Below are 219,757 nucleotides of genomic sequence, written 5' to 3'. Positions count from 1 at the left end.
ACTTCTGCTCCCTTTATCAACAATTTACAAAAAAAAAAAAAAAAAGAAAAGAAAAGAAAAGAAGTGTAGGTCATAGTTTTAAAGACCACGATGAATCTTAGTATTTTTATGATTTTTGAATGTTATTCTGACAAAGTAGCCATGACCCTGCCTATTTGCTTTCACGGGCAAGCAGTTCTCTTGCAAAGTGGTGCAAATTTGGAAAGGCACTTCTGTTATGTTAGAGCCCCTGCAGCACTACATATTTTCTTTCAGGCGCCAGCGGTTCTCGTATTTTTGAAGCATGCATCTTTTAAGGATGTATGAATTAAAGAGAAAAATTAAAATAAGAATCTGAACTAACATTGAGTCTAGTAATTAAAAAAGAAAAAAGAAAGAAAGAAAGAGAACTTAAGATCTAAACTAAATGGAATGGCAGGTGCTTTAATTAGGTCACAAGATGAATAATTTTAGTTGAAAAGGCCTCCGCAAGAAGACGCTACTTATTAAAACAATCCATGCTTTTTAACCATCATTACAGCATTTAATTATTTACACACAATGTTGCTATACAAATGTAGATTGGAGTTTCAGAAACTACCCACAATGAAGGTGGTGTGAACAAATTAAGATTCACATTCTTCTGAAGCTAGGCATGGAGATGCAATTGGGAGGTGTGCCTGCTCACTCACAAAAGGGCATGGCCATCAAAGTAAGGCCCCTCAAGATCATTGAATTGAGATTCCATAACAAATGGGACACAAGAATTTCAGCTTGCTTTTTCGGACAGAGCGGTGACGAGATCGGCTCGAGCTTTATCCAGGGCATTCGACAGATTCTCGGGCTTCCTTCCACCTGCTTGGGCAAAATTAGGCCTACCACCGCCTCCCCCTCCACATGTCCTAGCAATACCTCCTATAAACTTCCCTGCTTGGATCCCCATATCAACGATCCCAGGAGTAAATGAAGCCACCAAACTCACCTTCCCTTCACCTGGGCAAGAGCCCAAAACCACAGCTGCAGGATCTTCCAGAGACTCAACAAGATATTCAGCAGCACTCTTTAGCGAATCAGCATCCATATCATCCATATTCTCAACAAGAACCCTGAATAATTGTTTTTTCCCTTAGAAAGGTCAAATTATCAATCATGGAAACAATACTTTGGTATTTTTTATTCACATGAGTAGCATTACCTGATCTTGGAAGTTCCTATTGGAAAGGCTTTGCTTGCAACCATTGATGCTTTGTATACAGCTGCTTTAGTGCGTAATGCTGAAACTTCACTCCTCACCGTTCGTAGCTCCTCCAACAGGCTTTCTACCCTCCCTGTTACATCTTCAGCTTTTACCTTGAAAAATGATAGTTCATGTTAGCATTGTAACATTGTCAAGGAAATGTATCAGAAAGCAATAGCAAAGTAACAGTATTCACATAGAGATTTCCTTTCTTATTTTATTCGTATTACTGCCAACAACAACAATATATAGTAATTGTAATAGTAAAAAATAAAAGATGTTAAATATTAATTTTGAAGCTGATGGGACAATGAGTCTTAAGTAACTATTTCTGGTGTATAGGTTAACAAGTTGCTTTGATAGCCGAGGTATGCAAACAAAGTTGGACAATACAACTTCTATTTATTCATGCTTGCATTTATCTTCTTCTGCATTCATGGCACCTGAACTGAACAGTCATGGAATTAGCAGCTACTGAAGTCTCCACATTCTTAAAAACTTTGTGCCCATCATTATTAAAAATTTAAAAAAAACCAGACACAATCATGTCCAAATAAAAGCAAACCCACATCAGTAATGTGCTCCATGAAGTTTCCATCATTAACTAGTCATGCTAAACTACAATCTTGCACCATTCTTGTTCAAAAAAGCTATTAGTCCTGCTTAAATGCCCTGCCCTATTATCTGTTCGTAGCAACAATGCACTCAACACAATGTGCACACCCATCTGAAAAGGATTTCTTTAAAGATAAATAAGGTTGCGTGGTCAATTGTTAAAAGTGGTGGATATAACTCAGATTGGACTGTAAACTTGGAACAAGGTCTTGATCAATGTTTTAAATATCGACGATATTGGCCAATATATCCCACGATATATCTTGTATCCCACTTGTGCGATACGAAACACACATGTAGTGCCGATATATCCCACATGTTCGATCTGGTGCACATTTTCAATTTCCAATCCCTTTTTTTTTTTTTTTTTTTTTTTGAAATTATGTTAAATCATTGTTAAATGGTTATAAATCCATTGGTTCTTCATGTTTTGCATGAAAAATCTAGGAGTTTGAGCTTTGATTTCGATATCCATTGGTTCTTCTTGTTTTCCAAGTTTTTTATTTTTTTCCAAAATTTTCCTTCAACCAGCTATCAATTGAGACTAATTTCGAAGTGTTTAGGAGTATTTGATGAAATGATCATCACATACACTCTAATTTGAAATTTGAGTGTAGGTGGTCCGATTTGGCGAAAATTGAGGAAAATTCGAAATTTCCCCAATTTCTCCCAAATTGCTTGCAATCTTGCACTCCAAACATGAAATCAAGCATGTATGAGGGCCGATCTACCCATTTGTTACGTCTTTGTCAATTTTTGAAAAAATAAAAATCATTTTTAATTAAATTGTGTGTGTGTGTGTGTGTGTGTGTGTGTGAATTTTCCCTTCAACCAGTTGTCAATTGAGACTAATTTCAAAGTATTTAAGAGTGTTTGATGAAATGATCATCACATATGCTCTAAATGTTATGTATTCAATTTGAATATAGTTGCATTAGTTTACTTAGACAACGCATAGCTTAGGACCCTATACAAAGGAAACCTATTATGAGCACTTCTTTTTTTAGATGTTATGGTTTAAAAGTGTGTATTAAGGTCCTTTTTAACAATCCCTGAGGTTTCATTGAAAAATTCAACCATTTTCCCAATGTTTCCCAAAAAGTGCGATAAATTACCCGATACAAACGATATATCCCATGCAATAATCGATACGTATCTGTATTCCAAGGATGTGATACGTAAAGCGATACCGATATTTCGAACACTGGTCTTGATCAAGGCATCCGAGCACTATACAAGTTTATCGAAGGGGGAGAGCTGAGGCTCCAGCTTCATTATAGTCGGATGATCATTACATGGGGTTCAGTGGACCCAATTCGAGTTCTTAGCCGCATTAAAGACCCCACATGCATTGTTAAAAATCTTTGAAGGCCCCACACTGGGAAGATGCATGTGGGTTGCTTATTTGGAACTGATTGATACATCTATGGATTGTTTGGACGTCACCCAGCCTGACCTGGACCACATCTGTATGTTACAAACATATGACCATGTAGTTAGATATCTTGGACACATCAGTTTGGTGATCCGGACCATTGGATGTATTCGGAGACTTGTGTTTAGGAGTACGAACACTCTAGCCTGCATATCCGAGCCATGGACACATTGGACCACATTTACCCAGGCCGTTGATCACGTGTGGATGTATCTGTTGCACATTGGAGATCATCCTCATGCAGTGTGGCACATCTTTATTTTTACATTATTTTCAGTTCCATTTTAGGTTATTAGAGATTATGTTTTAATAGTGACTGTTAATAGATTCGGATGGTAAAAAATAGTTCTAGACTTAGGGTTTGCTTTTTAGCAAGAAAACTTCTTGTGAATGGAATTTGCAGTGAAGCCATTGGAGTGATTCCATTAAATATTTTCTTTCTTCTTTCTCAAACCCTAACTCCATCGTCATCAACTCAACTCATCACCGACCAAACTGACCCAACCCCACCACACCATTCATATGACTGTACAAACATGCCTGTACACTGCACGGACTTGTCCATACAGTTGAACGACCTCCCCTTCATTGATCATTTTTCTTCTTCTCTATTTTATAAAGCCTCAACCCTAGCCTTTCATAAAATCCTAAATTCCCAATTTCTTGATTTCCAAACCAAAACCCTAATCCATTCAAATCCTAGCACAGCGCAAGTGAATCGTCGAATCTAAAACGAATCCTATGCTAGATAGAAGTTCTACCTTCCATTGGGCCATGTCCAATCAGTAGCTTTAGGGATCTATTTTGTGGGATTGTGATGTGGTCTTGAACTTGAGCTTAATTGAATATTTGATTTCTCTAAAATTGTGGCAGATTAGCTTTATTTTATGTTTTGATTTATTTTGGTAATCCGTTAATTAATTTATTTGCATCATCTTAGTTTAGGTCATCCATCCTGCATCAAATCTTGGTACCAGAGCCTAGGTTAGCATAGGGTTTAGTGAGTTCGTTGCATTTAGAGTTTGGGTTTTCATATTGTCGCATCTAAAGTTAACAACTTTTTTCATCTTCATCACATTGCGTTTAAGAATTTAGTTGTCAGCCCTTCCCAGTTAGCGTGCCTAGTTTATGCCCACCCGTAGTGGGGTAGTTTTGGTAACACCCCACAATGAATTCAGAATAGCTTACCGAGGCTATCAATGCCATCAATAACCTTCTTGCGACCATTGAAGCCTAAAGACTAAATAACCTCCCGTAACCAATTGACAGTCCTTTGGAATGAGACCAATACTCGCATGATCGAGTTGGAAACTTCTCTCCATGCAGACCATGAAAATTTGGAAGATGAGCAATCTCAGGCGGGATGCCAAGGTGGAGGACGTGAGAGAGGGAGTGGTCGAGGTGTTGGCCGTGGTGGAGGGCATACCCAACCGTCACTTGGAGAGTACTAAACCCACCCTGATCCTGATGAGCGAGTGATGAAGAACGTAAAAAATGAAGTGTCCAGTTATGACGGTTGCTTGAACCCAAAGGGATTCCTTGACTTGCTTGCAGACATGGATCATTATTTTGAGTGGTACGATATGCCTAATAGCCGTCGAGTGAGGTTCGCCAAGATGAAGTTGGTAGGCCAAGCCAAACTGTTTCGGATGAATTTGAGCGGAAGATTGAGAGGTCTAGTGAAGATCCAATCTCACAATGGACTGACATGAAAGAGATATTAAATGAAAAGTATCTCCCCCTCTCTTACCGCTAGAGGCTTGTGGATCAGTGGTAGTCCCTCCACCAGGGATCTATGCCCGCGGTTGATTACATCGCAAAATTTGATGAGTATATGATGCGATGTAACATCAAGGAGGACCAGTTAGTGACCATTTCCCGCTTCGAAATGCGCCTCCGACTTGAGCTTCAGTGTGAGCTCATTCCTCACGACATCAACACCTTAGAGCATGCATATCAAATAATGCAAGAACTAGAGCGGGATCCGAAACCGCAATTCTTGAGGCAATTCGACTCACGTGATTCCAATGTCAAGGCCAATCCCCAAGGAGTTAAGCCTAATTTTGGGAGTCATTCTAGAGCCCCTTCTAGCACTTCGTCCAACAACCGAGATGTGAAGGGTAAAAGTTTAGCTAGTACTAGCTGAATAGGAGGTGAGCAAGTGTAGTGGTACAACTGCCAATGATACGACCATTTCACATACTAACACCCTATGAAAGAGTGAAATAAGTCCCTCGTGATTGGCGAGTTGGATGGGGATGATTAGGGTGATTATGAAGAAGAAATCTATGAGCCCGAAGTTAGTGCTCATGATGAAGAAGCTAAAGAAGTTGAGGCCACGTCACTTACAATTGTTAGATGCACGTTGGCCCAAGCCAAAGAAAGTGATGCTTGGCATAGGAATTCAATTATCCATACTTACACCAAGTATGGCGACACAAATTGTAAAGTAATAATTGATAGTGGTAGTTGCACCAATATGGTCTCCACTAGCACTATATCTCGTTTTGGTTTAAAGCTTGTCCCTCACCCTCAGCCGAGTTTCATGGGTTGATGCATCCTCGATGCCAGTTTCTTAGCGGTGTCTTGTTCCCATTTAGTTTTCTTCCTACAAAAACACACTATGGTGTGATTTTTTGCCTATGGATGCAGGCCACATCATTTTGGGCAAACCTTGATTGTATGATTGTGATAATACATTATTTGGCCGTTCGAATACGTGTTCTTTTATTTATGAAGGAAAGAGGATCATGTTAATTTACGAAGGAAAGATGATCATGTTAAATCCTTTGCAGCCTAAAAGCACTTTGGATAAGGAGGACGACATAAAGAAGGGTGACTCGAAAGATGTGAAGAAGTCTCAACCTAAGTCTCTCCACATAATAAACACCAAAGAATTTGAAAGAGAGGCTAGAGTTTATTCGATGGTGTACACCCTTGTGCCGAGAGAGGTTATCTCCGAGGTTAGCGTAAAGTTGCCACCTGAGGTGATTCCGGTATTGGAGGAGTTCCATGATGTTTTCACAGAGGATCTACTGAATAAGCTTCTAACCATGCGGAACATTCAGCATGCTATTGATTTAGTCCCCGGGTCGATTCTACCAAACCTCCCCCACTACCGAATGAACCCCGTGGAGCATGTAGAATTGAAGAAGCAAGTTGACGAGCCTCTTAGGAAATGGCTCATCCAAGAAAGTTTCGAGTCCGTGTGTCGTACCAACCCTCCTCACGCCTAAGAAAAATGGCATATGGCGAATTGTAACGTCTCAGAAAAATCCGTACAAGGACCCGAGTACCACCTCAGGCAGAAATTACCCAGGACTAAAACCTTTAGAAAATTAGGTTAATGTTAGCAAGTGCTAAACTAGAGTGCTTGTGAAATTAGCACTAATCACTTTAAATATGATCTGCAAGACCCAAAACGTGCAGAATCATTGATGCTACATTACCCTGAAATCTAAAGTCCATCCCTAAACCCGGATGCTCTTGGGAGCATCCTGAAACTTCGCATCGGACCTGGACCGCACGTCGAAAGTCCGATTACCCCGAAACTATACGGATGTGACCGCATTACTGGACTTGACAACCCCTTCGGAAATCAAGTCCTAACTGTGTCTAGAAATGCACAACTTGAGCCCGGGGCAAAGTGTGTGAGAAATGTGAAAATATTTAGAAATAAAATCTGAATTTAAGTAATCTGAGTCGTGTCGCTTGCGGGTCAAATATAAGGATTCAGACCATCAGAATCTGACCCAAATACACCCTCGGATCAGGAGAAATGTCCCACACATGTCAGTGTACTTGTGGCCCTGATGGAGTGCCGGTGACCGTTAAACTGAAACTGGTCCGCTACGGCTGATTTGTAAATCCGATCAGAATGAAAACTCAGCCTGACCTAGATCCATGGTCAGGGAGCTTAAGTCGGACCGCACGTGGAAAAGGGGCCACCAGAAGTGCTTCGTTGGACCGGAACAGTCTATATTTGGATATAACCTAAGTATACCTTGGCCCTGGGGCTATTCCCATCAAACCTGAGCCTATGTAAGGACCTTAAACCCTCTCTCTCTCACCCCATACGAATTTGAGAAACCCTAGGGGAGAGAGGAGAGAAGAGAAGGGAAAAGAGAGAAAGTGAGAGTGAGAGTTAGAGAATCTTTCTGGTATTCGATCCTACTATTCTACGCACTCAACTACCTTTCCTGTGTCGCTATACAGGCGATTCCGATTCCGTTCTTAAGTAAGAAAACCTAACCCTAATCTATTTTAGGGTTTCAAATAGTGTAAGTTATGAAATAGCTTAGCTAATTTATGCTATAGGTTGCCAATCTGCCGTAGACAAAGACTTAGCTTTAAAACTGAGTTCGTTACAAGTCTACCGGCGAAAGGTGTGGACTATAAACGTATAGGTTATGGTTTTCAAGGCTTTCAATGTCGGTTAATGGTTTATTACTGATGTGGGTGCTATTTCACATACCAAATGCAATGTTTGTTTCGTATTTCAGATATATATGAACTATATGGAGTTTAGGGTATTTCATGTATTTGTAGAAAAGGGACGTATACGTATGGAATTTGAACGTGTGTTTGCCATGATTAATTGTCATGTGGTTATGCTAGTTGTATGTGTAACAACTCCTCGGCGAAAGGATTTGGCCCAGTATGTGTTACGGCCAACATACGTCATGTATGTTGAAGTGTGTAGACTAAGTGTTTGTCGAAATGTCTGAGTGAATTTGGAATCATGATTAATACTTGTTATGATAGATGTTGGTTAATACATGATTGTTGTATGTGTCGTAACTCCTATGCGAAAGGATTTGCTATAATATGCGTTTCAAGTAAATAAATCTATGTATGTTGGAATATGTAGTCTAAGTGTTTGTATAAATGTTTGAATGATCAGGCATGTAGTATTTGTACTTTCCATGGGTGTTGAGATAAGATTCTCAACTACCTTAACGATGTGTATGATTTCCTTCATGTAATTTGTATTCTTTGTCTGCTCTACTTAGACACTGCATATGTGTGAATTCATGTTTTAGTTGAAATCCATCAAATGCTCACATGCTTGTATGATTGGAATTGTTGATCCATTACTGTTTTGTTTAGCTTGTATAATTATCTGTTATAATTGAATGTGTCTGGGACTACGGAATAGTCCAGGCAATTGGTAACAGGCACTGAATAGGTGGCTGAAGTTGTCTCGCCACATAGGACGTGTTCGATGAACCCGAGTCGTACCTTAGTTGTCGGCAGTGGTTAGGTCACACAGAGTGCTTACGCACTTCATGTCGGTCAATTCAACGTGCGCTCGTACTAGTCGAGCTCGTCAAGTAACCCGATTGACTCGATATATGTTCACTATGTATGGACGCTACTGTTTGAATCTAGGGTACCAAACTTACCAGTGAAAATCCCTTAAAACCTTGGTACCTTGATCCGCTAAGACTTATGAGCCGGGCATGGTATGGGACATCGTGGTCGAGCTGTCGTCCTACGCTGGGGTGACGAGCCTCCCCGTAGTGACCAGTGAGCAACCCAGACTCGTGAGTCGAATACGGTGGTATGGGACACTGTATTCGAGCTGTCAGCCTACACTGATAAGGTGACGAGCCCTTTGTAGTGACCTCGAGCGTACGCTAAAACTGCGTAGAGGCGACGAGCCCTTACGTAGCAACAAGAGTACACTAGGCCTGCACTGATAAGGTGACGAGCCCTTTGTAGCAACCTAGAACCGTATCATCGTATGAGATTTACTAGGATTGACGACCCTAGAATGGATCATTGTTTGAGAATTGATATAAGTGAGGTACCTTAGCTTCCCAATCCTGCTGTATGAAAAGGACTAATAAGAACTTGGTAATTATATTCATGCACCACATTGCATGTGTCATTTGGCGATGTGTAGAGAGCACGAGGAAGTGACTAACATGCGCGACCGTTAGATGAAGATTGCTGAGGGAGTGCAGGCGAGGGCATACATCATTTATACATACCATTCCTGTATTAATCAGAGTATCTAGGGATGTTCGATTGTATTGCTTTATTATTACTGCTTGACTGAATTGATAACATGTTAACCTTTGCTTTATTGTTCCACTGAGTTGATCACTCACTCCCACGTTACGGGACAGTGTTTTAAACACCAACCAAACCCTGTTATAGGTTCAGATGATGGCGCAGCCTACGAGGTGGAGCCGGACTTTGAAGATGATGAGGAGGCATTCTCATATATGCAGTATTCAGGCGGGTTCTCTTTGACCGTTCAAAATCGACGAGGCTTCAGGCTTATACTTGTAGTAGACTCTTACATTTTTGACATTTTATATTTTGAAACAATAGATGTAATTATTGACCTGGCAATGCATACATACTTTGGGGACCTAAACTAGTCTATCATGTTATACATATTTGTTTCAGTCTTCCGCTTACGTATTACAACTGTCCCCTGATTATGATTTCCTGATTTGGCTTAATCTTATTCATGTTTTATGCACTAATACAAATAATATTTAATCATCATTAAATATATGTTGCATAAGTGATGTGTTGGAATTCGAGAGTTGGACTTTTACTCGACTCCCGATTTTCAGGGCGTTACATCGTATCTCTTGGTTTATATAGATATTACCCACACACGACCTATGCTGACACATTTAGACCTATGTGGGTGTGAGAAAAATGTAAAGACATGCTTAAGATTTCCAGTTTCGCCGATTGGCGAAAGTTACCAAAAACGATCGCCGAGATTGGGTTCGTACATGTCCGTGATTGCTTGAGGTGACCCCAGACCGCTTCTAGACCATCAATCGATGGGTTTAGACCATAATTTACCCAATCCCAGCCTTCAACAATCGAGAAAATACGAACTTACATTAGAAATTTCTCGAAATAACCCGAACGACTCAAAATGGAGTCGGGGGCCAAACGAAATAATTCCAGGGGGACCCCGGGTGGGTCCCACACGTTTTGGAGTCCAGGGGGCAGGAGGACCTCGCCCAAAGGGCGAGCCCTCGCCAGAATGTTCAGAGACCGGCGAGGGCCTCGCCGGCTAGCGAGCCTGGCTGGGCAGGCCGGTTCGGGCCGACGCCCCTGGGGTGTTGTGTGGTCCACTGATATGTGTTGGGTCAATTTAAAACCCTCCAAACATACCTCCCCTTCATAATCTACCCCTCCAAGTTTCCCTTTTTCTTCCAAACTCTTTGGTTCTCTCTCAAATCTCTCCTCTATTCACCCATTTCATCATTTTTCTTCAACACATACACCCCCCACCGTTTTCCACCAAAACCCCCTCCTATCTCTCTCTTTGCCTTTGATTTGAGAGCACAAATCCCTCATTTGTGTCCCACATACCTTCAAGTTCAACAACCCCTCCTTTTTCCACCTATCTTCTCTTTTCCATGGCCTTGTTCGAGCTTGTGATGGCTATTTTTTCAATTTCCACGCTTCTTTCTCTCATGGGGAAGAAGAGGACGCCTACGGATGAGGCCGGGCCTAGTCGCCCTACTCGTTCAAGGAGGCCTAGAGGCGCCGCTACAAGTGCTAATGTTGATCGGGAGATATGGACCAAGCGGAAGCTTAATCCCCAGGCTCCCCTCGAAAGGATCCTCCTGACGGATATGTCTCATGGGAGATTTCAGGGTCGCAGGGTCCTCTTTGAAGCTCATGTGGATGAGAGGCTCTTCGGGCAATATCTGGTGATGGATCGCCTGGTGAAGCCGGGCGGGGTCCTGTGTTCGAGGGTGAGTACCGTGCAAACGTGGGCACAGTCCGAGCCTTCTACGCCCACATTCGAGAGCTTACGTGGAGCCCTTGCAGTTCAAGATCCCTGTTGGTAGAGATCGGGAGGCCACAATTGATGCTTGGTTGATAGCTCGGCTTATGAAGATGCTGCTTGGCGAACTGCATGCAAGCGAGAAGAATTTGAAGAGTGTACGTGAAAGGGATCGCCGCACGCGATTCCTTTGTGGACAACTAGCTCGCTGGAATCCGAACAACAGTCTCCTAGCAACTAACATGACTGATGACTTCCGCCTGCTCCACCACATCTTCACGTACAACGTGTACCTTAGGTGGAGCAACCGCAGCGAATGCACCCGTCTAATGGTAGCTTTCCTGTACTAAGTAGGGCAGGAAGAGAAGTTGTGTGTGCCTATGCACGTTTTGCGGCAGATAGTTCTTACCACACGCTCCACTAGAGCGTCTAATTCGCTCCCATTCAACCGACTCATATGCAAGATTGCACGGGAGTTTGGCTATAGACTTGGGGGCGGAAGTGCCGGTGCCGACCTATTACATCAACGAGGCTACTCTCAACCAGATGGAAATTGGGCCACGGCAGCGACAAGCCCGCCTCGATGAGAGTGAGGACGAGACGGCTAGTGAAGAGTATGATAGCGAGGAGGAAAGCAGAGAGGAGATAGAAGAAGAATAGGAGGAAGAAGTGGAGGCTCAAGACACGGATGAGAGCTCCCCTCCTACGGCAACGGAGCATGACCCTAGTCGGGCTGTTAGGGATGCCCGTCTAGTTCGACTTGAGGGCCAGGTTGCCCTGCGACAGGAGATCATTGATACTCGGGCCCTCGTGAAGCACAAGTTCAAGAAGGTGACCCGCACCTTGAAAGCTATCCTGCGTTGCTTGCAGGATAAGGGCGCCCCTTCTCCGTCGCCAGACTCAGATGTCTAGTCATCCATGTCGTTGCCCAGTAGTTTGCTTTGTTGCTGTCTTAGAATGTTTATGTTTTAATGTTTAAGTGCTTAGTAGTATCGTAGCTAAATAGTGTGTTTGTGTTTGTTAGTTGTCTTAATGTTAGCAGCTTTACTCGTAATAGCTCATATGCGTTTCCTGTCATGATTCATGTTATGATATATCTCATGTAATTGTGACAATTTTGGTAAATGAAATGCATGAAGTTTCTTTAAACTGTGTAAATGATATGTGGTTGAGGTTGTGGGCATGCTGAATCTGACCTGGGTTGCACCCCATGTTGTATATAGGGAATGCCACCTAAGGCCACACGGAGTACGGCATGTCTCTCTTGGCGATTCGTTTGACGGGGCACCTCCCCTAAGCGATAGTCATACAGACCCCAGTTAGGGCCCGTCTCCCTCTGACACAATGCCGGAATCTTAGCCGGCCACTGGCCCTACCAATGGGCCTACACCTGTTGTGCCACCGGTTCTAGAGCAGAACCATGCGTCGTTGGAGCAGATGATGTTGTTGATGCAACAGCAACAGATACAGTAACACCAGCAGCAAGCACAGCAGCAGCAGCAGTTTTTGACCACCATGGCGGAGATTTTTGCCCAAAGCATGGGTGTGGCTTCGCCTGCTCCTTTTCCACCCCTTGCTGGGAATGCAGGTGTCAGCGGCCACCTTGAGCGATTCCAGCGCTTATGGCTCCATACCTTTGCGAGTACTCACAGACCCGAGGAGGCCAAGTATTGGCTTGACTGCATCTCTAAGATGCTAAAGCCGCTGCACTGCACAGAGTCCGAGCAGGTGAAGTTGGTAACCTTCATGTTCGAGAAGGAGGCCAGCTTATGGTGGGATAGTGTCCTCCGTATTGTTGCAGTTGGACACATATAGATGTGGACAGATTTTGAGACCCGCTTCCATGAGAAGTACTATCCCGTCACCTACCGCCACGAGAAGGAGAGTGAGTTCCTTCGCCTCCGACAGGGAGGGATGACAGTGGTTGAGTATGAGAACAAGTTCCTTGTGTTGGGCAGGTACGCCCCGTTGATTTTGTCAGATGAGCCGATGCGTATGTGGCGTTTTTCTGAGGGTTTGCGACCAGATATTCGGTTGAAGATATGCTGCACTAGCATACCTAGCTATTTTGAGCTAGTGAGCATGTCTATGAGGGTCGAGCAGGACGAGGACAGGCAGTCCCATATGCGAGTACCGATGGCTCCTAGGCCGCGACCTGAGATTCAGAGCAGACCATTCCTCGGGAAGAGGCCGCGAGCAGATTCACCGCCGAGACTGATGGCTCCACCTGCCCTTGTGAGGCGACCTGATGTGTGGTGTCCTATTGCAAGAGGCCAAGCCACATGGAGGTGACTTGCTTCACCAGGATGAGGGATAGCGGCTTCTCACCACCCCAGAGGATCAACCGCCAGCTTTCCCAGGCTATATCAGCACCACCTCTACGCTCGGCACCAGCTCATCCATCATTCCGGCCACCCGTACCTCGATCTAGGCCGCCTCAGCGACCTATGGCTCCTCAGCCCAACCGATCTCAGCAGGCGCGCGTCCATGCACTTACAGCGGAAGCGCCTGATTCTACAGCTACCGTACCTTTGGCCTTCGAGCTCACCGCCCACATTGAAGGTACCCCTATATTTCTGTTGGTGGATACGGGATCCACTATATCCGTGATATCATGTTCTGCAGTCCAGCGCTTAGGGCTGAAGACGACTCCGATGGTTGGGGTGCGAGTTATCGCAGCACCAGGGACTTTTACGGATGCCACCAAGATGTGTGAGGGTTGCTTGATAGATCTAGGGAGCAAGACGATATGAATTGACTTGATTGTCACCACGATATACCATTTTGACGCCATCTTTGGTATGGATTGGTTGACTGAAGTGAGGGCCGAGATTGACTGCGAGACCCGATTGGTGACAGCTCACGGACCTGAGGGCACGCCCTTTACGTTCCCCGTGCAGGTCAGTTGCCCTTTTCGAGTCCTTTGTTATGCTTCCTTACTGAAGAATGTTGACGGCCCGGTACTTGAAGACACACTAGTGGTTCGAGAGTTTGAGGACGTGTTCAGTAAGATACCTGGACTACCTCCTCGGCGCGAGATCGACTTCACTATCGACCTTGTGCCCGATGCGACACCAATATCTCTTCCAACGTATCGCAAGGCTCCTTGTGAGATGAAGGAACTGAGGAAACAGATTGACGATCTGTTAGATGGTGGCTTCATACGGCCGAGTGTGTCTCCTTGGGGAGTACCCGTGTTATTTGTGAAGAAGAAGGACGGTTCACTGTGATTGTGTATTGATTATCGCAGGTTGAACCAAATGACAGTGAAGAACAAGTATCCCTTGCCCAGAATAGATGATCTGTTCGATCAGTTGAAAGGACGCAGTATTTTTTGAAGATCGATATATAGTCAGGGTATCATCAGTTGCGCGTCAGGGATGAGGACGTGCAAAAGACGGCTTTCAGGACCAGTTTTGGGCACTACGAGTTTCTCGTGATGTCGTTCGGCCTTACGAACGCACCAGCTGTGTTCATGGACTTGATGAACAGGGTATTTCGGTCGTTCCTCTACCGATTCGTCACTGTGTTTATTGATGACATCCTGATATCCTCCAAGAGTCGGGAAGAGCACGAGGAACACCTGCGAGTAGTCTTGGATACTCTGAGGAAGAACCAGTTGTTTGCACATTACAAGAAGTGCGACTTTTGGAAAGAAGAAGTCAAGTTCCTAGGACATGTGGTGTTCAAGGAATGGATAACTGTGGACCTTGCTAAGGTAGCCGCAGTTCAGGACTGGGAGCAGCCTGGTTCAGTTACTGAGGTGAGGAGTTTTCTTGGTCTGGCAGGTTACAATCGAAGATTCATTCGGAATTTTTCGAAGATAGCCAGACCTTTGTCTCAGTTGACACGGAAAGATCTGAAGTTTGCCTGGAATGAAAAGGCAGAAGCAGCTTTTCAGGAGCTGAAGGACAAGTTGACGTCCGCCCCTGTGCTAGTATTGCCAGAGCAAGGGGTCAAGTATGTTATATATACAGACGCATCTCGTGTCGGTTTGGGTTGTGTCCTTATGCAAAAGGACAGGGTGATTGCATATGCCTCGAGACAGTTGAGGAAACACAACAAGAATTATACGACGCATGACCTGGAGTTAGGAGTCATCATCTTCGCACTGAAGCTCTGGAGACATTACCTCTACGGAGAGGAGTTCGAGCTCTTTTGCGACCGCAAGATCCTTAGGTACATATTCACGCAGAGAGATTTGAATATGAGGCAGCGACGATGGATGGAGACACTGAAGGACTTCAAGTTCGAAGTCTCTTACCATCCTGGCAAGGCCAACCTTGTGGCAGACGCGTTGAGCCGCAAGAAGGCATTGGCATTTGCGGCTCTGTTGATGATAGCAGAGTGGGACATGGTAGAGTTTGTGCGAGACTTTGAGCAGAAACTCACGGTGGAGGAGCCGTATGAGGGCATCGCACATATTCGAGTACAGCCCCTCATTGATGACAGGATCATCGCAGCTCAGGCAGACGATGAGCTATTGGTGAAGATGAGAGGGTAGGTTAGTGTAGATGAGGATTCAGAGTGGAGCGTTGGTACGGATGGGGGCTTACGTTACCGTGGCCGCCTATGCGTCCCGAACCTCCTTGACTTGAGGAAAGAAGTTCTTGAGGCCGCTCACGATTCTCGAATGGCTATGCATCCAGGTAGTACGAAGATGTATCGTGACATGAAGAGGTCGTACTGGTGGAACAATATGAAGGCTCAAATAGCAGATTACGTGTCTCGTTGTCTCACGTGCCAGCAGGTCAAGGCAGAACATCGCCGACCTCCTGGTTTGCTTCAGCCCACGCCTATAGCTGAATGGAAGTGGGACTTCATCTCTATGGATTTCATCTCAGGGCTGCCGAAGACGAAGAAGGGTTATGATTCTATTTGGGTGATCGTGGACCGGTTGACGAAATCGGCTCATTTCCTCCCTATTAGAGTTTCGAACTCTGCAGATGAGTTGGCCAGGTTGTACATTAAGGAGATTGTACGTCTGCATAGAGTTCCCTTGGAGAGCGTGTCGGACCGAGACACGCGATTCACATCTATCTTCTGGACGCGTATCCAGGAAGCGATGGGTGTGAAGTTGAAGTTCAGTACCGCGTTCCACCCACAGACTGACGGGCAGACGGAACGGGTGAATCAGATTCTGGAAGATATGTTGCGGGCCTGTGTGCTGGATTTCAAGGACAGTTGGGATGACTGTCTTCCCTATGCAGAGTTCGCATATAATAACAGCTTCCAGGCGAGTATTGGCATGACTCCTTACGAGGCACTGTATGGGCGCTAGTGCAGAACACCGCATTGCTGGGCAGAGGTTGGCGAGAAGAGCTTGATTGACCCGGAGTTAGTTCAGGCGACTTCAGAGAAAGTCGACATTATCAGGCGCCGACTTCTGACAACGCAGAGCAGACAGAAGAGCTACGCCAATACGAGGCAGCGACTGTTAGAGTTCGAGGTCGGAGACCATGTGTTCCTCAAAGTTTCCCCTATGAAGGGAGTCCTTCGGTTTGGTAAGAAGGGGAAGCTTACACCTCAATTCATTGGCCCATTCCAGATACTTGATCGAGTGGGGGCAGTAGCATACTACCTTGCTTTGCCCACACCACTCGCGGGCGTGCATAACGTATTTCATGTTTCTATGCTGAAGAAATACATTCCCGATCCTTCCCACATTATCAGATGGGAGCAGGTGCAGTTGAGTGAGGATGCTACATATATACTGCGATCGACGCGTATCCTAGACAGGAAGGAGCAGGTATTGCGTAGCAAAGTTATTCCACTTGTGAAAGTGCTGTGGACGCATCACACATAAGAAGAGGCTACTTGGGAGACAGAAGCCGAGATTCGAAAGAACTACCCTCAGATTCTTGAGTATGAAAAGGTACTAATTTCGAGGATGAATTTTTTTTAGGGGGGTAGATTGTAACGACTCGGAAAAATCCGTACAAGGACCCGAATACCACCTCAGGTAAAAATTACCTAGGACTAAAACCTTTAGAAAATTAGGTCAATGTTAGCAAGTGCTAAACTAGAGTGCTTGTGAAATTAGCACTAATCACTTTAAATATGATCTGCAAGACCCAAAACGTGCAAAATCATTGACGCTACATTACCCTGAAATCTAGAATCCATCCCTAAACCCGGTTGCTCTCGGGAGCATCCTGAAACTTCGTATCGGACCTGGACCGCACGTCAAAAGTCCGATTTTCCCGAAACTATACGAATATGACCGCATTACTGGACTTGACAAACTCCTCGAAAATCAAGTCCTAATTGTGTCTAGAAATGCACAACTTGAGCCCAGAGCAAAGTGTGTGAGAAACGTGAAAATATTTAGAAATAAAATCTGAATTTAAGTAATTTGAGTCGTGTCGCTTGCGGGTCAAATATAAGGATTCAAATTGTCAGAATCTGACCCAAATACACCCTCGGATTAGGAGAAATGTTCCACACATGTCGGTGTACTTGTGGCCCTGATCGAGTGCCGGTGACCATTAAACTGAAACTGGTCCGCCACGGCTGATATGTAAATCCGATCGGAATGAAAACTCAGCCTGGCCTAGATCCATGGTCAGGGAGCTTAAGTCGGACCGCACGTGGAAAAGGGGCCACCAGAAGTGCTCCGTTGGACCGGAACAGTCCATATTTGGATATAACCTAAGTATACCTTGGCCCTTGGGCTATTCTCATCAAACCTAGGCCTATATAACGACCTTAAAACCTCTCTCTCTCACCCCATACGAATTTGAGAAACCCTAGGGGAGAGAGGAGAGAAAAGAGAAGGGAAAAGAGAGAAAGGGAGAGTGAGAGTTGGAGAATCTTCCTGGGATTCGATCCCGCTATTCCATGCACTCAACTACCTTTCCTGTGTCGCTATACAGGCGATTCCGATTCCGTTCTTAGGTAAGAAAACCTAACCCTAATCTGTTTTAGGGTTTCAAATAGTGTAAGTTATGAAATAGCTAGCCTAATTTATGCTATAGGTTGCCAATCTGCCGTAGACAAAGACTTAGCTTTAAAACTGAGTTCGTTACGAGTCTACTGGCGAAAGGTGCGGACTATAAACGCATAGGTTATGGTTTTCAAGGCTTTCAATGTCGGTTAATGGTTTATTACTGATGTGGGTGCTACTTCACATGCCAAATGAGATGTTTGTTTCGCGTTTCAGATATATATGAACTATATGGAGTTTAGGGTATTCCATGTATTTGTAGAAAGGGACGTATACGTATGGAATTTGAATGTGTGTTTGCCATGATTAATTGTCGTGTGGTTATGCTAGTTGTATGTGTAACAACTCCTCGGCGAAAGGATTTGGCCCAGTATGTGTTACGACCAACATACGTCATGTATGTTGAAGTGTGTAGACTAAGTGTTTGTCGAAATGTCTGAGTGAACATGGAATCATGATTAATAGTTGTTATTATAGATGTTTGTTAACACATGATTGTTGTATGTTTCGTAACTCCTATGCGAAAGGATTTGCTATAATATGCATTTTAAGTAAATAAATCTATGTATGTTGGAATATGTAGTCTAAGTGTTTATAGAAATGTCTGAATGATCAGGCATGTAGTATTTGTACTTTACATGGGTGTTGAGATAAGATTCTCAACTACCTTAACGATATGTATGATTTCCTCCATGTAATTTGTATTCTTTGTCTGCTCTACTTAGACACTGCATATGTGTGAATTCATGTTTTAGTTGAAATCCATCAAATGCTCACATGCTTGTATGATTGGAATTGTTGATCCATTACTGTTTTGATTAGCTTGTATAATTATCTGTTATAATTGAATGTGTCTGGGACTACGAAATATTCCAGGCAATCGGTAACAGGCACTGAATATGTGGCTGAGGTTGTCTCGCCACATAGGACGTATTCGATGAACCCGAGTCGTACCTTGGTTGTCGGCAGTGGTTAGACCACACGGAGTGCTTACGCACTTCATGTCGGTCAATTCAACGTGCGCTCGTACTAGTCGAGCTCGTCAAGTAACCCGATTGACCCGATGTATGTTCACCATGTATGGACGCTACTGTTTGAATCTAGGGTACCAAACTCACCAGTGAAAATCCCTTAAAACTTTGGTACGTCGATCCGCTAAGACTCATGAGTCGGGCATGGTGGTATGGGACACTGTGGTCGAGCTGTCGTCCTACGCTGGGGTGACGAGCCTCCCCGTAGTGACCAATGAGCAACCAGACTCGTGAGTCGAATACGGTGGTATGGGACACTGTATTTGAGCTGTCGGCCTACACTGATAAGGTGACGAGCCCTTTATAGTGACCTCGAGTGTACGCTAAAACTGCGTAGAGGCGACGAGCCCTTATGTAGCAACAAGAGTACACTAGGCCTGCACTGATAAGGTGACGAGCCCTTTGCAGCGACCCAGAACCGTATCATCAAGTGAGATTTACTAGGATTGACGACCCTAGAATGGATCATTGTTTGGGAATTGATATAAAGGAGGTACCTTAGCTTCCTAATCCTACTGTATGAAAAGGACTAATAAGAACTTGGTAATCATATTTATGCACCACATTGCATGTGCCGTTTGGCGATGTGTAGAGAGCACGAGGAAGTGACTGACATGCACGACCGTTAGATGAAAATCGCTGAGGGAGTGCACGCGAGGGCATACATCATTTATACATACCATTCCTGCATTAATCAGAGTATCTAGGGATGTTCGATTGTATTGTTTTATCATTGCTGCTTGACTGAATTAATAACACGTTAACCTTTGCTTTATTGTTCCATTGAGTTGATCACTCACTCCCACGTTATGAGACGATGTTTTAAACACCAACCAGACCCTATTGTAGGTTCAGATGATGGCGCAGCCTGCGAGGCGGAGCCGAACTTTGAGGATGATGAGGAGGCATTCTCATATATGCAGTATTCAGGCGGGTTCTCGTAGACTGTTCTGAATCGACGGGGCTTCAGGCTCATACTTATAGTAGACTATTACATTTTTGACATTTTGTATTCTGAAACAATACATGTAATTATTGACCTGGCAATGCAAACATACTTTGGGGCCTAAACTAGTCTATCAAGTTATACATATTTGTTTTAGTCTTCCGCTTGCGTATTACAACTATCCCTGGATTATGTTTTGCTATTTTGCTTAATCTTATTCATGTTTTATGCACTAATACAGACAACATTTAATCATCATTAAATATGTTGCATAAGTGATGCGTTGGAACTCGGGAGTTGGACTTTTACTCGACCCCCGATTTTCAGGGCGTTACACGAATGTGTGTGGATAGTTGGGCCATTAACAAGATCACGATCAAGTATCGGTTTCCTATTCTGTGTCTTGACGACATGTTGGATATGATGGCCAGTGCCACGATCTTCTTTGTTGATGAAAGGGAAATTTAGAACAAGAATAGAACTATTGATGAAAGGGAAATGAACTCAAAAGGGAGGAATCAATCACCTGAGCTGCAAAACACTCTATCCAAACGCCACCCAATTCAGCTCCAAATTGGCTTGACGAGTTGTCTCAGCGAATCGACTTGCTGAGTTAACTTAAAAGAGATCTTTCTCCTTTGATTCTCCTTCTTTCTCCTTCTTTCTTCTCCTCCTCTCTTTCTTCTCCCTGGATTGTCTAGAATGCGTTTCTGAACAACACAAGGTGCAGATTGAAGTGGCTCAAACCGAGTCAACTTACTCGGCTTCTTTTTTCACAATTTCTCCTATTTTCTCTCCATGTTTTGATTTCTCTGAAATTATAATTGTTGTTAGTGTGGTTTTCTTATGGCAGGGACTTTTATAGCATCACGATTGTCCCTGAAGGTTCCTAGGTTTTGGATACGGCAAGCGTCGAGTTGATGTGGTTTTGTATACACATGATTTGTTTCTTCATGCGACAACTCTTGGTAAGATTTTAAGGATTTGTTAATGCCTATGTGGCCCTTCAGATGGATGTTTCTGATCTCCGGATAGTGTTTTCACAAGATCGAACGATCGCTATTCAAACCGAGGAAGACAATACGATTTTTAATGGAAAAATCTCTCCCAACCACTATTGTTTCGAGATCTTTGCACTAAACGGACGAGATGGGACCCATGGAGTTTGAAGCTCTATGGTTAAAAAAATCCCGTTGGGTTGGAAGGATGAAGCTTGCAGCTTTCGTTGCCGCGTGTGGCAAGATTTTAGGCGTCAATTGTGCCATACCTGTTTCTTTCCATTTCTTGTGTTCTAAGAAATAGGAACGAATGGTTGGTATTTGGAGGAGAAATTCTCCTAGATTCGAATCTGAATCCCACTTTGAGTGGAATAACATTACGCACAAGTTCCGTTTTCAAAAAACAGTTTTGCGCGCTAGGTGTAACATAGTTCTAGTGCATGTGCATGTGATATCTGATCACATGTGCACCACCAAGGACTGGGGTTTGTTGGTTGACTTGATAAATGGCTCGGATCATCAAGTCATAGTTGTCCACGACAGTGGGTTGAGTTCGGTGGGTTTGGGACGTGAAGACGAGAGAAGATCCGGTTCTCTACGGACGTAAAAATGTCTTGCTCTAGGTGTCTAATGAAACAACACATGTGCGTGTACACAGTAACGGTACACCACATAGTTTGTTTATCTTAATTCCCATGGCAAGTGTTCATCAAGTTACGGATGGATGGTTGATAAAAGGTTAGTTGATCATTGTATGTTTTTTGATGACACAATTGGTAGTTGAACGGCTTATTCTTGTCGAGTGATTGAATTGAATGGTTTGAATTGAATGAAAAACAATTGGTTTGGATTCAATGGCTTTTAGGCAGCAAGACTAATAGTTGGACATTTTGTATCTTTTGGAGGCTGGATGGTTTGAATTGGATGGTCCAAATTAAAGACCCCAAGATAGGCTGCAAGAGGCTAAACCTCTATCTTATAGGCTATTTCTACTTCTTTATTTCCTTTTCTTTCTTCTCTTCTTTTTCTTTTTTCTTTTTTATTTCCTTTTCTTTCTTCTCTTCTTCTTCTTTTTTCTTTATTATTATTATTATTATTTTATTTTATTTTATTTTTTATAGAAACAATGTAAACAAATGATGCTGCTGTGAATAGACCCCTTTATTACAATTTTACCCTTTAAGTGATTGGGACTTTCCACCTTGCATAGACTATGATTGCACCATCCAATTAGGATGAGATTTGACAGGGGTCTACTATTTAACTTGCTATTTCCAACGAATTTAATTTGGACCATGATCTCTTAACGGTGATCAAGATGCATTTTAACGGTTTACATCTTTCCGTAGTCTCTAGTTTTCCCATTAACCAGTGTATTTCGATATTTGGATGGCCCAATTGATGGATCCAAATTTGATGGACGGTTCGATGATGTGCTAAGGATAAGGAAACTGGATGGTTAGGACCCTATCCATGTATACGGATTATTGTACAGTCACTTTCGTAAACGGATAAGCACAAAGTGAGTTTTCAAAGTGACCAATGGGTAGGACTGTAAACCGTTAGATCCTCAAGTAACTTGCACATATGTGTGAGGTCTTTAGATCCTGATTTCAACAGTAGTTAAGCATATACCTAGGTGACGAACAAGATGAACGGATCATAATCTTAATTAGATGTGTGTATGGACAAATATGTAGATCACGTGGTCGGTTTACTATGATTGGGTAGTCCAAGAGAGAATTGGACAATCAGATACCTTAATCTAGTGATGATGAGTTATTTTAATGGTTGGTTTATTGAACCATCAAGTATACGAAGATATATGAGGGACTGAAGTTCGTAATACTGTGTACGTAAGTATAACTGTAAGGGTGTGTACATACGCGTTCATTAAAGTGTCTCTGTTTTTTATTTTTAATATTCTACAGTCAGCACTTGTGTACCTACTTGTGCGTGAAAATTTTCGGTATATTACATTGTATGTCTCCTTTGTTATTATAAATAAGCACCATGGTACTTTTCGTCCATTCTTCTAACATCTTCTTTGATCTTACAATCTTGTTGAACATCTTTGTCAACCAAAATAACCCAGGATCTGCCCTACACTTCGAACCCTCTATTTGTATACCATTTAGTTGACCTTTCATGTTTTCATCTTTCTCAAAGCTTCTTTTACTTCTTATATCCTAATCCTACGAAAGTAACTATGGTATCCAACGTCTTTTGAGTTTATGGTTCCTTCCACCCTAGACTCTCAAAGTGGTTGTCATTCAATAAGTTCTAAAAATAGCTTCTCCACCTTTCATTGATCTCATTGCCTTTTACAAGTACCCTCTGATTATCGCTCTTAATGCATCTAACATGATCGGGGTCCCTACCCTTCCTCTCTCTCATTTTTGCAAGTTAGAAGACATCTTGTCTCCTCTTTTCAATAAATTCAAGCTTAAGCTTGCTCTTGATGAAACAATGATTACTGAATTATTTTTCATGTCAGTCATGTAGGATGACAAAACCATAATTCTGTCCTGACAATTCAAAATGTCTCGGATCTGGTGACACTTACAAATGGTAAGATGTTTCATTTACACAATTTATTTATTTATTTAACTAAAGGAAAAGAGAAATTATAAAGAAAGCACGATAATGAAGGTATTGAATAACAAAAACTCTAAATGACACTATACCTTGAGAGTGGAGCATAAATGTTTCATATGGTTGTCTCGAACATTGATGTAATCAATGAAAGCTTCACCAGCTACAGCTTCAATACGCCTGATTCCAGATGCAATCCCCTGCTCGGAAATAATTTTGAAGCCACGTAATTCAGAAGTGCTGCTCACATGCGTCCCGCCACAGAGTTCCATTGACACACCAGGAACCTCTACAACTCGCACCTATAGTACATTGTGTTAGCAGGAAAATGGTGTAAACCATCCTTAGAGCAGAATAGTGGAATTAGTAAATGGCATCTAATGCAATGTCACAACTTAGATTCAAAGTTAATAAAGAAAAATAATAAGGATCAGATGAATGATAGATTATCCTCTAGAGGAATCACTATCAGAGTTCAACAAAAGGTTGTGTTCTGGTAGAAATACTGCATGCACGGCACATTATAAAAAGGAAATGTGGCTGACAAAAAAGTCAACGGAACCAAATATTCAGGACTGAACAAGACAACTAGAATTATCCATTTTTATCTTCACTCTTACCTTCGGCAACTAGAAGCAAAAATTCAATAGAAGAGTAACTGAAATCGAATGAAAAGAGAAATATTTACAGTCAAAGACTTTGGATGCCACAGAATGCATATGTTACACATACAAACATCTAAGAAGACTTCTAAAATCTTTTACTGACTTCTAAAATCTTTTACTTGCTTTATAAAAAAAAAGGCGACAGCGAAATAAGATGAAGTAAAAGATGCAATAGTGCAGCCTTAAGCATTAACCTCCAAAAGAAAAGACACAGGGAATCTCAATTGCAGACACGTTGTAGTAGCAGAGGTGTGGCAAATACCATCATTTGTCAATTCTCAGAATTGGCCTCCTAATAAACAACTTTATCCCTGGGAAGCCCTTCCAAAGAAAAATAATATTCTTGGTGGTTGATGGGCTTTCGTGAGAGCCGATTTCAAATGGGCATCAAGAAAGGATTTCTTTCAGGATTGAAAGGGGGCAATTTGTCCAGGGATCAAGATTCTGAAAGCCAAGACATGTTGGAATCCTCCAATCTGTTTTTTTTCCCCCTTCAAGCTTCAACTAACATGTTTGCTCTATTGGGAACCTGAGTCCTAGGGCAGGAAGCATCTTTTGAAGATAAATGAGAGATTGTTATCTTCAGGGGGTAGAAACGTTTTCCTAGAGATGACATTCTCCAAGCTGTCTGTCATGTTCATTCCAATGACACAGGCTGGTGTGCTTCATAAGGTCATGAGGTTTGCTAGTTCATTTTCTGGGGCCTTGGTAATTGATGTGATTCTCATAATGTAATGAAACAGGCTTCCTCATTGAAGCCAGGGCCTAAGAGATTATCATGTGTCATTTCTAATGGTAGAGATCTTGCTACTCACTCAAGTGTAAATCATTTCAAATGATACTGTGGATTCCCGAAAGAAAGACGAAATGACGAGTGGGTATCCTTGTCTCCTTTCCTGAGCTAGCTATCAAAATAGAATCAATCTAGTTAGCTATAATATTAAAAAAGAAAAAGAAAAAAGAATAGAATAAAATAAAATAAAACTTCATACTTTTGTGCTTAATGCGTTATTGCATGATCAGTTCTGCACAAGAAATCAAATTGAACTCAGCATTTTATTCATAACATTTGGAAGGAGAAATGTTAAGTGATGCCAAGATTGATAGATAGATAAATTTTCAAAAAAGATTGATAGATTGCTAAAAACTCAATCCAATCTGCCATGTAGACATTCTATATAGCACTAGGCAGGTATGGCACTTGCACAGGGTCATTGACACATCACTTTTAGAAAACAAAGCAAAGGTTAGCGAAAAAATGTGCTCATGGATTTACTTGGAGCAACTTAGCTTTTACTGAGTGCTGTTATGAGGTATACTATTGCTTTGGTGAGGACATAATGTCGTCATCTCAGAACCAGAGTGAGAAATGTGCAGATTGGCCTTGATTGGAGCACAAAGCTTTAGGTAGCACATATGGAGTATTTATAGAATACAATCTCAGGATCGAGTTAATAGCACTATAGTTTTGGTAAGTGCACATATATGAAGAAATTAACCAAGAAAAAAACAGCAGTTAATAAGAACACTGCTATAAATTATTTTAATAGAAATACAGAATAGGGGGGGTTAGATTAACCAGCTGGTGCCTGCCTTGTGGAAGCCTTATTCCTTGGGGAATTATAAATCTAATTTTGATGAGTGCTCACTGGGCAATCCTGGACCTGCTGACACAGGTAGCCTGATCTTTGATGGTAGCAGCTGTGCTTGTTAAAATTTCAGGCAATATTGGCATCGTGGACTTGAAGCCGCTGTGGAGCTGCTGCACTCCAAATCATTTGAGTGGTTGCGGATTTTGGCTTTTTTCCTATCACTATCGAAGGAGATTCCTCTAATGCCATTGCCTAGGCCAGCAGCCAGCAATATCCAATGAGGATTGCGAATCTAATCAAGGAGCCTCATGACATTTGTGACCAGAACCTCATCACATTTACTCATGTTCCGAGGGAAGCAAATGGTGGAGCTAGCACACTCACAAAAGTTAGGAGTGATCATAGATCGACTGCACATCGAAGACTAAAGATAACTGATGAGGACATCACACCACGTACGCCATTGCGAACGTATCAAACTAAGAGGCGGGGCCCAATTTCTTTATGGCTAGGCAAGTATCCGTGTTGAAGACTCCATAATGCATGTACGAGCATCTGGAAGACCCCTACACTGGGAAGATGCACGTGAGTTGCTGTAAGGAGTGATTTGGATCGTTGGATCGCATGGATTACATGATCGGGCCGTTAATCGTGGACGATTCTTTTCATCATAGGACATGTTTTAGGATCTAGTTTTATGTTTGGTTTATGCTTTGGACACTTTGTGAGTGGTTTTATATGTTTTTTCCTTAGACTAGGGTAATTTTGGTTAAAAGACATAAAACAAGGATTATTTTGTAATTTTCAAAAGCTCTTAAAGGGGGGACGCTCCGGAATGGTGGTTTTTTGGTGATTGAAAGAAATTGAACTCTCTTGTTCTCTCTCTAATATTCATGTGATGTGAGGATATCTTCCATGTGATTTGAAAGGATGATCAGTGCGAGGTCTATCTTCATCAATGGAGGTGCAAGGCTCCTTCTATCACCATATTCACATCTTTTTGTCAACAATCAAGGAATTTCTTCAAGTTTCTTCTCTTCTTCTTTCCCCTTTCTTTAAAATCCATTAAAACCCTTCCGTTTCTCCTCCTTCACACCCATCTCCACAAGTCGAACCTTGGAACCCAAAACCGAACCCTACCTAGCCCACACGTTTGAACCCATAGGGCTGGCCATACGGTCCATCCCTTGTCTCTTTGGCATTCCACTACCCTTACAATTGGCATTCCACTATCCTAACAACAAAACCTCCTTCATTCCCACCTATAAACCTTAACCCTAACCCTAAATCCCAAATCTACCAATTTCCCCCAAATTCCTAAACCCTAGATCTTCAAATCCTTCAATTAACATCAAATCCCTAATTTCCCTACATCCAAAACCCTAATTCCCTTTTCCTAATACCTAAATCATTTAATCCCTTCATCAAATTCCCCACTTTAGCCTTAATCTCACCCTTTTCTCTAAACTTTCCTAACCTTAACTTCACCCACATCCAAATCTAGTAAACCCTATGTAGTATTAGACATTTCCCTTTACAATAGACTTAACCCTATGCTATTTGGATGTTTCTTCATCCATTAGATCCCAGTTTTTCATGTTTAATGGTCTTGTAGGATGATGCTTGGCAACTTAGGCTTAAACTATGCATGCTTTCCTCTCAGAATCTTGATATTTGTGATGATGTTAGCATGATTTGTGATTTTCTTAATTAATTTAATTTTTCTAATTGATCTCTCACATCATTCGAGTTTTTTTTTTTTTTTTTTGTTGCCACCAGAAATTCATTGATGAAGGGGAATTTACAATCAATCGGGCGGGACCACGATGGACAAAAAGATAAACCGGGTCCCTACTATCATATACCCAAACCAGAAAACCAAACAAAAAGAAGAAAAGGGGGGGCAGGAGGGAAGAAAGAAAGCAGCAAGGGCTGCCCGCGCAAGGAAGGGGAGCTCGCCGGGATGGAGGCAGGTCCGAACCCAGGGGGCAAGGTGAGAGATTACCCCACTCCTTTCTTTGCCTTCCGGTGCCTGACCTGGCCCAGCCCTACTCTGTCAAGAAGCAAGGACCCTCTAATGTGACAGGGGAGATCTAAGGGGAGAAGGAACCTCAAATCTGGGGCACCGCTGCTGGCCAAATTGGCTAAGGCATCAGCGACGGAGTTACCTTTGCGGAAGATGTGGGAGAAGCGAAGATTGAGGGCCCTCGAAAGTTGATGAATAGAATGTAGATGGTACTAGAGTTTCCAACCACAAGAAGCGGTAGGGCTGGAGGCCGCATCGAAGAGAGAGAGCTCGGGAGTCTGTCTCAATAATGATGGACGAAAGGCCCTTATCTTTGCAAATGAGGAGGCCATCAACCAACGCCTGAGTTTCCGCAACCAATTTGGAAACCACCACATATCTGTTGTGGAACGCAAAAAGCATGTTCCCTAGGTTGTCCCGGCATATGCCGCCCCCACCGCTGGCTCCCGGATTGCCCCTAAACATTCAGCTTGACCCACTGATCTGGGGGTCCAACCCATCTGACAATGATGGCCCTGAAAGGGAGCGAGGGGGCAAAACGAGGGGACATCATTTGAGTTCATGCATTGGTCCTGCATCAAATTTGGTATCATAGACAATAGGTTTAGCATAGGATTTTTGTGTTGCACTTAGGTTAGATTCACATCTAGGATACAACTTACATCTAGGGTTATTAGAGCATACATTGCATATAAAATCTATGATCATATTGCTGATTTTTGTTCCTAGTTTGGAGTGTCCCATTGCTGAATTTTTAGCTAGCGTTTTCCACTTATACCATTGCTGAATTTTCAGCGTTGTAATCTTAAGTTGTCACCTTGTTGAATATTCAGTTTGTAATTTTCATATTACACTCTTGCTGAATTTTGAGTTTGGTACTCTCATATTACCGTCCTGCTGAATTTTCAACGTAGTATTTGAGGTTGATGGCTTAATGAATTTTCAGATTAGTGTTTCTAGTGTGTCCAGTTTGATCTCTATTGTTGGTTTTTTCTTTGTCATAACATTACCCTAGTATCTAAGTTTCTTTTTAAGTTCCCTTGTGTAAGCCCACTCGTTCTGGGTGTGGTTTTGGTCTACATCTCACTATGAATCTAGAGCAGATTGCCGAGTCCCTTAACACTATCAACCACTGTCTAATGACCATTGAAGCACACAATAAAACCATTGCCACTCAATTGACCGCGACCAATGCGCGCGTCAATCAGCTTGAGGCCTTCCTTCATGCGAACCCCAACACTAGACAAGATATCCAATCTCAAGCTGTAGATCAAGTTGATAAGCGAGGGAGTGGTCGTGGCCAAGGCGTTGGGCGTGGTCGAGCACAAGTGCAACTACAACACAAGGAACATCATGACCCAGATGCGCAAGTCATGAAGGGTGTGAAAGTTGAAGCTCCCAGTTTTGATGGTCATTTGGAACCCAAAGCATTCCTTGATTGGGTGACAGACATGGACCACTATTTTGATTAGTATGATAATGTCTGATGCCCATCGAGTGAGATTTTCCAAGATTACACTGGTGGGCGAAGCCAAACTTTTTCTGGACCAACATGGAGCGTAAAATTGTGTGGAGTGGAGAGCCCCTAGTTGCACACTGGGCTGAGATGAAAGTGGTCCTTAAAGAAAAGTATCTCCCTCTCTTACCACAAGAGGCTCCTAAACCAGTGGCAGGCGTTGCGCCAGGGGTCTAGGATTGTGTCAAATTACATCACCAAGTTCGATGAATACATGATGCGATATGACGTTGAGGACCCAATGATTACACTGTCCAGATTCAGGATGGGCCTCCGATTTGAGATCCAATGAGAACTCTATTCTCGTAACGTTGATACCTTGGAGCACATGTACCAAGTGGTGCAAGACATCAGATACTATCTCAAAGCATTAGTTGAGAGGCGTTTTGACTTTCGGGATTCAAGTGTTAAGACCAGTGTTTCAAATAGTGCCCGTAGCGTAGCGGTAGTGTACGCTACGTAGCGTAGCGTGGCCGTAGCGCTATGTAGCATCCCAAATAGCGTAAATCCCCTGTAGCGTACGCTACAAGGGTCGTAGCGTACGCTACAACTACATAGCGTGTAGCGTCCGTAGCGTAAGCTACAATGTATTTTTTTATTATATTTTTCACGTTTTCTTTGTTTCTAATGTTGAGGAATGTGACACTTGTATTGTACTTGATACTTTTAACCTATGGGATTTTTATTTCTTTTCATAATTGTGACTTATGGTTTCAATTAGACATTATTAATTACAGTGGTTTGCTTAGAAAGTTGTTGATGTGATAATTATTTGATTTGGCTTATATATGTGGATTGGCTTTTGATAAATGATAACTAATAACTTTTCTAAACATGCTTATAATTGATAAAATGAATCATCTTTTAAGCATTTTTATATTTTTTTCCCTTTTTTTTTCACTTTTATTCAATTTGTCCTATTTTTAAATTTAAAAATAGAAGTATCGTGTAGCTTACGCTACACGCTACGTATTTACACTACACGCTATAGAGGGTTGGGCGGTACACATCACGCTACCGCTATTTAAAACACTAGTTAAGACTTATCCTCATGGGACTAAGTCTAACATGGGAAGTCAATCCAAGCCTCAAGTTGGTTACCAGTCCAACCCTAGAGATATTAAAGGAAAGGGGAAAACAAGTGCTAACTCTAGGGGAGGAGAGCCAATGCGATGCTTCAATTGTCATGGATTTGATCACTTTGTGCATTGATGTCCCTCGAAAGAGAGGAATAATGCCCTAGTGATTGGCGAAGGTGAGAAAGAGGGAGACAAACAAGGCGATTATGAAGAAGTCTATCAGCCCAATATTATTGGTGCTAGTGACAAGAAAATAGAGGAAAAAGAGACCATACCACTTGTAGAGGTCAAATGCGCCTTGACCAATGCTAAGGAGACTGATGACTGGCGTTGGACGACAATTTTTTACGCTTATGCAAAATGTGGGGAGAATAATTGCAAGGTGATCGTCTATAGTGGTAGTGTACAAATGTAGTCTCCACTAGCACTTTATCCCGTTTGGGTTGGAAACCTGGACCGCACCCTCAACCCTTCAGAGTTTCATGGGTTAACGCATCTTCCATGCCTGTTACCCAAACAATGTTTTATGCCTGTTCATTTTGGATCCTATTCAAATTCGGTGTGGTGTGATGTTTTGCCCATGGATATTAGACACATTATTTTGGGGCGGCCTTGGTTATTTAACCGTGATGTGACAATATGTGGCTGCTCAAATGTGTGTTCATTTATGCATTAGGGCAAGAAGATCACTCTAATTCCTCTCCCACCAAAAAACAATGTAGAGAAGAAACATGAGGGGAAGTCGAGTAACCCAAGGGATACGAAGAAATCCCAACATGTCTCTCCATGTCATCAACGCCAAGGAGTTCGAGAGAGAAGCTAAGGTGGATTCGATGGTATACACCTTAGTGGCTAGAGAAGTTACACCGGAGGTTAGTGTAGAGGGAGTCCCTAAAGTGACTCCGATTATGGATGAGTTTCACGATGTATTACTAAAGGACTTACTAGATGAGCTTCCACCCATGAGGGACATCTAACATGCCATTGATCTTGTCCCTGTGGCGACTCTACCAAACCTTCCTCATTATCGAATGAACCCTACGGAGCATACAAAGTTGAAGAAACAGGTAGATGAGCTCCTTAGGATGTGTTTCATTCAAGAGAGTTTGAGTCTGTATGCTATGCTAGCACTTCTTACGCCTAAGAAAGATGGCACGCAGCGCATGTGTGGACAGTAGAGCCATCAATAGGATCACGGTCAAGTACTGGTTTCCCATACGACATTTTGATGATATGTTAGACATGATGGTGGGTGCCACCATCTTTTCAAAGATTGACCTCAAGAGTGGGTATCACCAAATACGTATACGCGCAGAAGATGAATAGAAGACAACCTTTAAGATGAAGGATATGCTATACGAGTGGCTAGTCATGCCCTTTGGCTTTACTAATGATCCGAGCACATTTATGAGAGTGATGACGTAGGTGTTCAAACCCTTAATCGGCAAGTTCCTTGTGGTGTATTTTAATGACATTTTCTCTATAGCACATCAAGGGAACAACATCTCCACCATCTGAGGCAAGTTTGCAGGGTCCTCAGAACTGAAAAGCTTAATGCCAACATTAAAAGTGCACATTCATGTCAAGAAGCGTTATCTTCTTAGGGTTCATATTATCATCTGAAGGCATCAGAATGGACACTGAAAAGGTTAATGCCATAGTCGAGTGGCTTGAACCGCGCAATATTCACGAGGTGTGAAGCTTTCAGGGCTTAGCAACTTTTATAGGCAGTTCATTAGAGGGTTTAGTTTCATCATGGCTTCAATCACTGATTACATAAAGAAAGGGGAGTTCATATGAACTCATTGTTCCAATTATCCCCAATAGTATTGAAATATCACCGATATTATCTTTATCTCCAGCTCAGCGATACCGGTAACATTGGTAGCGATACTGATAACGCTGGCGGTATCAGAAATTTCAGGTATTACCAATGTATCGCTAAGTACTGCCAACGTATCAATATCACTAATGCAATCGCCAATATTTTCAACTGTGTAAATTCCAAGTGTCGCTTGTATTGACGATGCATCGATATCGCTAATATTTTCAACTGTGTAAATTTTAGGTAACGCTTGTATCACAAGTGTATCAGCGATATTTCAATAATATCACCAATGTATCGACATCATCAAAATTTTGTTTATTAGAAAATTTTTCATTTCAATTTTTTAAAGGGCAAATGGTTGTATGTGGTGTTCAATTTGTCATTGATAATATTAATAAAATCTCAATATTATCATTATCACAATATGCGCGATAGTGAGACCACAATCTTTTGTGTCCTTTGTAGTTGTTGATGATTTCTTGGTGAAATATCGTGTGTTGTTGATATTTTGCAATATCGGTGGATGTTGGGATGAAATGTTGGATGGATGGTTGGATGGTTAAATATGCTATATGGGATGGTTGGACTGATTTCTTATAACAACGCATGCTTTTAAGGCCCCATTAAATGGAAACTTATTTTGTATGCATTCTTTTTGGATTATTTTTTTTATTTAATTTCTAAATATGCAAATATGTATATTTTAGCATCTCATAAAGTTTCACTGAAAATTCCACCATCTTTTCCATGTTTCCTCACATTTCTGGTTATCAACAATATCATTGGTGATATCGATATTGTTTCCATATCCCTGTCTAGTGAAACTTATAGTGATACTAATACTTCGAACACTATATGGACTAAAGTTGACTCTAGAGAATTTAAGGAGATTAAGGGCAAGATGAGCGAAGCCCCCATCATGCGCCTTCCGGACTTTTCTAAAGTCTTTGAAGTTACGTGTGATGCATCTGGGGTAAGTACAAGCAGTGTTCCTAATATCGATACTATCGGCCGATATTATCGTTATCGCTGCCCAGCGAGACGAAACCCATCCAATACCCTCGGAAATTTTTTTAAAAAAAAACCAAAATTCTTTTTATCGTGCGATATATTGCACAATATAGCACGATTTTTTTTGCGAAATCGACGATATTAGAGATACTATCGTGTTACATCCGCAGATTTACCGAAAAATCAGGAAAAAAAGGAGAAAATCTTTCTCAAGAGGAGATTTCGGTACCTGTGAAAGAAGATTGCGTGACTAGAACCGTGGGGCCACTCGATCGAGAGGTCTGCCGAAACTCCCAGGGATTTGGGGAGTTTTTTAGAAAAGTTTTAAAATTTCCCAGATCCCTATCCCTGTTGCTGCGAGAAGGGCCTCAGAAGCCTTTTTTGAAGACGCCATCTTCTTCGGAAGCCGGGAATGAGCAGCTAGCTGCTTTGAGTGGTGGAAGCGGATTAGCTGGTGTACCACACACCAGCCGTATAGTTGTTGCATTGACATCAGCAAGTTCTGTGGGTCCCATTATGAGGTATACGTTGTATCCAAACCATCCAGCTATTTGGCGAGCTCGTCATAGGTCTTGAGCTGAAACATAAGACAGATCTAAAGAACAAGTGAACCACACTGAAAAATGCAGTGGAAGATTGAACGTGTACCATTGAAAACCTTTTAAGGGTCACAGAAGTTTGGGATCAATATGATATTTGTTTTCCCTTTTAATCCAGGTCTTTGTGACCTTATGAACATATTGGATGGAAAATAAACGTTATGGTGGGCCTAAAAATGTTTTAACGGTGAAAATCATTATCACAGCTGCTATATGTGGTGTGGTCCATTTGAGCTTTGGATATGATTCATTTTTTGGCTCATCCTCTAAAATGATCTCGCCAAATGGATTAACGGTGTGGATATAATAAGCCCATGTAATTTTTTCTCCTTTGAACCGGTCGTACAATTCGGAGCTCGAGGAGTGTCAGCACTCGTCTTCGCACGACACGTACCCACAACAGCTATATAGCTGGTGTGTGGTACACCAACTAATCTACTTCCGTGAGTGGCCACATGATGTATGGGTCTTATCCACACCGTCCATCCATTTTTTCATATCATTATAGGGTATAAACCCAAAAATAGGCAGATCCAAGGCTCAAGTGGACTACACAATGGTAATTAAATTCTTACCGTTGACAACTTCTTGGGGGCCTCGGAAGTTTTGGATGGAGCTGATATTTGTGTTTTCTCTTCATCCATTATGAATAGGTTGGATGGAAAATAAACATCACAGTGGGCCCTAGAAAAGTTTCAACGATGAGAGTCATTATCACCACTGCTTCCTGTGGTGTGGTCCACTTGGGGCTTGGATCTTCCTTATTTTTGGGCTTATACCCTAAAACGATATGAAAAAACGGATGGATGGTGTGAATAAGACCCATACATCACCGTGGCCAATCAAAGGTGTTGCCCGTTCTTAGCTAGAGATGAGTTACGGTATGATGCAATTTGGGTACTTTTTTAATTGATGCGCAGAGATAGACATGGTTTGTAATGGTGGGTCCACATTGATGTATAATTTTTTATCCAGGCCGTCCATCCATCTTTTCATATATTTTAAGGACATTATACGAAAAATTAAGCAAATCAAGATCTTAGGTGGACCACACCAGAAAAACTGGTGAACGACCGTTAAAAGTATTTTATAGGCCACAAAAGTTTTGGTTTACACTAATCTTTGTATATTTCTGTAACGTCTCGGAAAAATCCGTACAAAGACCCGAGTTTCACCTCAGGCAGAAATCACTCAGGACCAAATCCTTTAGAAATTAGGCGAGAATTAGCTAGTGCTAAACTAGAGTACCTGTGAAATTAGCACTAATCACTTTAAATATAATCTGCAAGACTCAAAACGTGTAGAATCATTACCGCTACATTACCGTAAAACTTAGGATCAATCTCTAATCCCAGTTGTTCTCGGGAGCACACTGAAACTCCGTATCGGACCTGGACCGTGCATCGAAAGTCCGATTACTACGAAACCATACGATTATGACCGCCTTACTGGACTTAACTACCACCTCAAAAATCAAGTCATAATAGTATCTAGAAACGCACAACTTGAGCTCGGAGCAAAGTGTGTGAGAAACTCGAATACCTTTAGAAAGAGAACTGAAACTTAAGTGAATTGAGTCGTCTCACTTGCGCGCCAAATCTAAGGATTCAGACCATCAGAATCTGACCCAATTACACCCTCGGATTAGGGAAAATTTCCAACCCATGTCAGTGCACTTGTGGCCCTGATCAAGTACCAGTGACCGTTGAATTGAAACTGGTCCGCCGCGGTTGATCTGTAAATCCGATCGGACCGAAAACTTAGCCCGACCTAGATCCAATGTTAGGGAGCTTAAGTCCGACCGCATGCAGAAAAGGGGCCTCCAGAAGTGCTCCATTGAGCCGAAACAGATGGGTTTTGGCTATAACATAAGTATACCATGGCCCTGGGGCCATTGAGCTCACGTTTGAGCCTATATAAGGGCCTTAAACCCTCTCTCTCCCTTCACATACGAATTTGCAAACCCTAGAGAGAGAAGAGAGAGAAAAGAGAAGGAAAGAGAGAGAAAGTGAGAGTGAAAGCTGGAGTTTGTTCCTGGGATTCAATCCCGCCGCTCCACGTGCTTAGCTACCACTACCGTATCGCTATTCCGGCGATTCTGATTCCGTTTTCGGGTAAGAAATCCTAACCCTAATTTGTTTTAGGGATTTAGATAGGGTATGTGATGAAATAGCTAACCTATTTCATACTATAGGTTGCCGTTGTGTCGTAGACGAAGGCGAAGTGTTCAAACTGAATCCGTTACGAGTTTACCGGCGAAAGGTACGGACTATAAACGTATAGGTTATGGTTTTCAAGGCTTTCAATGTCGGTTAATGATTTATAATCGACTGGGTTGCCGTTTCACATGTTAGATACACTGTTTTCCTCGCTTTACGGTTATATATGAACTATGTTGAATATAGGCTATTCCAGGTGTAGGTTGAAATGACGGGATATGTTGGGAATTTGGTTTTCTGCTTGCCATGATTATTCACCGTGAACATGTGATTGTTGAATTCGCGACAACTCCTTATGAAAGGATTTGCCCTAATATAGCTTATAACTGAGTTGTACCGTGTAGGTTGAAGTGTGTAGTCTAAGTGTTTGTGGAAGTGATTGAATGAGTATGGAATTTGAATCCCTGCTTGCCATGATTATCCGTCGTGGATATATGCATGTTGTATTCGTGACAACTCCTTAGTGAAAGGATTTTCCCTAATACATGTTGTGATCAACATACGTCATATATGTTGATGTGTGTAGTCTAAGTGTTTGTGAAAATGTCTGGATGAGTAAATATTTAGTAAAGTGTATGTTATATAGGTGTTGAGGTGAGATTCTCAACTACCTTAGCTATGTGTATATATCCCTTCATGTAACTTACATTAAATTTGTGTGATTTAGCATGAAATGCATTTGTGCAAAGTATGTTTACCTTGTATTTTGTGAAATGTTCAATTGGTTACGCTAGTTGAATTAATTGTTTAACTTTAATATGCCTACCACATGTGTTATCCTGTTATATTTACATGCGTTTGGGACTACTATGTAGTCCAGGCTATCGGTAACGGTTCCCGAACGAGTGGCTGAGTTAGCTTCACCACAACAGATGTGTTCGAGGAATCCGAGTCGTACGGAGTTTGTCGACAGTGGTTAGGCCACACGGAGTACTTACGCACTTCATGTCGATCATCTCGACGTACGCTCGTACCAGTCGGGCTTGTCAAGTAACCCGATTAACCCGATGTATGTTCACCATGTAGGGATGCTATTGATTGAACCTAAGATACCAAACTCACCAGTGGAAACCCCGTTAACCTTGGTACCTAGATCCGCTAAAACTCATGAGCCGGACATGGTGGTATGGGAAACCGTGGTCGAGCGGTCGGCCTACACTGGGGCGACGAGCCTCCCCATAGTGACCAGTGAGCAACACCGCCTCGTGAGCCGAATACGGTGATATGGGACACTGTATTCGAGCTGTTGGCCTACACTGATCAGGTGACGAACCCTTTGTAGTGACCTTGAGCATACTCTGAGATTGCGTTGAGGCGACGAGCCTTTCCGTAGCAACTAGAGTATAAACTAGGCCTACACTGATCAGGTGACGAGCCCTTTGTAGCGACCTAGAACCGCAACATCGTATGAGACTAGCTAGGACTGACGACCCTAGAATGGATCATTGTTTGGGAAATGATATAAGGGAGGTACCTTAGCTTCCCAAAACTGGTGTATGAATAAATCTAATTAAGTATTGGCTAATATGAGCATGCACTGCATTGCATGTGCTTTGGTAAGGAAGAGCACTTTCGGGTGGTTGTCATGCACGCCGTAAGATGAAGACGCTGAGGGAGTGCAGGCGAGGGCATGCATCATTATCGCATATCATTCTTGATGTTTGTTGTACTGCTTTATCATTGCTTTATCATTACTGCTTGATTGAATTGATAACATGTTAACCTTTGCTTTATAGTTCTACTGAGTTGATCACTCACTCCCACGTTCCGGGACGGTGTTTTAAACACCAACCAGACTCTGTCTTAGTCGCCGGTGATGGCGATGCCTACGAGGCGGAGCCAGACTTCGAGGATAACAAGGAGGCGTTCTCCTACATGCAGTTATTGGGCGGGTTCATGTGAGTCGTGTCCTGATCGCCGAGGCTACAGGGACACTAACTAGATGCCCTTGCACTGTTGTTCTGTATTTTGGGACACTTGTATATTCATTTTGATCACTTTGGGAGTATACATGTATATGGTTAACTTGGTGACATTTTCACACTCTGGAGATCTACAACAACTTATACGTTATATTTGTCAATCAGTCTTCCGCTTGTGTAAATTTATTCATCTCTGGAGTGTGATATGTTGTTTTGGCTTAATCCCACTTATCTTTAATGCACTAACACGGACAACATTAAATCATCATTATCTATGTTGCATAAGTGATGCGTTGTAACTCGGGAGTTGAGTCTATGCTCGACCTCCGATTTTCAGGGCATTACAAGTTGGTATCAGAGCATGATTTGGATTAAACTGGACCTGGGTTATGGTCACACGATGTACGCTGACGCACTATAACTTAGGAGGGAGCGACAAAACGTAAGAACAGGCATAGGATTCCAAATTTCGCCAATCGACGAAATTTATCAAAATCGACCGCCGAGATCGGGCCTGTATACACCCGTGATCACTTGAGGCAATATCGGACCACTTCTAGACCATCAATCGATGGGTTTAGATGAAGATCTAACCCATTCCAACCTCAAACGACCCGAAAAACGTGAATGTACATGAGATAGGACCCGTAACGGCTCAAACGGAGTCGGGGGGCCAAATCGGTACAATTCGGGGGGACCCGAAGTGGACCCCACATATCACAGGAGCACCACCAGGATCGGGTTACTTTAGGAGCCCGTTTAGCTCAGGTCGAGGAGGGTCAGGCCCCTCTCAGACAGGAGATTCGAGAGACTTGGGCTGAGGTAAAACAAAAGCTTGAAGAACATCAAGCGTATGTGAAGAAGAAGTGCAAGAAGATGTTACGCACCCTGAAAGCCCTCTTGTGCTGCTTGTAGGACAACGGTGCCCCTCCGCCATCGCCTGAGTCGGACGACTAGTCGTATGTTATCGTCGTCTAGATGTTTTCTGTGCTTTCTTGCTTTCTATGTTTAGCTTTTATAGGTCTAGTAGTGTGGTAGGGTTGTTAGTGTGATTAATGTTGAAGTTGTTTAAATTAGCTCACATGCATTTTCCGTCATGATCCATGTAAGGCATCTCATGTATTGTGACAATTTTGATTAAATAGAATGCATGAAGTTTTCTTTCGTTATGGAATGTGTAAGCTGCTTGGGAAATTGAGTGTTGTTATGCAGAAACCTAACACGTGGCACCCTATGTTGTGTATAGGGCAGGCCTCCGAGGATTACTCGGAACACTGCACGTCTAACACTATGTGGATTGCTTGAAGGGGCACCTCCCCTAAGCGATAGCCACACGGGTCCTAGCTTAGACCCTAGTGGGAATATGATGATGGGTTCGTTGCTGGCCACTGGCCCCACTGATGGGCCGCCACCTTATACACCACCGGTTCACGAGCAGAACCGCGCATCTACTTCGACGCCTCACGTGCCACAGTTGGCTCCTCCTCCTGATAGGTTGGAGCAGATGATGCTGCTGATGCAGCAACAGCAGCTGCAGCACCAACACCAACACCAGCAGTTTTTGGCTACCATCACAGGGGTTTTTGCTCAGAGCATGCACGCAACCCCTCCTGCACCACCAGTGCACCCTGCTAGGAACACGAGTGCCAGCGGCACATTCGAGCGATTCTAGCACTTGCGGCCTCCTACTTTTGGGGTACTCACAGACCCGAGGAGGCCAAGTATTGGCTTGACCGCATTTCTAAGATGTTGAGGCCGCTGTGCTGCACTGAGGCAGAGTAGGTGGAGTTGGTCACCTTCATGTTCGAGAAGGAAGCCAGCCTCTGGTGGGACAGCATCCTGAGGACCGTGGCTGTTGGTTACGTATGGACGTGGGAGGCCTTTGAGACGCGCTTCCACGAGAAATACTTTCCCCTCACGTACTGTGACGAGGAGGGTGAGTTCCTAAGCCTCCGACAGGGAGGGATGACAGTAGCGGAGTACGAGAACAGGTTTATGAAGCTGGGTAGATACGCTCCGTTGGTGTTAGCTGATGAGCTGATGCGTATTTGGCTATTTTCTATGGGTCTGCGACCCGAGATACGCTCGAAGATGTGTTGTGCTAGTATAACAGTTATGCCGAGCTAGTGAGTATGTCGCTGTGAGCTGAGCAGGACGGGGATGGTTAATCCCGTACTCGTGCACCCGTGGACCCTGGGCCCTGACCTGATTTCCCGGCCAGGCCACTTCTCGGCAAGAGGCCACGTGCAGACTCTCCTCCCAGGCTTGCGGTGCCACTGACTCAGCTAGGATGAGCAGACTTACGATGCACTTACTGTGGGAAGGTTGGGCATACAGACCGATATTGTTTTAGCAGGATGAGGGACGGTGGTTTTTCACCGCCCCAGAGGATCAACTGCCAGCTTTCTCAGACTATTACAGCCCCACCTCTATGATTAGCTCCAGCACACCCCTCCTTTCGGCCGTCAGCGCCTTAATTTAGGCCGCCTCAATGCCTATGATATCGCAGTCGAACCGTCCGCAGTAAGCTCAGGTATATTCGCTTACAACCGAGGCATCAGAGATAGCAGACATGACACCAATGGCTTTTGAGGTCACGACACAGATTCAATGTACTCCAGTCTTTTTATTGGTGGACACTGGGTCCACTACCTCCATCATATCATGCACGGCAGTCAAGCGACTGGGGTTAGACACTGCTCCTACGAAGGGAGTGAGGGTCAACACAGGGACTTTTTCTGATGTTACCCGGATTTGCGAGGGTTGCTTAATAGACTTAAGGAGCAGGATGGTACCAGTTGACCTGATTGTTGCCCCCCTGTATCATTACGACGTTATTATCGGTATGGATTGGCTCACCAAGATGCGAGCAGAGATTGATTGTGAGGCTAGGGTGGTGACAGCCCATGGACCTGAGGGCACGACTTTTACTTTCCCTGTTCAGGTTAGTCACCCTTCTCGTTTGAGTTGTTACGCTTCTCTATTGGAGAGTATTGATGGTCCGACATTGGGAGATACGCCTGTGGTTCAGGACTTCACAGATGTATTTGAGAAGATCCTAGGACTACCTCCTCGGTGCGAGATCGACTTTACTATCGATCTTGTGCCTGGTGCGACACCTATTTCATTGCTAACATATCGCATGCCTCCATGTGAGATGGAGGAACTGAGGAGACAGATTGATGATTTGTTAGAGGCAGGCTTCATACGACCGAGAGTCTCCTTGGGGAGCGCCCGTGTTGATTGTGAAGAAGGACGGGTCACTGCGATTGTGTATTGATTATTGCAGGCTGAACCAAGTGACGGTGAAGAACAAGTATCCTTTGCCCAGGATAGATGATCTGTTTGATCAGTTGAAGGGGGCACGATACTTCTCGAAGATCGATCTGCAGTCAGGGTATCATCAGTTGCGCGTCAGGGATGAGGACGTGCAGAAGACGGCCTTCAGGACCAGTTTTGGACACTATGAGTTTCTCGTTATGTCGTTCGGTCTTACGAACGCACCGGCCGTGTTCATGGACCTGATGAACAGGGTGTTTCGGCCGTTTCTGTTCCGATTCGTCATCGTGTTTATAGATGACATACTGATATACTCTAAGAGTCGGGAAGAGCACGAGGAACACCTGCGAGCAGTCTTGGGTACTCTGAAGAAGAACCAGTTGTTCGCACAGTATAAGAAGTGCGACTTCTGGAAAGAGGAAGTCAAGTTCCTGGGACATGTGGTGTCCAAGGAAGGGATAGCAGTTGACCTCGCTAAGGTAGCCGCGGTTCAGGACTGGGAGCAGCCCGGTTCGGTTACTGAGGTGAGGAGCTTTCTTGGTCTGGCAGGGTACTACCGTCGATTTATTAGGGACTTCTCCAAGATTGCCAAACCGCTATCTCAGTTGACACGAAAGGATCTGAAGTTCACCTGGAATGAGAAGGCGGAAGCAGCTTTTCAGGAGCTGAAGGACAAGCTAACGTCCACCCTTGTGCTAGTATTGCCAAAGCAAGGGGTTAAGTATACTATATACACCGATGCGTCTCGCGTTGGTCTGGGTTATGTCCTTATGCAGAAAGATAGGGTGATTGCTTATGCCTCGAGACAGTTGAGGAAACACGAGGAGAACTACCCTACACACGACCTGGAGTTGGTAGCTTTCATATTTGCACTGAAGCTCTGGAGACATTACCTCTACGGAGAGGAGTTCGAGCTCTTTTGCGACCACGAGCCTCAGATACATATTCACTTAGCGAGACCTGAATATGAGGCAGCGGCGATGGATGGAAACCTTGAAGGACTTCAAGTTTGAGGTTTCTTACCATCCGGGCAAGGCTAACCTTGTGGCTGATGCGTTGAGCCGCAAGAAGACCATAGAGTTTGCGGCTCCGCTGATGGTGGCAGAATGGGGTATGGTAGAGTTCGTGCGAGACTTCGAGCAGAAGCTGACCATGGAGGAACCGTTTGAGAGTGTTGCACACATTCATGTGCGGCCACTTATAGATGATAGGATCATCGCGGCTCAGAAGGACGATGAGCGATTGGTTGAGATGAGAGAGCAGTTGAGAGACAGTGAAGACTCGGAATGGAGAGTTGGTACGAATGGGGGTTTACGATATCATGGCCGCCTGTGCGTCCCAAATCTCCATGACTTGAGGAGAGAAGTTCTGGAGGCGGCTCACAATTCGAAGATGGCGATGCATCCTGGTAGTACGAAGATGTATCGAGACATGAAGCGTTCTTATTGGTGGGACAACATGAAGGCCCACATAGCAGATTACATGTCCTGTTGCCTCACGTGCCAGCAGGTCAAGGCCGAGTATTGCCAACCTCCTGATTTACTTCAGCCTATGCCCATAGCTGAATGGAAGTGGGACTTCATCTCTATGGATTTCATTTCTGGGTTGCCGAAGACGAGGAAGGGGCATGATTCCATTTAGGTGATCGTAAACCAATTGACAAAATCGGCTCATTTCCTCCCGATCAGAGTTACAAACTCTGCGGATGATTTGGTCAGGTTGTACATCAGAGAGATCGTACGTCTGCATGGAGTTCCTATGGAGATCATGTCGGACCGAGACACGCAATTCACATCTATCTTCTAGACTCATATCCAGGAAGCGATGGGTGTGAAGTTGAAGTTCAGTACCGCATTCCACCCACAGACGGATGGGCAGATAGAACGGGCGAATCAGGTATTGAAGGATATGCTACGAGCTTGTGTGCTTGATTTCAAGGACAGCTGGGATGACTGTCTTCCTTATGCCGAGTTCGCTTACAATAACAGCTTTTAGGCGAGTATTGGCATGGCTCCCTACGAGGCACTGTATGGTCGCCCATGCAGAGCACCACATTGCTGGGCAGAAGTGGGCGAGAAGAGTTTGATTGGGCCCGAGTTAGTACAGACGACCTCAAAGAAGATCGACATAATCAGGCGTCGACTCCTTACAGCACAGAGTAGACAGAAGAGTTACGCCGATACGAGGTGGCAACCATTAGAGTTTGAGGTTAGAGACCATGTGTTCCTCAGAGTTTCCCCCATGAAGGGAGTCCTTTGGTTTGAAAAGAAGGGGAAGCTTACGCCGCGGTTCATTGGCCCATTTCAGATACTTATTGAGTAGGTATGGTGGCATACCGTCTTACTCTACCCACACCACTTGCAGGCGTGCACAACGTATTTCATGTATCTATGCTAAAGAAATACGTTTCTGATCCTTCCCACATCATCAAATGGGAGCAGGTACAGTTCAGTGAGGATCCTACTTATGTTCTGCGGCCGACACGCATCCTAGACAGGAAGGAGCAGATGTTGCGTAGTAGGGTTATCCCGTTGGTGAAGGTGTTATGGACGCATCACACTGAAGAAGAGGCTACTTGGGAGACAGAAGCCGAGGTCCGTAAGAATTACCCGCAGATTCTCGAGTATGAAAAGGTACTAATTTCGAGGACGAAATTTTTCTTTAAGGGGGGCAGATTGTAACGTCTCGGAAAAATCCATACAAAAACCCAAGTTTCACCTCAGGCAGAAATCACTCAGGACCAAATCCGGTAGAAATTAGGCGAGAATTAGCTAGTGCTAAACTAGAGTACCTATGAAATTAGCACTAATCACTTTAAATATAATCTGTAAGACCCAAAACGTGTAGAATCATTACCGCTACATTACCATAAAACTTAGGATCAATCTCTAATCCCAGTTGTTCTCGGGAGCACACTGAAACTCCGTATCGGACCTGGACCGTGCGTCGAAAGTCCGATTACGACCAAACCATGCGGTTATGACCGCCTTGCTGGACTTGACTACCACCTCAGAAATCAAGTCCTAATAGTATCCAGAAACGCACAACTTGAGCTCGGAGCAAAGTGTGTGAGAAACGCGAATACCTTTAGAAAGAGAACTGAAACTTAAGTGAATTGAGTCGTCTCACTTGCGGGCCAAATCTAAGGATTCAGACCGTCAGAATCTGACCCAATTACACCCTCGGATCAGGAAAAATTTCCAACCCATGTCAGTGCACTTGTGGCCCTGATCGAGTACCGGTGACCGTTGAATTGAAACTGGTCCGCCGCGGTCGATCTGTAAATCCGATCGGACCGAAAACTTAGCCTGACCTAGATCCAATGTCAGGGAGCTTAAGTCCGACCGCATGCAGAAAAGGGGCCTCCAGAAGTGCTCCGTTGAGCCGAAACAGATGGGTTTTGGCTATAACATAAGTATACCATGGCCCTGGGGCCATTGAGCTCACGTTTGAGCCTATATAAGGGCCTTAAACCCTCTCTCTCCCTTCACATACGAATTTGCAAACCCTAGAGAGAGAAGAGAGAGAAAAGAGAAGGAAAGAGAGAGAAAGAGAGAGTGTGTGGGAGATTGTTCTCGGGACTCAATCTCGCCGTTCCACGTGCTTAGCTACCACTACCGTATCGCTATTCCGGCGATTCTGATTCCGTTTTCGGGTAAGAAATCCTAACCCTAATCTGTTTTAGGGATTCAGATAGGGTATGTGATGAAATAGCTAACCTATTTCATACTATAGGTTGCCGTTGTGCCGTAGACGAAGGCGGAGTGTTCAAACTGAATCCGTTACGAGTTTACCGGCGAAAGGTGCGGACTATAAACGTATAGGTTATGGTTTTCAAGGCTTTCAATGTCGGTTAATGATTTATAACCGACTGGGTTGCCGTTTCACATGTTAGATACGCTGTTTTCCTCGCTTTACGGTTATATATGAACTATGTTGAATATAGGCTATTCCATGTGTAGGTTGAAATGACGGGATATGTCGGGAATTTGGTTTTGTGCTTGCCATGATTATTCACCGTGAACATGTGATTGTTGAATTCGTGACAACTCCTTATGAAAGGATTTGCCCTAATATAGCTTATAACTGAGTTGTACCGTGTAGGTTGAAGTGTGTAGTCTAAGTGTTTGTGGAAATGATTGAATGAGTATGGAATTTGAATCCCTGCTTGCCATGATTATCCGTCGTGGATATATGCGTGTTGTATTCGTGACAACTCCTTAGTGAAAGGATTTGCCCTAATACATGTTGTGATCAACATACGTCATGTATGTTGATGTGTGTAGTCTAAGTGTTTGTGAAAATGTCTGGATGAGTAAATATTTAGTAAAGTGTATGTTATATAGGTGTTGAGGTGAGATTCTCAACTACCTTAGCTATGTGTATATATCCCTTCATGTAACTTAGATTAAATTTGTGTGATTTAGCATGAAATGCATTTGTGCAAAGTATGTTTACCTTGTATTTTGTGAAATGTTCAATTGGTTACGTTACTTGAATTAATCATTTAACTTTGATATGCCTACCACATGTGTTATCCTGTTATATTTACATGCGTTTGGGACTACTAAGTAGTCCAGGCTATCGGTAACGGTTCCCGAACGAGTGGCTGAGTTAGCTTCACCACAACAGATGTGTTCGAGGAATCCGAGTCGTACGGAGTTTGTTGACAATGGTTAGGCCACATGGAGTACTTACGCACTTCATGTCGATCATCTTGACGTACGCTCGTACCAGTCGAGCTCGTCAAGTAACCCGATTGACCCGATGTATGTTCATCATGTATGGACGCTATTGCTTGAACCTAAGGTACCAAACTCACCAGTGGAAACCCCGTTAACCTTGGTACCTCGATCTGCTAAAACTTATGAGCCGGACATGGTGGTATGGGATACTGTGGTTGGTGGTATGGGACACTGTATTCGAGCTGTCGGCCTACACTGGCGCAGCCTGGTTGTGGTCCCCAGTCAGGTTGGTGACTAACCTTTGAAAATAGACTATCAGTTGGTAGGGGGTTGGTGTAGTGACATCGAGCATACTCTTAGACTGCGTTAAGACAACAAGCTTTTCCGTAGCAACTAGAGTATAAACTAGGCTTACACTGATCAGGTGATGAGCCCTTTGTAGCGACCTAGAACCGCAACATCGTATGAGACTAGCTAGAACTGATGACCCTAGAATGGATCATTGTTTGGGAAATGATACAAGGGAGGTACCTTAGCTTCCCAAAACTGCTGTATGAATAAATCTAATTAAGTATTGGCTAACATGAGCATGCACCGCATTGCATGTGCTTTGGCGAGGAAGAGCACTTTCGGGTGGTTGCCATGCGCACTGTAAGATGAAGACGCTGAGGGAGTGCAGGCGAGGGCATGCATCATTATCGCATATCATTCTTGCATTAACAAGAGTATCTAGGATATGTTTGTTGTACTGCTTTATCATTATTGCTTGATTGAATTGATAACATGTTAACCTTTGCTTTATAGTTCCACTGAGTTGATCACTTACTCCCACGTTTCGGGACGGTGTTTTAAACACCAACCAGACTCTGTCTTAGCTGCAGGTGATGGTGATGCCTATGAGGCGGAACCAGACTTCAAGGATGATAAGGAGGCGTTCTCCTACATGCAGTTATCGGGCGGGTTCATGTGAGTCGTGTCCTTATCGCCGGGGCTACAGGGACACTGACTAGATGCCCTTGCATTGTTGTTCTGTATTTTGGGACACACTTGTATATTCATTTTGATCACTTTGGGAGTATACATGTATATGGTTAGCCTAGTGACATTTTCACACTCTGGAGATCTACAACAACTTATACGTTATATTTATCAATCACAGTCTTCCGCTTGCGTAAATTTATTCGTCTCTGGAGTGTGATATGTTATTTTGGCTTAATCTCACTCATCTTTAATGCACTAACTCGGACAACGTTAAATCATCATTATCTATGTTGCATAAGTGATGCGTTGGAACTCGGGAGTTGAGTTTATGCTCGACCCCCGATTTTCAGGGTGTTCCAATTTCCTTTATTCAATTTTGATTGACCTTATCAACAATTTGGATGACAAATAAACATTAAGGATATACTTAAGGTAGGCCTTGATATATTTTTAACGGTGAACGTTCAATAAGCACTGTTTCATGTGGCATGGTCCACCTAAGATTTGGATGTACTTAATGTTTGGAAAAACGTTCTAAAAGGATCCGTAAAAATGAATGGTCATAGTGGATATATAACATATCATCAAAGGTGGGCCCTACAGTAAAAGTAACACCTGTGGGTCAAATCCAAAGCTGGACCCCACCACACTAAACAATGGGGATTGAACTCCTACCATTAAAAACTCTGTGAGAGCCATAAAAGTTTTCAATCAGGCTGATATTTGTGTTTTACCTTGGCAAATATTTGTATGAACTTATGAGTTGATTGGATTTAAAATAAACATTATGGTGGAACCCATAAAAGTGGTTTCAAGTTTCAACGGTGGGTGTCATTGCCCCATTGTTATCTATGGTAGGGTCCACTTAAGCTTTGGATCGGCCTAATTCTTTGGCTCAGGACCTAAAATGATCTCTCTAAATGGATGGATGGTGTGGATACAACCCATATAAAATGGCAAGGGCCACACTGAGGGTCCCACACACATGTTGGTTTCAAAGTAGGAAGGTTTCAACGGTGGGTGTCATTGTCCCCACTGTTTTATTTTATTTTTTTGGTGGTGGGGTCCACTTAGTTGTGTTTTCAGTTGACTTAGTTCAATCAGACAGCGCATGGCTTATGAACCTACACAGAAGAAACCTATTGTTTGTACCTTTTCTTTTTTTTCTTTTTTTTGAGATGTTATAATTTAAAAGTGTGTTAAAGTCTTTTTTAACCATCCCTAAAGTTTCATTGAAAAATTCAACCATTTTCCCAATGTTTCCCAATGTTTTCCAAAAAGTGCGATAAATTATGCGATACAAACGATATATCCCGTGCAATAACCGATATGTATCTATATCCCAAGGGTGCAATACATTGTGGGATACCGATATTTTGAACACTTGCTATAAGTGGAGTTCTTAGTCAAAAAAGGTACCCCATTGCTTATCTTAGTGAGAAGTTGAATAAGGCAAAGCAACAGTATTCTACCTATGACAAAGAGTTCTATGCAGTCATTCAATCCTTGCGCCATTGGCGTCATTATTTATCACCGCAAGAATGTCTTGTTTTTTTACCATGAGGCCTTATGTTACCTCAATTCCTAAAAGAAACTAAACCATAGGCATGCTAAATGAGTCCAATTTCTTTAGGAGTATTATTTCGTTCTTAAACATAAGGCCAGGGTCGAGAACAAACCTGTTGCTACTTGTAGTCGTCCTGTTGTGCTACTCCAGAGTATAAGCGTGGAAGTGACTGGGTTTAAGCGGCTGAGAGAAGAGTATCCTACATGCCCAAACTTTGGTGAGTTGTACGCGTCATTACGAGATGGTTAGTTGAGCGACAGTCACAGGTTTGTCATCATCAATGAGTTTCTATTTAAAGGTGACAGACTCTGCATTTCCCGTACCTCCCTCCGTGATTTCCTAGTTTGGGAACTTCATGCAGTAGAGGTAGCTGATTATTTGGGGAGGGACATGACCATTGCCCTTGAGGAGGATAGGTTCTATCGGCCAAGTCTCAAATGAGATGTAGCCAAGATAGTTGGGCAGTGCAGGACCTGTCAACTAGCGAAGTAGAGAAAGAAAATACATGATTGTATATGCCTTTGCCAGTGTCCCATACTCCATGGCAGGACATTAGTATGGATTTCGTGTTGGGTTTACCAAAGACTTAAGAAACGTGATTCCATATTTGTGGTTGTGGACCGTTTTTCCAAAATGGCCCATTTCCTTTTGTGCTCGAAAACGTTGAATGCCTCCAATGTGGCTAAACTTTTCCTTGGGTAGGTAGTGCGTTTACATGGTCTACCAAAGACCATAGTGTTTGATCATGATGTACGTTTTATGAGCTATTTTGGGAAGACACTATGGCACATGATGGGGACGAGACTTCAATTTTCAGCTGCCTATCATCCTCAACCGGACGGTTAGAATGAGGTCGTCAATAGGAGTCTTGGAAATCTTCTTAGATGCCTTGTGGGAGATTACGTCAGAACTTTGGATATTGTTTTGACTATATTCGAGTTAGCGTATAATAGTTCCATTAATAGGTTCATATGCATGAGTCCATTTGAAGTAGTGCATGGCTACAAACCTAGGAAACCCGTAGATCTCACACCTATGTCTATCTCCCATTGCCCATCTGAGTCAGCACATGAGTTTGCACGTCACATACATAAGTTGCATAGTGAGATAGGGAGCAGATTAACTTAATTAATGAAAAATATAAAGCATTTGTTAATTTTCATCGCAGATTTCAGGAATCCAGGTAGGAGATTATGTCATGGTTTGTATGAGGCCTGAACGGTACCCACATGAGGCTGTTAAGAAATTGCAAGCGCGTAGTGCAGGACCATACAAAATATTGTTGAAAGTAGCCCTAATGCGTATGTAGTAGACTTTCCACCTATCATGGGAATTAGCTCTACTTTTAATGTGGAAGATCTAGTATGATACAAGGATCATGCTGCTTCGCATTCTGATTCATTTCCAGACCCTCCTACAGACCATGATCCAGTCCCTAACCTATGCCCTCCTCTACCTGACCCATCATCCCATCCTCTGCCACCCTTACCCTCCTTGCCTGCTCGAAGTAAACAAGTCGAAGATAAACTAGATATGCGAGCAGTTTCCACTCACCATGGGGGATTTTAGAAATTCATTGTCAAATGGAAGAACTGAGTTGCAGACTTTGGATCCCGACATCCTTGAGCGTTATAGGAGTTTGTCTACTAAAGGCGAACTCTTCTCAGCTGAGGAGAGTTGATGAGGACATCACATCACGTACGCCTTCACGTATGTATCAGAGGAGGCAGGCCTCAGTTTCTCTGTAACTAGGCGAGTAGTTGTGTTAAAGACCCCATAGTGCATGTACCAGCATCTAGAAGGTTCCCACATTATGAAGATGCACATGGGTTGCTTTAAGGAGCAAGGTATTCCGTAACGGTAACGGTGGCTGTAACGGCCACCACCATTACCTTTACGATATAGGGCATAACGGCTATTACAGCCCCGTAACAGCCATTACGGTCTCTTTTTTTTTTTAATTGAAAAAACCCCCGAAAAACCTGTATCTGCCCCGTAATGTTAATTAAAAAGTATGAGAAACCTATATGTCCCATAATAGACCATTACAAGGCTATTATAGCCTTTATAAGAGATGTAATGTGCCATTAACGGCAATTATGGGTCATTTTTTTCCATAACGGCTGTTACGGCCGTTACGACCCTGTTATACGCCTTTATGTAACAGCCTTTACGGCACGCCATGTTAAGGAGTGATTTGGACAGTTGGATTTAAGGGACCCGACGATCGGATCATTAGATCGCATGGATTACATGATCGGGTCGTTGATCGTGGACCATTCTTTTCATCATAGGACATATATGCTTTAGGATATAGTTTTATATTCGATTTATTCTTTGGGCACTTTGTGAGTGGTTTTATATGTTTTTTTTCTTAGACTATGGTTATTTTGGTTAAAAGACATAAAACAGGGACTATTTTGAAATTTTCGAAAGTTCTTGAGAGTATGGAGGGGGAGGGCATGTGAAACTCCGAAATGGTGGTTTTTTGCTTATTGAAAGAAAGAGAAATCCCTTGTTTCCTCTCTAATCTTTATGTGATGCGAGGATATCTTCCATGTGATTTGAAAGGAAGATCAATGTGAGGCCTATCTTCATCAACAAAAGTGTGAGGCCTCCTTCTATCCCCATATTCACATCTCTTCATCAACAATTAAGGTATTTCTTCAAGTTTCTTCTCTTTCTTGTTCTTTTCCCTTTCTCCAAAATCCATTAAAACCCTTCCATTTCTCCTCCTTTACACCCTTCTCCACAAGCCGAACCTTGGAACCCAAAACCCAACCCTACCTAGCCCACACATGTGACCATATGGCCACACGTGTGAACCCATAGGGTCCCATCCATTGTCTCTTTGGCATTCCCCTACCCTTACAACAAAATTCCCTTCATTCCCACCTATAAACCCAAAACCTAACCCTAAATCCCAAATCCACCAATTTTCCCCAAATTCCCAAACCCTAGATCTTCAAATCCTCCAATTAACCTCAAATCCCTAATTTCCCTACATCCAAAACCCCAATTGTCATCTCCTAATACCTAAATCCTTTTATCCCATCATCCAATTCCCCACTTCAGCCTTAATCTCACCCATTTCTCTAAACTTTCCTAACCCTAACTTCACCCACGCCTAAATCTAGTAAACCCTAGGTAGTATTAGACCTTCCCCTTTATAATAGACCTAACCCTATGTTATTTTTATGTTTCTACATCCATTAGATCCTAATTTTTCATATTTAATGGTCTTACAGGACGATACTTGGCAACTTAAGCTTAAACTATGCATGTTTTCCTCTTAGAATCTTGATATTTGTGACGATGTTAGCAAGATTTGTGGTTTTCATTAATTAATTTAATTTTGCTGATTGATCTCTCACATCATTTGAGTTCATGCATTGGTCCTGCATCAATAACTTTCAGTTATTTTGTGTATGTCTTGTAGTGGGGTCTTGTTTTTATCATTTTCTCTTTTTTGTCCCTCTCGCTAAGGTGGGTTGTGCTAATGTACTTTTTCTTGTTTTTGTCTCAGCCCTGTGGGACCTAATTGTGTTTGTGTCCTTTCTCTGAGTTTTTGTGTTAATAAATTTCATTTACCCATAAAAGAATATAAATTTAGAACATGTGAAGAAGTACACCTAAAACAAAACACTAGAAAAAGTTCCCTACTATATATGCTCAACAACATCATCATCATAGCTTCTTCCCACCTGTTCAGGGTCAGCCCCTACATATATTTCACTAAGCAAAATAAAATGTGATGAAGATAACACATTTCATGCCCAAGTCCCAATTATATAAATCAATCCAGAATAAGAACCCCATAAACAAAGACCTCTTCAAAAATCCATGGATTTACAGAAAAAGAACCACATCATAAGAATGTGGTATGTTGTTATTAGCTTTCAAATATTTACAAAAGGAAACTTGGCAAATAGGGTTGGATGAATTGTTTGCTAAGAGCAATTTGCACTAGGATTAACTTCAAGAAAAATGTATAAGGGTAATTTGTCATATACTGGTCTAGGTATGGATTGCACGCATATGTATTGGTGATAGAGCACTCATACTTTGTTTCTTAGAATTCAAGAAGAGCTATAGAGAATCATCTATGGATATTTAGAACAGCCATTAGATAACCCAATGAGAGATCTGGAGTGAGATGAACTGGTCAACTAGTCATCTACATTCCTAAATCCTTTTTTTTTTTCTTTAGAAGGATCATGTAATTAAACTTTTCTGATAATGATACATTATTGAGATCTGTTGTTTTTACAGGCATGATTTCTTCTCCTCTTTGAATCATTGAATATTCTACGTCTTCACAACTCTCGCTTGGAATGCAAAAGTTCTTGATACATCGAGATGGTGAAGCAGTTCCTGCACTCCAAAAGATTTTACCTCAGGTCAACTTTATAGTTTTTTGGTAAAAAGATTGTTGTTATGTTTGAACTTCAACTGAAATATTCAGTCATAATATGTTTCCACAAGATTCAAATATCACTATTAGTTGTACAAGATAATCTAATTGTAACTTTTGTAGATTAAGAGTAAAAGAAGAGAAGAAAGGGGAGAGAGAGAGAGAGAGAGAGAGAGAGAGAGAGAGAGAGAGTTGGGAAAAGAGAGGAGAATTAAGGTTGGACAGCCCGTCTCTCCCCCTTTATATTATTCAATTAAAAAAATAACAAAATTACCTTCAAGTAACAAAAGCAAAAGTCCCCACTAAGTCCCAAACCGGCATAACAACTAATTAGCAAAGGGAAAAAAAAAAGATACTAGGATCAAAGATTAGGCGGGCTTCGCATATATTAACACTCACCCTAAGTTGGAGCATAGATGTTGTCGATGTGAGCTTGAAGTATATCCGTGTAGACTGACTGTGACTAAGGACTTTGGCAAACACATTAGCAAGTTGATCTTGAGACTGAACATATAGCGTAGAGATTTCACCATACGAGACCTCGTGTATGAACTGACTGTCAACTTCAATATGTTTAGTTCTCACATGATAGATTGAATTGTTTGCAATGTGAGATATTGCTTTATCATCACAAAACAACTGCATAGGTAGAATCACTTCAAACCTTATCTCCTACGAAAGCTACTTGATCCACATCAACTCACAAGTAGTCTATGTTTATATCATGCTTTAGCACTTGATCGGGCCACAACACTCTACTTCTTACTCTTCCATTGACTAAATTTTTCCCCACAAATGTGCAATACCTAGTAGAAGACGTCTATTTGTTAAAGAACCTGCCCAGTTTGTGTCAAAGTACGCTATAATATGAAAATGATTGTTTCGTCTCTACAGAATTCCCTGACCCGATGCTCCTTTAGGATATCACTGAATTTGAACAACTACATCCGTATAAGGTACCCATGGAGTGCTCATAAACCGGCTAACTACACTCAGAACATAAGATATTTGGTTGAGTGATAGTTAAATAGATGATTTTCCCAACCAATCTTCTATACCTCCCCAGATCTTCAAATACATCTTCTTGATCACCAATAAGTTTGTGATTTGGATCCATTGGTGTATCAACTGGCCTAGTACTAAGAAAACCTGTCTCTGTGAGCAAATCCACAACACATTTCCATTGAGACGAATTAATTCCTTCCTTCGATCTGGTAAGTTCTATACCAAGAAAGTATCGAAGATGACCTAGATCTTTCGCGAGAACATGCCTTCAAAGGTACTTCTTCAGCTCCTCAATCACCCAATCGTCACTTCCTATAACAATAATATCATCAACATATACCACTAACACAAAAAGACCTGAAGTGGCGTTCCGTACAAATAAGGAATGATCAACACGACTTCAATCTAAGCCAAAGTTCAACACAACTTTATGAATTTGTCAAACCATGCATGTGGTGATTGTTTTAGCCTATAAATTGCTTTTCTCAGTTTACACACCTTGTCTGACTCCCCATGAACAATGAATCTAGGTGGTCACTCCATATAGACCTCCTTTGTGAGATCACCATGAAGAAATGCATTTTTAACATCTAGTTGGAAGAGGAGCTAGTTATAATTAACAATCATGAAAAGAATAACACGAATTGAGTTCAACTTAGCAATAGGAGAGAATGTTTCTTTATAATCAATACCAAGGATCTGACTATAACAACAAGAGAGAATGTTTATGTATAATCAATACCAAGGGGTCTAAGTATATCCCTTAGCAACCAACCAAACCTTTAACCATTCAACTGTGTCATCAAGGTGACACTTAGTGGAGTACGCCCACCTACAACCATAACATGTTTACCAGCAGGTAGACTAGTGAGCTCTCAAGTGTTATTCTGATAAAGGGCAGCCATTTCTTGTTTCCATTGTTTGCTTCCGCTTCTTATGTAGCAATGCTTCCTAGTATGACTTGGGAATAGAATGAGAGAACAACGACAGGACAACCCCCGTGATAAACCTTGGAGGGGTTCAAATACCTCGTTCAAAGATAGCACATCCTAGTTATCCAAAATTTGTGCAGGAATCAATCATACTCTGGTTTTAAACCATATAAAACTTAGCCGCCCAAAACTCGTCATGTTGCTCACGTTGCTTTTCCAAATCAATAGTGAGAGGTTGGTACACATTCAATTCCTCCCATATTCCTTTATGTTTTGAATAATATTCACTTAGAGATTTATCTCCTTGTTGAAATTCAAATATCTCTTCAAACAACTAGTATGTACGAGAGATGTTTTTGTCAGATGAATATATCTCTTGTAATGCACCCCACACTTCCTTTGCGGTATTCAAAAACATTACTTTCGCAATGATGGATGGTTTCGTGCTATTCCACAACCATGTCATAATTTGAGCATTCTCCTAGATCCATTGATCACACGTACTAGCACTCTCATCAAGCTTGTCAGTTGTCAAATTTTTAAGTTAAAAATGCCAGGATGGATTTGGACCACTAAAGATAAATTGTTTTTGTCAAATGAATATATCTCTTGTAATGCACCCCACACTTCCTTTGCGGTATTCAAAAACATTACTTTCGCAATGATGGATGGTTTCGTGCTATTCCACAACCATGTCATAATTTGAGCATTCTCCTAGATCCATTGATCACACGTACTAGCACTCTCATCAAGCTTCTCAGTTGTCAAATTTTTAAGTTAAAAATGCCAGGATGGATTTGGACCACTAAAGATAAATTGTTCTATTTAATTTAATAGAGGTTATTAGGACCCCTTTAAAATCAGATGGATTTGTGAATCCAATTCTCAAATCACTTTTCACTTCCATCTGGGAAAAGGGACTAGAATATATACCTCAAGCTTATACGAACATGTGTTGACTATTTACAACCAACGAATACCCAACTTGTACACTTCACACGTTATGCACACCACAGTTGAGTAGAATAACCGGCCCGCACGTCCACACGTTCCAACCAACTGCAGGGTTGATGATCACGAACACAGCATGCAACGAAGGCAATCAGCCTGCCTGTCCACATGTCCATACACGAGAGGTAATAATCAAGAAAACTCCATCCCCTTCTCATGCACACAACATTACACAAGCCTAGGATATTATCAAGAAAAGAAATCCTAGGTTTCTTAAAAGATTATTAGCACAAGAGGGATGAGAGAGACCAAAAATGAAATAAAGAAAAACAATTATAGGATAGAAAGGAGAAAGATAGATTAGATTTCCAAAAAAAAAAAAAAACAACGGACTCTAATACCATGTAATTTTTGTAGATTAAGAGAAAAAGAAGAGACAAAAGAAAATAGAGAGAGAGAGAGAGAGAGAGAGAGAGAGAGAGAGAGAGAGAGTTGGGAGAAGGGAGAAAGGAGAAGAGAGAAGAGATTTGGGAGAAGAGAGAAAAAGAGAATTAGGGCTGGATGGCCCCTCTTTCCCCTTTTATAGTATTTAATAAAAAATATGACAAAAATACCTTGTACGTAACAAAAGCAAAAATCCCTACGATGTCCTAAACCAACATAACAACTAATTAACAAAGGAAAAATAGTAGGATCAAGGACTAGGTGGGCCGCACAGTGGTAGAGTCCACATTCACATCCGTTAACACCAATAATAAGAAATTCATACCTCTTCCCCATATTTTTCACCAAACATTGCAATAGCTCCAGCTCTTTTGGCATCAGTTAAAGGCATTACTTTAGTTTGGAGATGTGTTGCATCACCAATCCATTTATTAACCAATCCTTCAATTTCCATCATCTCATGCTCTTGGAGTGGTCTGTGGAAGTTGAAATCAAAGCGGAGACGATCAAAAGCCACCAAGGAACCAGCTTGAGATGTTTCCTGACCAAGGACACTTTTAAGTGCAGCCTGTAACAAATGTGTAGCAGTATGATGAACCTGCAACATCCAATTCTTTATAAGCATCAACAAAAAACAAAAGAAAATCTGAAGGAATCATACAAAACAGAAAAGCAGATCGTTCCGTCCAACTAATATAAACTGCTGTCACTAAAATCAGATAACAATATGTCAACTTACAAAGAAAAATTCTGAACTCTGCAAAGGATTGGATGATAAACTTCTTGCCTAAAAACTCTATAGAGGTCAGATAAAGTGTAGTACTATAACCACATGACTCCTAATCTAAACCAAATGCCTCATGCAATCACAATAATGGAAAGCAAAACATTTTTGTTATTTATTGGGTTCACTTCCCAAGGCTATTCACTCATACAAAAATTCCTTATAAACCAGTATGATGATCAGATGTCATATTACTGAAGAAAGATGCAGCTTGTGGAGATCAACTTGATAATCAAGGCTATTGGTTTTCAGGTCAACAGTTTGGGATTCATTCAAAGAGGAAGACAAAGTTAAATAACAAGAAATATTGCTTCATGAGTGAGGGGCCAACAAACCATAGTTGCACAAGAAGCGTGAAGCAGCAACATAATCAGATGCAAGAGTGGGGCAGAGTAACTTTCAAAATGTTAGTAAGTACAAGCAAGTAGGAAGCAGGAAGGGGGGTGCAAGTTCCAAGCGCAATTCAAGGTGGAAGCAATTCCTGTCAGAAGAATCATGCAACTAAGCACCAAACAGACTCTACCACATAATTGAAGTTCCAAGCTTTGTAATAACTAATCAGAAGTTAGGGTGTGTTTGGTAAAACTTAAGTTAACAATTTATCACTGAAAAATGGAATTTTCAGTGATTTTTGCAATTCAGACTGTTTGATAACAAAAAGTCTCACTAAAAATTTAAGATTTCTTTTTTTCAGCTACCGCCGCCTGGCTTAAACCTTATAGCTGAATGTGGCAAGTCATTTCCATTTAAATTTTTGGATGAATTTTGACCAAAATCTCCCTATCAATTCTTTAAAATGGCAAAATTACCCTTAGAGAGATTCAAAACATTACACGAACCTCTCACAAGTCGTTCTCTCTTCTCTTTCGAGTAAGAAAATCCCTGACTATCAGGAGACTAAATCCTTCCTTTCTTCCGGTTAATTTTCCTTTGATTTGAAGGTAAGATTTCAATCATTTACTTTCTAAAACCTTTTTAGGGCCCACCATGATATTTATTTGTCATCCATATCGTTCATAAGGTCACAAGGGCCTAGATGAAGGGAAAATGTAAGTATCAAATTGATTTAAAATTTCTATGGCCTCCAGGATGTTCTAAAAGGAAGACATCCAATTCCATTACTTCTTGTGGTAGGGTCCACTTGAACTTTGGATTTGCCTCACTTTCGGGCTCATGCCCTAAAATGATCTTGCCAAATGGAGGATATAGCACATACATCATGGCAGGCCCCACAAAATGTGGTATTTTCAACTAAAAAAAGGGACTTGCGTCGCATGACAAACTGCTAAAGGGATTGCACGGCTTCGGTATATTCCTGGGTTACCTTGCGCTTTCGGCGAAGGCACCTGCACAGCTTGGTGGTTTTCCTTAATCCACCTACCTAATTGTAGAGCCCACTATTATGTAGATGCCTTAAATCCACACCGTTCAACCATTTTGAAAGTTCATTTTAGGGCATGATCCCAAAAATGAAGCTGACTTAAATATTAGGTGGACTACAAGAAACAGTACTAATTGAATCCCACCATTAAAAATTTTATGGATTCCACCGGAAAGTTATTTGCCATCCAACCTGTTGATAAGGTCACAAAGACCTAGATGAAGAGACCACACGCATACCATCTTGATCCAAAGATTTTGTGGCCCATAAGAAGTTTTTAATTGTCAATCACCACTATTTCATGTACTATGGTCCATTTAGAATTTGGAACTACATTTTTTGGATCATGCCCTAAACTGAGCTTTCAAGATGGATGGACGGCATGGCTGTAGTCACATACATCACAGCAGGCCCCACAATCAGGGGTCTCACCCACCTTGGATCCACCGAGGTCTCACCTAATCTGCTCCTGCCTGGACGCAGTTTGCCTATCGACAGTGTATGTTGCCCCTCCGAGGTGGCTACTGGACAGTGCTCTGTGGGCCCCACCATGATGTATGTTTTTCATCCACCCCGTCCATCTATTTTTTTCATATCATTTCAGGGCATGATCGCAAAAATGAGATGAATTCAAATCTCAAGTGGACCACACCACAAGAAAACAATAGTGATCGAACGCCTAACGTTAAAAATTTCCTAGGGGCCGCTGGAATGTTTATTTTCCATCCAACCTATTCATTAGGTCACATAGACCTAGATTATAGGAAAACACAAATACCAGCTTCATCCAAAATGTTTGTAGCCCCAAGAAGTTTTTAATGGTGTGTTCAATCACTGTTGTTTCCTGTGGTGTGGTCCACATGACATTTGGATCTTCCTCGTTTTTTGGGCTCATGCCCTAAAAATGTATGGAAAAATAGATGGACGGCGTGGATAAACCACATATGTTATGTTTGGGGCCATAGAGCACCATCCAGTAGCTACTGGTTACTTATAACGTCAGTAGACAATCCGCGTCCCTCCCACTGACTACAGATTTGGGGGTTGCGGATTAGGTGGGACCTCGGATCCACTGAGGTGTGTGGGACCCCTAACTGTGGAACCCACATTGATGTATGTGGATACATCCACGCCGTCCATCTGAATTGAAAACTCATTTTATGGCATGATCCAAAAAAATGAAGCAGATCCAAATTTAAGATAGACCATAATTCAGGGCCATTTGTCATGTGAATTCCATGATGTATGCTTTGTGGCCCGTAAATCAGGCCCATCGAGCACCATCCAGTAGCTACTGGTTACTTATAGCATCAGCAGACAATCCGTGTCCCTCCCGCTGACCGCAGATTTGGGGGTTGCAGATTAGGTGGGACCTCGGATCCACTGAGGTGTGTGGGACCCCTAACTGTGGAGCCCACCTTGATGTATGTGGATACATCCACGCCGTCCATCCGAATTGAAAACTCATTTTATGGCATGATCCAAAAAAATGAAGCAGGTCCAAATCTAAGATGGACCATAGTTCAGGGCCATTTGTCATGTGAATTCCATGATGTATGCTTTGTGGCCCGTAAATCAGGCCCACCTGATCATCAGGTGGTTCACATGTGCACGCTAAATGTTGGCTGATGGTTAATTTTTGTGAGAGACTTATTTGATACTCTTCATAGTATATTACATTCTATATGCATGTACTTAGAAATTGTACACGTGGCATAAACTAAATGTTGCCTAGTCCAGTCCCAAAATCAGATTGGTTGAATCGCTGACTCTTGGTCATTGGACTTCTAAATTTTTAGCGGTCCAATAAATGCCAACCAATCTTTTATATATTTTGATATTCATGTTGATATGTCTAAATAAACCTCTTGTATGTAACAACTATGACACCGGAGCAAAGGAGGTTACTGAAGATTATATTAGTGAAACTCCTACACAAATATTATAAACAATTTTATATCACTAACGAATCAGCAAATACTTCAGCTCTGTCAGGATACAAATTTGTGAAAGGGATTTTAAAAGGCTCTTTAGTAGTATGCAATGAATTGTTAACAATGGAGAAACACGCATTTATTACTTCGTGCAACCGGTTTCAAGAAAGACGGTGGCTTACAAATAGTCGCTATTTAACCGTTGAAGAGAAGGTGGCAATGTTTTTAATTACAATTAGCCATAATATTCGGAACCGATTTGTAAAATATTGCTTCCAACACTCGAGGTAAACAGTACATAAATATTTACATGAAGTATTATGGGTTATGTTGAAGTTTTCTAAAGAGATGATCGTATCTCCATCATTTGATCAAATTCAAGACAACATCCGGACCCATTGACAACTTAGACAAATATTTAAGGTACAATTACATTTATATTAGAATACACATATTCAGTTTTTTTTTTTTTCCCCTTTATACCATAATGTTAACATTGCTTTTGTTTGCAAAGGGTGTTGTTGGTGCGATAGATGGAACTCTTATACATGCATGCATTCCAGCAAATAAGCAAACACCTTATAGAGGTAGAGGTAGGTCGGAATGCTATCAAAATGTTATGGCCATGTGCGACTTCAATATGATTTTTATGTACGTGCAAGCTAGATGGGAAGGAGTGGCCCATGATTCAAAGGTTTTGATGGAGACTGTACGTGATCCACCGAACAATTTTCCAATGCCCCCTCGTGTTAAGCATTATGTACTTTATTTTATATAAGATGGTTAGATTTTTCTAATTACCTATTGAGAAGACTTTTTTGGTCTTGCTGCAGATAAATATTTTTTAGTTGATGCTGCCTACCCGCACACACGAGGTTTCATGGCACTATACCACAATGTGCGGTATTGGTTGCCTGACTTTTGAAGTGGTGGTCACACTAGAGGCAAGGAAGAGGTATTTAATCATGCACATGCCAAGTTGAGGAACGTAATTGAACGGGCATTTGGTGTATTAAAGGCGCGCTTTCCAATTTTAAAGAGGATGGCACCATATTCATTCCCGACTCAAAAGGAATATAGTGAATGCATGCATGGCAATTCACAGTTTCCTTCGGAAAACATCAACTGCAAATAATTTATTCCATCGATATGATGATGAAGATGTCTACTTAGAAAGGTCAGAGAATCAGGAAGACGATATGCCAAACATAGAGAAGTTGGACAGACTGATCCAAATCTTATGTTTAATTTGCGAGAGAGAATCACAAATGAACTTTTCAATCACATAGTTGAATTATCTTCTCTTTTACAACTTGTTTTTGTTTATTTATGATAGTTAACAGACCTATTTAACCTTATATCAATACAAAAAATGTTATTCCATATATTTATTCAATTTAATGATACCCAATGCTTAATATTATCAAAGGGTTATGAATATTCTATCAAGAAGAGTATAGCACATGGTCTATCAATTGATGGATCATGTTTGGGAGATGTATGTGGATGGGGCGTAATTGTGCCAAATTTGGTGGCAAGGCAATAGCATGTTTTGTCTCATATTCTCTAAAAGATGGAAATTGAGACAATGAGAGCAAATATGACAAATTGCCAATTTTCAGACATCTGTCCTTGTTTTTATCTAACAGGTTTTTGTGAAAAAAGTACTTATTTTCAGATATCAGGAAGTTTTTCGGACAAATTACCAAACGGATTTTTCGGTACTTATAGGTACTTAAATTCAGTAGTTTAAGCTTTCAGTAGTTAAATTAATTTTCAGACCTTATTTTTCAGTTTACCAAACGGCACATTACTTGTAGGCTCCTGAAATACAAAAGCTAAAAGGATAATCAGAACTCTTTTCTGTACATTTGAAATTGACAAACTTCTACATCAAAGAAGTCATAGAAAGAATAGATCCAACATAGACTGCTAAAATAAATCACTTAGCCGGAATCTTGGGTGAACTGTCAAATTCAGATTCTTCCAAAAGTGTAAGGTATTGAAGACCGGCTTGATTGGCTGGGGAAGAAACACAGGGAAACTGATCTCAGGAAGGACGGAAGACAGGGAAACTGAGGGCAAAGGATGGACTAGGGTTCTGCGGCGTCTCGCGTCCTCACAACCGCACTCCCTCTTCATAGCCAACATTCCTTTTCGTTTCACCGCGGCAGATCTCAGGCCCTCTTTCACCCGTTTTGGGGCCATATCTGACATTTTCATCCCCACAATCCCAAATACTTCTAGGAACAGTGGTTTCGGGTTTGTCAGTTATACCCGGAAGGAAGACTCCCTAGCGGCTATGGCTAAGATGCAAGGAATTTCTCTGGGAGGGCAGAGTCTCCTCACCCAGCAAGCCCATAATAGCACAGCAGCACCACCAATCCCCCATCCTCCCCTCCACCCACACTCCCAAACCCTCATAATCCCCATATCCGGCTCGAGACCACCCATCCCATCCACCCAGCACAGAATACATCCCCAAACAGCCCCACCCTTCGGATTCCTCCCGCGATCTCAGCGGCTAGGAGACGACGACTAGCATCGACCCTCATTGGGGTGGCCTCATCCCCCTCTTGCTCCATCACCCATCTCACGGATGCCCTCGGACTCTCCAGTTACGGCACATCGACGGTTGAACTAGCCAGGATCTCCAGCCAGAACTTCCTCTTCAACTTTCAATCCAGACAGGAGGCTCTATCCTTCATGGATGAATCGCCTCTTCACCAATCTACGGGCCTCAGATTTGTATCCCTATGGGTGCCATCAGCAGTTTCCACCAACACTGGCATTTGGATCCGCATCCAAGGCATTCCGATTCATGTGTGGTGCAAACAGACTTTAGAGCAGATTGTTGGCTTTTATAGACTCGTGGTGGAATGTGACCAATTATCCCTATCCACTACCTGCCTCATGTTTGCCCGAGTCCAGATCATCCCCAACCCTGGCCTCTCTCCCACCATCTTGGATCATGAAGTTGATGGCCTCTCATTCCCGATCATTACCACATTCGAACTACCACAACTGACCCCCACCATCAACTCTGCAATCCCTCCCCAGCAGATCGAAGATACTCCTGGCCTCCAAACCCACCCAAATAGCCACCGAACACCATCCCATCTGCCTGCAGTCTCCTTGCCTAATCAGCCTAGCAAGGCCAGACCAGGCCCTATACCTGTTCGAACTTATGCCACATCTAGTCTAAACAGATCACGCTCTCCCACGGCCACCACCGACTCTTCAATCCCACCCCAGCAGGTCGAAGCTACCCCTCACCTCCAAACTCACCCACATAGCCATTTAACCCCACCCTTGGTGCCAGAAGATTCTTTGGCTAATCAGCCTAGCAAGGATAGACCAGGCCCACCACCTATTCGACCTTATGCCTCATCCAGTCCTAAAAGAGCATGCTCACTTATTGATCAATATGATGCCCCAGTTAGCCAGGACAGAACATGGCCTTCTAATCCTCCCAGCAACAACCTGGATTCAGCACCCCGAGCCATGCCCATGCTCCCATGCCATCAGACCACCCAAGCACTACTCGCTCTCCCATCCACCATCCCGAACCAATCTACCCAACCACCTGGCCCCTCCATCAACAATCAGTGCCCAACCCCCCAACTCCAAATCCATACCATTCACAGCAATCCCATTGTCATTACCCTTGCGCCCTACTCCCTAACCATCCAACCAGCCAACCATGCCCCCCAAATAGCTCACTTTCAACCTTGTCTCTCCCCTCAGCCCTCCTCATGCCCCTCGACCCAACCTGATACCCCTACCATGAGGCCGATAGCCATTCAAACCACCAGCATTCCTAATGCCATCAATCCTCAGCCAACCCTAGCACCCATGCAACATCATTCCCCCTCCATTCTCAGAAATTCACATTGGCTCCTATCGAACACCTCTTCTTTTTCTTCTCCCCAACCCATCCACATTTCAAAGCCCATAACATGCCAAGCTCCTCACTTTCCTGCAGCGACCTCCTCGCCAGAAGGGCTGGATGTTCACAATACCCAATCTAACACCCACCGTATCCCCACCACCCAGCCTGCCCAACATTCTGCTGACGTTGGCACGGCCCAACATTTGCAGATAGCTGACCAAGCTTTCGGGACTGTTGAAAATAGGATGGACAGTCCAGGGAGGTGGAGCTGGCCCTGTAATCAGAAATTTTTCTCCCCAGCCAAGAACTCGAATTCAGATGATGAGAACTCCTCAAAATACATCTCAGACTCCCAACCCGAATCACTTTCTTCCCCAATCCCAACTCGCAACGCTGAAGGAGAGATACAACTTTGGGTGGACATGAGTGGACTCCGAAACCATCATGCCCACACCCCTTCCCCGACTCTGGCAAACATCCGCTCTGCCATTCAAAAAAAGAAAGAGTCAATCAAGCGTAGTTTCGGTATAACCAAAAACAGGAAGAGGGCCGCAGCCAAAGGAAAGGAACTCAATGCTTAGCATACTCTCATGGAACGTGCGTGGGGCAGGTAATGCCTCGACCCTTCGGTACCTCAGAAGATTAGTCCGCATCCACTGCATTGCCATTCTTCCGCTGCAGGAACCTATGGTCCACCCTAGTAAAAGGGCCCAGATTGCGGCGAAGCTGGGCTACCATCAATCCATTTCTAAAGACGCAACGGGCAGGAAGATCTGGATTCTCTCTAGGCCCCCTTTCTCCCTGCAGCCAATTGCGGCCTCGCAACAGAGTATCACCCTCCGCTTGTCCATTGAAGACAACGACCAGTCCATCACCATTACAGTCATTTACGCTGCCTGTAACAGAACAGACAGAACCCACTTGTGGGACGATATCGCATCCACTTCCAATTCTCATCTGGGAGTACCGTGGCTGGTCTGCGGCGATTTCAACACAACCATTTCTGCTGATGAGAGAATTGGCAGTCGATCCCCTAATATCAAAAGCATGTAGGATTTCAAGGCAGCTATAGAAGATGCTGGGCTGATAGATGTCGGATTCACTGGTTCGAGATATACCTGGTGCAATAACAGATCAGGCCAGAACCATCGATGGGCCTAGCTCGACAGAATGTTGTTCAACTCCACCTGGCTACAAGCATTCCCTAACAACAAAGTCGAACATTTATCTCGGGTATTCTTGGATCACTCTCCTTTGCTCCTCTCTATTCAAGCCTCAACAGGTAACTGTCCCAGGCCCTTTAAATTCCAGAACATGTGGATTCATCATGATAGTTTCCGCTCCCTTGTTCATGACTCTTGGCATCTAGATGTCCAGGCCATGCCTATGGTTAAACTATTTTTGAAATTGAAAAGGCTAAAATCGGCCCTCAAAGGTTGGAATTCCCAGATTTTTGGGAATGTTTTCCAGAATGTTAAGATGGTTGAAGACGGAGTCATCGCTGCTGAAGCCTAGCTCCTCTTTTCTAGAACGGACGTCGACAGGATCAACCTCAACCATGCTCAAGCTTCTCTCAAGCAGGCCCTCCTTCAAGAAGAGATTTTCTGGAAACAAAAATCCAGAATATCTTGGCTAAAGGAGGGAGACCGGAACACCCGCTTCTTCCACGCATCAGTTCTCGAGAAGAGAAGGAGGTTAGCTATTCATTCCATCCAGCTTCCCTCAGGCTCTACCATCTCCTCAGACAATGAGATTGGTATGGAGGCTGTCAAATTTTATGAGGATCTGTTCAAATCCAGGGCCATTCACCCGCCCAACAGCCTGCTTGATACCGTTCCTCCCCTTGTTTCTCAACACACGAACGAGGCCCTTCTGCGCCCTCCCTCTTTGGACGAAGTAAAAGAGGCCGTCTTTGCCATCCCAGCCAAAAGCGCGCCTGGCCCAGACGAATTCACAGGCCTCTTCTTCTCCTTGTGTTGGGATACTGTCCAGGGTGACGTTTATAATGCCACCGTCGAATTCTTTCAAGGAGGCACCATTCCAAGATCATTTCGATGCTCGTCTCTTTTCCTAATTCGCAAGAAGAAAAATGTGTCCTCCTTCCCTGATTATCGCCCCATTAGCCTATGTAACTGCATCCACAAGATCCTTTCTAAAATTCTAGCAACCAGGCTGTCTAAGGTCCTCCCCTCAATCATTTCTAAAGAACAAAGTGCATTTGTCAAGTACCGATCCATTGTGGAGGCCATCTCCATAGCTTCAGAAATGGCTAGCGATATCGACCGTAAAGTGCATGGTGGCAATATCATCATGAAACTCGATATGGAAAAAGCCTATGACAGGTTGGAATGGCCGTTCATATGCGCCGTCCTTCTTAAATTTGGCTTTCATCCGTCCTGGGTCCAGTTGGCTAGGCAATGTTGGGAAGGATGCTGGTTCTCCATTATCATCAACGGGAAACCGCATGGTTTCTTTCCTTCTTCGAGGGGTCTCCGTCAGGGGGACCCCCTCTCACCGACCATCTTTATCATTGCGGTGGATGTCCTTAGCCGAGGCCTCAAATATGTCTTCCTGTTGCGGAGATGCCTCCCCTACAATCTCTCAAGAAGCTGCCCCATCATTTCTCACATTGTTTTTGCTGATGATACCATTATTTTCTTGAATGGCAGGCTCTCTTCAATCCGCTCGCTGCTAGCTCATCAAGTCTTATTAGAATGAGTCGGGCCAGAAAGTCAACTCCTCCAAGAGCAGCTTCATTCTTCCTAGGAAAGCTCCTCTCAATAGAGCCAAGTAGATTGAAAGAATGACTGGATTTCAGCGAGCTTCATTCCCCATTTCTTATCTCAGTGTTCCCTTACTCAAAGGGAGGAATAGATATCGCCACATGCTGCCCCTCATTCAGAAAATCGAACACAAGATCGCCGGATGGAAGGCTAAACTCCTCAACCAAGCTGCTAAGATTGTTCTCATTAAGCACGTCCTTGCTAGCATGCCCATGCATATCCTCTCTTCAGTCAACATCCCAATTAGAGCCATCCATCACATCAAGAAATCCATGGCCTCTTTCTTCTGGGGATCCCCAGAAGGGTCCAATCGCCATCACTGGGTCAGCTGGAAGGAGATATGCTACCCAACCTCGGAGGGGGGTCTTGGGTTCCGTCGAATGCGTGATGTCATGCAAGCTTTCCGCTGCAAGATGGCTTGGCAACTCTTCCAGGGGAAATCTCAATGGGCCAAGCTTATTTCAGCGAAGTACTTTCGATTGGTTGAACCCCTCTTCCGCCCAAGCAAGGGTAGCAACTCTACCCTTTGGAAGGACGTCAACAACAACATGCAATTTTGCATCCTTAATTCCCGATGGTTAATTGGCTCCGGGAACGTCAAATTTTGGCTACAAAACTGGATAGGAAAGGGCCTCCTCCAACATGCAACCACCTCTCCCGCTCTCCCCCCCCCCCCCCCCCCTAACCAAGCTATCTCAGAATGCGGTATAGTTTTCACAGACAGAGAGGACAAGCTCTGCTGGAACCTCTCCAAGGACGGGAAATTCTCTCTTAAATCAGCATGGGCCAATCTCCGCTTAACTCGGCCTAAACAATGATGGGCCATCTGGGCTTGGAACCAGTACATCCCTCCCAAGATAGCTGTTTTTTGTTGGAAGGTAATGCACTTGGCAGTCCCTGTTGACGCAGCTGTCCAACGCGTAAGGATTAGTCTTGCCTCCAAATCTCTTCTCCCCTCCCGGCACCGACCTCTTCACCCGATCCCAACTCCAGCAAAATGCTCTCGGCAGTCCGCAGCTAATCAGCCCAAGCGCCCTACCTCCCACGTCTCAGCATCACCTCACCTTCCATATCCCATCCCAAAATATGCCCCCCCCCCCCCCCGTGGCCCTGCGCCAATTAGCCCTCTCCCATTCCCAGGCTTTTCGGCCCAACCACCCCTCATCCCCCAATAGTTCAGCCACCTCTCGCAGGTACACTCCCGCAGGCCCGCCATCAACGCCCCTTTCAATCCCCAGGCCCACTCCGAAGATATCCAACACCTGTTCTCCCACAGCAAGATCGCAACTGCGGTTTGGACTCACTTCGCTACCCTCTTCCATATGCCAACCACTCAAAACAAGTCCATCCAAACCATCATTCATCAATGGTCCGCTACAGCCTCTCATTCCTCTTTGCATCGTTTTCTCATAGGCTTGGCCCCTCCTATCATTGTTTGGGAAATCTGGATGGGTAAGAACGGCACCAGATTCGAGAATAAGACTTTCAAGGTGGACGACACCATTTTCAGAATCTCTAACCGGCTCATTGAGATAGACACGCTTCTCCATGACATCGACCACTCCACCTGGCAAGACCTAGTCCTCAGAGGCTCCTGATCGATTCCTGTTACCCCCTCCTCCATGACCGCCACCGTTGTCAAGTGGGTTATGCCACCTAACAATTGGATCAAGCTGAACATTAATGGCTCTGCCAAGTGCAATCCTGGGCTAAGAGGTGGGGGAGGCGTCTGTCGCGACCATCAGGGAAACATGATCTTCGCTTTCCATAACCGGTTTGGCCACGTCTCCAACATGGTGGTTAAAGCCCGTGTTATGGCAGACGACATCCATCTGTGCAAAACATTAGGGTTGTCCTCCATTATTGTTGAGACGGATTCCCGCACTCTTTTCGACGCGGCTTCTTCCCCTTCCTCCTCTTGCGGCTCGAGCCTCGGGTACTTCCTTGGCTACATACATCAGCAAACCTAGGCCCTAAACATCCACTTTTCTCATATGCTCCGTGAAGGGAACTCTGTGGCAGATGGTCGTGCTAATCTCGCTAGCAGCGGCTCCTCCGATCATCTTTATCTCAGGTCTTCTAACCTTCCCGTCTAATTAGAGGCAATCTCGTCTTGGACAAAGCTGGCATGGGCTGGATTAAGCAGCGCAAAATCAGGAAAGGTGTTGGGTAATCGGCCTTTCTACTCCACCCAACCCCCCTCAAGCCCCATTATTCTCTTCCTACTGACGAGTCTGCTCCGTCCAGTCCTCCTCACCCTGCCTCGGCCTCTTTTCCATTTCCTTTTGTATTTTTCTTTACAAGATGATAGTCGGGGCCCACTTGTTTCTTTTTTTTTTTTTCCCTACCTTGTGGCTTCGGCCGAATGTTTGTAAATTGTCTCCTCTATACAATATACAAATAATCTTTAAAAAAAAAAAAAAACACTCCAATGAGAAAAGAAAAAAAGAAAGAAAGAAAGAAAGAAAGCTAGAATCTTGAGTTCCACACACATGCATGCTCCCACACACATGTTCCAATGCTCTTAAAGCACCATAAGTTATAGTGCTCCTAGTTGCCTTGGGACACTTAGTCCAATCTCTTGTTGCACACCGTTCCTTAGGTCTAGTGCACATTTCAAGGACTACCATACAAATATCACACCAATCTGACCAAAATTAACCATTTGATCGATGGCCTTTACTATGGACGATCAAGAAACATTTATGCAAAAATAGTTCCAATCAACAAAATGATCCATCTATTTATTAGGGCTCATCATGGATTGCTTATGATTCAAAGGAATCACTTTTGTTAAGCAATCATAACCATCCCATCCATGGGCTGGAAAAAGAATGGATGTAGGGGGGAAAAAAAGCCAAAACAAGGATGGATTGGATTATCAGATCAGTGTGATTTTTGTACAAAAGTCCATTAAATGCACTCTAGACTTAATGGACAGTTCAAATCAATCAATTTAACCATACAACTGAACCGATGCAACTAGGAGCACTAACAGTTATAGTGCTGCTTGTTGCATTGAAACATTTAGAAAATCCAATTGATTGATCCAGACTATTAATTAGGTCCAACGAACGTTTCATGGGCAACCATGCAAACATCACACCGATTTGACAAATATTAACCATTTGATCAATGGCCTTAATAAGGATGGCCAAGATTGTTTGCACAAAATGGGTCCAACCAACAATTTGATCCATCTTTTTGTTAGGGACAATCATGGATTATTTATGATTCTCAAGAATCGAAACCATCCCATCCATGGGTTGGAAAAGGATGGCTGCAGAAAAAATTGACCAAAAACGAGGATGGATTGGATCATCTGGTCAGTGCGAGTTCCGATCAATCAATTGGACTGTTCAAGTAGGATCACTACAACTTCTGGTGTTATAAGAGCACTGGAGCCTCCCTCCCTCCCTCCCTCCCTCATACACGCATTGCATAGTAGGCAAACTTATGCAAGGAGTCTCCTCCCTCCTTCTGGAAGTATCACTGGTCAAAAGTGAAAACATAAACAAAAAAGGATAAAATATATACTGATGAATAGCCATACAGTTATGTAACTCAAAAGCTTCAATATCAAGTTACATAACTTATTATGTTTTATCTAAAACCATTGTTTTTCTCTGAAAATCAGCATTAGCAGATGTAAAGACTGAACATAGAGAATGGAGATGTGAAGTCAAAACGGAATATGGATCTGACAAGCGGAGTGTTTACCTTAGCCCGTTGTCTCAAATTTGCATCCACAGCAGCATCCACTTCTGTACCAACCTCAATAGTTCCCTCCCTAATAGTACCCTTATGAACGAAAATGTTTCCAAGAGACTTTTTGACATCTTTGACCTCCACGATAGTTTTTCCCTTATCTTCCTCAGATTCCAAGACATACAGATAACCATGATCTCCCACTTGACCACCTGATTCAGCATAAAATGGTGTCCTGTTCAGCAAAATTTCAACTTCACTTCCTTTGGAAACCTGGACTACAGGATCCCCATTCACCAACAGGCCTTTTACCGTTGCCGTGGCAGAAAGGGTTTCATATCCCAGAAATTCAGTATCAGGAACACTCTTTGTAAGCTCAGATGCACTTCCAACAGAAAGCTTAACGACATTATGAGCAGCCTGAGATTGACGTCGTTGGTTCTCCATTTCAACATCGAAATCCTTCATATCTATACTCACACCTCGCTCTTCTGCAACTTCGCTTGTTATTTCTATTGGGAAACCATATGTGTCATACAAGAGAAATGCATCTTTCCCAGACAAACAAGGTCGGCTTCCATTTTTCTTAGCACTTAATAATGCATCAGTTAGAAATTCTTCAAGCAGCTTTTCTCCTCTCTCAAGAGTCTGAACAAAACGTAGCTCTTCCCTTTTTAGCTCCTCTAGAATCCGGAGTGACCTGGCCTTTACTTCCAAGTCTATTCGGGTGCTCAACTCAATTACTGTCTCTGCAAGTGTAGATAGAAAAGCTCCTTCAAGATCCCCCTCACCATAACCCTTCATACCAAGTAACCTGCCAATACGAACAACCCTTCTAATGAGCCGCCGAACTACATAACCCCTCCCGATATTTGATGGGAGAACCCCATCTGATATGAGATAGACAACTGCACGCATATGATCTCCGATTATCTGGAAAATATTAACAGAAGAAAATAAAAACTTAACTGCTTGGTTAAGTAACATTTTGGGATCAAAATAAAACAGTTGTCCATGAGTGTTCTCAAGTGGAACAAGAAATACTTCCAAAATGATATCTTGCCTTAAGTTTGGTCTTTATATCATCATCAGCATCAGCGTAAGAGACCCCTGCCAATGTTGAGGCCTTCTCTATAATGGGATAAATCAAGTCAGTCTCATAGTTGTTTGGAACCTGAAATTTGTAAGAATGTGTTAGAAGAAAAACTCACATTGAGTTGAACCTATAGTGTACAAAGAGACAAGATCCAAAGGTCCACAAAGAACATGTTTGAAGGAAGTTTGCAAGCATGTCATCATTTCAAATTAAAAAATAATAATAACATAGAGAATGCCAAATAAAGAAACCTTTCATCTTCAGGTTGAGAATGGTACAATTTTACTGGCACGCACGAACGCGCGCACGCACACACATATAGGGTTTTGCTAATGTCTCCAAACCTTTTGAACAGCACACGAGGTGACCTATTATCGATCTGAACCCTTCATTCATTGATACAACTAGGAGCAAGCCATGATGCAGGAATCACGCCGAGTTGATGATTCTAACCATTTGAGTGAGGCCATTTCTTACAACCCTCAGTTGTTTACAATCCATAAATCACATGGTTAGAATCATCAAATTGAAATATTACTTTGGATTGTAATACAAAGTGGAATCTATTTACTAGATGTTACAAGATGAAGATTGGTCCTATTTTGTTACTCTGGTCAATCTTGACTGTCCATTTTCATGCTACTGATCGGAAGCTTGGTCAAATCAGGTTTGCTTGTCAGATGATAGTTTTGAAGGGTCATGATAGCTCCAAGTCTGTCTCCACCTAGATTGAGTTGAGTACTGAAGGCGACACAATTACCATGTCCAAGAGTATGGCAAGCTTCTAAAAGATCGCTCCACTCAGCCTTCATCCTCCACAACTACTTTTGCAAAGTCAAGTATAGCTTGTTATACTTCTTCTGAGTATGTTCCTTAGGTAATTGATTCCAGTGCTTCCGATCACATGACCGATACGCATAGTGTGTTGTCTCAATTAGACAAATCTTCACCCATTTCTTTCATAACATTAGCTAATGATACTTCAACTCGAGTATCTGGTTTGGGTACTATTTGCCATTATCCAACTTTCTTTTTTATTTTTAAAGGTTAATGGAATTTTATTACAAGCCTACTTGCAACAAGCAAAACAAGAAAAGAATACAAAAACAAGATAAAAGAGACCCACAACGGGCCACACCCAAACTACCCCTTATAACCGGCTAATATCCAAGAGCCGAGATCCACCGTTTAACTTGGTTCACAATTGCCTCAACTGATCTAGAAGTGTCTTGAAAGCGATGCCTATTCCTCTCACCCCATATAGACCACCACATAACTCAAAGTGTCATTAGCCAAGAGACTATTTGCTTTTCCCTTGACGCTTCCGTGCCATGCCCAAAGAAAATCTCTAACTGAACCTGAAATCACCCAAGTCATATCCGAATCCACCAAAAATCAATACCACATAGGTTGGATGAAGGGGCAGAAGATAAACAAATGGTCAATAGTTTTGGCATCTTGCAAACACATGCAACACGAGTTGGGAATGGGCATTGATATTTTTTGAAGATCGGGCGGCTGCTGCTTCTTTGGAACAGGAGCTAGTTGGTGCCCCTGATCAGGCCAAGCTTATCATTGAGGCCAAGCTCAACAGGGTAGCAGCCTAAGTTCATTTCAAGTAAGATCTGCAAAATTTCATGCTCGCTTTGGGCATTTTGGAACAATTGTAATATTTTGCCTATTGTTATGTATCGACATTTTCATATATATACAAGAATTCTGGCAATATCTTAAAGCAGTTTTTGAATATGGATGGCATGAGTGATCTATGCTTTTCAGCACATAATCATAAATGATTGTTTTTATCAATTCATGCTTCAATTATATATTTTTCAGTGCTTGAGGCATAACATGACGATCATATAATCATGAATGACTTTTTCTTTTTTATCAATTCAGCAATACATGCTTCAGTTGCATATATTCATAATTGGAGACATGGCAGGGTGATACCTTAATTCTTGCTTGTTAGCATGCTCTGCGTAGTATTCTTCACTGTCTAGAACTAGATGGGCTGCCAAAAAGTCTGCGACTGCTTATCCTTTCACTACCTTGGATGGTTCATAAGTAATCGTAAACTCAGAAAGAAGCAACATCCATTTGGCTAGCCTTCTAAATAACATTGGTCAGTGTCATCAAGTACTTTATTGGGTCTGCTCACAATATTAACGTTATCTCGTGGAACAAGCAATAATGCCGTAGTTTTTGCACTACGAAAACAAGGGCTAGGCATATTTTTTTCAATGGGAGAATAGTTACATTCTGCCCCTATTAGAGTTCTACTCAAGTAGTAGATGGCGTTTTCTTTTCCTTGTTCATTGCATCGAGTAAGTAAAGCTCGCAAGGAACTTTCACATGCGGCGATGTATAAGATCAAAGGCTTGCCTTTTACAGGTGATATTAGCACTAGGGGTCACTTCAGCATGTCTTTAATGGAATCAAATGCATTTTGACATGCTTCGTCCCATACAAATTCTACTCCCTTTTCATAAGGTGAGCAAATGGTTGGCATCTCCCTGCTAAGTTCGAGATGAAGCGCCGAATACAGGCCAGTTTTCCTTTCAAGCTTTTCAATTCTCTTAACATTTTCGACAGCAGCATTTCTTGAATCGCTTTGATCTTCCCCATGTCGACTTCAATTCCTTGATGCCTGATAATGAACCCAAGGAATTTACCGGATGATACCCTGAACACGTACTTCGTCGGATTCATTTTTAATTGTTTCTTCCTGAGCCGATGAAAGATTGACGCTAATGCTCCCGATGCTCTACATGGTTGCAGGATCGTACCACTAGATCATCGACCTAGCATCCAACGTGCTTGTGCAACATGTCTTGGAAAATATTCTGCATTGCTCTCTGATATGTAACCCTGTCATTTTTAAGCCCGAATTGCATGACCTTATAACAACATATTCCTAGGGATGTTCTGAACATTGTAGCCTCTTTGTCTTCTGGTGCCATACGTATCTGATTGTACCCAGCGTATCCGTCCATGAAGGACATAACTGCGTACTTCGTTGTACTGTCGATCAGCAATTTTGTTATGGGTAGTGAAAATCATCTTTCGATCATACCTCGTTTAAATCTCCAAAGTCAACACATACTCTGATATGTTCGCTCTTTTTCTTTATGGGGACGATATTAGAGATCCACCTAGAATACTTCTCTTCTCTTATGAAACCGGCTTTAATCAATTTGTTTACCTCTTCCTCTATCAAAGGTATTAAGTCGGGATGGAAGAGCCTTTGTGCCTGCTTGACCGGCTTTTTATCTTTAGAAATGTTAAGCCGATGCATTGTTATCGTCAGTTCTAATCCAGGCATTTCCACGTATGTCCAAGCGAACACATCTTTATTAATTTTCAACAGTTCAACATACTGGTCTGCTTCTTCTGGCAGGCCCGCATTTCTCCGTCTTCTATTTGCACGGGCGCTATTTCAGGGTGCTTCACTTCTTCTTTGTTACTTTCACTTGTCTCTAGATTTGTTTTTCTACTGACTGGCTGGCATGCGTAAGTCACATTCACTTGCACACCCGTAGGGGATGCCCCCAATCCGCGAAATTTTTCTCGTTTTCTTTCATGCACACCGATTGGGATCTGGATACCTCTGCCGTTGTTCAGCCCTATTGGCTCATCACAATCGAATCCCATACCATGCATAATCTTTCGGCTTACAAGACTGTATCTTTTTTTATCTTCTGGCAGGAGCTTTTTGCTGGTTTGTTAATTTCCTCTTCTGTTTCCTTTTCAGGTAAGGCGTAAAACATTATCGGCCTCGGATTAGCAGAATTAAGTTGTACACAGAATTTGTTCGGCATGTGGGAAACGATTTACTCCTTTCCAGTTGTGGTGCAGGCACCGTATAATTCGATTGCAAAATCTTCATCTGTTCCGGCAATAACAGCACCAGAGGAAGCTGTCCTGGCTTTCTCAAATGCTTCGGGGATTCGATGCCACTATTAGTTAAAATTGAGGTACATCATAACAAGGTAGTCAAGGATGCGTCAGGTAACACCACCAGAAGCTACTTCTGGCAGCTTCTCTTACAAAATAGAAAGATATTCTGAAGTCTAGAATGGCTTCTATTTTGAAAGAGAAGCTGCTTCCAAATGCACCCTAACTCTCCTGTGAATGTACTATACGCCAAATCCTACACAAGTACACATTTCTAACTGCGTGTAAATACCATGCTTACATTTAAGTACATAAGGAAACGAATACAAATCATTGATTTCATGTCATAAAGAGAGTCATCCAGCAACTGATTAATAGAAAGTAAATGCACAGATGGAGTTGGCACTTCAATTTTAAGATGAAACTACGATCCAAATAGTGCTAAAATCACAAAATCATCAAACTGGAATTTTAGCATCAAGGAGATGTTCAACCATTGGAGAAACATAGCATTATCGGAGAGCTTAGCTAAGATCTCAGTGTGACAATACCTTCTGAAGAATCCGAGCCATACGCTCCAGACCAAGCCCTGTATCAATATTTTTCTGTTTTAGCAGTTCAAGTGATCCATCATCCTTCTTGTTATATTGCATGAAGACCAAATTGTAAAACTCTATAAACCTACTATCATCTCCCAAATCCTGTAAGCATGTGCTGCTCAAACTTAGTAAAGATAGTGTATAAAAGTATTTTTTTAAAAATAAAAATAAAAAGACCGCTCATCAGTAACTCAGGGGATACATACAGCATTCATATAACCCCTCTCAGGATGGAAATCATAATAAATCTCTGAGCATGGACCACAGGGGCCAGTTACTCCACTGTTCCAAAAGTTGTCCTCCTCACCCATCCTCCTTATTCGCTCTACAGGAACACCCACCTAATGAGAAAGCAACATTAATATAGATCATTTAAGTGTCAATTTCTGACAAATATTCCTTCAGAAAAATCTCCCAGAAATCTGGACATGTCATGAAGATCGGAATCCATAATCATGCTTAGGTCTCTTGGTAAAAACAAGTGGAACAAGTATGATTTCTGTCAAGACAAGGTTGTCCAGGCAGCAGCAGAAGTAGTAGAACAAGAAAAATTAATAAATGTCTGTGTAAGCATGCTACCAAAATCACACTCCCATCCACAGTATATTTGTCTGAGGACAATCGAACTAGGATTAATACTGACAAGAATACCTTGAAAATCCACTTCTTTTATTCATATGGAAAATCTTCCAGTTGAAGCTACAAAATTTAAGAGGCGCGTATTGTCAGGCAGCACAATTTATTCTGACTGGCATGGACACCCATAAAACATGACACCTGCATTTTGTAGGATATGACGTGCCACACTCATACATCTTTCCTCATTCTTTGTAATTTCTTTCCACTTTCCTGTCCAATTATCTTATTAAATACATAAAGATCGGAATAAAGTTAAAACAAAGGAAGATGCCCAGAAATTTCATCCATTGAGGTAGGCATGAAAATTTTCGAGTAGCAAAAGTTCACAAAGTAGTCAGCTTGGTTGCATTCTTTTTATTATTATTATTATTTAAGTTAATGACAAAAGTTTGGTTGTGTCTGCAAAAAGAATATGGATACAGACTTCTTCCAGTCAGAAACAACCTAAAATTGTCGTGCCAGCAAGTTTGGTATTTCGCTTGGATCAGTGGATGTATGGACGTGCCCTCTAAAAAGTGTTCAATGGTTCATCATACAAACTAGCATCAATCACAATCCAATGGAGTAGGATCCTTGGTTAAGTTGTATGGAAAAAAAAAAAAAGAGTAAATCAAGATGGTCCCACATCATTCAGTAGCAAAAATGTAACCCAAGATCAGAAACGTGTCAGTTAGTAGTGAAAATGTAATCCAAGTTGAAACAAACATCAGTAGCAAAAATGTAACCACTTGATTCAAATATCAGCTGACATGTATTGTATCTACTGATGTGTATAACGGAACAAATGCCAGTGAATTGATTCGTCTAAATTTTTGCACCATATCAGCCAATATATAGGTTGTTCAGTCACTGTACTGGTTGTATCAATTGATATATGCCCCGGAGACTCACTTTCATGTTCACTTCATACTTTTATCCTCTCCCCAAAAGGAAGGGGCAACTTCATTTTCAGAGATTCTTGACTAGATTGTGTGGAAACACACACACACACACACACAAATGAATCTGGGAGCCTATATAGATGGATCCGATCCACTCCTAGTGATCTGGAGGGAAATCTTCAAAAGAGGTATAGATGATTTCTCTTGTTTCATTTCTTTACTTGAGGTAATAATAAAATTATTTGTCGTGTACTCGTCTAATTGTTCATTTTTCTTAGCTTTATTTTATTGGTTGTTAGGTACCATTTTAGGTGTGATTAGTTAGTTGGAGCAATTGCTCTGCTCCTATTGGCTAGTGAGGTTTTGGCTTCAATATGATTGGTTGGAGACTTAAAAACACGTATACTGGTTGTTCCAATTGATATATGCCCCTGAGACTCACTTTTCATGCTCGCTTCATACGTTTGGTGTTTTTTTCTTCTTTTTTTTTTTTTTTCTCTGTTAAAGGGGAAACTTCGTTTTCAAAGGTTCTTGACTGGATTTGTGTGGAAATACACGCATGTGTGCACGCACAGCACGCACGTACACACATGCACACACAAATGAATCTAGGAGCCTATATCGAGGGAAATCTTCATAAGAGGTACATATGATTTCTCTTGTTTCTTTTCTTTACTCGAGGTAATAATAGACCTCTTTGTTGTAAGCTCTTGTCTAATTGTTCAATTTTCTTAGCATTATTTCATTGGTTGTTAGGTACTATGTTAGGCGTGATTGGTTAGTTGGAGTCATTGTTCTACTCGTATTGGCTAGTGACATTCAGGCATCAATATGATTGGTTGGAGACTTGTAAGCACATTTTTAGAGGGTTTTTTTTTTTTAACACTGACAATTTATTGATGAAGGCCGAAGCCAAAAGATACAGAAACATAATCAAAATAATATTACAACTCACACCAACTATCCCGAAACTGAATAATGAGGTTAGAAGCTTTCGCCCACTCTATTACATTAGATTTAGGCCTTCCAAATACTTCCATAACTTGCCTTTTTCGATTTCTAAAGCACCTCTCATTCCTTTCTAACCATATAAACTAATATGCTTAACTGCCAAACCTTCCTCCCAATTTTCCCTTTTCCCCAACATGTCATGCCATAAAGAAACAATCAATGGTTTCCGGCACCACCCATAATACTCCAAACGATTTTAGGAATTTGCCCCACAACTCTCTTGCAAAGGATCAATGTATAAAAAAATGATCAATGGGTGGGTTTTAGAGGATGGACATTTAAAAGCCTCTCTTTGAGAGAGGAAAGGAAATTCGATTATTTTTTATGAAACTTTACAGCAAGAAGTGGGAGGGACATTTTAAACCTTCCTTCAACTATTAGGGTACATGCATTCCTCCTTGATCTACTTGCGGAAAAGCACATTTTCTCATCTTGATTTTCCTTTCCATTTGCATGTTTTCTCCTCTATTGTCGCATTCCTAGTGGGTCGTCCATTTAAACTATTTGGAGCCACATAAAAGTGGCATTAGAGGGGTTCGTTATTGCTAGTGACTGGTGAGACATTATGCCTCCATGATTGCAAGGGCCTGATGTCATGGCCGCAGGCAAGAGGCCAACCATTGATCCATTGGAAGAGGATGCTATGAATGCAAGTCGAAGAATTGACCTAGCGCATTGCGCAACTTGAGGCTCTGTTGCATGATGTAGGCAAAGAGTCCGAGGATGAATCTGATGGCCTGCCTCAAAGGCAATGTCCATTGAGGTATGCCTATGAGCAAGATGATCGTAATAACCCGATCCATCAATGTGCTTTGCACTGAGGGCCATATAGATTGGTGATCTCCAAGGTGCATATTCAATCTTGAAGACATGCTCAACATGTATGCCAATGATATGGATCTCGATGAAGGTCAACCAAGCTCCAAGGTATGATAATAACCTTAAAGAAGATGATTGGATGACATTTGATAATAAGAATCACAAAAGCATAATGTTTTGGGACATCATTGATACACTTGAGTTCTCGGAGGAGACATCCAAATCCTAGTGAGCTAACATGGATCAACGAAAGATAGGAGATTGAGCATGGAAAATTTCTACCAAAGGTCATCATATCTCATCCATGAGGGAAAACAAATATCGCACTAACGTTGACCATGGATAGTCATGTTGCTAAAAGTGTCAGGAGCATTTCGAATTGCCCATCATATTAAATTTCATAGGTCATATATTGCGGAAAGATTTTCTTGGAGTTAAACTGGAGGGCATATTTTTTCAATTCAGGGAGTCTAATGCAACCAGCATTTGGGCCAAAACATTTTGAACATGATCAATTTAGCACCCCACAATTTCAATAATCAAGATCGCGTGGATTGTTGACTTCAACCTAGGGGGACAACTCCACCCCTCAACAGTGGGTCCCACAGGCCTCACTCATATGCTAGATCATTGTTGGCAATTTGTCCATCCAAACATCATCCAAGTCGACCATGTGCATATGAACATCATGCACATGTTTCAACTACTAGGGACCACACATGTCAAAGGTACGAGGGTCCCACACAATGTTTTAAATAGCGAATAACGTGTAGCATAGTGTTCACCTCTTTGAAGCATGAAGTGTAAGCTACATGCTACTTCTAGATTTTTGATCAGGGTTGTGTTTGGTTGCACCAATTTCATGATATTTTGCACAAAATTAGACATGACTATTAATGAAAGTTAACAAAATTTCATAATATATGGTGTAACGAATGTTCTCATAATCGTTATCGTATCGTAAACTGTAAAAGGGTCTGAATCGCATCATAAATTGTAAGATTTTTTCAAATTTTCATAAAACATGTCATAAAAAATATAAAAATTGTATATAAATAAATAAAACACATCAATCATCCATTTTGTCATGAACATGCAAAAAATAAAAAGATATATCATTGAGTCATTGTCAATGTGTTGTACTTGTATCATCATTTCATACTCAAGTTTAAAAAATAACTCCTTTACCCATCCCATATACATGTAAGTTTTCTATATGATTCAAAAAATAACATTTTCCCCATCCTCATTTACATGTATAATGTATATGTATTCGCTATTCGCGCGTTTCTATAATTTAAAAAGGAAAACTCTTCGGAAAAAAAAAAAAAAACTATTTATGACTACATAAACTCCAAATCTCACCACTCTCTCAAAAGAAAGAAAAGAAGTAATATTATACTGTATGTGGGGCATAAATAACTTTTAAACACAAAAGCCCCAAAAAGAATTGGAAAAAAACTGAAAAAATTGAAATATTCTATTTTTCTTCTCTGAAAAACCCATATTTTCACCAATATATGAAAGAAATGAAATAGAAAAGAATAACTAAATATTTTACATGAATTCTTACCTATTTTAACGTAGAAATCGAGTGCAACAAGCGACGTTCAATTTTTTTGAGCAACAAAAAAGATATGTTGATTTCTTTCTCTAGGTTTCCTATGGCCCACAAGCTCTCAAAGTCCCCAAAATCTCTCAAAAGTTGCAAACTATATGTTATTCTAATGAGAGTGGGGCCTAAATACATTTTAAAACAGAAAGCCCTAAAAAATTTGCAAACAAGAAAAAAAAAAAAGAAAAGATTTTGGAAATTTCACCGGACATTGCTGGTTTTTTGTCGAAAAACTCTAACCGCACGATTCGATATGAATCGTTTGATTCACGATTATATTGTATGATTCGACATTGAATCGTGCGGTTCAATGTGATTTACGATTCCAATGTGCAATTCAGATTTTACATGGGTATGATATGATTCAAATCGTAAATCGTACGATTTTAACAACATTGGGGGTAACCAAACGGAACCTAAAGTGATAGGAAAGGGAAATGATTAAGTATAAAGGTGAAGAAAGAGTAACAAAACTGATTTAATATTGTTACTTATATTGTTTTACTAAAAGCATTAAACAGATTAACTATTTTTCATTGAAAATAGAAAATGCAACAAATCATTGAAAACATTAATTGATTTTAATGTTGTAATAAAAAATAATAATTTGTAATGTGAGTTACATAGTGTGTAGCGTAGTGTATGCAGTGTGTAACGTATGCAAATTATTATGTAGCATAGGCTACACACAACTTAAGCTACTTTCATGAGCTACGTAGCGTTAAGGCTAAGCTATGCTACGTAGCATAAGCTTCTTGCCACATAGCATAGCTATTTAAAACATTTCCCACCAACCTAGCACCTCTTCCTGTCCTATGGAAAAGGCGACTCTCTCCTCTGTCTCTCTTACGAACCATCCATCCACCTCCTACAAGCTAGGTGCTTTTAGCATGAAATCCAGCTTATGTTGCACTCCTTCACACATGATGTTTGCTTGCACCATGGGTCATCCTCACACAACAATTGATAATGGAAATTAGGTGGGCCCACCCAACTGAGTTGGATGTTACCATCATTGGACAGCATTGGATGTGAGCATGAAGGGATGCTTAATAGGCTTTGCAGCATGATTGAATGTCAATGCGAACTGGACGCAGGTCCTAGAAAAGCTGGATTAGTCGAGCATGGAGTCTATCAACAAAGCACGGTGGAGCCTATCAATGTTTGAATGGTAATAGTACTTTGCTTTGTTGTGTACTCTTGTCTAATTGGTCATTTCTCTAGGCTTTATTTGATTCATTGTTAGGTGTTAAGGTTTGATTGGTTGCTTAGAGTCATTGTTCTGCTCTTATTGGCTAGCAAGGTTTAGGCTTCAATATGATTGGTTGGAGATCTGTAAACACATCAATAATGTTAAGGGGTCTAGAGGTTGGATGTATAAAGCTTCTTTTTAAGAGAGGAAATGGTATTCAACTATTCTTTTTATGAAACTTTACAGCAAGAAGTGAGAGGGATGTTCCATCCTTCAACTATTTGTGTATGTCCATTCCTCCCAGGCTAATTGCAAAGAAGCACATTTTCTTATCTTGATTTTCCCTTCAGTGTGCGTGTTTTCTCTTCCCTCGCTGTGTTGCTAGCGGGTTGTCTGTCTACGACTCTACACCGTTTGGGACTGCATCAAATGGACACCTCAAACATCTACCACATATTTGGTTCGGTCTCTTCATTTTGTTTATCAACAAAAATGGTAAATACCACTAAGGCACACATTCTAATCAAGCAATATATTTTCGTCCTCGCTGATATTCAATTTCCCATTTCCATGTCCTTGTGTTTATATTATTAAATTTTGTCTTTCAGAAGTGTGCATAGAATCTTCTTTTATGTTAAAGCATGGTAAGTGGTCCTGAATATCTCAGATTCATCACGCTGACATAACCTTTAGTCAATTATGTTTTCCAGTTCCTATGTGCTCCTCAGGATCATCATATTCAAGCAGCCAAGTACATCCCTCTCTATGTTAAAAGAACCAGCAATTTTAAACTGCTTTATCATATCTCCAACAACATTTCCTCAGTCGTTGTTTTAGCATTCTGACATTCATTGGCAGGAAAACCCATTCTCATCATGCCACAACTGATATTTTGTTTCCTCAACAATTGATATTTCTTGGTGCATTCATAAACGATAGTTGAGAGATCCAATGCAGAAGCTAAATCCTGCTCTAAGGATAATATTGTTGCAGAAGCAGCAGAACTGACTTGGTTAAGACATCTTCTTACAAGATTCCATAGTATTGTTATCATCAAAGGACCATGGAAATGTCACACAATCCAGTATTTCGTGCTCTTGCCAAGCACATTATTAATCACCGCCTCATTTAGGAAAAAGTTGAATATTAGAAGCTTCCATCAACAATATATGGCATCCATCAATCAACTTGCCAGCATTTCTGCAAAACGTCTCACTACCAAGGTGGCAAAAAACGCTACCAAGGATGTGTCAAAAACTCAAATAAAATTCATTGAAAGTCAAGACCTTCCTCAATAGATCTAATCTACTCAGCTGCACAGCGCCACACATGCCCATGCCCTTGAAATGAGATGAAAAATGACTAAGAATCAATTTGTTTGGTTCAGTCCCTGAATCTCCAATCAAACTGATCTTGACTTCCAGCTATTGATCAGGTTGATCTGGTCTCCAGCAATGCATGCAACTGTGAGAAAAAGAAAAAGAAACAGGAAAAACTCAAACAAGGCTCTGAGACCACAATAGAACTCGAAGATGAGAGAACAACCTTTTCCTTTATTCTGCTAACCAAGTTAGTAATATACAATTACAAAGAATAGTAATGACATGAATGGTGCTAGCTTGACCCATAAATGACATCTTCAAGATTATAGAAATACACAATTCATATAAAAAATATAACCCGTTAAAAAATTACTGATAAATTTGCTTGTGACTTACCTCATCATGCCATATAGAGAATGCTTCATCATCGTCCTTGAAAACACTAATCCATAATCTCTTGGGTGATAACCCGAACCTTAAGAACCAGAGAATGTATTAATATATGTGTATTAGAGGAAAATAGAAGATATGAAACCGATCCACAATAGAAAGCAAAAGCTTTTGAACAGACCCAATCAACTTGATAAAGATAGAATACAAATAACTATATTAAAATACATACATACATACATACATACATACATACATACACATATATATATATATATATATATCAAGGAGAATTGCAATTTTTCATTACCACAAATAAGATTGAAATTTCAAGAAAAAAAACAATTATGATGTCCCTGAACAATACACATGGATGCTGATCTCATGCTTCCAAAAGTGCGAAGAACTGCACCTCTGCATTATTTGTTCTACAATGTATACATTGACAAAACCCAGGCCTACATTCTCTTTTCTTAAAGGCAACACTTTATTAGCACAAAAACAAGAAGGGGACACAAAGTTGTCCCACATGCCAAAGAACATTACCAGCTACCAAGGACAAGACATTAGGTAGCATTTGAATATTGCAAAAAAAAATAAAAATAAAAAAAATCCAATCTCACATTAAGATTAGAGAAGGAAATTCCTCAAAACTCATGGCCAAGGAAATAGCCATGTAATGACATAGCTTCTTGGAGACTTGGACCAAAGTCATAGAACTTCTTTACCTTCAAGAATCTTTAAAATTTCTATCTTTTCAAATTCTCCACAAGAACACAACCACCACCAAATTCCATATAATAATGCCCTCAGAGGTGAAAGGCCCATTTCCTCAAAAATGAAGTATTCCATGGAAGGGTCAACAAGAATTAATGTAGTGGAAAAGGTAGTGAGATAGGGAAGGTATATGTTTATAAGCCATACTAACTTGCTCCCCAAGTTAGCTTGAACTTTAATCAAAGAGCTTGAACTTTAATCAAAGAAAACCCTAGCTAAACTCATTTTTTGGAGTATCCCCGATATTATCTCCATCTCTAGCTCAACAATACCGATAACACTGGTAGTATCAGAAATTCCAAGTATCAGCAATGTATCGCTAAGTATCGGCAATGTATCAATTTCGCCAATGTATCACCAATATTTTTGACTATGTAAATTCTATCTGTCGCTTGTATTGCCAATGTATTGATATCTCCAATGTATCGCAAATATTTTCGATTGTGTAAATTCTAGGTATCGCTTGTATCACTAGTGTAATATTTTGAAAATATCACCAATGTATCAATATCGCCAAAAATATGCTTATTAAAAAAAAAAAATCCATTTCAAATTTTTTCACGGGCACATGGTTGTATGTTGCAGTGATCAAATTGTCGACAATATTATCATTAACGCAATATGAGTGATATCGAGACTACATTCTTTCGTCTCATTTTCAATTGTCAACGATTTCTCGGTGAAATATCATGTGTTGACGATATTCTAAAGTACTGATGGATGTTTGGATGGAAGATAGGATGGTTGAAGGGATAGATGGGATTGATGGGATGGTTGGAATGATTTCTTAAAACAACACATGCTTTCAAAACTCCCATTAAATGGATACTTATTATGTATGCATGCTTTTTGCAATTTTTTAATTCATAAATATGCAAATATGTGTATTTTAGAGTCTTCTAAAGTTTCAATGAAAATTTCCACATTTTTGCCCATAGTTAACCCGATTTTCTGTTATCGACAATATTGTCAGCGATATCAATATTGTTTCCATATCCCTAGCCAACAAAACTTGTAGTGATACTGATACTTCGAACACTGAATTAAAACACCTTTATCACAAACTAAATATACAAATTAAAAAATAAAAAATAAAAAACAAATCTATGCATCTAGATGTGGGGCACACTAAGATGGGACCTATCTTTAGACAATCATGGCACTCCAAGATCAAAGAGAACGATCATTACAAAATTATGTTCCACAGTCCAAGCTCCCTCACAATAGGTGTGGTCATCCACCAGTGCCCGTGATCTGCCCATGCGCCTAAGGCGAAGCCTGACCCCCAAACTAGAGCAGTTTCAGCTTGTCTTTTGGCCCCTTTGGTGGGGTCCACGTGCATCATGGGGCCGCATATTTTTCCTTGGTTGGGAAAAAGTCAACCTCACATTGGGCTCCAATACGATTGTCATCAAAGCTTCCATTGCATAACAATTACCAAATGGATCATAACTTAATAGAATCGCTAATAGAATCGCATACATCTCATCCAAAAAGGCATTGGACATATCAGCTACCTAGTCATGAATTTACTTGGAGTAGTCAAGCAACTTGTCCATAACATGGATGATCACCATGCGATTCTGGTCAAGTCACACAGGCATCCATAGGCTCTTGAATTGGCAATCCCTCCATAAGTAGAGAGTTGATACAGGATTCTCTCAAATGAGGATTAGGTCATGTACGATCGCAAGATCCTCTTGAAGATCACGATCATGAACATAGCTCTCATCGAAGATCAGGCCATTGTTGAGACTTAAATTCTTAGCATGCGCGCCAAGCTCATCTTCATTGTAGCCTAGCATTTCACCAAGGTCCTGACACTCAACTGGTTCATCTTCATCGAACATTGTCCTTTTATCAAAGTCTAGATCTTCATAGGACAGTTCATTCTCGCATTCACAGTCGGCAGCATTAAGCTAGTGAACTCAAGTCTTGTGATGCGTTAGGTCAAAGGCTCAACTCATCTTGAAAGGAATTTGATCGTATGCTCTGGGTAGATACTCGACCTGTTGTTTTAAGAGTCCAATCTCTTGGTTTCTTGCTTTAGCATGCATAACGCATTTGGTGCCTTGCCCTCTCTATCGAACACATGGGGCCATGTAAGGCACCTAGATGATTTAGACAGTTGGATGGACAATACAGTTTTATGGGTTAGACTAGAATGTGGTTGGTTGGGATGGATAGTATTGACAGAGGGAACTTGGAATGGATGTGTGATTGGAAGAGACGAGTTGTTGGATTACCAATGTTTGTATGATGGACAGCAAGGATTACATGTAGGCTGGTGATTGGGTTTTGGACAAGTGATGGGGCCAGATGTTTGTTGGTGAGAGATGGTTCATTGAGAGATGCTGGATTGGAAGGATTGGTGTAAAGAGAGGTAAAATTAGAGGAATTTAATGGTAAGGTCCATAAAGATCTTTGAGACCTTTAGGAGATGTTGTATTTAAGGTGACTAGACGGCTGGAAAGAGGACAGTAGATATGGTCAGTGAAAGAAGATAGGGTTGATGGAGAAATGGACGAAGACAATTGATGAGGACATCGTGCACACGCACGCCCGCACACCACCACCCCTACGTACGTACGTACGCAAAAGGAGGACCCCACCATCGATCTGGCTTGATGACGACGTCCAGGGAGGGCCTCCTAGCTAGAAGACAAGTTTTGATTCAAAAAAAGTGGGCCCGATAGTCAAGAAAAGTCCATCATGGAATTTCATGATCGTGGCCCACTCGTCGGATTGATTTCATATTTTAGCTTTTACTTATTGTTATTATTTAAAACATCATGAACGCTTTAGATTTCTTTGTTTGGTTTTTATTTTAGTTTACTTCATCGTCAAGTAATAGGTTGCACACATGGTGGGAGTTTTTGGGGTATAGGGTTTTCCCTATAAATAGGTACCCCTTGTAGTTCTTTGGATTCATTCAAGTTTAATAAAATATTCCTGCTTTATTTTTCTGTTCTCTTCGTGAGTTGTGGAAGAATTCAAAAGTGGGTGCGAAGCCTTCCCTTTTCAAAGGGCTAACTACTATCGTGCGACGTCACATCGATCCCGATTCACCCCATCTTCCATCATCTTTTTTTTCCATCTTCTGTCACCATCCGTTCTTCGAATTCGTCTTTTGTTGCATCAGTTTTCTTCATTACAGCAAGTTTCCAGATTTCGGCCCGCAGGATGGCTGAAACTTCGGCGGAGTACCACGCACAAGCCGTAGCTCGGATCGACCCGAAACTTCGGGGTTTTGGAGCATACCCCTGGCTGAACAGGGCCAAGGAGAGCTTTTTCGCAATCGACGCCCCCTCGCACGTGCGGCCAGGTACCTGCGCACGTGCGAGCGCCCCAAGCCCATTGTCCACACCCGAGATCGTCTTTTGGCTCGGGTTTTTATCCTCTTTTATCATCTCATAGCCGTTTTTCATGAATCCTAGCCCTAGATTACGTTTTCCCCAAGTTATTTTCCAATTTTCTCACCCTAGGGCTCCTAGAATTGAGATTGGGGAATCCCTTGGATTAGGGACTGATTCTTATGCATGTGTGGTTGATTTCTATTTCCCTTTGAGTATTGTTTAGTTCATAATTTAAATTGATCCAGCCCTAACGTGTGTAGGCCTGGACCCACATAGATTCCCCTTTAATTGAACGTTTAGATTTTCATGTGGGATGTGGAATTTGTGTGATTGTTTCTGAATTGGTATGATCTAAGCCTAAAATCTTGCATATCATATTTAAATTCATGTCCTGCATCAAATTTAATATCAAAGCTTAGGGTTCTTATAGGGGAATGCATTACATGTTTAGGGTTTAGTTGTTTATGTCCATTACGCATCAATTCTCATCATATATGGTTGTTTAGAGGTCCATAAACCCTGACATAAGCTGTTGAAATTTTCTGTTATCCCCTTATTTGAATTATTTTAGAAATTAACTTAGCTTTCTATTTCTAGGTTTAGAAACTTTCCTTTTCTGTTTTTAGAAACTTTCTTAATCTGTTTTTAGAAACTAATTTCCTTTCCTTCTTTTTTAGAAACTAGTTTACTTTCCTTTTTCTTTTTAGAAACTAACTTACTTTCTATTCTTAGAAACTTTCCTTTTTTCTTTTTTTAGAAACTAGGTTGTTTTTTTAAGAAACTTTCCTAATTTGTTTTTTTAGAAACTTTCCTAATTTGTTTTTAGAAACTTTCCTTTTTTTTTCGTTTTTAGAAACTAGATTGTTTTTTTAGAAACTTTCCTAATTTGTTTTTTTAAGAAACTTTCCTAATTTGTTTTTAGAAACTTTCCTTTTTTTTTGTTTTTAGAAAATAGGTTGCTTTTTTAGAAACTTTCCTAATTTGTTTTCAGAAACTTTCCTTTTTCGTTTTTAGAAACAAGGTTGTTTCTTATTTTTATTTTATTTAAAAAAAAAAAAAAAAAACTTTCTTATATTTTGACAACTATCGAGCTGAATTTTAGTAACAGTGTGTAGTCTCCTTCATATAGAGTCTCGTAGGGTCATTTAGCTTTTAAACGCATATAGTTGCCGTAGCAAGTCCTTAGGTTGAGCAAGTCAGTGTATGCCCACACGCACGGGTCCTGGTTTCGGTCTGCACCCTACACTAAACATGGAGCAACTGCAAGAAACAGTGGCCAAGTTAGCCCGGCAAATTGAGTCCTTGAATAAGCATTGGGAACAATGCATACATAAATGCATCAAAGAAACAGAGGCCTCCTTCAGGGCAAACCCCATGTAACATCTCGGATTTTTCCCAACTTGGCAATGGACGTCCTTGGACGTAGAACTGCCCTAGGACCTTATTCTATTGTAATTAGAGTGCAATTTAGTTATGTATTAATAGCTTGGATCACTTTCTATACAAACTACAAAGGCCCAAGTACCACCTCAGGCAGAAATCACCCAGGACCAAAACCTTTAGGAATTAGGTCAATATTAGCAAGTGCTAAACTAGAGTACTTATGAAATTAGCACTAATCATTTTAAATATGATCTGCAAGACCCAAACCGTGCAATATCGTTGACGCTATATTATCCTGAAATCTAGAATCCATCGCTAAACTCGGTTGCTCTCAGGAGCACACTGAAACTCCGTATCGGACCTGGACCGCACGTCGAAAGTCCGATAACCGCAAAACTATACAGCTATGACCGCATTACTGGACTTGACAACCTCCTCGGAAATCAAGTCTTAATTGCGTCTAGAAATGCACAACTTGAGCCCGGAGCAAAGTGTGTGAGAAACATGAATATCTTTAGAAATTAAATCCGAATTTAAATAATCTGAGTCGTGTCGCTTGCGGGCCAAATATAAGGGTTCAGACCGTCAGAATCTGACCCAAATAAACCCTCGGATCAGGGGAAATGTCCCATACATGGCCATGTACTTGTGGCCCTGATCGAGTGCCCATGACCGTTGAACTGAAACTGGTCCGCCACGGTTGATCTGTAAATCCGATCGGAACGAAAACTCAACTTGACCTAGATCCATGGTCAGGGAGCTTAAGTCCGACCGCACGTGGAAAAGGGGCCACCAGAAGTGCTCCGTTGGGCTGAAACAGACGCCCTTTAGATATAACCTAAGTATACCTTGGCCCTGGGGCCATTCCCATCAGTTCTGGGCCTATATAAGGGCCTTAAACCCTCTCTCTCTCATTCCATACGATTTTGCAACCCTAGGAGAGAGAAGAGAGCAAAGAGAGAAGGAAAGAGAGAGAAAGTGAGAGAGAAAGTGGGAGAGAGTTCCTGGTATCCGAGCCCATCGCTCCACGTGCTGAATCGACCTATCTGTATCGCTATACTGGCGATTCTGATTCCATTTTCGGGTAAGAAATCCTAACCCTAATCTGTTTTAGGGATTCAGGTAGAGTAAATGGTGAAATAGCTGACCTGTTTCATGCTATAGGTTGTCGTTGTGCCGTAAACAAAGACTTAGTGTTTAAACTGAGTTCGTTACGCGTTTACCGGCGAAAGGTGCGGACTATAAACGTATAGGTTATGGTTTTCAAGCCTTTCAATGTCGGTTAATGATTTATTACTGACGTGGGTGCTATTTCACATGCCAAATGCGTCGTTTGTTTCGCGTTTCAGATATATATGAACTATATTGACTATAGTGTATTCTAGGTATTTGTTGAAATGATTGAATGCGTGTAGAATTGGGATTCGTGTTTGCCATGATTATCTGTCATGGATATGGGATAGTTGCATTTGTAACAACTCCTTGGCGAAAGGATCCGCCCAAATACATGTTATGACCGATGTACGTCATGTATGTTGAAGGGTGTAGTTTAAGTGTTTGTTGAAATGACTGAATGAATATGAAATCATGATTTGTGCCTCCCGTGGCTATGGGATGTAAGTGCATGATGATGGTGTATGTGACAACTCCTTGTCAGAAGGATTTGTCCAAGTATATGTTAAAAATTAACATATGTCATGTATGTCAATAGTTGTAGTATAAGTGTTTGATAAATTGTCTGTATGAGTAAGTAATTGGTGAATTGTATTGTATATGGGCGTTGAGATAAAGTTCTCAACTACCTTAACTATGTGTATAAATCCTTCTATGTACCTTATATTATATTATCGGATTACTTATGAAATACATATGTGTGAATTCATGTTTATGTTGTATTTCATAAAATGCTTAAATGGTTGTAGGATTTGAATTACTTACTACTTGATTATCTCACATGAACTCTTGTTGGTACTAAGTGTGGTTGGGACTATGAAATAGTTCAGGCAATCGGTAACAGGTTCTGATTTGGTGGCTGAGGTTGTTTTCGCCCACAGGACGTGTTCGATGAGCCCAAGCCGTACTTCAGTTGTCGACAGTGGTTAGGCCACACGGAGTGCTCGTGCACTTCATGTCGATCAATTCGATGTGCGCTCGTGCTAGTCGAGCTCGCCAAGTAACCCGATTGACCCGATGTATGTTCACCATGTATGGATGCTACTGCTTGAACCTAAGGTACCAAACTTACTAGTGGAAACCCCTTTAACCTTGGTACCTTGATCTGCTAAGACTTATGAGTCGGGCATGGTAGTATGGGACACTGTGGTCGAGCTGTCGGCCTACGCTGGGGCGACGAGCCTCCCCGTAGTGACTAGTGAGCAACCCAAACTCATGAGCCAAATACGGTAGTATGGGACACTGTATTCGAGCTGTCGGCCTACACTGATAAGGTGACGAGCCCTTTGTAGTGACCTCGAGTATACTCTAAGACCGCGTAGAGGCGGCGGACCTTTACTAGTAACCAGAGTACAAACTAGGCCTGCACTGATAAGGTGACGAGCCCTTTACAGTGACCTAGAACCGTAACATCGTATGAGATTTACTAGGACTGACGACCCTAAAATGGATAACCGTTTGGGAATTGATATAAGAGAGGTACCTTAGCTTTCCAAGCCTGCTGTATGAAAAGGACTAATAAGAACTTGGTAATCATGCTCATGCACCGCATTACGTATGCATTTGGCGTAGCAGGTCAGGCACTGAGGAAGTGTTTCATGCGCGATCGTGAGATGAAGTCGTTGAGGGAGCGCAGGCGAGGGCATGCATCATTATTTCATACCATTCTTGCATTAATCACAGTACTTAGGGATGTTTGATTGTATGCGTTATCATTACTGCTTGACTGAATTGAGAACATGTTAACCTTTGCTTTATTGTTCCACTGAGTTGATCACTCACTCCCACGTTACAGGACGATGTTTTAAACACCCACCAAACCTTGTTTTAGTTTCAAATGATGGCGATGCGTATGAGGCGGAGCCGGACTTTTATGATGATGAGGAGGGTTTCTCTTATATGCAGCTATCAGGCGGGTCTATGTAGACCATGTTCTGATCGACGGGGTTACAGGGATGCTAATTAGATGCCATTACACTTGTTATTTTACACTTTTAGAACACCATGTATATTCATTTTGTCCATTTTGGAGTATATATTTAACCTGGTAACATCTTCACACTCTGGAGACTTGCGACAGTTTATATATTTTATATACCTATCACATTCTTCCGCTTGCAAAATTTAATTGTCTCTGGAGTATGCTATGTTGTTTTGGTATAATCTCACTCATGTTTAATGCACTAATATGAACAACATTCAATCATCATTATCTATGTTGCATAAGTGATGCGTTGGAACACGGGAGCTGAGCTTCTGCTCTAACCCCGATTTTCAGGGCGTTACACCCCACCACTGGAGAGGATGCCCAATCTCAAGCAGTTGGTCAGGAGGTTAGACCAAGGAATGGAGGCGGCTACGGAGCTGGTCATGGGCGCGTACCTGTGCACCCACCCCGTAAGGGACATTATGATCAATATGACCCAGATGCACAACTCCTCAAGGGAGTTAGGGTAGATGCCCCTAAATTTGATGGCCACTTGGACCCTAAAGCCTTTCTAGACTGGCTGGCGAATATGGACCACTATTTTAAGTGGTACGATATGTTGAATGCTCGACGAGTCCGATTTGCCAAGATGAAGCTTGTGGGTCAAGCAAAGAGGTTTTGAGCGACGGTTGAGCGAAAGAAAGAAAGAGCGAGAGAACTCCCAATAGTCCATTGGGGAGAAATGAAAGAAACGTTGAAAGAGAAGTACCTCCCTTTCTCTTATCGCCTGCGGTTGATTGAGGAGTGGCAGTCTCTTCTACAAGGTTCCATGAGTGTTGCTGACTATAATGAGAAATTCGAAGAATACTAGACCCGCTGTGAGGTTGATGAGGACCCCGTATTCACCCTTGCTCATTTTAAAACGGGCCTCCGTCCTGACATTAGGAGAGAATTGCTCGCCAAAGACATAGACACTATCGAACAGTTGTATCAAGTAGTGTTGGACGTCGATCAACATCTCAAAGCGTCTGTGGGAAGGCGGTTTGATTTTCGTGATTCTAGTGCTAAGGCCCATCCCTCTGGGGCTAAACCTAACACTGGATATCAAAACAAACCTTCCAACAATTTACAGCCTAGGTCCAAGGATGATAAGGGTAAAGAAATTGCCGGGTCTAGTTCACTGGGAAGTGGAGCCACTAGGTGTTTTAGGTGTCAGGGGTTTGGCCATTTTGCTCACCAGTGCAGCATAAGAGAGGGCACCAAATTGTTCTTTATTGATGGGCAGGTAGAAGTAGTGCCCCCAGAGAGTGATGGCGAAGAGGAAGAATATGAGCCCGTAGAGACCCCTAGTGATGAAGAAGAGGAAGCGTAAGAGTCTGTGACCCTCGCAATTGTGTGTTGCGCTTTGGCTCAAGTCAAGAACACTGATGACTGGCGCCCCAACACGATCTTTTACACTTATGCCAAATGTGGAGAAAAGAGTTGTAAATTGATCGTAGATAGTGGTAGTTGTGCCAACATGGCATCGACTAGCACTGTGAGCCATTTGGGCTTGAAGCTGGAAGCTCATCCTCAACCCTATAGAGTTTCCTGGGTTAACGAAACCTCCATTCCAATATCACATCGTTGTCTTGTTCGTATTCAGTTTGGATCTTATAAAGACACGCTTTGGTGTGATGTTGTTCGCATAGACGTTGGCCATATTATTCTGGGCAGACCATGGCTCTACGACAGGGATGTCACCATATTTGGTCGTTCAAATGTGTGTAAATTCTGGTTTGAGGGCAAGAAGGTCAAGCTAAACCCTCTGTCACCCAAGAGTATGACTGGAAAGGAGTCCACCACACAGAGTGGTGTGAGTGGCAAGAAAGAAGCAAACGAATCGAAGTCCAAGTACTCCATATTCTGAATGTCAAAGACTTTGAGCGAGAGACGGAGGCGGACACGATGGTATACGCCCTCGTGGCTAGGGAGAGTGTACCAGAGGCTAGCGTAGAGTTACCTACTGAGGCCATTTCGGTAGTACATGAGTTTCGTGATATCTTCCCTGATGATCTACCGAATGAGCTTCCCCCTATGAGGGATATACAGTATGCCATCGATTTAATCCCTGAGGCGACTCTACCAAACCTCCCACATTACAGAATGAACCCTAAGGAGCATGCTGAATTGAAGAGGCAGATTGATGAGCTCCTAGAGAAGGGTTTCATTCGAGAAAGCATGAGCCCGTGTGTCGTGCTCGCCCTTCTTACACCTAAGAAGGATGGCACATGGAGGATGTGTGTTGATAGTAGAGCCATTAACAAAATCACAGTCAAGTATCGGTTTCCCATACCGCGTCTTGATGACATGTTGGATATAATGGCTAATGCTACTATCTTCTCAAAAATTGTCCTCAAGAGTGGTTATCACCAAATCCGTGTACGCCCTGGTGATGAGTAGAAAATGGCGTTCAAGACAAAGGATGGGCTATATGAGTGGCTAGTTATGCCTTTTGGGTTAACTAATGCCCCAAGCACTTTCATGCGTGTGATGACCCAAGTGTTGAGACCCTTCATAGGGAAGTTCATGGCCGTATACTTTGATGATATCTTGATTTATAGCATGACTAAGGAGCAACACCTCAACCATTTGAGGCAGGTTTGTGAGATCCTTAGGGCCGAGAAGTTGTACGCCAACATAAAGAAGTGCGCGTTCTTGTCTAGTAGTGTGATCTTCTTAGCTTTTATTGTGTCAGCTAAGGGCGTATCGGCAAATCCCGAGAAGGTCAAGGCCATCGTTAATTGGCCTGAACCCCATAATATTCATGAGGTGCACAGCTTTCATAGCTTAGTCACTTTTTATAGGCGGTTCATTCGAGGCTTCAATTCCATAGTAGCTCGCATCACAGACTGCATAAAAAAAGGAGAGCTTCAATGGACAAAGGCCGCCTCGAAGGCCTTTAAGGAGATAAAAGTCAAGATGACCGAAGCTCCAGTCACGCGACTTCCTGATTTTTCAAAAGCCTTTGAAGTCGCATGTGACGCATCAGGAGTTAGCATAGAAGGAGTGCTTAGCCAGGAAGGGCACCCTGTCGCCTTTTTTAGTGAGAAACTGAATGATGTGAAGCAAAGATATTCCACCTATGACAAGGAATTCCACGCGGTAGTGCAATCACTACGCCATTGGCGACATTACCTATTACCGTAAGAATTCATCTTGTTCTCATATCATGAGACCTTGAGATACTTGAACTCTCAGAAGAAATTAAGTCTCAGGCACGCTAAGTGGGTTCAATTCCTTCAAGAGTACACTTTCGTGCTTAAGCACAAGGCCGATGTAGAGAATAAGCCTGCCGACGCGTTGAGTGGTCGAATCGCATTACTCAACTCGATAAGCGTTGAAGTTACGGGCCTTGAACGCATCAAAGAAGAGTATTCTGAGTGTCCAGATTTTGGGGTTGTGTATACGACTTTATTAGAGAGTCTGTCAAGAGCTAATAGTGAGTATTTGATTTTAGACGGATATTTATTTAAGAATGACCGCTTGTGCAAACCACGCACCTTCCTTCGTGATTTTCTTGTCTGGGAGTTACATTCAAGAGAGGTTGCGAGTCATTTCAGTCGTGACAAGACCATTGCCCTAGTGGAGGATCAATTTCATTGGCCAAACCTCAAGCGGGACATGGCCAAAATTATAGGGCAATGTCGTACCTGTCAACTGGCAAAGCGGAGGAAACAGAATACAAGATTATATACACCTTTGCCAATCCCATTCATCCCTTGGCAGGACATCAGTATGGACTTCGTGCTTGGACTTCCCAAGACTATTCGAAAGCATGACTCCATATTTGTTGTCGTGGACCGTTCTCTAAAATGGCCCACTTCATTCCTTGTTCTAAGACCTCTGACGTATCTCATGTTGCCAAGCTGTTCTTTAGTGAGGTCATCAAACTGCATGGGCTACCAAAAACCATAGTGTCTGACCATGATGTGAGATTCATGAGTTACTTTTGGAAGACACTATGGCACATGATGAATACTAGGCTCCAATTTTCTTCTGCCTACCACCCTTAGGCCGATGGTCAGACTGAATAGGAGCCTAGGGAGTTTACTTCGATGTTTAGTGAGGGAGCATACCGGGACATGGGACATCGTACTACCCATATCCGAGTTTGCATATAATAGTTCTGTCAATAGGTCCACAGGTCTAAGTCCTTTTGAAGTCGTTACTGGTTACAAGCCTAGGAAGCCTATTGATCTTATCCCCATATCATTGTCTCATAGGCCATCAGAGTCTGCAGAGTCTTTTGCGCATCACATACATTCTTTACATCAAGAAATCAAGCGAAAGATCACTACTAGTAATGAACATTACAAATTTTCTGCAAACCAACATAGACGTTTCAAAGAGTTCAATATTGGGGACTCTGTGATGGTCCGCATCAGGCTCGAGCAGTACCCTCCAAGGGTCGTTCATAAGTTACACACGCGTAGCGCTGGGCCCTTCAAAATTATAAAGCGAAATGATCTCAATGCGTATGAGGCAGATCTTCCACCTTCCATGAGAATTAGTTCCACATTCAATGTGGAGGATCTAGTTGTTTTTCAGGGGACCCACTAATACTTTGTCCGGCTCTTCGCCACCCATCCTGATTCCCCAGACTTACCCTTTGATCCATGGCCTCTTCCCGACCTTTCATCCCAGCCTCTACCTCTCATACCTAGTCTTCACACACCCAGAGAGGAAATAGAGGATATGCTGGACCATGAGATAATTTCCACGTCAGATGGCGGGTTTCAGAAATACCTAATTAAATGGAAGTCACACCCAGCTTCAGACAGCACATGGCTCACTGAGGAGGAACTTCAGAGACTTGATCCTAACATCCTAGAGTAGTTCAGGAGTTTTATTTCACTAGTGGCGAAATCTTCGCAGCTGGGGAGAGTTGATGAGGACATCGTGCACATGCACGCCCGCACACCACCACCGCTACGCATGTACGTATGTAGAAGGAGAACCCCACCATCGATCTAGCTCGATGACGACGTCCTGGGAGGGCCTCCTAGCTAGAAGACAAGTTTTGGTTCAAAAAAAGTGGGCTCGATAGTCAAGAAAAGCCCATCATGGGATCTCATGATCATGGCCCACTCGTCGGATTGATTTCATATTTTAGATTTTGCTTATTGTTATTATTTAAAACATTGTGAATAATTTAGATTTCTTTGTTTGGCTTTTATTTTCGTTTACTTCATCGTCAAGTAATAGGTTGCACACATGGTACGAGTTTTTGGGGTATAGGGTTTTCCCTATAAAAAGGCACCCCTTGTAGTTCTGTGGATTCATTCAAGTTTAATAAAAAATTCCTGCATTAACAATGTAGACAGAACATTATGATGGGAAACGATGACGATTCTGGCAATGATTCCGGTGTTAGATATGGCGACGACAGCAATGGGAATACTCTGTTTTAGATAAGTGACCAGATTGGGCACTGTGACTGGCGAAGTGGCGATGCTTAGCTGACAATCAAAATGATGATAGTTATTGATTGAGCGTTGAGAAACACCAAATCGGACAACCAAGGAGTATGCGTATACATCTGCAGATGAGTTATGCTCATGGCATGGGGTGGATGAAGATAGGTGGTAAAAGAGGTTGAGAATGGTTTGCAGTGATGGGTTTTAATGAGTTAGTGATGGGGACATCAGAGGACCTACTCGGGCGTACCAGAGATGGAGGCGACCACCCACATCAGCGCAGCTTTCTTTGTGAATGGAAGATAAGTTCCATATGGGGCCGGCCGAGCCATTTTGAAGACCCCACATGCATTGGGCATGCATCAAGAAGATCCCACTTTGGGATGATGCATGTGGGTTGTTTAGGAGACCATTTAAATCATATGATTTTTATTGTGTCGATCCAACCGTTAGATCTTGTCGATCAAGCCATCGGGCTACCAAATCTTCTAGACCTGGCCCCTTGGGCTCTAATCTTGCTTCCCTTATGTTTTTTGTTATTTTTAATATTTATTGGATAGATGATATTGATAATAAGTGTTTTAGTTTTCTTATTTTGGATGATCAGTCATTTCACTTAAGTGAGTGGCATAGTTGTACTTAATCCGAATTTTTAATTATAAAAGCACAAGAGTGGTGGACGCCCAACCCTGGTGGAGTTATTGAGAAGAAGAAAAAAGAGAGAAGCTCTCGTGTGAAGGAATATTCCTCCTAGTGTTTTAGGGTTTGTGAGAAACCCTTCATTCCAATTGAATCATAGAAGGGTAGAAGCTTGTTTGGTAGTGGATTCCCCAAAGTGCATCCTTCCTCTCTCTTCTTCAAAAGGTATTCTTCTTCTTCTCGTCTTCCTCATTTCCCTTCCATTAAAACCTTCCAAACCCATAAAAACCTTACTCAATCCTCCCTCTTTCTTCCCCTTTACCTAGCCACGTGTGGACTAGCACGTGCACATGTGTGGGCCCCCGTTTGGGGTTTTCCCTCTTTGATTTCCCTTCAAAACTCCATAAACCTTAGATCCTTTGAATCCCTAAAAACCTCATTCTTAAATCTCCATCCATGAATGCAGAACCCAAATAAAAATCTGAATTCTTTTCTGAAACTTTCCCTAAACCAGAATTTTGCTTGCATCATTGTCTATCCATGTGGTTGTTGCACTACCCACACTAAATTGGAAGTCCCTACTTCCAAATGATCCACTCTTGAATTATTTTATATTTTTGTGCACCACGTATGTGATAACCTAGGACTTTCGTGTTATAAATCTGAATTTCCGAATCTATTATGTGGCTATGTTTGATTTTACAAGTTGATTGCCGAAATTAATGTGTAAATTGATCTCTCATCTTGCATCCTAGGGTAGTTTCCATTATCCTACATCAGTTAGATGGGTGGTGATGGTGGTTAGTTGGTAACCAGCTATTAAAGGATGGAAATGGTGGTGTTATAGTGGCTGGAGAAGATGGTGATGGCGGTGCTTGGGGACCGCAGATGATCACATAGATCAAGCTGAGATGGGTGCCACTGCCAATGGTGGAGATGAATGGTGATGGGTTGAATGATGAAGATAACGGTGTTCGTGGTAAGGATATGCAAAGTATGGGGTTGTTGAAGACAATGATGAGGGTGGTTTACAGATGATGGGCAGTTGAAGAGAGTGATGTTAACAGATGATTGTTCCATTTGGACTAGACGTGGGGATGAAAATTTGGCTAGATCCACAAGCTATTTGGACTAGACGTTTGTCAAAATTTTGGATACTCTAGATATTGGCCTTTGGAGTTTGGACAATTATGATGCAAGTGGATAAGATCCATAAGAAGTAGGGATTGGTTGGTTCTACAGTGGAAAGGGCTGGGAAGGACTTGGGGAAGTTTGGACGAGATGATAGGGAAGCTGGGTGGCAGGAATGGTTATTTGGATTTTGATGGCTTTTTTAATGACAAGTATAGAAATGGGAAAGAAGGCATTGGTACTTGGATCAAGCATCGCTACTAGAAATGTTGCTTGAGTTTAGATACCACCTGATCCGACCTGTTCATGTCATGATGACGATGAGCAAGGGCTGCTGCATTCACAATAGGGATGTAGACCAGAATTGACACTGGATGGTAGAGTTTCACGATTCAGCAACTAAGACAGCAACAAATTGGAGAAACACCATCAATGGAAAACCTGCAACAGTGTTAGGGTGACTACATGTTGACCTCAAAAATAAGGGATTCTGCGGAAGGATCAGCAGTAATCATTTGTATTCCTTCAGTTAATGTACTAGAAAATGTAGCAAAGATAAACTCGAGCCAAAGAAACAACATCAAATCATACTATTAAATCCTAGGGAAGTGGTACATATTTAAAACCATACTAACTTGTTCCCCTAGTTAGCTTATACTTTAAGCAAAGAAAACGCTAGTTGAACTAACTTAACAGAAACTAAACAATAAAATAAAAAGGCACTAATATATGAACCTAGATGTAGGGTCCACTAAGGTAGGATCAGTCTTGAGATGATCACAGCCCTCCACAATTAATTACAATGATCTGTACACAATTATGTTCTATAGGTCAAGTTCCCTCCTAATCCGCTCAATCATCCAATGGGACCCATGGTCTGCCAATGAGCTTGAGCTTGGTGAGGTCCACTTACATCGTGGCTACATCAGGTGCCATCAATCAATTTATAATAAAGGAGAATGCAAAACTTCACAAAGAGAAAATGCAAGATGAGTGGAGAGGAAAAGTATCACAGCCTATTTACAAATTAGAAAATCAATGGAGATATACCAAGTTGCACAAATAGTCAAGGGATCACAATATGAAACTTTGGCAAAGGGTGGTGGAGCAAAAAGACAAGAAACAAAGATGTTAAAGACTCAGTCTCCTTCATGCCAAGGAGATCACCAATTGTAGCTATTTTGATGGGGACATCATGTGCACGCCCCCCACCCTACGCACTTATTCAAGGAGGAGGCAGGCCCCAATTTCAATTTAGATGGCCTTAAAGTTAGGGGCTGCGCCATGGAGCATTGGAGTGGACCCGATCATCATATAGATTCTACTATCGGATCTCATGATCATGGCCCACTACCTTAGATGATCTAGGATTTTGATTTTTGACTATTCTCATTATTAGAAACATCATGAACGGCTTTGATTGCTCAGATTAGTTATTATTTTATTTACTTCGGCTTTAAGTATTAGTATGCTCACATGGCACAAGGATAAAATTGTCTTTTGGCGTTTAAGGTTTTCTTATAAATAAGCAACCCCATGTAGGTATACTCAATGAAGTTTATGAATAAAAAATTCTGCGTTTTCTTCTTCTCTATCTCTTTGGGTTGAAGAATCGAATTGGGTGCGAAACCCTCCCTTCCTCGAAGGGCTAACTACCGTGGTGCGAAGCCACAACCATCCCAAATCATCCCCACTTCATTACACCCCACATCCATCATCCTCTACATCCCTTCCACCTTCAGATTCACCCTCTTTCGTATCCAAGTTCTATCCTATAACAGTGCACAAACAGATTTTCAAATTCTGGCCCATTAAAGAGGTTGAAACTTCGACGGAGCACCACGCACAAACCGTGTATTGGATAGACACAAAATTTGGCATGGAGGCAGTCCTACCCTAGCCGATCCTAGCCTAGGAGTCGATTTCTGACTTTGTGGACCCCACACAGTGGTCACGCACGTGCGCCCAAGGCCAGCTACTGTCCACGCACGTGGCTCATCTCATGTTCTATCTTTCCTCTATTTTCCTCCTCCTTAGCCTTAAATCTATATCCTTAACCCTAAAGAATCCCAAATCTCAATTATCCCCAAATTTGCAAACCCTAGATTTTCCCCCGAATTGAAACAATCTCTTGAATTGGGGAACAATTCTTTACAAGAATGGATGAATCTTACACTCATTTGGGCTTATTTGGTTTATAATTTTATTTCTTCCAGCCCTAAACTTGTGTAGGCTTGGACCCCCATAGATTCCCCTTTTTGAATGTTTGATAGTATGTAGGATGTGGAATTTTGTGACTGTTTAAATTGGAATAATCATGAGCTTGATTTCTTGCATTCCACATTTAATTTCATATCCTGCACCATATTTTCCTACTTAGACAATTGATAGAAATTGTTAGAAACAAGGGAAGAATCCACATATCATTTTATTGACCTGGAAAATGCATAAGATAAAAATATCTCAGGAGGTTGTGTGGTGGGTGATGACAGATGAGTAGGGAAAGATTCCCCACGAAGATATATTGACATAACCAAAGACATGCATGAGGGCGCTATTACAAGAGAGAGAACAAATTTATACTTGGCTATACTACTTTCTTCACTTCCTCTTTATTGGTTTTATTGTTCTGAGGTTTTCCACATTTCTATGCTAGGTTGGACATTTTTTTTTTTAAATTCCTAAAGAGGCCAAATATGATGGCTGAAATCCTCGCTTGTTGATGAGAGGGTTACTCGATTGTAAGTGACAGGGGAAACCATGCAGTTTATGGGCAAATCAGTTGAGGTCCTCTCCAGATATCAAACGGAGATCATCAGCTGGCCCTGCAAATAACATCAGTTCTTGGGAGTTTGAAGGGACCTTCTTTTTTCTGGTATTTTAAATTTCTTTCTTTAATTTCAGGCTTACTTAAGGACTGTCTGGGAATATTATTGTTGTTGGTACTGTAAGGGCACCTTTTTCATACTTTCAGTTCAGTTAGGGTTCTGGGGAGCATTAAACTATTATTATTATTGGGCACTTTCTGCTGTAACTTTTGAGAATGGTTTCTGTTAAAGACCCTTGATATACATTGATACACCATCCTCTAATGGCTCGAGCTTTTAGAGCAACTGGTGATTTGACATGGTATCAGAGCGGAAGGTCTTGTGTTTGAATCCTAGGAGCAGCAAATATGCCTCCTTAATATATTCTCCCATGGGGGGCTATTTATGGTGTGAGTTGTGAGTGTCCCTCCACCTTTGCCCAGTATGTTCCCGAGTGGAGTTCCACCCACCCTGCATGTGTGGTGGCTCGAGCTTTTAGAGCAAGTGGTTGTTTGACAGTTTCTACTGAGAGTTGTTGCCACTTTTTGAATTCTCTTTTGGGATGAACTTTTTTTCTTTTATTTCTATTTGTTTGCTAGGTTTTCCTCTACTTCTGCACATATACTGTTTATCAGCAAAATATATTACAAGAACCACAATGTTCATCAAACGATCATTATTCGTCCAAAAAGATCCAATACACAGGCAAGATCATGCTTCAATTAAATAACACAAAATTTACCAATCTAGAGTTCATGGTCCATCAGCAAAAAGTTTATGCATACTCCTTGGTTGTAAGCTCCCAAGCCCAATTAATTGCTTCCCTCTTGAAGTAATCACCAAAGCTGAAGTTTCCAAGCATCTCGAAAAAGGTGTGATGTCTAGTTGTCTGACCCACATTCTCCACATCATTTGTCCGTATGCACCTTTGAGCAGTAGTAGCACGCGCCACACTTCTGGGTGCCTATGTGAGATGAATGAGCATGTAAATTCGATTTCATTGTCGCTGAATAGAAGTTTGATAAGTTCCACTCTGAAATTATCACAACTCATGAACAAACAGAACATTTTACCCCAAAAAAAAAATATATTCATTAAAAAATATTTTACTCTCAATGGTATGAAACTAATGTTAAAGCTATGGAATGTGTACATGATCCTAGTAAAATGAACTGAGAGCAATCCACAAAAAGGATTCAACTCAAAAGAGACATTCCAGGAACAACACATGTGGAATTGACAATCACTTGCACCATGTTTGGAAACCTAATTTTTTATTTTTTATTTTTTTGAAAGGTAACACTGCCAGGGATTGAAACCTGGATCACTCACACACACTGCACTCTCAACCAGCTCATCTAACAAGTGGGAGACAAACCATAAATTCCATGTCAAACAATTGGAAAGGAAAGGAAAAGGGTTTTTCTTTGATGTGACGATCCATGTTGTTTGGATAGCAAAGAAAAGGGTGGATTCCACCAAGCAATGATTACATTGTTCCATAGTTTGGATTCTTGGCACAAGAACCTAGGTAAGTATTGTCACAGGAATACGAGATTCCCACTTTCTGCCCAAACAAGAGGTCAAAATGGGGATTTATTTTTGAAGAGTTCTCATAGAAATCATTGGGTATTATTGTTTTTTCCTTTCTTTTAGCTTGGTTTCCCTGTATCCAGAAAACAAGCTCTTAGTGATCATAATGTTTAGATCTAATTCATTCTGGAAAATGATTTATTGAAAACAATAATAACTAGCAAGAAAAACCTAGAACTTAAAAGTCATGAATTGACAAGTTCACCAAAATCTAATATTACTTCTCCAAGAATATACAGGCTACAAATCATTTATGTGTAAATATTTAATTTTTTGTCAGCATTTATTGGATATAAGCTATTTACAGATGAAGTTCAGTACATGAACTTGTCTAAGCGCTTTAGCGGCATGCCATGTGATGAACAGTCAAAGAACTGGCAAGTTATATGCGCCCCTTCTAACAAGAGATGTTTGTCTATGTTCCACTGTGTTCACTATGTTTATTTTGTGTATTTGTATTGTTTCTGGAAAAGATAGCATAGGCACAAGGTGCATGCACAACCTAAAGAAAGACTGAAACTAGGAAAGAAATTTTGAAATTTCAGATTTGAAATGCTCAATAGATTCAAGTCCAAGTCTCTAAATGGTGGATTATAGGGGCATACAACTTGGATCATGGAACTAGTTTCCACTGAAGCTGTCCATACCATAATATATTTGGTTTTGGACAACTATTATGAGTCATTTGGGTGTCTGTTATTTCCAAGTATGAAGCAATGTGCTCACACCAAATCCCGGATGGGATAAGAATGGCCTAGCATTATCCCAACATAATTTGGGGTGAAAAATCTGAAAAACACTGGGCAGCTTAATGCCAGTTATGCATTGAGTGCAATTGAGAAGCCCTGCAACCATGATTTGAAAGCACACTGGTTGACATCATATTTTCTTTAGGTTGGCGGGAAGTATGGTTTTAAGATTAAATCAAAATAATGAAGGATCTGATGTTGATTCTTGAAAAGATTGGGTTTTCCTTGGAGGAGTTGAGTTTGCTGAGGTAACACTATTTTCCTATCTATATTACCCAAGGAGTCAATTATTTTGAAACTTCAAATATTTGATATAAGCTGCATGACTTCCTCCTTGTTGTGACTTGCAAGGAAATTAGTAATATCTTTTGTTCTCATCAAAGGTCACCTTCAGGGCTAGATTAATTTTGGGTTGAATTATAAATGAGATGAACATTGTCCCAAAGTTTGTAATATGATGGGCTCTACTTTAAATATTGGGTTGTGAAATATCCAATGGAAGGGTACTGATAATTCCTTGATGGATGTGGGGACAAGACTGTCAGGATAGTTGTTTGCATTTATAACTATGAGGGCCTTGCGCATGCAACTACCAGGATAGTTCTAGAATGTATGTTATTTCTCTCCATGTTATAGTAGAATTTATAAAATTTAATATCTTTGGGAATGGCACTAAGCTACTAACTAGGTTTAATAATTTTACGAAAAATAAATAGTATAGGTTATTTGCCAACAACACAGGAAGTACTTAAGAAAAAGGTACTTGGCAATTGACGCAGACATTAGGTAGCATATTATAATCAAAGTTTTAAATATCCACGACATCGGCCGATAAATCCCACGATATATCTTATATCCCATCTTTGCGATCCAAAATGCATAGGTAGTGTCGATATATCTCACATTTTCAATCCGATGAGCATTTTCAATTTCCAATCCCTTTTTTTTTGTTGAAGTTATGTTAAATTAGTGTTAAATAGTTACAAATCCATCGGTTCTTCATGTTTTGCATGAAAAATCATGGATTTGGAGCTTTGATTTCGATATCCATTGGTTCTTCACTTTCTCCAAAAAAAAAAAAAAAGGAATTTTCCTTCAACTAGCTGTCAATTGAGACTAATTTCGAAGTTTTTAGGAGTATTTAATGAAATGATCGTCACATATACTCTAATTTCAAATTTTGAGTGTATGTGGTCCGATTTGGGGAAATTTGGGAAATTTTTGAAATTTTCCCAATTTCTCCCAAATTGGTTGCAATGTTGCACTCCAAACATGAATCAAGCATGTATGAGGGTTGATCTACTGATTTGTCAAGTCCCTATCAATTTTTGAAAAATAAAAAATATTTTTTAATTAAAAATTATTAAAATATTTATTTTTTTTAATTTCCATTCAACCAACTGTCAATTGAAACTAATTTCTAAGTATTTAGGAGTGTTTGATGAAATGATCATCACATACACTCTAAATGCTATGCACTCAATTTGAATATAATTGCATTAGTTGAGTCAAACAGTGTATAGCTTAAGACCCTATATAAAGGAAACCTATTATGTACACTTTTTTTTGAGATGTTACGAACTTACGATTATAAGTGTGAATTAAGGTTTTTTTTAACAATCCCTAAAGTTTCATTGAAAAATTCAACCATTTTCCCCATATTTCCCAAAAAGTGTGTAAATTATCCGATACAAACGATCGTGTGATAACCGATACGTAACTGTATCCCAAGGATGCTATACGTAACGCAATACCGATATTTCGAGCACTAATTGTAATCCATTTGATTTGTCAAGCACCTCCCTTGTCACTTTTTTGGGTAAATTGTTGCCAAATAGTGTGTACCCGATGATGCAGGACATGAAATTCAAGTATGATGTGCAAGATTTTCAGGCTTTAGATCACACTAATTCAGAAACAATTACACAAAATTCAACATCCCACACAAAAGTTCGAACACTCAATCAAGGGGAATCTTATGCGGATCCAGGCCTATACATGCTAGGGCCGGATCAATCAAAATTATAAACCAAACAAGAATCAAAGGAGGGTAAATTCATCCACACATGCACAGAAATAATTCCCCCAATCCAAGGGATTCAGAAATTTCAATTCAGGGAACCCTAAGGTTGAAGAAAGGGCATAAAATTGGGGATTTGAATAATTTAGGATTAGATTTAGGGATTTTGGGTGAAAGAAGAGTGAAAGAGAGGAGAAACGAATCAGAGAAGTACCGCACGTGTGGACAGCAGCAATGGCTCAAACACACGTGTGTGAGATCCCGGCCGCACGTATGTGGGGTCCACTATTTAGAAAAAAAGCCAGCTTGGCCTTCGTCGGCCAAGGGTGGACTCCAAAACCCCAAAATTTCAACTCGATCCGATGCACAATTTATATGTGGTGCTCTACCAAAGTTTCAGCCCTCCTGCAGGGCCAGATTCTGGAAATCTGCTGTAAAGGGAAAAACGGCTGCAATAGAGGATGGATTTGAAGCGTAAATGATTCTATAAGAAGAGAAATATGGATGGAAGAATATGGGGGCGAATTAGGATAGGTGTGGCTTTGTACCACGGTAGTCGGCCCTTCGAGGAAGGGAGGGTTTCACACCCAATTGAATCTCCACAACTCAGAAATTTAGAGTAGAAAAACGCATAAATTTTATTAATCTTTAATAAGGAAAAAAAAAAAGACTACAAGGGTTGCCTATTTATAATAAAACTCTATACCCCAAAACTCGCGCCATGTGCACAACCTATTACTTGGAGACGAAGTAATTAAAAATAACAATTAATCAAAGCAATCTAAACCGTCCATAATATTCTTAATAACAATAATAAGCAAAACCCAAAGCACTAGTGGCTACGATCATGAGAGCCCATGGTGGGGTTCACATGACCATCAGGTCCACTCCAACGAACCAAAACGCAGTCCTCTAACTAGGAGGCCCTCTCTGGACATCGTCATTGATCCAGATCGATGGTGAGGCCCTCCTCCTCCTTGCCTACGTGCGTGGGGGGGGGGGTGGTTGCGTGTACGCGTGATGTCCCCATCACCCGAGGTGACTATTTGTATCATTTACTTTCCAACTTGTGTTGCACCCAGCATGCAAGTTACTAAAATATGAAACAAGGATTTGGAAATTGGCATAGAGATTTGGTAGCATATTGTAAAGCATTTGATTTTTCAATCACCTCCCTTGTTACTTTTTGGTTAATTGTTGCCAAATACTGTCTGACCAAGCTGACCATTTGTATTGTTTGCACTTTCCAACTTGTATCCAGCATGCAAGTTAAAGTATGAGACAGCTACCACCTTGACTCGTAAGACTATTTGTCCTTCCAGTTAAGATTTCTTTTTTTTTCTTTTTTTTCTTTTTAAAAACTTTTGCAAAGCCATGATATTAGTTTGTAGTTTTGTGATGGAGCTGATAAGAATGCATGTTCACTTTCAGGATTCAATGCAAATTTTCTTATACGTTCCTTAATTTTATTCTTTGTCACCGCTTTCTAAAAAGAGTAATGTTCGTAGGAGGTTCTAACACTTCATATATATTGGGCTAATAATGAATGGACTAATTACATATATAAGTTAAACTGGATTTCTGAAAACCATCATTAACATACCTTTCCAAGAAATATGGGCTTGAATTGGAGCATGCCTGCAATCGTAAGTAAAACAGTAGGATCATCTGGCACAAGCGATGCACTTGGAAGAACCTTGTGACCACGGGATGAATAAAATTCCAGAAACCGACGGCGTATAGCATCACCACTCACAGGAAAGTCCACTGATGTAGTTTCCACTGATTCTTTAGTCTCAGGCTGTATTGATGCTGGATAAAGAAGTGAGAACAGTATCCTTTTAAAGAGGTTAAGAAATGATAGAATGAAGATTCTGAGATGAAAAATAAATCCAACCAATTCTAAAGGCTTAAGAAGGAAAGCAATGAAATAAACCTGCTGTGTTTCTGATGGCAAATAGCAATTGTTGCGATGCCTTCGACTTGTAGTTTCTGTGGTATAACTTGCTTGGAGAAACTTGGACAAATTCTCTTAACTGGCCCACACATGCCCTGCGACCTGTAACCAAGCCCCAATACTTTGAGTCAAGGAACTTAAATGTTATATGAGCATAAGTAATAAAAGAAGCAGAAAATCCAATGAGAAATTAGAAATTGAACAGAGCATTATTAAAGTTTTTGTTTTACCAATCCACCATTGTATTTTGAGTAAATGATATCAGAAATTTTTTTCAGGGGAAGTTAATGTATGTTCTCTACTTCAATTGTTTACAGTGGACAGTAACATGGTGAATGTTGTGACTAACATCTTCGCGTGTGGAGTCACCAATGTCCCTTTGAAGCATCTAGTTATCCCTACCTGTACTTGTAGACCACTTCGGGAAGTTAGGGACAACTTGATTGAAAGGGTTGATGGAATATAACATTGTGGAAAAGTAGTCTTACTGCTGGGTCAAAGGATCACATTGATAAAGGCTGCTCTTACCAATATGCCAATAGCAATTATGTCCTAATTAAGCGTCCATATAAAGGGCCAGAAAAATTGAAGTCTCTCCAAAAGAAATTCTTGAGTGACAGCGATGACTGCCAAAAACACCATCTTGTAGCATGAAGGATCTTCGCAAAGTGCAAACCCAACATGAATGGAATTGGGAATAAGAACAACAGTGGTGAATGATCAGGCTAGAGAGGATAAGCTTTTGGAAGCCCATTCTTGCTGAAAAATACATGTTGTGGGAAATGGTTGGGACCTCAGAAGTGCAAATCGAGCTCCCTACTATGTGGAGGGGCATCTTTGCAGTTCAAGATAAACTTAGAAGGCATATTGATGCAGGACAATTAACCACTTGCTCTAAAAGCTCGAACTAATAGAGTATGGCGAATTAATCCATTTATCTCACAGCCCGGGTCCCACATCCATGGGTAGGTCCTTGGCCGAACCCTCCTTGTGGGCCCCAAATCCATGGGTTCCACCTCACACAAGCCACCCGCCTCACATGGGCCCCAAATCACACGGGTTCCGCGGGCTACCCACCCCAACTGTGCCCCCGCAGGCCGCATCCCACAAGTCACCCCACTCGAGCTCAGTGTGAAAAGCTCTTGCATTAATCACCCCATGTGAGGAGTCTCGAACACGAGACCTCCCGCTCTGATACCACTTTGATGCAGGACAATTAACCACTTACTCTAAAAGCTCGAACTGATAGAGCATGGCGAATTAATCCTTTTATCTCATAGCTCAGGCCCCACATCCCATGGGTTAGGACCTCGGCCGAACCTCCCTTGTGGGCCCCACTTCACATGAGCTCCGCTTCACACGAGCCACTCGCCTCACACGGGTAGGGCCCGCCTCACACAGGCCGCCCACCCCGAGTGTGCCCTTGCATCCCACAGGCCAGCCCACTCGAGCCCAAAGTGAAAATGCCCATCATTACATATGATATTAGGTTCAGTGTTAGAAGTGAGATTAGCATCCAATTTTGGGAAGATTGGTGGTCTTGCAATTTGCCTCTATGAAGGAAATTTGACTACTTAGTTGCATCTCAAATTGACCAAAACTTTTCCAAAGGATCTCAGGTAATATTTTATGGAGCCAGGCGAAATTTAAAGGACAATGAGATTCCAATGCTAGCACAGATGCTTGGGATCCCTAAGCAAGTCTACTTCTCTTGTTCAGGCGTCAATAGAATAATATTGGAATCAAAGAAAAGGTTTCATGTTCCATCTTTCTTTCACCCTGTCAAGTTGGGTATTAGCACTGCTGGTGCTACTTCGAGTACACCATGTTTATGGATGACCACTTTCTAAATAAAAATGAATTCCTTTTGTTGGTTGGTGTTTCTAGATAAGATTCTCTCTTGTTAGAAAACTTGAAAAGTTTGTGCTATTCTTTTCCCAATAGATATATGATGTGCTAGTCCTAGGAAGATACAACCCCTTATGGAAAAGTAGGTGTTATTCTTCCCTACAATTTTGCATGGAGAGAATGGTCTACTTCATTTGATCATTTTGAAATGATTTGCATGATCCTTAGGTCTTAGGAGGATCTAACTACGGCTGGTGGAATTGTGTTGTACACCCATTGCCCATTTCCTCTGGAAAGTATCGACTCAAGCAATATTATGGAGAATACAGATGGAAAGAAATAGGAGGATCTTTCAAGCAAAATCTCATTGCTCGATTATGATTGTTGATAAAGTTTTCTAACTTCGCAATTGAATAGGCCAAGATTAACAAAATTATGAAAGGAATTTCAAGGCAAAAGCTCGAATTAAACTGGCGGGAGGTCACTTGGTGTGGTGTTGGTAGTTCAAAGCCAAAGAAAGATGACATCATCCCCCCAAAAGGCTGGTTCAAGTTGAATTATGATGGGTTTTCCTTCCGAACCCAGGTCTGTCAGGTGTTTTGGTGGGATTTTTAGGGAAAACTACAGGAATTCCCTTATTGAATTCTCAGGCCCGATAGGGGTTTGTGAGTCCATTTTTCATAAAGCTTCTGCCATGATGCAGGCAGTGTTTTAAGCATCAACAATATTGGACGATATATCCCACGATATATCTTGTATCCCACCTATGCAATACAAAACGCAAAAGTAGTGGGATATGTCCCACATATTCGATCCAGTGATCATTTTCAATTCTTTTTTTTCTATAAATCATGTTAAATCAGTGTCAAATTGTTACAAATCCATGATTTTTCATGTTTTGCATGAAAAATCATGGATTGGGAGCTTTGATTTTGAGATTTGGAAGAGACGGGCCGAGTTGTGGAAATTTGAAAAAAAAATCAAAATTTCTCAATTTCTCACAAATCGATTGCAATATTTATGTCCAAACATAAAATCAAACATGTATGTAACCTGATCTATTGATTCTTCTTTTCCTTTTGAATGTATTGCTTGTGTTTCCACACATCTTCTTACATTTATAAATTATATGAATAGAGTTTGAATATACTTGTATCAATTTAGTTAGACAACGCATAAATTAGGACCCCATACAAAGAAAACCCGTTATGTGAACTTGTTTTTTGTAATGTTTTGATTTAAAAGTGTGAATTGATGTTTTTTTTTAACAATCATTGAATTTCATTGAAAAAATCGACCAATTTCCCAATGTTTCCCCATGTTTCCAACAACAACGATATATTATGCGATACAACAACCAATATGTATATGTATCCCAAGGGTGCAATATGTAAAGTGATATCGATATTTCGAACACTGCCTGCAAGGAGTGAGATTAGTCATCAGCTCGGACCAGTTATTACTGAAGGAGACTGCCAATGATACAAACAGTCGCGTTGAAACATACCCGTGGGGATTGCAAACTTGGTGGAGGAATATATTGATTATGTTCAACCTTATTAGCTCCCTCATGTTCATCTTAAGTTGAATGCAAGAGCAGACCTTACAATGGAAGGGATACCTAGGGGGGCTAGCAGCGAGTATACCTAGGGTCAGTTCTAGCCTAGATTTTGAACTAATCAGGCCGGGCCTATTCAAAATATTAAATTTGCCTAGCACAGGCCTGGCCCATTGCTACCCTACTTGGGATTGTTCAAGTTTTATAGACCATTCATAGGGAAATGAGGGTGTATTGCAGCCAGTGTTCGAAATATTGGTATCGCGCTATGTATCACATCCTTGAGATACAGATACATATCGGTTATCACACGGGATATATCGTTTGGATCGGCTAATTTATCGCACTTTTCGGGAAACATGGGGAAACATTGGGAAAATGGTTGAATTCTTCAATAAAACTTCAGGGATTGTTAAAAAAGACCTTAATACACACTTTTAAATCATAACATCTCAAAAAAGTTCTCATAATAGGTTTCCTTTGTATAGGGTCCTAAGCTATGCGTTGTCTAAGTAAACTAATGCAATTATATTCAAATTGAACACATAACATTTAGAGTATATGTGATGATCATTTCATCAAACACTCTTAAATACTTCGAAATTAGTCTCTATTGACAGCTGGTTGAAGGGAAATTTCAAAAAAAAATATATTAATAAATTTTAATTAAAAATGATTTTTATTTTTCCAAAAATTGACAAAGACTCGACAAATGAGTAGATCAGCCCTCATACATGCTTGATTTCATGTTTAGAGTGCAAGATTGCAAGCAATGTGGGAGAAATTGGGGAAATTTCGAATTTTCCTCAATTTTTGCCAAATTGGACCACCTACACTCAATTTTGAATTAGAGCGTATGTGATGATCATTTCATCAAATACTCCTAAACACTTCGAAATTGGTCTCAATTGATAGTTGGTTGAAGGAAAATTTTGAAAAAAAACATGGAAAACAAGAAGAACCAATGGATATCGAAATCAAAGCTCAAACTCCATGATTTTTCATGCAAAACATGAAGAACCAATAGATTTATAACCATTTGACAATGATTTAACACAATTTCAACAAAAAAAAAAAGGATCGGAAATTGAAAATGTGCACCGGATCGAACATGTGGGATATATCGGCACTACATGTGCATTTCGTATTGCACAAGTAGGATACAAGATATATCATGGGATATATCGGCCGATATCGTCGATATTTAAAACATTGATTGTAGCCAATCATAGGGAGGGAGTTTTTGTGTCTAGTGTGGTTTCATGATTTTTTTCTCTCTTCTTTAATAAAATCTGCATTATTCTTCATCATCGTTGTCGCCATCATCATCATCATCTAAGCCTTATGCAACTTCTTGGGGTTGGCTACATGAATCTTGCTCTGCCATTCCATTCAATTGTAGACCATATCTTCGGTTAAACCATAGGTCAAGTCTTTTCTTACTACCTCCCCCCACGTCCTTTTAGGCATTCCCCTTGTCCTCTTATAACCTTCAATTTGAATCAACTCGCTCCTCATCCTAACTGGCATAATTCTTAGTCTCCACTAAACATGACCAACTTTCCCACATCTTATTACCTATTGGTGATACTACTAAGTTTCATCGAACGCGTTCATTTCTAATTCTATCCTTCCTCATCTTGCAATTCATCTATCTCAAATTCCTCATTTCAGATACACATTAAATATATATATATATATATATAAAATAAAAAATCCCCCTCAATATTGATTGGTACATATCAATCACATAAAACTCATGAGGCACATCTGCACCTTTTCCACCCAGCTTGAATTCTAACATCCTTCTCAATCTCTTCGCTCTCATGAATTATAAACCCAAGATATCAGAAAATAATCATTCAAGGGTACTTACTTTTTGGTCAATAATCTAAACTAATCCCTCGTTTCCATTGTATTGTTTCTAAAATTGCATGCGACATACTCTATTTTAGTCCGATTAATTAAAACCTTTAGATTCTAAAAGCATCCCCTCCATAGTTCTAGTGTTGTGTTTACCCCCTCCCTTGTCAATCAAACCTATGTCATTTGTAAACAACATACAGCACAGGACCTCTTCTTGTAAATGCCTTGTTAACTCGTCCATAATCAATTAAATAGATACATGCTCAATACCAACCCATGGTGTAAGCCTTAACTAATCAAGAACTCTACTTATCTCTCCGCTAGTGGTCCTAACATTTGTTATCGCCCCCTCATATATATCCTTAATCATGCCAATATACCCTCTTAAGACTCCTTTCTCTCCCAGCATTGATGCAGGACACATGATTTAATGCTAGCATGCAACATGGAGATTATGAAAGAATCCATAAAGTAATTCAGTTAACAAAAGATGCTAACCCACCACGTAATTAAGAGTAAACAATAGGAAATAAAATCTGATTTAACATAAATAACATGCCTGCATGCTAAGAAATTACATAAATCAATTAAAACTACGCCCGATGGAATGATAGAACTTCCAATTTAGCATAGGCACGTTCCACACTCAAAGGACAGATTTGTAGGTTTTATTATTAGTGTTAGGAAGGGGAAAATCTGAAATTTGGAAAATTAGGGTTCATGGTAGGGTTATAGATGGGGAATCAATGGCTTTTGATGAAGAAAGCAAGGGGAAGACAATGGATTGAGCGGTTGTCCATACGGTCAGCCTAGGGGCTCACACATGTGGGTCATTAGCTCGGGTTTTTTCAGGTCCTCAATGGATAATTTCAGTTGGGGTTAAAGTTGGATGATGTAAAGTTGAAGAAAAAGATGATTTGGATGGTCTTGGATGAGAAGGGAAGAAAAGAGAAGAAGTTTTTTGGGAAAATACCTCTTTTGAATAGAAAGGAAGAGAGAAAAAAGATATATGGAAGCCTCGCACCTCCGTTGAATGGTAAATGGAATCACACCACACCCAAGTGCCAAATCAGATGGAGTATTCTTCAAATCACATGAAGAAGAGAAAGCACAGATTTTTTTTTCAAAATAATGACATTAGGGCTTCATACACCCATCTTTCTCTTTTATAGTTTCAAAAAAGACACTCTCAGATAAGATTCTCAACATAAAGACGTTTAATAAATTAATAGTTGTTCCTAACTACTTAATCTCAACACAAATACAAGGTATATCAAAAATAACAAGCATGTAAACAATCTAAACAACTAAACTATTTTGTGGCCCATGGGGGTCCACGATAAAGATGTCTGATGATGATGATCCAACGGTCCGATTATCATGTCCACCCAATCCAATGGTCTAATGTGTCCATCAAGCTCCTATATGCAGCCCACATGCATCTTCCCAGTGTGGGGTCTTTAAAGATGCACGAACATGCATGTGGGGTCTTCAATGTAGCTAGGAATGTGAATTGGGCCAAGTGGGCCCCATGTAATGGTCGTCTAGCCATAAGGAGACTGGCTCAGCCTTCCTCCTCTGGTATGGTGCTCGGATGTCCTCATCAAACACTCACCAAAATAACTCTCTAAGGACCCTATCTTATGCTTTCTGTAAATTAAAAAAGACCAAGTGGAGATCCTCCTCCTTGTATTTCTCCATCAGCTATCCAAATAGCAAAATAACTTCAGCACTTGACCTTCCTGCATCAATTCAAAATGATTTCCTATTAACCTTTACTCAATCACTCTCCCAAAGTTTCATAGTCTGACTCATAGGTTTAATCCCAGGATAGTTAATGTGGCTTTCTGTCTCATTTATTCTTATAAATAGGTAAAACGGTACGTTTCCTCCATTTGACTAGCATTTTCTTCAATCCAACAATCTTGTTGAACAACTTTGTCAACCAAAATAACAAAGTATTTCACATGCACTTCTAAATCTCTACCATCTAGTCCTAGGACCTTTACTATGTTCATCTTTTTCAAGGCTTCTTTCACTTCAAGTATCTTAATCCTACAGAAGTATCTATGACCTCTAGCCTCATTTGAGTTCATGACTCCTACGCATATAATATCAAAGTGGTCGTCCTTTAACAAGTTCTGAAAAATAGCTTTTCCAAGTTTCATTGATCTCATTGTCCTTAACCATTACCCTTTGGTCATTTTTCTTAATGCAACTAACATGATCTATGTCCCTACCCTTCATGTCTCTCATTTTCACAAGTTCAAAGACATTTTCTTCACCTCTCCTTGTTCCAATCTATTATATTGATCATCATATGCGTTTTTGGTATTCCTATATTCTTCTAAATTTTTCTCATTTTTAGTTGCTTTCCAGGCCTTATAACAAAAACGTTTCTCACTAATGGACTTTTGAACCTCGTGATTCCACCACCAAGTTTCCTTATATAAGTGGCTTTTCCCTCTAGATACTCCTAAAACTTCTTTTGTCACTTTCCTAATGCACTCAGCCCTCTCTTTCCACATAACATAAACTTCTTCCTTGACATTCAACTTTCCTTTTGCACTATTCATAAATTTTTTTTATATATATATATATATATATATATATGTTGTGGGACAAACAAATGCAAATGAAAGCTTATAACAGAAGTGCCTTCATTATTAATTTGGATGCTTATTAATGTCATGTAATTCCCAAGGATACATTTGGATGCACAACTGTATAGAATTGAAATTCATTGAATCCATAATGGAGGAAATGAACAAATGGGGGAGGCAGCATGAAATCACCAACTGGAAATGTCCATCTAGGGTGAAGCATGCGAAGCAAAAGCTACGTCTTTAAGGGAAGCTTTAAGAATATTTTTTTCCACAAACTTCTCTGTCGGGTAATATTTGAAGGAGATTCTAGACATGTTATTTATTGAGCAAGTACTTGAGCCTTGGAGGCTTTCCTTTATCTTTAGCGAGATTTGTCAAGCTAAACATTTGTTTGGCCTTGAGGATAGACCAGCAAATTGAATTGCCAACGTTTTGGCAAAAGATCATCCTAGTACTATGATTTTACTGGGATTCCTTCCCTCATTGATTTTTCTCAACAATATTCATCAGTGTCATCTGACTATATAAATAATTTTTTTAAAAAAGACATGTAATCATAATGGCGACCAAACCCACAATCACAATTAAATGTGCTTTAAGGCTATCTCCGGCCTCAAGATTAACCTTTTTAAAAGTGCACTGTTAGGCATTAACATCTCTGATTCTTCTCTTCTTTCCCTTGAAAAAGTGTTTGGCTGCAATGCAGGCTCCTTCCATTTGAAATATTTGGGCCTTCCTCTGTGTTGGAAAGCCTGCCACTCACCTTTGGAACATAGTCATTGAAAGACTTGAAAGGAAATTAGCCCCCTGAAAATGTCCTTGCCTATCTTTGCAGGGTCACCTCACTTTGATCAAATTTGTTCTTTCAAACCTTCCCTCCTGCTTCCTTTCATTATTCCGTTGCCCAAAATCAGTCTTCGCCAAAGATCGACAAACTCAGGAGAGACTTCCTGTGGAGAGGAAACTCTCCCAACCATAAATTCCATTTGCTGAGTTGCTTGGAAATCTGCAGACCTTACAATGAGGGGGGAGTGGGTATTAGAAACCTATCCAACATCAACTCCTCCCTCCTCAGTAAATGGTTGCAGTGCTTCAGATATGAGGCAGAAAACTGGTGGAGGGAGATAGTTGCTGGTATATATGGGCTGGAGGATGGAGGGTGATTCACTAAACCATCATCCTCTTATGGTGCTTCCTCTATCTGGAAAGCCATTTCCAAACTTAACCAGTTCTTCAAACAAGGAGTTTCTTTTAGTTTAGGTGATGGGACGAGGATTCGTGTCTGACTAGACCTTTGGATCTCGGATTCCCCTCTTGCCTCTAAATTTCCAAGGATAGCTAGAACTTCCTCAAACCTCGCCATCTCCATTTCTGATTGTTTTTCTCTGGATGGCTCGGGGGCTTGACATCCTCCGTGTAGATCTCTTTAGGAGGGAAGAAGTACAGGAACTCCTAGAGCTCCTTCAGCTGCTTAATGGCGTCCGGTCTTCAGGTGGAGATTCAGATTGCTTAGTTTGGTCCTTCATAGCTTCTGACAAATTCACAGCAAAATCTTTCTTCAATCATATCGAAGGATCCCCTCAATGATCGGAATCATCTTCCTTTCCTTCATTTGGTTGCTTTTGCCTGGCTTCTGGCCAGAGTAAGAGTCCTCACTGTTGACAATCTTCAGTGTTGTGGTCTCATGCTTCCCAACATCTGCCTTCTCTTTTTTAACGACGCGGAATCCATTCCCCATCTCTTCCTCCACTGTCCTTTTGCTTCAGAGGTCTGGTCGTTGATCTTTAGTAGATTCCAAGTTCAATGAGCCATGCCTGATTTGATTCCCGCTCTACTTCATGCCTCTCAAGGTGTTGCCCTCAACAAAGACTCCAAGATGGTGTGGAGCTTGGCAGTACTGGCTTCCCTTTGGGCCATATGGAGAGAAAGGAATCTCAGTTGTTTCCAAGATTGAGCCTCCTCTTCTGCTGCAGTCTCATGGCATTTGTTTTGGGATTTGAAGGAGTGGTTGTCCAGTCTAAATCTCTTAGACAGGTTGCCTTCCTCCTTTCTGTAATGCCCTCTGTTCTGTTGGTGTCTCAAGTTGTATAGTGTTTTTTAGGTTTTGTTTTTCCTTTTCTTTCTTTTCTGTTTGTTTCTTTTGTGTTGTTTTGGCTTCAATCCTGTTGTTCTTTCTTTTCTGTTTGTCTCTTCTGTTGCAGTCTCAAGGCATTTGTTTTGGGATTTGAAGGAGTGGTTGTCCAGTCTAAACCTCTTAGAAAGGTTGCCTTCTCCTCCTTTCTGTAATGCCCCCTGTTCTGTTGGTGTCTCGAGTTGTATAGTGTTTTTTAGGTTCTTTTTCCCTTTTCTTTCTTTTCTGTTTGTTTCTTTTGTGTTGTTTTGGTTTCAATCATGTTGTTTTTTTGGCTTTTAAATTTTTAATGAATCTCTTTGCCATCAATACCATTAGCTAAGATAATTGCAAACTGATGCAATTGCGCCACATCTCACATGCACACTCCACACGTGTGCACAAGAAAAGGCCCAATTTCCCTTTTTAGCTTCTTTCTAATTCCCCTTATACATTTTTATGTTAGGAAAATATATTGATGCTAGGAAATACGTTTTATTAAAATTTCATGTTTAAGGAATTTCTTATTTAAGAGATCTTGGCTAGCAAAGTAAGGAATTCTATTTTTAGATTTGTTTGATTATGCTAGAGAGTTTCTCAAGGAGGAAACTTTGTAAACACTCATTACAAATAAGTCATAAGCGCAATGGAAAATGACAGTTGAATGATATTTTTTTCTATGCAAGTTCTCTTGTTTCTCCAAGGTTTTGTGTGTGTGTTTTGGAGTGGTGATCCCTAGTATAGAACTAGACTGTTGAGCTTGAGCTTGCTCACAGTCACAGTCACTGCATTTTATTTCTCATGCGATTCAAATTTTCAATTTGGTACACCAAAATTCATTGCAATTAGCTTCCTTGATCTAGTTGCATTATTTTTTTGTATCGGGGCAGGTTCCGCTCTTAGGAGATTCTTCTCTTTTACTTTCTCTTCCCCTTCTTCTTTCCACAGATTATTCCAATATTCAACCCAAACCTACCCTTGATTCCCTAAACTAGCCTGTTATTCCAGCCCTCTACCACAGACCATAGCCTCCATCTCACCTAAGCCATCACTCCATTTCCATCCCAAATAGTACCAAAACCTGCTTGTTGTTCAACCGGAAAACAGCCCATAATCTATCATACAGCTAACCTTCGCAAAACATTCCCATTCCCTATATCCAGAAAAAGAAAACCATCAAACCCAAACTATTCCCTTTTCTTCCTTTCTAAAAATAAATAAATAAAATTGAAAACCACCTGAAGCCATCGTCGCATATTTTGCATAGATCTACTGTCATACGAGCACTAAAAGACGGAAGATTTACAATCGTGAGATGACTATTGAACCTTAGGATGGACTGTATCAACCTTGTAGCAAGTGGGCGATTTGCTCATGAAATGGTTGGAGGAGAGCTCGTTTCAAGACCAAAGTAGATGCCATGGACGGACGGGTTACTGTTTTTAAGAAACAATAAAGGAATCAATCCAGACAGTCAAACATCTATGGATGGCTTTGAGGGAGATTTAGAATCCAGGAATATTGACCCAAGCCATCCTAGCCAAAATGGTGATTTCCATGAGCATGAGCCAGGCTATAGGATCCAACAACATCGCTACATGTAGATGAGAACAAGTGAGCTACATTTTGTTGCCCTGAAACTTAAGGACGCAGCCCAAGACTAGTGGTACGCTGTCAAAGAAAACTCGCAGAAATGTGGCATTCCTTTCGTGGGCAATTGGGATGAAATTCAAGCAAGATTAAAGAAAATGTTTTTTACTGGTGGATTATGAGACAACTTCCTTCCAAGAGCTCCTCACACTACGGCAAGATAATATGACTATGGAAGAATATACACAACATGAATTGGTGATTCGTTACCACCTAAAAAAGACGGGAAAGCAACAAATATCACATTATTGCAATGGACCACAGTTAGATATTTAAAGAGAACTAGTGATTGTTTGGCTCAATGGTGTGGATGAAGCATACTAGATGGCCCAAAAAGTGCATGAGCATAAATTGGTGACAAGACGCAGTAGTCTTCAAGTTGAGGGCTATACACCCACATATCCTACTGCCGGCAGCTCCACAATGTGTCTACAACCAGTTGTACCTAGTGTTTGAAATATCGGTATCGCTTTATGTATCGCATCCTTGGGATACAGATACATATCGGTTATCGCACGGGATATATCGTTTGTATCACGTAATTTATTGCACTTTTTGTGAAACATGGGGAAACATTGGGAAAATTGTTGAAATTTTCAATGAAACTTCAGGGATTATAAAAAAAAGACCTTAGTACACACATTTAAATAATATCTCAAAAAAGAAGCTCACATAATAGGGTTCCTTTGTATAGGGTCCTAAGCTCTGCGTTATTTGACTGAACTAATACAACTATATTCAAATTGAATGCATAACATTTAGAGTGTATATGATGATCATTTCATCAAACACTCCTAAATACTTTGACATTAGTCTCAATTGACAGCTGGTTGGAGGGAAATTTCGAAAAAAAAAATATTTAAATATTTTTAAAATTAAAAATGATTTTTATTTTTCAAAAATTGGCAAGGACTTGACAAATCAGTAGATCAGCCCTCATACATGCTTGATTTCATGTTTGGAGTGCAACATTGCAAGTAATTTAGGAGAAAAAATTTTGAAATTTCCCCAATTTTTCCCAAATTAGACCACCTATACTCAAATTTCAAAATTAGAGTGCATGTGATGATCATTTTATCAAATACTCCTAAATACTTCGAAATTAATCTCAATTGACAGTTGGTTGAAGGAAAATTTCAAAACAAAACATGGAAAACATGAAGAACCAATGGATATCGAAATTAAAGCTCCAATTCCATGATTTTTCATGCAAAACATGAAGAACCAATGGATTTGTAACCATTTAACACCGATTTAACATAATTTTAATTTTAAAAAAAGGGACCAAAAATTGAAAATACTCACCAGATTGAACATGTGGGATATATTGGCACTACCTGTGCATTTTGTATCGCATAGGTGGGATACAAGATATATCGTGGGATATATCGGCTGATATCGTCGATATTTAAAACATTGGTCGTACCCCACGATAATTCTCTTTGGGATTACAAAATTTGCCAAAACTCTGCCTCTAATCCTTTTTCTCAGAATGTTAACATAAAGGGAAAGTCTATTGCAACAACTCAAAGGAGGTCAACCAGCACTGGTTTCAAGTATGGTGGTTGTAAACATTGTGCGATAGAGTGTTCCTCTCGCAATCTCGAGTTTTGAGAGGGACAAGAGGGTGAATGGTGCAAAGAGAAATTTGTTGAAGACCAAATGAAAGGTGAACATAAAAGCGATCCAGAAGGTGACGATTAGGAACCAAAGGAAGGCATAGATGGCCTTAAGTGAAATAAGCTATCACTGGTGGTCAAGAGAAATCCAACAGCATCTAATAGAAGGGGCCCAAGAAAACTAGTTGAGACCCAATATCTTCCATACACGAGTGTCGTGTGGTAAAAAGGTTGTCGAGGTCATGATTGACAGATGTGGCAGTATGAACGTGGCCTTGCAAAGCATCGTGTAGAAGTTGAAGCTAAAGACTCAAAAGCACACCGAGTCATATAAGATTGCATGGGTGAATGACACATTCATCCCCATGACAAAGCGGTGCTTAGTGAATTTCTCCTTGAGTCATTCTGAAGAATCACTTTGGTGTGACATCATTCCAATGAAAGTCACACATATATTGTTGGGGCGCTCGCAGATGTACGATAGAGACATGACTCATAAGTGTCATAAGAACATGTCCAACTTCATGTACAAAGGAAAACCCGCCACTCTCTATCCTATAAGAGATGACAAACCCAGAGAGGCAATGGAAATTCCATAGTGTTGAGTATGGCCCTATTCGTGGGGGAAAGTCAATAACAAAGAATCATGTAGCATGGCCCTATTCATGGAGAAACGTCGATGACAAAGAATCATGTATACTTTGGTAGGATGCAAATCCAAGACTAATCAAACTAGTGAAGTTTTTGTCCAACCACCTAAGATTCAGGACATTCTGTCCAAATTTCAAGATTTGGTCCCTAACGAACTACCCAGTGACCCATGTTGGTCACTCAGTACGCGATTGATTCGGTACCTAGAGCGCCATTACCAAATCTCCCAACATACCAAATAAACCCAAAAAATCATACAAAACTTCTTCAACAGGTGGAGGACTTGATGGCCAAGGGTTTCATTCATGATAGCCTCAACCCGTGTGTCATACTGGCACTGTCGACACCAAAGAAGGATGGCAGTTGGAGGATGTGTGTTGACAGCCACACCATCAACAACATAACGGTAAAATACCTTTCCAATCCCATGCCTAAATGACATGTTAGACTTAATAGTGAATGTTACAACCTTTTCAAAGATCGATTTGTGAAGCGACTATCAACAGATAAGAATTCATCCTCGAGATGAGTGGAAGACCACTTTTAAAACAAATGATGGGTTGTATGAGTGGCTACTCATGCCTTTCGGCTTGACAAATGCACCTACTACGTTCATGCGGGAGATTATGCAAATTCTACGGCCATTTATAGGCAATTTCATTGTTGCTACTTCGACGACATTCTCATATATAGTCATTCACAAGAAGATCATTTGATCCGTCTTTGACAGGTGTGAGAGTCCAATGCCACAAGAAACTCTACATCAATTTGAAGAAGTGTACTATCATGAGTTCCAACGGGGATCTTTCTGGGTTCGTTGTTCCAGCAGAAGGCATAAGGATTGATCCTAAAAAGATAAAGGCTATGGTCAACTAGCCTATTCCCAGGAATATTCATGAGGTTCGCATTTTCATGGGCCAACAACGTTTTATTGAAAGTTTATCCGAAACTTTAGTTCTGTCATGTCGCCCATTACTGAATGAATGAAGGCCAATCCATTTGAGTAGACCAAAGCATCAACAAAGGCATTTCAAGAAATAAAACGAAAAATGACGGAAATTCTATTTCTCAAGCTTCCTGATTTTGAGAATGCATTTAAGGTTGCCTATCATGCATCCCAAATAAGCATAGGAGGCGTCCTCAGTCAAGAAGGACATCCAATGGCCTTCTTCAACAAAAAACTCAATGAGACAAGAAGTATTCTGCATATGACGTAGAGTTTTATGTTATTATACATACCTTGAAACATTGGCGCCATTACCTCATTCATCGGGAGTGTGTTGTATTCCGATCACGAGGTACATGTTATTTGAATTTCCAAAAGAAATTGAGCACAAGGCATGCAAACTAGAGTGTTTATATTCAGGAATTCATATTCAACTTGAAACATCAGGCCGGCATAGAAAATAAGATAGGCAGTAGATGCTCTTAGCTGAAAAATGCATCTATTGTCTACCTTATTAGTCTGTAATGTTGGGTTTGAAGAATTTAAAAGATACTATGCATATGATAATGGTTTTAGGAAGGTATTTTCAACACCCTTTATGATGTAGGACAATTAACCACTTACTCTAAAAGCTCGAACTGTTAGAGTATAACGAATTAATCCCTTTATCTCATAGCCCAGGCCCCACATCTCATGGGTTTAGGACCTCGGCAGAACCGCCTCCGTGGGCCCTAAATCACATGGGCCACCCACCCTGAGTGTGTCCCCGCATCCCACGGGCTACCCCACTCAAGCCCGGTGTGAAATGCGCATTAATCACCCCTGGCGAGGAGTCTTGAACACGAGACCTCCCCCGTGGGGCCCAAATCACATGGATCACCCACCCCAAGTGTGCCCCTACATCCCACAGGTGACCCCACTCGAGCCCAGTGTGAAAATGCCCCTGCATTACTTTACCTGCTTAGGCACCAAGTACCCACGATACAACCTGCATGATGGGTACTTATTTTATGATGGAAGGTTGTGTGTTCCTAAAAGCTCCTTGCAAGAGCTTGTGATACGACAACTTCATTCAAGTGGCCTCAGTGGTCACTTTAAAAACGACAAAGCCACAGTCGAGGACTGTTTCTATTGGCCGCGTTTGAAGAAAGGTGTTGGAATTGTCGTTCGGCAGTGTCAAGTGTGTTAGTTAGGAAAAGGTAGCAAGTAAAATAACGGACTTTATGCTCCACTGCCTATGCCAAATGCTCCACGCAAGGTGTTTGAAAACGGTTACGTATCGGCCGTTATGGCCGATATGTAACAGTAACGGCCATGACCGTTATGCGTTACAGGGTCGTAATGGCCACCCCCTCTTTTTTGTGTCCGTAACGGCCGTTACTGCCAAGGCGTAACGGTCAAAAAACGGCTCTTTCTTTCTTCTTCTTTTTGCTTTTTAAGCTCCAATTTTTCACATTTGTTGATACATTTCTCCTCCATATTCTTCATAAACCATTCTATTGCAAATTTCGACTACTCTCAGCTTGAAATTAAAGATCAAAACAAGTTATATTAAGGATTTTCTTGATTCGAAGCTCCATAGGCCATTTTTTCGGAAATTCTTCAGAAATATGTATTTATACATCTTTATTCAATGTATTATTGTTTTAATGATAGAATATGATGTGTTAATCATAGTAGAACATATTAATGTTCATTTAACAGATTATGGTTATGATTTTATATTTTTATCTATTTTTGCACTATTTTCAGTCATTTTTTTTAAAAAAATTGAAAAATCATTTTTTATTCAATGTATTGTTGTTTTAATGGTAGAATATGATGTGTTAATCACAATAGAACATATTAATGTTCATTTTACAGATTATAGTTGTGATTTTATATTTTTATCTATTTTCGCACTATTTTCGGCCATTTTTTTAAAAATTCGAAAAATCATTTTTTATTCAATGTATTGTTGTTTTAATGGTAGAATATGATGTGTTAATCATAGTAGAACATATTAATGTTCATTTAACAGAATATGGTTTTGATTTTATATTTTTATATTTTTTCTATTTTCGCACTATTTTCGGCCATTTTTGAAAAAAAAAATCAAAAAATCATTTTTTTGTTCAATATATTGTTGTTTTAATGGTAGATATGATGTGTTAATCATAGTAGAACATATTAATGTCCATTTAACAGATTATGGAACTGATTTTATATTTTTTATATATTTTTTTCTATGTTCGCACTATTTTCGGACATTTTTTAAAATTTTCGAAAAATCATTTTTTATTCAATATATTGTTGTTTTGGTGGTAGAATATGATGTGTTACTCATAGCAGAACATATTAATGTTCATTTAACAGATTATGGTTGTGATTTTATATTTTTTATATTTTTTTCTATTTTCGGATTAGTGACTTTATGTTTATATTTTCTTATTTTAGACAGGTTTTGGAGCTTCTTAGGGTTTACCGATTTAGAATATAAAATCATCTTTATTTTTTAAATTTAAATTAATTAATTCATTCTCCTATAAAAAGTAAAAACTGTATATAAGTTTAGAGAATCGAGTAGACTCATAATCTCACATAGGTCATATTTACATAAGAAAATGTCTAAGTCTAGCCAACAAGCAAGTGAAGATATTGGATGGCAACATTGTCAGATGGTAGGTAATACTGGGCACCAAATGAAGTACAACTATTGTGAGAGACTAATAACTGGTGGGATTACGCGTCTCAAACAACATTTGGCACATCGAAAGGGTCAAGTTGCGGTATATACTAGAGTACCAAAAAAGATAATGATTTAATACAAGCCAGTTTAGATGAGTCGAAGGGTAAACGTGCTGCTGGACAGAAGAAGAAAGATGAAATTTTGTAGGCGGCCCGACAAAAGGTGTTTGGTCCTGAATATATGACAATTCGTGATGAAGATATTATTGATTCTGACAAAGACTTGGATCGGGAATTAACTATAGCTAGGAGAGAGCTCGTGTCTTACTCGTGAAAAGGAAGAACGTCGACGCATGTTTGGCGCGAGTGGGTCAATACGTAATACAAGGGGGCAGTGGGAGTGGGAGTGGGAGCGCGGCTGGGAATACGACTGCATTTGCAAGTGAGGGTGGAGGGGTATGTTTGGTGGATTATGATGTATGTTTAGGAGTCGATGAGAGGCATCTTCACGTGATGCCCCTATACATTTGGATGAAGAAGTAAACGAGCCCAAGAGACCCTCTATTGATCCAATCATGTTTAGGAAAGAATCAACTAAACGAAAGAAGATAAAACAAATGTGGAGTAGAACTTCCGTTAAGAAGCTAGGTATGATAGCACCTAAGTTATTTATACATGCCAGCATACCTCCTAACGCGGCCAATTCTTCATATTAGCAGGTGGTAATTGATGCAGCAGCGGAAGCAGGTGAAGGAATTAAAGCTCCCACAGCTAGGGAGATTAGGGGGAAATGGACAAATGCAGAGTATGCAGATGTGAAAGCATACGTAGCTACCTTTAAATCTACATGGCAGGCCAGAGGATGCATGATCATGTACGATGGTTGGACTGGCCCAACCAGACGCAGCATGATCAACTTCATGGTGTACTACCACCTGGGAACTGTATACCATAAGTCAATTGATGCCTCCGCTGAAAAAAAAAATCTAATTATATTTTTGGACTAATGGATAAGTAGTGGATGAGATTGGAGAGGAGAATGTGGTGCGGATTGTGACAGATAATGAAGCAACATATAAGAGTGCAGGACATAAGTTGATATTAAGGAGACCACATATGTTTTGGTCACCAAGTGTTGCCCATTGTATTGATTGTATATTAGAAGATATTGGGAAGAAGAAAAGTGCTAAGAAAATGGTCGAAAGGGCAAGAAAAGTGACGACATTTATTTACAACCATAATCAAGTAGTCACAATAATGAGGAAGTTCACGAAGGGATGAGAGTTGCTAAGGCCTGTAGTGACTAGATTCGCAACAAACTTTATAGCATTAGAGAGTTTACACCAACATAGGGGAGAATTGAGTGAGATGTTCGCTTCCCGAGATTGGCTCCATACAAAACATGGGAGAAGACATTGGAGACACCGGTTGAAATTGTGAACACTATACAGGACAACAAATATTGGAAGAGAGTCAAGTCAATCCTAAAGGTGATAGAGTCACTAATGAGGGTACTCCGTCTTGTTGAAATCGGCGAAGCACCTACCATGGGCTTCCTCTACGATATCATGGATAAGGCGAAGTTGGCAATTCAACGTAATTGTAGAAGTTGGGAGTTTTATTGGAATATGATCGACAAGAGATAGACAACACAACTCCATCACGATTTTCATGCAGCAAGTTACTAGCTAAACCATAGGTACAGATATGCCCAATCATTTATTGCAGATAATGAAGTTCGTGTCGGGCTAAAGAATGTGATAAAGAGATTAGAGCCTGACTTAGATATACAAATAAAAGTAATGAATGAATTAGATACATTTGAAAATCGCCTGGGTAGCTTTGGAGATGCTCTTGTACAACATGCAGTTTCTAAGTTACAACCGGCCGAATGGTGGATGAATTTCGAAGAGAGTACGAAGGCTCTCCAAAAAATTGTAATAAAAGTTTTGAGCCAAACATCTTCTTCTAGCTGCAAAAGGAATTGGAATTGTTTTGCACTTATTCATTCAAAGAATAGGAATAGATTGCAGACTAGGACATTGGATAGACTTGTCTTCATGCACTACAACATGAGGCTAAGAATACGACGACATCATAGGAGCATTATAGGCGTCGATGACACAGGCTGTTGTCCAATAAACTTAGACAATATTTATGATGAGGACGATCTGCTTCTATCTTGGTTGGAAATAAGGGAAAAGCATATTGAAGAGGATAGTGAAGAATTGGAAATTGATGACCCACTAATACGCACAGCGCAATAAGAGAGTCGTGCAATTATGTTGGACCTAAAAAGAGGGGCAGCTTTCATGCAAAGTACGGCTCAAGATCAACAGAAGAGTATGAGCAGTAGTAGCATCCCGACCGAGTCGGATGATGGTGATGATGCCCCTGCCCTTGGTGCTAGCACTTCTGGTGTTGCTCAACACACCATACAGTCGTCTACAGATCACGAGGCTGATGAACATTGACAAGGTAGTACACGAGGTCAGACTAATGAGTGTACTGAGTCACGATACAACTAGCAGGAGCAGGGTAGGTCTAGTAGTGCACCGGGTCCGAGAGGTCCGAAACATCAGCAGGCACATGGTTCTAGGCATTATGATGGATATTCTTATGGCCAATTGGATTATAATGGTTATACTTATACTGAGCTTGTTCCATCACATTCATGTTAGAGTAATCCTCCCAATCCATATCCATATGATATTGATATACAAATCCAAATCCAAGTTACTCATCACAGACACACCCTCAATCTCAAGATTCTCAACAGCCTGAGTACGGGCACCAATATGGCTATTCGACAGGCACTAGTAGATATCCTTACTCGGAGTCAGAGTCGTTGCCTATTCAATATCAGTCATCCACTGGTTTCGTTGACCTAGTATTTCCTTCTGGCACTGGATATTATGGATATGCAGCACCTCCATCTATTGGACAGCTGCAGCCCGATGATGACGATGACGATGATGTGGAGGTCGAGCAACCACAAAAAACAGATTTTCATTTTGGTGGTGAGTTGTGAATTTTATTATGGCGATTATAAGTATATATTTGTATTAAGATAAATATTGTAGCAGTACTATTGCTATATGCCTATTAGTCCATTACCCACACATTCACCAAGCAAGCACACACTTGACACTGCCGAACTTGTATTTAAAATAACTCCCCTAACAGCCAATCAAGTAATCCTTAATCAAATTACAAGGGAGTATATCAGACACTACTATTATTTTTTTCTATTCTTGACTTGAGGATGACAGGACAAGAGTCACAGCCACAGGATAGGAGGAGAAATCTCTGACATGTTGAAGAATGAAGACTTTAAAATAGAATGAACATTGTAATCTATGCAATTCTAGACTCTAGAGTAGAGACATCACTCCCCAGGTATGTTAATAACTTAATATAGAATAAATTATGAAAAATAATTGCAAATACCTACACATGTAAGATATTTTGATATTACATTCATTCTAATATATCTATCATTGATATTAGATAGTTAGAAAATTAAATATATGAGTTTTGCAATCAAATCCAAGTTGTCTGGTTCATAAATTCATCAGACAGTCCGATACAACTTCTCACCAAAGAATGAACTGTTACACTAGCATGAACATGTTCCAAATTATAAATGAATGTATATTTGAAATATTTAGAATATTCTGGATTTAATGGATGTTTTTCCATAATTTTTTGATGAAAAAAAAAATTGCACCATTACGGTCCCGTATCGACCAACACGGGGCGTATCCGTATCAGTAACGGTGGGCACCGTTACGCCCACCGATACCGCAACGGAACACATTGGCTCCATGAGAAGACATCAGCATGAATTTCATTCTAGGATTACCTAAGGCTCAGCGTGACTATGACTCTATTTACGTAGTCAATAAGTTTTCTAAGATGGCCCATTTCATTCCTTGTAAGAAAAAGCAGATGCTCTACTAATCGCCAATGTTTTTTTTTCAAAGAGGTGGTTTGTCTACATGGTGATCCTAAGACAATTGTATTTGAGCAAGATGTTAAGTTTATCAGCTACTTGTTGTGAATTGTAAACTAAGATGGAAACTAATTAAAGATCTCAAGTGTTTATTATCCACAAACAAATGGGCGGACTAAGGTCATCAACCACAGTCTTGGGAATCCACTTCAATGTTTGGTTGGTGATCACATCAGTTCATGTAACATCTTGTTAGCATAAGTTGAGTTTGCCTGTAACAGTTCTGTGAACCACACTACGGGACTCTCTTTGATGCATGATGGTTTTCTAACCTATGATGATTGATGAAATCAGATTTTCAGTTTAAAACATGAGCAACAAAAGTATGAAATTTCAGCAACCTCATCATAAACCAAACAATTAATCAAATTAGCAATTACATGTAATCCTACACTACCACATGCTTGTACGAAGGAATTAGTAAGATGTTAATTCGAAATAGACCTTACATCAAATTAGTAAGATAATGCATTCTTGATCGAGTTCTAACTCAAAATGAAGATTAGCCCCATTTTCAATGTGGAAGACCATACATTTTATCTTAGGCATCATGAAGACAAGAACACAAAAGAACGAGCTATCCAGATACCTGAAGTACCACGCCAAATCAAAGAAATCATTGAAGATATCCTAAACAATCAGAAGTTTTCGACGGGCCAAGGAGAGTATCAAAAGTTTCTCGTCAAGTAGAAGGTCAACCAAGATCCAACAACATGTGAATCTTAGCAGATAATAACGAATGCATCAATCTAAAAGCTCTACGAGGAGTACACTGCCATTAACTCAACAGAGCCAATTTTTTCCAAGCCGAGGGGAATTGATGGAGTCGCTCCACATCCCATGCATGCTCCACACATGTACACAAGAAATGGCCGAATTTCCCTCTTTAGCTTGTTTAAAATTTCATTTCTTTCATATTTCTATGTTAGGAAAATATCTCTATGCTAGGAAACAAGTATTATTAGATTTTCATGTTTAAGTGATTTCTTATATTAGAGATCTTGGCTAGCAAGGAATTCTATTTTTAGATTCCTTAGGAGTTGTTTGGATGCCTGAAAATTGGGCTAGTGGTAAATGATATATGAAGAGTGTTTGGATGCTGAAAAATGCCTGTAAAGCGTTTACCACTTTTACCTGTAAATGAAAACCTGCTGAAAAGCTCTGATTTCATTTACCTGCAAATGAAATTCAGCCTAATAGCTAGAATTTTGAAAATTGGCAATAAACAGATTACAGCTTAAACAATTTACAGGTTCTCCAAATACAGACAACTATTTACCTGTAAATAAATTATGGCTTAAAAGCCAAACACGACAGGCTGTAAACAATTTACACCAGTAATTCAATTATCTGCAGTTTATTTACCACTTATAAAATTTACGGGCATCCAAAGACAGTTACAAAATTTCTCGAGGAAACTTTGTAAACACTGATTATAAACAAATAGGTCAAACGGAATAAGACAGTTGAATGGTAGTTTCCTTGAGCAATTTCTCTTGTTTCTTCTAGTATAAGACTAGAGGACCGTTGACCTTGCTCACAGTCATTGCATCTTTTCTCTTGTGTGATTTGAACTTTCTATTTGGTAAGCTGAACTTCATTCCAATTAGTTTCTTCCCTGATCTAGTTGCATGACAAATCGATTCAACAACATCAAACGCAACCTTACGAGAAATTGGATAATTGCAATTGAATGACAACCAAACGCAACTCAAAACCCTAAAAGAAACAAGAAATAGTTACCCGGGATTACCATTAGCAGTTGCGAGGAGGTTGAATGTTGCCGTGGTAGCCGAAGTAAATGTGGAAGGGCGGGGAGAGAGAAGTGTTGAAAAAATATGGCATCTGTGTACGGAATCTGGAAGCTTCAAGCTCTCCATCAGCAGCATTCTCACACAAGCGGGAAAAGCGCGGTGCTGCGCTGTTCTGTGTTTTGCCGCAGCTTTCAAATTCAATTCCTTGTTTCACGTATTTTTCCTACATTTTTTATTAAGATGATGAGAGGATAAGGTGTGTTCGGTTCTGTGATGAGTATGAAGAGATGTGGGAGTATGGCAATATTTACACGTGGTATGCGTGAGAGATCCAAGCCGTCCGTCTCTATTATTCACATCACATGGCCCTGGATGTTCGAAACAAACGGACAACATAGAAAGAATCGGCCAAGTCCCTGTTTTTTATTCTTTCTGCTACATTTGTTCCATAAACCAAGGCCGACCGGTTCATGTTTGCGCACAGGCATGTAGACGGTGGGATCCACCAGATGGATTGGCTTAGATTTGTACTCGTGTGCCACTTCGGCACGTGTGGTAGCATAGGGAGGAGATCAGTGGCTGGGGCTGGCTCGACAGACTTTTGGGCCTGGACTGCCTTGGGCCGGAGTATCAGGCCTGAGGGGCTCAGGCATACCATGCAGCCATGTTTCTCAATTGGGGCAGATTTGCGCTGGGTACAACAGCGCGTCAGCCTGGCCTGAGTCAGGGTGTGCCCATTAATGTTTCTAAGGCCATTTTTTTAATATATAAACATACTGCAACCCAACCACCCGCAATCGGGCTAACCCTTGGGCATAAACATTTCAGCCAGGCTCCAGCTGGACTGTTTTGACTCGATACAGGCTAAGCTAAGCTGGGACCTATGTTGAACAGTGCCGGCCGGGTTTAGGCAGATCTTGGCTCAAGCCTAAGCCCAGTCCTAACACCCCAACAGGTGGGTTGGAAGCAAATTGCCTAGTGACGGTATGATAAGAGGGCGTTTAGCACATGGTATTAGATGGGATTAGGTGCGATGTCACTGCGTGCCAATTCCACTCAATGTTGGGGAAGAATGGAAAAGCTGAATTAGATTAGAAAGAATTGCATTGGGTCCGTGCCAATTCCACTCCGTGCATGTTAGCAAGTTGTGTAGGTACCACCATAATGCATGGGCTATATCCACACCGTCTACCTATTTTTCGAGATTGTTTTAGAGCATATGCCAAAAAATCAGGTAGATCTAAAGCTGAAGTGGATCCCACCATAGAAAGTAGTGGGGATTGAATACCTACCATTGAAAACTTCTTTGAGGCCACATAAGTTTTGGATCTACCTCATTTTTAGGCCCATGCCATAAATTGAGGTTACAAAACAGATAAACAGTTTGGATATAACACGTGTTATTCTCAATAGTTTCAAATGATGATAATAATTATGTTTTTTTAATCCCAATCCCTGCCATATATAATAATTACGCTTATTTTTAATCCCATCCCACCTAATTCTTCCCAATACCACGCGCCAGACACCCCCTAAAGGCATTTGTGGTGACCTATACGGTGGGATTATTGTCAAATGTTAGAGCTGGTGCAAATGTTAGAGCTGGTGCGTAGTATGTACTCACTCAACGGCTTTCAAAAATGATTTACTCATGCCATCTCTAACAGTGTCACGTGACCAATTATTTCCCACGGCATCGGTCCCCAAGCATTATTCCTCCTGATTTGGTCACCAGGCAATATGCTCCCACGCAAGTTTCCCTTCTTAGCCATAGGCTCTCACATCGTTAACTATAGGCTTTGATGCAGGCAAACGGATTATCTTTTTTCTTTTGTTATAGTTCATTCCCGTTGTCACCAATTTTCGCAAAACTTAATTAGAGTGAATTGCGAGTGATCAAGATGAATTTGCACAGTATATTAGGAAATCTTTTAAGATATATGAAGAGAATTATACGATAATACAGTTGGAGCACATTAACTAATGCCATGTCATTCACTAAGCGGTCGATTGAAGAATGATCATACAGAAACAGTTACAAGAAAGATGGCAAGAGTACAAGCAATGAGGGTTAAGATGTGTTAAACGGTTACAGCAACCATTAGAACGTAGGAAGCATCCAGCTAGTCAAATTTAGGCTATCAATAGCAAAGGAATTCGGTAAAAAGACTTATCTCTTACCAACCCAATCAAAGCCAATATATCTATCAATTATCCTTTCAATTACTTGGCATTTACATTCTTTAATGTAATCACTTTACCTTTTTGCCAGTCAATTACATTTCCTAGTGTAATCCTTTACTTTTCGTCTATTGTTTACATTATATAATGTAATTTGTAGTGTTAATCAAGTAACACATAATTGTAACTATAATTTGGGTCTACGCTCATAAGTTGGATTCAATTTTCCATCAAGGAAGGCGTTTTACAACTGCTCTTCATAACTAACTGTAAGGTTTCCTTCCTTGTTTTTCTTTTATCTGATTGAAAAGTTCTTTCGTACGCAAAGAAAAGGTGTAACTCATCATCAAAGGACGAACCACACCCTCTAAATATTGCCTGATCATATTTATATACTAAGCGAGTGGCTGAATAGGCAACCAATCTCATTCGACCTCAGTCATATACCATGTATCTATCTATCTTGGTGTAGGAGTTATAGTTGTTCGGTTTGAATTGAGCCACAAATTCAATTCTGGCACGCCCACACTTATTACATAACAGAAATTATAAATCGAACTACCAATAAGTTTTTAGCACACCTAGTGGGACCACAAACTACTTGGTTGCCATAAATATTTATTGTGCACCGGCCATGCAATATTTTTTACTAGCACCAACAGGTTTTTGGCATGCTCGGTGGAACCAAACTACTTGGCTACCATAAATATTTACTATGCAATGACCATGCAACAATTTTGGCTAGTGCCACAACAGGATTTTGGCATGCCCAGTAGGGACATTATCTCTAATTTATCGGCACGACGTTGCCAATTGGAAATATGAATAGGACTAATTGAATTGCTAGGATCGAACCCTCCGCACTACCTCCGACTGAGGATGTGCTGATTCAAATGTCCCGTAAAGTTTTAAATTTGAATAGTAGTCTAACACTCAGTATCAAAAATCAAGAAGAGGCCTTGACCTCTAGGATTGTTTTTCTTGAAGAGATAATGATCACACTTCAAGATGTATAACTGAGTATCCAACTTGTTTAAGAATATGGGAGAACTCGGCCCAAGCAATTTTGCATTCAAACTGAGAACACTAACAGATACATGGCTAGATAGATTGAAGCCATACATCTATTGATGGCTATGATGGTCGAGAGAACACCTGCGGCAATGTGGTATAATACTGAGGGAAGTTCTATCAGTAATGCGGTTCAGCCACCACCTATGACTCCCCTAAAGCAAAACCCACTGCCAATTCTAGTTTAGGAGATATGGAATGTTCCACTACCCACTGAATTTAGACGACCAAAGTAGGAGGCCAGGAATTTCGTTCGTGAAGTTCAGAACCAAGGTTTACCTGGAGGACAAAATTTTCAGCAATTCTTTAGGAACCCGTTGTTCCATGAGGGACCAAACTGAGTAGGTCCTGATCCATCGTCGATGGTTGAAACTCTGTGAGTGGATCGTGACAAACCATGTAGATGGTTTAAGAGGTGGCAGGCTATGTACTTGGTCGTAATACCATCCCAATTTATCATAAGCCTTATCTTAAATGGTTCGACTGGCAACATTTATAGCCGAGGAATTATCGACCAAATTTTTCCATATTCTCGAGTGAGCCCGATCAATCGACCATCGAGCACGTTGGTCAATTCACTATGCAATGTGGTGAATTGGCAAATAATGATTATCATAAGCTATAATTGTTTGGCCATTCGTTAATGGCAACGGCCTTTACGTGATATTCCAACTTGTCGCCAAATTTGGTTCATACTTAACAAGAGATGAAAGAAAATTTTCATGCTCAGCTCTTTTCTAAGAACAAGGAAATAACCATGGCGGATCCTACCCATTTCTGACAGTTACCAGGAAAAACTTGCGAGGGTTATATTGCTCAGTTCAAGATAGTGAAAAAGTCAATGTAAGGTCGTTATGATCGAGCCTAGATTTGTGCAACTTGCACAGGATGGTCTTGAATACAAACTCTATAAGAAATTCATTGGAATGGAATTCATGAACCTATATGACCTAACTAGAAAGGTTTCCAAATATGAAGAACTTCTTCAGGAAGGTGCCGGCAAAAGAACTCATCAATTGAGACATATTAACATGACCCAAATTACGAGGTCGCGATTGCCAAAGTAGTGGCGAAAAATCCATTGTATACTCAGCACTGGTCAAGGTAGAATCGATCTCGTCGACTGCACAAAAGGCCCAAAAAGTGTATACATTTTGTGAGGCTCGTATCATAGTCCATACCGTTCCATAAGCTTTCACGGTCATTCCGGTAGAATTCCGGCAACCCTCAACCTGTATCTGATGTTTGCGCGTGATCCTAAGCCAAGTCCTATATATCGGAGTCGACTTGACTCAAAACTTGTACTCTAGCGACCACGCCATCACCGCAGTTCTAATGCAGTGACTCGCACACCGATCCGATGTCCAGGCCAGGAAATGTGGGCCCGCGTTCATTTCGAAGAAACGCCGCACGTTGCGAATTCCGAGAGAATCTCTACAATCCGTCACATCAATCAATCAATTAATCAATCAAGTACACTCCATACCACAAGTACAAGTAACCCATCCCTTCCCATTTCCAAAGTCAACTCTCTCTCTCTCTACCCATCCCTCTTTCACACAAATTTCAACCCAAACCATACCTTCCCATTCCCATCCCTTGCAACAACCATTCTATCCATCCCTTTCATCCATTATTTCTCTCTCTCTCTCTCTCTCTCTCTCTCTCTCTCTCTCTCTCATTTCTCAAACCTCCCAAGCAACACCCAACGTCCAAGCCCTCTCTCCCAAATCCAAGGGTGGCCCACTTTCCCACTCTCTCATCTCCCATCCCAACCATTCATTCATCATCTACCTCTATTAAAATTGAAGATAATGAGCATAGGAATCCAAGGGACCAAGGAGGAGTGTAATAGGTGGGTGATCCACTATTGATTTCAAATTTTAGGGCCCACTTGTTATGGGACCCACTTGATATACACATTGTATGAGTGAGGGGCCCATAGTGGCCGGGTCCCTCTACCTTCCGTTTTTCTCTCTCTCCCTTCTTCTCTTTCTTGTATAGACAATGTAAAAGTGTATGGCCCATCTGATGTGTGTATGTGTGTGTGTGGCCCACATGATGTGTGTATCATATCCGTGCCATCCGTGCATTGGGCACACCTTGTTGGACTGTCCAGCGGATGGGATCACTACATGTGGACCTACTATAAATTATTTATTATATCCATACTGTCCAACCATCTGTAGAGGCAAGACAAATACCAGCTTCATCCAAAGCTGTGGTGGGCCACACATGTGGACCCACCTTGAATTTTGATTATCCACCCACACGTCCAGACGTCCAAGGCTGGACGCTGGAAACCTCCCTTTTAAATCAATATTATTTATTAATATAATATTATATTATATTATGAGGAGCTTTGAGTAGCCACTATGATGTATATGTTACATCCAAACCGTCCATTCATGTGGGGCCTAGTATATTAGTTGGGCTCCTTTCATCCAGGCCGTCCAACGTCCCTGGACGTTGGATGCTAAATGCTGTCACTGACACACACGCATATATAAGTGTATAAATAATACATATGATATATATACTATATAATGTATGTACTATATTATATAATATATAAATGTTGTGGTGGGCTACTGATACGTGGGACCCACCTTTATCTTAACGTCTACACCGTCTAGATGGATCTGGACGGTGGATATGGGCACCTCTTGCCAATGTAAGATATATTATATATAACGTTATATTATATATGATATTATATTATATATTTAATATTATATATGATATTATAATATATATATATATATGTGTGTATTACAGTGGGTCATTACATGGACCGCACCATGATGTATATATCTGCACTGTCCAATTGCTGGATGGTGCAGCATGCATAACTGTCATGTCGTCCATCCATTTTATGGTGGACCCCACCATGATGTAAGTCGTGTCGTCCGTCCATTTGCCATACGGTCTTACCATGATGCGTGTGTTGTAGCCCTACCGTCCATCCAATTTTGAGGGCCACACATGATGTATGGGTCTTATCCACACTGTCCATATGGTGGGACGGTGGGTGTAATGTCTCAAAAAAATTCGTACAAAGACCCGAGTACCACCTCAGGCAGAACTCACTAAGGATCGAATTCTGTAAAAATTAGGTGAAAATTAATTAAGTACTAAAATAAATAAATTGGAGGATTAGCTCGAACCACTTTTTATACGAATTGTAAAACCTAAAACCATTAGAATCGCTAACCCAACATTACCTAGAAATGTAGGATCAGTCTTAAAACCCAGTTGCTCTCGGGAGCACATTGAAACTCCGTATCGGACTTGGACCGCACATCGAAAGTCCGATTATCGCGAAAATATACGGTTATGACTGCCTTACTGGGCTTGACAACCACCACGGGAATCAAGCCTGAATAGTATCCAAAAATGCGCAACTAGAGCCCTGAGTAAAGTGTGTGAGAAATGCGAATATCTTTAGGAAATGAACTCAGATTTGAGTGAATTGAGCCGATTACTTGCAGGCTAAATTTAAGGTTTCAGACCGTCAGATTCTGACCCAACTACACCCTTGGATCAGGAAAATTTCCTTACACATGTCAGTGTACTTGTGGCCCTGATCGAGTGACGATAGCCGTTGAACTGAAACTGGTCCTCTACGGTCGATCTGCTAATCCGATCGGACCGAAATTGTATCCTGGCCTAGATCCATTGCCAGAGAACTTACCTTACACTGTAGGTGAGTAATGGACCTCCTGATGGGCCCCATTCGTCAGAAACAGTCGCCCTTTGGATACAAACTAGGTATACCATGGCCCTGGGGCTATTTGCATTAGTTCTGGGCCTATATAAGGGCCTTAACCCACACCTCTCTCATTCCATACGATTTTCTCAAACCCTAGGTGAGAGAAGAGAGAAAAGAAGAGGAAAGACTGAGGAGAAGAGAGAGAGATAGGGAGATTGTTGCTGGGATTCACTCCCACGACTCCATAGGCTGAATCGCCTCCCCACCATCGCTACATGAGCGATTCCAACTTTGATTTGGATAAGAAATCCTAACCCTAATCATGTTTTAGGAATCCAAATAGAAGAATCGACAAAATAGCTAACCCGCTTTGTGATTTAAGTAGTTATTGTGCTGTAGACGGTGTCATGGTGTACGAACCAAGTTCGTAATGAGCATACCGACGAAAGGTGCGGACTATAAACGTTTACGTTATGGTTTTCAAGGCTTTCAATGTCAGGTAATGATTTATGTTTGACTTGATACTACTATATGATCTTAGTTACGATGTATTCGATAATTTATACATGTGTGTGAACTATGTAAATATATGATGCATTCCATGTGTTTGTTGAAATGTTCGAATGAATATGAAATCATGATTTATGCTTGCTATGACTATTAATATAGGATTCACGTTTGTTGTATGTATGACAACTCCTTTGTGAAAGGATTTGCCATATATATACTATAACTAATTTAGTTTATATATGTGGTGATGTGTAGTCTAAGTGTTTAATAAAATGTCTGAATGAGAAATTGTCCGATGAATTGTATTTATTAAGGGCGTTGAGATATGATTCTCAAATACCTTATCTAGATGTATAATTTCCTTCATGTAATTTGATTTCAACTACGTGATTTATGTATAAAATGCATATGTATAATAACATGTTATATGTGTTTGATAAAATGTCTGAATGAGAAATTGCTTGATGAATTGTATTTAATAAGGGTGTTGAGATAGGATTCTCAACTACCTTATCAATATTTATAATTCCCTTCATATAATCTAAATTGCTACTACGTGATTTATGGATGAAATGCATATGCATAATGACATGTTCAATGTGTTTGTTAAAATACTTGAATGGGATTTATATTTGAATTATTTGTTAAATACTGTTATGATTATCACATGTGAATACCTATTGTATTTTAGTATGTTTGGGACTACTAAGTAATCCAGGCAATCAGTAATAATTCCTGTTTAAGTGGTCGAATTAGTCTCACCACATTTGATACGTTCGGTGAATCCGAGTCATACGATGATTATCGACAGTGGTTAGGCCACGTGGAGTGCTTATGCACTCCATGTCGATTAATTCAGCGTGCGCTCGTACCAATCGAACTTATCTAACAAACCGATTTGCCTATTGCTTGTTTACCATGTATGGACGCTACTGCTTGAATCTAAGGTACCACTTACTAATGTAAAGCCCGTTTCAACCATTGTACCACGATCCACTAAGACTCATGAGCTGGGCATGGTGGTATGGGACACCGTGGTCGAGCTGTCAGCTTATGCTGGGGTGACGAGCCTCCCCGTAGTGACCAGTGAGCAACCCAAACTCGTGAGCCAAATATGGTGGTATGAGACACTGTATTCGAGCTGTCGGCCTACCCTGGCGCAGCCTGATTGCGGTCCTAGCATGGGTTGGGGTGTACCGTCTGATCCGGACCTCCTTTAAAAATAGCGCTTCAGTTGATAGGTCGTTGGTGGAGTAACCTCAAATATAATCAATTGAACTTGCCTATCCACTGCTTTCATTAGGGGTGATGCCCTACAACTTGTATATCGTATGTGATTAACTAAGATTGACGACCCTAGATGGATCCCCGTTGGGTTAATGATATAAAGGGAGGTACCTTAGCTTCCCGAATCTGCTGTATGGATAAGCCTAATCAAGAACTCTGCTAACACGACCATGCGCCGCATTGCATGTGCCTTTGGCGTGGAAGAGCACAGTGGGAGTAGCATGTGCGACCGAGAGATGGTGTCGCTAAGGGAGTGCAAGTAAGGGCATGCATCATTATAACATATTATTCCTGCATTAATAAGAGTACTTAGGACATAAGTGTTGTATTGCTTTATCAATATTGCTTGACTGAATCGATAACATGTTAACCTTTGTTTTATAGTTTCACTGAATTAGCTACTTATTCCCACCTGGGATGGTGTTTTAAAAAATCAACCAGACTCTATTGTAGATGCAGGTGGCGACGATGTCCATGCTGCTGATTGAGATTTCATAGATGAGGAGGAAGAATTCTCTTACATTCAGTTATCAGGAGGGTCTATGTAGACCATGTACTAATCGATGGAATTACAGAGATTATATGATTTAGTCGGACTTTCACATTTTGTATTTTGTAAATTTTGGATCAACACATGTATATATTTAGCCTGGTAACATACTCGTACTCTAGGTATTGAGAAACACTTATATACTTATATATCTATCTCAGTCTTCTGCTTGCCTAATTACATTAACTCTGGAGTATGAGAAGTTGTTTTAGTATAATCCATCTCATATTTAAGTGTACTAATATGGACAACATTTAATCATCATTATCTATGTTACATAAGTGATACGTCGGAACTCGGGAGTTGAACTTTGCTCGACCCTCGATTTTCAGAGCGTTACACCCTCTCACTAGTGTGTACACTTGTAAATAGCTAGAAGATGTGTAATTACGTGTACTTTACATCTCAGATAGAACTGGCTAACATAGAAATGAACGTAGGATTCCAAGTTTCGCCAACGGGCGAAACTGACCATTGAAATGTTACTTGTATGCATCCGTGATCATGTGAGATGATCCCGGTTCTTTTCTAGACCATCAATCAACGGGTTTAGACGATAATTCAGCCTATTCCACACTCAAATGACTGGAATGCATGAATATACGCGTGATGGACGCCGAAAACGTCTTAATCAGATCGGGGGCCCAAATGCCATAAATCGGGGGGAACCAAAGTGGCCCCCGTACATTTCCAGCACCCCGGGGGGGATGCCATCGCCCTAGGTCCAATGGCCCGCGATGACATCACCCCAACCGCGAGGCCTCAGGTCCGATTCGTCCAGGCCTGTCGGGTCGCAGCGAGCCGGCCCTTGTACATATATGTGGGGCCCATGAAATCGTGTGGGGGCCCCTATAACCCTCCCATTTGCTTCATTTCTCCCTTTTACACCCCTCCAAGCTTTCCAAACCTCTAAAAATCCCATTTTTCTCTCTCTAATCTCCCCTCCATTCTCATATCATCTTCTTCTTCATCACTACATACACACCTCCCACCATTCCTTTCAAACCCATCTCCTATCTCCCTTATTTTTCTCCCATTTGAGCACACAAACCCTCCTTTGTGTCTCAAAAATCTCAAAGTCTACCAATCCATCCCATTCCTACATCTTATTTCACTCTTATGGCTCTTTTCGAGCTGGTGGTTGCTATCTTCTCTCTTCTTTCCCAAGAGGGCTTCCACAGATGAAGCTAAGCCTAGCCGCCCAACCTATCCAAGGAAGAAATCAGGCGCCGAAGCAAGTACAAGCATCGCATGAGAGCAGAGGACGAAGTGAGATCTTGATCCATAAATTCTGCTTGAAAGGGCCCTCCAACCGGGCATTGCACATGGTAGGTTCCAGGGTCATAGATTTCTCTGTGAAGCACATATGGATGAAAATCTATTTGGGTTATATCCGGCGATGGACCTCCTGTTGGACGCCAGATGGGGTCCCATATTTGAGGGCAAGTCACGTGCATGTGAAAGCACTGTCCGGGCCTTCTACGCCCACATACGAGACTCATTGCTAGAGCCCCTATAGTTCACTATCCCCGTGGGAAGGCGGGAAGCCATTGTCGATGCTAGTGTGATAGCTCGAATTATGGGGATGGAGTGTGGTGAGGTTCATGCTAGCGAGGAGAATCTCAGGAGTGTACGTGAAAGAGATCGCCGCACACGATTTCTTTGCAGCCGAGTGATCCAATGGAATCGAAGCAACTGCCTCCCAGTGACCAAGATGACTCTTGGCTTTCGCCTACTCGACCATATATTCACACACAATGTGTATCCTAGGTGGAGCAATCGCTCTAAATGCACGCGTTTGATGGTGGACTTCTTATATAAAGCTGGGTAGGGAGACAACTTGTGCCTGCCTATATACATCCTACTACAGATAGTACAGACCGCACACTCTATTAGGGGAGATGTTACACTCCCATTCGGCAGACTCATATGCAAGCTTGCTCGAGAGTTCGGCTACCGACTTGACACGGAGCTTATGCTGACCTTACGCTCAACAATATGGGAATTGGCCCTTGACATTGTCAAGCTTGACTTGATGAGAGTGGGGATGAGACAAGAAGTGAAGAGTAAGAAAGTGATGAAGAAGAGGGAAATGAAATAGAGGATGGAAGTGAGGAAGAGGGAGAGTAGGAAGAGGAAGAAGAGGAGGCCCAAGACTCTGATGAGGGCTCTCCACCTGCTACGCATGAGCATCACCGTGATCGGGCTGCTTTAGAAGCCCGCTCGGCTCAGATTGAGGAGAGCCAAGTTGCCCTGAGACAAGAGGTTAAGGAGAATCAGGCCTATCTAAAATAAAAGTTCAAGAGGATGTCTCGCACTCTGAGGACCCTCCTGTGCTGTATGCAGGACAAGGGTACTCCTCCACCTTCACCAGAGTTGGATGACTAGTCATATGTTGTAGTCATCTTAGGGTTTTCCTTATTTCTTACTTTCCTTTGTAATAGCCTTCATCGGCCTAGTTGGTTGTTGGTGTGCTTAGTGTTTAAAGCTTTTGTTAGATTAGCTCACATGCATCTTCTGTCATGATCCATGTTAGTCTACAACTCATGTATTGTGAGAATTTTGGTTAAATGAAATGCATGAAGCTTCTTTGTTATGGAATGTGTGGAATTTTTGACAAATTGAGTAGCCTTGTTCTGAACCTTACACATGTTGCACCTTATGTTGTATATAGGGAATGCCCCCTAAGAACACTCGGAGCACTGCACGTCTCGCACTTGGCGGATTGATTGACGGGGCATCTCCCCTGAACGATAGCCATATGGACCCTAGCTTGGACATGGACTTTGAGACGATGCCGAATTCACAGCCGGCCACTGGCCCCACCAATGGGCCAACACCTTATGCACCACCGGTTCTCGAACAGAACCGTGCATCCACATAGACGCCATACATACCTCAATCGGCCCCTCTTTCTGATAGGTTAGAGCAGATGATACTCCTTATGCAGCAACAGCAACAGATTTGGACCACCATAGCAGGGGCCCTTGCCCAGAACATGAACGTGGTTCCGCCTGTATCACCTGTGCACCCTGCTGGAAACATGAGTGCCAACGGCCTATTTGAGTGCTTTCAGCGTTTCCGTCCTTCCACTTTTGTAGGTACTCATAGACCCAAGGAGGTTGAGTATTGGCTAGATCGCATCTCTAAGATATTAAAGCCGCTGCACTGCACTGAGGTAGAGCAAGTTGAGCTAGTCACCTATATGTTTGAGAAGGAGGCTAGTTTATGGTGGGACAACATCCTACGAACAGTTCCCGCAGGACACGTGTGGACCTGGGATGCATTTGAGACACACTTGCATGGGAAATACTTTCCCCTCACTTACCGTAATGAAAAGGATGGTGAGTTTCTCCGCCTCCAATAGGGAGGAATGACCGTGTCATAGTACGAGAACAAAATTTTGAAGCTAGCCAGATACTCTCCTCTGATACTGGCAGATGAACCGATGAAAATGCGACGTTTTTCAGATGGCTGTGGCCCGATATCCATACTAAGATGTGTTGCACTAGCATTCCCAATTACGCCGAGCTAGTCAACATGTCTCTATGAGTCGAACGAGATGGACACAGAGTTTCTCGGACTCATATACCAATGGGCCTGAGGCCTCAGCCCGAATTACAGCACCGGCCAGTCCTAGGTAAGAGGCCACATGTAAACTCACCTCCTAGGCCCATAGCTCCGCCAACCCATAAGAGACGAATGGGCCGTTGGTGTACATATTGTAACAAGGAGGGACACACTGACCCCTTCTGTTTTACCAAGATGAAAGACGACGGTTTCACGCCACCTCAGAAGATCGACCGTCAGTCACCCTGTGATACAACAACTCCACCTCTACGATTTGCACCACCAGCGTAGCCATTTTACTGACCACATATACCCCGAAATAGGCCGCCTTAACGACCTATGGTAGCACAACCAAATCATCCTCAATAAGTCCATGTGCATGCACTTATAACTGAAGCACCTGAGTCAGCAACTGCAGCGCCTTTGACGTTTGAAGTCACAGCCCACATTGAAGGTACACCTATATTCCTATTGGTAGACACTGGTTCTATTAAACTAATTCATATGAAAGAATAGGCCAAACAATGGATTACTATAAAAATTATAAGAATAATATGGTAATTAGATGTGACAAATATGTTATAAATAATAGAAGGGTTGAAACAAAAAATTTCTACAACTTTGAGTTACCAATAGACTAGTCATATCTTTTCATATTAAAGTTTAATATTTGATGTCTATTTAGGAATTATTTATAATCATACTAGGAATCATTCTGTGATTAAATTTAATTATACATATATATATATATATATTTTAGTTGTTTTGTGCAGTTAAATTAGGACCCTTGAGTAGGATTGAGCTTCATAGTTTAATACTCCGTAAGCTCATGTTAGAGGCGGACTACAGTAAAATATTATAAGTTTCTTATCCCCTTGTAAATTCAAGGTTCATACCACGTCGAGGAGATATCCCTCTTCTTTCCTTTCCCGCGGCCTTATGTTGCTAACATTCTAAACTTCTAAAATATTTTACAACTCTTGACTCTTCTTTCATTCCCGAAGTTAATGAAACCAAAGTGTAATTTTTCCATAACCATCTAGCCGTATGATCAAAATGGGACATACAAATATAATTTTCGGAGATTAAAAACCCTTCCAACATAGTCTTTTGACTATGAGCACCATGGAAGAACTTATTATCCACTAAGTTAAACATAGGTTAAACAAGAACTCTCGTTGAACAAGACCGGAAGGAAAACCTTATAAACATGAGGCTTGAACCTCCTAATGAATTATAATGCTCCCTAAATACTTAGGATAAACAGATTTCGGAGTTTCCGAACCATATTCCTACGAGGTATTCACGACTTAACTTAATTCTCAATCCTGATTGATTACCAAAAGACTCACTGCTTTGACCGAGCAGAAGACCAAGATCCATTGGGATTAGGAAGGGATACAACGAGTTGTTTGCCCTGGTCAGACGGAAAATCGACATATCGGATTTGAGCCTACCACAACTGTCTTTTCGTATTAGCTCAATCATAAAGAGTAGATTATACCACCCTTAGGTAAACTTTATTATCAAACACTTAGCACGATAATAATTATTTGGACATTTATTTTCAAACTTCAGAGGTAGAAACTTTTAAGGGGGGTAGACCAATATGAGCTAGGCTGATGTAGATATTATATACCCTAACACGTATATATAAACCTGAAACCAACAAAACTCAGCAAATGAAATAATTAGACCTTTACTTATTATCCTTAGACAATTTCAGGGACAAAATTTTTCTTTAAGGGGGGTAGATTATAACGTCTCGGAAAAATCCGTACAAAGACCTGAGTACCACCTCAGGCAGAACTCACTAAGGATCGAATTTTATAAAAATTAGGCAAAAATTAATTAAGTACTAAACTAAATAAATTTGAGAATTAGCTTGAACCACTTTCTATATAAATTGCAAGAGCCAAAACCATTAGAATCGTTAACCCAACATTACCTAGAAACCTAGGATTAGTCTCAAAACCCAGTTGCTCTCAGGAGCACATTGAAACTCCGTATCGGACCTGGACCGCGCAGCGAAAGTCTGATTGCGGTAAAATTATACGGTTATGACCGCCTTACTGGGCTTGACAACCATCAAGAGAACCGAGCCTGAATAGTATCCAGAAATGCACAACTAGGGCCCTGAGTAAAGTGTGTTAGAAACGTAAATATCTTTAGGAAATGAACTCAGATTTAAGTGAATTAGGCCGATCACTTGTAGGCTAAATTTAAGGTTTCAGACTGTCAAATTCTGACCCAACTACACCCTTGGATCAGGAAAATTTTCCTACACATGTTAGTGTACTTGTGGCTTTAATCGAGTGACGATATCCGCTGAACTGAACTGGTCCTCCACGGTCGATTTACTAATCCGATCAAACCGAAATTGTATCCTAGCCTAGATCCATTGTGAGGGAACTTACCCTACGCTGTAGGTGAGTAATGGACCTCCCAATGGGCCCTATTCGTCAGAAATAGTCGCCCTTTGGATACAAACTAGGTATACCATGACCCTTGGGCCATTTACGTCAGTTCTGGGCCTATATAAGGGCCTTAACCCACCCCTCTCTCATTCCATACGATTTTCTCAAATCCTATGTGAGAGAAGAGAGAAAAGAGGAGGAAAGAGTAAGGAGAAGAGAGAGAGATAGGGAGATCGTTGCTAGGATTCACTCCCACGACTCCATATGCTGAATCGCCTCCCCGCCATCGCTACATGAGCGATTCCAACTTCGATTTGGGTAAGAAATCCTAACCCTAATCTTGTTTTAGGAATCCAATAGAAGAATCGACGAAATAGCTAACCCACTTCATGATTTAGGTAGCCATTGTGTTGTAGACAGAGTTGTAGTGTACGAACCAAGTTCGTAATGATCATACCAACGAAAGGTGCGGAGTATAAACATTTAGGTTATGGTTTTCAAGGCTTTCAATGTCAGCTAATGATTTATGTCTGACTTGATTACTACCATATGATCTTAGTTACAATGTATTCGATAATTTATACATGTGTGTGAATTATGTGAATATATGATGCATTCCATGTGTTTGTTGAAATATTTGAATGAATATGAAATCATGATTTGTGCTTGCCATGACTATAAATCTAGGATTCACATTTGATGTATGTATGACAACTCCTTTATGAAAGGATTTGCCATAATATATGCTATAACTAATTTAGTTCATATATGTGGTGATGTGTAGTCTAAGTGTTTGATAAAATGTCTGAATGAGAAATTGTCCGATGAATTGTATTTACTAAGGGCGTTGACATATGATTCTCAACTACCTTATCTAGATGTATAATTTCCTTTATATAGTCTTGATTTCAACTGCGTGATTTATGTATAAAATGTATATGTATAATAACATGTTCTATGTGTTTGATAAAATGTCTGAAAGAGAATTTGCTTGATGAATTGTATTTAATTAGGGTGTTGAGATAGGATTCTCAACTACCTTATTAATATTTATAGTTCCCTTCATGTAATCTAAATTGCTACTACGTGATTTATGGATGAAATGTATATGCATAATGACATGTTCAATGTGTTTGTTAAATTGCTCAAATGGGATTTATATTTGAATTATTTGTTAAATGCTGTTATGACTATCACATGTGAATACCTATTGTATTTTAGTATGTTTGGGACTACTACATAGTCCAAGCAATCGGTAACAATTCATGTTTAGGTGCCCAAATTAGTCTCACCACATTTGATACGTTCGGTGAATCTGAGTTGTACGATGATTGTTGACAGTGGTTAGGCCACATGGAGTGCTTATGTGCTCCATGTCTATTAATTCAGCATGTGCTCGTACTAATTGACCTTGTCAAATAACCTGATTGACCTAATGTATGTTTACCATGTATAGACGATACTGCATGAATCTAAGGTACCACTTACCAATGTAAATCCCGTTTAGCCTTAGTACCACGATCCTCTAAGACTCATGAGCCGGGCATGGTGGTATGGGACACCGTGGTCGAGCTGTCGGCCTACGCTGGAGTGATGAGCCTCCCCGTAGTGTCCCGTGAGCAACCTAAACTCGTGAGCCGAATACGGTGGTATAGAACACTGTATTCGAGCTATCTCGTGAGCCGAATACGGTTGTATGGGATACTGTATTCGAGCTGTCGGCGTACGCTGAGGTGACAAGACTCCCCGTAGTAACTTCGAGTATAATCAATTGAACTTGCATATCCACTGCTTTCATTAGGGGAGATGCCCTACAACTTGCCTATCGTATGTGATTAACTAGGATTGATGACCCTAGATTGATCCCCGTTGGGTTAATGATATAAATGGAGGTACCTTAGCTTCCCGAATCTAATGTATGAATAAGCTTAATTAAGAACTCGTCTAACACAACCACGCACCGCATTGCATGTGCCTTTGACGTGGAAGAGCACAGTGGGAGTAGCATGTGCGACCGTGAGATGGTGTCGCTGAGGGAGTATAGGTGAGGGCATGCATCATTATTGCATATCATTCCTACATTAACAAGAGTACTTAGGACATGAGTGTTGTACTACTTTATCATTACTGCTTGACTGAATTGATAACATGTTAACCTTTGCTTTATAGTTCCACTGAATTAGCTACTTATTCCCACCTAGGATGATGTTTTATAACAACAACCAAACTCTGTTGTAGATGCAGGTGGCGACGATGTCCACGCTTCTGATTGGAATTTCATAGACGAGGAGGAAGAATTCTCCTACGTTCGGCTATTAGGCGAGTCTATGTAGACCATATACTGATCGATGGGATTACAGGGATTGTATGATTTAGCCGAACTTTCACATTTTATATTTTGTAAATTTTGGATCAACACATGTATATATTCAGCCTAGTAACATACTCGTACTTTGGGGATTGAGAAACACTTATATACTTTATATATTTATCTCGGTCTTCCACTTGCCTAATTACATTAACTCTGGAGTATGATATGTTATTTTAGTATAATCCCAGTTATGTTTAAGTGCACTAATATGGATGACATTTAATTATAATTACTTATACTGCATAAGTGATGCGTTGGAACTCGGGAGTTGAGCTTTGCTCGACCCCTGATTTTTGGGGTGTTACAAGTTGGTATCAAAGCATGACTTGGATTAAACTGGACCTGGGTTATGGATATACGATGCACACTGACGTACTTTGACTTAGGAGGGGGCGATAAAAATGTAGAAAAGAACGTAGGATTCAATGTTTCACCGACGGGTGAAACTGACCATTGGAATGTTACTCGTATGCATCTGTGATCATGTGAGATGATCGCGGTTCTTTTCTACACCGTTAATCAATGGGTTTAGAGGATAATTCAGCATATTTCACACTCAAATGACTGGAACGCGTGAATATGCGCATGATGGACATCGAAAACATCTCAAACGGTCTTGAGGGCCCAAACGACGCAATTCGGGGGAACCAAAGTTTCCCCCGCACATTTTCGGCACCCTGGGGGGATGCCATCACCCTTAGGGTGATGCCATCGCCCTATGTCCAGTAGACCGCGATGGCATAGCCCCAATCGCAAGGCCTCGTGATCCGGTTCATCCCGGCCTGTCGGGTCGCAGCGGGCGGGTCAGGCCGGCCCCTGGACATGCATTGGGGCCCACAAAATCATGTGGGGGCCCCTATAACCCTTCCATTTACTTTATTTCTCCCTTTTACACCCCTCCAAGCTTTCCAAACCTCTAAAAATCACATTTTTCTCTCTCTAATCTCCCCTCCATACTCATATCATCTTCTTCTTCATCACTACATACATACCTCCAACCATTCCTTTCAAACCCATCTCTTATCTCCCTTATTTTTCTCCCATTTGAGCACACCTTCCATGGGTCCACTATACGTTAGGCTCTATGTGGGCCACTCCTTGGGGCAATGTTGGTTAAATGTCCACGTTGTCAAGGCCGATTGTCGACGTCGATTATTGAGGCCAGTTATTGATACCGATTATAAGTATGTGACAGCATAGCATCATGATACATGCCCATATGCATCATCTGCACGTTTGTTATGAAATGTGATTGACCACTGCATATGCCATAGCGCAGGTGTTTATGGGACTCCCTGATAGGCAGAGTTATCCCACATGAGAGCATGGTATGCGCATGATTGATGCATGATTGGACTGCGTGACTCATCGCATTGTGTGATGATGATTACTGTACGCCCTACCGACATCAGGGCTGTAGCCTCCACAGTTATGTCGTGGATGGCCAGATGGGACATCAAAAATCTGTTACTAGCATCGGGCCGCCATAGATGACCTTGGGTGAAAATTTCTAAACCCTCTTGGTACCAGAGGACACCCCAACGTTGAGAACGAGTGGATTCATAAGCGCCCGAGTGCCGAATACCAGGAGGCTGCGTCTCCCACTATGTCATGGTCGGTTGGGAGGGGGTGTGGCCTTACCCACCTGAGGGAGTTTGCAATGCTAAGCTACGCCTGACTAGCTCGTAAATGGGTCCGTTGTTGACGAGTCGGGCTGAATTGGTAGGCGGATAGTGAGGTCTCTTCCACTTACCCAGTTGTGTGCTTGATGGGGCGGCAAGCTGGTGTAGAGTGTACTAGACCCCAGTGATGATCCCAGAGATGTACAGTACTGATTTGTGGAGCATGAGTTGCTACTCAACATTATACTCATTCATTCATTCACTATCCACTCAGGCTGGTGGTACGCAATCAAGTCATCATGTGTACCTTCGCAATGGCTAGGATTTTGGTTGGAGCGCACGACTAACCTGAGATCAGGAGTTTACCACATTGTGTCTGTCTATCCAAATTTTGGTATAGGACTGGTTTGGATAGAGTCCTTTGTGATAAACCCCCCATAGCCTGTGATACCACATACTATCATCCCGACTTCACACTGCAGCTTGGTCATTTCATACGCACCACATACCACATATTGCATTACATCCGCGGCATATGGCATTCTGGGTTGTTATGTTTTTGCATTTATATGACCCAGATGAGGCTGATGGTATTCGTAGCTCTTTCGAATTACATATTGTATTGCATCCTCGGTATTTGATATTTGGATCATTATGTTTCCGCAGTACATAGCCGACTTACATTACTTTATCAGTATATGACATTGGCTTGCTCTGTCTTTCCATCACGTATCCTAGATAAGGTTGATGATATTTTATGGACTTGTCAGCATTTCTACTTACTCTAATATTGTATGGTTCGTGGACTTACCAGTATTTTCGTTTACTCTGATACTACATTCTGAGCATGCATATTCTACTCACATACTTACACCACCCTCTAAGCTTTCTATAAGCTTATGCACGATAGATGCTTGCAAGTGGTGTAAGGTTGCAGCAGCGTTAAACTTGGAGCATGCAGCAATCTTTTGGAGCTTTGATTTTTGACATATGTATTTTCCCTTTCAGCATTGTATTCAAATGATTATATTAGTAGATATGTGATGATGATGTTGCCTTTGTGATTTAGGTAAACTTGTGATTATGCTTCTTATGAGACAAATGTACATTGGAAAATCCTCCTTGTAGGATCCCAGGATCGGAATCTAGCGTATGGGCGCCGGGAGTCGAGAATGTGGAACTACTGAGGCTGTCGGCATCGGATTCGGTAATTGAGAATTTTGTGAGCCCGATTTCTGGGTTTGGGGCGTGACACGTTTGACATCACCCGGGCTAATAAGATATTTAAAATTCTGTTAGCCATGAAGTTTATCAAGGTTCCTATAAACCATAAGATACCCTTGGCTGATGAATTGTAAAAAATTGAGTATTGTAAATTGCATGGGACTTGTTCCCATTCAACTAACAAATGTGTTGTATTCAGAAATATGTTTTAAGACAACATTGATTGTGGGTTGCTAAAGTTCCCCGAGAAAGGTGAAGAAGTGATATTGATCGATACCGATCCATTCCCACGAAATCTTGAGGTCAATATGGTCATAAAAAATCTACGAAGGGATGATTGACCATGAAAGAAGGTTGATCTCGGCCCAATTAACCATGAAAGCGCATCACGACAGCCAAGGCATGGGCGATATCAAACTCTCACATCGACCGCCATGCGGTCGAACATGGTTCAGCAAGATGGTTGAGGTACACAATTGTGCGATCGATATGCCAAAAGGACTATCCCGAGTTGGGGAGGGCCTCCCTGACTAAGGAGGTAAGGTCAAGACAGCTCCGAGGATGGATGAAAGAAGTGGCCATATCTCACTGTAAGAAAATTTTCCACCACTTGATCGTTATCCCTAGGACAGAGTGTCAAATCAAAGGATGGTTAAACCCCCATCAACCCAGAAGGGAGTCTAGAAGCTGGTTACGCATCCAAAATTTCTAGTTATTCTAGAAGCAATGACCTGAACTCAGAAATGTCACTACCATCGGTACAGATCGACTATGAGGAAAGAATTGGCAAAGTTTAAGGATGTATCTTGGCTAGAAGCAGTGCATCCACAACCGTTCTGGAGGGTTCCCCAATTGAAGGACTATGATTTGGATCTTCAGTACCAGCCGGGCAAGGTAAACGTGGTGGTGGACGAGCTCAGCCGTTAGCCACGAGGCCTGGTGGCTCAGATGATGGTGTGTGAGTGACAGATGCTCAAGGATGTCTCAGAATTTGACTTTGAGTTCGGTTTACAGTCTTCCATTGTTCAGCTTTCAAGCTTGTCGATTCAACCCTCCTTGGTGGCTAGGGTGATCAAGGCTTAATAGACGGACGAGTCACTTTAGGAGTACCGAGCAGAGGCCGCACCCGTGGAGTAGTTAGACTAACAGATTGGTTCCGATGGTGGATTACGCTTCAGAAGCCGATTGTGTGTCCCGGACGTGCCAGAGTTGCGTCATGATCTGATGGCCGAGGCACACCGATCGAGACTTACTATTCACCAGGGCTCCACGAAGATGTATCGTGACATGAGGAGGCAGTATTTTTGGCAGGGTATGAAGCGCCAGATTGCTAGTTTTGTAGCCGAGTATGACACATGCCAGCATGTCAAGGCCGATCACTAGAGACCCCCTGGTCCCTTGTAGCCGTTAAGCATTTCAGTGTAGAAGTGGGAGCATGTGTCGATGAACTTCATCGCAGGTTTACCGAGGACTCAGCGCGGTCATGATACCATCTAGGTTATCATCGATCGTTTGACGAAATTGGCTTATTTCATTCCGGTGCATGCTTCCTGGTCTATGGACCGGCTTACAAAGGTGTTTATTGAGGAGATAGTGAGACTGCACGACATCCTAGTTTCGATCATTTCTGACTGAGACTCCAGATTTACATCTCAGTTTTTGAGGAGTTTCCAGCAGGCGATGGGGGTCACTTTTCATCTCAGCACTACTTATCATCCACAGACGAATGGGCAAATCGTAAGGGTCAACCAGATCCTTGAGGATATGCTCAGAGCTTGTGTTATTGACTTTGTGAGTAGTTGGGATGAGCATTTGCGCCTCGTCGAGTTCGCATACAATAAAAGCTATCAGGCGACTATCGACATGGCTCCTTTTGAGGCACTTTATGGCAGACCATGCAGATCTCTTAGTTGTTGGACCGAGGTTAGAGAGTGTCGTCTCTTATGTCCTGAGCTTATGCAGCAGACGTCAAAGGCTATTGATGTTATCAGATAGAGGATGCGCACAGCTCAGAGCCGGCAGAAGAGTTTTACTAATCGTCGGCGTCGACCCCTCGAGTTCACAGTCGGGGATATTGTATATCTCAAGGTCTCGCCTACGAAGGGCATGATTTGCTTTGGTGTGAAGGGCAAGCTTGCCCCGAGATTCATTGGATCTTTTGAGATTACCGAGTGCTTGGGCGCTGTGGCCTATATACTTACCTTACCTCTTGAGTTGTCCACGATCCATGACGTGTTCCATGTTTTTATGTTGTGGAAATGTTGGTCGGACACTATTCCTGTGATTGATTGACAGCCACTCGAGGTCCTTGAGGATGCTTCCTACATTGAGCAGCCAATTCGCATTCTTGATCGGAAGGAGCAGGTCCTCAGGACCAAGGTCATTCCCTTGGTGAAGGTACAATAGGGTCATCATTTAGAGGCCAATGCGTCTTGGGAATGCAAGGCCATGATTAGAGAGCGTTATCCCTATTTGTTTGATGATTGATTGCTTACATTTCTTATATTGCCTTCTCTTGTGATAGATGATTGAGATATATATATATATATATATATATATATAATGGTGTTTTGCCTTTCTTTTATCTTGGACTGGTTAATTTCGAGGATGAAATTTCTTTATTGGTGGGGAGGATTGTAAGACCCAACCCGAGTTCTTGTGTGTGTAGGTATGCAATTCATTTCTCTTAGTCCCACTGTAACGCCCTGAAAATTAGGGGTCGAGTAGAAGTCCAACTCTCGAGTTCCAACGCATCACTTATGTAACATATTTGATGATGATTAAATGTTGTCTATATTAATGCATAAAACATGAATAAGAATAAGCCAAATCAGCAAAACATAATCCAGGGACAGTTGAACTACGCAAGCGGAAGACTGACTCAAATATGTATAACTTTACAAATCAGTATAAGTCCCCAAAGTATGTATGCATTGCTAGGTCAATAATTACATGTATTGTTTTAAAATACAAAATGTCAAAGATGTAATAGTCCACTACAAGTATAACCCTGAAGCCCGCCGATAAGAACGGTCTATGTAAACCGGCCAAAATACTACATATATAAGAAGGCATTCTCATCGTCTACGAAGTCCACCTCTGCCTTATAAGTCAGGTCTCCATCTGCAACTAAGACAGAGTCTGGTTGGTGTGTACAACACCGTCCCGAAACATGGGAGTGAGTGATCAACTCAGTGGAACAATAAAGTAAATTAAGGTTAACATGTTCTCAATTCAGTCAAGCAGTAATGATAAAATAATATAATTAAACATCCCTATGTACTCTGATTAATGTAAGAATGGTATGAATAAATGATGCATGCCCTCGCCTACACTCCCTCTGCGATCTTCATCTAACGGTCGCGCATGTCAGTCACTTCCTCAGTGCTCTGCCCAACGTCAAACGGCACATGTAGTGTAGTGCATGAGCGTGATTACCAAGTTCTTATTAGTCATTTTCATACAGTAGGATTGGAAAGCTAAGGCACCTCCCTTATATCAATTCCCAAACGGTGATCCATTCTAGGGTCGTCAATCCTAGTAGATCTCATACGATGTTACGGTTCTAGGTCGCTGTAAAGGGCTCGTCACCTAATCAGTGCAGGCCTAGTATGTACTCTTATTGCTGCATAAGGGCTCATCGCCTCTACGCAGTTTCAGCGTACGCTCGAAGTCACTACAAAGGGCTCGTCACCTTATCAGTGTAGGCCGACAGCTCCAATACAGTGTCCCATACCACCGTATTCTGCTCACGAGACTGTGTTGCTCACTAGACACTACGGGGAGGCTCGTCACTCCAGCGTAGGCCGACAGCTCGACCACGGTGTCCCATACCACCATGCCCAACTCATGAGTCTTAGCGGATCGAGGTACCAAGGTTAAAAAAATTTTCACTGGTAAGTTTGGTACCTTAGGTTCAAGCAGTAGCGTCCATACATGGTGAACATAGATCGGGCCAATTGGGTTACTTGATGAGCTCGACTGGTACGAGCGCACTTCGAGTTGATCGACATGAAGTGTGTAAGCACTCCGTGTGGCCTAACCACTGTCAACAACCCAAGTACAACTCGAATTCATCGAACAGGTCAGGTGTGGTGAAACAACCTCAGCCACCTATTCAATGCTTGTTACCGATTGCCGGACTATTCCGTAGTCCCAAACACATTCAATTGTAACAGATAATCATATAAGCTAATCGGAAGGAATGGATCAACAATTCCAATCATACAAGCCTGTGAGCATTTGATGGATTTCAACTTAAACATGAATTCACACATATGCAGTGTCCCTAAGTAAAACAGACAAAGAATATAAGTTACATGGAAGAAATCATACACATAGTCAAGGTAGTTGAGAATCTCTTCTCAACGCCCTTATAAAGTACGGTTTATTACACACTTGTTCATTTAGACATTTGTACAAACACTTAGACCACATATTCCAACATACATGGCGTATGTTGGTGATAGCACGCATTAGGGCAAATCCTTTCACTAAGGAATTGTCACGTATACCTCAACCATATGTCTACAACAGTTAATCATGGCAAATCCATATCCAGAATCCATACTCATACAAACATTTCAACAAACACAAGAATACACTATATTCAACATAGTTCATATATATGTGTAAAGTGCGGGAACAACGTGTCTAAGCATGTGATAGAAATTCAAGTCAGTCATAAATCATTAACTGACATTGAAAGCTTTGAAAACTATAACCTAAATATTTATAGTCCACACCTTTCGCCAGTAGACTCGTAGCGAACTCAGTTTTAAAAGCTAAGTCTTGTCTATGGCACCACAATAACCTATAGCAGGGAATAGGTTAGCTAATTCATCTATTACGCTAGTCGAAAACCCTAAGACAAGTTAAGGTTAGGTTTTCTTACCTAAGTACGGAGTCAGAATCGCCTGTATAGCAATACAGGAATGGCGGTTGAGTGCGTGGAGTAACGAGATCGAATCCCAAGAAGAATCTCCAACTCTCACTCTCACTTTCTCTCTTTTCCTTTCTCTTTTCTCTTCTCTCTCTCCTAGGGTTTCTTAAATTCGTATGGAATATGGGAGAGAGTGTTTAAGGTCCTTATATAGGCCCAAGTTTGATGGGAATGGCCCTAGGGCCAAGGTATACTTAGGTTATATGCAAAGGGCGTCTGTTTCAGCCCAACGGAGCACTTCTGGTGGTCCCTTTTTCACATGCGGTCGTACTTAAGCTCCCTGACATTGGATCTAGGTCAGACTGATTTTTCGTTCCGATCGGGTATACAGATCAGCCGTGGCGGACTCATTTTAGTTCAACGATCACGGTCACTCAATCAGGGTCACAAGTACACCGACATGTGTGGGTCATTTTTCCTGATCTGAGGGTGTATTTGGGTCAGATTCTGACGGTATGAATCCTTATATTTGACCTGCAAGCGAACGATCCAATTCACTTGAATCTGAGTTCATTTTCTAAAGATATTCGTGTTTCTCACACACTTCACTCCGGGCTCAAGTAGTGCATTTTTGGATACTATTTGGACTCGCTTCCCGTGACGGTTGTCAAGTCTAGTAATGCGGTCATAACTGTATAGTTTTGCGGTTATCGGACTTTCGACGTGCGGTCTAGGTCTGATACGAAGATACTCCCGAGAGCAACTGGATTTTGAGATGGATTCTAGATTTCAGGGTAATGTAGCGTCAATGATACTACACGATTTGGGTCCTGCAGATCATATTTAAAGTGATTATTATTAATTTCACAAGTACACTAGTTTAGCACTTGCTAATACTAGCCTAATTTCTAAAGGTTTTGGTCCTGGGTGATTTCTGCCTGAGGTGGTACTTGGGTCCTTGTACGGATTTTTTTGAGACATTACACCCGCCGTCTTATTGGTCAAATCCAAGCAACCCATGACCCTTGAATAGTGTTTGCTGTCATCCTTAAGTCCAGTCATATAAACCCAACTCGGATTGAGCCAAAACCTGTGCCGTCTTGTCCACTTCGTCGTTGCGGTTCCGACGCCACGTCTTATGCGTCCATCCGACATGTAGATCATAAGTTATGTGCATTTTATTTTCTAAGCCCTTGATCATGGTCATGTGGCCCACCTAGGATTTCTAGGTAGGTCCCATCTCTTGGCACTATTTTCAACCCACACCACACACACACACTATTACATAGGCCCTATTCCTACACCACCTATCTCTAAAACACCACCCACAAATCTAAAAAATCTACTAACCCTACAACATTGTTTCTAACTCCCTATTGCAATCATTACTCTTCTCTAACCAAGGCAAGAGAGAAATGTTTGATTGCCTTAAAACCCTCTATAACGCCATAAAAATTGGGGGTCGAGCATAGACTCAACTCCCAAGTTCTAACGCATCACTTATGCAACATAGATAATAATGATTAAATGTTATCTGTATTAGTGCCTTAAACATGAATGAGATTATACCAAAACAGCATATCATACTCTAGAGGTAATTAAAGTACAGTAGCGGAAGACTGTAATATATATAAACTGTACAAAAGTAATAGCAAGCCCTCAGAGTATGAATGTACTAGGTTAAATAATTACAAGTTTAATTCAAAATATACAAAATCAGAATGTGTAATGTTCTTTATCCAAAACCCTGTAGCCCCGTCAGCACAACTCTAGGTCTACATAGACCCGCCAGAGAGTTGCATATAGGAGAACTCCTCCTCGTCATCGTAATAGTTTGGTTCTACCTCATAAGCATCGCCATCACCTGCAGCTAAGACAGAGTCTGGTTGGTGTTTAAAACACCATCCCAGAACATGGGAGTGAGTGATTAACTCAGTGGAGCTATAAGGCAAAGGTTAACATGTTATCAATTCAATCAAGCAGTAATGATAAAGCAATACAATCAAGCATCCCTAAGTACTCTGGTTAATGCAAACATGATATACATTAATGATGCATGCCCTCGCCTACCCTCCCTCTGCGATCTTCCTCTTACGGTCACGGCATGCACCCCTTTCTCGGTGCACTTCCTCGCCAAAGCACCGTGCAATGCGATGCATGGTCATATTAGCCAAGTTCTTAATTATACATATTCATACAATTGGATTGGAAAACTAAGGCACCTCCCTTTATATCGTAACCCAAACATTGGTCCATCTAGGGTCGTCAATCCTAGTAGTCACATATGATAGATGGTTTCCAGGTTGCTATGGAGAGGCTCGTCACCGTCAAGATAGGCCTTGTTTATACTCTAGTTTACTACGGAAAGGCTTGTTACCTCAACGTAGTTTCTAGTGTATGCCCGAGGTCACTACGGGCTTGTCACCTGATCGTACGTCGACAACTCAAATACAGTGTCCCATACCACTGTATTCAGCTCATGAGTCTGGGTTACTCACTGGACACTACGGGAAGGCTCGTCGCCCCAGCGTAGGCCGACAGCACGACCATGGTGTCCCATACCATCATGCCCAGCTCATGAGTCTTAGTGGATCGAGGTACCAAGGTTAAACGGGTTTTGGCACTGGTAAGTTAGTACCTTAGATTCAAACAGTAGCATCCATACATGGTGAACATACATCGGGTCAACCGGGTTGCTTGACAAGCTCGACTGGTACGAGATACATCTAGTTGATCGACATGGAGCGCGTAAGCACTCCGCGTGGCCTAACCACTACCGACAAGCAGCGTACGACTCGGATTCATTGGGCGTGTCTATCGTGGTTAATCAGTTCAACCACTGTTCATAGACAATTACCGATTGTCTAGACTACATCGTAGCCTCTATCACATTCCAAACAATAGCATTCACATATAGTAATCCAAAACAACATGTGACAACTGAAAATCAGATATAAATCTTACTTGATCAATTTAACAAACACATACTACACATATTACCATACACAAACATTTCATCCATACAACACATAGTAGTAAGATAGGTTATATAGAGGGTACTATAGCCATAGTTAAAGGGATTGAGAATCCTATCTCAACACCCACATTACATGCATTTAAACAAGCATTTTTACATTCAAGCATTTTATCAAACACTTAGGCTACACATATCATATACATATAGTAAGGTAGTTATAATAGGTATTATAATAAATCCCTTTATAAAGGGTTCACCATACGTACAACAATCATGAATTCTCAGTCAATAAACATGACAAGCATACATCACAATTCCATACTCATTCACACATTTCAACAAACACATAGAATGCATTATAAATCAACATAATTTATATATATACAAAATACACGAAAACCCTCATATCTAAGCACATGTGATAGCAATCAAGTCAGACATAAATCATTTCTGACATTGAAAGTCTTGAAAAACCATAACTTAAATGTTTATAGTCCGCACCTTTCACCGGTAGACTCGTAACAAACTCAGTTTAAACACTAAGTCCTCGCCTACGGCAAAACGGTAACTTATAGCATGGAATAGGTTAGCTACTTCAGCATTCACTCTACTTGTATCCCTAAAACAGATTAGGGTTAGGATTTCTTACCTACAAACAGAATCGGAATCACCGGAATAGCGATACAAACGAGGTGGTAAAGCACGTGGAGCGGCAGGAAAAGATCCCAGGAACAGACGCCAACACTCTCTCTCTTCTCCTCACTTTCTTCTTCTCTTTTCTCTCTCTTCTCTCTCCTAGGGTTAGGAATTTGTATGGAATGAGAGAGGGGTGGGTTTAGGCCCTTATATAGGCCCAAAACTGATGGGAATGGCCCCCCGGGCCATGGTATACTTAGGTTATAACCAAAGACTGCCCGTTTCGGTCCAACAGAGCACTTCTGAAGGCTCCTTTTCTGCATGCGGTCGGCCTTAAGCTCCCTGACATTAGATCTAGGCCAGGCTAAGTTTTTGGTCCGATCGGATTTACAGATCGACCGCGGAGGACCAGTTTCAGTTCAACGGTCACCGGTATTCGATCAGGACCACAAGTACCCTGAATGTGTTAGAAATTTTTCCTGATCTGAGGGTGTAATTGGGTCAGATTCCAACGGTCTGACTCCTTAGATTTGGCTTGCAAGTGAACAACTCAATTCACTTAAGATTTAGTTCATTTCCTAAAGATATTCGCATTTCTCACACTCTTCGCTTTGGGCTTAAGTTGTGCGTTCCTGGATATCATTAGGACTTGATTTCCGAGGTGGTTGTCAAGTCCAGTAATGCAGTTGTAACCGTATAGTTTTGGGGTAATCGGACTTTTGACGCACAGTCCAAGTCCGATATGGAGTTTCATGATGCTCCCGAGAGCAACTAGGTTTTGACATAGATCCTAAGTTTCTAGGTAATGTAGCGTTAACGGTTCTACTCGTTTTAGGTCTTATAGAACGTATCTAAAGTGATTAGTATTAATTTCACAGGTAATCTAGTTTAACACTAGTTAATTCTTGCTTAATTTCTAAAGGATTTGGTCCTTAGTGATTTCTGCCTGAGGTGGTGCTCGGGTCTTTGTACAGATTTTTTAGAGACGTTACACCCTCCCTCTCTCTTTTTCCCTCTCATTTCTCTATCTCTCTCTTCTCTTCTTTCTCTAGAAACTCCAAACCTTCCCACCTTGCTCAGCAAACTCCAGCCCACTTTCACTCATAAATTCCCCCATCTAACCCTTGAAGAAAGATCTCAACCTTATATCTATGCACCTTGGAGCCTAAGGAGTCTAGTGGTAGAAGATTCTTGGTGTTCTTGTAAGGTGGTGCTCTCCTTGATCTCTTCTCTTCTTCTTCTCCCTCCCTCATTCCTTTCTCTTTTGCCTCATGCATGGAAGCATGTAGGGCCCACCAATCCATGGTGGAGGCCCTACATGGCTCCTAGGTAGGGCTAATGGCCTAGATCTTGTATAACTTAGCCGTGGGGGGTCATTCTCCATGGACCCACCATGAGGCTTCTTCTTCTTCTCATTTCTTGTACATCAAGGGCCATATAGGCCATGCATGCATGTGGGGAGAGGAATCCCCACCATCCAGTACTTTATTTTCCATGTAAATTGCTATGCATGAAGTTTGTAAGGATAGTAATGGTGTGGATGGTGTGTGGGTGGTCCATTAGTGGCGGGACCACCCACCTATGGCTGGATCTCACTCTTTCTCCGTCTCATTTCTCTGAAATTTCCTTTCATATTTGCTGATAAGGTGAGGCCCACAATGAAGGTCAGCAACCTCCCAGGCCTTAAGTAGGGTGGACATCCAAGCCCACTTGAATGAATGTCCAGGCCCAACCATGCATGCATGGTTTGGGTGATTTCCAAACCTCCCTTTTTATGGAGGTTTGAATGAAACTAAGGGCCTAGAATTTTGCTATCATATCAAGGTGGACCCCAAGTTAAATCAGGGCCATATGTTGTTGTCCAGATTTAAGCCTAGTTAGAGTAAGTGTTTTGGGTTAATGATTAGACCCATTTTCAGATTCTTTTTCCCCAAAATTCTTTAGGGGATTTATAGTGTGTGGACCCCACTTTGATGTGGGATGGAGCCACACCCTACCTCCCATGATTGAGGCTCATGGGTTGGGCCAAAGATGGCTAACTGTCCAGAATTTTCTGGACAGTTCAGCAATGTAGTATAGCAGAAATCATCTTGTTCACCTAAATTTATAGAAGAAATGGACCACTCTAGTGGACCCCATTTGTTGACCAGATATAGGACCACCTTTCTCCCAAATTTTCAAGGGTTTGAGCAGGTCCAGGTCCACTCCATGTGGTCCCAAACATAGGGACAACTAAAATTCCAGCAACATTTCACTTTCGATAGATTGTAATTCCGAATTAAATTAAAATATTTCTGAATACCTAAAAATTTAAAAGATTTACAGAGACGTGGCCCACCAATGGTAGGACCCACCTACTAATGTTTGGGGCCAACGGACCCCTGTGCACACCGTGGTAAGGGCTGGACCGGCCCACTAGGCTGGGACGCCCAAAATTTCTAGACATATTGTAATCCTGAATTAAATTAAAATATTTTTAGTGTCAAAAAATCATGAAATTTTGTGGAGGTGTAGCTCACCCATGAGAGGACTACCCTGTAAATTTTTAGGGCCAACGGGCCCTTGTACCGACCGTGGTGTAGCCTGGACTAGCCCACCAGGCTGGGACGCCCAAGCTGGGGCGTCTAGCCTTGGCTGGCCATCCAGGCTACTTTGTGGGCCCACCTTAATGTATTTTATATCCCACCGTTCATCCATGTGGGTTCCATAGGGGACTTAATCATCCTCCCCTTTGGTGGCATCTAATTAAGGCACATTGGATGAGTTTTTGGGCCCAGTACCCAAGCCCATAGGGCTGCCTACACATGGGACACCCCGCCCATTGGGCTGCTGCTGGACATCTAATCCAGCAGCATAGCTCATATGATTTATGTGTTCCATCTACTCCCTTTATCTGGTGGACTCCCTGTGACATGTATGGGTTACCAGGAACTAAAATAAACATATAATTTAGTTAATTTTTGAATTTCTAGCAATGCCAGATTGTGGGTGGGCTGGAATTTCAGTAATAGGCCCATGTTTGCTGCTGTAAATAGATGTTTTGAGGCAGCATAGTCCAATAAATTTGGGAATATTGTTACACACATCTTGTCCTATTTTTAATCAGATTTTGGGCTTAATTAGTGCATACTTAAGGCCCACTTCAATTGGGGTTTTATTGGAATAATATTCATATTTGCATGTTGGGTTTCCTAGGCCCATTGACTTAGAATTTTCTTGTTGGACACCTGGCCCTTAGGCTTATAAATAGCACACTATTGTGATGGGTTTTATGCGCTAAATACTCAAGTAGTTGGGCCTTTGCTTGCCCCTTTAAAATAAATCCATGCTTGGGCCTAGATGTGAGGCCTAACTTACTTGTTTTAAATGTAAGGATTACCCATATGTTTGAAATAATGGGCTGCCCATTAGGCCCACCACAATGAATGGGCTCATGACCTTTATGGTTGGGCCCAAACTTGTTTAAGGGCCCACCATGATATCTTAGTATTGGTCTTAGTGTATGGCCCACCAGGCCATGGATTGCTTGGGCCTTGGACTTTACTTTATATGCGTAGCGGGCTATCTTTTGGGACCCAGTTAAGGTTGGATGTTCTCCTTGGTGGCCCTAAGGTAGGCCTATAGGGTTCCTGTAGGTGGTTGAAGGCCCACCTTGGACCTTGTTAGGACCGTTTTCTCCTTGAGGCTTTATGAGTCTCTTAGCTTATGGGCCATCCCAAAGTATTGGGCCCCCACTAGAGGACTTCACTTCTGCTTAGAGTACCTATCTAGGTATCTAGACCTTGTCCCTCCTTGAGAAGGAGGAATATATTCTACAGGTAGCGCACTTACTTCATTGTGACCCATATGCATCATCTGTGGGAATTGATTGCATTGTGTGGTGGTCATAGAGGGATGGAGTTTCTCTCCTTGTGCACATTGAGTGCCTGAAGCTTGTGCATGATCTGTATGTGTAACTCATGCATTGGCATCGCATTTCATGATGATACCGCCCTTGCTTCACTAGGGCTTTACCTCCACAGGGACGTTCATGGATGGTCGTATGTGTGGACACCGAAAATATTACTTGAGCATACCGAGTGCATAGGATGCCCATGGGTGAAATTTTTAAAACTTTTATGGTATTAAAGATCTGCCCCAACGCTATGACCGAGTGGAAACTATGAGCGCACAAGGGCCTTATACCTTTAGGCCGCGACTCCCATTATCGTGTAGTCGGTTGGGTAGGGGTGTGGCCTTATTCGCCTGATGTAAGGAGGCATTAATAGGCTGAGTCTAACCAGCTCGTAAATGGGTCCACTACCTTCAGGCCTTGTGAGTGATTGGTTGTCCACATGCGGGTAGTGAGGTCTCTTACGCTCATTTGACAGTGCGAGTCTATAGAGCGGCAGTTATCCAGTAGTGTACTGGATCCCGATGATTTCCTTATGATTGAAAAATGTTCTTGATATGTGGATTCTAATATGAGCACTGGCATCACTTCATATTGCATTCGCATTGGCTGTATAAGCCCCTTTATGCATCACCTTGGTAAGGCGCCCAGTACTCATTGAATTGTATTCATGTTAAGCCTCGGTAAGGCTAATGATATTGTCATTGATCATGTTTCCTTTCTTGTATCTCTTGTTATTCTTCTGCGCACCATTATCACATACTTCCACAACCCTCTAAGCTTCTATAAGCTTATGCACGATTGATGCGTGCAGGAGATCCTAGGCATGCGTTGTAGTGGTAGAGCTTGGATTAGAGTTGAGCTTAAGGACCTCAGTATTACAGACCTTTTTTCTCCTTCTATTATCTTATGTATGTCCTTTTGGACCTTATGAAAACTTCTAAAAGTTCAAATTCTTAGTGGATTTTGTGATGTATGCCTTTGTTATTTTCAGATATATTTGTTGTGATCCTGGGTATGCTCATATTGGAAATGGTTATACGGTTATGGAAATCCTCCTTGTGAGATCCTAGGATCGGAACCTACCTTAGGAGCCGAGAATGGGGTACTACGGAGGTTGTCGCGACGAGAACCGGCTATCAGGTTCCTTGTGAGTCTGGTTACCGAGTCCGGGGCGTGACAAACATTTTGGTTAACAATGGGGTTGCTGTCAATTTTCTCCTACTAAGAATGATGCCAAAATTGGGAAAGACAATGATTTGATTCCATCTGAGGTAAAAGTCAATAACTTCGCTGGCCACATTACGAATACACATAGGGTCTTACCGGTCAACTTGACTGTCGGGACTAAAAGGGTGTTGGCTCCATTTTTCGTGGTCGATACCTCATCCAGTTACAATGCTCTGCTTGAAAGGGACTGGATTCATTCATTTATGTGCATCCTATCATCCCGATACTAGTTCATAATCTTTCAGAACCAAGATAAGGTTGAATTGGCCTTGGTTGACAATAAACTCTTCTTGGCCACTTCGAATGCAAATGAGGCCAATTACTATGGCAAGGAAGTAAGGCCAAATCGGTTTACCAAAAGAAATAAGCATGGCCGACCAATTGGGATATCGATAAAAAGAATCTAGACAGCATTGTGTAAGACATCACGGAAGTGATTCGTTTAGTCACTAGCCTGCCGAGGGATATTGTTCCTTTTTGGTCAGTTCCACATTGTACCATTGAAGAAATCCCACAATTTGTACAACAAAAGATGACTAGTGCATAGCTAAATTCACGGGCAGAATAAGAAGGCTTGAAGAAAGCCTAAAGGATGTTGACGATAACTATTTTGTGAATATGGCCAATAGAAGACATGGAACTAAGGACAGGAAGACTCCCAGGCCTAGGTTCAAGACCCCTTGGTAGAGGTGAACTTGGGGACCGATTAAGATCCTAAGCCCACTTTTATCAGCAGGCTGCTTAGGCCCCAAGATGAAATGGAGTTTACTAGTTTGCTCAAAGAGTTTACTGATTACTTTGCATGGGACTACCATGAGATGTCGAAGTTGGATCAGAGCTTGGTTGAGCACAGGTTACTAATAAAGGAAGTTATCAACCGTATAAGAAACCACCCAGACGGATGATGGTAGAAGTAACCTAGAAAATAAAAGAAGAGATCGAATGACTATTAAACGTTGGTTTCATCAGGTTCATAAAATATATTGAGTGGATCTTGAATGTGGTTCTAGTCATAAAAAAAGAATGGTAAGTTGCGAATCCGCATCAATTTCTAAAATTTGAATTTAGCAACACCGAAGGATGAATATATACGGATGAGGCTAGAAGTAACATAGAAAATAAAAGAAGAGATCAAATGACTATTAAAGGTTGGTTTCATCAGGCCCTTAAAATATACTGAGTAGATCTCAAATGTGGTTCTAGTCATAAAAAAGAATGGTAAGTTGTGATTCTGCATTGATTTTTGAAATTTGAATCTAATAACACTAAAGGATGAATATCCAATGTTGGTCATCGATCAGTTGATCGATAGGGCAGCTGGACATCGGGTGGTGTCCTTTATAGATGGCCATTCCAGTTATAATCAGATATATGTAGCACTGGATGATGTGCCGAAGATAGCATTTAGGTGCTCTAGCCCTTTAGGGACCTATTGTTGGGTAGTGATGCCATTTGGGCTCAAGAATGCAGGGGCCACGTATTAGAGGGCGATGAATGCCATATTTCATAATATGATCAACCAGTTTATGAAGGTTTACGTTAATGATGTAATGGTAAAGTTGGCCGACGTGGAAGATCATTTTGCCCATTTATGCAAGTCGTTTAAGCAAATGAGGCTTCATAAGCTGAAAATGAATCCCCATAAATGCACTTTTGGGGTGTTTTCCTGGTGCATTAGCAAGGGATAGAGGTAGACCAGAACAAGGCTCGAGCAATTATAAACGCTCATTAGCCAAGGAACAAGCTAGAACTGCAGTAGTTTCTTAGTAAAGTTAACTTCATGCGAAAATTTATATCTAACTGTGCAGGGAAAACTAATATATTTTCTCTATTAGTGAAATTGAAGCAGGGGATTAAATTCAAATGGGAGGCAGAGCATTAGCAAGCTATTGAGAAGATTAAGGAATATATGATGAAGCCACCAATATTAATGCCACCAATCAAATGTCGACTGCTCAAGCTGTATGTTACAGCATTGATGGAATCAGTCAAAGCCCTTCTAGCCTAAGACAATGACAAATGGAGAGAGCGTGCAGTCTACTACCTAACTCAAATGTTCCTTGATACCGAAAGACGTTATTCTGTCATAGAGAAGTTGTGCCTATCGTTGTACTTCACATTACCAAATTAAGGTATTATTTGTTGGTTGAAAGAGTAGATGTAATAGCATTGACTGATTTGGTAAAATATATGTTGAATTGGGCAATTTTGAATTGTGAATTGGAAAATGTGTGTTGGCGCTATCTGAATTTAATATTTGTTATGTTCCCCAAAAGGCAGTAAAAGGTTAGGCCATAGCTAACTTCCTAGCCAATCACCCATTGAACTTGGAATGTCAAGTTTCCTAAGAGTTTTAGATTTGTATTGTACATATCTAACCTCACTGAAATTGATTTTTGATAGGTTGAAGACTCACAAAGTGTCAGGAGCTGGAATCATCCTAATTACACCAAATGGGAATAGGTGGGAATTTGCATTTTAGCTGGAATTCGACTGCACAAATAATCAGGCCGAGTATGAGGTTATAATAATCAACCTAGAATTATTAATGGAGCTAGGTGCAAGAAGTGTGATGATTGTAGACAATTCATAATGGGTGATAAACGAGATGGCGAGATTCTTCAAATGCACCAACTCAACCCTTTTACCATACTACGCCTTGACATCCCAGATGCAGGATAGCTTTCATGAAATAGAGTTAATTCACGTTACTAGGGATCATAATATGAATGCCAATGAAATGGCATAATTGGCTGCAGGGCTAGATATCCTGAAAGGATTGGCTGAAAGAACGCTTACCATTCAAAGGAGGTCTTTGCCTTCAATTTTCAAAAGAGTGGTCGTTATGTAGATATGTTGGGTTGAAATAGAAGAAGAAGATTGAAGAGCTTCTCTCATGGGTTATCTTCAAAGCCCACGGACTAGAGTTAGCAAGAATGTGAGGAGATCGGCCAATAATTATGTTATGATTTACAGTGAATTGTACCTTAAAGGGGCCAATGGTGTTCTGCTAAAGTGCTTAGCCAAAAAGGAAGCCTTGCTAGCAATGGGTGAGGTTCACGAGGGGTTATGTGGGGCTCACCAGGTTGGAAAAAAATGAGGCTCACTTCGGTGTTACAGGTATTTTTGGTCGTCAATGATGGTTGATTATATTCGATACGCTAAAAGGATGTCAGGCCTACCAGAAAAATGGGCCGATTCAACACATGCCTGCGATCGAGATCCATTCAATCATCAAATTGTCACCTTTCTGGGGGTGGGCAATCGATTTGGTAAGTCAAATCCATCTACCCTCAACGTGCATGGACTCATTCATCATCATGGCTATTGACTATTTCACCAAATGGGTAGAAGAAAAACCCATGAAAGAGGCCGACCATAGGGAGATTATTGAGTTCATTGAGAATAATATTATCCATCAATTTGAAATTTCAAAATCAATCACTATGTACCTAGATGTTGTGTTTTCAGCGAAAGAAGTGAAGGCCATTGATGATTAAGTATGGAATCAAGATTCTACATTCAATGTATTATGTATAGACCAATGGTCAAGACGAGGCCAACAATAAAGTAATCAAGAATATACTAAGATAAATGATTAAAGAGAATTCTCGTGAGTGCTATGCAAAACTATCTGGGGTGTTTTGGGCATATAGAAATTCACCTCGCATTAATACTAGGATGAGTCCTCTTGCATTAACGTACGGACACGATGTTGTAGTGCCTCAAGAAATTATTGTGCCATCCTTAAGAGTCGCACATCAGGATAAGTTAACCCCTCTTAAGTTTACAAAATCAATGTTGGTTGATTTTAAAGGATTGGACGAAACTTAAATGAAATCCTTGAATTCCATTATTAACAACAAAGTCGTTGTTGCCTGAGCATACAATAAAAGGGTAAAAAGGAAATCTTTTAGGGAAGGAGATAAAGTTTGAAAATTGGTGCTACTGATATGGCACACAGATCATGCCTTAGGGAAAAATGGTCACCCACGTGGGATAGACCATATATTGTTGTTCAAGTCCTTAAGGGCGGAGCCTATCTCTTGCGGGACATAAACAAAAAAGTTACAAAAGCTTTGATTAATAGTCAATTCTTGAAAACTTGCTATCCTTACTTATGAAAGATAATGCAAGAGTAGGCCGAGCAAGTGTGAAAAGATACAAAAATGTCCTACCACATACAACAAAATGAAGAAAATAATTTTTATTATTGCAGGAAGAGGACTTTAAGTCGTCGACCATTCAATTACATGTATAAAAAAATAAAAAAATATAAAAAAAAGTAAAATTCGTCGATTGGCTAATTCAATTGCAAGCCGCCCTGAGCTCCTCGAACGCCTTAAGAGTCGATTCCTTAGCCTTTCAAGCCAGTGCATGCTTGCTCCTCTATGATGGACTCTTGACCGTGGACTGGTGGAGAAAGTCTATCACCACATCAAGGTGGCAGCCGACCACATCAACCTCATGCTCGACCTTCCGATCTCTAAACTTGCTTGCTTCCACATGAGATTGATAGAGTTTTATTTGGGACTCAATGAAAGCTAAGAGCTCTTGAGAGTATGGTCGATCCCATTTGGGATGTAGACGGGCGACCTCCAAGAGATCGGCGACCAAATTGTTGCATTGGGCTTCCAGTGATCGCAATATCGCCCTGTCAAAGTGATGCTGATGAGCCCAATACAATCAACCCTTTCAAGTGGTGTCATGTAAGTCAAGAGAGTCTTGGACTCAACACAGATGGTTGCCTTCTCCCCCAATGGGCCAGCGCATCGTTGCAGTTCCAAGTCAGCTTGGAAAAAGTGTCTCCAAGGCATTGTAGTTTGGTGAGAACCTCTAGGATTTCTCATAGAGGTTCATTAGTCTTGGCCACTTCAGTAGCATTACTAGTGAAGGGATAGACATCGTGACAGAGAGGAGACTTGGAGAAGTATTGAATCCCCTCGCTGAAGATCTCCTTCAAGATTGTCAGTGACTGTGAGTAAAACATTGCGGAGGCCATGGAGTTCAAGGTCTATGGTGAGTAGAAGCTAGAAGTGCAATGCATTTAGGGAGAAGTGATGCTTTTATAAGCATTGCTTGAGATAATTAATGCTTACATTGGGTGGGGCACGACGGTTGGGATGACCGAGTTAAGTGGTGCGATGCAGTTCGATTCCTAAAAGGTCAGGATGCGTAGCCGTAATAAATGTGGATTCCTTGAAAAGGGATGCACTAATCCCTATCCACATTGTCCCAGTAAGCAAATGGTTATAGTTAAGGTAGAGAAAAAGACTAAGTATTGGGTGACTGAGCTTTGAAGAAGAAATCTGATTGGATCAATAAGAATCATAAGCAGCTCGGTCAACATCACTGCTTTGCATTTGCTTGGCTATAAAGGTAATCATCCAATGTTGAGGGTCAAATATTGCATATCAAATCCTAGTTATTTCCTGGATTTACGAACATGATACTGTTTAATGCCTTATTTTAATCGTGTTTATGATGCAAGGTGTATTTAGGAGCCTGAATTGAAAATAGGTACTAAAGGCATGAATTTAACATTCTAAAGTCACTAAGGAAAGGGAAGGACCCCAGGGGACCAAGACAGACGGATTTACACACCAGAGATCCGAGAAAATTGAGAAACTGAAGTTCAAGTGGCCTGAAAGTCATCGAGAATACAAGATCATAGGTTTCCCACCATCTGTTCAGCTCGAAACTACATATATGGCCTGAGGACCATAAATTAACCGTACACATCAATTTTCAACCACTAGATCCTTGCGAAAGTGGCCCAACTGACAAATCAGTCACTAAATCCTTGATCTGGGGCCCACCTAATATCTGGATATACTTCAAATTTGATCTCAACCCCTTAAAAGGGGCGAAAAACTGAATGGACGGTGTAGATCCTACACTAAATAGCGGTGGACCCCACCTAGAAGTTGTGTGCACATACAGCACACGCATGACCGCTGTGCACCGGATTAGCCAACCGGTCAAAGACCAGTTGACTCGTGGAATTCGAATCAGAGAGAGAGTCTCTCTCTACTTTCGCACACATGAACGAACGATCGTCCGCTGTATCATGTAATGGGCCACCAATGTCCATAATTTGGATAATCAGAACCGTCCATTCGCCTCGGAGGATAGGCACGACCACAACCATGCTGAATTTTTGGTCTCATGCAAGGGAACGCGTGAGTATCTTATCCAAACGGAGAACAGACAGTGAAATGAAAAGTTCCATGAGCCACCTCTAATATGAGCCAAAATAGTCCATTCCCGAATGGTTTTTCACAAGGAGTCTAATAGACGAAATGGATTTCTCCGTATGTATCTATCATGGCCTCAACAACCACGACAGAAGACGCATTGCAATGGCTCTGTTTCGCAATCGGACTACCGACGAACTTGTGGGCCACCATCCTAACCCATCAGCTTGATCCGGACTATCCAGAAGATTATCATGATCCGTATGAGCAGGACCTAGATGAAATTATTGTCAAGGAGCAGCGAGTACAACTTCCAACCAGTTGAGCGTAAGATGGACGGCACCAAGGAAAATCGTACAGGCCCCATGAATCCGATCCATAACAAGCCATACCAGATCAGAATGATGAGAGACATCCAATGGACGGAGTGGATTTTTCCAACATCAGCAAATATGGGCCCCACCAGTTATGCACTTTTACATTTTCTTGCGCCGAAACAGGTGGTTGCGAATCAGGTTCCGCTGCGAATTGCTCTGCGTAAGGAAGTCGGTTCGTCCGACTCTGGCCACCGACGTCTCTTGTCTATTAAAGGAGACAAGAGAGAAAGAAAGAGGATTCATCTAATCAGGTGTGCAGCCGTGGAGGCATTCAATCTCAGCTTGACCAAAGCAGAGAGAGAGAGTAATATTTATTTATTTCTACTGTTTCTTTTTATTATTTCTTTTAAGATGTTTAGCCTAATCATGTCTATTCTAGGCTAAACCTCTTAGCTAGGGCTAAGAGGTGAAGCTTGTAGCGTGATGGGAGACTTTTTGTCATGTGTTTTTTGTTTAGACTGAACTGATGTTGATTTTGGTTTAATTAAGGGAATGTTTTTAGTTTTTAATGGTCTGTTGTGACTAAAATTACATTGGGTCTGTGATAGCTTTAAGCATGTTCTTTTCCTTTTTATGATAATGACGTCAAGAAGCCCTGTTGTTCACCATCGTCTCTTGGGCATGGTTGGATGACGGAACCCTTCCTAACCTTCATGTATCCTCTGATTGGTTGTTTATTAGTTTAATTCTGTTGTTTACTTTGTCTCCTGGGTATGGTTTGGTGACGAAATCCATTCTAATTCTTATACCTATCATCTCTTGAAAACTAGATCAAAGGAAGTTTAGTTTTGATTTTCATGGGTACACCCTTCAACTGGATGAAGATGGGACTCTAAGTCCAGTTGAATTCTTGAGACAGGCATAAGATCTCCCGATCTCTACAAGTGGATCCTTGGCACCCTAGTTTCTTACCTCTGATTTCTCCTAGTCTTAGATAAATATTTCATCATTATTCCCTCAATTATATATGATTTAGATTTCATCTTAATCTAGTTCTAGTTTTACTTAGTTTCAGACTACGTACAGGTTTCAGTCCCTTAGGATTCGACCTCAGTCTCACCGAGTTTATTACTACATCGCAACCCTATACTTGAGGAGTGAACATCCAACGAGTTGGATTGTCTAGTTCATTTGATGAAAGGAGTAGCGATAAGTTCTAGTCGGCCGATCATTCTGAATATCTTAAGCAACGTTCGATTAAAGTGGTAATAACATTATTCAGTATTATAGAATGACGATTCAATGAGCAACATATTGTTCTACTTTAAGGAGCAACTCAAATCATGGCAAACATCCGACTAATATGAAAATAAATAAAAGCAAAGTTTTTAAAAGTAAGAAGGTCATCAGTCACATTACAAGGATAGATAAAGCAAGAAAAGCAAACTGAGAAGGGAAAGTGGCTGAGCAGTGCTGGTGTTTAAGCATGTTTGGCCTTTATTTCTTCAAACTCCTCGAGAAGTTGTTGTTTCTCCGCCTCAACATGCCCTTGTTGCAATTTCCTATTAGCCCCCTCCTATGAAGACAGGTAGGAAATGCAGGAGCTAATTAACGTGATTGCCATGCGAGGAAACTCTACCCTCGGCCTCTCTCTTTCCAGCCAGGCTTGTCTTCGATTGAGCTTAGTAATTGGAAATTTTTTAGTCAAAGAAAGAGATGAGATCCTAAGAAAGAGATGAGATCCTCCAGGACGACAAGGTCCTTTAGAGTGTAGGAATGCTCCTTCTCCTTAATGTCCTCCATCAGCTCGGTGTGTTGTGCATGCAGTACACAGAGTAAGGTACAATTGAATTGGTGAATTCGGTTCCACCGTAGTCAATCATTCCATACTAGTTCATAAGCTTCGTTTACTGGCAAAGAGTCCTCCCGTGCTATGGCTTGTTATCTTAGGTGTGAGGCAAGCTTCTTGAATTCGAAGATGAGTTGAAAGTAATGGTTTCCAAGAACGTATAAGTGCTTTAGTACTTTTAGAAGTCCCCAAGCACGATGTCCAATTTGGTGGCCACTAAGGCCTCCTTGACAAAAAAGTTGGTGTCAAATAGCAGTGAGGATTGGCTAAAGTTGATAAGACCCCAATCAAGAATTTCTTTCAGATAACTTTTTGCACCATCAAGGAAGGAGGGGGAGCATGGGTTGGAAGCTATGGCTGCAAAGTCAGGAAGCAACGAAGTTTGCTTGGATTTCGGTGTGAGTTTAGAACGGGTTCCAACGTGATTTAAATAGGCAATTACAGAACCCACATTCGATGCAATTATGACAGACAAAGTGAAAAGGCGAGCTATCAATGTCCTAGAAGGGGGTGAATAGGACAATACTAAATACTTCGAAATAAATCAGAATAAATAATCTCAATCGCCCAAGTATTGAAACCTTGATTCCAAATAATTCGTATCACCTAGTATTTTAGGCAGGACAACCTTATTTTACGAATGTCTTCGAAATCAATCTTTCAAACTAGCAAGCAAAGATAAAATAAATACAGCATTCACCACAATAAATATAACATTTGCCATAATGCAAAAGGGATTATAGTGGTTCGGTGCTTAAACTCACACTTACTACGCTCCCAAAATTACTACCCTCGAAATTTTGACTTTCACTATTTCAAAGTTTTCAAAGGTTCACTTTAACAACCTTATATAGTTCTTGTGATTTTCACGGGCTATCACAATGAAACCCCCTTTGTGATTTTCACGGACTATCACAAATCAACCCACAGAGATTTCAGGCTATCTCAGAAAAACCCAAATAAAATAAAGTAATTGACAATGTACTTATCTTCAAGTGATGATTCGAAGATGCAATCGAAGCTTGTAGCAATAATCTTCTTTCTTGAGTGTAGAGGAGGCAATATTTGCTCAACCAGAAAGAGTATAGGGATCTAAAGTATTTCAGAAAATGAAAACCCTAATGCTACAGATTCAATTCTCTTAATTCTCAAGTCATGTATAGACTACTTTCTAAAAATGTATTTGAGATCTGCTTGAGAAAGGGAATTGAATAAGCTTAAACAAATTTATAAATACCATACATATAGCTTAAAGAGGACCTAACCTTCTCTCTTACTTGCAGAAGATTTTGAGTAAATTTCATTATAGTTTAAAATGAGAGGTTCTTATTTATAACCAAAGGATTTGGAAATTTGGTTAGCCTAAGAATAGGTTCGGCTGTCTAGATTTCAAACGATTCTATTTTATGGCTATCGAATTATGTGGGATAAGATTTATCTAAAATTCAGCTTGCTGAATTCCCCATTCGGCTAATCGAATTCTCTTGAAAATCCAAGAATCCTTTGCTAAAATTTAACTCAAACTTTCCTCGGGCTAGCCGAACTCTAAGTTAGGCTAGCCGAACCTAAAGTTAGGCTGCCCAAATTTTTAACAAAATTTTTAAATATTCAAATTTGAAATTTTGCCCATACCTAAAGTTATGCTAGCCGAGCCTAAAGGTAGGTTGGCCGAACTTCAGTGAAATTACACCAAAGTTAACCCAATTTGAACAATTTTTGAAAGCACCTAAGCTAAGGTCTTTCTAGGGTTATATCGCCTCTTGGTTGGCTAATATAGAGATCTTCTAATCTTGATAAACTTGAAACTGAGCAACATTTTAAGATGATAAGCCGATCTTGAGCCAATCCTCACGAGATGTAGTGTAGTTGCAATCTGACCGATATTAGTGTATCTTTGTCTTATGAAATTTGACAACCATATGTGTTTTAAACATATAAGCACTTATACAAAGACGTTTCATGTTCCTAGAAAGTGGGGACGTGCAATCGTCATGGCTATTATTTCGAAAGATCATGCATGACTCCTCATACTCCGGGCACCATGTCATCAATCAGTTATTTGGAGAATATAAAAATAAAGAAAATGCTAAGGTGACCGATAATAAAGAAAGCTCATTGGCCAATTTTATTAATAAGCAGTTATAATACAAAAGAAAAAAAAGCTACAATTCGAAGATAGAAAATTGTTGAATCGCAGCCTCGATTTTCTCCACTTGATCCCTTGTCTTGCATAAAATAGCCTCTTATTTGAGAACTGCTTGCTGAACATGGCCAATAGCTTCTGTTTGAGCCTTAGTAGATGCGACCATGTTCTTGACCATTTCCTCTTTTGCTCATATTCAACACTCTTCTCTTCAAAATCTCTCTTTAGCGTCATCAATTGTACTTCCAGAGCAACAATATGTATGCTCATGTCCTCCAACTCAACATATGATTTCTTCAATTCTGTGTCTAGCCAATAAATTTTCAACAATATCACTGGTTATAGCTACTTGGGATTCAGTCATTACGTGTTAAGCCTCGAAGCATCCATTTATGGTACAAAGCTCGTATTTTTCTCTGATATATTCTAAGAAACCCCTAAGTGTTGGTATCTTGGCCAAGAGGTTCTCATCTAAGCGAGAAAAGATTCGATATTGATCGATTAGCTCAATAAGGCTATCAATCATCTCGATCGATACAATCCCCTACAACTATGAATGCACACGGATTTGGAGCTCTTCCTTGAGATGTTACAACTTGGTGGAAGGAGCAGGGGACTCGACCTCAGTGACATTGCTAATAGGAGCCTGTCGAAAGGAAGAGATTATGTCTTTAACTGGGAATGAATCTTCGGTCATAGCAGCTGAAGCCGAGGCATCATCAGTCGACATCGGCGCCAATGCAAGAATTGGTTCCAGCGGGACAGAGAGACATTGATCATGAGTAGAGGTGGGCATGATCCTGATCAGATCGGATTGTGGCCAACTCGATCCGATCCGCAATATCAATGCCTTAAACCGAATTCGATCCAATCTGTGGTCGGATCTAAGACACCAGACTCGGACAGATCCAACGGATGGTTGACCTGACCCGAACCGAGTCCGACTCGGTCAAGAAAACCGAGTCGGATTGGGTTGGGTGCATTTCGGATTCTATGATTTAATCTAATTGATTCATATGGTGTGGTCCACTTCAACTTTTAATATATAATTTTTTTCAAGGTCTAAAATGATATTTGAAAATTGATGAACGGCTTAGATAAAACATATCCATCAAGGTGGGCCCCACAGGGCTATGAAAGAACACCATCTACCGTAATCATGTTTTTACCAAGCCATTGACGTGCAGTGCACGAAATGGCAGTGACTTGCTTCTTACACAAGCACAGCCTGCAATGCATGACATTTGTAGGTATCAACGTTAGCGTGTTCTGTGGGTCTAATCATGGGGTATGTGTTATATCCAAACCGTCCATTCATTTGGCGAGCTCGTCTTAAGTCTTGAGACAAAAAATAAGACAGATCTAACTATCAAGTTGACCACACAAATTGTTTAACGGTGAAAATCATTTGCTGCTGCTATTTGTGGTGTGGTCCAGATGATCTTTGGATATTATTCATTTTTTTGATGTTGCTTCATAATGATCTCTAAAAATATATGAACGGTGTAGATATAATAAATACATCACTGTGGGGCCCAGATAACTCTGATCTTCTTTGAACCGTTCGTACAACTCGGAGCTCGAGGAGGGCCCAGAGCTCGAGGAGTGCTAAGTGACTGGAAACTGGCTACTCCCCCTACCACTAGCCATTGACTGGTGGTCGATGCTTTGTGGGCCCCACCATGATGTATGTGCTTCATCCATACCCTCCATCTATTTTTATAGATCATTTTATGTTATGAGAAAAAAATGAGGTATATCAAAATCTCAAGTAGACCACATTTTTAGAAACAGTGTTTAATGAACGTTGACCATTAAAAACATTTTGGAGGCCATAAAAGTTTTTGATCAAGCTGATATTTATTTATTTTCCCTTAATCTGGTTCCATATGACCTAATCAACAAATTAGATTTCAAATAAACAGTACATTGGGCCTCAGGAGGATTATAATGGTGGATATCCAATCATTATTGTTTTCCTGTGGTGTGGTCCACCTGAGATTGGTATCCCTATCATTTTTTTACTAAAGCCCTAAAATGATCTATAAAATGGATGAACGGAATGGATGAAACACACATCATGGTGGGGCCCACAGAGCACCGACTACTAGCCACATGCTGGACGCGGATTGCATCCTACCCCCACCCAGTACCTACTGACCTACGATAGCTAGTGTGTGGTACACCAGCAAATCTGCCTCTGTAGCTGGGCTATGTAGATTTTGAAATGAGAAAGTCATCGCATCCTCGGTCGCCAGTATACTCGAGTTTTTAGTTATGAGAATTAGGACCCATGGTTAGGTTATCCAGTCCATTGTTCTATTGAGGAATACCATGGATTGAACATGTCCCAAAAGTTTCTATGTGAGAAGATCGTGGAAGTGGGTCTTCAGCCTTTTCTCAGTTGATTGTGGACCGTTGCTGAATTTCTCTTCTCAACTGTTTATTTGTAGGCCATATATCGAAGGGATATGATCATCCTATCACGACTATTTTCGGGATTGTCCATCCTCAGTGGGACCCAGAATACCAATGGTCTTGATCACTAAAAGATGGGTTGTAATGGCCAGAAATAAAAGCCCAGGTACACACCACGTCGTGCCTAGGATTGTATAATTCAATGTGGAAGATCAAAGCGAAATCCGGGCACGGATTGGGTTTGGATACACTACCCCGACTAGTACTGAGTAAACTCTGTTAGGCCCACCTTGAAAATGCATGTGTTTATCCACTCCTGACCAGATCGGGTCGGGTCGGATCGGATCCAATAGGATCGGATTCCGGATCGGAGCGGTCCGGGTAAGTATGGATCCGTATCCGACCCGAAAAACCTTCGGATTTGAACTGTCCTACTTGATCCACACCGATCTAGGCCATCGGATCGGGTCGGATCTGGTTGGATTAGGTCGGATCCACCGGATCGGGTCAAGATTGCCCAGCTCTAATCATAAGGACCTCCATTGCCTGATCGAAGATGACTACTTCATATGCTGCACTCGGTTGAAGAGGCTCTTCAATTTCTATAGGAAGAGACTCTACAGTCAAATGAAGTTATTGAATAGATGGAGGAATGGGTCAAGGAGACGATCTTCTTTTGGAGCTCTGAGGAGTAATGGTCAGGGGACACTCATCTCTTCTTCATCTTCTCGGTCGATAACAATGGTTGATGTCTAAAGGATGTCAACCATGTATTCGAACTTGTAATAACAATTGTAACCTCTAGAAAAGTATGAGAAAGAAGAGCTTCATTGTTGATGGTCCCTTCGGAGTCGACAATTTGCACTTCAGCTATCTCAGAGATATCGTTCACTAGTGGAACGTGTTATAGTGGTCGCGTCACAATGATTTACTTTCTACAGCAGATACTTCTCGAGTAACTACAAAAAAGGTTAGAATTAACAAAAAGATGAGGGATGGACTTGGGGTAGTTATACAAGTGAAAATAGTCTCCACCTAAATAAGATAGATGGCGAGGGTGATGAATAATTTGTCCACAAATTGAGGGTTTTTTTTTTATAACCATCGTCATCGCTCAAGTAGAAGTTGGGAATGGTGGGAGATTGGGGTGATATGGAGTAAGGTATTTCTCATCAAATGGAAGGTTAGGGTTATTTAATCTTTCCCTATCCTACCTGTAACGCCCTGAAAATCTGTTATAGTGAGCTTCTTGGTGATGTTTCAATCCTTCTTCAATTTCTTTGGAATAGTCTTCAACGGAGAGTCTTGTTGAGGTTGGCAATGGCCAACTTGCTATTATTAGCTGAGAAGGTGGATTGACGCTTATGAAGACTAGTGTAGGAGGATGCGGAGATGGGCCAAGAGGAGCTCTTAAGTCAATATACTCTTTAGGGCCGATGGAGATGATTGAGGCTATGGAGGTTTTAAAGAACATGTCCTTTGATCATAACTTTTTGGCACTTTAATTGAGGAACTGTATTGGTTGATGGAGCTTATGGGATAGTAGTGGTGGCCGATTTGGTCTTTGACTTATTCGATTTGCGGCTAAGAGTTACAGTTGATTGAGGTGCTGCTCTTTTCTTTCCTCGTAGCTCCATAGAAGAGAAGAGTTGAGGTATGATAACTTGAGGAGATTTATTGACTAACTTTTTATAGTGCTTCTCCTACCAATTAGAGAAGGTATCCATAATTTGAGGCTGATTCAGATAGATGGGAAGATCGAGAGTCAAACTGGTCGATTGAAAAGTAGAATGAAGAGAATGATAGAGGTCAATTCGATCGGCAATCGGCCAAGTGAAAGGAGGTTGGTTGCAAGATTTCTGAATAAACAGACAAAGAATGCATTGGACAAGACCGAATTGACAGGAAAGCATGTATCAGGCACCGACTTCTGACAGCGCAGAGCAAACAGAAGAGTTACACCGATACGAGGCGGCGACCGCTAAAGTTAGAGGTCAGAGACCATGTGTTCCTCAATGTTTCCCCTATAAAAGGAGTCCTTTGGTTTGGCAAGAAGGGGAAGCTTACGCCTCAATTCATTAGCTCATTTCAGATACTTTATCGAGTGGGGGCGGTAGCGTACCGCCTTGCTTTGCCCACTCCACTCGGGGGCGTGCATAATGTATTTTATGTATCTATGCTGAAGAAATACGTTCCTGATCCTTCCCACATTATCGATGGGAGCAGGGCAATTGAGTGAGGATGCTACATATATACCGCAATCGACGCGTATCCTAGATAGGAAGGAGCATGTATTGTGTAGCAAAGTTATTCCACTTGTGAAAGTGCTATGGACGCATCACACGTAAGAAGAGGTTACTTGGGAGACGGAAGCCGAGGTTTGAAAGAACTACCCTCGATTCTTGAGGAGTACGAAAAGATACTAATTTTGAGGACAAATTTTTTTAGGGGGTAGATTGTAACGACTCGAAAAAATCCATACAAGGACCCGAGTACCACCTCGCAAAAATTACCCAGGACTAAAACCTTTAGAAAATTAGGTTAATGTTAGCAAGTGCTAAACTAGAGTGCTTGTGAAATTAGCACTAATCACTTTAAATATGATCTACAAGACCCAAAATGTGCAAATCATTGACGCTACATTACCCCGAAATCTAGAATCCATCCCTAAACCCGGTTGCTCTGAGCATCCTGAAACTTCGCATCGGACCTGACCGCACGTCGAAAGTCCGATTACCCCGAAACTATACGGATGTGACCGCATTATTGGACTTGACAATCCCTTCGGAAATCAAGTCCTAATCGTGTCTAGAAATGCACAACTTGAGCCTGGGCAAAGTATGTGAGAAATGTGAAAATATTTAGAAATAAAATCAGAATTTAAGTAAGTGTCGCTTGCATGTCAAATATAAGGATTCAGACTAAATTCGACCCAAATACACCCTCGGATTAGGAGAAATGTCCCACGCATGTCGGTGTACTTGTGGCCCGATCGAGTGACGATGTGACTGTTAAAATGAAACCGGTCCACCACGGCTGATGTAAATCCGATCGAACGAAAACTCGGCTGACCTAGATCCATGGTCGTGAGCTTAAGTTCGACCGCATGTAGAAAAGGGGCCACCAGAAGTGCCTCGTTAGGCCGGAGCAGTCCATATTTGGATATAACCTAAGTATACCTTGGCCCTGGGGCTATTCCCATCAAACCTGGGCCTATATAAGGACCTTAAACCCTCTCTCTCTCACCATATACGAATTTGAGAAACCCTAGGGGAGAGAGGAGAGAAAAGAGAAGGGAAAAGAGAGAAAGTGAGAGTGAGAGTTGGAGAATCTTTATGGGATTCGATCCCGCTATTCCACGCACTCAACAACCATTCCTATATCACTATACATGCGATTCCGATTCCGTTCTTAGGTAAGAAAACCTAACCCTAACCTGTTTTAGGGTTTCAGATAGTGTAAGTTATGAAATAGCTAACCTAATTCATGCTATAGGTTGTCAATCTGCTGTAAACAAAGTCTTAGCTTTAAAACTGAGTTTGTTACGAGTCTACTACCGAAAGGTGCATACTATAAACGTCTTGGTTATAGTTTTCAAGGCTTTTAATGTCGGTTAATGGTTTATTACTGATGTGGGTGCTATTTCACATGCCAAATGCGATGTTTGTTTCGCGTTTCAGATATATATGAACTATATTGAGTTTAATGTATTCCATGTATATGTCGAAAGTATCGTATACGTATGAAATCTAAACGTGTGTTTGCCATGATTAATTGTCATGTGGTTATGCTAGTTGTATGTGTAACAACTCCCCAGCGAAAGGATTTGGCCCAGGATGTGTTACGGGCAACATACGTCATATATGTTGAAGTGTGTAGACTAAGTGTTTGTCGAAATGTCCGAGTGAACATGGAATCATGATTAATACTTATTATGATAGATGTTTGTTAATACATGATTGTTGTATGCGTCGCAATTCCTATGTGAAGGGATTTCCTATAATATGCATTTTAAGTAAATAAATCTATGTACGTTGGAATATGTAGTCTAAGTGTTTGTAGAAATGTCTGAATGATCAGGCATGTAGTATTTGTACTTTACATGGGTGTTGAGATAAGATTCTCAACTACCTTAATGGTGTGTATGATTTCCTCCATGTAATTTGTATTATTTGTCTGCTTTACTTAGACACTACATATGTGTGAATTCATGTTTTAGTTGAAATCCATCAAATGCTCACATGCTTGTATGATTGGAATTGTTGATCCATTAGTGTTTTGATTAGCTTGTATGATTATCTGTTATAATTGAATGTGATTGGGGCTACGACATATTCTAGGCAATCGGTAATAGGCGAATATGTGGCTGAGGTTGTCTCACCACATAGGGCGTATTCGATGAACCCAGTCGTACCTTGGTTGTCGGCAATGATTAGGCCACGCGGAGCGCTTACGCACTTCATGTCGGTCAATTCAACGTGCGCTCGTACTAGTCGAGCTCGTCAAGTAACCCGATTGTCCCAATGTATGTTCACCATGTATGGACGTTACTATTTGAATCTAGGGTACCAAACTCACCGGTGAAAATCCCTTAAAACCTTGGTACCTCGATCCGCTAAGACTCATGAGTCGGGCATGGTGGTATGGGAAACCATGGTCGAGCTGTCGGCCTACGCCGGGGTGACGAGCCTCCCGTAGTGACCGGTGAGCAACCCGGACTCGTGAGTCGAATACGGTGGTATGGGACACGTATTCGAGTATCGGCCTACACCGATAAGGTGACGAGCCCTTTGTAGTGACCTCGAGCGTATGCTAAAAGCTGCGTAGAGGCGACGAGTCCTTACGTAGCAATAAGAGTACACTAGGCCCGCACCGATAAGGTGACGAGCCCTTTGCGGCGACCTAGAACCGTATCATCAAATGAGATTTACTAGGATTAACGACCCTAGAATGGATCATTGTTTGGAAATTAATATAAGGGAGGTACCTTTGCTTCCCAATTCTGCCGTATGAAAAGGACTAATAAGAACTTGGTAATCATATTCATGCACCACATTGCTTGTGCCGTTTGGCGATGTGTAGAGAGCACGAGGAAGTGACCGACATGCACGATCCCGTTAGATGAAGATCGCCGAGGGAGTGCGGCGAGGGCATACATCATTTATACATACCATTCCTGCATTAATCGGAGTATCTAGGGATGTTTGATTGTATTGCTTTATCATTCTTGCTTGATGAATTGATAATATGTTAACATTTGCTTTATTGTTCCATTGAGTTGATCACTCAATCCTACGTTATGAGACGATGTTTTAAACACCAACCAGAGACCCTGTTGTAGGTTCGGATGATGGCGTAGCCTGCGAGGCGGAGCCGAACTTTGAAGATGATGAGGAGGCATTCTCATATATGCGGTATTCAGGCGGGTTCTTGTAGACGTTCTGATCGACAGGGCTTCAGTGCTTATACTTGTAGTAGACTATTACATTTTTGACATTTTGTATTCAAACAATACATGTAATTATTGACTGCAATGCATACATACTTTGGGGACCTAAACTAGTCTATCAAGTTATACATATTTGTTTTAGTCTTTCGCTTGCGTATTACAACTGTCCCTAGATTATGTTTTGCTGATTTGGCTTAATCTTATTCATGTTTTATGCACTAATACGCAACATTTAATCATCATTAAATGTGTTGCATAAGTGATGCGTTGGAACTCGAGAGTTTGACTTTTACTCGTCACCCCGATTTTCATGGCATATCGCGAATGTGTGTGGATAGTTGGGCCATCAACAAGATCGCAATCAAGTATCGGTTTCCTATACCGTGTCTTGACGACATGTTGGATATGATGGCCAGTGCCACGATCTTCTTTATTGATGAAAGGGAAATTTAGAACAAGACTAGAACTATTGATGAAAGGGAAATGAACTCTAAAGGGAGGAATCAATCACCTGAGCTGCAAAACGCTCTATCCAAACGCCACCCAATTCAGCTCCAAATTGGCTTGACGAGTTGTCTCAGCGAGTCGACTTGCTGGGTTAACTCAAAAGAGATCTTTCTCCCTTGATTCTCCTTCTTTCTCCTACTTCTCCTTCTCTCTTTCTTCTCCCTGGACTGTCCAGAAGGGGTTTCTGAACAGCATAAGGTGCAGATTGAAGCAGCTCAAACCGAGTCAACTTACTCGGCTTCTTTTTTCACAATTTCTCCTGTTTTCTCTCCATGTTTTGATTTCTCTGAAATTATAATTGTTGTTTGTGTGGTTTTCTTATGGCAGGGACTTTTATAGCATCACAATTGTCCCTGAAGGTTCCTAGGTTTTGGATACGGCAAGCATCGAGTCGATGTGGTTTTGTATACACGTGATTTGTTTATTCATGCAACAGCTCTTGGTTAGATTTTAAGGATTTGTTAATGCCTATGTGGCCCTTCAGATGGATGTTTCTGATCTCCGAATAGTGTTTTCACAAGATCGAACGATCGCTCTTCAAACCGAGGAAGACAATACGTGTTTGTTGTCAAATTTGTGGTGCCAAAATCACTGTTATATATTACTTGCATAAGTGAAGCTCTCTCAAGGATCAACATTCATAAACAAGCAAAGCTCACAAGTACAAGGATCAATCTTGAATGCAAGAACTGCTCACAAGACAAGACTCAAGCTGCAAGACTTCAAGAAGAGTACAAGGCAGTTTGTAAAGAACTCAAGACACTTTCAAGATTGAGCTACATTAAGATTTCAACTTCATCAAGACTTCAAGGCTCATACTTCAAGGTCACTAGTTCCTAATGTTTCAATGTCCTTACTTCATGGTTGAGGTTTGACTGACCTTAGGTTGACCTTAGAAGTAGGTCATTTTGGATACATAAATCGAATGTTTATTTTACATAAGTTTGGTCTGTTCTTCGACTAGTCCTAGGCCTTCTTCGACTAGTCCTAGAGTTGCTTCGACCAGTCTAAGAAATTCCTCGATCAGTCGTGAGTTTGTTACAAATTTCGGATAAAATCATAGGCTTCGACTAGTCCAGAATCTGTTCGACCAGTCCTATTTGTTTTCGATCGCATCTTCGACTAGTCGAAAATCTTCGACTCAAAATCCAACAATGTTTTTGAGTTCTTCGACGATCGAAGGAGACCTACGACGATCGAAGGTGACCTACGACCGATCGTAGAACGGTCAAAGCTTATCCCACCATCTTTCAAAAATCATTATTGCTTCGACTAGTTGAAGAGCTCCCTAGACTAGAAGACGCGATCCGCTCACCTATAAATAGTGCATGAATCTCGGAAGAAATCATCGAATTAAGTAATCCATTCAAGCCAATCTTCGTCGAACTTCGAGAGATAATTCGTGCTTCATCTAAGCTAAGTGTACTTATTTAATATTCTCTTTCCTTAGCTTTATTTAATTGATTTTGTTTCGCTATTCCAATCTAATTTGATAAGAGGAATTGTTATTCCTTTTCTTTGGAATCAAAATCAATTAAGGCAAGCCCTATTTGGTTTAATTTAAAATCTATTAGAATTAGAACCATTGTAATTGAGTCTTGGACATTGAACTTGGACATTCAATCATCTCACTCCGATTTGGTTCTACCGGCCGCTACAACGAAGGAGATAATCGGGTATTTTACATTTAATTGTAAATTCCTTTCTGTTTGGTTTCTTTCAAGATTTGTCGGAAAAATCTTGTTGTATTGGTTATACGAGGAGAGCCAAGAAAACTCGAGAAGTGGGGTTTTTAATTGTGTAAGCCCACGAGACAAAGACACATTTGTAAAGGTTTTGGGTGAACCGGGAAAACCTATTTTGTTAGTGAACACTAATATCCCTGTGTGAGGATATTAGGAGTGGAGTAAGCATTCTGTGTGGCTATTGTTTAACAGTTGGTGAACACACAGGGCGAACCACTATAATCCCTTGTGTTGTGGTTGAATGATTTATACTTCGATTTTTAATTATTCTTTTGTGGGATGTATGTATGGTGGTGAATGTTGTAATCATTTAATTCAAGCATTGTAAGAATTTTGTAATAGTTTAGAATTTATTTTCTGCTATTCCTTTATCAGCTTGATATTCAATTTCCTTTAAAAGTTGTTCCAGCAAGGTTGCCCTGCCATTTTTATGGTGTATGGCTGTCCCTAGAACAATACATTTGTGATTACAATTTATTTTAATTCAGTTTGTATTTATTTCGTATTCCTCTTCGGTTTGAGATTTGATACAAAGATCTTTCTAGAAATAAGGTTGTCCTACCATAAACTCGGTTTTGGTGTAAGGTTGTCCTTAGAACAACATTTGTATCAACCACTCAAGATCTGAATTTTGAAGTTATTTTACTTTCTTGCATTGTGATTTATTTTGGCTATCATATTCTTTTTAATTCCGTTGTTCAGATGGATGTTTCTGATCTCCGAATAGTGTTTTCACAAGATCGAACGATCGCTCTTCAAACCGAGGAAGACAATACGATTTTTAATGGAAAAATCTCTCCCAATCACTATTTTTTCGAGATCTTTGCACTAAACGGACGAGATGGGACCCATGGAGTTTGAAGCTCTATGATTAAAAAAATCCCGTTGGGTTGGAAGGATGAAGCTTGCCGCTTTCGCTGCCGCTTGTGGTGAGATTTTAGGCGTCGATTGTGCCATACCTGTTTCTTTCCATTTCTTGTGTTCTAAGAAATAGGAACAAATGGTTGGGATTTGGAGGAGAAATTCTCCTAGATTCGAATCTGAATCCCACTTTGAGTGGAATAACATTATGCACAAGTTCCGTTTTCAGAAAATAGTTTCGCGCATTGGGTGTAACATCGTTCTGGTGCATGTGCATGTGATATCTGATCACACGTGTACCACCAAGGACTGGGGTTTGTTGGTTGACTTGATAAATGGCTCAGATCATCAAGTCATAGTTGTCCACGACAGTGGGTTGAGTTCGGTGGGTTTGGGACGTGAAGACGAGAGAAGATCCGGTTCTCTACGGATGTAAAAACATCTTGCTGTAGGTGTCTAATGAAACAACACATGTGCGTGTACACAGTAACGGTACACCACATAGTTTGTTTATCTTAATTCCCATGGCAGGTGTTCATCAAGTTACAGATGGATGGTTGATAAAAGGTTAGTTGATCATTGTATGTTTTTTGATGACCCAATTGGTAGTTGAACGGCTTATTCTTGTCGAGTGATTGAATTGAATGAAAAACAATTGGTTTGGATTCAATGGCTTTTAGGCAGCAGGACTAACAGTTGGACATTTTGTATCTTTTGGAGGCTGGATGGTTTGAATTGGATGGTCCAAATTAAAGACCCCAAGATAAGCTGCAAGAGGCTACACCTCTATCTTATAGGCTATTTCTACTTCTTTATTTCCTTTTCTTTCTTTTCTCTTCTTTTGCTTTTTTCTTTTCTATTTCCTTTTCTTTCTTCTCTTCTTCTTCTTTTTTCTTTATTATTATTATTATTATTATTATTATTATTATTATTTATTTACTTTTATATATATAGAAACAATGTAAACAAATGATGCTGCTGTGAATAGACCCCTTTATTACAATTTTACCCTTTAAGTGATTGGGACTTTCACCTTGCATAGGCTATGATTGCACCATCCAATTAGGATGAGATTTGACAGGGGTCTACTATTTAACTTGCTATTTCCAACGAATTTAACTTGGACCATGATCTCTTAACGGTGATCAAGATGCATTTTAACAGTTTACATCTTTCCGTAGTCTCTAGTTTTCGCATTAACCAGTTTATTTTGATATTTGGATGGCCCAATTGATGGATCCAAATTTGATGGACGGTTCGATGATGTGCTAAGGATAAGGAAACTGGATGGTTAGGACCTTATCCATGTATACGGATTATTGTACCGTCACTTTCGTAAATGGATAAGCACAAAGTAAGTTTTCAAAGTGACCACTGGGTAGGCCTGTAAACCGTTAGATCCTCAAGTAACTTGCACACATGTGTGAGGTCTTTAGATCCTGATTTCAACAGTAGTGAAGCATATACCTAGGTGACGAACAAGATGAACGGATCATAATCTTAATTAGATGTGTGTATGGACAAATATGTAGATCACATGGTCGGTTTACTATGATCGGGTAGTCCAAGAGAGAATTGGACAATCAGATACCTTAATCTAGTGATGATGAGTTATTTTAATGATTGGTTTATTGAACCATCAAGTATACGAAGATATATGAGGGACTGAAGTTCGTAATTTGAGGCTGATTCAGATAGATGGGAAGATCGAGAGTCAAACTGGTCGATTGAAAAGTAGAATGAAGAGAATGATAGAGGTCAATTCGATCGGCAATCGGCCAAGTGAAAGGAGGTTGGTTGCAAGATTTCTGAATAAACAGACAAAGAATGCATTGGACAAGACCGAATTGACAGGAAAGCATGTATGGACAGTACTGCTCGATTCCAGCCTTGACATTCTTGTCAGTGTCTATTGTGTTACCGTAGGGGAGATCCTTGCAAATGAGGTAGCTCTCCAAAGCGAGGTGCATTTGAGATGATTTCTAACTATCCTCATCTTATCGCTCGGTAAATCAAGCTGTGAAAAGGGTGAGCTCTCAGTCCTAGAGGGGAGGGGAGTGAATAGGATTATGCCAAAATAAAAAATGCTAAACAGAAATATTAAATATAATTGAATCAATCAAAGATCTCAATTATAATAGTATTGAGAAATTGATTCTAACCTTGTTCAAAGGACAACCTTACACTAAAAATAAATATTTATGGTAGGACAACGTGATTTCTTGAACGCGATAAGGATCAAGATCACAAACTAAAATAAGAAGCAAATAAAGTATGCAATCTATTACACGCATTCACCACATGTACATGAAACAAGAGATTACAAACATTCAGCACACATCCATTACATACATCATCATCCACCACAAACACCAAGAGTTATAGTGGTTCGGTGTGTACACCAATTATTCTCAAACAGCCACTGTCACGCCCCAAACTCAGAAACCGGGCTCACAAAATTCCCAATCGCTGAACCTGGTGCCGACAGCCTCCGTAGTACCCCATTCTCGGCTCCCAGTACACATACGTTAGATTCCGATCCTAGGATCGTATAAGGAGGATTTTCCAACGTACATTTATCTCGTAAGAAGCATAACCACAAGTTTACCCAAATCACAAAGGCAACAACATCGCCACATATCCACTAATATAAACAATTGAATATAGTGCTGAAAAGGAAATATACATATATCAAAAATCTAAGCTCCAGAAGACAGCTGCACTCTCCAACCTCAATGCTATTGCGACCTAACACCACCTGCACGCGTCTATCGTGCATAAGCTTATAAAAGCTTAGAGGGTGGTGTAAGTGTGTGCGATGCACATGCCAAACATATAAATATCAGAGTAAGCGGAGATACTGGCAATTCATAAATATCATTAGCCTTATCCAGGCTATGTGGTGTAAAAACATAATAAGCCAATATTATATACTGAGGAAGCAATGTAAATCAGCTATGCAATGCAGAGACATAGTAAACCAAATATCATATACTAAGGATGCAATGCAATATACAATCCTGACGAGTCCACGAATATCGTCAACCTTATTCAGACTATGCAGTATAGAAGCATAGTAAACCAAATGTTATGTGCAAAGGATGTAATGCAATATGTGGTGCGAATAAAATGACCAAGATGGAGTGTGAAGTCGGGATGATAGTACATAGTATCACAGGCTATGGGGTCCATCACAAGGGACTTCTATCCAAACTAGTCTCATGCTTAAATTTGGATAGTCAGACTCAATGTAGTAAACTCCTGATCTCAGATTAGTCGTGCGCCCCAACTAAAATCCTGACCACTGCGAAGGTACACATAACAATTAGTTGTGCACCACCAACCTAACTGGATAGTGAATGAATGAGTAAAATGCTGAGTATGCAACTCCTGCTCAATAAGTCCACATATCAGTACTGTACATCTCTGGGATCATCACCGAGGTCTATTACACTCTACGCCAGCTTACCGCCCCTATCCGAGCACACAACTAGGTAAATAGAAAAGACTTCACTATCCGCCTGCCAATATCAGGCTCGGCTCGTTGATAGCAAACCTATTCCTCAAGCTGGTCAAACTCAACCTAGATATTGCCCTCTCACTCAGGCGGGTAAGGTCACACCCCCTCTTAACCGACCACGACACAGTGGGAGATGCAGCCTACTGGTATATGACCCTCATGCGCTCATATATATCTACTCAGTTCAAACGTTGGGGCGTCTCCTAGCCACAGAGGTTTAGAGATTTTCACCCAGGGACATCTATGGCGCCCGTATACTAGAACTAAACATTTTTGATGTCCCATCTGGCCATCCACGATATGCATGTGGAGGCTACGGCCCTGATATCGCTAGGGTATACAATAATCATATCACAAAATGCATGATGCATGAGTCATACAATCCAGTCATACATCAATCCTGCTCATATCGTGTGCTCATGTGGGACGACTCCACCTATTAGGGAGTTCCATAAACAACCTGCCCTATGGCATATGCAATGGTCAATCACATCTCATAACAAACATGCAGATAATGTTTATGGGCATGTATCATGATGCTATGTTGTTACATACTCATAATCGGTACGACAACCGGCACCGATAATCGGCCTCGATAATCGACCTCGGCAATCGGAATCGGCCTCGGCAATCGGAATTGGCCTCGACAATCAGAATCGGCCTCGATAATCGGCCTAACAAAGGGCCCAAGAGAAGGTCACAATGTCAACATCTACCATCATTACCCATCAATGTGGACATTTAACCAACATCACTCCCAAGCAGTGGCCCAGGTGGGAATGAGTCTAAGTGGTGTTTTAAAACACCGTCCCAGGTGGGAATGAGTAGCTAATTTAGGGGAACTATAAAGCAAAAGTTAACATATTATCAATTCAGTCAAGCAGTAATGATAAAGTAATACATCAAACAATCCTAGCTATTCTTATTAATACAGGGATAATATGTATTAATGATGCATGTCCTCGCCTGCACTCCCTCTGCGACATCATCTCACGATCGCGGCATGCACCCCTTCCTCTGTGCTCAACTCTAACTCTAAAGGCACATTCAAATGCAGTGCATGTACGTGATTAGCTAAGTTCTTAATTAGATTTATTCATATAGCAGGTTTAAGAAGCTAAGGTACCTCCCTTTATATCATTTACCCAAATAATGATCCATCTAGAGTCGTCAGTCCTAATTAATCACATACGATAGGCAAGTTCACGAGTTTATATCATAGGTTGCTATGGGAGGCTCGTCACCTTAGCGTAGGCTTAATTCACACTCGAGGTCACTACCACCAATGCCCTACCAACTGGCAGTCTATTTTTAAAGGCTCGTCACTAACCCGACTGGAGAACACAGCCAGGCTGCGCCGGGGTAGGCCTATTTTGTACTCGAGGTCATTACAGTAAGGCTCGTCACCTTAGTGCAGTCCTAGTTTATACTTAAGGTCACTATGGGAAAGGCTTGTCACCTTAGCGTAGGCCGACAGACAGCTCGAATATAGTGTCCCATACCACCGTATTTGGCTCACGAGTTTGGGTTGCTCATTGGTCACTATAGGGAGGCTTGTTGCCCCAGTGTAGGCCGACAGCTCAACCACGGTGTCCCATACCACCATGCCTGACTCATGAGTCTTAGCGGATCGTGGTACCATAGTTGAAGCAGGTTTTACATTAGTAATCGGTACCTCAGATTCAAGCAGTAGCGTCCATACATGGTAAATACACAATAGGCCAATCGGTTTATTTGACAAGTTCGATTGGTATGAGCGTACGCTGAATTAGTCGACATGGTACCACTATCGACAATCATCATATGACTAAGATTCATCGAACTATCCAATGTGACGAGACTAGTTTGGCCACTCATTCGGGAATCATTACCGATTGCCTGGACTACGCAGTAGTCCTAATCATACTCAAACACTTTAGGCATTCATATGTGATAGTCAAAACAGCATGTGACAAACAATTCAAATATAAATCTCATTTGAGCATTTTAACAAACACATAGCACATGTTATTATACATAGCATTTCATCCATAAAGCACGTAGTAGTAAGATATGTTACATGAAGAAAACTATAACTAAAGATAAGGTAATTGAGAATCCTATCTCAACGCCCTCATTAAATACATTTCGACAAACATTTACTCATTCAAGCATTTTATTAAACACTTAGACTACACATATCGACATACATGCAATATAGTAGTTATAACAGGTATTACAGCAAATCCTTTCACAAGGGAGTTGCCACGCGTACAACAATCATGTATCCTCAAACATCAATCATAATAAACACAAAGCATAATTTCATATTCAATCAAACATTTCAACAAACACATAGAATGCATTAAAAACAACATAGTACACATATATATGTAATATATGAAAATCATCATAACTAAGCACATGTGATAGTAATCAAGTCAGTCATAAATCATTAATTGACACTGAAAGCCTTGAAAACCATAACTTAAACGTTTATAGTCTGCACCTTTCGCCGGTAAACTCGTATTGAACTCAGTGCGAATACTACGCCTTTGTATACGACACAACTGCTACCTAAATCACGACATGGGTTAACTATTTCATCACTTACTCTAATTGAATCCCTAAAATATATTAGGGTTAGGATTTCTTACCCAAGAATGGAATCAGAATAGCTTGTGTAGATAGGTTTAGGATGATTCGATGTGTGGAGTAGCAGGGAAGAATCACTGCAGCAAACTCCAAGGATCTCTCACACTTCTCTTCACTTTCTCCTTCTCTTTCCTCTCTTCCCTCTCTTAGGGTTTGGAAAATCGTATGGAATGAGAGAGGGGTGGGTTAAGGCCCTTATATAGGCCCAGAACTGACGCAAATGGCCCCAGGGCCATGGTATACTTAGGCTATAGCTAAAGGGTGTCCGTTTCTGATGAACGGGGCCCATCTTGAAGCCCATTACCTACACACGGTCAGGGGCAAGTTCCCTGACAATGGATCTAAGCCAAGTTAAGATTTCGACTCAATCAGATTTATGGATCGACCGTGGAGGACCAGTTTCAATTCAATGGCTATTGTCACTCAATCAGGGCCACAAGTACACTAACCTGTGTAGGAAAATTTTCCTGATCTAATGGTGTAATTAGGTCAGAATCTGACGGTCTGAAATCTTAAATTTAGCCCACCAGTAAACGGCCCAAATTACTTAAGTTTGAGTTCTTTTTTCTAAAGGTAACGCACTTTTCACACACTTTGCTCCGAGCTCAAATTGTGCGTTTCTGGATACTATTCGGGCTCGATTCCCGCAACAGTCGTCAAGCCCAGTAAGGCGGTCGTAACCGTATAGTTTCGCGGTTATCGGACTTTTGACGCGCAGTCCAGGTCCAATACGGAGTTCTAATGTGCTCCCTAAAGTAACTGGGTTTTGAGATTTCTCTTAGGTTTTTAGGTAATGTAGAGTTAGCGATTCCAATAGTTTTGGGTCTTGCAATTCATATAGAAAATGGTTCAAGCTAATTCCACTGATTATTTAGTTTAGTACTAAATTAATTTTCGTCTAATTTCTACATAATTTGACCCTTACTGATTTCTGCCCGAAGTGGTACTCGGGTCTTTGTACGGATTTTTTCGGGACGTTACAAGCAGGGATTACAAGCAAGTGTGCAAGGGAGTTAGAAGCTCTGATTGGGCCATACCTAGCAATAGTTTAACATGAGCCATTTTTACCTAGAAACGGTCTTTGGTAGGACGTTTTTACCTAGAAATGTTCCTTACTAGGCCGTTATAACTAGAAATGGTTCTTCTTGGGTTGTTTTTAGGTTGGCTCACTTTTTAAAATTCAAGTGCGGTTACCCTATTTAAGTAGGCATTAACATCTCTTATAGTTTGCTTGGTTTTTGAGTTTCTATGGAGTAAAGCATGCTCTAATTTTATGAGAGGTTGACACATTAATATAACAATCTAACAAAATTTTAAAGAAAAATCAAGACTCCTGTTGTAACACCCTGAAAATCGGGGGTCGAGTAGGTACCCAACTCCCGAGTTCCAATGCATCACTTATGCAACGTATATAAAGATGATTTGATGTTGTCCATGTTAGTACATAAAACATGAATGAGATTAAGCTAAATCAGCGAATCATACTCTAGGGACAGTTGAATTTACGCAAGCGGAAGACTATGATAAGTAGATACAATATATATACCATTGTAGGTCCCCAAAGTATGAACACATTGCCAGGTTAAATAGTTACAAGTATTGATCTAAAATACAAAATGTCAAAAGAGTGGTAGTCCTCTACAAGCATGAACCCTGAAGTCCCATCAATTCAGAATGGTCTACGTAAATCCGCCTAAATACTGCATATATGAGAATGCCTCCTTGTCATCCTCAAAGTCCAGTTCCGCCTCGTAGGCTACGCCATCATCTGAACCTACACATGGTCTGGTTGGTGTGTACAACATCGTCCCATAACGTGGGAGTGAGTGATCAACTCAATGGAACAATAAAGTAAAGGTTAACATGTTATCAATTCAGTCAAGCAGTAATGATAACGCAATACAATAATCAGGTCCTAAGTACTCTTGTTAATGCAAGAATAATATAAAATAATGATGCATGCGCTCGCCTACGCTCCCGCAGCGACTTTATCCCATGATCGCGCATGAAACACTTCCTCAGTGCTTGACCTGCTATGCCAAACACACACGTAATGCAGTGCATGAGCGTGATTACCAAGTTCTTATTAGTCCTTTACTTACAGCAGGATTGAGAAGCTAAGGTACCTCCCTTATATCAATTTCCAAACAATGATCCATTCTAGGGTCGTTAGTCATAGTAATTCTCATACAATGTTACGGTTCTAGGTCACTGCAAAGGGCTGTCACCTTATCAGTGCAGGCCTAGTTTGTACTCTTATTGCTACGTAAAGGTTAGTCGCCTCTACGCGGCCTTAGAGTATGCTCGAAGTCACTACAAAGGGCTCATCACCTTATCAGTGTCGACCGACAACTCGAATACAGTGTCCCATACTACCGTATTCGGCTCACGATTTTGGGTTGCTCACTGGTCACTACGGGGAGGCTCGTCACCCCAATGTAGGCCGACAGCTCGACCACGGTGTCCCATACCACCATGCCCGGCTCATGAGTCTTAGCGGATCGAGGTACCAAGGTTAAAGGGGTTTCCACTGGTGAGTTTGGTACCTTAGATTCAAGCAGTAGCGTCCATACATGGTGAACATACATTGGGTCAATCGGGTTACTTGACGAGCTCGACTAGTACGAGCGCACGTAGACTTAATCGACATGGAGTGCATAAGCATTCCGCGTGGCCTAGCCACTGTCGTCAAGTGACGTACGACTCGGATTCGTCGAACGCATCTGTCGTGGCTAAAACAGTTCAGCCACCGGTCGTAAATCATTACCGATTGCCTAGACTACAACGTAGCCACAAATACACTCCAGATCAATAGCATTCAAATGTAATAGCCAAGACAGCATGTAACGACACAATTGAATATAGATCCCATATCAGCATTTCAACGAATACATAGAATACATGTTAACATACATGAGCATTTAATTTACAAATCGCATAGTAGTAAAATAGATTACATGAAGGAAACTGTAACCCTAGGTAAGGGGATTGAGAATCCTATCTCAACACCCTCATTAATTACATTACATTAAGCATTTCCTCACTCAGGCATTTTATCAAACACTTAGGCTACACATATTACGTACATGTAATAAATTAATTAAAACGTGCATCGTATCAAATCCTTCCACATAGGAGTTGCCACACGTACAACCATCATATATCCTCAAACATAAATCATGGCAAGCAAAAATCATGAATCCATATTCATTCAGTCTTTTTAACAAACACTTAGAATGCATTAAAATCAACATAGTTTACATCTATGTGTAATATACGAGAAACATCGTGTCTAAGCATATGAGATAGCGATCAAGTCAGTCATAAATCATTACTGACATTGAAAGCCTTGAAAACCATAACTTAAACGTTTATAGTCTGCACCTTATACCGGTAAATGCGTAACGGATTCGTTTTAGACACTTAGCCTTTGTCAACGGCGGATTGGCAACCTACAGTATGAAATAGGTTAGCTATTCCATTACTTACAATGTTTGAAACTCTATAATAGGTTAGGGTTAGGTTTTCTTACCTAAGAACGGAATTGGAATCGCCCGTATAGCTATACAGATAGGGTGGCTAAGTACATGGAGCAACGAGATCAAATCAGATGAATCTCCAACTCTTACTCTCACTTTCTCTCTTTTTCCTTTTCTTTTCCTTTTCTCTATTCCTTAGGGTTTAAAAATTCGTATGGAATATTAAAGAGAGGGTTTAAGGCCTTATATAGGCCCAGGTCTGATGGAAATGGCCCCGGGGCCAAGGTATACTTAGGTTATATCCAAAAGGCGTCTGTTTCAGCCCAACGGAGCACTTCGTGGCCCCTTTTCTATGTGCGGTCGGATTTAAGCTCCTTGACATTGGATCTAGGTCAGCCGAGTTTTCGTTAGATTGGATTTACTGATTAGCCGTGGCGGACCCATTTCGATTCAACGGTCATAGTCACTCAATCGGGTCACAAGTACACCGACATGTATGGGACATTTCTCCCGATCCGAGGGTATATTTAGGTCAGATTTTGATATGAATCCTTATATTTGGCTCATAAGCGACACGACTCGATTACTTAAATTCGGATTTTATTTCTAAAGATATTTATGTTTCTCACACACTTTGCTCGGGCTTAAGTTGTGTATTTTTAGACACAATTAAGACTTGATTTTCGAGGGAGTTGTCAAGTCCAATGCGGTCATCACCGTATAGTTTTGCGATTATCGGATTTTCGACGTGCGGTCAAGGTCCCATACGGAGTTTCGGTGTGCTACCGAGAGCAACCGATTTAGAGATGGATTCTAGATTTTAGGGTAATGTAGTGTCAATGATATTGATTTGGGTCTTGCAGATCATATTTAAAGTGATTAGTGCTAATTTCATAAGTACTCTAGTATAGCACTTGCTAATATCAACTTAATTTCTAAGGTTTTGGTCCTAGGTAATTTCTTCCCGAGGTGGTACTCGGGTCCTTGTACGAATTTTTTCGAGACATTACAATCTACCCCCTTAAAGAAAAATTTCGTCTTCAAAATTAGTACCTTTTCATACTCCTCGAGAATCGAGGGTAGTTCTTTCGAACCTCGGCCTGTTTCCCAAATAGCCTCTTCCTCCATGTGGTGCGTGCAACAGTACCTTCACAAGTGGGATAACCTTACTACGCGGCACCTATTCCTTCCTATCCAGGACACGCGTTGGTCGCAGTACATAAGTAGCGTCCTCGCTCAATTGTACCTGCTCCCATCCGATAATGTGGGAAGGATCGGGAACGTATTTCTTCAACAGCATGGATACATGAAATACGTTGTGAATGCCTCAAGTGGAGTGGGCAAAGCAAGGCAATACGCTACCACCCCCACTCGATCAAGTATCCGGAATGGGCCAATGAATCGAGGCGTGAGCTTCCCCTTCTTGCCAAATCGAAGGACACTCTTCATGGGGAAAACTTTAAGGAATACATGGTCCCCAACCTCGAACTCTATCACCGCCTCGTATCGGTGAAGCTCTTCTGCTCTGCGCCGAAGTCGGCGCGATAATATCGATCTTCTCTGAAGTCGCCCTAACTAACTCTGGGCCAATCAATCTCTTCTCGCCAACCTCTGCCCAACAATGTGTCGCTCTACACGGGGGCCCATACAGTGCCTCATAGGGAGCCATGTCAATGCTCGCCTGGAAGCTATTGTTATAGGCGAACTCTGCATAAGGAAGACAGTCATGCCAACTGTCCTTGAAATCTAGCACACAGGCCCACAACATATCTTCCAGAATCTAATTCACCCGTTCCGTCTGCCCGTCAGTCTGTGGGTGGAACGCGGTACTGAACTTCAACTTCACACCCATCGCTTCCTGGATACGAGTCCAGAAGATAAATGTGAATCGTGTGTCTCGGTCCGACACGATCTCTACGGGAACTCCATGCAGACGTACAATCTCCTTGATGTACAACCTGGCCAACTGTCTACAGAATTCGAAACTCTGATAGGGAGGAAATGAGCCAATTTCGTCAACCGGTCCACGATCACCCAAATGGAATCATGCCCCTTCCTCGTCTTCAGTAGGCCTGAGATGAAATCCATAGAGATGAAGTCCCATTTCCATTCAGCAATGGGCATGGGCTGAAGCAGTCCAAGAGGTCGGCTGTGCTCTGCCTTGACCTGCTGGCATGTGAGACAGCTTGATACATACTCTGCTATGTGGGCCTTCATGTTGTCCCACCAGTACGATCTCTTCATATCGCGATACATCTTCGTACTTCTAGGGTGCATCGTCATCCTTGAATTATGCGCAGCCTCGAGAACTTCCCGCCTCAGATCGTGCAGATTTGGGATGCATAGGCGGCCACGGTAACGTAAGCCCCCATCCGTACCAACTCTCCACTCGGCGTCCTCATTGTCGCTAGCTTGCTCTCGAAGCTCAAACAACCATCCGTCACTCTTCCGGGCCTCAATGATCCTATCATCAAGAAGTGGCCGCACATAAACATGCGCGACGCTCTCAAACAGCTCCTCCACGGTGAGCTTCTACTCGAAGTCTCGCATGAACTCTACCATACCCCATTCTATCACCATTAGCAGGGCCGTAAACTCTATGGTGTTCTTGCGGCTCAACGCATCAGCCACAAGGTTTGTCTTGCCCGGATGGTAGGAAACCTCGAACTTGAAGTCCTTTAAGGTTTCCATTCATTGTCGTTGTCTCATATTCAGGTCCTGCTGAGTGAATATGTACCTGAGGCTCTTGTGGTCGCAAAAGAGCTCGAACTCCTCTCCATAGAGGTAATGTCTCCAGATCTTCAAAGCAAAGATGATGGCAGCTAACTCCAGGTCGTGCGTAGGGTAGTTTTCCTCGTGTTTCCTCAACTGTTGCGATAGGTAGGCAATAACCCTATCCTTCTGCATCAAAACACCACCCAAACCGACGCAAGACGCATCCATGTATATCGTATACTTGACCCCTTGCTCTGGCAATACTAGCACGGGGGCGGATGTCAACTTATCTTTCAACTCCTGAAAAGCTGCCTCTACCTTTTCATTCCAGGCGAACTTAAGATCTTTCCGATTCAACTGAGACAAAGGTCTGGCTATCTTGGAGATGTCCCAAATGAATCGTCGATAATAACCTGCCAGCCCAAGAAAACTCCTCACCTTAGTAACCGAACCGGGCTGCTCCCAGTCCTAAACTACAGCTACATTGGCAAGGTCCACAGCTATCCCTTCCTTGGACACCACATGTCCCAGGAACTTGACTTCATCTTTCCAAAAGTCGCACTTCTTGTACTGTGCGAACAACTGGTTCTTCTTCAGTGTATCCAGGACTACTCGCAGGTGTTCCTCATATTCTTCTCGACTCTTAGAGTATACAAGTATGTCATCAATAAACCCGATGACGAATCAAAAAAGAAACGGCCGAAATACCCTGTTCATTAGGTCCATGAACACAGCCGGTGCGTTCGTAAGGCCGAACGATATTACGAGAAACTCATAGTGTCCAAAACTGGTCCTGAAAGCCGTCTTCTGCTTGTCCTCATCCCTGACGTGCAACTGGTGATACCCCGACTGCAAGTCAATCTTCGAGAAATACTTTGCCCCCTTCAACTGATCAAATATGTCATCTATCCTGGGCAAAGGATACTTATTCTTTACCATCACTTGGTTCAATCTGCAATAATCAATATATAATCACAGAGATCCATCCTTCTTCTTTATGAACAACACGGGTGCTCCCCATGGAGACACACTGGGTCGTATAAAGCCTACATCCAACAGATCATCGATCTGTTTCCTCAGCTCCTCCATCTCACACGGGGCTATGCGATAGGTCAGAAGAGATATAGGTGTCGTACTAGGCACTAGATCGATGGTAAGATTGATTTCGCACTGAGGGGGTAGTCCAGGTATCTTCCTGAACACATCTGAGAACTCTTGGACCACAAGAGTGTCCTCAAGTATTGGACCATAAACATCCTCCAGCATGGAAGCATAACAACCAATGCGATAGGGCCAACTGACTTGCACTGGGAATGTAAAGGTCATGCCCTCTGGTCCACAGGCTGTCAGCACTCTAGTATCGCAGTCGATCTCTACCTTCATCTCTGTGAGCCAATCCATACCGAGAATGACATCATAATGATGTAATGGGGTGACAATCAAGTCGATGAGAACTGTCCCGCTCCCTACATCTATCGAACACCCCTTACAGATCTTGGTAGCGTCCGAGAAAGTCCCTGTGGCGGTAAGGATTCTCACCCCAACCATAGGACTAGTTTCCAACCCCAACCGCTGATCGCTCCGCATGAGATGATAGAGACAGGTGGACCGGTGTCCACTAATAAGAAGACTGGAGTACTTTGGATATGTGTCGTAAAATCATAAGCCATAGGTGCTATAGGTGCCTCGAATGCCTCAGGTGTAAGTGAGTGCACACGAGCCTCGAAAATTGGGCTGAGGTACCATAGGTCATTGAGGTGGCCTAGATCGAGGTGCAGTGGCTAGAATGATGGATGAGGTGGTGCCGATCATAGAGGTGGTGCTAATATAACCTGGGGAAGCGCTGCGGTTGATCCTCCGAGGTGGTGAGAAGTCGTTATCTCTCATCCTAGTGAAGCAAGGTTCACCTCTGTGTGGCCATGCCTCTTACGGTAGGCACACCACACATCGTGTCACCTCAGGGCAGTGAAGCCATCGGCCTCGGTAGTGAGTCTACACGCGGCCTCTTGCCAAGGGTCTACTCGGAAGATCTGGTCGCGGCCTAGGAGCCAAAGGTGCTTGCATACGGGACTGCCTCGTCCTGCTCAGCCCGCATAGACATGTTCACTAACTCAACATAGCCGGGTATGCTAGCGCAAACACATCTTTGAGCGGATCTTGGGTCGCAGACCCTCGTAAAATTGACACATTCGTATTGGCTTATCCGCCACAATCAATGGGGTGTACCCGCCCAACTCCGTAAATCTGTTCTTATACTCTACATAGACATCCCTCCCTATCGGAGGCGAAGGAACTCACTCTCCTTCTCATGACGATAGGTGATGGGATAGTATTTCTCGTGGAAGCGGGTCTCAAAATCGCCCACGTCCATGTTCCGACCGTAATAGTACGGAGGACACTGTCTCACCATAAGCCGGCCTCCTTCTCGAACATGAAGGTGACCAACTCCACCTACTCGGGCTCTGTACAGTGCAGCGGTTTTAGTATCTTAGAGATGCGGTCAAGCCAATACTCGGCCTACTCGGGTCCGTGAGTACCCGCAAAGGTAGGGGCCGCAAGTGCTGAAATCGCTCAAAAGGCCGCTAGCACCCACATTCCCAATAGGGTGCCAGGTGATGTAGGTGGAGCCATGCCCATGCTCTGGGCAAAAATTCCTACCATGGTGGTCAAAAACTGCTGTTGTTGACCTGCTGCTGTTATATCAACAACATCATCTGCTCCAACCTATCGGTAGGGGGAGCCGACGAGGTCCAGATGGCGTCGAAGAGGACGCACGGTTATGCTTGGAACCGGTGGTACAATAGGTGTAGGCCCATTAGTGGGGCCGGTGGCCGAGAATCCGGCATGGTGTCGAGGGTCGGGCCAAAGAGGGACTCTGAAAGGCCAAGCTATATGTCCTAGAGGGGGTGAATAGGACGGTGCCAAATTAAAACTTATAACAATGGATTATGATAGCCAAAGTAAATCACAATGCAAGAAATTAAAATAACCTCAAAATTCAGATCTTGAGAGGTTGATACAAACGTTGTTCTAAGGACAACTTTACACCAAAAACAGAGTTTATGGTAGGACAACCTTATTTCTAGAAAGATCTTTGTATCAAGTCTCAAACCAAAGAGGAATACAATAATAAATATAAACTGAATTGAAATAACTTGTAATTAAAAATGTATTGTTCTAGGGACAGCCATACACCATAAAACTGGCAGGGCAACCTTTCTGGAACAACTTTCAAATGAAATTGAAAATCAAGCGATAAAGGAATAGCAGAAAATAAATTCTAAGCTATTACAACATTCACACTAAGCTTGAATTAAATTATTACAACATTCACCACCATACATACATCCCACAAAAGAATAAAAATTAGAAATATAAATCATTCAAACACAAGGGTTTATAGTGGTTCACCTGTGTGTTCACCAACTGTTATACAACAGCCACACAAAAGCTACTCCACTCCTAATATCCTCACACAGGGGATATTAGCGTTCACTAAAAATAGGTTTTCCCAGTTCACCCAAAACCTTTACAATTGTGTCTTTGTATGTGGGCTTACACAATTAAAAACCCCACTTCTGAGTTTTCCTGGCTTTCCTCAGATAACCAAAATAACAAGATTTTTCTGGCAAATCTTGAAAGAAACCAAAATAATAGAAAGGAATTTACAATATGTAAAATACCTGAATATCTCCTTCGTTGTAGCAGCCCGGTAGAACCAAATCAAAGTAGATGATTGAATGTCCAAGTTCAATGTCCAGTACTCAATTACAATGGTTCTAAATCTGATTGATTTTAAATTAAACCAAATAGGGCTTGCCTTAATTGATTTTGATTCCAAAGAAAGGGAATAATAATTCCTCTTTATCAAATCAGATTGGAATAGCAGAAACAAAATCAATTAAAATAAAGCTAAGGAAAGAGAATATTAAATAAGCACACTTAGCTTAGATGGAGCACGGAATTCTCTCACAAGTTCGACGAAGATTGGCTTGAATGAATTAATTAAATCGATGATTTCTTGAGATTCGTGCACTATTTATAAGTGAGAAGATCGGGTCTTCGATGGTCTAAAGTGCTCTACGACTAGTCGAAGCCATAGATATTTGAAAGATTAGGCGGGATAAGCTTTGACCGTTCTACGATCGTCGTAGGTCACCTACGACTAGTCGTAGGTTTCCTTCGATCGGTCATAGGTCCTGCAAATCTTCGGACTTCGAGTCGAAGATTGTACGACTAGTCGAAGAGCAATCGACACTGTTCCTACGACTCGGTCGAACAGATTTCTGGACTAGTCGAAGGCTATGATTTTATCCGGAATTTGTAACAAACTCACGATTGGTCGAGGAATATCTTAGACCGGTCGAAGCAAGTCTAGGACTAGTCGAAGAACAGACCAATCACATGTAAAATAAACATTCGGTTTATGTATCCGAAATGACCTACTTCTAAGGTCAACCTATGGTCAATCAAACTTCAACCAAGAAGTATGGACATTGAAACATTCGGAACTTGAGACCTTGAAGTATGAGCCTTGTAATCTTGATGTAGATCAAACCTTGATGTAGCTCAATCTTGAAAGTGTACAAACTGCCTTAAACTCTTCTTGAAGTCTTGCAGCTTGAGTCTTGTCTTGTGAGCAGTTCTTTCATTCAAGATTGATCCTTGTACTTATGAGCAGTTCTTTCATTCAAGATTGATCCTTGTACTTGTGAGCTTTGCTTGATGTGAGCTTAGCTTGTTTATGAATGTTGATCCTTGAGAGAGCTTCACTTAAGCAAGTTATATATAACATAACATTGATTTTGGCACCACAAATTTGACAAATAACGGGGATAAAAACTATAGCACTTATAGGTCCGTATGGCTATCACTCAGGGGAGGTGCCCTATCAAATGACTCACCAATAGTGAGACGTGTCGTACTCCGTGCGGCCTTAGGTGGCATTCCCTATATACAACATAGGGTGCAACCCAAGTCAGATTCAACATGCCCACTATTCAACCACACAGCATACACACATAGTTTAAAGAAACTTCATGCATTTCACTTACCAAAATTATCACAATTACATGAGATATGACATTACATGAATCATGACAGGAAATGCATATGAGCTATTACAAGCAAGGCTACAAACGTTAAAACAAGCTAACAAGCACAACATACTTTCCACCTACAATACTACTAAGCTCGTCAACATTAAAACACAAACATTCTAAGACAACAACAAAACAAGCTACTGGGCAACAGCATGGATGACTAGACATCTGAGTCTGGCGACGGAGGAGGGACGCCCTTATCCTGCAGGCAGCACAGGATAGCTTTCAAGGTGCAAGTCACCTTCTTAAACTTGTGCTTCACGAGGGCCTGGGTATCGATAATCTCCTGTCGCAGGGCAGCCTGACCCTCCTCAAGTCGAACTAAAAGGGCTTCTCTAGTAGCTCGATCAGTGTCATGCTCCCGTGCCGTAGGAGGGGAGCTCTCATCCATGTCCTGAGCCTCCACCTCTTCTTCCTGTTCTTCCTCTATCTCTTCCTTGCTTTCCTCCTCGCTTTCATAGTCCTCGCTACCCATCTCGTCCTCACTCTCAACGAGTCAGGCTTGCCGTTGCCGTGGCCCAATTTTCATCTGATTGAGAGTAGTTTTGTTGATGTAATGGGTTAGCACCGGCATTTTCGCCCCAAGTCTATAGCCAAACTCACGTGCAATCTTGCATATGAGTCCGCCGAATAGGAGCGAATCAGACGCTCTAGAGGAGTGTGCGATAAGAACTATCTGTCGCAGAACGTGTGTAGGCAAGCACAACTTCTCTCGCTACCCCACTTGGTACAGGAAGTCTACCATCAGACGGGTGCACTCGCTGCGGTTGCTCCACCTGGGGTACGCGTTGTACGTGAAGATGTGGTGGAGCAGGCGGAAGTCGTTAATCATATTAGTTGCTAGGAGGCTGTTGTTTGGATTCCAGTGGGTCAGTTGTCCATAAAGGAATCGCGTGCGGTGATCCCTTTCACGTGCACTCTTCAAATTCTTCTCGTTTGCATGCACTTTGCCAAGCGGCATCTTCATATGCCGAGCTATCAACCCAGCATCAATTGTGGCCTCCCGATCTCTACCTACTGGGATCTTGAACTGCAAAGGCTCCAACATAGGCTCTCGAATGTGGGTGTAGAAGACTCGAACTGTGGCCAAATTTACGCGGTACTCACCCTCAAATACAGGACCCCACCCAGCCTCGACCAGGCGGTCCATCACCAGATATTGCCCAAAGAGCCTCTCATCCACATGAGCTTCAAAAAGGACCCTGCGACCATGAAATCTCCCATGAGACAAATCCGCCAGTAGGGCCCTTTCGAGGGGAGCCTGGGGATCGAGATCCCGCTTCGTCCTTATCTCACGATCGATGCTTGCACTTGTGGTGGCGCCTCTCAGTCTCCTTGCACGAGTAGGGCGACTAGGCCCGGCTTCATCCACAGGAGCCCTTTTCTTTCCCATGATAGACAGAATGGTGAAAATCAAGAAAAAGGCCGTCACAAGCTCGAATAGAGCCATTGGAGTGGAATGATATGTGGAAAATAGGATGGGTTGTTGGACTTGAAGATATATGAAACACAAATGAGAGATTTGTGCACTTAAATTGAAGGAAAAGAGAGAGATAGGAGAGGGTTTTGAGGGAAAACGATGGAGGGGTGTGTGTATTGAAGGAAAATGAGGAAATGGGTGAATGGAGGAGAGATTTCAGAGAGAAACAAGAACTTTTGAAGAAAAAGGAGAACTTGGAGGGGTGAAAATGAAGAAGGGGAGCAAATGGGGTGTTTAAAACCATCCCCACATGATCCGATGGGCCACACACCACACCGGCCTCGGCCGCGTCGTGACAGCACGCTGTTTAATCTGTGAGACCTCACCGAACCGGCGAGGCCCTCACCGGTCTCTGGACATTCGGCGATACCTTGCTAGTGGGGTGAGGTCCTCCTACCCCCTAGACCCTAAAAATGTGTGGGTCCCCCTGGAAGTGCCCATTTGGCCCCCGACTCCCTCTTGAGTCGTTTCGAGCCATTTCGAGTACTTTCTAATGTACATTCACGTTTATCGATTGTTGAAGGTGGGATGGGATAAATCGTGGTCTAAACCCATTGATTAACGGTCTAAAAAGGATCCGGGATCATTTCACGTGATCACGGGTGTGTACGGCCCGATCTCGGCGGTCGATTTTGGTGAATTTCTTCGAAACTGGGAATCCTATGCCTATTTCTACATTTTCTCGCACCCTCCTAGGTCAAAGTACGTCAGTGAGCATCGTGTGAACATAACCCAGGTCCGGTTTAATCCAAATCATGTTCTGATACCAACTTATAACGCCCTGAAATTCAGGAGTCGAGCAGGTACCCAACTCCCAAGTTCCAACGCATCACTTAAGCAACATATATAATGATGATTTGATATTGTCCATGTTAATGCATAAAATATGAATAAGATTAAGCTAAATCAGCGAACCATACTCCAGGGACAGTTGAATTTACGCAAGCGAAAGACTGTAATAAGTAGATACAATATATATACCATTGTAAGTCCCCAAAGTATGAACACATTGCCAAGTTAAATAGTTACAAGTATTGATTTAAAATACAAAATGTCAAAAGAGTAGTAGTCCTCTACAAGCATGAACCCTAAAGTCCTGTCAATTTAAAACGGTCTACGTATCCACCTGAATACTGCATATATGAGAATACCTCCCCGTCATCCTCAAAGTCCGGCTCCGCCTCGCAGGCTACGCCATCATCTGAACCTACAACAGGGTCTGGTTGGTGCATACAACACCGTTCCGTAACGTGGGAGTGAGTGATCAACTCAGTGGAACAATAAAGCAAAGGTTAATATGTTATCAATTCAGTCAAGCAGTAATGATAACGCAATACAACAATCAGGTCCTAAGTACTCTTGTGAATGCAAGAATGATATGAAATAATGATGCATGCCCTCACCTACGCTCCCTCAGCGACTTCATCTCACGATCGCGCATGAAACACTTCCTCAATGCTTGACCTGCTACGCCAAACGCACACGTAATGCGATGCATGAGCGTGATTATCAAGTTCTTATTAGTCCTTTTCATACAGCAGGATTGGGAAGCTAAGGTACCTCCCTTATATCATTTCCCAAACAGTGATCCATTCTAGGGTCGTCAGTCCTAGTAAATCCCATACGATATTACGATTCTAGTCACTGCAAAGGGCTCGTCACCTTATCAATGCAGACCTAGTATGTACTCCGGTTACTACGTAAAGGCTCATCGCCTCTACGCGGTCTTAGAGTATGCTCGAGGTCACTACAAAGGGCTCGTCACCTTATCAGTATAGGCCGACAGCTCGAATACAGTGTCCCATACCACCTTATTTGGCTCACGAGTTTCGGTTGCTCACTGGTCACTACGGGGAGGCTCGTCACCCCAGCGTAGGCCGACAGCTCGACTACGGTGTCCCATACCACCATGCCAAGCTCATGAGTCTTAACGGGTCGAGGTACCAAGGTTAAAAGGGTTTCCACTAGTGAGTTTGGTACCTTAGATTCAAGCAGTAGCATCCATACATGGTGAACATACATTGGGTCAATCAGGTTACTTGAAGAGCTCAACTAGTACGAGCGCACGTAAACTTAATCGACATGGAGTGCATAAGCATTCCGCGTGGCCTAACCACTATCGTCAAGTGACATACGACTCGGATTCGTCGAACGCATCTGTCGTGGCTAAAACAGTTCAGCCACCGGTTGTAAATCATTACCGATTGCATGGACTACAACACACCCCCTTCCAATCGATGTCGACATAGTGTAACATCTCGAAAAAATCCGTACAAGGACCCGAGTACCACCTCAAGCAGAAATCACCCAAGACCAAAACCTTTAGGAATTAGGTTAATATTAGCAAGTGTTAAACTAGAGTGCTTATGAAATTAGCACTAATCACGTTAAATATGATCTGCAAGACCCAAACCGTGCAGGAATCATTGACGCTACGTTACCACGAAATCTAGAATCCATCCCTAAACCCGGTTGCTCTGGAGCATCCTGAAACTTCGCATCGGACTGGACCACATGTCGAAAGTCCGATGACCGCAAAACTATACAGCTATGACCGCATGATTGGACTTGACAACCCCTTCGAAAATTAAGTCTTAATCGTGTTTAGAAATGCACAACTTGAGCCCGGAGCGAAGAGTGTGGGAAACGTGAAAATATTTAGAAATAAAATTTGAATTTAAGTAACTGAGTCGTGTCGCCATTGCCAAATATAAGGATTCGATCATCGAATCGACCCAAATACACTCTCGGATCGGAGAAATGTCCCACACATGTCGGTGTACTTGTGACTCGATCGAGTGACCGTGACCGCTGAATTGAAACTGGTCCGCACGGTCGATCTGTGAATCCGATCGAAACGAAAACTCAGCCTATAACCTAAATCCATGGTTAGGGAGCTTAAGTTCGACCGCACGTAGAAAAGGGGCCACCGAAGTGCTCCGTTGGACCGTAACGGTCCGTATTTGGATATAACCTAAGCATACCTTGGCCCCGGGGCCATTTCCATCAAACACGGGCCTATATAAGGACCTTAAACCCTCTCTCTCTCACCCCATACGAATTTGAGAAACCCTAGGAGAGAGAGAAGAGAAAAGAGAAAGGAAAAGAGAGTGAAATTGGAAGTTCTTCCCGGGATTCGATCCGTTACTCCACGCACTTATCCACCCCCTCTGTATCACAAATTCGGCATTTTCGACAATGTACCTGGGTAAGAAAACCTAACCCTAATCTGTTTTAAGGTTTCAGATAGTGTAAGTTATGAAATAGCTAACCTAATTTATGCTATAGGTTGCTAATCTGCCGTAGATAAAGACTTAGCTTTAAAACTGAGTTCGTTATGAGTCTACCGGCGAAAGGTGCGGACTATAAACGTATAGGTTATGGTTTATTACTGATGTGAGTGCTATTTCACATGCCAAATGCGATGTTTGTTTTGCGTTTTAGATATATATGAACTATGTGGAGTTTAGTGTATTCGATGTATTTGTAGAAAAGACCGTATACGTATGGAATTTGGAATTACGTTTGTCATGATTAATTGTCGTGTGTTTATGCTAGCTGTATGTGTAACAACTCCTTGATGAAAGGATTTACCCTAATACGTGCTATCACCAACATACGTCATGTATGTTGGAATATGTAGTCTAAATGTTTGTAGAAATGTCTGAATGAACAAGTGTGTAATAAATTGTACTTTATATGGGTGTTGAGAAGAGATTCTCATCTACCTTAACGATGTATATGATTTCCTCCATGTATTATATTCTTTGTCTATTTGACTTAGGGACTGCATATGTGTGAATTCATGTTTAAGTTGAAATCCATCAAATGCTCACATGCTTGTATGATTGGAATTGTTGATCCATTACTGTTCTGATTAGCTTGTATGATTATCTGTTATAATTGAATGTGTTTGGGACTACGGAATAGTCCAGGCAATCGGTAACAGGCATTGAATAGGTGGCTGAGGTTGATTTCGCCCTACAGAACGTGTTCGATGAGTCCGAGCCGTACTTCAGTTGTCGACAGTGGTTAGGCCACACGGAGTGCTAGTGCACTTCATGTCGATCAATTCGATGTGCGCTCGTACCAGTCGAGCTCGTCAAGTAACCCGATTGACCCGATGTATGTTCACCATGTATGGACGCTACTGCTTGAATCTAAGGTACCAAACTCACTAGTGAAAACCCTTTAAAACCTTGGTACCTCGATCTGCTAAGACTCATGAGCCGGGCATGGTGGTATGGGACACCGTGGTCGAGCTGTCGGCCTACGCTGGGGTGACAAGCCTCCCCGTAGTGACCAGTGAGCAACCCAGACTCGTGAGCCGAATACGGTGGTATGGGACACTGTATTCGAGCTGTCGGCCTACACTGATAAGGTGACAAACCCTTTGTAGTGACCTCGAGCGTACTCTAAGACCGCGTAGAGGCGACGAACCCTTACGTAGTAACAAGAGTACACTAGGCCTGCACTGATAAGCCATTTGCAGCGACCTAAAACTATATCATCGTATAAGATTTACTAGGACTGATGACCCTAGAATGGATCATCGTTTGGGAATTGATACAAGGGAGGTACCTTAGCTTCCCAATCCTGCTGTATGAAAAGGACTAATAAGAACTTGGTAATCACGTTCATGCACCGCACTGCATGTGTCGTTTGGCATTGGGCAGAGCACTGAGGAAGTGACTGACATGCGCGACCGTTAGATGAAGATCGCAGAGGGAGTCCAGGCGAGGGCATGCATCATTTATACATACCATTCTTGCATTAACCAGAGTACTTAGGAATGTTTGATTGTATTGCCTTATTATTACCGCTTAATGAACCGATAACATGTTAACCTTTGCTTTATTGTTCCACCGAGTTGATCACTCACTCCCACGTTACGGGATGGTGTCTTGAACACCAACCAGAGACCCTGTTGTAGGTTCGGATGATGGCGTAGCCTGCGAGGCGGAGCCAAACTTTGAGGATGATGAGGAGGCATTCTCATATATGCGGTATTCAGGTGGGTTTCTACAGACGAATTGACGGGGCTTCAAGGTTATACTAGTAGTGGTATTACATTTTTGATATTTTACATTTTGAAACAATACATGTAATTATTGACTGGCAATGCATACATACTTTGGGGACTTAAACTAGTCTATTAAGTTATACATATTTGTTTTAGTCTTCCGCTTGCTACAATTATCTGAATTATATTTTCTTGATTTGGCTTAATCTTATTCATGTTTTATGTACTAATAGACACAACATTTAACCATCATTAAATATGTTACATAAGTGATGCGTTAAAACTCGGGAGTTAGACTTTTACTCGACCCACGATTTTCAGGGCGTTACACTAGACATCAAATAAATGGCGTGCACCACATGTAACGACACAATTGAATATAGATCACATATCAACATTTCAACAAACACATAGAATACATATTAACATACATGAGCATTTAATTTACAAATCACATAGTAGTAAAATAGACTACATGAAGGAAACTGTAACCCTAGGTAATGGGATTGAGAATCCTATCTCAACACTCTCATTAAGCACATTACATTAAGCATTTTCTCACTCAAGCATTTTATCAAACACTTAGACTAGACATATTACATACATGTAATAAATTAATTATAACGCACATCGTAGCAAATCCTTCCACATAGGAGTTGCCACACATACAACCATCATATATCCTCAAACCTAAATCATGGCAAGCACAAATCATGAATCCATATTCATTCAATCTTTTCAACAAACGTTTAGAATGCATTAAAATCAACATAGTTTACATCTATGTGTAATATACGAGAAACATCGTGTCTAAGCAAAAGAGATAGCGATCAAGTTAGTCATAAATCATTACTGACATTGAAAGCCTTGAAAATTATAACCTAAACGTTTATAGTCCGCACCTTACACCGGTAAATGCGTATCGAACTCAGTTCAAACATTAAGTCTTTGTCTACGACACAATGACAACCTGAATCATGAATTAGGTTAGCTATTTCATAACTCACACTATCTGAAACCCTAAAACAGATTAGGGTTAGGTTTTCTTACCCAAGTATGTTGTTGAAAATGCCGAATTTGTGATACAAATAGGGTGGCTAAGTGCGTGGAGCAACGGATCAAATCCCAGGAGGAATCTCCAACTCACTCTCTCACTTTCTCTCCTTTTCCATTCCTTTTCCTTTTCTCTCTTCCTTAGGGTTTAAAAATTCGTATGGAATATTAGAGAGAGGGTTTAAGGCCCTTATATAGGCCCAGGTCTGATGGAAATGGCCCCAGGGCCAAGGTATACTTAGGTTATATCCAAAGTGTGTCTGTTTCAGCCCAACAGAGCACTTCTGGTGGCCCTTTTTCTACGTGCGGTCGGACTTAAGCTCCCTGACATTGGATCTAGGTCAAGCTAAGTTTTCGTTCCAATGAAATTTATAGATCAGCCGTGGCGGACCAGTTTCAGTTCAATGGTCACGGTCACTCGATGAGGGCCACAAGAACATTGCCATGTGTGGGACATTTCTCCTGATCTGAGGGTGTATTTGGGTTAGATTCTGACGGTCTGAATCCTTATATTTGGCCCGCAAGCGACACGACTCAGATTACTTAAATTCAGATTTTATTTCTAAAGATATTCACGTTTCTCACACACTTTGCTCCGGGCTTAAGTTGTGCATTTTTAGACACAATTAAGACTTGATTTTTGAGGGAGTTGTCAAGTCTAGTAATGCGGTCATAACTATATAGTTTTGCGGTTGCCGGACTTTCGACGTGCGGTCCAGGTCCGATACGGAGTTTCGGTGTGCTCCCGAGAGCAATCGGGTTTAGGGATGGATTCTAGATTTCAGGGTAATGTAGCATCAATGATACTGCACGGTTTGGGTCTTGCAGATCATATTTAAATGATTAGTGCTAATTTCATAAGTACTCTAGTTTAGCACTTGCTAATATTAACATGATTTCTAAAGGTTTTGGTCCTGGGTGATTTCTGCCTGAGGTGGTACTCGGGTCCTTGTATGGATTTTTCTAAGATATTACACCTATTAAATATAAATATCCCTTATGGGCATGCATGAAAATTTTTAATTTTTAATTCTCTTTAGACTTCACACTGTTTATCCCCTTGTTGAGGTGAACATCACTGGTTTGAACACTCACAATAAGAAGGCGTGATGCTTGGTGAGATGAATCTTTGCACTATCTTAATGCCTATCTTCCGTAGAGCACCTCCTTGCCCATTTTTCGTGGACAACAAGCACTAAGATAGGAAAGTAGTTCTATTTCTTTAGCCCACACCAGACATAGGCAGGCCATACTACACGAAGCATTAGGGATTGAACGTCTGGGGTGATAGAAGTTTTGTATCAGGATAGTATTTGTGCCTACAATTTATCTAAGTGCTAATAACCTTATTAATTGTTTGAATGGCATATAAACATCATGGTCAAGTTTAGGAAGGTTTCAATGGTGAACATTTTTGTTCCCACTGTTTCATGTGGTATGACCTACATGAGTTTTGGATGTGCTAGATTTTTAGGCACCTGTCTTATTATGGTCTTTTAAAATAGATGAACAAAGTAGATTTGTCACGGACATCTCTATGGGCCCCACACAACCCTGAGCATAAAGATATTTATGTGCCCAGGGTCACAGGCAATCTGCTCCCTCTGTCGTGGGGGTAGGATTCAAGTTGGACTTGACTAGGGCATGCTTCTCTCTCTGGCGCACGGGTAACAACCTTCGGATTTAGGTTGGGCCCAACATAAGCATGTTGGGTTGGACTCAGGCTGGACAATTTAAGCCTCTCAAAGGCCTCGGCCAAAGTTTGAGCTTATGTTAAACAATGCGAGTTGAGCTTGAACAAAGTTTGACCTGGTCTTGACCCAGCATGCACACCCCTAGTAATTATAATCTAACAACCCAACTATTATCTATCAATTGTAGGGTTACAAGTGAAATAATAAGGGGTTGTTTGGATCATAAGTTACTTAAGCTACTTATGCCTTATGCCTTAAGTAGTTTATCTTCATTTCTACTTATTAAACTAAAGTGATTAAGTAACTTCAAATTAAAAAGATATTTATTTATTGATATAAACCAAACGTATTTTAAACAAGTTACTTATTTGTTGTTGTAAGTACAAGAAGTAACTTATTTTATGGAATCCAAACGGGCCTTAACTGAGGCTCAGTCAGATTGTTTTGTTGTAATGTTTTGAATGTGCTCTGTCCACAATTGAATCATCTATTCGAGTGGTGGAGACTGCTTGGCAATAGTGCCATTTGCAATGTTTTATTCTTAACCATCTTTTAAGAAACCATTAATCAAATGGTTCAACCCTTTCATTGTGATAGATTCTCGAGACATTTCCCATCCATAGAAAGTTCCACCAAAGCAATAGTCTTAAACGCCAAACCATGGCCCCACATTTACAAAATACAGTGGTCCTTGTAGCTCACGATTGGTAGTTCTGTCAGGTGATAAGTGCGAGCGTGCCATAATTGAATTGTGGCTCAATTCAAATCGAACAACTATGACCCCAAGTGCCGAGATAGGCAAATATGTAGTATATGACCGAGATCGAATGAGATCGGTCACCTATTCAACCACTCGCTCAATATGTAAATAGGATCAGGCGATATTCAGAGGGTCGGGTTCATCCTTTGATGATGGGTTGCACCTTTGCCTTCTGTACAAAAGGATTTTTCAATACCTATAAAAGAAAATTGGAAAATGAAACCTTACAGTCAATTATGAAGACCAGCTAGATGGAGAACTGAATCTAGCGTATGAGCATAGACCCAAATTACAGTTACATTAATTATCAGCTAATTGATTAACACTACAAATTATATATAGAATGTAAACAACATGCGAAATGTAAAGGATTACACTTGAAAATGTAATTGATTGATAAAAAGGTAAAGTGATTACATTAACGAATGTAAATGATGGGTAATTGAAAGATACATTGGGTTGGTATGAGTTCCTTTGCTATTTATGGCCTCAATTTGGCTATCTAGATGCTTCCCACGTTTTGACAGTTGTTGTAACTGTTTAACACATCTCAACCCTCCCTGCTTCTACTCTTGTCATCTGTCTTGTAACCATTTTGCACGATTGCTCTTCAATCGACTACTTAATGGATGATGTGACGTTGCTCTATGCGCTTCAGTTGTACTATCATAGAATCCTCTTCATATATCCCAAAAGATCTCCAAATACACTATGCAAATCCATCTTGATCACATGCAATTCACTCTGATTGGCTTTCGCAGGAATTGGCGACAATGGGGATGAATATTGCCCCCCACGACACTTCACCTTTGGAAAAAGGTGAAAACGATGTGCAACCCCTCATTAATGTAGCAGTCGTTCGACACAAGTGGTAATGCCATGGTAACTGTCTCTAATTGATGTAGCCCTACACACTAGTTGTAACCACCCTTTTTAAAAATAAGAGCTAACCATGTTGCGACGCGTGTACTTGTATCGTACAAAACAAAAAAAATTAATGATGCCCTAATAAATGCTCCATCGCCTCAACCAATATAAGTGTCGTTTCAAACATTCTTTTCACTCCACGATTCCTTCTTCATCATTCCTCCTCCAAATTCTAATTCATTCCTCAAAAATGGGTGGCTCATCGTCCTCCACCCTATCTTTCCACCAAGTTGAATGGTCACTATAATGGATGCTTTATCTGAGAAGTTCTCTAATGAAATAGTCTTTAAAATCACCGATTAGAGACTATTATTGTATGGGACCAACATTCTTCCTTGGGATTGATATTGATGAAGTCAGTATACTTAACCATCTGTGTCCTAACTGCCCGGGTGAAACTTTACTGATTCAATCCGAATATATTTTGAGGTCGTCCAATGCTCTAAAGAACCTTTAATCCTAGCCGAAACCACTACCAGAGTGGGATGTTTGGTTCGCTCACATTTCTTCCCAATCTGAGGCGAAATGTAGGAAATTTGGCATTTACGAGTGCATAAAACTCTCCACATACGATTATCCGTCGAACCCTACTCTTCTTATAACGATGTCGACATTCTGGAGCCAATCCACTAATATGTTCTTCTTCGAATGCGACCCTATGGGCTCAACAATTTTGGACATTGTAGCTCTGACCCAACTCCTTCCCTTCGGCGAGGTAGTTTTCCCAAGCTTCGCTCCGAAGGAAACAAGATGTTTTTACAAATAAGGCTGGCAAAGCTTATTCACACTTCATGCAAGTGTACTGCAAACATGAATGCCCAGTCGATTAGAAAGAACATACGGCCTTCTTGCTACTCTAGATATGTTGACATTTACTCTACGTGAATGCTCTCCAGATCGCAAATGAATTTGTTCAACTAGGTGAGGTGTTTGTACAAGGTTAAAAACTTGCTCTGGCACTTTTTGTACCCGACCATCTATACTGAGGTATTTTTAAAATTACCACAAAATGTTTATATCTTGGAGGAGGACTGTTGTGGCTTCTCCAGATATGGATTTATACGTATTTTCATCATTTCCTTATACATGCCCCCATTCATTTTGATATTATTTATTCTTCCTACAATCAGCATATAATTTATTATCCTCAGGAGATTCATATATTTTCTATTTATATGTACTCCTTATTCTTTCCTCTTAATAAAAGTAAACACAGTCGGTCATTCACCCTTTTCATGATAAAGAGTTTGATCCAGCCTGTAAGTGCTATGATGTATTAAGCACCCTTTGTTGTCAAATTTCGGTGAGTCAAAACAATTTAGAGTATGACTTGTTCTTATGATGGAAAGTTCACCTTCAAGATCATCATCATTGAAAGTGCAAGACATGAAGGTAGTTCTTCAAGGCTAAGATCTACTTCAACTTCAAGATCAAGATACTAATGCAAGTTAACTTCAAGATCAAGCTTCTAATGCAAATCTACTTCAAGTAGAAGATCTGAAGCTACTGAAGATTTGAGTTCAATGTCCAATATTTCAGGTATAAGTGACCCTAGAAAGACCCTAGGTTTAGGTCTTTTCTTATACATATTATCTTTGGGTATTTATACTTTGTATAGGCTAAAATTCGACTAGTCCTAGCTTAAGTTCGATTAGTTCAGGCTCTGTTTCGACTAGTCCAAGAATTGCTTCGACCAGTCTAAGATTTAAACTCAAATTCGAAATTTTTTTGGTAGATCCTCAACCAGTCAAGCACCCTGCTCGACCAATCGTGGAAATCTGCTTGATCAGTCGTGGGGAGCTCGACTCGAACTCCAGCAACATATTTTTAGCTCCCACGACCAATCGAACAAGCCACTCGACCAGTCAAAGGTTAGTTTTATCTGATCGCGCCAGAAAATTTGAAATTTTGTTGAATTTAAGACCAATCAAAGGAACCGTTTTTCAGCCTATAAATAAAGGTTTTTTCTCATTCCAAATCATTTAATTAAGCCACAGAAAGCTTTCACTTTGAGAGAAAAGTCTCCGTCATTATCAAGCTATAGTCCGGTAATTTTAGATCATTTAATAGCTTTTTTGTTTTTGTAATTCCTTGATCTCTGCACTGTGAATATGTTTTTCTTTAAAGGGAGTTTATACTCTACCTGTTGAGATCTAAGGAATTCAAACAAGTAGCCCAAAGTTTGAAATAATTTAAAATCCATTTAGAACCTAGAACCGTTGATTATATTTATTGGACATTGACTTCTTTATCAAGCGAAGCGGTTCTACGAGCTACATCAAGTAACATCTTCAAGAAGAAGATAAGTACTTTTGTTTATTTGCTTTTTGTTTTTTTTTTTTTAGATTAGCCAGAAAAATCTCTATATTAGTTTTCACTGAGATCAGCAAGAAAATCTTAGCGCGGGGTTTGATTGTGTAAGCTTAATTTAAAACACAACTGTATAAGTTTTAAGGTGAACCTAAGAAAACTTTATTTCATAGTGAACGTCAATATCACGTGGGTTGTGATTATTGGGAGTGGAGTAGGTGTGGCTGCTTAAGAACAATTGGTGTACACACCGAACCACTATAACTCAGAGAGTTTCTTGCCTTAAATTTGATTTTCCACTGATCACTTCCTTCCAATCGAGACAGCTCGACGCATCCTCAATCGATTAAATCCTGTGTTCGATCGATCGAACCTCTATTGGTTTCTTTAATTCTTCACTACTTGATTTTAGTTGCTTTGATTTCTTTAGGTCTTGGGCATTTCAAATCCTCATCCCTTTATCCAAATCTTCATCATGATAACTTTCTTTGAACTTTAATTCATCTACTTTAAGCACTTATTCATTCTTGGTTCACGAATTACCTTGCATACTGAAAGCACCCGTTAGTATCTCGGTTTAACATTCAAATGCATGGAAACTAATGTAATTGAGAGAATATATATACAATATTTAGGCTTGATTAGGCCTACATGATGAACGACCCATATTGAAGGTGAGGCCCCACATTATGAATGGTCCACATCAAGGTGGGCCCATATAATGCACGGTCACATCAAAGGTGAGCCCCACATGATGGATGACCCACATCAAAGTGTGATCCCACGTGATAGACAATCCACAACAAGCAAGCCCCACCCAATAGGTAGTCCACATCAATGATGGGACCCACATGATGGATCGTGGACATTGAATGTGGGACCACATGATGGGAGGTTAACATTAAAGGAGGGCCCACATGATGAACGATTCATATTGAAGGTTGGGCCCCACATGATGGATGGTCCA

At 41.4% G+C, this 219,757-nt stretch overlaps 1 protein-coding gene across 2 annotated transcripts; it reads right to left on the bottom strand.

Annotated features, from left to right (window-relative positions):
* Positions 1-403: 403 nt before the first annotated feature.
* LOC131228688 (alanine--tRNA ligase, chloroplastic/mitochondrial) lies at positions 404-132,752 on the bottom strand. 2 transcript variants are annotated; one of them, XM_058224529.1, is made up of 13 exons: positions 132,475-132,752; positions 109,165-109,287; positions 108,832-109,040; positions 103,652-103,830; positions 84,221-84,299; positions 76,552-76,686; positions 76,298-76,447; positions 71,817-71,927; positions 70,766-71,686; positions 56,597-56,869; positions 23,649-23,858; positions 1,175-1,329; positions 404-1,085 (listed from the first exon to the last, which is right to left on the bottom strand). In XM_058224529.1, the coding sequence occupies exons 1-13, from the start codon at positions 132,608-132,610 to the stop codon at positions 749-751; spliced, it is 3,018 nt and encodes a 1,005-aa protein (XP_058080512.1). In that variant the 5' UTR covers positions 132,611-132,752; the 3' UTR covers positions 404-748. The 2 variants fall into 2 exon arrangements, with proteins under 2 accessions (XP_058080512.1, XP_058080513.1); XM_058224530.1 differs by having other exon boundaries at positions 132,465-132,492.
* Positions 132,753-219,757: the final 87,005 nt, after the last annotated feature.

The sequence above is a fragment of the Magnolia sinica genome, chromosome 16 (assembly GCF_029962835.1).
Source record: "Magnolia sinica isolate HGM2019 chromosome 16, MsV1, whole genome shotgun sequence".
Lineage (NCBI taxonomy): Eukaryota > Viridiplantae > Streptophyta > Magnoliopsida > Magnoliales > Magnoliaceae > Magnolia > Magnolia sinica.
This window is presented reverse-complemented; position numbering and strand designations above follow the sequence as displayed.

Coding starts and splice junctions, on each gene's coding strand:
- LOC131228688 (XM_058224529.1), bottom strand. CDS start 132,610: ATGCTGCTGATGGAGAGCTTGAAGCTTCCAGATTCCGTACACAGATGC. Junction 71,687..71,816: donor ATATAAAGACCAAACTTAAG/GCAAGATATCAT, acceptor AATATTTTCCAG/ATAATCGGAGATCATATGCG. Junction 1,086..1,174: donor ATAGGAACTTCCAAGATCAG/GTAATGCTACTC, acceptor ACAATTATTCAG/GGTTCTTGTTGAGAATATGG.